We start from the raw sequence: 288,358 nt of genomic DNA on the forward strand, positions 1-288,358 counted from the left end.
TCTTTTGTCTTTACTAATCTTTGTAAATTTTGTTCTTTTAATATTACAGCTTTTACCAAAATAGCACTTTTTCCTTTAAGATTTCAACTCTGCCACTAAAATGACAATATCTGTGTTTTGTAATGAAGTGGTACAACTTAAAACAGACAAGAAATATCAACCAAAAAAAAATTAAAAATAAAAAAAATAAAAACAAAGTTTAAGAAAATTAAACACAATTTCCTCCCACATTCCAAAAACATGCTAGGTTAATTGGTGACTCCAAATTGTCCATAGGTATGAATGTGAGTGTGAATGGTTGTTTGTCTATATGTGCCCTGTGATTGGCTGGCGACCAGTCCAGGGTGTACCCCTACACTGATTTGTAGTGGTCAGAGGTATAAAGGTGTGTTCAAGTCAAAGAACACGGCATGTTGTCCTCTCTTGGTGTATTTATTAAGACTTGCTGTGGTACTGTAACAACATACATACAAAACAAATACACAAATAAATGTAAAGTAACGTAACTCATATTACATAAACATAATGATGAGCCAAGGCACATTAAATACAGAAATGAACAAGGAAATTAAGTAAATATGACGCTTATTGGAAAAATAGTTGGTCAGTTAGCTTGAATGCTAATGTTAGCACCAATGAACAAAGGAGCCTCACTGAGTGAAAAGGTGGACAAACAACTGTACAGCTCCCACAAAGGAACCAAAAGCTCACCTCTGCATTCACGCACAGCATCAACTCAGGGAGATGGTAGATGAGGCTCAGCAAAGCGTCAGAGGATCCATAAATAGCTTAACCGACGCAACGGTGGCGCACTGCGGTGCGTTTACTGACCGCCGAACGCAGTAGGACAAAACAACGCCCAAAGCTGAACATGATCAGTGACACAAACCATGTAAATTATGGGCTTTCTAACTAAAATCTATTATCATAACATTATAACTTTTGACATATAGAAACATTTCTGAATATGTCTGTCAACTGTGGGGTTGGTTTCATTTTTACCACATGTACTGTATGTATACAAAGCAAGTATACTGGGTGCTCCTTTCCCAATTACAGTTCAGATGGGTGTACTGCAAAGTGACTTTGCATTGCAATAGAGGCCTCAGGAATGGATCCCAATCACTTATGTACCTGATGTTGCGGCCTAGATTCAGGCGGTCAGGCAGCTGTATCAACAAACAATGCATTTGCAAAATCGGGTTCTACACAACAGCTGTGAATAAGAAAGAAGCTAAGTGACTTCTTCACTATCTTTGATGATGCACTCTTGCTCACCCCCCCCCCCAATCCTGAAGTTTTACTGTGCCATGGGATTAGGATGCACAGGCCTTGTCACGGGCCACAGCTGCAACTTGATCGCGTTCACCCCGTCATTGGCTAAGCCAGGCCGCATTGTGATGAAGGTGAGGCACTCAAATAGGCCGCGTGCTTGCACCGAATGTCAGAGTGCCGAGCATACTCGGGATGTGTCTGTGTCCGCTGCTAGCGAGCTGTTTTGGAAAACGTGCTGCCACAGCAAGGTCTGGAAAGGTTAATTGGCTTTAGGAAAATAAAACAATGTGCTGCAGCAAGGAATAGAATGAGGAACTTTAGTAGTGTATGGCTGACATATACTCATTCTTTATTGCGCTTGGGGGCACAAATGACTGCTAATTCTGCCCGGCAACAATTCTGCTGCACCTGCCAGTGGTCATTCACACAGTCCAGTGTGCAGTGGGCACACACTGGGCTCGAACCGACCACCACACATCCCCACCAATGAGAGTTGAGTGAAGCAGCGCTAGCCAATGAGCTAAAAGCTCTGGCCACATTAGCATCCATTATCTAGAATTGGATTTCAGTTACTGGCTGGTGGTTGGTTAGCGTGCAGGCCACACAGCTAGGAGACCCGAGTTCGATTCCAACCTTTGGTGTCTCTGTGTGGGTGGGTTTAACACAGATATAGACAAACAACTGTTCATGCTCACTTGTCATCGATGGACGATTTAGAGCAGGGGTCTCAAACTCAATTTACCTGGGGGCCACTGGAGCTAGGGTCTGAGTGAGACTGTGTTTTCCAAAAAAAAACGCATTTATTAAAAACAGAAAAATGAATAAACTTTGCTTTGGTTCCGATTTTCTACAATAAAAGCTCTGATAAAACATTCCACTGTTCTCAAATATCTTAATTTTTATTTTTCTACACAAAATAAGATGAAAAATAAATAAACAAATCAAGAATAAAGAAAATTAATCAATCAGTAATAAATAAATATAATAATAATAATAAAATGGCAAATAATAAAAACTTAAGAAACCACATATAGTTGGTGGGTAGACAAATTGTTTTTTTCTGATTAAAATTAACAAAGCATTATTAGAGCCCTGTAGACATGACAAAAAACTAGTGTCCTGCGGGCCACATTTGGCCCGCGGGCCGCATGTTTGAGACCCCTGATTTAGAGTCTATTCTTGGTATGTGGGGCAAAGTCAGAATACCCATAAAAAAAACATGCAGGCACTATTTTGTCCCCTCTAGATTTTGTTCACTGATAATGTTTTAATAAGTAGATTGTCATTTATATCCTGAGGTGCAGTCGCTCCATTTTACAAGTAGATGTCAGCAACACGCAACAATCAGAATGGCCTTTATTGTCATTGTATTCCATACAATGAAATCAAACGCATGCAACCTTCTAACATCATGCAGTAATGACGTCACTGTTTAACCTTACTGTATACCACATTTCATTAGGTAACATTTGCTTTTGTTTTGTCATAATGTGCAACATTCTGCAATATATCACCCATCATATAAGCACACATATATATACTGTAAATTCTATATCACCATCATCAGAATACCTACGTTTACAGTGTCCTGCCTTAATTATTATCATTATGTAATGGAAACACAAAGCAATGACCTTGTCTTTCTCTAGATACATAATAAATAACTATATGCAGCAAGGTACCAAAGTACTTCTGAGCTTCTGAGATACTTAAACCCTTCTCCTTCCACTATGGCTGACCTTTCACCCTCATAAGAATGACTCAACAAGAGCGGTTTGATAACAGTACTGGCTCGTTCCAGAATTGGAGGACATTTTGGCTTTGAAATAAAACAAAAAAGATTCTCTTTCCAATGTTTCTGTTGTGTTGTAAACATGATGTTATTCTGTTATTAACTATGAAACATACAGGGTGTCCACAAAGGCTCTTTACAATTTGACATATTTATTCATAAACCAAGTGATGAGATACATTAATCTGATTTGGTTTATGTACTCAGTGGTTATCAAAGTTTTTAATCACATTACCAGAGGCCATGGCTCAGGAGGTAGAACAGAAACCAGAAGGTTGGCTGGTTTGATCCTCGCTCCCTCCACCCAGTCATTGGTGTGTCTCTGGGGCAAGACCCTTCACCCACTTTGCTGTTGATCTTGGTGCAGATGGTGTCCCTGTGCATTGTTCAACTATTCAGTGCACTTTGAGGTATGCCAATTGAGGCACGCATGAGGTATGCTAAAGCACATTTGGACAAGCTTCATCTTGGAATAAGGTGCTGTGGACTGATGAAACTAAAATGGAGTTATTAGGACGTAGCATGGTGGGTGAAGAACACAGCATTCCAAGACAAACACTTGCTACCCACAGTAACATTTGGTGGTGGTTCCATCATGCTGTGGGGCTGTGTGGCCAGTGCAGGTACTGGAAATCTTGTTCAAGTTGAAGGTCACATGGATTCCAGTCAGTATCTGCAGATTCTTACCAACAATGCTGAAGAATCAGTGACAAAGTTGCAGACTTCCAACAAGACAATGACCATAAACACTCCTCAACTTCTACGAAGGAGTTGCTAGCCAAACCAAGTCAGAAAGTGTAACGTTTAGTCCAGAAAATCCAGTAATTTCAGATTTGGTCTCAGGACAAGTACAATTTGCTCAGCAACTCCATGTTTTGGTGTATGTACATAGATTACATACATAAAAATCTGTGACATATCTCTCGACATTGCACAACCCGCCAATATTATTTGTCAATATTATTTGTTGAGCTCTTGTATCTAAATAGATTACATTGTTTCAAATTCCTTCTTCGGTACATCAGGTTCAGCCTTGTACCTTTGAGAAGGTAAACTGTTACATTTTACCAAGCAAGCTATGTGTCTTATGTGTGTCCAAAGAATGTCAGTGATTTTTCACACAAATAACGCTTTATGGGAGATCCCTAAGACCTGGGTTCGATTCTCCGCTTGGCATCTCTGTGTGGAGTTTGCATGTTCTCCCCATGGGTGCGTGGGTTTTCTCCGGGTACTCCGTTTTTCTCCCACATTCCAAAAACATGCACGTTAGGTTAATTGGCAACTCATGAATGTGAGTGTGAATGGTTGTTTGTCTATATGTGCACTGTGATTGGCTGGAGACCAGTCCTCTCGCCCCAAAGATAGCTGGGATAGACTCCAGCATACCCCGGCGACACTAGTGAGGATAAGCGGCACTGAATGATAAACTGACTCACAAAATGACAAACATTATAATTTTTTTAAATTACATTTATTAATGTTGCACAATACAAAACAGCACTTGCTTTCCTCATAACTGCCCTCCAGTCACAGCAGACATCAGGAGGCAAACACATGCACACACTTTTACTGTATCCTACTGCAAATGCAACAAAGGAATTACAAAATAACGCATTTCTCTCCTCATTCTGTAGGCATTTCTGCTGTGCAAACAAAAACAGCCAAGTGTTTCAGTGAGAATGACTTGCAGCACGTAACTGGCCCAGTTTTGCGACAAGAGAAAACAGCAGAGGCAAAAGGTATACAATATCTGATATGGACTGTAAATATATAAAAACATGAATTGTCGGGAAATCCAATAATGAAAAAAAAAAGACAAATATAAATAGAACTTTGTCCAATCCATTAAAATCTTTACAAAATAATGTTCCAGTGAAAAGAAATTATTCATGTTTAATGACCTACTTAACAACTTTTTAAGACATTTCTTAAGATATAAAATACTTTGGAAAAAGACAGAAGTGTGGTTTCTGAAAAGAAGGTGGTACCCTTCCTCCTGTGCCCTAGTTTGATGACATTCACATACCAAACTGTACCTTGTCCTCATAATGATGATGAAAACAATAGCCAGGCCAGAAATGCAGTTAATATTGAGATGGTTGATTGAAGGGAAGGGATCGTGATATTCATTTGTCGCTACGAAGCATACACACCCAATGGACACTTTATTAGGTACACTATTCAATGCATCAATTTTGCTATCGGTTATCAATACCAACACAAACTATTACCTCAAAATGTTCAATGAATACCATTATCTTTGTATCGGGAGAGTCAATGTGTGAGATCGTATTAAAGTGTATCTAATAAAGTCTTTGCTTAGTGTAAATCAAAAGAAAGCTGTCTGCAAAGGCACTGTAATGCACAGCGATGTCAAACCAAAACAATACATTCCTGTTCATTAAGTTAATAAAGACCCAATCCGGAAAACAACGTTGGCACCAACTCTTTTTGTAAATGAGCATAATTTTCACTCATTGAACACTCATATGCAATTTTCTTGTAAATAAAAGATGTTGTTAATCTAATGTGGTTAGACACACTAGGTAAATAGATCCAAACTTTGCAGTGAAATTACAATTCCGGACAGAGGCTTTAATCTTTTTAAAGCTCAATAAAAACTGTCTGTTTCTGGCCAGGCTAGTGGAAGTAGGACTGCAGTGTACCACGGCGGCGGACATCAGTTGTCCAGCAGTGGAAGCCGCCACCCAGCGAGTTGGCATGGCGAATGTTCACCTTTATGGTCTTTATACCTGCATTAAAAAAAAAATAAACAGCCCAACATGATGACATATTACTCATACTGGGCTCATCTGTATTTTGACACTAACTGGTATACTCACCGAGGTTCTCAAACATTTTCTGAATGGTGGCTTCATTGGCATCGACCATGACGCGCTTCTCATCCAGCATCAGAACATTCATAGACAACCATTTGGATGACATCCAGAGAGGGTGGTCTATACATGTGTACACACACATGAACACGTTTATTAGGGAATGTAAAATATATTTTGAGGCATTTAGTTACCATCGGGAATCAGAGGTGTTGGAGGTTTCACAACAGTCCAGCCAGCCTTCCTGAACATGTCGATCTAACAAAAAAGACATTGTTCCATTTTGAATGATGCTGAATCAACCATCTTAGATCTTCCAAAAAGCTGCAGAAGGGGTGTTTTTTGTGTTTTACCTGACGACATGGACGATCAGGGTTTGACAGTACCAGCCCTGGTCCGATGATGTTGAAAGTAGCATCGATGTGCATGGGGTTAGGGTCTTTGAACGAGATGATGTGGATCTTGTAGTCTGGGGCCAGGTGACGGCGCATCCACTCGATTCCCATGTAGTTTGTAACCTGGCGGATAAAGATGCTCAACTTTTGGAGGTTCCATTTGAGTGAATGTGCTCAGTGGTGACAGTGGAATTAGGCAAAGGTCCCAACATGATTGCACTGTTTTTCATATTGTCCTGAATCGATTTTATATTCCGCACCTTAAACCGTATTATGGAAAGCAGGAAGTGAACAAATGTAACAGTTAGTGATTGTAAAAGTACCAGATGGAGGGGTAGGATTTAATAAGCTTTGCTCCTTTTACTCCTTTTGGACATTACCATTACCATTACCATTACCATTACCATTATTACATACTGAACATACTGAAAATCAAGTAGGGTAACTCCTTTATCACAAATATAATGGTAAGTAGTCAAAACTACTTAGGGAAAACTAGGGATGTCCAATATTGACTTTTTTTGTTGATATCGATATTGTCCAACACTCAATTTCCGATACCGATACGAGCCGATAACGATATGTGTAACATGACATATCTCCTGTGGCGAATGAACACATAAGCTTTGCTTCTTCCTACTCCTTTTGGACATGTGGAACTGTGAACTGATTATGTGATGCACTCAATTGTAATCTGATGCATGTTCAAATGAAATAAAACCATTACCATTACACAGATAATTGTATTCAAGTGTTGCTGGCCTGCCTTTTTTAAAGGGTATAACTACACAAAAATACAGTTGTTACTGAGGAACTAATGAAGAACTAATGAATCGTTGTTCGTTCTTCATTAACTACTGTAATGTTAGTAATGTCAGTGTTGAAGTATTATAACAAATGACTTACTGCACTTTTCCAGATGTTACCTGACTAAACTGTCACTCTTTAATTTATAGTGAAAGGTTAAAGTTCAACGGTAGCAAACCTTTGCATTGATCTAATCTTTCCATCGACATATTACACGTCACACTGCAATGAACCCGCATGACTTCACGCAATCAAGTACAGTTACTTGAGGTGTGTCCATACTCTATACCTGACTTCTCTGGACAAAGAGGTCCTTCCCTGCACGGATGAAATCAGCAGCGTCAAAGCAGGGCTCATGCTCCGTGGTCACAAATTTGCCCTGAGCAGCCAGCTTGTGTCTGTCCTCCACTGTGCGAATCGGGTAGTCCTAAAGGAGATGGAATTCAGGGTTATTCAAATGTTAAGAGAATGAAAGATGGTTCTGTGTTAAAATAAGAACTCACCTGGTCATACAGCTCATCAGCCATAGTAGGTTTTGGAGCAGTGGTCCATTTAGCACCTTTTTTGAAATACTCCTTGATTAAAGGTCGGTATGCTCTGTACTCGAAGAAGCGAGCCCTCCACGCCATTGGAGCCTCGATGATCTCATTCCCAACCACCATGAGGATATCTCGGGGCATGGCAGCATACATGCCTACAAAACAGAAATACCATCCTTCACAACTAGTCTTACATACTGGTAAATTAGACATGGATGTTTTCTTTACCTGATGACTGGAAGTCTGGAGTTTTATATTCCAGCGACCAATCGATAGGCTCTGGCCTCCTCACGTTGACGCCCTCATGACGCAGAATATTGCACATTTCTTCAATCTCAGCAACAGCTTTTTTTAAGTGGTCCGCAGGAAAGGATTGGCCCCCGTACTTCTGGTAGAAGGACCAGTACTTCTCATATGTGTTAGCCTGGCAGGGAACAACATTTCAGTCTTGTTTTACCCAAAGTCTACATACACCAGCCACAACATCAATAAAAGGAGCTGCAAAATTATTTTATAGCAGCTCTCATTTTGCATGTGTGCCTAATGAATTGTTCCATGAGTGTATTTTAGAGCTTACTTTTACTTCCACAGTGAAGGGAGGTACGCGGGCATTTTCAGCACGGCCCACAATGACCTCCTCAAGCGGGTCCCATTCATTGTAGCTGGAAACAGGACAGTCATGCTGTGCAGGGTCAGTAACATGGTCGTCTTCAACCGCCGGCTGTGTTTGAGCAGCTGCAGCACTGGAGGTGCTCTGGAAAGCCCTCTGCACCCATCCAGTTGCCGCACGGCCCAGCTTGGTGGAACACACACAATAGAGCACTTTAAGAATCACATATATGTACAGTAATCTCTCATTTATCCATTGCTTTCGGGACTTTGAATTTTAGCAAAATAGGATTCCTTATTTAAAATGGCATACTTTCATATATAGAAAACCTGTTTACGACCTTTGAAATATATTTTTTTTATAATTACTAGAGCCCTTTAAACATGATATAACACCCCTATAGTCACCTTTACACTCACATTACCCAATATAGTAACATAATAGAAGTAAATAAGCCATTTAAGACATAGCAAATACGACTCGTGTTGGTGTGTGTTGCTGCAGTAAGACAGGAAGTGACATCGGGGATTCAGAGTTGAGTTTTAACTTGTTGTGGGTTACGGCCACAACAGTAGCCCGTGTTTTTATTATGGATTTTTGTGCCTGTTGTGTGATAATTCAAACCTGCAATAAAAGATGGTTGTTTTGGCAATCAGGTCTAGAGTGTGTCCGTGTGTCTCACTCAATATTACAGTAATATTGCTGACACCTAGTGACCAGGGTTGAATGCTACATAATCTTTGAATGCATCGTCTGAATTTTTATGCTTGAAAATGCTTAATTTAGGTTAAAAAATATGTAAAACCTGTCATATTCATCCACCAAACAGCATTTAATCTAAATGGCCTAATTAATGTTTATGGGTGAACCTAAATATTTAGGTGAAAGGTTCGTTTGTTAGGTTAAAAAAACGGAAGCCGGACATGAAGGTTTTTGAATTTTTTCATTTAATCAAGGCACTTTTCTATATTAATAGTGTATATCTGCTTTCCATTTATAACGGTATAACTTTTTGTTACTGTGCATGCCTACATAGACAATAACAGAAGAAGAACAAAACTAAGTTGTCAAAGTTCTCCTGGTAACATGGTAACATTAAGTTGTTGCTGCAGTTGTTAGACCATGAACAGTATCCAACAGTACCAATGTATAAGTAGCTCACTAGTTTTTCAGCTACATTGGTACTGTTGGATAAAAAAGGCGGGAAACTACCCTGCTGAAAAAAAACAGCATAGACCAGCTATCAGCATAGACTAGCATACATTGTATTTTTGTGCTGGTATGCTGGTAGCTTGTCTATGCTGGTCCACTTGACCAGCATCCCATCACAAAAACACAACACATGCTGGTCATGCTAGTAGCTGGTCTCCAGACCATCATACCAGCACAAAAACACAACGTATGCTGGTCATGCTAGTAGCTGGTCTCCAGACCATCAAACCAGCACAAAAACACAACGTATGCTAGTCATGCTAGTAGCTGGTCTATGCTGGTTTTTTTCAGCAGGGTAGTTTCCCGCCTTTTTTATCCAACAGTACCAATGTAGCTGAAAAACTAGTGAGCTACTCATACATTGGTACTGTTGGATACTGTTCATAGTTATATCAAGCCAGTATAACATCACGAAAACACAACATGTTGCTCATGCTAGCTGGTCTATGCTGTTTTTTTCAGTAGGGTAGTTAGCATTTCCCGCCTTTTTTATCCAACAGTACCAATGTAGCTCAAAAACTAGTGAGCTACTTATACATTGGTACTGTTGGATAAAAAAGGCGGGAAATACTAACTACCCTACTGGAAAAAAAAACAGCATAGACCAGCTAGGGTAGTTAGCATTTCCCACCTTTTTTATCCAACAGTACCAATGTATAAGTAGTTCACGAGTTTTTGAGCTACATTGGTACTGTTGGATTAAAAAGGCGGGAAATGCTAACTACCCTACTGAAAAAAACAGCACAGACCAGCTAGCATGATCAACATGTTGTGTTTTCGTGATGGTATGCTGGCTTGATATAACGATGAAGATAACAAGTTAGCTACTTCAAGTACCAGGTTCGAATTTTGGCGCAACGTTATTTGTATAACAGTATTTATGTGATGCTAACTCTTCTAAGTAGAAGCTAGCATGCTTATTAAGCTAGTGCACGGTCGCATTTCTATTGTTTATTTCTGAAAGTAGATGCAAATGAAGAGTTATAAAAGGGGAAATCAACTTTGCACTCTTTTGATGAGCGATGTATTTGCAATATATGAAAAAAGTGTCCTTGATTGGTTGTAATTTATTAATTTATTTAGTAATTATAACGACACATTGTGGAAATGTTGCCACGAAAAGAACATTATATGGCACTGGAAATGGTGTTTGCCATGCGAATAGACTAGATATACCTGATCAACCTGAAGTACTCCAACAAGTTGATTTTGTGGCGGCAGTGGGTGGGTAAAAATGTCTGATCAAATAAAAATCTAGAGAGTTGAGGTTTTCGGATTTTTTTTTTTTTTGTGATGTCCATGTTTTTCATCACATTCCTTCTCAATGTGATTTAACTGTCAACCATGTTCAGACAATGTTAGGCAAACTATGTTAACTTAAAAACATGTGAGAAGTTTACATTTGGGACTTAAACTTTAAAAATGGTGTCAATTGTGAATCAATCAATAATCGGAATCAATTGTATCCGCAATATCAGTCTCAAATGTGTTTGCCACTGAAAAAAAAGTGTAATGTTTGTAGTTTCACAAATTATTCAGATGAATCGATTAACATACTGGTTAGGTAGCTATAAAGTTTCCACAATTGGGATTTGAACCCAAAATGCTGCGACTCTAAATCATGTTTCTCTGTGTTGTCGGCACATCCATGCAGAATGTGATAGTGAAATAACGTTTTTGGATTATGTGATTATGAATGCTGGGTAAAACGGGACCCATGCCAAAGTACACGTGTTAGAATAGTCCTTATCTATCCGCAGTTAAACTTTATAGCGTCTTGCTGGCTCAGCGTCAGCTCCGGTGTCACTGAGTTTGCGAGCGCATCTGTGCGCCACAACTGTTCTCTGTCACTCAGCAACACTCTCAAACCGCCGCATATAGTCACATCACATCCAAAAATGACGTCTACGTGCAATAAACCAGTCGTGATCGGGCGCTTTACTTCACGTAGATGATGACACTAACTATTTCCTTTAGGAATTTTTTAAAGCAAAATACAAACCATGGCTCCGATCAGATGGGCGGCTTCGGCCCCCCTGCTCCCTCCTCTCAGGCACCTCACTCGCAGCATGATAGCCAATGGTGGTTAAGGGTGAGTCTAATGGTGGATATAGCGATCCTCCAAGCTCCTTTTTAAGAATGCAGAAGTCAGTGCGCGCACCTCCGCTTTTATAGCGGCGCGCCTACGTGGCTGCAGAATCATTGGTCCTCTTCAGGTTGTGCGGCAACGTGACTTGAGGAAAGAAGCATTTCTGAAACACAATCCCTTACACCAGCAAATTCTTATCTAGTGGCCTACTGGCGCTAAAGGTTTCCAAGGAGAGCGTCTGAAAATGTTGCAAGAATCATTACTTGGACAAGGAGAATTGTTACAGAAAAGGAGACTCTCTGAAAGTGCATTGATTTTAACATTACATAGGTAGTAATTAATGACTGGAATAATTTTTGCACCAACATTTATGGTCATTTAATAAATAAATAATTAATTAATTAATTAATGCAACGCCTAAAACCTTGATGACTTCATTAAATGTATCATTATATTTCACTTTACTGTAATTGTTCTGAGGAAAAGAATGGCTAACCACTTGGAATTAAGATTAATTAATATTTATTCAACACATACTGTCAACATGAACATGTAAACAAACAATTGGATCATTGTACTGCAGTCCAAATCAGATGTGATAATTCCAAAACCATTAGTACTGCAAATACTGTATTAAAAAAAAAACACATTAGATCAACACACTTAACACCTTGCATCAGATCTAAAGATATTCACCATGAAGAGATTATTTCGTGTACGGGGCGATGTGATCCATAAAACATACAAATAAAATAGTTTGTACTATAAACTATTGTCCTCATAAGTGTATAAGAAATAAACACAGTCCCAATGGCAGTATGGACAAACTCATTCATTCATTCATTTTCTACCACTTATCCTCACGAGGGTCGCAGGGGTGCTGGAGCCTATCCCAGCTGTTTTCAGGTACACCCTGGACTGGTCGCCAGCCAATCACAGGGCACATATAGACAAACAACCATTCACACTCACATTCATACCTATGGACAATTTGGAGTCGCCAATTAACCTAGCATGTTTTTGGAATGTGGGAGGAAACTGGAGGTATACGGACAAACTGTGAAAGAAAAATCCAAGGGAGCAGTCATGCAACTTGCTGCTAAATGTTCTCACCTATAATGTCCAAAGAGCTACATCAAGTCACCATGAAAAATGCATGATGTATGCATAATGAGGTCTTACTGTATGCTGTGATGTTGTATGCCATTTCAACCACCATCCTCTCAGCCTTGCAATTATTTTATATTGATCACCAGCAACTCAACATGGGCACAGCAGGCACATGACCAAACACACAGGAAACTGGTACCTCTCTCCAATACTGCCTGCTTTCTTCTGAAAAGCTGCACATTTCAACAGATCAAATTTAAGACTTTATTAAGACCATTCATTCATTCATTTTCTACCACTTATCCTCACATGTCACTGTTGCAACCAGTGATGAGAAAAAAAGTAACGGCGTTAGTAATGCTGTTTATCTTAACGCCGTTACATTTTTCAGTAACACATAAAGTGCCTCCAAATAACACTTCTTCATTGTCACTATAGACGGCTGGGAGATGCATTCAGGGACACTAATAACATTGCTGCCACATTCACTTCATTATGCGCATATGTGTGGTCTAAGTTAACAGAAAAACATAAACCTAAAACATGTGAATCTAACTTAAGTTACGTGTTGTCTTTGAACGCAACACCCCATTGCTCATAATAACACAGTTAAAGTAGAACTACAATCCTTTTCGCCTTATTAAAATTTTCGATGTGGGCTGTTTCCCATGCTGTACGACTGGCATGGTGAACGCAGTCATGCAGGTGTTGCAATCGGATGTAACGATCCTGGTCAGGACTTGTCACTTCCCCTGGACCCGGTCTATCATCAACACAGCCTGTCGTGTTGTGGCGTTCCTGCAGGTTTCTGATTGTGGACTGGGACCAGCCCATACGCGTTGCTATATCACTGTCACTCAAACCAGTCTCTACCATACCCACTGCCCGCAGACGTTGTTCAAGTGATAAACATGGCATGACGCCCTTCACTGGACTAACAAAGCTGACCTTTTTTGGCCGTTTATATAGGCCTCCAAACCAATCCTCAAATGATGCAGGCACCCATTGAGTATTGCGCAATGTGTATTTGGTCTACATGACAACTCATCATTATCTCAACCACCCGAGCACTAAGTCAACAACCCTCCTGCAAGTAGAAGTAAGCATACATTTCTACCCCAATCAGTATATGCTGTATAATCCTGTCTTGTTATTAGCAACACATATGAGTGAAGGAGTACTTCAGATATGGCAAAAAGGCTCTGGGGTAGACAAGACAAAAAAAAATTACAAAACAACATGAAAGAGCCACCCTCGGCCATCTTTGTGTGGAGTTTGCATGTGCGGGTTTTCTTCGGGTACTCCGGTTTTCCTCCCACATACGTAATTAATGACTCCAAATTGTCCATAGGTATGAATGTGAGTGTGAATGGTTGTTTGTCTATATGTGCCCTGTGATTGGCTGGCGACCAGTCCAGGGTGTACCCCGCCTCACGCCCGAGGACAGCTGGGATGGGCTCCAGCACCCCCCGCGACCCTCGTGAGGAAAAGTTGAAATTGAGTTGGACAGGAAATGACATGAGGGTTTCAGAGTTGAGTTCCAGTTTTGCACGGCTGCTGCAAGTGTCCTGTTTTTAGTAGGGATTTCTCACCCGGGATCAGGTTTAAGATATTCATGGTCATCTGCCACAAACCGCAGTATGTACGTCCCACAAACATAAAAAGCATGTAATCCACCGGTATGATGCAGTGCATTTCTTCACCACTTTAATCTACTGCCACAATAATACATATTTAATATATACGTATCTGTGGTAGTGTCAATGGCCAGTAAAAAGGAAGAGGTTTGGTTGGGACATTCACATACGCATCAAAACTAAAAGAACTTTAAAACCTGAATGGGAATGAAGTACTTTAGTTTGCTGCATGTATTTAAAAAAAATGCTGTTGTGCAATGAACCAATTTGTTTTCTAAAAGAATAGCAAGATATTGGCACCATTTAGTGCAAGGTTGTTAGCACAAGAATGTGTAGCAAGGAGTGTAGCAAATGGTTAAACAAAAAAAAAAAAGGGGGTGGAGTTAGCACAATCGAAGTGTTGTAGATAACTCAACAGTGCAGGTGCTGTCACCACATGCTTGACTGGACTGTGCTCACTTGAGTTTCACAACCTACAGACCTCGGTAACTGCTGATATTACTTTACCCTCTAAAAAAAAAAACTTCTGACTGATGCCCAAAGTTCAGCAGACATGTGGTGAGGAGGCATCAAATCCCAACAGCATCTTTTGGTTCAATGGTCAAATGGGATAACAAGTGTAGACATTCACCACTAAGGCTGAACTGTTTGTTTGTGTGCCTAGAGCCTTGTGCAATTAACTGCATGTGCTCTGACAAGAATGAGGCAGTAGATGGCAATGAATGTCTGCTGTGACACTACACACAAAATGTAAAATACAAGGTTATTGACTTTGACTTGCTAAAAACCAGGTGACTTCTAGTGCAACATACGTACAATCATGTACTGTAATTAAAACACAAAGGCAACTCTAGGAGTGGCAAATTATAGCATCAATTATAATTAATTAATTGCAGTTATATGTAGTACATCATTTTTATTGCATTAATAAAAATTTTAATCTCTAACTTTTGCAATTTTTGTATGCAAGTTGCCTTTTTATAAAATAAGTTTGTATGCTTTGGGCTTGTTGTGCTTGACTTATTGGGATTGGAAAACAATGGTCAGTCACATACATTGTTTGGGCTTGTTTAGCATCAGCTTGTAGCAGGGGCATGCCCAGAGGAGCTAAAAGGAGCTAAAAGGAGCTAAAAGGAGCTAAAAGGAGCTAAAAGGAGAAGCATGTGAGAGGTGCCGGTACAATGAATGGGAAATGTAGTTCTCAAAAATTAATTTTTTCTGTAAGAAGGAGTTTGCTTACCATCGAATCAACTCAGGTTTAACCACCGGGAGTCCAACCACTCCCCCTCCCAAAGAACCAACACCGCACCATCCACGCACCGGACAAACATCCCCGACAAGCCGGAAGACAGACTGGGGACAGATAAAGTCAAGGAAAGCGGCGTAGCGGAGCACAAAGACAGTCGTTGTCAAAGCCCAAGAAACGTGCCCCCGGCAGGCCCGACCCTGCACCCCAGCCATGCCCAACTGTAGACCACCCTACATGGTCCTACTGTATGTGAAGTGGTGCAGTGAAGCAGGAAGGACGGGTGCCCCACACGTCCACCCTGCAACACTGGCCAAACTGAGCGGGGTTGAGGGTCAGAGGACACATGACCGACAGGCTAGCCAGCACAGCACCGGCCGCCACAGGCCCCACCCGTGTTTATTTATGCAAAAGGAGGATATCCTAAATATTGATGTCTTTTTTTATTTTCTTGGGGTGGCCAAATTTAGGCACCTGCTTACTTTTGTTTATATAATTATTGCACACTTTCTGTAAATCTTATAAACTTCCTTTCACTTCTCATCTATCACTGCGTTTGTGTGCTATATGATATATTTAACTGAAATGGCTGATCCCAACAACCAGTGATTTAAAAAAGAAAATCTTGAAAAAGATCAGGGGTGCCCAAACTTTTTCATACCACTGTATATCTTAAATGGCTTACTATTTAGGCGTAGTATGTACTGTGAAGTGCCCTGTGATTGGCTGGCCACCAGTCCAGGGTGTACCCCGCCTCTCGCCCGAAGACAGCTGGGATAGGCTCCAGCACCCCCGCGACCCTCTTGAGGAAAAAGCGGTAGAAAATGAATGAATGAATGAATGTACTCTGAAGTGTTATTGTCAGAAGATTCTAAGAATGTTTTTAGAATGTAGTAAACAGGTTTTCTCTGCCCTAATTACAAAAATATTCAATTTATAAGGAATCCTACTTTGTGGAAATTCACATATTACGCTCAGGTGGAATGAATTGACCGGATAAACGTGATAATACTGCACTGCAAACCTGATGGCCAAAGATCCTCTATATCACAAGAGACAAGGCACTGTTGTTTTTAGGAATCTGCTGAAAAAATGTTACTTCTTTCTCTACTTTCCTTAATTCAGAGCTAAATCTGTAGGATGGTCTGATAACATATGTATAAGGGCGGCCAGTTGAGTAGAGCTATACTGCACCGATTGTGGAAGCGGAAAAGCCACTTTCATTACAAATCAGTTGGCCAAACTATCCCCCCAAATTTACAAAGAAATAAAGAATTTGCACTCACGTAGTGTTGTCTGCCCATTATTCATTTAGCAGGCTACTTTCAGAAGAGGTCTTGTATAAACGGACAAGACCATTTGCACTGTTGAGCAGGTGTGAATGGTTTCATTAGGACTGCACTTTGAACCTTTTAATGGGTTCTTCTTGCTTAAGCTTAAACTAACAAACAATGAGCAAATACAACATCAGACCACACATACATTGCCACATAATGGACCCACACTATTTACCTTACAGATAATCCCCTGTAGGCTTTAGACTACAAACACAACAAAAGAGCCTCCGAAATCATTATCAATAAATAAATATGACCAAAATGAGCTGCTCTGATTACTTGAGTCAGCCATGTGGCCTGGTAAGTTCTTGTTGGCTGATGGTGACCTTTCAAGAGCAAGACATTCTCCTCTTACTTGAGTTTATTTCATGCATTGATTTGGGTGAAATGTCATTTAAATACAGTATGAGTGGAATCCTATCAGCTCAGAGTCCAATAAACAAAACTACCTCGCCGTGTTATCATCGTATCTGCTCTTCTAAAGCATTGACGTAATCACAGTGATGACATAATAAACAGCAATCCGTATTAACGGGTTCTCACAGCATGCATTTCTACATTCGATATCTATATTCATATACAGTATCTTTCCAAATAGAACACATTGATACTACTAAAGTGCACTGTAAGAATGAAAATATCTGGTCTCTTTATTACTGTATTACAATTTTATTACTGTATCTTCTTCTTCTTTCTCTTTCGGCTTTTGCCTTCAGTGGTTGCCATAGCAATCGATCAGTCAATCGCTACCATCCAACCCTGTCTTGTGCACCTGTCTCTCTCACACCAAATTTATTACTGTATATATATTGACTGGCAACCACTCCAGGGTGTACCATGCCTCTTGCCCGAAGACAGCTGGGATAGGCTCCAGCCCCCCCGCGTCCCTTGTGAGGAAAAGCGGTAGAAAATGACTGAATGAATATATATATATATATATATATATTCATATATACATATATTCATATATATATATATATATATTCATTCAGTCACACACATATATACATAGTATCTATATATGTGTGTGTGTGTATACAAATATACTGTACTTCAAATGGTATGGTTCAATAAGAACAGGAATGAAATGAAATGTTACATATTTGCATGTTTTGGGTTAAGATAAAACTCTGCTTTGTTTCATTTTCACTAAGAGGGTGTTTCTGTTTTTTCTGCTAAAGCAGTCAAGTAGGAACGGAAACAAAGGAAAGGGCGAACCCTGCAGGGTTTCAAGGCTAATTGAAATTGCTTTTTTTAATTTTTATAGAGTTATAACAATTGGTGCTACTAATGAGCTAGGCTGGAACAGGGACATATGGTGAGACCTCTACCGCTTACAGTACATACAAGGAAAACTAGTTGCTTTTTTTTTAATTCCAGTTGCTCCTTCCACAGCATGTTGTAAATCATGCATACATGAGATGTATAGTATCACCTGGGACTATAGTCACATTTATACTCTTTTTATTTACAACATATTGCGCAACTGCAGGGTCTTGAGACACATGCTAACTCGCAAACTAGAGAGCTAGCGACCTAAACGGTAGCCACCAAGTTATTTCCTTTAAAAGCCAAAAACTTACCACTTCCACACGGATAGGGAGGATAACTATTAACAGTTATTTAACCTTTAACATGAACATTAATCAAACGTACTATTTTTTTTCTGGGTAAATGATACCATACAGCATCCATATCAAACTTGCGCGGGCCGCACTAACATTAAACTTTCATATCAAGGCGGGGGCCTCAAACTAGTGTCCTGCGGGCCACATTTGGCCCGCGGGCCGCGTGTTTGAGACCCCTGCTCTACAAGGAGCAGTCGGTGTTTTAATTGCATCAGTGTTTCACTAAGCCCATTATCCCAATATTTGACCTGTTGAATGCCCTTAAAGGACCTACAGAGGAAAGGCCCCGCCTCCCCTCCTCTGGGCAAAAACCTTATTTACCACATTCCCCGCTTCACAGTAGGGCGAGGCACATTTTTGCAGCCTTTAGCGGATTTGAACAATCCAACAACATGTGGATGTACTTGATTTCAACTTTTATTGCAACTTGCCTCCTCATAGCATTCAGTATCAAAACGCTTTTTCCTTATCTTTGGGCAGATTTGTTGAATTTCGGGGATCTTTTGAGGATTCTTCTGAGGTTCCTGTCGAGGCGCAGAAGGAGACCCTTCTTCTTCGCTTTGGACCGCTTTTTGGAGCAGACCGCCGATCATCCCAACAAAGTTTTCGTGGTGTATAACAATGAGAGTTATACGTACGCGTCGACGGATAAGAAAAGCAACAAGATAGCCAACGCGCTCAATGCTCACCCCAGCTACACAGCCGGGGACACCGTGGCCTTGTTCATGGCCAACGAGCCCGCCTACATGTTTACCTGGCTGGCCTTGGCTAAGCTGGGCTCCCCCGTGGCTATGCTCAATCACAACATTCGCACCAAGTCTCTGCTGCACTGTTTCAACTGCTGCAAGGCCAAGGTGCTCATTGCAGCTTCAGGTATGCATCTTTCCAATATGGCTGGAGGCTCTTCCATTATTATTCCCTATTACCAGATTACTTGAACCCAAGAAATGCATTCATTCATTTTTTCCACACGAGGGTCGCAGAGGTGCTGGAGCCTATCCCAGCTGTCTTCGGGCGAGAGGCGGGGTACACCCTGGACTGGTCGCCAGCCAATCACATATAGCCAGCCAATCACATATAGACAAACAACCATTCACACTCACATTCATACATATGGACAATTTGGAGTCGCCAATTAACTTTAACAATTAACGCATGCACAGGGAGAACATGCAAACTCCACACAGAGATGGCCAAGGGTGGAATCGAACCCTGGTCCTCCTAGCTGTGAGGTCTACGCACTAACCACTCGTCCGCCATGCCGCCATAATATAATATAATAATATCAATAAAAACGGATGAATTTGTACTGATTTGCTCTTTGATTATTAGCTAGCCTAGTTAGCAGTCTAGTCAAAAAATACTGTATATTCTAGAAATTAAGATAAGATATGCGAGTACAGTGTAGTAGTAAGTATATAAGAGTACAGAATCAGTTAAGCAGTACAAAATACACAATATAGAAAAATAAACAATATAAACAACCCAAGTATTAACAAAATCAACAGTTTTACCCAGAGTTATATTCAATACAGTATGTAGATAATATGAAACGAGGTGAGATATATGACCAGTCTATACATTGAGATCTTGCTAGTGAGTTAATATGAGGCATTATGGAAATACTTCACATAGAACTTAATATATCGCATTTAGAGCCTCAATATTGCACGTGGGCGGCACGGCGGTCGAGTGGTTAACGCACAGCTAGGAGACCAGGGTTCAATTCCACCCTTGGCTATCTCTGTGTGGAGTTTGCATGTTCTCCCCGTGCATGCGTGGGTTTTCTCCGGGTACTCCGGTTTCCTCCCACATTCCAAAAACATGCTAGGTTAATTGGCAACTCCAAATTGTCCATAGGTATGAATGTGAGTGTGAATGGTTGTTTGTCTATATGTGCCCTGTGATTGGCTGGCGACCAGTCCAGGGTGTACCCCGCCTCTCGCCCGAAGACAGCTGGGAAAGGGACAGCTGCGACCCTCGTGAGGATAAGCGGTAGAAAATGAATGAATGAATGAATATTGCACATGGAGGTTGATCAGATATTGCACAGTGAATGGAGTCTGGAATAACTATACTGAATGTAAAAAACAAAGTATTGCGCAGATGTACATAGCGGTGTAGAAGTATTTGGAGCAGTGCTGGTTGTACAGCCTGACAGCTGCAGGAAGAAAGGACCTGCGATATCGCTCCTTCACACGCATTAATAGCGAGAAAATTAATAGTGAGATTGTGATTTCCGGGTCATTTTGACCTATTCAGGTGTTTTATGTGTTTGTATTGATTTTTTAAAAGTCAACCTGAGCTTCAGGCAAAGGTCAGCTTGAAGTCAAAGAAGTCGGTGCCCTGACCAAGGAAGCTTTCATCTATTTTTGCAAAATCCAGCTTGCCATTGTGAAATGGAAAGCAGTTACATACAGAAATTATTTTAATCCTTGTCCACGTTTAAAAAAAAAAAAATAGTGCATTTGGTGTTTTTAGTACAGACTGAAAACACAAAATTGCACTTCATATCAACATGAACCCAAACTGTACACATTTCTGAGTGCCTGTGTGTATATGTCCTGTAGAGCTGAAAGAAGCGATAGAGGATGTTTTGCCCTCTCTTAGAGAGCAGGGTGTCGTCGTGCTGCTGATGGTCCAAAGCTGTGAGACTCCTGGAATTGAGAGCTTTTCTGATAAAGTGGACCAAGCATCAGAAGCTGCCCTTCCTCACTCGCTCAGATCAAACATCACATTCAAAAGTCCTGCCGTTTATATTTATACGTCTGGGACCACAGGTATTTGAAAGTGTTCTTTAGTATCATTAATTCCTTCTTTAAATTAAGCTAATGTGTTTTTTGTGTTTTTACTGTGTTTCAGGCCTGCCCAAAGCAGCAGTGGTCAATCAGAACCGCCTCCTAATAGCTTTGGCTGTTTTAGCTTCAAATGGTGTTTCTTCGAGTGACGTCATCTATTTGAACTTGCCTTTGTACCACACAGCAGGATTCATGATAGGCTTTATTGGCTCCATTGAGACAGGTAAGATTTACGCTTATTGACTACCTATCTACTACCTACTAACCTGGGGAGACAGAGCCTTCTCCATCGCTGCCCCCACCCTCTTTGCCCCATTCACTCCGTGCTTGCCCTGACCTTCCCAGTTTCAAAAAACCCACCTCTTTAAATCTGTTTTTAATGTCTAACTTTTTATATCTGAGTGCTGTGCCCCGCCCCGCTTTTTCTCATGTTTTAACTGTGTATTAACGAATGAATGTTGTATTTTGGTGTGTCTTCTACTCTGTTTACTTGCTTTTATTCAACTCCATTCTTCTGTAAAGTATCTTTGAGTATTTTGAAAAGCGCTATACATTCATTCATTCATTCATTTTTTACTGCTTTTTCCTCACGAGGGTCGCGGGGGTGCTGGAGCCTATCCCAGCTGTCTTCGGGCGAGAGGCGGGGTACACCCTGGATTGGTCGCCAGCCAATCACAGGGCCACATATAGACAAACAACCATTCACACTCACATTCATACCTATGGACAATTTGGAGTCGCCAATTAACCTAGCATGTTTTTGGAATGTGGGAGGAAACCGGAGTACCCGGAGAAAACCCACGCATGCACGGGGAGAACATGCAAACTCCACACAGAGATGGCTGAGGGTGGAATTGAACCCTGGTCTCCTAACTGTGAGGTCTGCGCGCTAACCACTATATACTATAATATATTATTATTATTATTATTATCAGCCGCACGGTGGACAAGTGGTTAGCATGTAGCCCACACAGTCAGGAGATCAGGAAGACCTGGGTTTGATTCTTCCTCCCACATTCCAAAAACATGCTAGGTTAATTGGCGACTCCACATTGTCCATAGGTATGAATGTGAGTGTGAATGGTTGTTTGTCTATATGTGCCCTGTGATTGGCTGGCGACCAGTCCAGGGTGTACCCCGCCTCTCGCGCGAAGACAGCTGGGATAGGCTCCAGCATAGCCGTAACCCTAGTGAGGATGGACTGGTTCTATATCCATTAGAACTCTTCTACTTAAAGGTAGTTTGACGCGTCATGGAATGCTGAAGAACACAAACAGGCACTTGATGCTTGCATTATAGGCCACTGAGTGCTCCTTGCCAGTTACATTTTAGATGCACGATGGTATTGTGATCACTCCTCTGCAGACTTACATTTCGTAACCACAAATAATCCACAAAGTCAAAAATTAAATAAATCACCCTTCAAATGTGAAATTGAAATTCTCCTTCACGGGAGAAATGTGTCTGATTTGGGTAATTGGGTTACTTAAATTCAGCCTTAGTTTGTAAAATCCTTGTGTACCGCGTTCCTTACGCAGCATCACACCCACTGATGACCTCAGAAGAGACAAGCAGCTGTGTTCTTTGGCGAGGAACACCAAATAATGGCACAAAGACCATACACTCATGATACCTCAGTCACAACTATTTGCGCAAATCAAATCTACATAATGCTAGACAAAACTACATTTGGAACAAAAGGAAATGTGTCCACCCACCTGACAAGTAAAAATCATGTATCCCAATGGAAATAAAGTCCTTTTTTAGACATATTTTGGGCCTATATTGTTTAAACGGCTTATCAGATGTGATGAGTGCCAAAGAGTGAATAACGTGAATAATGTGTAGCAGATCAAGGTCCAGTTTTTTTTTTTTTTTACTGTAATTACTGAACTCTTGCTGTCTTATAATGTAATGTCCCTAAATTCTTCAACTCCATTTTTGGCTCAGAAATACACAAGACTTTTTCAACTCGAAGCTTGTAAAACCTTTTATACTGACACACCTTACAAAAGTGAGGGGTTTCCGGCTACTAGGAACTCAAATGAAGGGTTCTTTTGTCACAGAGAACAAATAATCTGAACAGAGTCCAGCCCATCATGACCGGATTATCTCGACCTTCAAAAAGCTTTTCTTTTCTCCCCCAAATAGGCTAAAGTTCAGGCTGTTATTGTAAAGGAGTACAAACATCCATGCAGCCATTTTCTATGCCGCTTATCCTCACTAGGATCGCTCGCGGGGGTATGCTGGAGCCTATCCCAGCTGTCTTTGGGCGAGAGGCGGGGTGCACCCTGGACTGGTCGCCAGCCAATCACAGGGCACATATAGACAAACAACCATTCACACTCACATTCATACCTATGGACAATTTGGAGTCGCCAATTAACCTAGCATGTTTTTGGAATGTGGGAGGAAACCGGAGTACCCGGAGAAAAGTCACTCACAGAGATGCCTGAGGAGGGAATCGAACCCAGGTCTCCTAGCTGTGTAGCCTGCGTGACCCACTTTTTCAGTTTTTCAATATTTCCAATTTTCCGGGGTGGCGGGGGGGTGACCAATATTGCTTATGCACCCATATACTGTATTTTAGTAATGCAGCTCCGTGTGAAGAATATACACAACTCGCTTTACAGTGTGCATTCCGTCTTTTATTATTATTACTTTATTACAGTTGTATAATACACAATATACATAATACACATTAGAGACTAAGCAGGGACATGTAATGGCAAGGCGTAGGGCAAGGTTTTGTTGTCAGGGATGGGTTACTATATCTATAAATAGTAATACTAACACGTGAAACATGAAAGTACAAGTTAGTGGCACATATGTTTTTTTTTTTATTTGGGCAAATATATGAAACATTACAGTGCATTTCTTACATCAATCAAAATATAACTTTCCATTATTTACATTTGTATTCAGCTTTCTGATCACAAGCCCAAAAGGAGTAGACTGAAGCAAAAGCTTATAAATGCCTACCCCTTTTTGCAAGATATGATCATGTTCATGCCACTGTCTTGTTTTCCCCTGTTATTATCATTGTATTATTCATTCATTCATTTTCTACCGCTTTTTCCTCACGAGGGTCGCGGGGGTGCTGGGGCCCATCCCAGCTGTCTTTGGGCGAGAGGCGGGGTACACCCTGGACTGGTCGCCAGCCAATCACAGGGCACATATAGACAAACAACCATTCACACTCACATTCATACCTATGGACAATTTGGAGTCGCCAATTAACCTAGCATGTTTTTGGAATGTGGGAGGAAACCGGAGTACCCGGAGAAAACCCACGCATGCACGGGGAGAACATGCCGAGGGTGGAATCGAACCCTGGTCCTCCTAGCTGTGAGGTCTGCACGCTAACCACTCGACCGCCGTGCCGCCCTCATTGTAATATTATTATTGTTATTATCATTATCATTATTATCATTATTGTTATGATCTTTATCATTATTACCATCATTATAATAATCATTAATATTACCATTTCCATCATTATAGTTAACAATTGTTGGATTATTTTTTTAATTATTTTATTTTACAAATAGGTGGTGTTGGATTTCAAACAGGTAAGCGTCAATAAAATGAATTGTTTAATTTATTGTTTATGGTATGTTTTTTGTAGGGTCTACAATAATTCTGAAGAAGAAATTTTCGGCCTCTCAATTCTGGGATGACTGCCGGAAACACAATGTGACTGTGGTGCAGTACATAGGAGAAGTGATGCGCTACCTGTGCAGCACACCAAAGGTATGAAAATGGATGTAGTATACGTTTTGTATAATCCTGCTAACTAACAAACGTTGAACGTCTCATACTTAGTGTAAGTAGTAAACTGACACCCGGTATTTCATTGGCAGAGTTTGTGGGCACCCTGCCTCCGCTCCGCTTGAAGTACTGTACCGCCTCTCCATTCAAGACGCCTGCACCTACACACACATACAATACTGAGAACTGACCGTACCAAGCGGCGTTTTCCACAGATCTAGCTGGAGATAAATTTCCAAATCTGCACATTCCCACTCCCGGGGTGCATCACAGCTGGCTTACCAAAATAGACATCGTTAAATCTGCACTATCAGGTTCCGGTCTTCTGCGTCAGAATCAGCGGGGGGGTTGAACGGTATGAATCCTTACGGATACATGATGGGAATATCAGCTGTCTGTACAATAGCATAACATTTTTGGGATCATACTATCGTTATTTGAACTCACTGAGATAAATTGACTGTATTTAAGCATACTGGGAGTTGTCAATGCATGGTCATTCAGAGTATCTAATTACGTCATATGCGATGGGGCTTCAGTTTACCGCATGACCCTGTATCAGTTGTATCTGCTCACCACTAGGAATAGATGCTGCCCTTCACCCTGGTAGACCATATCAAGTAACTTGGCAGCCATATCTGTAAAGGAATGTTGGGGTCACATGCTATACAGTATTTTGTGTGTATTTCACGTGGAATCGACAGTAACAACAAATCATTTCTGCTGGCAAGCTTAGTGCTCACACACACATGCTGTATGGTCTCCCTCACCAAGTTGTGAGATATACACTGGATTTGGCCCCCTATGTAAAAGTTTGTGTTCCTCAATTATTTATGTCTAGTTGTCGAGTGATATCCTATGTCAAAGATAAAAATGAGTGCATAATAAGGATCGACCGATATGTTTTTTGGGGGGCGATGCCGATACCGATTTTTTTCCATCACCCTTAGCCGATTGCCGATTTTGCTTGGGCCGATATATGTGGCCCTCATATATATTTGATCCCTCAATTTACATGAAAAAATTACCATGATAACAAATATTCCAGGTTTCATGTTTAAACAAGGGCGGCACGGCGGTCTAGTGGTTAGCGCGCAGACCTCACAGCTTGGAGACCAGGGTTCAATTCCACCCGTGCATGCGTGGGTTTTCTCCGGGTACTCCGGTTTCCTCCCACATTCCAAAAACATGCTAGGTTAATTGGCGACTCCAAATTGTCCATAGGTATGAATGTGAGTGTGAATGGTTGTTTGTCTATATGTGCCCTGTGATTGGCTGGCGACCAGTCCAGGGTGTACCCCGCCTCTCGCCCGAAGACAGCTGGGATAGGCTCCAGCACCCCCGCGACCCTTGTGAGGAAAAAGCGGTAGAAAATGAATGAATGAATGTTTTATGGAGGCTGCACGGTCGCTAGTGGTTAGCGCGCAGACCTCACAGCTAGGAGACCAGGGTTCAATTCCACCCTTGGCCATCTCTGTGTGGAGTTTGCATGTTCTCCCCGTGCATGCGTGGGTTTTCTCCGGGTACTCCGTTTTCCTCCCACATTCCAAAAACATGCTAGGTTAATTGGCGACTTCAAATTGTCCATAGGTATGAATGTGAATGTGAATGGTTGTTTGTCTATATGTGCCCTGTGATTGGCTGGCGACCAGTCCAGGGTGTACCCCACCTCTTGCCCAAAGACAGCTGGGATAGGCTCCAGCACCCCTGCAGAGGTGCCTAAGGTCAAATGTCACATCAAGAGTTGAAGTACCTTGTTACTAAATCACTGTTCTATTTTTCCATCCTATAAAATACAGAGAGAAAATGACAAGGACCATAAAGTCAGATTGGCTATTGGAAACGGAATCCGAGCAGAAATATGGCGGGAGTTTCTGAACCGCTTTGGCAACATTCAGGTCAAAGAGTTTTATGCCTCCACTGAGGGAAATGTAGGATTTGTCAACTATGCAGGAAAAATTGGAGCCATCGGGAGAGTCAACTTCCTCTACCGGGTAAGGGAACAACAATACTGTGATGTCTCTACGATGGTTTTAATACACAGTATGTATTTATTGTCCTTCCTGTAGAAAATATTTCCTTACAGTTTCATCAGGTACGACACAGAGAGAGATGAACCGATTCGAGATGCTAACGGTTTCTGTATTGAGGCACTCAAAGGTGAAGAATCTGTCAACGTTACCTTCAGAATCAGCAGTATGCTACATGCTATCATGCTCTTTGTTTGAAGGGGAGACCGGACTGCTGGTGTCAAAGATTACCGACATTGCTCCTTTTGTCGGCTATGCCCAGAATGAAGAGCAAACTGAAAAGAAAAGACTCCGCAACGTTTTCAAAAAGGGAGATCTTTATTTCAACAGCGGAGACCTAATGAGATTGGACCAAGACAATTTTATTTACTTTCAGGATCGTGTTGGTGACACATTCAGGTACAGCATGATATTTTACTAAATAATACACTTTATATGAGGGCTCTCAAAGTCCATTTTAGGCATAATAAAAGGCATCAATCCTGATAGTGCTTCCGGCTTTGCAGTACTTGTTTTGGTCAAAGTTGCTAAAGTTACATGTTAAGAGTTAATAGTTGTTTATTATTGCCTGTAGTTCTAGTTGCCATATGTGTGTTTACTCATCTGTTATATGTTGTGCGTATGAGACCCCCACTTTACACATTTTGTGAAGTCTTTTCAGGTCTGTGCCCTTAATCAAAAGTCAGTATGACTATATAGGTGTTATTTTATGTCTAGATGACTCTAATGATGTTAAAAACCGTAATTACAAGATCATAAACAGTTTTTTTTATGCAATAACTACAAAAATAGGCTGCACGGTTGACGAGTAGTTAGCATGTTAGTATGATCTGGAAGATCTGGGTTCCAATCTCCACTTGGTCATCTCCATCCATGTGTGGAGTTGCTAGTTCTACCCATGCACTCCAAAAACATGTTCGGTTAATTGGTGACTCCAAATTATCCATAGGTATGAATGTGAGTGTGAATGGTTGTTTGTCTATATGTGCCCTGTGATTGGCTGGCAACCAGTCCAGGGTGTACCCCGCCTCTCACCCAAAGTTAGCTGGGTTAGGCTCCAGCATCCCCTGCGACTCCCGTAATAAGCGGTGTAGAAAATGAATGGATGTAACTATGAAAATATTCCACTTGTTAATCATGAACCAAATAACCGTGATAAACGAGGGACACAAAGTTATTCATTCATTTTCTACCGCTTTTTCCTCACAAAGGTCGCGGGGGTGCTGGAGCCTATCCCAGGTTACCAGCCAATCACAGGGCACATGTAGACAAACAACCATTCACACTCACATTCATACCTATGGACAATTTGGAGTTGCCAATTAACCTAGCATGTTTTTGGAATGTGGGAGGAAACCGAAGTACCCGGAGAAAACCCACGCATGCACGGGGAGAACATGCAAAATCCACACAGAGATGGCCGAGGATGGAATTGAACCCTGGTCTCCTAGCTGTGAGGTCTACGTGCTAACCACACAAAGTTATCTCCATGTTAAATCCACGTGAGCAAACACTTTGGCAATGGAGGCAAGGAAAAACTTGGGTTGGGTTGCGATAGAGACACACGAAAGAGAGGTAGAAGGGATAAAAAAAACAGGATAAAGGGATGAGATGATAACAGTAATAGTACACTGATATACTACTAATGATAACAAAGTGCTGTTTTTAACTGCATTCAACATTGCTATCAAAGGTATTACCACAACTAAGTCATGGCATTGTTGGCTGCCCATTAAAAATAGTGATTACGAGTTATAACTTTTACCAAACTACAGGTGGAAAGGTGAAAATGTGGCTACAACTGAAGTTTCTGACATCCTGACATTGTGTGATTGTCTCAAAGAAGCCAATGTGTATGGGGTCCAAGTGCCAGGTACTGGGGTAAAATAAAATACATGTGATGAAATGTACTTTCCATTTTTATAAGAGATTTTCTATCCATGATGTCTATCTTGTCTAGGGCATGAGGGGCGCATAGGAATGGCTGCTGTTACCATGGAGAAAGATGCACAATTTGATGGAAGGAAAATCTATAATCATGTGGTTAGCTACCTACCAGCATATGCCAGGCCACGCTTCATAAGGATAAAGGTACGGTTCAGTTATTAACTTTACAATATCTATTTGAAAGTTGGCTTAACTAAAGCAATGGGATTGAGGATTGAACACATGACCACTTACTATGTTGTCATTCTTGTCTGAAGAACTGCAAGAAATACTTAATCAAGCCAAAAGTCATATTGGTATGTTTTTTTGTGAGGGAATGAATTGTTCAACCACTTTATTTATTCATTCATTCATTTTCTACCGCTTTTTCCTCACGAGGGTGCTGGAGCCTATCCCAGCTGTCTTTGGGCGAGAGCCGGGGTACACCCTGGACTGGTCGCCAGCCAATCACAGGGCACATATAGACAAACAACCATTCACACTCACATTCATACCTCACATTCATACAATTTGGAGTCGCCAATTAACCTAGCATGTTTTTGGAATGTGGGAGGAAACCGGAATACCCGGAGAAAACCCACGTATGCACGGGGAGAACATGCAAACTCCACACAGAGATGGCCGAAGGTGGAATTGAACCCTGGTCTCCTAGCTGTGAGGTCTGTGCTCTAACCACTAGACCGCCGTGCCGTTAATGTGCGTCAAATTATGCAAATTTTTGACATAAGACAAGAACAGAAATACAGCCTGATTGGCAGCATTGGTGACCTAATGGTTAGAACCCCCAAAAACTGCCGAGTAATTCTCTGTCTTTATAGGATGTGGTGGAGTTGACGGCGACGTTCAAGCAATTGAAAGTGAAGTTGGTGGAGGAGAGTTTTGATCCAGGACGCATCCAGGACCCCTTGTACATCCTTGATGATGTCCACAAGAGTTATATGCCTCTCACACCTCAAATTCACACCTCCATCATATCAGGAATAATGAAACTATAAACAAGTCGTTTGTGTGCCTGTGTTGGGCTTTCGCAGTGTTACTGCAGAGGTGCTTCAGTTCAATATCCACCTCAGGGATGCTTACTTGCCTTTTAACGACCAGTGATGTGAAACAATGTAGCGGCATACATTTTTAAAAGCAGTAAATGGACATATGAGATGACTTATTGAGGAAGCAATACATTGTATATACTGTATCAGCTACCTGCGAGTTATCATGTACACTTATAGTGGTGTGAAAAGGTGTTTGCCCCCTCCCTGATTTCTTTTTTTTTTAAATATTTGTCTTATATTTGAGTGAGACAAAATTAATCCACAGCGCCATGAGCGTCTCATTGCAAATTATTGCAAACACTTGATTGCAGTTGTTGCTGCTAAAGGTGGCCCGAGCAGCCAATCACAGGGCACATATAGACAAACAACCATTCACACTCACATTCATACCTATGGACAATTTGGAGTCGCCAATTAACCTAACATGTTTTTGGAAATGTTGGAGGTAACCGGAGAAAACCCATGCATGCACGGGGAGAACATGCAAACTCCACACAGAGATGGCCGAGGGTGGAACTGAACTCGGGTCTCCAAGCTGTGAGATCTGCGCGCTAACCACTCGTCCGCCGTGCAGCCCCCTTGAACTGTATTTTTGTCTTATTCCAGGAAGCCATAATAGAACAGGCATGGTACCTACAATATACTGTAAGAATTTAGTTATGGCAGTACACAGATAGTGGTGGTAGTAACCTGCATTGACTGGCCACAACATTAGGTACACCTGCACAGTGCACTAACCACTACCAACTGTTGTCATTTACTTACATCAAAATGTGATATCTGAAACATTTAAGCTTGACAAAAATGCTAAACCAAAGAAATCAAGAAGGGGGGAAACACTTCCTCACACTAGTAATTATTTACTTGAAAAAAATGTGATTCCATATTGTTTTGATAAATCTGCTGGTCTTGTCTAAGGACTGAAGACCAACACAGCATATATGAATAAATGGTGTAATCAGATATTTTTAAGAACATACTATGGGATGTTCTGTGCTACCTGTAAATATATATGTACAGGTAAGGCATAACTTTTAGAATATACATGTATGTTACTATGGAAGCATGTGACTAAATAAATACGTGGCATTTTTCTGGGCTTGGTCAATGAATCATTTGGAAGATGTGTTCATTTTAATGTAGATTGAAGTAATGTTTCCAAAAATCCACAAGGTGGAGACAAACACTCACAATAGAGTCTTCATCTCTGACCCCCGTTTGTTGCTTTGAAATTCTTTGCTGGGATGGTTTTGAAGCAGCTTTAGCTTTACTTTTTGGACAAAATATCTGGACAGCTGTCCATCACACCTACAGGATGTGAAAATTACGGAACTAGACCCCTCTTAGCTTCCTTTCCATTGGGAAGACTTTCTGCAAGAACATTTGTGACCTCTGACCATTACCATCACTGTTCTTGTTCATATCAAATGTGTGTGATGTCCATCCACACATCTACAACCCGGGTTAGAGTCCCCGCTCGAGCATCTCTGTGTGGAGTTTGCATGTTCTCCCTGTGGGTTACTCCAGTTTCCTCCCACATGGTTCCTTCCAAAAACATGCTAGGTTAATTGGCGACACCAAATTGTCCATAGGTATGAATGTGAGTGTGAATGGTTCTTTGTCTATATGTGCCCTGTGATTGGCTGGCGACCAGTCCAGGGTGTACCCCGCCTCTCACAAGAAGACAGCTGGGATAGGCTCCAGCACCCCACTAGAAAATGAATGAATACATAAGAAATAAAGTGTTCAGTAATTAATTTTTTGAAATTCAAGATAACATGTTTTGCCATGTTTTCACTGGTGAGGCCTAGGACACGCTGGAGGGATTATGTATCACAGCTGGCCTGGGAACGCCGGTGGAGCTGGAGGAGGTGGCTGGGGACCGGGAAGTCTGGGCTTCCCTACTAAGACTGCTGCCCCCGCGATAAGCGGGGAAAATTGATGGATGGATGTTGTACCTAAAACACAATGTCTGCTTTCATGGATTAAAAATAATATTAAAAATAGTCACATTTGAGAGGCTGGAGTCAGAGAACATTTACATTTTTAAATAAAAATACAATAAATATCTAAATAGTTGTCGACTTATGGATAATTGATTCATACATCGATTGTTGCAGCTAATGATACCCTTGAGTGGAGTATTCAGATTCAAATCCACACTAATGTGCATGCTAGCTAACAGAACGAATTAGCATCAAAGTTTGAGTACCAATGAAATGATTTCAGTGAATCTGTACAGCTGCCCACCCACAATGGAATGGAAGGAGAAAGAAGCAAAGTTCAATGGGCGTACACTGTATAAACTTGCTTCTACTTCACGTTAAGCTGCAGTAGTAAACGCTCTCTTCTTCTATCAATCGCCATGCTTGCGTACATTTTTTATACCGCTTTGGCGGGCTTGGCCATTGTTCCCTTATGTCTTTACTGGAGAAACCCTTACTTTTTGAAAGATCTGACTTACACACTTACTGCCATTAAAATCGGAAGACGACTCAAAAAATTCTCGACGCAGAAACCATTTTACAGCATCCTGGACAGTTTTTTGGACAAAGTGGCCATACAACCCGATAAGGAGTTCATATTGTTCGAGGAGAGCAGCTACACGTACAGGCAAGCCGATAAAGAAAGCAACCGCGTAGCCAGAGTCCTATCCAGCCTGGTGAAGGAAGGCGATACGGCGGCCGTGTTTATGGGCAACGAGCCGCTCTTCGTGTGGCTCTGGCTCGGCCTCGCCAAATTGGGATGTACCGCTGCTCTGCTCAACTACAACATCAGGTCCAAATCCCTGCTGCACTGCTTCTCTTGCTGTGATGCCAAGGTGCTGTTGGCAGGGGCTGGTAAGGAGGCAATATTGCCTTCTTTTTTATATACTATATATATATATAAATATATACACTTTCTGCTTATTATCTTACTTAAAGTAAGACATATTCGAAAAAAACAACACAGAGATGCCCAAGGAGGGACTCGAACCCTATATCCTAACTGTTTGCATGCGCACTAGCTACACCGTACAGCCTGCCTGTGTCATGTCCTCCCATAACCTCTTGCTCTGCTGTTGTCAGACCTACGAGAGGCCGTGGAGGAGGTGCTCCCGAGTCTTAAGCAGCAGGCGGTCCGTGTGTTCCTCCTCAGCGAGGGAGATGATTCAGACGGTATCGAATGTCTCTCTGACAAGATTCAACAGGCCTCCGACCAACCTCTGTCACCTCAGCTGAGGGCAAATGTTAACATAAAAAGCCCTGCACTGTACATCTATACATCAGGAACCACAGGTACAACTGCTTTTCTTATCACAGTATTTTTCTAATCTCTGCATTGGATTTTCATATTTGAAAAACGTACTTTACTGTCACCCCAAAGGGCTTCCCAAGGCAGCTATCATTAACCACGAGAGGTTGTGGTTTGCAACCTTTCTTCAGTCATTTGCTGGTGTTCGCCCGGATGATATCATCTACGTGTACCTGCCTCTTTACCACAGCGCTGGCTTCCTCATGGGGCTGTGTGGAGCCATAGAAAATGGTAACAGACACATCACTTACTGTTAAATTCATCAATGTACAGGCAGCATTTCACATTGAAATATTCATGTCATCAAGTGTAACAATAAGTCAATCCACAAGAAATCAAGACGCTCACACTTTAGTCATGCATTTAGGAGGTGGAGCATAAATAAGTGAAAAGAGAGTCAACCTTATGCATCACATTTTTTAATACGGTATTCTTACGTGTAAAAAAAAATGCTAATGGAATGGAATGGCCTTTATTGTCATTACACAAGATGTACAACAAGATTGGAGAGCTTCTCCTTTCAGTGCAGTAGTCAAGTAAAAAAAAAGTATACAAAAGTAGAGTAAAAAAGACAATTTAACAAGATATATACAAGATATCCAAAATATACAGGAGCATATGCAGGAGCAGACATATTGCAGATATATTAATTTTAGTGTGATGATAAATGGGTCATAGTGCAAATAATGACTGGTATACAGATGAGTAAAGTCACATATGAGTGTATTGTATTGGGTTGTTAAATAAATAAATATGATTGAGTGTGCAGAGGTAGAATTATGCATTTAAAAAAAAACTCAGCCATGTTATACTGAGCAGCCAGGACAGAGACGTGAGTACTAGGGATGAGCAAGTACACCACTGTCTGTATCTGTACTCGGAGTGAGTGGGCCATGAACCAAAAGTGGGTGTGGTTTAACCAGAAATGGGTGGGTATGTTATTTTAAGTCTGGATTGAGTAGAAGTTGCTATATTTATTGTTATTCATATATATGTGTACTGTGTGTGTGTGTGTGTACGTGATCTGCAAGACTTTAGTAGTTAATTTTTTTTAGCGATCTATGTGAAGTCGGTGAATCAGCTCTGTCTTGTGAAATACGTTACAAAACAATTTTGAGATTGCATACTGCAACTATATAATGTAGTATGATAGTCATACAAGCAGAATGTTTGATGCAGCTCTTGTATTTACTACTGTGCAGGTGTACCTAATGTTGTGGCCAGTCAATGCAAGTTACTACCACCGCTATCTGTGTACTGCCAACTGAAAATTAACTAAATTCTTACAGTATATTGTAGGTACCACGCCTGTTCTATGATGGCTTCCTGGAATAAGACAAAAATACATTTCAAGGGGGCCGCACGACGGTCGAGTGGTTAGCGCGCAGACCTCACAGCTAGGAGACCCGAGTTCAGTTCCACACTCGGCCATCTCTGTGTGGAGTTTGCATGTTCTCCCCGTGCATGTGTGGGTTTTCTCCGGGTACTCCGGTTTCCTCCCACATTCCAAAAACATGCTAGGTTAATTGGCGACTCCAAATTGTCCATAGGTATGAATGTGAGTGTGAATGGTTGTTTGTCTATGTGTGCCCTGTGATTGGCTGGCGACCAGTCCAGTGTGTACCCCGCCTCTCGCCTAAAGACAGCTGGGATAGGCTCCAGCACCCCTGCGACCCTCGAGAGGATAAGCGGTAGAAAATGAATGAATGAATGAATTTCAAGGAAAAAAGCCGTCATGTTACCGCCAGTTGCATAAGTGACTGACGCAACACAAGCCAAGTAACTTTTGATAAAAACCGAAATAGTCATTTTGAGGAAAACCTACCCGTTTTCAAGTTTCCAATTGCACCGTGTACGTGAATGAGGCACCCCGCTTAGCTCCTCTATCTGTGGCTGCAGCCTTCAGAGTCGGTCTCGGGAGAGGCGGTCGCTGTGTGTGACTGGCCAATCAGAGAGCATGAAGAGTGAATACATAATGAACATTTTCTTTCATGTACTCTTTGTACTCTTTGTCGTAATGGATACTCATTTATCATCCCTAGTGGGCACCAATTTTCATGCTGCACTGCTGCTATTTTAAGTTCAATTTCCAGTTCTATGGCCATTGAAACATTTTTCCTTTTGTCCTTTTTGAGGCTCAACAAAAACACTTTAATTTATCCTTTTCATACCCACTCAGGTGGAGTCATTCATTCATTCATTCATTTTCTACCGCTTTTCCTCACAAGGGTCGCGGGGGTGCTGGAGCCTATCCCATCTATCTTCGGGGTACACCCTGGTCGCCAGCCAATCACAGGGCACATATAGACAAACAACCATTCACACTCACATTCATACTTATGGACAATTTGGAGTCGCCAATTAACCTAGCATGTTTTTGGAATGTGGGAGGACACCGGAGTACCCGGAGAAAACGCACGCATGCACGGGGAGAACATGCAAACTCCACACAGAGATGGCCGAGGGTGGAACTGAACCCTGGTCTCCTAGCTGTGAGGTCTGCGCGCTAACCACTAGACCACCGTGACGCTCGTCTTGCCGAGATATTGTACAGCATATTGTACATCTTTCATGACACCACTCCATTCTGACATTGAGAATGAGTTTACTCGGGGCTAAACTAACAGGTTTATGACCTCAAAAACTAGCGCTTTGGCTCTGGTCCTCACTGTTTGTATTTCAAAGTCCTAAAGTTTACAACTGCCAGTGCGAGTTTGCATGTTGCTTAACTGTGTACTTCATCTCCAGGCATCACTGTTGTTTTAAGACGTAAATTTTCTGCATCACACTTCTGGAATGACTGCAGGAAGTACAATGTTACAGTTATTCAGTATATAGGCGAGATTATGCGATACCTCTGCAACATACCAAAGGTAAAACATACACTATATTATGCTTGTTATTGTTCAGGATGCTGATTGTCTTTTCAACTCTCTTCTCTCATTCTCTGCCCTCTAGAGAGACAATGACCGAGATCATAAAGTCAGGGTGGCAGTGGGAAACGGGCTAAGGGCAGATACTTGGGAAGATTTTCTTCAACGCTTTGGGGATATTCACATCTGTGAGTGTTATGGTGCTACGGAAGGAAATATTGGCTTTGTCAACTACACTGGGAAGATTGGAGCCATTGGAAAAGTGCATTTCCTTCACAAAGTAAGAGGGAATAAAAAGTATAGGATGTGTTCTGGCACTGAAAGCTTATTCACGTGTATTTACAACAAGTAAGAAATTATAGGACTAAATTAAAAGCTTTATTCATAGATGTTTTTTTCTTGTTTTTTCAGATGGCTTGTCCCTATGCTCTCATAAGGTATGATACAGAGAAAGAGGAGCCAGTCAGAGACTCCAAAGGATTTTGTATTGAAGTGCCGAGAGGTAAAACATGCAATAATCCCAACAAATAATCCAAATAATCGACAAATAATCTACTTTCAACTTGAAGGAGAGACTGGTCTGTTGGTGTGTAAGATTGGAGTGACAGCCCCCTTCACTGGCTATGCCAAGAACCGTCAACAGACTGATAAGAAGAAGCTGAGAGATGTATTTGTGAAGGAAGACCTCTACTTTAACAGCGGTGATCTCCTCAAAATCGACCATGAGGGCTTTGTCTTCTTTCAAGACCGCATCGGGGACACTTTCAGGTGTGTGAATGAAACCAAACATTTGGTGGTGATGCAGTTGCCAAAGGTTGATAATGTTTGACAATAAGGTAAAACCAGTTACATTACTGAAAAATTATAATTATCCTCACTGGATAAGAGTGGTAATAACTTAGGTAATAAAGTTTGCAGCCATAGTGTGATTAATGCACCTTTACAGCAAGAGGGGGTGGTGGCTTCTCCTGGCCAAAGCTGCGGTTCTCCTGATCTCCGTGGACTCACTGCGGCATAGTGTGTCCAACATTGTCTATGTCTATGTCTAGCCAGCGTTTGACAGATATTTCACATTCATATTCACAAAACAGTTGTGTGAAATGCCGTTGACATATGAAAATATTTTTTTCTTGCTGGGAATCACCAACTCCAACAACTTCTGCCTGAGCTTGCCATGTAGAAAGATTTCCTGGGAATAGTGTGTCCAACATTGTCTATGTCTATGTTTATGTCTAGCCAGCGTTTGACAGATATTTCACATTCATATTCACAAAAACAGTCCTGTGTGAAATGCCATTTACATATGAAAATATTTTTCTCTTGCTGGGAATCACCAACTCCAACAACTTCTGCCTGAGCTTGCCATGTAGAAAGATTTCCTGGGAGCCATGGCTAACAACCGTTAAAAAGGCGAAGCAGAGCTGTGGAGAGGACAGTCAGTCCTAGAGCGTATCTGGCCTACAAAGCATGCCCATATAAAGAAGCCTGGCTCCTTATGACGCCACAGCGAGTCAGTGTTAGAAAAAACGGTCTGAAACCGAGCATTCAGAGCCATCCCAAACCTATTTCATGACTTGCTTCCAAATGTGCAAACCTCTCTGAATCTGAATCTGAAATACAACATTCTAACTACATTTATAGGTCAGAAATGTGGAAAAAGCATAATAGGCCCCCTTTAACCAAAGTATTTTTAGCCAAAATGACCAAGAATCTCCAAATTGGTGATACATTAGGGTGATTATATTATGTACTTCAGTAAAGGTCAGTTAAACTCGACAATTGTCCGTCCCTGTAGAAGGGGAGCAAATAAAAAAACTACAAGAATTCCTTCCTTGCAAAGTTAATCTTATTTGCTAAGTGTGCCAAAGCTGTTTGTTCAGTGCGCTATTTCAAATTAATTACAGATGGAAAGGAGAAAATGTGGCAACCACAGAGGTGTCCGATCATTTGCTGATGGTGGACTGCATTGAGGAGGCTAACGTCTACGGTGTGAAGGTGCCAGGTAATAATGCATCATCATCCTATAGAGCAGGGGTGTCAAACTCAATCGCGCATAGGGCGAAAACTCGGGCCGAACTGGACATTTGTGGTTCCTTTTGATGATGACTGTCTTATGCTGCTTCAACGTGTTATTTTGTATAGACAGGGTGCTGCCATGACTTTTGGTCTGAATCTGGCACCCTTATTATGAACGGTTGGGAATTTTCAGGTCCGTAAGGCGGGCCAACTCAATGGTTTTGACACATATGCTTTAGAGACTGATGGGCAGTTAAAACATTTCTTGTAGTTTTGCGTGAGCTGATGTAGGTACATATTACGCTGTGATCAATCTGAGCACTGCATGCTCTCTGGCTAGTCAACTTTTACCAGCCTATCAATCATTGATGAAGGTAACTATGAACCATGTAATCTTGCAACAAATCTGCCTGAAAAGACAAAACTAAATCTAAAAATGATGATAATGGTGATGGTTTTATATCATTTGAACATGCATCAGATTACAATTGAGTGCATCACATAATCAGTTTACAGTTCCACATGTCCAAAAGGAGTAGGAAGAAGCAAAGCTTATTAAATCCTACCCCTCCATCTGGTACTTTTACAATCAGTAACTGTTACATTTGTTCACTTCCTGCTTTCCATAATACAGTTTAAGGTTTTTTTTTGTTGTTTTTTTTAAATAATGCACCTCGTACCGAAGTACAATGTGATATGACCATCCAATGACATAATGGGTACCATAGTAAGTGTCAATATAGTGATATATATAGCACATCATGACTGGTTCAAGACTCTTCATCCTTGTATTTAGCAAACATCAACTGCTTGTATTGTTTCTTGAATTGGCTCATCGTTGTGCATTGTTTGATTTCCTTACTCAATCCATTCCATTCATATTTTTTCCTCTCTTGTAGAGAAGTATTGGATTACATTTTTAGGTAATTGGTTGTTTTTGGCCTTATGCATTATTTTAGCTGTTTGAAGATTAACTATAATCAGCAAGTTTAAGTATTTGTGATTTTAGAACTAAGTATGTTGTCTGTGAATTATCCTTACTTGACCATTTATTTTACTGCTGTATAGTGTTATTTACTCATGCATGTGTGTTTTTGCTGTTAGGACACGAGGGAAGAATTGGAATGGCAGCATTGACACTGAAGGAAAACATGGACTTTGATGGCAAAGCTGTGTATCAGCATGTGAAAAACTACCTTCCCAGCTACGCAAGACCACGCTTTATTCGCATCCTGGTAAACGGCATCCCGAAGAGTCTATATTAAAATAACTTGCTCATAAAATCAGTTTTCAGTCATTTATTTTTGTGCAATCTCCCGCAGGATGCACTGCCGGTGACTGGTACATTCAAGCAGATGAAGGTGAAGCTAGCTGAGGAGGGCTTCAATCCCGCCATCGTTAAAGATCATTTGCTTTTCCTCGAGGACAATAAGGGCTACGTCAACATGACTCAGGAGATGTTTGAATCCGTAGCAGAGGGAAGAATCAAACTGTGAATCACTTTAGTTGCTGTGAAACTAAAGTGACAAATGATTATGAAGCTTTTACATATAGCAGAACAGCTTTTCAGTTCATTTCAAAGCACATAAGAACAAATTTCCTGGTTTTGTCATGTTTGTAAATGATATAGTGCAAGCATTTTTTGTTTTTAAAACTTTCTCAAAACTTACTTTGTGATATTCTCTTCCTTAATGCAATCCCATTTAAGCGCTGATTATGAGCATTTTTTAAAGGAGTTTGGGCACAGGAGTAGTGTCTATTGGTGGAGGGGAGGCAGATGTGTTGCTTTTAGGGGGAGAAGGGATACAGTTTATTCTCCTGCAAGTGGAGGTGAAGTGTTTTGGAGCCTGAGACACTTTCAGAGAGCAGCACAACTGGTGGCGACTACCCTGTGCCCACTGATTGCAGAAACTTGGAAGACTGTGGAACTTGGTGAGCTTTTTCATGGCTTGCTTTCCCACAATATTTGTAGACATCTCTGCCATCTTTACCGTGGCACTGTCTCCTGCTGATACTGATGTTGGGAGGATGTCGGCTTCATCTTGAGGGCTTAGCTTTTTATCAAAGGCATAGCCAGATTTGAGACCATGATAATTGTATGGCAAAGGCTCACTGTTGCAGCTCAGGGAGCGCATTGGCCTCCGAGATCTATTCCATGCCTTGTCAATCCAAAGCTCCACTTGGGCTTTGTCCATCCTGGGGGCTGTCTCCTCAGCCTCCTCAGGTCTATCATCTCGGTTCTCTTCATCTCCCTTTACCTCATCTCCTAACTTTACACTATCAGGGGCACGTGTCTCAGCTAGGAGATTGGAAGCTATTTTGGAGATAATGCTCCAGTCCCTGCGGATGTCTTCTGCCGTGGTGAACTGTGAGGTCACAGTAAATCGAAGGATGCGTTTAGTGTGAATGTCTGCAGGAATGAGGTACATGGCACCGGACCGTGTCAGTCTTCTCAGCAGTTCCTGGGTTAAAGCATTACCGCCCTGAAAGAAGAGAAAACTCACTTAATGTAATACAGTGGAACCTCAGTTTTGGTTAACATTCCGTTCCAAAGCAGCCGTGGAAATTCGAATTGTATGAACACTATTTTTCCCCAAAAAACTATGTAAATCCAATTAATTCAATCCAGACACGCAAAACACTTCTAATATAAATTAGAAGTTTTACATGCAGAAAACAGTGTGAAATGCAACTTTTACCTTTATTGAAGACCTTTGTTTGCAAGACAGCAATGAGCAGCGAAGGAGAGGGGAGGGGAGAGCCACATGGATACTACTATGAGTTCTTTCTTGAATTCAATAGTGTTTCTCATCTTATTTATTAAGTGCCGGCAGTCGTTTATGATGACTGTGTTATTACACACCCTTGTTTACATCCACTGATGTAATCACGAAAATTTGGTCTCAATTAAAAAAGCAGGGGCTGCACGGTGACCGAGTGGTTAGCGTGCAGGCCACACAGCTAGGGGACCCAAATTCGATTCTGTGTGGAGTTTGCATGTTCGTGGGTTTTCTCCGGGTACTCCGGTTTCCTCCCACATTCCAAAAACATGCTAGGTTAATTGGCAACTCCATAGGTATGAATGTGAGTGTGAATGGTTGTTTGTCTATATGTGCCCTGTGATTGGCTGGCGACTAGCACTCCCGCGACCCTTGTGAGATGGCTGAGGGTGGAATTGAACCCTGGTTTCCTAGCTGTGAGGTCTGCGCGCTAACCACTATATACTATAATATATTATTATTATTATCAGCCGCACGGTGGTCAAGTGGTTAGCATGTAGCCGACACAGACAGGAGATCAGGAAGACCTGGGTTTGATTCTTCCTCCCACATTCCAAAAACATGCTAGGTTAATTGGTGACTCCAAATTGTCCATAGGTATGAATGTGAGTGTGAATGGTTGTTTGTCTATATGTGCCCTGTGATTGGCTGGCGACCAGTCCGGGGTGTACCCCGCCATCTCGCTCAAAGACAGCTAGGATAGGCTCCAGCACGGCTCCAGCGTTAGAAATAAGCAGTAGAAAATGAAGGAATGAACTAATAAATAAAAAAAAAGCAGACAGCTTGTCCCCCCAGCACTCAAGACTGACTCATTGCCCTTGAATGCCTCATGACATGGACATCCGCATTGAAAGTGCAGTGAGTACAGCGCTTGATAGATCCTGGACTGACGTAAAGAAGCTGGAATCTGCCTAATGTGCCCCAACTCTAAAAGAACAAGTTTACATTCTTTACAGACACTGAGTCACTAATGTGTACCTGCTCTCAATGATATGTGAGCAAACAGTGTGTAGTGTAGTATACAATAACTGAGACAGTGTATGAATTTTCGACAAAAACCGAGGCACCGATGTAGCTTAAAAACCACAGCAAGCAAGACAAATCTGAATTAGTCAGAGGATCCGCTCATAATCACTCTGTCCTTCACCTTTCGATGATAAAACCACACAATTCATTGACTTACCTTTGAACAAGGTGTGTCTGAGAAGGTGTTACATCTCTACAATGATTAGCTTTTGTAGAACACTTTGCTTCACAGAAAGAACTCAAGTGATCTATTTCAGTGTTCATATTTTACTACTGCACTGTACCTACTTTGAGACAGAAGACAACCAGGCCAAGGTATCTCTTTGCAGGAATATCAAAATGTGGGTCACTTCTTATCAGAGACTCCAGGAGCTTTGCCATCTCAATACCCTAAAGTAATCAAAAGTAGGAATGAAGGTTAAAGGCATGCCAAACCAACGGTCACACAATCGCACAATCAAAAAGTTATACACAATAAAAAGCAGTCATGCATTAACAAAAAAGAAAATTGCTCACAGTGCAAATTTGGTGTGCCCCAAGTACATATAATGTATGTACTCTCAAACAAAAAACTGTAACATACGTGTCTAATATGTGCCTGAAGGTTTTTCAGTCCAAACGAGCGCATGACAAACCAAAGCTTGAGGGAGCGGAAACGGCGACTGAGGGGAATTTGCCAGTGCTGCACAGAAAAAGGAAATCAGCATTGTGCTTAAAAACCAAATTATACACAAAGAGATCTGAATGTGTCATACAACAACACGGGATCATACCATGAAGTCTGTGGCTGCCTGTGAGTTCTCATGTCTGAGATAAACCGGGTCCACACTGAATGTTTGTTGAAGTTTCAGTTTGTCTTTTACCCTGAGACAATCATGGAAACAACACATTCCAAAAGTAGTACCATTTAGGGACGACATTGTGTCTTAAAGGGGACCTATTATGCTCATTTTTCAACCCTTTGTATGGAGTTGTGTACTCCTATAGAGCCGCTACACACAATAACCTCTTATTCCATCTGTATTTCCTTTGATTTGTGCTTTCTACCAAAACGATCAGTTTTAATTTATTCCACCCACGGCCCGCCTCTGGGCACGCCCACTTCACAGTGATTTGTGATTTCCTAACTATGAACCATATAAGGAAGTCTGTCCCTCTGTGACATCACAAAGGGGCAGTTTTACCACACCTTTTGAAAACAGAGCATTTCGAGGCATCCCAAACTTCTTTTAGGGCTCACTTCCAAATGCACAAACTTCATTATCTGAAACTTTTAACACAATAATACTACATTCTAACTCAATTTATAGGTTAGAAAAGTGGAAAAAGCATAATAGGTCCCCTTTAAGATTTTCCCCTTTAAGAAAATTTCTGTTAAAAGTAGTACAGAAGAAATGTATTCACCAAAAAGCTGTGCAATCAAAATGAACCATCATCCATTTCGATGGGTTGAAGACAAACGAGTGTGCAAATTCGATGCCTTTGAGGGACCAGCGCAGTTCTGGACAGAAATAGGCGGAGCCAGCATACGCAGCATCCACATGGAGCCACAGTCCCTCCTCTGCACCTGCATAGCGGTTCAAATGAAACAAAGCTATTGCGTGGAATATCTGACTCTATTATAAAGTATAAATATTATATGGCAAATATGGAGACATACACACTGGTCCCAGTTCAGAGAGCATGTCAAAGGCACAAACTCCTGTCGTTCCTAAAGTGGCACACAGCTTACCCACAGAATGAACATAAGAGGGATTTATTAAGAGGGTTATTTTGTATGATAGTTGCATTTTGAAGTAATTACAGATTAAGAAAACATATCCCACATTATATTAAAGTCTTTTAAAGGAGATAAAAAGATCTATTACTGAGTATTCCTCAAAGTACACTTCAGTACGCACCAGAAAAGGGACGAGTCCTCTCCTTCTGTCTTCTTGTATTGCTTGTTTCAACGTCTGTCCTCTCAGGGAGAGATGCTCATCCGTGGGAAGAAATCGTATTTTCACCAAAGAGATTTGACCCGCCTTTTCCACTGAGGAGTGGGCCTGTGAGTACAGTAACAGGTCATTTTTTGTAACTTTATTTCAGTCAAATGTGTGATTGTTGAAATCGTATAGACCTGATCAGAAGCGTAAGCCACTAGTGTTGAATTGAGGACAGAGTCATCCATGTCCTGGTCCAGATCAGCCCGCAGATGCAGAATTTTGTCTTTCCTGGCTGCCAGAAGAGCCACCAGTGTGCTTTCACTGACTGTGCTCTATTAGGACAGTGTCAGTGTCAATGACGTCTCATGGAGGGGTCAAAAAAAAAGGTGCAACCTACCTGTAATATACCTCCTCCTCTGCTCTCGGAGTGGTGATGGAGGAAGAAGTGAGGAAGCCCTAAGGCTTTACAAAGCCAGTCCATCACGTTCATTTCCAACTCTGTGCATGCAGGACTGGACGCCTGGACAAAAAAACACACACATTATATTATATATGATGAGTATAGAAGCTCCTGTTGCTTTATTCCTTCACTCACCCATGTGAAGCCGACGCAGTTAATGGCATCAGCCAACATGTCCCCCAGCATTGATGGCCATGATGTAAGACTAGGGTAGTAAGCGTGCATGTAAGGACTCTGCCAGTGAACCACCTGGACAAAGAGTTTAAAACGTGAATGAAACTGAAATCGGGTGGCATGATGACAGACAGGAACTTACTCCCGGCATGATGACTTTCTCAATGTCATCAAAGATACTCTCCCAGTCTTCAGGTTCTGTAGGTGCACAGTCTGGGAGAAGCGCTCTCATGTAACCTGGTTTTACATCTGGAATCACTCTTCTCTCCCGTATGGAGCTCAGGTACTTTGTAATGTAGTCCACCAACTCCTTACCTGAGATGTAAACAAAGATGATGGATGACAAAATATGTTCATTATCAAAACAGCAGCCTGTTATTACCTCTGCGGTTGTATTCCTCAGCCTGCATATTAGTTTAGATGGGAGGTTCTTGAGAGGTTAGAGAATTGTTCTGCAGCGGCGCTGCCTTTTTTCGGTGGTCCAGATCATCTTCACATCTATATAGACCCAACTGGGAGGGGCACGCCCTAAAAGTGGTGACGCATATCAATGCTTAACAGGCGTTCTTTCATGAAATAGATTGTATATAATTGGATATAAGATGTATAGACAAAACCCATCTGACAAACATGAATATGTCAATATTATCGCTATATTGATGTACTGATCCATTGATCTTATGTATTTTCATCTATATATTTGTCCCTCTATTTTATTCCAATGTTAAAAAGCTAAATTTAAAAGATTTATTTTTAGTTATGTCAACAAGCAATTAATTTGGTTGATTATGTTGCGCATTTAAGGGGAACTATTATGCTTATTCCACGTTTCTGACCTATAAATGTAGTTACAATGTTGTATTCTCGTGTTAAACAATAATATGATGGCGCCCCACCACTGTGCTGTGTGGAAAGCATCTCAGATAGGATTATCCTTGTCATGCCATAATGTTGGAAGCCATCAGGACCATAAGGGTTTCATTTTTTTTCAGAGAATATAACTTCCTTCCATTGTTCAATTTCCCATGTTTGGTGCTGTCATGCAAATTCCAAACAAACAATTTGTGGCATTGAAGAAGGTGAGGCCTTTGAAGACGTTTTGGTTCTTAACACCCTTCTCTCGCAGATGCCATCGGATGGATATTGGACTGCAATCTGCACCAGTAACAACCTTCATTTGGGCCAAAGGATCGGCCAGTGTCTTCATGGACAGCCAATTGATTCTCACATGGTGACATTTTTTGGGGTATACCATTTGACATTTTTGTCACTGATCCCTCAAGATGGCAAGATCATCCATCCATTTTCTATGCTGCTTATCCTCACAAGGGTCGGGGGTGCTGGAGCCTATCACAGCTGACCTCAGGCGAGAGGCGGGGTACACCCTGGACTGGTTGCCAGCCAATCACAGGGCACATATAGACAAACAACCATTCACACTCACATTCATACCTATGGACAATTTGGAGTCACCATTAACCTAGCATGTTTTTGGAATGTGGGAGGAAACCGGAGTACCGGAGAACATGCAAACTCCACACAGAGATACGGAGAATTGAACCCAGATTATGTGGCTAACCACTCGTCCACTGTGCAGCCCCGAAATCATGACAGTGAGAATACCAGAAAATGACATTGAATTGACATTTTAGATACAATAGTGCACATTACAATTTTTCAACTGTTCTTAAAATTTTGATCAGGAGTGTATGTGTCAGAGGATGTCTTCCCATATTGCACAACGTACCAAAGTGCAACATATTTTATGACATAAAAAAACATGTATGAAATGTATTTTCTATATGGTCATTTCATCCATGAATACTTTGCAGACTTTTGATCCCACAGAAGTCTAAATGTCTGTGAATATGGAGTGTATGTGTCACAAAATACAACCAGCTTAAGGATTTTATGAACAGAGAGCACAGTGTAGGCTTTGTGCTCTATTTGTACTTCCATGTTTGAAAGTCTGACCTGATGAAAGCACTTGTACACATAATTGTGCAATCTAAGCTCCAGGTGCCCCCTTCTGACTTCAAAGTCTAAGTGCTTTATGATTCTGTTCTGTTGTTTTTTATTTTTTATTTTGACCAATACTGCACTTTATTAGAATTTGCATTACACAAGTCTACTTCCAAAGTTAAAAGAACATGAATTTGTCCAAGTGAGGCATCTCAAACAGGTCATTGTTATTGTTGTGTAAAACTAGATGATTTCATTTGGGTTTGGATAAATCCTGCGACAAAGCATGATTTTTATAGATTCTGAATAAATTTTTTGGATAGCTCACCCACAATAGTTGAAGTAGCTGAGGTCACAGGTCAAATAACAGTTGTTTTTTTAAACATAATTTTGCCTTTATGCAAATATAGTATATACTGTAATGTATACAGATATACAGCACTTCTATTGTTCAAATAGACCTAACTATGATGTTCTGATTGCATTTTTGTTAACTGTACTGTCAATTTTAAGTAAAATCGTAACCACCAAACAAGCACAAAGGCAATCACTGTATAATAAGGCTAAATAAAACTGAAATATGTCAAATGACTCACCTGAGAAGACGCATTTTAATGCAGAGAGAAAAAGAAGGCCTTTTTAGTACAATACTGTTATCTAGTGGGGGGTTTCAGTATTGCTGTATTTTATAAAGCCTCCTATTTAATGAACTGTATTGGTCAGAGTATACTGATCATAAACACTAAGTTGTGTTTTCTTTCATCACTTTTGCTCTTTGCCATCTTGTACAAAAAAAAACTGACGTTAATTCTTTAGATCAAACTTTGTGATTTCCTGTTTATCAGTGCAGTACTACTATCGTATTGTTACTTAATGTTTAAGAACCCATGAGTGACAGAGCTAAGAAAAATATTCTTAACCTGTCATGTGTGTTTTTATTTGAATTAGTTTAGATTAAGTAATAATTAGAAACATATTTTATAATATGCGTATTATCATGAGTCTTACTTCGATGGTTGGCTCTCTTTTATGGCAAAAGGTTGTACTGTTCTGTATATTGTGGTAATAGCACAATAGCTCCTGAAGATGGCAGCAGAGTTAAGTAACGTGGTGGCATCGCCCACTAAGACTTTCAGAAGAAGAAGACGAAGACGGAATCAGGAATCAGCTGTCAAAAAAAGTCCACCGAAGAAAGAACGTATCAACAAAGGTAATTGGAATTAACAAAAGCTGATCTGTGAGAATATCTACATTTATTGGCGTTAAACGTTAAACCCAACAAAGCCAAGTGTGCTTACTACGGTTATTTTTCTGTCCGTGCTGTCTTCTAAGTAGCTCACATTAGCTATCACCTAACTGCGTGAGCTGACACTTTAGCTTGATAAACAACATAGCTAGGCTAGCTGGCTAACTTAGAACGCTAAAAGCTGACTTCTTTGCTTAGTGGTCGCGTTGAACCAATGCTTGACGTTTGAATAACTTAAATGAACGTGAATGGAGTTGTCATTCAGTAGACGGTGACGGCTAATGTTAGCACCAAACTATGTTTGTGTTGTCAAGTCCTGCAGCAACATACTATTAGTCCAAACAGGTGTAACACCAATATTCTGTGATGGTTACGTTTAGTCTTTAATACCTTTCATAGTCAAATGCTGTTAAATATTTACATTATGGTGATTGTGAGCTTACCCTGTTAGCTTGCATCACTCATCAGATGTCATGCAGAGCCGTATTTGTTTAAAAAAAACAATAATGTTTTTGTTTGTGTTGTCGGTGCCAGGTATGTCGGAAGGAGTGCATTGATTCAACCTGTGAGGTCTGACTGAACACACCCGTCAAGATGCCTGCGGTGTCCACCGGGGCCAAGGACCTGTATTTGTCCACAAATCTTGGTGACCTCAATAAGAAGGCTGAAATCAAGCCAGACAAGACAAGCACAAGAAAGTATGTGATATCCATTAAGGTTACCTTACACTGCATTTGCTGTATAAACACATTCACAATACTAATACCATCTTTCTGTGATGCAGCTATGTTCATAGTGCCTGCAAAATCTTCAAAGCGGCAGAGGAGTGTCGTATGGACAGAGATGAAGAGAAAGCTTATGTACTCTACATGAAGTATCTAACAGTATATGACCTTGTCAAGAAGAGACCAGACTTCAAGCAGCAGTCGGTATATATACTCGCCATCCTTACATTTGCATCTTTAGATTTTGGTGTGGTGGAAGTCTATTTTTATAATTCCTGTTTATTTCGATCTACAAAGGAGTATTACCTGAACATGCTTGGGACAAACAATTTCAAGAAAGCCATTGAAGAAGCCGAAAAACTTGCGGAAAGCCTCAAACTCAGGTAAGAAGGTTTGATGATGATCATATTGTTTAATGATCATATCTAATCCTGCGAATGGTGACATTTTGAAAAGGTATGAGGAATGTGAAGTAAGGCGAAAGCTGGATGAGAAGGAGAGACAAGTCGAGAAAGAGAGAATGGAAGAAAAAACAGAGAAAGATCTTCCTCCCAAATCATCATCAGAAATCAAGATGGACAACAATAAGGTAGTGCTATGTATACATTTTACGTGGGTGAAGGAATACTCAAATACAAGTTGGAGAGACTTTATTTAGGTAGCATAGATTAACCTAAGCTTAACAACAGTGATGTATTTTGCTTATTTTAAGTTAAATTGATCTCCTGATGACAAAAGCTGAGTTGTTAAAGGGGAACTGCACTTTTTTAAAATTTTGCCCATCATTTACAATCCCTATGTGAAACATGAACACATACTTCTTTTTGCTTTTCTGTGCATTATAACGCAAGAAAACGAGTTAATGAGCTAGCTAACAATGCCATTGTGTTATGAATATATATTGTTTTACTGAAATCTCAATATGCATTTGAGCTCAGGACTTGTAAACCTTTCAGTAAAATGCACATTTCTCTTTTTTTTTAATCTAAATTATTGTGACTGTCAGGTAAAAGAAGAAAAAGATGAGCTGAAGAATGCAGACGGTAAGCAGATGATGTCGTGATTCAATGTTCAATTAAATAGATTGCTCTATTAAAGATATGGTAGTTAACTGTTAATTTCAGATGCCCCTGCCTCTTCATTGGCTTGTGGCCATTCCAGATTGTTGACATTCTTCTGCCATGTGTCACTTCAATGACCTTACAGTACCTGTTATTGCAGCAGTGACGCGTGGGGGCATCACAGCGGAGAAACTTTTCCACATGATGACAGACCAGATGATTACTTTAATTGTCATGGATGCACGGAACCAGAGAGACTTTGAGGAGTCTCACATTCAAGTTCCATCACAGGCCTGCATCAGTGTGCCTGAGGAAGCCATCAGTCCAGGGTATGTGAGAGGAGGCGCATATAGAAAATAAATAGCTTGAATTTAGTTCCTGTCAATTGAGACTGTTATTATTTCTCATATGTTGAGGCAAATATGATACAGCAAATACAAAAATGGTGCATTATATTGTATGTTATTTTATCCTCTCCATTTTGTCTCCTGTATTTGAATCTAAATTGAGTTTGATTGATTTTTCAGGATCACTGTGAATCAGATTGAAGAAAAGCTTCCAGAGGTGTCCAAAGAACAGTGGAAAAGGCGTGGATCTGTGGATTATTTAGTCCTGTTAGACTGGTTTAACTCTGTTACGGATCTTACACTGGGCACTACATTGCGGAGCCTTAAAGATGCTCTGTACAAGGTAATTACGTTGTCAATTTAAGATGTGACCAACCATCTGTGGTCTAATTTAATCCTGAATAATTCTGACACTACAGTGGGACAGTATAACCATCTTGAGGAGTGAGCCACTGGTGTTGGAAGGAGGCTATGAGAACTGGCTGTTGTTTTACCCAATGTACACAACCAATGCTAAAGTCCGCCCTCCTCGAGAAATCATTACCAACACCCTGCCTCAGTGTGAGTATCATCAGCCAAACTGATGCTTTGGCATAAAAAAAATAAACATTGTTCACAATGTACTAACTTAATAGTGAACCCTTATCGTGAGAATTTAAGTAATGAGATTTACTACATGTTTGTTAGTCCAGTTTTTACCCAGGTTTCATAGAGTGTAGTTTAAACATGTGCAATAATTGTCTTAAGGTTGATTAATGTTATGTTTTTAACAGTAAACTTTAGTTACCCATCTCTTGAGGAACCAAAGTCTCCTACTCCACCTCAGCCAGAACCAGAGCCAAAAGAACCCACCGCTCCCTTACTAGTGAATGGAGTTGCTCCAACCAAAGCGCCCACAACTACAGCTCCTGTAGCTGCAGAAAGACTACCAGACAGAGTTGACTTTTCTCGCTTAAATTCTGTGGTGGAACTAAGCAAGAAAGGACCTTTGACATCCAGCCAACCTTCTGCCACATCCAAGGCCGCACCACAGGTATGATTGGTCTTTTCCAACCTTTGAGTTGGAGATGTACATAAGTGAACAACTCCCAACTGGACTTGATTGTTGAACTTGCCCGACTCATGTTATCATTTTATCTTCCTGTCACAGTTTGACCGCACAAAGAAGCCCTCAATCCGCTTCTCAGAGGAGCCTAAGAGCTTAAATGGGCCCGACAAAGACTCCAGCAAGAACATGCCAAATGTTCCTGACCGCTCAGCCAAACCAGCCTTCAACATTTCTTTGTCTGAAGAAGATGAAAGTCGGATGCACTCTGAGGTGGTGGCATCCAAGGAGAAAGCCAGGCAAGAACAGGAGAAACGCGTTCAGGAGCATCAACAAGAGGAGGAGAGGCGGGACAAGGAGCTGAAAGAGAGGCTTGAAAAGGAAGCGCTTGATAAGAAAAAGAAGGAAGAGGAAGAGAATAGACATCAAGAGAAAAAGAGACTGGAGAGACAGAAGGCGGAGGAAGAGGAGGATAAAGAGAACCAGGTGTGGGAAGACAAAGACAGGGGAAGAGAGCAAAACTCTGACGCACCAACAAAGAGTATGTCTCTAGACGCGCCTTCTCACAACCATGTCGTCAGTGAAATAAAGGTCAGTTGCTCTTCACATCACATCTTCGGGATGCACCTGAATGCATCATTCTTAGCTAAAGCTAGCTCAGCATTGTGTGCTCACAGTGACAGGTTTTCACCGCTGCGCTGTGCAGGGATCAACTGGAACATCAATATAAATGAAATCTTCAAGATGAAACACTCTTAATGCCCAAAATAGCCATTCAAACTTATTTGTTGATATGATGCACACAGAGCATTGAATAGATTTACACTCAGTCTCCTACTCCCATCTCCTCATGCTGTGAGGCGTTCAGACACACTCCTGATTGTGAGTGTTAGGCGCTAATAGTTTTATTTCATTTTTATTCATATTTCATTTTATTTTAATTGAATGAATGAAATAGCAATACAGCTCCATACTGTATATACCGTTTCTTGAAAATATGTATTTTCACAATAATAAATCATAAGCATCAGTTCTTAATCGGAAATTACACATTAATGTGTGATTCAAAATGTAAACACAGATTTTACAGAGTATATACTGCATAAATACTGGTTATCGCTGTTCTGAGAGGGTCACACAAAAGAGTAACAACTAAATTGCATTCTCCACTATAAAGTAAAGTTGACAAGTGTTTTTATTCCACAGAGAGAGCCACTGACGAGAGCAAGAAGTGAAGAAATGGGAAGAAGTGTGCCAGGCCTGCCAGATGGTTGGATGAAGGTACCATGTGACACTATTTAGTATGCAGTACAAAAACTTTCAAATCCATTTTTTTAATGTACCTAATTTATTTCTAAGTGCTTAATAGTCACGTCTTTTCTCATGTAGTTCCTTGACACTGTTACCGGAACCTTCCGATATTACCATTCCCCAACAAACCGCGTCCACCTGTACCCGCCTGAGGTCACTGTTCCGACACCACCAGCTGTGGAGCAGAAACCACCGCGACCAGCTGTGCCACCATCCAATGTGGAGAAAGAGCAGGAGCGGGAACAGTCCAAATTAAAGCGATCCTACTCTTCTCCAGACATTAGCCAGGACCTGAGAGAGGAAGCCCAGAAGAAGACTTCTGCCCCAACTCCCGCTGCCGCCATACCGACCATCAACAGAGAAACCAAGTAAGGCACACAAGCGTTTGGCTATTCTCCATTCCGCTAGACATAAAATGGTAAGAAGGTAGTGTCAGATTTTGTGTCAGAGCACTGTTGACATATTTTGCTGAAGATTCCAAGTTCTACAAAGAATGCACCAATACCTATAAATGCCGTGCCAAAAATTATTGTCGTTGTGGATTAGACCATTTCCAGGTAATATGCATTTGTGTGATGAGGAAGGTGATTAAAGGGATTAACACACAAAATAAGAATTTAAATACTGACCTACACACCGCTGTTTCTATTATGCATATGACAATAAACTCCTTGAATCTTAACATCTCTTATGAATGTGTGCAGCGATACTTGAGGTAAAATGAGACAAAGATTTAGCTAAAAGTTGAAAAGCGTTCAGGAAAAAATCTGAAGTATTCAGGGAGGCCATGCATCAAAGTATTCCATTGTTTACCTAGCGAGCCCTGAAAAGACCTGAAAGATGACCGAATAATTATAAGGTCCCACCTTATTGACTCTATGTACATTTTAAAGTGAAGGAAAACAATATGCTTCTTTTGTGGAATAATTGTATACTTGTAGTTTTTTTGTCCTTTTAATATTGTTTTTGTGTTGTTTCTTCAGACCATCCAGTGCTAAAGTCTATTCTAAAGTGGAACTTGCACGACCCTCAGCTGCCAAAATTCGCAGCCTGAATCCAACATTTGGAGGCCTAGGTTCAAGTTTAACTGGCCTTCGTAATCTTGGCAACACTTGCTACATGAACTCCATCTTGCAGTGTCTGTGTAACACTCCAGCCATGGCGGAGTACTTCAACAACAATTATTACCTGGAAGACATAAATCGGTGAGTACATCTACATGCACATACCATTCACAGCAGACATATTAGGGGTTGACTATAATATTAATCAAGACATGTTAATCAGCATTTTTCCTTCCTGTTTTTGTGTTCTGACAGGTCTAACATTCTTGGCCATAAAGGTGAAGTGGCAGAGGAATTTGGTGTGATCATGAAGGCGCTGTGGGCTGGTCTGTACAAGTGCATCAGTCCACGGGACTTTAAGACCACCATAGGAAAGATCAATGATCAGTTTGCTGGTTACGACCAGCAAGACTCTCAGGAGTTGCTGCTCTTTCTCATGGATGGACTCCATGAGGACCTCAATAAGGTAGAGCCATATAATATATAACGATCATTTTGGTGCTTTTACTTTTCTTTTCTTTCCATTCCGTTCTTGTAATGTAACTCATAAAGTAACAATGCTCTCTATCAATCAGTGGACACAATCAAAGCCATACTACCGCAACCGCTTTCTGAGACAAAGTAGTGCAATGGTCAGATAGTTTGGGACACTTTTCAGTGGAAACCTTGCAAGATACGGTGTACCATATGAGAAATAAAGCGGACTGTAGCCTCATTCAATATTATCAAATGTTAACATGGCTGCATGTTAGTGATCCTGAAATATATATACTTATGGCTAAAATACAAGCATATATTGAATTAAAAAAAAATGTAAGCAATATTCAGCACTTTTTTTAGTTGAGTTTAAATCTGCCTGCTGCAGTTTTTAGGGGTTTGCAAAATGGCGGCGCAGTATATGTTTACTAACACTCTGTGTGTTTTGTCTGTGTTGTCAGGCGGACAACAGGAAGCGGTACAAAGAGGAGGAAAATGACCACCTGGATGATCAGATGGCAGCAGATCTGGCCTGGAACAAACACAAGCTGCTGAACGAGTCCATCATCGTGGCACTCTTCCAGGGCCAGTTCAAGTCCACTGTGCAGTGTCAGACTTGCCACCGCAAGTCTCGAACCTTTGAGACCTTCATGTACCTTTCTCTGTCTCTGGCCTCCACCAGCAAGTGCTCCCTGCAGGTTAGTTACATTTGTGCATTTACATTTGTGCTCTGTACGCATTGACTGTAGTCATCAAGAGACTTTTTTTCGTTTTTTCCCCAACAAGGAAATATTTCTTGATCCTTCAGCTTAAATTTCAATCCGTTATAGTATTGAGAAAAGAAGTTTCAAGTGAAGTAAATAAACATTAGAAAATGTATTGCTCTCTGCATCCCAGGATTGTCTGAGGATGTTCTCCAAGGAGGAGAGACTGACTGATAACAACAAGGTCTTCTGTCGGCACTGCAAAGCGCACAGAGATTCTACAAAGAAACTGGAGATCTGGAAGGTCCCCCCACTTCTCCTGGTGCACCTGAAGCGGTCTGTAGTGACATGTCTCTTTTGTTAACTTGAAATAGTTTTGACTGAGATTAAATACCGGGTCTTGACGTTTTACATTTGATGATGTCGTCATCATCATGCACTGAACTTTCAACTTGGACCTCTGCTGTGTGTTTTTTCTTCACATTCCTTGTTATCCTTACAGCTTCTCCTACGAGGGTCGATGGAAACAGAAGCTGCAGACCTCTGTAGATTTCCCTTTAGACACTCTGGACTTATCCCAGTATGTCATCGGACCTAAGCAGAACCTGAAGAGATATAACCTGTTTAGCGTTTCTGTGAGTAGATCTCAAATAAATCTGTTGGGGAACAATGTGTATACATGTTTGCATGCACTTATTTCTTTGTTGTTTCATTTTCCAGAACCATTACGGAGGTTTGGATGGTGGCCATTACACTGCCTACTGTAAGAATGCCTTCAAGCAGCGCTGGTACAAGTTCGATGATCATGAGGTGTCAGAAATCTCCACCTCTTCTGTCAAGTCTTCTGCTGCCTACATTTTGTTTTATTCCACCCTGTGATGGAGCTTCTGAACCTGAAGACCATGCGACACCAACTGAGATGGTTGTCTTTTTCTTCAAGAAAGCCACAGTTGGGGGCTCATGATGTCCCATCATGGATCTGATGGCTGAGGTATCTGTCTGGAGAAAGGTGCACAGGCACGTTGTGCAATGCTTCCGCCACTAGAGGACCCTATAGCTGTGACAACATGCCTACTGCTCATATTTCCGGTCTAGAGGCTACAAATATGTCATCCTGACTCCACCCTGTGTGGATTCATTGTAGGGCAGAGAACTGCTTCCAAGCTTCTCACTTGTTGCAGTTAACATGAATGGCTGGATTGCAGAAGTGTGTGAACATCTTGCTAACACCTACAGTACATGGCGTATACATACTTAACAATGCTGATGTTGCACTTTTCAAAATGTAAATATTTGAGTACATTTTTATTTGTTACTTGACCAATTTTTGTTGTTGTTGACCGTAGCAGCCATATTAATCACACCATGGTCGTTGCATTAGGTGCTACACTTGCTAGCTGCCTAATGTCTTGCATCGTTAAAGAGGACCTATCATGATTTTCCATATTTTCTAGATCATGTACAACAGGTTCGTGATAGGCTGGTGCTGAGACAAGTTGGCCAATCAGAGGACACTAGCCTTAAGAACTTTGAACCTGACAGGCATACATAAAGTGCCAGACAGTGCAAGAGAAATAGGGATCATTTTGAAACTGTGAATCATGCAACACTACTCGAGCGGGCTCTCAGAAGAGCTGCTGATTAGCACAATAGGTCCTCTTTAATGCTATGGAAACAGACTGAGTATGAGTATTCACATTTGCATAATATTGAAGGATCGGCGGGAACTGTGATGGTTGTGTGTTCATGTTAATTACATTGTTACACTTACATAATATGCAATCAGTAGAGGTATGTAGAACACAATAGCTTATCAATCAATACTCAATGTGGAATGCTTTAAATTGGTGCAGATTTAGAGATCTCTTCTGAACTTTTATCCAGCCAACGACAGAAAATTCTGTTCTTATGTTAGTTTGAAGCCATATTGACATTGTTAACAAAAGGAAAATTAAGGTGTTTAAAAAATTGGGCTAATTTTAATCAAATATCAAATCTCTAGATTGTGAAATGAACATGTATCTGTTTGATCTAATTCTGTCTTCAGTACTGATCACATATGAGACTAACATTGACATGATTCATTAGGTCAGCATTAACTGAACTAAACACAAGCACAAAGTTTGGTGAAATGGACCAGAAAGGGGAAGTGCAGGCATTTCACTTGCTCATTCGATCACTTTTCTCGCCTAGCATGAGACTCAAACATCTTTATTTTCTTGTAAATGTTGATTTCTCAATGCTTTCAAATCTTTCAGTATAACAAATATATTAAAGTCAAACAACTTATATGCCTATTTATTAAAACTGATTTGAATTTGTGGTTGTGATTGTAGAAATGGTGCCATTAGAGAGATGCAAAGTTAGGAAATAATTCCTCTGTGTATATCAGTATGACCTTTTTAAAGTCCCAGAATCTTTGGTTTACGAAATGGTTTGCGGCTGTAAAGCAGGATGTAGGCGTCTGCCGATTGCACATGGCTGTCTGGGATTTCTCGAACTGCAGAGTCATCAAAACAGTGCCACGTTTGGGTCAGGGTGCTGTGGCACAGAGCTGTGTAGTGACCCATGTTCAGTTGACCCGCATGGTTCTGCAGACAGAGGAGTTTTACTTCAATGTCCCCCAGCACACAAAACAAAAAGATATGGCGCACTTACCACAACCGCATAGAGACGATAGGAAGAATATGAGGTGTTCTGTGCTGAGCTGGACAGAAAAAAGCCAAGATCAAGTTTCATGGAGAAGACGACATTCGTCCTCAGTTTCACTTGGTTCTTTCCTTTACAACCAAACCTGCAGAACACAGCAATGAGTCCAACTGAGATGCAACCACGTACAAGCACTTAGTCACTTTCCTACCAACCGTTTCAGGTGCAGCATGAGGATTTCTGGGGGTTTGTCCAAACAAGTGAGAACTGCAGTTTCTCTCCTCAGCTCACAGGCTGAACAAAGCATCTTCTCTGCCCCTGTCAGGAGAGTTTTCTCAAAGAACAGAGACAAGCAGTCCTGCACAAGATGGGTATGAGACCTGTTATTTCCCCTTGAATCTTACCAAAACATTTTGGACAGTAGTATGGACAGAACACCAAAGCTCAAGGTACCTGAATGGAGCACTTGCTGGTGTGTGTGGGAATGGGTAAGGAGAGCACCGTGAACGTCTGCATGCTGTGGGCTTGATGGTCACACTCCATGCACACCGTCATGTAGCTCAGCTGGCCTTCAAACAACTTGGTCACAATGGTGGACTCCCCCAGTATAGAAGCATAGTTTTGGTCTCGCCTGAACTGCTGCTTGGAGAAGCGGATCTTACACCTCCCAACCTTTTAAAAGCACACTAAAGTCACCAAAGTGAACTATTTGAGAAGATACGATGAAAAGAATCGAACCTTTTTCAAGTCGTCATGGAGCTTGTTGAAGAGGAGGAGCAGGAGCTCTTGGGCATCCTGTTGGGAATGGTTGTTGAATTGGGGCAGGATGGAGCACAGCACTGTCCTGGCCTCCACTGGGGCACAGCTGGAGCTCCTCCCCAGCCACATCTGCTCCAAGAGGCGTACAAACACCTGGGTCACCTGACACTTGGCCCTGCACAGACATAGAATAAGTGGCTTCGTCTCACTAGATGGCGCTGTTTTCCTCTTTTCCAACTATAAGTAATCTTCACCAGCTTGGTTACTCATAGATTTATATACAAATCAGCGATTGAATCAATATACTTAACTTTTCTTGTAATCCTTTAAGTGTTTTTGTGTGTAAAGAAATACGTCTGTCGTGTATAAAGAAAATACTGTATATGCATCATGAATACCTTGTATTTTCAGTGCAATTTTCTCTAGTTGAAAGATGATTAGGAACTAAAGAAGCACATCACAATGTATGGGAGTACTGTAGTCTTTGTCCCACTACATTTTAAACAAACAGTCACTACCAGTAGGGGGGTTTTCTCACCGTGCCAGCTCTTTGCGGGTGTCCTGATGCAGGAGGTGCTCCACAAGGGGCACCGTGGAACAAACACACTGTAACACAGCGTTCAAGTAGCAGAAGTTCCCAGTGTTGTCCAATCCACACACACCTGGTCGATCCCATCCTTGATATCTGGCTGCTGAAGAGCTCAGTCGATTTCCCGTCACAACACTGCTTTTTGTGTTTTTTCTATCGGAGTAAGAAGAAAAGATTTGAACTAGGTACTCTCTTAGAAAATGTCATGATTAACAAAAGAATTCAAAAATATAGAAAACTATAATCAGTATCGGTATTGGCAACACCTTTCCAGTATTGTACAGTATTAACTTGGTCTCAGATACCAAAATTTGCGGTATCGCCCACCTCAAGAAAGAACCGCAGCAAACCACTCTTGGCAGTGAAGCCGTTCAGTCAAGTCATTGAAAGGTAAAGTTATGACGAAAGTTATTATCCGAAGCTTTAAAGCATATATGTTTCATACTGTCTGCAATTAACCTTGAAATTGTGTCTGTCAGTCAAAAAAGTTAGCTCAAGCAAGCTAGTTTGATGGTGTGTGACTATTAGCTGTTAGCTTTCTGAAGTAGCTAATAAGCTAGCATCGCCAATATATAATTATAATGATAATAATATATTAACAATGATAATGCTAATCCTCTACCAGTTTGCCAAATATATAATAATATTTCTTAGCCAAATATAAGCACAGCTGATAACTATTTTACAGGTATGTTCTATAACTACTTGGGAATTTTGGTTAGCCTTATTAATTTGTTCCAGAAGGTCTGACTCGTAACTTGACCAGTTAATTTGTTCCAGAAAGTTGTTCCATGTTAACTCAAGGCATGATTTTATTGTCACACATACAGAAAACAATTGAAAATGCTTATAAATACATACAAATGACAGAGAGGAATAAATGTTGTGTCTTTGTGAACAAGCATGTCTTCAATGAAGGGAATAATACCTCAAAGCGTTAATTTATCCCTTTCATTTCTTTGAATTTAGAATTGTTTTATGCATATATTCCTATAAAATTTTGTTTTTTTAAACCTTTTTCCACTATAAATATAGTTAGAATGTTGTATTATCGTTTTAAACTTTGCCAAAGTTTCAGATAATGAGGTTTGCACATTTGGATGTACGTCATAAAAGAAGTTTGGGATGGTCCAAAATGCTCTGTTTTAAAAGGCATCGGATTCAGGATGCAACACATATGGTTGTGTGTTAAAAGCGGCCATTTTAAAAAGATAAATTGAACTCCTATAAGTTAGCGGCACAAAGCTGAAATCTTTCTATGCACTCGGGAGTGTGACCAACCACAGCAGAGTGGGCGTGCCTTGAGGCAATACAAAGTAGCCGAAAAATGAAAATAATAGGTCCCTTTAAAGAGAAATAAACCAACCTTTCCTTGTGGTGATTTGTCAGACTTGCCATCGCTTTGTATGATGTGCTGTTGAGCTGAGGCAGGACAGGCACTCCGGCGCCATGGTCTAAAGCCAGCTGAGAAGCCAGAGTTCTGGTGAACTGTGTCAACTGGACCTGCCTGCACGAGCTCTGCAGGGTGTGTAGCACAAAAGTGTTTATGTAGATGGTGTGTATCGTCACCCAGAGGCCGAGAAGGAGCATGTCAGCTTGTGATCCTCTCAGGTTAGATACTGAATAAAGAAGAGCTGGTCCTGTCCAGCCTTGGAGATGAGCTGCAAGTAGGGATAGTTGGTCCTCAGTGGCACATTGAAGGCTGGAGGTGTTCTGTGGAAATGAACATAACTCCATCGTCTTCCTTTTCTTGGGTTGATAAAACTGTATCTTGACTCCTGAGTCCAAGAAAATGTCAACAAGCTTGCCCTCCATCCAGGCGGAGGTGTCCAACCACAGATGATGGCAGTGGCCGTAAAAAGGTCTAAGCAGGTGCTCCACCACTTGCAAAACTACAGGTTTCCTACTGCGTCTGCGGAGATGTTCAGGAACATACAAGTGCATGTTACAGATGAAGCCTGAGCCTATGTCACAAAGGATGGCGAGATGAAGAGAACAGGGCCCCTGCTGGTAACAAAGTTTGTATTTCTTCACAGCCAGGTTCCCACCAGGTGTATATAACGCCTGGTAACGCTTAGTCACATGGTTACAGAAGGCAGACAAAGTATCCAGCTTGTCTTCATCTTCTAGTCGGCTCAAATACAAAAGGCTGCTGTGGAAGCAGTTTCTCTTGAGGACCCACTTCCATCCTTCTAATTTGAGGCTTAACTCACACTCTCCAACAGAAAGACCGTCCTGCAGAATGATGGAGAAGCAAGTTAGCATCTCAGCATACTCCTCCTCAGATAGGTCAATGCCTTGCTCTTTGCTCTGAGTGTGTGAAAACTTCAGCGTAGCACCTCTTCTCATCAGCTCCCGCATGGCTCCTCTGTCCAGCACCTCCAGAAGAAGCTCTCGGGCCGTGTAGTACACCTGGTAAGCCGGACCCATCTGAGTCCTGCTAAAAGGCTTTACTTTCTTGAACTTGAAGATGTTAGGCAGACACAGGCTGTCTCTGCGAGAGTCTCCATGCAGCTCCTCCACTAGGTGGCACTCCTCTGACATCCAGCAGCATTCCTTGACTGACAAAGCCTTGGCCTCCATTGTATTCTTAGTGTGCTAAGAAGAAAACATGTTAATACATTGAGCTGTTCAGCTCTGATGCCCACATGTGTTAAGGACTGATGCCATAATGCTGATGTGTGAGGAGCTTGTTTTACAGTGTGAGGGGCTAAGCAAGCAAATGCAATACACAGGGGGCAGTTGTCTTATCCTATAGGGCGTCTCATAAAGTGTGTACTGTACAAATATCTCTCTGTGTGTGCGTGCTCGGGGATACATGTCTTTGCCACATTAGAAAATGTTCTGCGAAGGGAGCTCTCCAGGGGTCCTCGCTACCTGGCAACCTGTGAACACAACAATCCATACACAAAGTAGCTCCCATGACACACATGTACACTTTTGTGTCGGACTCCTGGGTTTGCATTCACTTTTAGAAAGACGTTTCACACTAACGACTCCTTTTATTTGTTTCCACATGATTCATCTGGTACTTGTCCCCCAGATAAATTCAATATTTACAGTACACATTTAAAGTACCAATATTACTTATAATGACTGGCCACAACACTTGCTTATGAGATTTAATACAAGAGCTGTACTGCACAGTTTATGAGTTTATGAGTTTCATTCTTAGACTGTGATGCATGTTGAGTTTTGGCACACATCGGATCTTATACCCAAATTCTGACAGTGCAAGCGCTTTTGCTCCATGACTTACACAAAACACAGTTAGGACACTGATAAATTGTTACTTACTGCTTGCTCAGTACACACAACCAAGTAACTTTGGAAAGTTTGTCCGCTAGTCCATACTTTCACAAAACAGACACAGTGTGAAATGCCGTTAACAGATTAAAATGTATTTCTTTTGCTGGTAGGGAATCAGGAACTTCAGCTACTTGAAGGTGCCTGATGGTGGCATCTTTAGGACTTGTAAGCAAATGTGGCTTTGCTAGCAAGTAAACAGGAGTAGAGGTTGGGGAAGGGCGGAAGAGGCAGAGTCTGTCTGGTTTACAGACATGTCCATATAAGGAACTCCGCCCCTCCGTGACATCAAAAGGGGCAGTTTTACAACGCCTTTTGAAGCCGAATTCACAGAAATTTGAAACTATGGGATTTATACACATTTTCATATGTGCGCTTTTGACAAAGGCAGAATTTGTGATTAAAAAAAAACATAAATATATTACATTGGGTGCTGCACGGTGGAAGAGAGGTTAGCATACAGGCCACACAGCTAGGAGACCCGAGTTCAGTTCCACCCTCGGCCATCTCTGTGTGGAGTTTGCATGTTCTCCCCGTGCATTCCAAAAACATTCTCGATTAATTGGCGACTCCAAATTGTCCATAGGTATGAATGTGAGTGTGAATGGTTGTTTGTCTATATGTGCCCTGTATTGGCTGGCGACCAGTCCAGGGTGTACCCCGCCTCTTGCCCAAAGACAGCTGGGATAGGCTCCAGCATGCCCGCGACCCTCATGAGGCTAAGCGGTAGAAAATGAATGAATGAATGAATGAATGTTACATCGGAGTTTAACAATTTCAACAAATGTTACATTTTTGTACAGTATTTATGACATAGAAGTCTGGCCACATTTTAGTATCATCAAAAAATATATTTTTCCTGACATCATATATCATTAAATCCTCCACAATAACTGTCCCTTGCAAACAAAGTAGTTTTATCGTCACAAATGATTGAAACACTGAGTAACAGCACGGATCAGCTGTTTAAACAGACTCTATATTTTTAAACTACATTTAAGGCTGTGGGGCTCTTCTCCAAGACTTCTCCATCTGGTGGCACAGGTTGGACTAGTTCCAGGGTTGCACACCTGAAACCAGGCGGCGACGCTTGGCTGTTTTGTCAGTTTCAGTTGAATTAACATACTGTAACAGTTGATGGGCAGTCTTTGTCAAAAAAATGTGTGTTACCTATTCAGATTTAATACAGTATCCATCATGTGTGATGATAGAGTGAAAATGATTATTCAAAAGACAATGCAACCGAAGTCAAAGCCACATATGAAAAAGGGTTCAGAAACGGCTACATTTTCCAATTGTGAAATTGTGAAATGTAAATTGTAAATCAAATGTCTCTGACAAACAAACATGTAGAAAACATACATTTCTATAGTGGCGTTCATAATGCAAAGCACAGCCATGAAATAGTTAACTTTTTTTTCTACATCAGTAGCCGTTATTACAGACTGGATAACTTTTATTATAGATAAAGGCATGTTAGCGCTGAGTGAGTTTATCCGTTATCGTAATAATAAAGATGAAAGTTGCATTATCCATGTGTGGCTGTGCCTCTGCCTGCTGAGGTGCAAGAGCGAATGACAGATGTCACCCAACATCTACAAAGTGACATTTATGACGTGGGTGACATTGTATGAAAACTAGCATCGATCCATTACAAGTAGCGGAAACCCAGACATCTTTGAATTTCCTTGCTTGGCTAATATACCAGCTTTGCCCCCTTTTGAAAGGAGCTTCTATGATGTGCACTGGCAGCCGTTTGGCTGGTAGTTCAAAGGTGTAGAATCTTTGTTGGAATCCCCTGTGATTATTCGCCAGTTGGTATGAGGGCCAGTTTTTATTAACTCATTTCATACGGCTGCTATGGATAATGTGAATGGATTCATGTATTTTCTCATAATAAACCAGTTACTCTGCCCCAAAATTCACATGGTAGACTCCCTTGTTACGTGATTTTTTTTTCTTGCAAGCTTCTTTTTAGTTAATTTTCTCTTTTTGGCCTTTTGGAAAAATAATTAACCTTGCTCAGTCAGTGAAAATGATCTTACATTCTAACATGCTAGACAAATTGACTAAAAATACCACACTTGTTTTAGTAATAGTTTCAGTTTTTGCACAATTGAATTGTCAAGAATAGCATATTCCAATTTGTCTTACATTGATCCTCCTTGAGGACATAGTACACAAACAATCTCAACAATTTCCCCACGCCCACACACATTTTTTACAAGCTCAACTTTGGCTGTGTGATTCCTTTCTTTATTTACCATCAAGATTTCTCTGAGTTCCACCAGTGAGCATTTTGTATTGTGTCATGTTCTTGAGTATCATGATGTCATCTTTGGACAGTTTTGTCTTCATGTTCTTCTTTCTTCCATGGCAGGCAGGAGTACACCCTGCATGGATTTTTACAGAACTTTACAGTCATCACTTATTATTAACTTATTTATGTTTGTCATTTATACTGGTCATTTTCCATAATTGGAAGAATCTATACCAGTACATAAAAATGAGACCCAACTCTAATTCATATTCAACAGGAGTATTTTTGAAGTACAAAGTTGAGTGGAAATATTCTGATAAAGGTCAACTTTGTTATGGAAAACAGGAGGGGTGATTATTGTTGTGTTGGAACGTATGCAGGCAGTCTCAGCGTGTTAGGAAAACTGGTCACACTGCTGGAAAATGAGAACAACTGATAAGCGCCTCTCTGTCTTTCACTTTCAAGTTGACTGCATAACCACAGAAATGATGTTTATAACATCAGCATGATAATGGAAGCCTTGAAGCAACGATTATGGCTTCTGATCAAACCAGTACTGAAGTAAATAACAAATGTACTAATACAATTTGTCAGTATTTTACCTAATGTAAAACTTTTTGAGATGATTTACTACTGAATGCTATTATCTACATATTTTTCCCACTGCTTGTCAATGAGCACTTAGCTAGAACTATCCACTGTTTGCTACTTCATTTATTAGCGGTCATTTATCAAGCCAAGGTCAATTTATTTTAAACCTTCTGACTGTGGATCGCCTGTCATCCATGTCATGATGATCCCAGAGATTATCTAGGGATTGAACACATATTGGAAGTTTTATAAATCTAAGAAGGGCTTTTGTTCGTCCGTGCATAAGATAATACCATGGTCATTTACTTGGTCATGGTTCAACTTTCAATGGTGGCTGTCATTCTATTATGACTATATAGCTAATTGTATGTTTTTACCATTAGCCCACAGGTTAATATTAAAGGGGACCTAAAGAGGTTTGTGCATTTGGAAGTGAGCCCTGAAAGAAGTTTGGGATGGCTCAAAACGCCCTGTTTCAAAAGGTGTGGTAAAACTGCCAGTTTGTGATGTCACAGAGGGACGGACTTCCTTATATGGTTCATAGTTAGGAAGCACTTTGGGCGTGTGACTAATCGCAGCAAAGTTTTGGTTTTGGTAGGAAACACAAATCAAAGGAAATACAGCTGGAATCAGTGTAGATTCTGCAAAAAAGTTTTCTGTGCGGGTTATTGTGTGTAGCATCTCTATAGGACACCACAACTCCATACAAAGGGTTGAAAAATTTGCATAATAGAACCCCTTTAATAATCCAATTTTATTGCATTATTCCATTTTAAAAGTATCTGTAATTATACTTGTGGACCTCATTTAGCCACAGTGGTCACTTCAAATAGATGTTTGTTAAATGAGTGAATTTGTTGTCCTGCATGCTGCCCATAGGCCATGTAAAATGATGCAGCGATCAGGACAACTCTCTGACCTCAACAGTAGTTAAAGTGTTCAACTGTGAGAACCGATGTCTATTTTTAAAAGCACTTTGTGTTCTAACTTTAGCATTCACGGCCACACCGCTCAGAATATGGACACGCAGTCTGACACACAGTAAACTGTGGCCAGTAGCTTTAGCACTAGTCATATCTTCAATTGCCAACCTTGGCATTGCTTGTCGAAGTATCCAAAGTTACTTCAGGAGCTTTCTGCTTCTGTCCATGCTTGGCACATTCTTCCACCACCATTCATGACCTTGGATGAATAGTATACGTATGAAGCAGTTGTCAGCTGATGGCTGCAGAGGTGACCGGCTTATCCGGATCTTCTTGGATTTCATTTCAAACGTGATGAGGCCATGCCACTGAACAGGCTGAGAGGGATTAGAAGGTGCCAGGAGCCACCCGGCCAGCTCAAGTGGGAGAACATATCATCTGTGTAGGTGTTAGATCTTAAGCATTTCACATGAGTTTTACCTCCAACAAGGCACAGTATATCTCACAAGAGAAGAAGTCCAGTTAGAGTTGAGTAGAAATTAACAAATACATTCCGGATTTCCATGTTTTTTCCAGACTGTACAGAGGTAGCATGGAGACAAATGTGAATTTTGGGGCAAATCTTGACAAATTAATTGGAAAAGGAAATGATTTTACAGTGCCACCTGTTGTGACGCTGGGATGTCACTCACAACGCATATAGCGAGGCATTGTGTTACTCCTCCAGAAATATAGCAGTTTCATTCATTATCAACTACTTACCAACAAAATTAGAAGGTGGGGTTTGGCAGTACTCCGTAGTGCTTGGGAGTGTGACCAATCACAGCACCCACCAGAGTGGGTGTGCCCAGAGGATTATGTGCTCAATTATGGAAATCCAAGGAAATAATGCTGGAATAGGTGGCACATTCTGGAAGATCTAGAAAGAATTCTGTAGTTTATTGTGTGTAGCTGCTCTATAGGAGTCCAGATCTCGATACAAAGGGCAGAAAATGAGCATTGCAGTGGACCTGGATAGTGTTTTTTTCCATGAGACCACAAAAACAACACATAGCTGCCCTCATTTCTCCTGACAGGAAGTAACAGCAGTGGGAAAACACCCAGCACAGTTGTACAGTAGCTGATAACACATGACCCAAAATTCTTCAACCTTTAGACTATGGCGTTTCCTATCTGAGGTCAGTGATGTGAAGACTACAACATCCCATAAATATGTACTTTAGTTTCCAACTTCGAATACATACTGTATTAGGAGACACTTTAAACCTGGACCTCTTTTTGGTATTGGTTTGACACCAAAAATAAAACATTGTTTTATTTTATGTAGGGATGTCTGGACGGATTCAGGATCAAGATCAGCGCCCAATCCAGTGTATTTTGAAGATCAGATATCGGCCTCCACCAGAACGGTCCAATCCGGTTACCGTATCACATCCATAGCTGAGGGCCACACAACACGGTAGGTGCAGTAATGCGCTTCATCACTGGTTGCCACTCGACTCCTATCTCCTGCAAAAAGAACATGGAACTTCACCATGCAGACGTATCCACGGTGTACCGTGGTGTAGTTAGTTTCACATTGGATATTTGACTCTGTCGCTACAGCGGTAGTTTCCCCTTACTGTGCACAGACTGCAGTGTTAATTTGCAGGGAGCTTGCACGGGAAGTGCTGCTCTAACCGCTGATTGTTTATAGTAAGAATCATCAAATTACTATCGCGTTGAGGAGTTTGCCATTAACTCTCACATACTTGCTGTTTTTCTGTTTTGGAAGAAACGAGAAAGACATTGTATTGTTTCACGTAAGGATGAATCCCAGTGAATCAATTTTTGGAGATGTAGAATGCAACACTTGCCCTTTGTTGACGCAATTAAGCATCTGTAGCCTACTCACTTTCAAATGTCATCTCACCAAACCACATCCCCGGCAACTTGGCTTTCATCAGTGTTCAAAAATGTACAGCGTGTGTGTGTGTGTCCATGCCCAGTGAAAAGGGTGTCATATGCATCTACACCTGCTAGAGTTACATGGCAATGAATGACTGTTGCTTAATGTTGCATACCTTGGTGAAAAGTACACATTGGTTATGTAAGGCTGCTAGTTTCTGTGCAGTTTCACCTCTGAAAGCAGGGGGAAAAAAGTCTGCTCCCCACCTCCAAAGAACAGAACCAATGAAGAGACATCTAGATTCTTCGCCAGTAATTTTATTTTTACATTTTGTAGAACAGGGGAACCAATGATTACAAAAAAGTCCATGTGTCCTACATGCTACACCTTAACCTAAATTATCATGCTTGCTTGGAAAAAATATAGAAATTTAACCAAAACAAACAGAAAGACAATTAAAAACAGACGCACGTTATACTCACCATTAACTTTACTTTGAATGTACCTTTCTCTTGCCTCCATGCACGCAATGTTTTATACATTACATTTAGTTTAAAAAAAAAATTAAGACTTTTAGGCGCTGCTATAAACTATAGTTGTTTTTCCACTAGCAATAGAATGCACCTATAAATAAAAAAAATCCATTATGACAACATTGATGGAAAATAGAAAGCCTCAACTTGGTTTCCAACAGAACAGATGAATGTGCTTCCTACCGTTAAACAAGAAAGGAACACTTGGACACCCAAATAGTGCTGAAATGAAAATGGTCAGCCTAACTCCTCACTCTTCAATAATCACATTGAAATAACACAAATTTTGATAAAATAAATATCGCACATCTGCTAGAAATAAATAATGATTACTGAAAACACCTCACTATGTTAAATGCTGAAGTGAGAGATTTCATCTATGCGACCACTTCATTTCATGGTACGAGGATGGTCATGTGTGTAAAGCACTAGTGCGGCTTAGAGTGTCTCTCGCGGCTGTTACCTTGAGGTAGATAACACATTACATTAACGCCTACGGTAATGGTTGCTGCTGGCATCATGTGTCACATTTACAGTATGAAAGGGCTGTAAAAGGAAGCTTTCGTTTACGTCATATCAAAATTAAACAAAAAAAAATCCATCCTTATTCCTACATCTCTGAAATGGCCTCAACAAAGCACAAAGCAGACAGCAATGCTATTGTTAGCCATTCCTTCTTTGTCACACCTTAACAGCCAAATCATACATCTCCTAAAGCCATCTTTCACCCCGCCTAGTTTCTGTTTGTCTACAGTACTTAAGTGTGCGAGTGACAGGCCAGTTTAGCAATGAGGGCGTAGACATGAACCCATGAAGGCCTGGGCATCAAGGCTCAGAGTGACCAAAAACTCCTTAAGTAGAAGAAAATCACCCATCTCAACTCTTAAAATTTACTTTTAAAATAATATTTAAAAAATGTATGAAATGATTTCAAGTAGAATATATCATATCATATAACAAAAAAAGGACAAACAAAACAAGATCTTGCACTGTGAAGGAGTTGTTTCTAGTTAAGATGCTTGAAGATGCTGCTGTAGGTTTTGTGGGCGATCTGAGGAGAACATTTGACAGCACAGGGGGTGAGGGACGCCTGGATGGATTTTAGAGGCAGCTCGTCGGCGCTGTCAAAGCCAGGCAGGGCCAGAGAGTCCAGCTGCATATTCAGCACGATCTCTGTGCTCCTGCTAAGGAAACTCTCACCCAGCTCGCTTTCCCTGGCCTCCAAGGACACCGTCTCCAGGGTGGCCACAGACGCACCAACTACCTCCTCCTTGCGGCTGAACAGGCGGTCCAGGTAGCTGGTGTAAGTGCTCTCCTTCTGGAAGTGGTTCTCTTTGTGACTGTCCCAGCATGCTTCATCTATTAAACAGCCGTTCTCTGCGACTCGTTCACCGGAGCCGAAGCTCTCCCATGTGTGCGCAGGCCAAGGACCATCACCGCTGACAACTGCCAAGCCTCCACCGCCTAACTGGGCCAGGTTCACCAGGCACTTCTCCTCTTTCTCCTGACTTATGGACTTGGACATGGAGCCTGTCCTAGGGGCCTCCAGCTGAGAGACTGAAGAGTTGAGCTCGTTGAGAAGACCCACATCATTGAGTGCCACCTCTTGACAAGGCTCAGGCTGAAGGCTCAACTTGATGGTACTGGCGATGAAGGAGTCAAAGTCAAAGCCTTGTTGACTTTGCGGCTGTGTCTGATGTTTCTCTTGCTCGCTGTCCTTTTCCGTTGGACATTGGGTCTTTTCTGCCTCCTGCATCGCAATCTGGGCCTTCACCAGCCCGTTCTTCTCACACTTTGTCTTGGCCTTGCGGTCTGCCTTGTCCTTACTCTGCTGCTCCTTCCAGTTGGAGAGGTCAATGATGAGCTTGGGCTCATAGTAGTGGTTGACTTCACTGTCCCTCCAGATCAGGTTGTCCAGGTAGGAAGGGGACACTGCCTTGTAGTTACATGTGTGGCTACACTGAAGGTCGCAGTATTTATTTTCATGATGATCATCCTGCCACGACCGCTCTGATGGGAAAAGAGTGGAGTAGTCAAAGGATGGCTCATCCAGGAGCTTTTCCCGATCTCCGTCGGCATATTTCCGAGGGTCCACCTGCAACACACCACAGGCACATGTCAGCAAAGCAAGTACTTTACCGCCATCATGTCTTGCAAAAATTTCACAATTATAAAGTTACTTCCCTACCATGACATCACCAAGAAAGAGAAGGTTTTATAGTAATAGTAAGTATTTGATCACGCACCTGAACCACCTCCTCATCCGTTACATCAGAGAGGGCTCTTGGGTCCACTTGGACTTCATCTGGGTCATGGATGCTGTGCAAGTGCCAGTCAGCCTCTGACAACTGGCTCTCATGATACCGGCTTTAAAAAAAACAAACAAAAAAACAAGCAGTGGCTCATAAGAGAAGGCACATGAACCAATACAGGCATATTCACTTTTTGGCTGTCTGACCTACACGTCTTTTGTAAAGTGTGGACAAACAAATGAAAGTAAGCAGCAGAATTTTGAAAATGTTGACTGGTGTAGCTACAGGGGCCCAGTTTGAGGACAAATTGACTAAAATGGACAAAATTTACATCCAATCGGCGACAAAACAACAAATACAGGAACTGAACAACATAAATTAAATATATATTTTTTTTAATTTAAAGATCAATATAAACATTTTGGTGACCAAAAAAGAGCAGGGCAGAGGAGAAATAGTAACATACCTGTCCCAAGTGTGGCTGTGGCTGTGGTCCATGAGCAGGATATCATCAACTTCATCTTCAATGTGAAAAGGATGGAGAGAGATAGGCTCATCCAAGGGGAAGGAGTAGTCAGCCATATAAGGGTGGGCAAGAGCCTCTTCCGCAGTTAAACGATCCATGGGGTTAAAGGTCAGGATCTTCTCTAAGAAATCCAGGGCTGTGCATGGAGAGGAGGAGGGGGAAGGCAATGGAAGAAACAAGGTTTTATATTTTAAAAGGAGAAGCCTTTATGCCCGTTTTATTCCAATGAGCGTTGGGCGGTATAGACCTTAGCATATATCAATATTTTTCGGAAGCATCACAATGTGACAATATATAATTTAAATTTGTATTCAAAAAAAACTCCACACCTTAAGCCATATAATGCAATACACTTGCCTCAAATAGTAAAGCACATTTAATAATTGGTAACAAACTGGCTAACTTATCTAATGGGATGTCAGCCTCTGTACACATTGCTATCAAATCTTCAACAAACTGTAATGCCTGTGCTTGTCATTAAGGAAGATGTCACCCATGCATCCCCACTCAGAATCTACATATCACTGGATGTTGTAAAACGTTCCTTACATTAAAGAATTAAAACAATGTGGTGAAAATGTACTCATCAAGCCCGGGTTGCGCATGCACACAACTACTTGCCGTCCTACATTAAGGAAATCCCTACTAGCTTCTATTCACACTTTTGTTGCCATTTCAACATGTTAACGTCGGAAGGTCCGCCGAGTAAATACTTCCCCCACACTCACATTCCTTCTCACAATGACAGCATTTGATTCATCTTATGTGTCCATCTTATCTTATCCATCTTATCGCCCAACCCTAATTCCACTACTGTAGCATCTACCTAGCATAACCTTGAGTGAATAGAAAAAAAATTACCTTGAGGACTGACATCAGGCAACAACTTGACCAGTGGTGTCTGAGGTTTTGACATGTCGTTACGGATGAAGACAGGTATCACGCTGTGGAGCTCTTGTCGGTCTTCCTCTCGCAGTACAGGGATGGATTCCAGTATAAGCTGCATCTGCTCCAGTTCGTGAGCCCCTAACCAGGAACACAGTACCATGTCAAGACGCTTAAAAGCAAAATTCTTAAGTTTATTCTGAGAATGGCAAGTGCCATTAGTTTTTTATTTTGCCCTTTCAACAAGAGATTAGCAATTATGGCAGGACAAACAGTCAACATTTACCCGCAAAGAGTGTTTTCCCAGTAAGCATCTCAGCAAAGATGCAACCAGCAGCCCACATGTCAATGGCTTTAGTGTAGTTATTTGGAGAGAGCAGCAGGCGGGGCGACCTGTACCACTTGGTGACCAGACCTTCAGACAGGTGACCCTGCAGCAGAGGGAGACACACAAAATTAGTACAAAGGTGGTGGGAGAGAGAGTGTGTGTCTGTGTTCGGGGTGGGAAGTTTGGGAAAATAGGTATGGACCGGTTACCGGTTTCAATGTATATACCACAGTGCCAAAAAGTCCCAGTTTCAAAACCTCTAAAATACTGTACTACTTTAGTCCATCATACCATCCTATGTTATGAGAGAAAGTGGCCACTATGTGGAAATTGTCCTGTGTTATTCCTCTCAGTTGGAACTGGCCTTCAATGTGCTGAAACCACAGGTACAAGCTGTGTTCTCAAAGTTGGGCAACTTTAAACATCATGGCACAGCTGGCACTAATGATAGCTGCCATTAGCATCAATTGGCACCGGTGTGATAAGATGTGTCCTTGTAGTTTTCATGTTTAGTAAAACACTATTAGCAAGTGAAAATGTGTTCTATGTAAAAATATTTCTACAAAAGGCATGCACATTTAGAAGATTGACTCCATTAACAATTGTTTTCCTTGTTATACAAATGTGCAGTAGCGCTAAGTGGTAGAACTCTTGAATTCACGCTGAGGGTCACCAAATGCAGAGATGTGATTCACAACAAAACAGAAGCTAATAAGTGGTAGAAACTGAAGAACAAGCATCAACAGTAGCAGTTGCTAACAATCACATAAAAAATAAAATTTGAGAATGTATAACTCCTATATAGAGGGAACTTGATAAAGTTCAATGCTTTGATATTTATATACTGGTTGAAGATAGCCCTGTGGGAAATCCATCGTAAATTCATAAAAAGTTTATATCATTATAAAAAAAATCATAAGAGAAATTATTACCCTCATTTAAACCATGAAAACTTCCATGACCCTACCTCTGATGAGAATCAGAAATGAGAAACGTGAGCAACCAGAATCGCTCAAATTGAAACGATGCCCAACCCGTGATATGTCCCTTCACTATGAGGTTCGTGAGGACAACATGCCAATTGGACAAAGAGTGCAAAGAGGAGAGTCACTGAAAGGAGGGAGGTCACACACGTGTTGGCCCTGTCAGCACTCAGAGAGCTGCATAATCCCTGTCACACACACCAATCTGCACAAGAACAGTGAACACAAAAGTTGACCTGCGTGTGTGCATGTCTGTGTATACACACACACACACACACACACACACACACACACACACACACAGTAAAAAAAAAAAGGGGGGGTGGAGTGGAGGTAAAACTACACCCTCACTGGCCTCTCCTCACCTCATGCTCTGGTAGTTTGTGGTGGGGCCAAAATGGTCAGTTCACCACTGAACAAGGCTCCTGTTTCTACCCTAAATTAGCTGCAAATACTTCAATGTCACGCTATCCTCAAGCCAACCCCCTGCTCAACACGCCCCTCTGCCTTTTTTTTTTGAGGAGAAAACTACTCAAAAGTGGTTTGGGTTGTTTGGCACTATCACCACAACACTTTTATAGAAAGGACTTTCTTCAGGTCATGAGTGGCTAAATGCCTTGCAATCATAGGCCCACCTGTTCCTTTGGCATACATCTTGAGTGTGAAGTCATTGCTTAAGGACAACTCTAAGCACAGTGGACTCTGGACTAAGGAACAGATTGCACTTGCTGAAAGCAGTACATTAGAGGATAATTCAAAATCCACTCTTTAAAATGTCAATGGAACATTTTCACCACAAAGACAGATATAGAAAGGTTGTAGGTGTGGCCAGATGAGTCAGACTTCAAGGAAGCTTGCATACTAAAAGTTACCAGTTTACCAGTTAGTGGTTCAAAAACTTTATATTTCTCACATTAATAAATTGAGCATCAGTCTAGTCTTACAGTGGCCATGTGAGAATAATTATGAGATGAATAATTTTAAACTGGTCTCAATATATGAACTGCTTATCACCAACCCCGATTAGCCTTTGGAGCACCGGGAAAGTCATAAAAAAATCACCAACATAATTTTTGTGGATCATATGAGGGATCTGGTTTCAGGCAAGCTGCTTGCTGGCTGAATAAATGGGTCAAGTGTGTGTGAGGTTTTGGGTTGTACATTAAGCCGGATTCTTGGAGCAAGAACTCATGTGAACCCTCGAATCTCAAACCTTGGTTGCTTACCTAGTGTGAGTGGAAGCTAGCAAGTGTTAGCTTGTGTGGTTGTGTTGACTTGTATATTTTCACCACGTTGCATTTTACGCTTTACTGTAAGGAACGTTTTGAAATGCCTGGGGATGACGTGGAAGTTCTGAGTGAAAAAAATACCAGAAGCACGTTTATTTTTGAACATAGATCATCTTTGCCGTAAATACACATTCTCCACACATGGAAAACACTTATGTGCTTCAAAATAAGAGCGGCATTAACCCCATGTCTACGTAAACAAAACAATAGTGTCATAAAAATATCTTCCATCTGCAACTGGAATTGCATGGGTGACTATATCTTCCTCAATCACAAGCACAGGCATTACAGTTTGTTGAAGATTTAGTAGAAATGTATGCAGAGGCTGACATCCCATTAGATAAGTTAGCAAGTTTGTTACCACTAATACTGTGCTTTACAATTTGAGACAAGTGTATTTCGCTATTTGGCTTAAGGTTTGCAGCTTCTTTTACAAGACTCGGCTGAATTTACATTTTATATATCGTCACTGTGATTCATCCTACAATTATTGTGATACAAGCATCCATATCACCCAACTCTACTATATACTATGTACTCTTGCTGCTGTGCAATGCAAATTTCCCCACTGAGGGATGAATAAAGGCATATCTTATCTTATCTGCATCACAACATCCTTTTAGATAGGCACATGTGAAATGATCAACTTTTGGTTCAGTTTCAGGCAACACTAAAGACGTCAACAACTCTCACTCAACAGGACAAGCACACACTGAGTGTGCGTCAGAGCTTTACAAGTCAGAGGGCTGCACGTGAATTCTTGTCATTCATGATGCCAAGCCACAAGGGACAACTGGAAGGTTCACACACAGCTTACCTTCTCAGAGCAGGGGGGAGATCAAACACTGACAGCAAACCCAAGCATGATTAATTCAAGTCTCAAGAGTCAGGTACTTATTTTATTAAATCTTACTGCCAGATTTTTGGGGCATTTTTGCTGAACTTTCAAGACCCACAGAATATTGACTACATAGACATTGAAACTTTATACTACTTTCATCAGAAAAAAATTGCTAGCCTTTGTTGTTTTTTTTTTATAAATCGGCAATAGAACATAACAATAATCATCTATTGAACTATTTGCGGATGTGTAATCTATAACGTCACCCCTTGCCGTTGCAATCGCAAAAGAGCCACAGCCAGACAAGCTCTGTGCTAGCTAAGCTGCCTTTACTTTCTGTCTCTACTGGATTTGTCACCACTTCCCTCTGTTGATTCCCATTTCTGCAATTTCTGTCTTCTTCATATCCAGGCTGTTGCTATAGATGTGAGGAAAATAGTCCTGTTGCCCCATGCTGGGATAGAAATAAATTGCCCATGTTTCTGAAATTTACACACAAGATACATAAGACTTTTATTAGTAGCTCTCATGAAAAACGCAAAACACATCCATAGGTATTTACAGATGTACGAAAAAAGTTCTTGTCAACCGAAAAATGATTTCTAAAAATGTGCAGTGGCTCATGCCAATGTCCAACCACTCCTGGCTTCCGACACCTCAACCACATGCTCCCCTACAAACTGCCATAGCCAACACAAAATAATTTGGTTTAGAAAATGTTGACTGTGGTTGTACAAAATCCTTAAAATTACCACTAATGTGCCAGGACCGAGACAAAAAAGCAAAATGTTTAAAAAATGTTTAAACATACCGTGATACTTTTTGCGCACATGCGCGCCATTTCCAAGACACTGTGTGTTTACACGACATGCAAATACAAGTTGCTTTTTTTGTTGGTAAAGTGAAACAAGAGTTTCAAAGAGCATACATTCAATTGTAGGATCCACCAAAGAGAGAAGGTATAATGTAGTTGCAAAAGCAAACTTGCCAACAGTGAATCGGCTGAGCTGCCCAACACACCCTGTGCCTGCGGGAGAGCTTAGTATGATTCCGGGGGTGATGGGTTAATTTTAAAACAAGCCTCGTTAGGCCTGAAACACAAGATGTGCTATCAAATGACTTGTGCCATGAAAAACTGGGTAGTGGAGATATCAGCATTCTCCCTCCCCCACCAGCATACTGCTATTGTTATAACAGAGGCAGACAAAACATAACAGCTCTCATTTGAACAAGAGAGCAAGCAGTTAAAAATCCGCCTGCATATATGACCATTTCTAATAGCATACATGTAAAACTGCACACATGAAGGGGGGACAATGCCAGCGTGTGAATACAAAAGTTCTGTTCTTGCCAGCCAATGCGAGCAATTGCCTTCCTCTTACTACAGCGGAAAGACGTGTATGGTCCCTCCCCACAGTATGACTCATGAGTGAACACACAAGTCAAGTGAAAATGTGACTCTCATAGCAGCAGCAGTTAGCTGTCTGAAATGAGCAGTTCCAACCAACATGTTTTGTGTGAGTCAGCACGGTGAAAAGCGGCAGGATTCTTTCTCGCTGTGCAATGAATGAAGCAGGGCCAACCACACGGGTCCAGTCACATGGGCCGACTTCAGACAGACCAATGACTAATCTGTGACACGTGAGAGTGACTGTCTCACAGCTCTGAGGGAGACAGCAAGGGGCTCCCCAACCTACATTTCAACATCACACCACCATAACAGAAATAGAATTGATCCATCCCTTTATAAGGGTAACAACACACAGAAGGCCAATAAAAGACCCTCCACCTGGCTACAATTACATAGGGCAATATAGCCACCTTCTCATACTTAAGATAAACAACCTACAACAGTGCTTCAGACAAGAAAAAACAAGCTCATATGCAGGTTTTATTTACAGACATCTGGTTTGGAACACAGCATTTTTGCTTAACCAGCATCTTCAGAAAAAGCACCGTACACATTAGCCTGAGATGTGTTTCATTATATAGCTCCTGTATATTTAGTTGCATAACTCAGACCACAATTAACAACGTTAAATGAATACCTCAGAGTAAATGTGTACTCCTCTGAGCAGTGTACTGTTGTAACAAGGAAAATATAATATTGCCACTGTTTTTCACAGGTTCACTTCTCCTGAGAAGGGAAGCAGAGGCATTACCTCATGGAACCACATCCCGTCTTGTTTACTTCCTGCTATGAAACTGCGTCACCCTTGGGAACAACACATTACTGGGTGATAAACACCACATGGTAATTTGAAGCTTTTAGACTTTTAGCCGAGACAGGCTTGCTTGTTACCAACTGATGACAGTTCTTCCTTGCCAGACTCATACCTTGTGGGAGTAGTGGGGGTCCATGATGCGGGCCAGACCAAAGTCTCCAATCTTCAGCACCAGGTCCTCTGTGTTGACAAACAGGTTGGCGGGCTTGAGGTCACGGTGGAGCACATTGGCAGAGTGGATGTACTTGAGTCCCCGGAGAAGTTGGTACATGAAGAGCCTGGCGTGGCCCTCGGACAGAAGACCTCGCTCCAGCACCTGACACAAGTCAGTCTCCATGTACTCCTGCACTATGTAGACAGAGTTTACCTCCGTCAGGGATACCACATCCTCAGTTAGCCTGCGACCGCTGGGGCCTAAAGTTTCAAAAACCTAGATAAGGACAAAGAAATGTGGGTCAACAAAGATGTCATCTTTGTTAAAAAGTATATCCAAGTATAGTGAGACCATTACCTTTACTATGTTGTCATGGTCCAGGCGTCTTATAATCTTAATTTCTCGCAAGGCGTGTTTGACACTCTGGGGATCAGTCAAGATAATCTTCTTCACAGCCACTCGCTTGTCACAGTCTGTGTCAACTGCTGAAAATACCAGGCCATTTCCTCCATATCCGAGGGGCTTCAAGTCCATGTATCGAGAGCCCAGGTCAAAGCCATGGATGTTCATTAGAGACTCAAACTTCTCTGCCATGATAACGATTAGGGCTCCTACACCAAACTCCACTTGGTCTTCTCAAATTTGTTAATACTAGTAGAAGAGCCTCAGAGCCTGCGGTAACCCCCCTCTACCACTGTACTCTACCTCTTCCCCTGTGTAGTCGTCACTGTCAGATGCAGGACACAATAGCGTAGTTAAACTTTTTCATCTTGAATGAGGACTAATTTAAAATTCCAAATCCACTCTTGGGGATGGTTATTAACAGAGCGGCTTGTGGGAATGAGTGGAATGTCTGATGAAGCCAATTCAAAATGCACTGACAAATGTTAGGCTCTAAAAGCTTGCAGTTGCATCCTCACAGTGCGCATACGTTCAGTGTATAACTGGTCCTGAGCAGCTTCATGAGCAATGTGCCGATTTGCACTTTTTTTTTTACTTCTGTATTTATTACACTTGACATATAATTTTCCTATGGCGTATCCGGATACTGAAAACTAACTGGTTAAGAGCCTGGCCTTTAGAATGGAGTTATTTCTCAGCCTCAGTGATCAGGTGGCTCAAGCTCGCCACAGTCGCAATCAAAACCGTCCTCCATTTTATTAGACTGTAACCTGAAAGACAGTGGAAAAAGAACGCGGTAAGTGCCAAATGTTGACAGCACTCCTTAGATGTACATTTCAAAACACACACATGGGGTTCACAGGAGCATAGATGAAAGAATTGAAGTAATTCACCGGCGTCTTCCTTGTGCTGTTAATAGCAGCTAACCCCCATCCCCCCAGCTTGGCGCTTGCTAGTCGCCTCTGGGGTATGGATCAAACTGTCTTCATAACCACTCAAAGGTGAAATAATCGTTCTGACCACAGAATTTAATGAAGTTAATATTTAATGGTTTTACACCGTAATACAGCCCACACCAACCATTCATGGTGTGTATGAGACAGACGGGCGGAAATGCACCAAGAATGTGAATGCTAGCTAGGCGGATAGCAGCTAAGTATGAAGTATACCTCGAATTGATGGGATATAAAAGACACACAGACCCAAAACACAACACGACATGAAATAAAAAATAATAGATGTTAAAAAATAACAAACGAGAAACATTTAAAGATAGGCAGTCTGTAACACAGACAAAGGGGCCGTTGTTGGCGAGGCGACTGACTACGTGGAACAAGCTCTCTGAAGGAGCACAAAGCCAGCGGCGGTTACAACGTTAAAGACGACCGTCAGTGTACTTGACATGAATCTATCGGAAGCGAGATGATAAACGTGATCAGCGAGAAGTACTCACAGTTCGTATTCGTCGCATTGGACCGAAATTGAATCAATCAAACCCCGCGTAGGCTTGAGGACGCTCCGCTCCCGGAGCTTAGCAGAACGAATGCAATCGCCATTTAGGTTGGGAAGCGCTACTAAAGGCGCAGTGACGTCACGAAGATGCCTTCAGGGACTGTAGAACATTTCACAATTACTAAGTTTTCTCCTAACACAGACGTGATGCAATATCAATTTATTCATTCATTCCATTTATTTCTCTTCAAAGGTATTTTTTTATGTTTGGCTTTCCCCAGACAAACGTTGCACAGCGAATCAAACACTGTCACAGTTACATTGTTTTGGGCGTTAGCAGTAATAACAGCAATCTTATTTTCTAAAAGAATAACATTTTCTGCACATGGCTGTTGGTATTCAGGTTTTAGCCAATTACAGCTTTATCCCTTCGTTAAGCTTTAACACCGACCAAAAAATACTTATTACTTCTCAATGTTTCTTAATTTTTTATTAAGAAACTAACAATTGGACCATGATTAACATTGTCTCTGTCAATTATTGGTTCTGTATAGCTATCCAAAGAACCATATTATTTAGTTGATGCAGCGATTATTCTTAAAATTAGGATTTCTGAGTGCCTATGGGCACAACACAAAAAATGTATCAAAGAAGGGTTTTGAGCTCACTTGGCAGTGTTAGATTCAAAACTGTGTGACTGAATGTTGTTTCAACAATTAAGCATAACAGTGAAGGGAACAAATAGTGCTGGAGCCTATCCCAGGTGTCCTCGGGGCGAGAGGCAGGGTACACCCTGTATTGGTCGCCAGCCAATCACAGGGCACATATAGACAGACAACCATTCACAGCACACTCACATTCATACCTATGAATAATTTGGAGTCCCCAATTAACCTAGCATGTTTTTGGAATGTGGGAGGAAACCGGAGTACCCGGAGAAAACCCACACATGCACAGGGAGAACATGCAAACTCCACACAGAGATGGCCAAGGGTGGAATCGAGTTTGGATATGCTTGCTTGCATATGTATTTTGTAAACAAATGTGTTTGTTTTGCTTATATTGTTGTTACAGCAAGTAGTATTACATTAGTGATGTGAAGGAGTTATACTGTACATAGAGACACACATACACGCCTCCCTCCACACACACACATAAACACACTCACATCGGTTTGCAGCTTTGCAAAGTCCATCTGGCAGCAATGTGCACAATGCACAGGTTGATTCTCTTTCAGCGGCCAACACTCACTTCACAATCCAATCCAAAGATTAGGTCCACCGTGACAAAATGTTTTTGAAAAGAAGGCAGCCTTGCATTTTCATTCCCCTCATTCACATTGCAGCTCTACTGCACCTGCACGGTCCTCTGCTAGATGTGAATGGAAGGACGTGTACAGGTGGGATGGGAGCAGCATTACAGCCGCAGCATCACATCAGCATCCGCAGGCACACCATGTGAGCGAGCATGTGGTCCACAATGCAGATGCCTCACACGGGCGGGGATGGGCTTCGGCATGCCCACTGAATGCTGCATGCCTCTGGGGGTGGGGGCGGGGGCTACGGCAGACTCTATTGGTCCGTTTTAGATAATTGTTAAATAAGATTGACGGTATCAGCGGCAATTCTTTTTGTCTAGACATGTCGAGTCAATGTTGACATTTTAGTTTAAGTGGGCATTTTGCCTCATTGTTCATGTTCACATGGGTATATGGTTATGTAATAGTCGTATACAAGCTTGCATGTTACATTACAAGAGGGTAAAATGGGTATGCATTAACGCATTACAGGTCAGAATATTGTACAGTATGCAATATAGTGCGGTATACACTGAGCCACAACAATAGGTGTACCTACACACCCTAATGAGAAAAAGTTAAGCATTACACCATTAAAATATAGGACTATATCTAATGTGTGCAGTGTAAACTTACCATCATTCCATCCCTTGTAAAATGGAATAGATTTAATACTTTTTACGATATACAGTTCAACTGAAAATTATTTAGCCCTCATTGCAAATTCTGAGTATTTGCCAAATTTATAAAGTCACTGTAATTTCCAATAAGCCAACAAAATAAAGCAATGTAAATATCTTATTATTACAAGTTAGCTACTGTTTTGCTGTCATTCATGAGAGTTTGTAAATTTGGAAAATATTAGAACATTTGATTGTGCAGTCCAATGTTGTTGTTTGTCTTAAAGTCAATATAACCTGTGTTTTAGTGTCCATTCCCCACATACAGGAAATTGGCGAACACACCAAAAGAGACTGATTCCTCTTCCTTAGTTTGAGCTCAATCAAAATGCTTCAGGACCTCCCTCTTGCGGACAGACTCCAAAGCTTCATACACTAACACCTCTCCAATTTCTGCCATTAATAAAACAAATATCTTTTACAGCCAATACTTTGTATATTTTAAAATTACGCTCTTAATGTAAACTCTTAAAAGTTTCGGAAAAATATTATTTAATTTATGATGACAGAGTGTGCCAATCATTTTTCCCTTGCCTTGAATTTCAATCTGGCAGGTGTTTTAGTACACCTGTTTTACTGAATGAGGAATAACATATAGTGGCCTGTGCAATGTTGTGACGCCAATGGTTGGGAATACTGTTGCAATCAAAAGGTCTTGGACGTGACCTTTGTGGGACGCTGTTTAGTTACTCATCTTATCTATTGATAGTTGCATGACTCTTTCTCACCCACATTGTATACTTAAAGACTGTCCGATTTTGTATCAGCCGTCCTCCTGCCATTAATAATAAATAGAAATATCCACATGGATGTTACATCACATTCTTGCCACTTACAAGGGTCGGATCTCTCCCGCAGCAACATGGTCTTCCAGTTAGCATTCCACTTAGAAGAAGATATCCAACACTGCTTTCAGGCAGGTAGACAGGTACACAGCGTTCAAGTAGAGTCCAGTAAAAGTATCACGGTTGTTGCTAGAGTTTTTGGCGATGTGTTATCCTATTCCATGTGCTTGTGCTTGTGAGGTGGAGCTCAATGGAGACTTAATATAGGCCAGGCCGGAGAGGGGAGGAGACTATTCTGTGTATGGTCTGCATGGCTTGTCAGTGTGAAAGACCTTCCACTGTCGTAACACATTTTACACACATTTTTTTTTCTTAAAATGTCTCTCAAATTTTCCATGCAGCAGGCTTTCAAAAGTGATAGTAGGTACAGTATATAGTCTGTCAGCCCAGGTTATACCCTAATGATAGATTTAGACATAATTGCCATTTCACTCAATATCATATACAAAGAAATATTGTGTGTGTGTACAAACTAATCATTACTATTATATTACATTATGGGTTAATAATCATGTGTATTATTTATTTACACTGGGTTTTGATTGACCCCTTCAGAGAAGTATTCAGAGATAACATTTTGGTCACTTTATATAGCTACATGAGTTACATAACTGTCAAAGCAGATATTTTGATAGAGCGCTTATATTGAATCCCTTTATAGTGTTTGTTCTTTTTGGCTCTCTTGTATTGAAATAATATGGTGAATTGGCTGATTAGAATTATTCTATGTTTCTATGTAAGTACTACAAACAGCTTGACTGTTGTGTCAGTTTTGGTGTGGTATTACTCACGTTTCTGTCATTCAAATGCCACAGAACATCAGAGCAGATTCAAGTAAAGAACAATGGTTTTGGTTTCCCTCCCACCTCTACCAGACAAAGTTGCCCATTTGTAGAAACCTCTTCCTCTCACATCATCATGTTGTCTCTGCCAGCAACACTCTACGTCTTCAACGGCTTAGCTTGTTATTGAAGTGTGCGTGCAGCATTTGTTATATTTTCCAACCAGACGGCTGCAGGCTCCGTGACAGGTGGTTGTTATCAAAATATCTCAATGGGCATACACAAGTTTTGCCTTTATTTCGCATTTGTTTCATTAGAAAATATAATTATGATGGGCATTGAGTGTAGTTTATGTGTAAGCTATAATTTAGCGCGACCATGCATATTTCGTTTACCCACACTCGGCCCGGCAATGAGATACTCAAATGATACTTGACGTTTACTCAAAAATGCCTTATCATTTAAAGTAATTCAAACTATGCTTACTTTGTGTGGATAGAAGATTGTTACATTACAAAATACTATGTACACTATATAACCAAAGACAGAAATTCAGCGAGGCTTCTCTGAGGTTACTCAATATCAGGAATGTGCAGATATAGACCCCAGTGAAGAACTTCAGGGAAGTTGCATCAGAGCCTGAAAACAATTGTCAAATGACCCGAGAGCAAAGATTGTTCAACATCATGGTTTAGGGGCAGGATACAAAAGCTAGGTCAGAGATTTCAGCTGTCAGGTTCCACTCTGAGGAACATAGTGAGGAAATGGAAGACCACAGGCACAGTTTAAGTGGTAGGCCAAGAAAAATCTCAGACAAGCAGAGGCGAACGATAGTGAGAACTGTCAAACTCAACCCACAGACCAGCTACAAAGACCTAAAACATGATCTTGCTGCAGATGGAGTCACTCTGCATCGTTCAACTATTCAGCTATTCTGCGAGAGTCATTCGGAAGAAGCCTTTTCAACGGAATAGCTTTAGGTATGCTAAAGCACATTTGGACAAGCCAGCTTCATTTTGGAATAAGGTGCTGTGGACTGAACTAAAATGGAGTTATATACTTGTTAGTGTAAAGAGAGCTGCTCACACGGCAGCCTTTCAGGGATTATGTCACATACAGCAGAGTGCCATAATGCCGGTCATTGGTATTGACTGATTGATTTGATCACTGGTTACCCCAATTGTGAGCAATGAGGGGAAGATTATGTAACAAACATTATCACAGTCAGTCAAAATGACGCACACTAATCTGTGATGGTGTGTTACCATACAGTCTCTGCTCTTATATAACATCTCATCTCAGTTGATTAGGAACAAAGGTGCAGAATTGAACAAGAGGACAGGGCAGGACTTCCTTCATTTACGCGCATATTATCTTTGCACACACACTTTGTGCATCTCATATACAATAACACAACTAAGGTATTTCATAGGGCCAACTCATAGAACAGAGGTCAAACATTTGTATTGTGTTTTCGTACAGGTTTGATCTTAGAATTACCTTGATTCCGAGATCCCTAAGTATTACCTGTCTTAATTTCTATGTCTATGTGAGCTTTGACACAGATTTGGGAGATTCTTCTACTGTGGTAGCCATTAGCTCACTGGCAGTTTCATCTCACTGCTCTGCTCTTCCAGGATGTTTCTCTCACTCTGCGTCAGCACCCTGCTGCTCAAAGGTGAGACAAGCACTTGCGTTTAAGGAAAACACACACAGAAATGCACACACACAGTTTGTAAGTTTACAGGAGAATGTGTAAAACTGGGGCCTCTTTTCTTTGTGTTTTGGAAAGGTGTAAAACAATTTCTGTTCATATGAAGTTGCAAAAACACATTACAATAGTCTTACAGTACCTACCATGCCAGTAGTTGGTGGTCACTTTTGCAAAAAACACCCCAAAAACTGCATTACACGAGTATGAATTCTAAATAGCGTTTTTATTTATGTGAGCATAAAAGTCTGCGGGTCGTTGCAGTTGTCGCTGCGGTTGCTGAAGAAGATAACAAACGTACATTTTGATCAGCACACAAATGTGTGTACAGCAATGTCCTTTGTTTTCACAGACAATGTTGTTTTTAACAACTTTTACATTTAGTCATGTTTTTCAATGTTTTCAGGCTCCAAAATTCCATTGTCCAATTGACAGCAGTTTGTCAGTTTGTAAACGTCAAAAAGAGTACAAAGATGCAAAATTTAACAATAATCCAGTAATTTAATTTGGCTGATCATAATGATGCAATTCAAACTGTGTGTGTAATTTATAAAGTTTGTGTTTGGTGATCTTGATTGATTGATTTTGAGGGTTCTAATGGCGTCCAATTTAGAAAACTGAATGACTCATGGGGCTCTATTTTCGTAAACCAGGCGCAAGCGCGGCACACATACCCGCACCAACGGCCGGCAGTCTGGCACTGCGCACCACAACCACGCCTCCATCCCTCTCACTGGCGCAAGTGGCAAAGAGGGAGGAGAGAAGGCGTGAAAGGGTTTAACAAAGCCAAGTGTAATTCATTCATTCATTCATTCATTTTCTACCGCTTATCCTCACGAGGGTGTGCTGAAACCTATCCCAGCTGTCTTCAGGTGAGAGGAGGGGTAATCCACAATCAAATTAATGCTTTAAATGTGCAGGGCCCACTGGACTGCACATCAGAGGCGACAATGCAATGTACATGGGAGACCATGTAGATCACCTCTGTTCCTGAAAGTTACATTAAACACAGCAGCAGGCTAATCCAGGCATCTTGCTTGTGATCCACCTGCATTCATGCTGTGTCATCGCCAAATAGGAGAACCTTTGATGGTATATCCTTGGTAGCTCCTTCTCATCCTCCTTGAGAAAAATGGACAGTAAAAAATATTTATCCTACAGCCAGATTTTGACATTATATGGCCAACATTATATTGGCTCAAACAACATGTTGGCTCATTTGCCTACTAAAAGTGATTGGATGTTCGGGATTGGATGAGAGGAGGGAGGGGCGTGCATGCACACAGTCACAGAGATGCGCGATGAGTGTTTTTTCTGGTGTGTCCCCCTGCCCCAGTGTAGAGCCGGCCACGGTTGGCATCATACTTTCAGCTGCCGTCAGGTTCAGTTCCCATTATGCGTGATGTCTTTGATCAGATGTGATAGGCCAATTAATTGAAAAATTTATTAGTAGTCCAGTTTACCAAATTGGCTGCGCACAGTGGTGCGCTGGCCCAATTACTACTGCGTGGTGTGCACGACACTCCGCCAACCTGCGCCACGAAATTAGAGCCCATGATGTCATGACTACATGACCTGCCAATTTCTGGTACCTTTCTGGACCAAATATACATGGAGCCTATAAAAACACTATTACCCACTTGCACTAAAATTGTCGGCATGCTGTTCTGTAAGAAATAGTAACCATCATACGTATACACCATGTCAACTGTCACTGGGACGCAGGGTGCCAAGAAATAATCAACAGCTTCTATGTTTTCAAGCAGGGAATTTGACTTCTTGGAAAGACTGAAATAAATACTCTTCAAGATCTCCAACCTAAATTATAACGGTTGATTGCAAGAAAACATTTTATTAAAAATGGAAAGTTACTTCCAAATATTCTTACGACATTTCTCAATGGAAACATTTTCCCTTAGATGGTGGTACAGTCATAAAGATAAGAGAACAAGGTCAAAGTTGCCAGTGATCTAAACCATACAGCCAATTTTTTTCAACATCAGACAAAGATCATAAAACTCTGATAACTATAACAAGAACATATTGTCTCCATTATTAAAACTGTGCATAATAAATGTCATAACATATGTGATAATATAAAAACAATTCATTTGTCCTACCACTCTTTTACTACCCACAATTCCAAAGTACTCATAATATTTGTGATTAAAATAAGATCAAGCACATATTGTGCCATCATTATCTGCATTCTGCTGTCTGAGCATATTTCATAATGTCTCACTTGTATGTTGTTGGTCCTGGATAAGATGATGTTGACGCACTGGTTCTGTTTTTTTAAAGTAATACTGTAGTTTTATAATTCAAGGTACTGTAGTACTGTTACCATAAAGTTGTCATACACTATACCTGAACCAGTTAATGAAACAATAAAAATAATACATAATAATTTTTCTACTACAGTATTTTGATCATCTAATGAGGGAAAGACTACTTTAAGAAGAGAAAAATAAGAGCTTTTATAATCATACACTTTAGTATCTGTAAAATAAACATAACTATTTATTCTGTAAGTACAGTATGGTGCACAAATACTATATAAACACACCTTAGCATGGTGAGATAGTGATAACAAATGGTAAATGATGTACATGGAGTTTGGGGGTTGTGTGGGCAGCCATCTGAAATTAATGTTTCACTCTTTGAGTCACGGCACATTGTCTTTGTAAATGCAGAACATTTGACAGCTGTTGTAGTGAATTGGATGTACTCAATCAAGTGTTTATTGAGTGTATGAACTCGACTTAAACCAACAATAATAATCACATCATCTGTCTTTCTCTACATTTACACTTACCAATTCAAACACACCAACTTTTAGCTGCTCTCTGCACTTCCGGATCTCTTACCCTCGCATCGAACCACACCGTATGTAGGATTGATCAGCCTCTTCTCTCATAGTGCGTCACAGGCATTGAACAGCAGCGTTTTCCGTTGCTCACGCATGACTTCTTGCTGAACCTGAAAACTCACAAAGCCTAATTGACCTCCCTCTTCAGGATAAAGTCACCAAAGAGAGGATGCTGTAGTGATGTGTAGGAGCACAGGCAGACAACAGCTTTAAACACCAACATAGGATTGGATCCTGTCTTTGGCGTATGTGACAGAAGGCAGTTAATGGCACTAAGTAAGCATGCTCACTGCACCACTTTGACTTTTTCAGTACGTCACTATGGGTCGATGCAAAGCACATTTTTCAGCCCCATTCCCAGTGTGGCAGCTTTAATGGGGTCCCTGTCTGGCCAGTGTGGGGCTGACCCAGCCAAGCTGTCACCGTGTGCTGCCAGCTAGTGCATACTAATGATTGGATTCAATGGTTTCATAAGCGTCTTCTTGGGTAGCTTATCTCATCTGTGGGCTGACATCACTGGCAGCCTGCTGCTGAATACCGAGGGTATAGATATGCGAAGGTTTGTAAGGCAATAAAGATGTTGCTGTAGCTTTCTGGTTAAGACCGATAGACTGACTAGATTAAATTAGAAGCAATAGGGTGCCCTTGAGCAAGGCATAAAATTGTCTATGTGCTGGAAAGCTGCCTACTGGTCCAGTCACTGGAAGTGCCATCTCCACCTCTATGAGAGTATGCAGAAATATAATAATACATTTTATTTGTATAGCGCTTTTCAAAATACTCAAAGACACTTTACAGAAGAATGGAGTTGAATAAAAGCAAGTAAACAGAGTAAAAGGTACATTAAAATACAACATTCATTTGTTAATACACAGTTAAAACATGAGTAAAAGCGGGGCGGGGCACAGCAGTCAGGTATAAAAAGTTAGACATTAAAAACAGATTTAAAGAGGTGGGTTTTTAGTTGTTTTTTGAAACTGGCAAGGTCAGGGCAAGCATGGTTCTTTTTAACATGTATTCTTATTTTATTTATTATCAGTTTATTATCAGTTTTATGTGGAAAATATATAAAGTATAATAAAGTATATACAGTATGTGCACATATTTTAATTGGGCAACCTTTGTTTATATAGATACGTTTCTACATTGGTAGACACTAAAACAAAGCCTTAGCAATGGCATTTTCCAGCCACACCAGAAGTTGGTCAGTAGCAGACTATTGATCGCACTGTGTAAAGCATAAATCATTAACCTGTGCAATATAGCATGGTGCAACAGGAAAGGAAGTGGAAAAACACCTTGTTGGTGTGAGCTGCACCACATCCCGTTACTATCAAGGGACACCGAAACTAGGTTTGAATTGCAACAACATGTAATGCTCTACCTCGGAATGTTACGTCCCTTGGACTGACAGAGGTGTGTGTTCATTGCGTAGTCTGGAGACTTGTGCGTATGCCTTGTTCCCGGCGGCTGTCTGTGTGTGTTTTCCCAGCTGTACTTCAAGCTCCATAGTACACCCTAATGTGGGATGACCGCTGTTTATTGACACTGGGTCATTGCAGTTCACCTATATCATCGTCATCTTCTGAGAAAGACATGCATAACTAGAAGACCTCTTCCAAGCACCCTAGTTCCCACGCATTGTGATTTACATTGTAAATATTACTCCTACATTTATTTCATCTACATATTTAGATTAAATAAGACAGATTGCTAATGTTAGCATTATTAGGCCTACCTTTATTTTACTAACATACTTAGATTGCTAATGTTAGTTTTGCTAACATGCTAACATTAACATAGCATAGTAGTGCCAAGTTTTTATATATACGTCTAGTTATAAAAATATATATAAAAATATATATATATATAATATAATAAATATATAAAAAAATAAAAATAAAAATTGATAAATTTGCTAATATTAGCAAGCTAGCAATGCTAACAACAAGCATGATAGTGCTAAGTCTTTAAATATAAGTGTCTACCTATGAAAATGGCTAAAAATGCTAGTATGCCAATGTTAACACGGTAGCAATGCTAACATGCTAATTAGCATGATAGCGCTTATATAGTGTTTATATAGGTCTACCCATGAAAGCTAAAATGGCTAAAGCATGGATCTAATGCAATAGGATGAAACAATTTAATGTAATGATGAGTTGGATCAATATACAGAGTATGATCTTTATGTGTTTGTGGACATGAATATTTGTATTTTCTTCTATTTACTGTATATCTTTTAAGCATACTAACATTAACATAGCATAGTAGTGCCAAGTTTTTATATATGCGTCTCTTTATAAAAATTGATAAAATTGCTAATATTAGCAAGCTATCAATGCTAACAAAAGCATGATAGTGCTAAGTCTTTATATATAAGTGTCTACCTATGAAAATGGCTAAAAATGCTAGTATGCCAATGTTAACACGGTAGCAATGCTAACATGCTAATTATCATGATAGCGCTTATATAGTGTTTATATAGGTCTACCCATGAAAGCTAAAATGGCTAAAGCATGGATCTAATGCAATGGGATGAAACAATTTAATGTAATGATGAGATGGATCATACAGAGAGTATGATCTTTATGCGTTTGTGGACATTAATATTTGTATTTTCTTCTATTTACTGTATATCTTTTAATGAATGACAAGCCTGATTGTATCAGCTCAGTTAACTTACCTCATCATAAAACCTTCTCCAGCAGTCTGCAGACGTCTGCACACTTCCATTTCTACAATCACATCTCTCCAAGTGATTTATTTGCTGGAGCCCTACTTAATTGATTCCATTATTAAAAAACAGCTCCTGGCAAACACTGTCATATGACAGAAAATAAATGACCTTGTTAGATAATCACAACCAGAACATTAATTAGTGTGTATCAGGACAGATTAAATCAATCAATGATTTGTTTTTTCATTTAATTGCATAACAGGTCTTAGTCATGCATGAGCAACCAAACCTTGTAGGTTGTAACAGCAGAGGAGAGTTTCATGCAGAGACAGCTGAGTTTGCTTTCCTCAATACAAATAATAGCATGATGTCTATGTGGGACGATCACTTACACAACCTTGTGTGCAAACTACACAAAACAGTACTTCAGTTCCTACCTAGTCTCTGACAGCTCTAATAGTACTATGTTGTTTTAAAGGTTATTTGTCATAATAATAATACTACATTTTATTTAGAAGCGCTTATCTAAAAACTCCAAGGCACTTTACAATGAAGCAAGCAATGCAATCATCCATCCATTTTCTGTACCGCTTATCCTCACAAGGGTCGCAGGGGTGCTCGAGCCTATCCCAGCTGTCTTTGGGAAAGAGGCGGGGTACACCTTGGACAAGCCAATCACAGGGCACATATAGACAAACAACCATTCACACTCACATTCATACCTATGGACAATTTGGAGTCCCCAATTAACCTAGCATGTTTTTGGAATGTGGGAGGAAACCAGAGCCCCCGGAGAAAACCCATGCATGCACGGGAAAAACATGCAAACTCCACACAGAGATGGCCGAGAGTGGAATCGAACTTGGGTCTCCTAGCCTAGTGTGGCCTGTGCGCTAACCTCTCTTCTGCTGTGCAGCCATGCAATACAATCAATGCCATAAAACCATAAAACTGAAGAATACAAGACATATACAGTTAAAATTGAGGGGGCAGCTCAACTAGAGGCTCTGCTACCCTAGGTACGGTGCTTGGCTATTGAGGGTGGGGACAAGAGTTTGGTATCAGAGGAAGGAAGGCTACAGTTTGAGGAGTGAAAGTGGAGGAGGTCAGCGAGGTAAGGGGGAGCCAAGTTATGTAATGGTAGTAGCAGGATTTTAAACTGTACGCGGTATTGGACAGGAAGCCATTAAAGAGCTTTTGGAGGATCATTAGAGTGAATGTGAGGGGCAGCAGAGTTCTGAACACACTGAAGTCTATTGAGAGTTTTGCTTGGAAGTACATAGAAAATGCTGTTACAGCAATCAAGTCTGGTGGTGATGAAAGCGCTAATAGAAAGGGAGACGGATAGCCAAAGACAAGCGATTCTTTTTAAGTGAAAAAAGGCAGTTTGGGTTATCTGGCTGATGTGCCTTTCAAAGGAGAGGGCGTTGTTAAACAAGGCCAAGATTCCAGGCATGGGATGAAGGAAAAGATGTTGGCTGTATTTGTGACTGATTTTGGACCAATTATGATAATATCAGATTTGTCACAGAGAAATTTTATGCGAAAGAAATAAATGGTTATTGTGTATAAATACGCTTTAGATTGCTTCTAGTTGAGAGCTCGGGGTTTGGACTGCAAATCCCCTGTCACTTTGTGTGTACTGAACTCACAGACTGAAAATAAACAAATATTACCACAGACAAAACCCTGTTTTTGGAGAGCTGTAAAAAGTGACTTTACAAACACATTTTACTTTTAAAGTGGATTTGAGACTGCAAAGATTTCAGTGAAAAAAAGAATATATTCATAGATCCATAACATATAGCATGATAGTAATTGTTGCATTTGCATAGCTCTGTTTTGTAAGAGTGGTCATTTAAGTTTGCCAAGTTCTTGCTTTTTTTATTATGTAAAGTAGTGGCATTTCAACATGTTTGTGTTCTGTTCTTTTTTATTACTGGACATTCTGTCCTGGTAGTATTGGAACATGAGTGTGGTTTCCCTTGCAAGCAATAAGTTGCCTAGTCTCGTGTATAAAATACAATAATGATGATTAGAGTGGGAAAAAATGAAAAATACACATTTTTGGTGCGGCCTGCACGGTGAATGAGTGCTTACCGCGCAGGCCACACAGCTAGGAGACCGGAGTTTGATTCCACCCTGAATGTGAGTGTGAATGGTTGTTTGTCTATATGTGCCCTGTCATTGGCTGGCGACCAGTCCAGGGTGTGCCTCGCCTCTCCCCCAGAGTCAACTGGGATAGGCTCCAGCATACCCCCGTAACCCGAATGAGGATAAGCGGTAGAAAATGAATGAATGAATATTTTTGGTGCTTCGGATGTTACCTTATTCTAGGTATATTTGGTCTACTAATATTTTGTTCTACTACTCTTTTCTATGTGGCAGCTCTAGCTTTTGAGATAATGCTTTACTTTCACAGCGTGTTTCCTTAGCAAAACTAGTGTACAGTAGTCTTTTATGTAACTTTTATCATAAATAAATCAATTACACATCCATCCTTCCATCCATTTTCTTTGACCCTGGAGACTGACTTTGGGTGAGAGGCGAGGTCCACCCTAGACTGGTCAATTGTAATGTCATTAATTGTATCAATCAACAGGCAATAATAATTAATACAATTCACGATAATTATTTTTAGTCATCAATCCTTAGTATATAATAGCTAGGCGCATATACGTAATGTCTCCGTAACCAGAGCTGATGGAGAAAAACTAATACTAATCAGTATCTTGAGTGCTAACATGTTATTGTGTCATTTTCACAATCAAACATTGAATGAGACGTGCTAAATTTAGATCTACATTGTGCCCGGTAATGCAAAGCAGGAAAGACTGGAGTCTGAAGCCGCACAGAAGGCCTCAGTGGTTACGTAATGTAAAGCAATCCAGATAGACATCTTCGTGTCTCTGCATCAAATGGAATCAAATCAAACTATTCAGCAGCTTTCATACATTAGCAATGCAACAGCGCTTTACAATATAAACATTCTGGACATGTCTGAGGATGCTCATATGCAAGCATGCACACACTGACACAGTACATACACAATAAACATGGACACGTAACAGACATAACGCTATTCCTCTAAAGTAAGTTTTTAAGCGTAGGGAACTCAGCAACTATAGAACAACACTAGTATACATATCTTCAGAGGTAAAAGTAAAGATGGAGTTGGAAAATTGAATGAAAGCAAAAATTGAAAAGGTGGGTCTTGAACCTGCTTTTAAAGACACTAACAGGTTCTTCTGCCCTGAGGCTCTCCAATAGGATATTCCAAGACTTGGACCTCAGTATGAGCCCGAAAAACAGTTAGTCTTTTTAATGATAGTCAACAAAGCAACACAAAGACAATAAACAGGGGGGCAGCAGGCTTGTCTTAAACTGGCAAAATGGACAAGAAAACAAAGCAAAGCAACTGGACATACTACCACTCTCGAAGGCTCACCAAATGTTAAACAGTATGTCCAACAAGTAGAAGAAGAACTGGCGTATTGATGTGGTATTGATTTTTAGCTGCAAAGTGACTGTAAATGACATTTTCATAACTTATGTTCATGCAGTAAGTAAGAGAGCCAATTGTATGTGACATCATGCCCATCACAGGTAAACCACACAGTGTTTCTCCTCTGGAGTAAAGACTGTATATGTTCCCACATGTGCTGACACACCAATCCATCCACTGTCCTCCTCCCATAGTTATATTATGTTTAACCCCCACCCCCACCTTCTATAGCTTTGTCTGCTGCAGCATTGCCTCACTCTGTTGGCAGTCTTAGTGCTGAAGGCCTTTATAGTCCACATAGCATGAGAAGAAGAAAAGGGAAAGTTATTTGGAGGAATAAATTTAGTATCATTACTTCCAAGCTGTCAGACAGGTTGGCGCTAAAGACATCCAGACAGTTTGTCAGCAGTGAAATGGTACAGAGAGGATGGTTAATAAGAGTTTATCATGTAGATAGAGCGGCCGTAGTCAAGATGATCATCTTGGTCAACAACAATGTTGAGAATAGAAGAAAAATAGAAGAAAAGGTTTCGGAATAGAAAAATACTACAGCACTGATCGGAGTTTAGCGAGGGCAGGGAGGTCACTTCAGTTTCAGTTCACTTCAGTTCAGTTTTCACATTTTTTGAATGTGTTACCATGGTAACTCATGGTCTAGGCCTAATTGGCCAGTGGGTATTTGACTTGACACTGCAAATAGCCACAAAACCATATGATTTAATTGATAAATATAAAAGATGCATGTTGTCCCCATGGTTAATATATGGATATACAGTAAATCATCTCTCATAGGACAATAAATCACATGTAAATATGAAATAACTACTGTTTTCCTCACAATTTACGGCGATTTATAATGGTGAAGAAAATCTAATATTTTCTCTGTTAAAGATTCCATCCATCCATTTTCTATATCGCTTATCCTCATTAGGGTTGTGGGCGGGGTACACCCTGGACCCTGGACTGATCGCCAGCCAATCACAGGGCACACATAGACAAACAACCATTCACACTCACATTCATACCTATGGATAATTTGGAATCGCCAATTACATGTTTTTGGAATGTGGGAGGAAACCGGAGTACCCAGAGAAAACCCACGCATGCACGGGGAGAACATGCAAACACCACACAAAGATGGCCGAGGGTGGAATTGAACCCTGGTCTCCTAACTGTGAGGTCAGCGTGCTAACCACTCGACTGTCGTGCCACCCTTTTTAAAATTATTGTTTGATTATTTAAAGTTAAATTATTCTTGTTTGCCAATGAGTGCTCTTTAAAGGGTTCATTTACTTAATATGTGCTCGTGAGGAAAATACAACAAGACTATATATAGAGGAATATGGTGTTTATGTTTTTAATGAACTTTGATTTCTTGGTTTTGCCTCAACTCTATCTTTCTTATCCTCTTCTTTATGCACGACATGTGTGTTTCTCAGAGGAAAGTGTTCACCACACCATAATTTACTGCATGCGGTGCGGATTGTTCATGAGATGTTGCAAGCGAAAATCCCAGCAGTAAGGTATGTAACCTCACATATCAATCCTCTTAAACTGATTAAAGCTTTACCAGCTAGGGGTTGTACTCTATCACACAGGTCAGCTGCTCGCTGTTATGCAACAAATTGGGTCCAGTGTATTTTGAAAATTCTACCAGTTGCATTAATGATTTAATGATTTTACCATCACTCACTGAACACGAGGGACTTATTTCAGTTGAATGTGCAAATATGCTGAATGGAGTTAAATCATTTGTTAAAAGGTTTAAATTGATTACTTCGTTTTTCAGATTGCTTCACTATTTGGTCCATATTTGCAGCCATCCATCGTCTGTTCTTTCGCCAAGTCAAAGTTAAGTTACGTGGAAGTGGGTCAGACAGAGCCCCACAGCATTGTTCCCTCACACCAGGCATGACATTTATGTGTGTGTGTGTGTCTGTGTGCTTTTCCCCTAATGCGCTATCATGTAATGTACTATTTGTGGACGTATCCATGGTGATAATGATGTGCAGTCATGGAAAAGAGGTGGACAAACAAGTGGATGCCTCGGTTTGGCACACATGGGTGTGATCTGCTTCCCCTGCCAGTCTATTTGTCCACTGCAACAGGACTAAATGAGTAGTGGTATATGAGCTGGCGGTTACACAAGAGAACCAAAATGGACAGACCGGTGCCAAGGCAGAACAGTATACAGCCATTGCTTATCTATTCATTCATTCATAAATTTTCTACCGCTTATAATCACGAGGGTCACGGGGGTGCTGTAGCCTATCCCAGCTGTCTTCGGGCGAGAGGCGGGGTACACCCTAGACTGGTCGCCAACCAATCACAAGGCACATACATATAGACAAACAACCATTCACACTCACATTCATACCTATGGACAATTTGGAGTCACCAATTAACCTAGCATGTTTTTGGAATGTGGGAGGAAACCGGAGCCCCTGGAGAAAACCCCCCTCCCCTCGTGAGGATAAGCGGTAGAAAATGAATGAATGAATGAATGATTTGAAAAAACTAGAGAAACCGATAATATTTATTCATTTATTTGTACTGCACACCAATGTCCAGTGGTTGGATTTCTTTTTCTTTCCTCCTGGAATGATGGCTAGCTCAGAATTCATTTGCTTTGCCTGTTTTTTACAGGAGCGGAGACATAGGCACAATATTTTGCAGCCTCAGAGGCGTGGCAGACGTTCAACATATGCACTGTACGTATTACGCCATGTTCTCTGATTGGTTTATTGTTGCCAGTGTATGTGCTGTTTGGATTACATCATGTTCTCTGAGTGGTTTATCACTGCCAGCGTCTGCAGTTTAGTTAGTATAATGTGTGTAGATGCAACCACAGCTCATTAGGGTCAGGGTAAGCTGGAACCTATCCCAGCTGACTTTAGAGCGATAGGTTGGGTACACCCTGCACTGGTTGCCAGCCAGTCACTGGGCACATATAGACAAAACACCACACACAGTGACATTCACATATATGGAGAACCTAACAGGCACATTTTTGGAATGTGGGATGGATGCGGGGGACACAGGGAGAACATATCATATCAAATATCCCCGTTTCCGGCCAACCTGCTGACCAGTTTACAATGTACAGCCAGGCTGGTGAAACATGGCTGACATAAACATGAAAGAGAGTATACTGTATGTGTTTGCTTCTGTCCTGACAAGGTTGTTAAATAACAGACTAATGGGGTCAAGAGTGCTCTGTACTGTCTCAGTAGGCTCTGAAATACCACAGGTTGGGGAGAGTGGGCAAGCTCTCAACTCCACCTAACCTCAGCACCTTCTCCCTCTGGATCTCAACACTTGACCGCATTGTAACACCATGATCTCATTTAACCTTCTTAATGCTTAACTTATTGTTAAACTTAATATTTGCTCATATTCTACTGTGAGAAAAAATGGATCCCACAAGATACACACAAATATGGACACATGCCAACAACATCACATCCTGGAATTGAACCCTGGTGTCCTAGCTGTGAGGTCTGCGTGCTACCCACTCGTCCGCCGTGCCGCCCTATGGACACATTCATTCATTCATTAATTTTGTACCTCTTTTCCTCACAAGGGTCGCGGGGGTGCTGGAGCCTATCGCAGCTGTCTTTGGGCGAGAGGCGGGGTACACCCTGGACTGGTCGCCAGCCAATCACAGGGCACCTTTGGACACAGTGTTCTTTAATTACTACCAGCCCCTACAGAGGGGCCCTCTGCTTGTTTTGGTCTGTTTTATGAAAAACAAAGGTGTAATCTGCTCACAGCAGCTCTCCACTTCTAACCAACTGTTTAGAGATTAAGGTGGGCAGAACAGGCTGACCCAATTCGCTAAGGGTCGGAAGCCAAGGAAACAGATGAGACTCAATTGTTACAAACATGTGTGTTTATAATGTACACCTGCTTATGCACAAGACAAAATGTTTTGCAATGCGCCACGCTGCAGTCTGTGGATCAGTATCATGTGTTAGTGTTTGAAGGTCCTGTGGCGAGAATAGAGTATTTTGTTTCTCTTTATTTATTAGCCTCTTATGTAAGCATCAGCAGGGAGAAGGGACGTGCTGAGGCAACGGAACAAAGGCCACCAAGCTGTAGTCAGAGAGCACAGGACAATTGTATTAGTGGAGAAATTACAATTAGGTTTCCTCACCATATTATAACATTAAAATCTAGAAGTAATCTCCAATGATATATTTGATAAAGCTTGAAGAACAAATCTTTTAGATAAGGGATAAGTTGTGGTTATAACAGTTGAATTGGTTACAGTATATCTGTGACATCTATTGTTGCGCCAGTCCAAAAGTTCAACAGAGGGTAAAGAATATGTTATACAGTATCCAGTTTCATTTTGCAACACTTCTGCAGGGGGCTCGAAAACTCCAACCAAGCGTACTCAGAGAGTAAGGACGCCCACCAAGGAGTTTGCATGTTCTCCCCATGCATGCTTTTTCTCTGGGTACTGGCGACTCCAAATTGTCCATAGGTATGAATGTGAGTGTGAATGAACAACAAAACTGAACATAAAATGTAGTTTTTAAATGAAAGTCTGTGTTGTTAAGAGGGAAAAAACGTGTAACAAAATGTGAAAATTTGATTGCCCTCCATTAAAACACCCAGTACTGGTCGCCAGCCAATCACAGGGCACATATAGACAAACAGACCTGTACACATTGATCTGACTCAGCATGCAATATGACTCTGGAATATGCCTGTATGCTTCACAACTCTCCATTTTTTTTTTTACATTTCATTGGTTTCACTTTCGATTTCAGATTTCGATAAATAAATAGTACTATAGTAAATATGGTATTCAATAGTATTTCGAATTGTGGGGGCAAGACAGAAAATAACGGCGAACCACTGGATTAGAATAACAAGAATAAACTGTTGAGGATGGCACTTTGTGTAGTGGAATGGTCAATGCTTTGGAACATTAACATACATATATCATAAACTATAATGTGTGGCGTCACAGACACACTGACGTCAAGCAGTGCACAAGGGCAGCAGAACAAGAAGAAGAAAAGGGTGCAGTAACATCTCTATTTACTCAAAGGATAACCCGGTTTTACGATTAACCTGGCTTCTAGCCCAAACCGGCTGTTTACCTGCAAGGCTTTTCGTATAGAACACATTCTGCTCTGTCTTCCTTTGCAGGGAGGATGATGTAACATGGTGCATCTAGCTAGCTTGAGACTGGCCCGTGGGAAGATGGAGGTAGTGATGTGGAGAGAATGATGCGGCCTAGGAGGTAATTCAAGGAAAGAAAAAGAAAAATGAGGATAAAATGCTGCAGCCCTCCCCTCTGCCTCACCTTCTGTGCTGATGTCGGAGCAGTAACTCCCACCGCCACCCTCTCGCCATCACTGTGTGGAATGGGGTTTACATAACCCACTGCAGTCTGAGGTAGTGCAGCACATCAACACTGACAATACCTTCCATTTGCAAGACAAGAGCATGCAACATTTACATTAAGCAGAAATAATAAAGACAAACAGTAGTTCTGAAGGGGTTGCATAAGCAGGAATGAGGACTCATGTTCATAGATACACACAAGCTTAAAGTGCACGCTCGGTAAACGCTCCTTTCATGACTCAGCCTAGGAGCTTTATTTTAAATGAACACCATAAAGCCTGTGAACAGTACTCAGTAGGTCTCTTATACACAACAATGTAGTGTTCGTGTGTGTGTTTAGACTTGTGGTCAGGAGAAAGAATGCAGTGAGTTTATGTAACTCGTACTCCATCACATAGTGTTTTACTGTGTTTGTTATCTACATCCACCCAGTCCAATCAGTTTACAGCGACATATACAGTATACTGTGAATGCAAAACGTATAGGTGTATGTGTGTGTGTGAGAGAGAGACACTGTGCGCATAGCAGCAGATGAACTTGCATCAGTAACCACTATTGTTGTTCTCTACATACCTGGCACACACTGAGTTGTGACTCGAAGGGAGGATCAGGACACAACCTCGAGTTACCTCTCTCGGGTTCCAGCATCAGGTGCACTGACACTGGCGTGATCAAAATACTTTACCGACTACTTCATCTCTATTTATGGGCATTACATAATCACCACGACGTTATTAACATGTTATCACTAACTAAATGCCTGTTTATTTGATGCCAAACCCACAAATGTACGGATGCACTTTTTATGAGGGATTGAGCAAGTGTGATCATCAAAGTCATCAAAAAACTTGTCACTAACTTTGTTGTGTTAATAATAATAACAATTTTTATAGAGCAGAAACGTTGATATTGCATGTTGGCATCAGTGGAAATATCCACTGCCTCGAATCATAACGGCATAGCGTTGTATTTAGTCATTAGGGCCCTCCACATCGTGGTACTGCACTGACAAAAGTTTTATTGTCACCTCAATACAAGGTCTTCAATGTCGGCAGCAACTAGTTACATAATCATGTTTACTGTATATACACTCACAGAAACTATTTTAAATATTCATGTTTATTGGACCGCACGGTGCATGAGTGGTTAGCATGTTGATCACTCTGTGTGGAGGTTATGTTCTCCACTCTGCGTGGGTTTTCTCCAGTTTCCACCCACATTCCAAAAACATGCATGTTAGGTTCTGGATCTGTGACTCTAAATTGTCCATAGGTATGAATGTGAGTGTTTGTCACACTTCACTGTTTCAGCTCATCAAACATTTAAATATTAGTCACAGACAACACAACTGAACATAAAATGTAGTTTTTAAATTAAAGTTTGTGTTATTAAGTGGGGAAAAAACAAACGTGAAAAAGTGATTGCTCCCCGTTAAAACATAACAATTGAGATGTTAACATTAACTGAGATCCTTCCATCTGGAAAAGGTAATAAAGCCATTACTAAAGCTTTGGGACACCAGCAAACCACATTGAGAGCCATTGTCAACAACTAGCAAAAAGGTGGTGAATCTGCCCATGAGTGGTCCGCCAGCCAAATTTACCCCAAGATATCTTGACTTCCAAGATAAAATCCACTTCTGAACAAAAAGAACATTAGAAAATACTCTATAGACTGACTTAGACAAAAGTTGAATTTTTGGAAGATGTGTGCTTGGCGTAAAAGTAACACCACATTTGAAAAGAAAAATAACATACCAACAGTAAAATATGGTGGTGGTAGTGTAATGGTCTGGAGCTTTTTTTGCTGTTTCGGGACCTGAAAGTTGCGGTGATAAATGCAACCATGAACTCTGTCGACCAAAAAATCTTTCACACAAGGCCATGTAGGTTTGGATTTCCTTTTCTCCCTTAAGAAAAAGTTTTATTCATAAACTGCATTTTGTATTCAGTTGTGTTGTCATTGGTATCTTATTGCCATGCCAACGTTCTGGTTTTATGCATGATGTAATTAATGTAACATCACAAACCTGATACTGAATGAAAGTACAATAGTGCAACTGCAAATATAACAGACATAACATTGCTTATACTGTGAGGTTTAATGGACTTGTGGTGAGATCTGTTTTCTACTGACATTGTACTTGTAATACTAAAAATGTGCAAATCGTAGTGTAGTGAAATTGTAGTGTTTATTGTTTATGTCCCAATGATGCTTAAATGATGCTCCATCCATAAGGAACATGCTTAAAACCCAAGCTACCCGTCACCTCAGCTTGACTGGAGTGTAACGGTGTGGAACAGCATCTCCATCACTGGAAAAATGAGGCTCGTCATCATTGACAGCAATCCCAGCACTGAGAGTGAGATGACATTCTGCAGTGGCAATCTCACATCTCTTTAGTCCGGGAATAGTCTCCAAGATGAGTATGCTTGCCTGTTTTTGTCAGAATAGAGTGACCTACTAAAGGTTGTGATCTCAACAACACTGGTAGGATTTGCTTAGGCAAGTTGTTCATGCTGGAGTGATATAACATAACCATGTTGGCCGACAAAAGATTTTATAAAAACCCTCTCACCATCCTCGCTTATGAAGTATTATTATTATTATTATCATCATCATCATCATCCATACACATTCACCAGTAACAAATTCATCAATTTAACCATGGAATTTGTTCAGCATGTGCTGCTTCTGACCGATTGTACTGTTAACCATTAGGCCATATACCTCGTCCGTGATTGAATTGTTTATCAAATTTCACAACATTTTTTCACCAGCAAAAAAAAAAAAAAATCAGTTTCAGTTAGCTGCAAAACTAATTTAGCATCACTGAGAAAACTCTGGCAAAGCTTTGAACCATTTATTCCGTCATCAACATAACGCCCTAGCCAATTAACGCATTTTGTGTTGGAACATGTCTGTTTCATAACCTTGGTGACAGTCATACATTTGATTAATGTTGTTAAAAATGATTGTTTGTCGACATAAGACAAGTGTTTCTTTATTTTGTCACTTCAGCTGTACATGACAAAAAACTAACAATCGCACCATTGTACACAACCACACAGAGCGCTTAAAAAAATATACAAACCAAGATATGACTATAAGTCATGTGGGATGGTCATTGATGTTCAGTGAAAGTAATTTATCCCTCATCTTCCTCCTCATCCTCTTCCTCCTCCTCTTCTTCTTCTTCTTCTTCTTCGTCGTCGTCTTCTTCATCACTGATGACATATTTCTTGGCCTTCTTAGTGGCCATTTCTTCATCATCCTCTGCCTTTCGCTTGCCTGACCCCTCACCCTCCTGTACAAGACACAAAGGCAGCAAAATGAAAAAAACAGCTGTGCTGAAAGTAGCAAACCTTTTGTACAGACATAGAGCACTATTAGACATTGTATAATTGTGGCAAATTCTCCCAGGTGAATTTTATATATGTATGTTAGTCCGCACTTTTCATTGCCTTGTTTTAGTCTCATGCAGGCTTAGACTGAAAAAAATGGATTTATAGCCCTGACAGTCTTCTGCACGTCACTGCCCCCTGTCTGTACAGTGAGCATATGGCACCCACCTCATCACTGTCCAGCTTTTTAGCCTTCATCAGTCTCTGGGCCTTGTCATCATCGGAGCCTTCATCACTGTCTGATGAGTAGATCCTCGCTCGCTCCTCTGGATGAGGTGAGGTCGAGCAGAAAAGTGACTTAATATTTTTGAGGCAGGGATACAGATTATTAACATGCTGTCAATGAGTGCTCACCTCTCAAGCCTCCGCCTCCTCCTTTGTATTTGCTCTTGATGGCTGCCAAGCTGATGGCCTCCTCGCCCTCCTCTTCATCGTCGTAGCGGTCCGGCTCCAGGTAGCTGCTGCTCAGGCCTCTTTGGTGCTGCTTCTCCCTCATCCTCCTCTGTTGGGACTCTCTGCGGATAGATGCCCGCAGACGCTCCTCTTCTTTCTGGTGAGGGTCACCAGTTGGAAACACATGAACAACACGGAACAACATCTGTTCAACAATAGGTGAAATTTCCAAATTGTTTTTGTCTGCGGTAAGAATCAAACCTTTAAAACTACAGACCCAAAGCCACGATTATGCGGTTAGTGTACATAGAAGAATGGTTCTGCGCTCTAGAAAAAACATATCTTAGCCACGCTGGCTGCAGTCATCAATTACATTGATGATGCGTTGCAGCTTGTCTCTCTGAATCTTGTTGTACATGCTAGTTTGGGTCATAAACAAGCATTATCACGAAAAGGGCGACAGGGTGAACATTTCTATCGTATTAGGACAAACTTTATCTTTTCTATTGTATGTTGTTTGTATTGCGCAACTCTAAAAAGGTGGTGAAACAATCATGCTTAGCTTTGTTTAGTAACCATGCCAGGTGGAGGCTACTTGGGCTTGGTTTTGTTTCTGATGGATGTTATCAGGAGCCTTTGTTTGGGTTGGCAGACGTAACCAACCTCACAGTCTTGGTGACACAGACTGTGGTCCAACTACATGATGTAAGCGCGTCAGGATGTATTCGTTATATAACCAGCTGTGATGTGATGTCAACAGCCGACCATGGTGTCAGATAATCCCAAAACAAAAGTAAACAGAGCAGAACAATGACTTACCTTAATCATCTCATTACGCTGTGACTCGGGATCTCGTCCGGCCATTGGCAGGATTCTGATCTTCTGAGTCTTTGAACAACGGTCCGCCAGAGACAAGGTCATCTTTCTGTGTGTGGCACTGTCAGTGGAGTGGGGCCTGGCGAGAACAAAGATCAAATGAGGTCAGAATACATTACCGTTTGCTCATTTCTATGGCCCATTTATGAATTGGTGGAAAGCAGTACAGTGCCATTTTAAGGGGGTCAAATGCAACACATAGTACAGTGTTGTGGCACTTCAGGCCACATGCTAGTTGACACTGAATCTACAGTGCCTCTGCTGGTTGCAGCCAAGTAGTGCACTATATTTTGCTCCGGTTGCTGCTTAGTACTGTATAAAAGTAAAAATTGTGTGTCCAGGTTAATGATAGTGCAGGTTTATCCATCTTCCAGCACTATTAAAACTACAAAAATTAGAGGTAGAGGTGAGCTATTGGTGTTTTATGTGACATTTCAATTGTACTTAATTGAATACTACTCAAAACAGTGTGCTATTTGTCTTTATGCTATTTTGTGGTCATTTGTCACTAGATACGAGCATCATGTTTGAATTGAACAGTAGTAAGAGTTGAAGCAAATGTTCTTTGGTGAGCTTCTCAAATGATCAGACGGCGAGCTACTGGTAGTTTATGAACTACTACCTGTTAAAGATTCTGTCATAGCGTCACTATTTTAAAGTTGGACACGGTACGGTAACAGGAGAGCAAGGTTCTTTAGTGACACTTTAAAAAATTGAGTCAGCATGTACTCTGTGAACATGATAGCCATCGTAGTTTCCCTGTGGAACAAAAACAAGCCCAAAATGAACGTTTGTTCTAAACACAAAATGTCACTATGGTATAAAAAACAACCCCAAAAAGGGTCGCATTTGGAGTCAGTGGACCAGAGATGGACGACTACAGCTAGCTAGCTGCCGCCAAAAAGAAAGTGAAGCTAGGCACGAACAAATTTCTGTCCCCTAGTGGGGGCATGACAGAAAATAATTGAGAACCAAACCTAACCTTATATAATGGCTATATAACTGTTTTTATGCACATAAAAGGGCATGTAAGTGCATTACCTGAACGTGAGCTTGGTTTTGAATACAGCTTGTCCTTGTAGCCCAGTACCCTGGCGGATGAACAGGTGATTGTGGTCTCCCTGAAGAGGAGCTTTGTAAACATCAAACACTTCATTCCCCAGATGAAGGGACATGCTGCATAAAAAAAATGAGCACAGAGCGTTAAGAGAGGACGCTGCCAATCAGATTAAACCAAGAACAAGAACAAGGCTGACAGTCAAGCCGCACCTCCCATCGGACCATTTGACGATGCGTGCGTTGCTCTCACGTGCTTCGTTTCCCTCCTCGTCTCGCTTGACTCTCCACCTAATGGTGTTCTCCACCTGGGAAAAGCCAAGACTGACTCAGTCACTTACAGCAAATAAACTTTCTACAATGTAAAATTACAACAAATGTCATATTAAGGAACTATTCATATAAAACAGGTGAGAATAAGGTGTCTCCCTTTAATATTTTAATAATATTAAATTAGTACTTAATGATATACATTAAAATTTCACAGATTGTATTGTATGTGGTATAAACAAAGCTAAGTATTTTCAACATCATGGTTATGATAGATTATTTTTTTCTTAATGCCATGCAATCAACCCACATTATGTTTGACATACAACAAGGGACTAAGTGAGTTATTATGTGTCATTATTGCTTATCATGTTGACTATAGAAAATGACTATGGGGTGTTATTTAATATGTACGGGCTACAATAATGTTGAAAAACATTTATAAATGTCACAAATATTTTCTATGCTGTGACTACAAAATAATTAAATTGAAAAACGAATATTGAATCCTACTTCATGGAAATTCACTTATAGTTGTAAGGTCCTGGACCGATAACCGCGATAAGAAATGACCGTCAAGCCACTATCATGCATCTTACAATAGGAAAAAGTGTGGGGTGACCATCTGCTGCAACAACTTTCCAACGGACCTTTAGTCCACATACAAACATAGATATACAGTACATAGAATGTGAACTACACAAACCTTCAGTTTGAGCCTGGTGCGCCCTTCTTCATCCAGCATTTCCTCATCCTCAAATTCATCCTCATAGTACTGAGGGTCAAAAGGTCTAAAAAGGAGAATACAATTACATTTGAATTAGATATTCATAAAAGATTCATACATTAACTCATACAAAGTGAGTTCATATAGTTTAATTGGCAGGGTCAACTTAGCTCTGACCTGGGCTCCACAGAGAGGAAGTTGGGCAGCTTAACAAAGTAAAGGTCAGATCCAAGGTCAGTGCTGACTTTGGGGATCTCCACCTCGATACGAGTTTCAGGCACAGGCTCCTCCTCTGCCTGCTCTCCCTCCATGCCATCCTCTGTATCCTACACACGCGGAATAGAGAACATCACATCAAAGTCAATATGCTGCATTCATTAAAAAGGAAGGGAACAGTCATGTATGAGAGTAGGGGGATACCATGGGCTGTCCTGGGGTCGGAGGCTTCTCCGCATCACTGTCAGAAGAGATATCATCCGCCTCCCCAAACAGGTCATCTGCCACTGATTTCTTATCTGTGTGCCACCAAAGAAAATACCAATCTAAACTCCATCGGGAAAATGTTAACTGTAGACGGTCATCAAATGATGTCTTACTGTTAGCTGTGCCGCCGTCGCTGTCAGAATCTGAGTCAGAAGCAGCTTTTGGTTTGCTTCTCTTTTGAATGAAATCATCTTCACTATCACTTCCTTTTGCAGATTCTGAAAAAAAAAAACAATTTTAAAGTTAAGGCGATGTTTGGGATATCCTCACTATTTGTAATATATATTATATGTACATTATAGGGATACTCTGATCAGGTTTTATGCTGCCAATTCCGATCATCCATGAGTGATGGATTGGTGGAACTCTTGCAGGACTTCAAATAGCACATAGGGGGGTTCCAAGTGAAAAGGCAGCCGGCGGACCCGATGTCTTCCACCGCTGACAAAGGATGGTCATCTTATCTGAGTATTTGGATTATTTTTTGGGCTATTTGCTTTAGACTTCTGTCACAAACATATGTGTTTTGGCTACATTAGCTTTTGTGATCAGTGTTGAAATGCATTTATCCCATATGCCACTCACATGCTTTTTCACTGAAATAGGCCAATTGGCCGCTTTGATCAGAGCATCCCTATTACATTATATTGCATATTTTAGCTACTTCCATAAAAATCGATATACAGTATTTACTGCTTGTAAGTCTCTGTAAGTACAATGGCAAAACATTGTGTTTTTTTCCAGACAAGCTAAATTCACTGTTCCTATATTTATAAGACAAGGACAAGTTGAGGATGTTACTGGAAAAAAAGTGGAAAAAAAAGACCATTACTGACCATTAGGAGTAGCGGACTTTCTGTTCCTGGGTCCCTCATCGTCTGAGTTCTCTCTTTCTTCTTCAGAGTATTGTTGCTTCTCTAATTCGTCTTCTGATTGGTCGCTCTTAGCACCGCCTTCCCACTTCTCATCATCGGAATGATTCTCCCTCCCTGACCCGTCTCCATCGGAGTGCGGCGTGGCGGCACCTGACCGCGGGGTTCCAAGGTCACTGTGAACACTTCATGCAAACAAACAAAGCGAAACAGCTACAATATTAGATACTCTAATACAATGAAAAGAATGTTCATACAGCATGGTTGGTTGTCTTTTAATACATCAACTTTATGTGAATGTTAGGGGTGCAACGATACACAAATTGATGGTTCGGTTTGATGCGTTTGTGTTATGGTTCGATACTTTTCAATGCAAAAAAAAAATTGCATTGCCTTTTTAATTTGATGTTTATTGAAATTTTTCCCCTTGTTTTTCAACAGCATAGCATTTTTTTGAGCATAGCATGGATCCGCGCTTGACAGTACAACCTAAGCCCAAGTAGTCGATCGCAGACACACTGAGCTTTACCTTCAGAAGTTGATCAAATAAATATAAAACTGCGTATTGTTCGATACAGAGATCACAGTCCAATACGTGTCCAATATGTGTGATACACGTATTATTACACCCCTAATGAATATTGTCTAATTTGTAGAAGTGTAGAACTACTTCAGCGCAATAAATTTTTTTTTTAGAAATGTTAAACAATACCTATTAGTACTGACAACTAATAGTAATACTGACCTTCGATCTGAGCGGACACTGCCCCTCTCAGAGCGAGGAGTTCCTCCTCCAGACATTCCACTGCCTGCTGGGCTTCCACCATCTGACCGTTGCACTCTGTCATCCTCGTCTTCCTCATCATCATCTGGATGGCCGTGCTCTGAGCCGCTGTGTTGTTCTGCATCAGAGTGTTCGTTCTCAGCCTGGTCAGAGTGCATGCTGGCGTCTGACTGATTGCCAGACCGCTCCGACCGGTTGTCGCTGCCGCTGTGTTGACTGTGCTCCTCATCCTCACTGTCGTCTCCAAAAAGTTCCTGAGAGTAAAAGTAAGTATGAGCACGCCTTGACAATTCTAGATAGTATTTGGCGGGTTGTTCTCTCTTAGTAGTCAAGCACTATCCCAAACCTTATTCATACTGGGTTTCCCATCCTCATGGCCTTCATCGTCATCATCTTGTTCTCGGTCACTGTCACTACCGCTGCCAGAGGCGTTGCTGACAGACCTCGCTCTCTCTTGCTCGGAATCTGAACCCGAGCCGGAGCCAGACTCTTGAGAAGCAGCAGTCACATTATTAGGTACAGGTGGTGAGAACTAATTACTACACTACAAGCTAAATATTGACCACACTTGTCTCAATTACTTGACTCTTGCCATCAGCTGTCTGATAGCAATGTCTGTGACAGGAAAACGATGGTATTTAAAGGGTGACACTTCCTTGTTGTCACAGCCTGGATAATTACAAATACGTACCATTTTTTAAACCACTATAGCTCTTGCGTTGCAGTGATCGCGATCCGTGAATCTAAACACTGTGAAACACGCACACAACAATGGACAGGCAGGAGCACAATAACGCAAAGCAATTTTTGGTAGGTCTGATTTTTTCTACTAAGCATTTTTGTGATGCAAATGTGTTTTTTTGAACACATTATTTTTGAGAGGCCAAACTCTCTACTTAACTGTCCCCAGCAACTAGCTGGAACTACTTTCCACGACACCAAAATTCGACCAGAACTCGGCTCAGGACAGAGAATAAATTGCTCTTGTTGTCATACAATTTCATGTCAAAAACATCCAAACTATCCCTTTAAACAAAACCAGCAAACTCAACTGTTCTATCTGCACATAGCCACACAAAGTCAAGACACATGACATTCACAAAGAGTTAGAAATCACAAAACTCTTTAACACAGCTGGTAACTACAGGTCACTGTCTGAAAGCGTCAGTAATAACAAATCGGTGTAGTGGTCTTTTTGAGATGGAAAGGTCGCTAGAGCTTGTTTCATTTATTTTTTTTAGATTTAGTGTTTTATCTCTGTATTTTATGTCCTTCCGCATTTTTTGTGTACGCTGTGAGTGATTGAGGAGATAACGTGGTTATTAACGAGAATGAGGTTCACAACAGTTTAATGAGAATAAATAGAAATGCGTATATTGAATAGATGTTTGGGAAGAAGATAAACTTAAGTTACGTTAAGCTCGGTATGGTTACTTTGCAACCTTCGGCCAAGCTCTTGGAATTTTGGAGTTTTGATTAGGCTATGAGACGAATACTTAATGTATAAGACTAACTAATAGAACGAGATTAATTTCATTTATTTGAATGTCATTATTCTAACGTCTTCAAATAGCTGCTACATCGCCATGTGTTCCTTGAACCAGTCTGCTAGAGCTAACGGATTGCTTGAATGGACACTTCGACCTTGCTAACGTCAGAAACAAAGTAGATTAAAGGCTCAAAATATTACCTCGTTGGTCATTGTCGCTGTCTCCATCGCTACCGAACAATTCGTCCATGTCCGCCATGTCTTTTTTCCTGTTAAAATGACCTAGCGGAAGTAATCAATGCAATTTGAAGAGATATTTAGCTTCCGGGGTCAAGTGGAAGACGATACGCTGCTGTTTAGAGATTACAATTACAAAAAAAGATTACAAAACACTAGGTGGCGGTAGAGATCACCGTACAATATTGATAAGTAAGCAAAATAAAGCAGTCTAGTCGATATTCAACTGACATTTCTCAACCAAGCAATATGTTCCGTGTCTGACTTATAATACACGTTTAAAACACAAAAAACGATGTATGTAAAAAATATGCAAAAAACAATGCCTGAAATGTGTGTCCCTGGAGATTTGTGTTCCATGGAAAGCATCATTTTGCTGTGCACACAATAGGGACAAAGTAGTACATGAAATTCTATCTTCACGCTGTGTAACACAATGTGCTGTGGAGAGGACGTACAATGTACTGCTGAGTGTTCTATGTGGTTTGAGAAAGGACAAACACGAGAGATGGGATTTAATTATATTAGTCATGGGCAAACTGGTAAACTGAGGCAAACTGAGTACGATATCGTTAAATTGTGCACGAATCGCCTGAGACAGGTCAACAAGCCAATTTAAACCGAAAACACATACAGTGTTTTAATATTTTTTTTTTTGCGGTTTCCTCTTTAATTGGTTTAAATAAAATAGATCGAAGATTGATTTAAGGTTAATTCATTTTGAAGTCAAAATTGTGTCGTTGTGGGTTGGCTTTTATATGATAAAACTATTGCTACAATTAGTTGGAATTTGCCAGTGCGTTGTGCATGATATTTCAGTTCATTTCCGCCCTACTTGCAGAATGTCTGTTTTTAACTACATGGGCGGTCTCTCCTCGACTATTGGTTAAGAATCGTGTAAGCTCCATGTTTATTGGTTGCAATTGCACGTCCGTCAGCGAGTATGCGGCACTCGCTTCCCGTGTTACCGCCCTTGGGCTGAGTTAGAAATCAAACGCTGAAGACTCCGTTCTCTCAAGGAAGTCCGGTTACCATTGACTGAGTTTCATCATCCTCAGGTAAGTTGCCAAAGCGATGTGCCTTGATATAAAAAAAATATACACTAAAGGTTGAATACGCTGCCACATCGTTGTACCCACTGCCACCTGTATGTGTGCCCTCGAGCTGGAAACGCTAGCTTCAACCATTAGCACTGTTGAGTCAACTGTAAATGTTAGCCTGCTAGCTATCTGGCTGTTTCTAATGGCGTTCTGCATTAAATGTTCGTTCCAAGCACTAAATGGGCATGCCCCGCAATGTTACGTAAACTGCGAATCCCATATATAATACAGCAATCTCTACTGACAATGTTTACTGTCGGTGGGATCATTATAAACACCGTGGCGAGGAGATGGATGAAAGTATTTCAGTCACAGCATGTACGTTAACTTGCATCTAGAATACAATTTGGCATTATGGTAATCACAACAGCTCATGTTGCACCTAGCTATTCTGGTATTTGCCTGTATTTAGTTTTATTTTAGCAAATCACTCTTTACCATGTATCTGATTTAATTTCGGTTGTAAACAACGTTTTGTTTTGTAAACACAGTTTTCGTCTGTAACAATGGTTTCGGTATTTTAGACGCACCCGGGCTCCTCCCGTCAACTAGAAGGGCAGCAAATGGCTTTGTGTTCAATAGGTAATCTGGTCTGAGTAGTGAAGGTGGGGTGTGGCCCTTGTATTTCGGTGGGTGGTTGTTGGGGAAAGTGAGCTTTCAGCTGATAGTCTTGGAAGCTGTGAGATGGCTTTTGTACCTGCAAGACAGGAATGTGCATGCTGACATCACAATTGCGGTGTTAGTGGCCGCCACACCTGCAGTGTTGTATTGCAGATAAACCGGCTCTACAGATTGTATGGCCTGCATGCATCTGAAAAATAAACCTGCTCATTGTAGTAGAATATCTAATAGCCAACAACACTGATAAAAATCCAGACACAGATTAAGTAAATGGCAAGTAACATTTTAACATTCCCAAATCGTAACAAGGAAGTTCACTTCTGTGTAATAAGACAGTGGCATATTGCTTAAGGACGTGCAAAGGAAGACCTTTTCAAGGTGGTTCAATTTATGCATTGTTTTTAATATTCATAAATATCATACAAGAGTAAAAAGACGTTAATCACTGTGCAGTACTACAACAAATGATGTACTCCACGTTAACTGTGGTGAATTGTGTAAAGAGAGGATGTGTGTGACTGGAATGTAAACATTAAAACACACTTAATGTAGTTAATCCTTTAGACCAGGCGTGGGCAAATATTTTGGCTCGTGGTCTGCATTGAGTTAACAAAATTGTCCGGGGGGCAGAACATGTATTTAACACACACACACACACACAATTGTGTGTGTTACAAGCGTTATACTATCAGCTGTATCAGAAGAACTTTAAACATCAAACTATGTAATTTAATTTTGCAGTTTTTATTTATTTTTTACTAAATAAGACATCTGACTTGCAAGTCATGCTGCCAATTTGTATGTTAAAAGTTGAAATACTTAGAAAGCAACTGGCGGTCCGGATTCAAACACTTGGTGGGCTACACGTGGCCCCCAAGCCGTAGTTTGCCCACCCCTGCTTTAGACACTTACTCAACTGAATGAAGTTAGATTTGCTGAAGTGTCGTGCAATATGCTGATGCCTCCTGATTTGTTTTGTGGGCATATTTTTGCCAACAATTGTGGTCAGTTCAACTTCTGCCTGTAAGGGTGTTCCAATTTGCAGTTTCCACTGTAATAGCTAGTATAGTTATTTTAAGCAGTGTCTTTACTTAAATTATTTTTAAACTCGCCATTTTGAGTGTAGGCCAAGTTCCTAAAAGCATGTCTTATTATATAATAATGTGGTGTGTGTCTCCAGTGTGCAGCTTGAACAGGGGAGTATACCAATCATGCATGCTTTTTTTGAGAAACATCCCACTTCCTGCTTTGTCATTGCCAAGCCATTGCAAGGACATGTTTGCAGGTATATTTTTCTTCAAATAAATGTTTGTTACTTTTTAAGTGTAAAAATATTAAATGTGACATATTCTTCAGCATCTTCCAAAAAAGAAAAAATCCCTTTCAGCCATTTTGATCAGACCTTCTCTTACAATCTGCCTTCATTGTTCCATGTTGCTTGAAGCCAGCGCCAGTGCAGGATAGACATGGGAAATAAAATAGAGCAGAATGGTTGGAATGATGAATAGCATATTACTGGGCCAGATGGATGGAATAAGCTGTCAGTACTTCCTGTTCATCAGATGGATTTTGTTCTTTATTTAGGCTCTTTCCACATTTAAAGTAGCGCATGCCATCCCTGTACTGATGAAAGAACTGTCTGGTGGTTTCACTCATAACATGTTGCTCTGCGATCCTGTCCTAGTAATATACAGTACACGCAGTGTACATACACAGACAATTAAAAAAAACATGTGTCCTGAGCTCTAAAGACAATATACGCATCAATGTATATCTAATATCAAAGTCAGCATTGTATCATGCATGCAATAAAGGCCAAAGTGACCACACTTTTGATTTCAAATATTCTGGTGCATCTTTCACTTCACTGCCGTAGTCCGCCATTGGGCAGCATTTAAAAAAAATAATAATCTGTTATTCTATGACTTCTGCCCAATGTACTACTGGATGGCATCCAAAATTGGGACTCATTGAGGTGAAATTTTGGAAGAGGTTTATAGTGCCTGTATTTTAAAACCGACACATTTATTGAAAATCCATCGTTGTACTAAGTTTTAATCGCATGCCACTCAGACATTCCTACTGTAACGTATTTGTCAGCGAGGGTGAACAGATGGCACCAAATCTTTCTATGGTGGTCCAAATAATCAAAAAATAAATGTAAATGTATACATGTCAGTCAGTAACAATTAGGTTGGTGTCACAGAGGACAAAATAACAAGGTGAGTGGCTAGCGCAGTTACAGTAGGTTTGCAGTCTTATTGGCTTGGATTCGCCGAGATGAGAAGTGGAATGGAATCAATCAGACTGGACTAATGGAACCTCTTGCCCTAGTGTCTTCACCCCTTCGCCCCTCACAACATTATATCTGTCACATGCATAATTTCTCTCCTTTCTGAACGTCTGGGCCTCATTGTAAGCACTGGCTATTGTTTAAAACATGTTGACTTATTTCTGCAGGAAGTAGGAAGTAGAAACTGTTTTTGAGAAAAGAGGATAATAAGTCTTATTTTGGGCTCATCTTGTCATAAGAGCATTATATGCGAGTGCACACGTGTGTGTGTGTGTGTGTGTGGCTTATTTCTGTCCCAACCGAGCTACTTCACTTTCTCTAAATCCTGGCCAGAAACAACATCACACTTTTACTCTATACTCCTTTCAGTGGTTATATAATAATAAAAATGTATGACTGCACTAGTATTAATATACATGATGACGCCCATTCATTTATGTCTTTATTTTTTATGGTATATGTCTTAGTGTTTTAGTTGGTCTTGCGGATTTGTATAAATAAGGATCATTCAAACATACCCAACATTTGGGGCTTTTGTGATATTATATTAAAATGAAGGTATCATCTTAGTCACACTGATTGTTATTTCCATGTACCAAGACATCTCAGTTGACCTCCAAACAACCGCCTTGTTTACTTAGCAGAGATATGTATTAAAGGTACCAACATCATTGAAATGGACTGTGCACTTTCAAAAGAAAGAAGGTGAGATTGCCTTCTGGTGTGCCATTACAACTGTGCAGTTTGTGATGGAAACGCAATCCAAATCCAGATTTGTTACTTTTCCGAACCACATAGCAAATCATTTGGATGCTTCAGATTAGACCTCAAGCTTTTAGATTAATACTGTATTATCTGAGCGATATGATTGCTGTTGAATGCTTTGATTAAAGTCATCAGCGTTGATATTTGACTTGGAAGTTTTATCTGCCGGCAACGCTGGCATTTAAATGCCCCTGATGGGACAATCCAACCATTTCAGCTATAATGTGTTTGCTGTGGTGGTTTAATGGAGCAGGCGAGGGGACGAGTTAGACCGGGACAGAGGCTGAATTGTGGAGGGGAGGAGCTATACACTGTTCAGGAAACCCTATACAAGTGGGGAAATAATTCAGGCAGCACCGAGGAAACTGCCAGAAATGTTTAAAGAATTTTACTAAACCTCACAGTTGAGGATTTTTCCTGCTGTCATAGTGTTTACAGTGGTTTTTGCCTGACCACCATTAGAATGAATTATTTAGGTTGAGGATGGTGTTTTACGCAACGGCCAGATAGAAAGTCTTGCTTTAGTGCAGTGAAATACTTCTGTTTATTATGTGAAAAAAACCATTTAAGACAGTTAAGGGTTAAATGTCTATATAATGAGTGTCAGTGAGGGAATAGCACTAACTACATCTGTGGACTGCTGCAGGGGAATCTGGAAATTATGAGGTCATGTTGTGTTCCAACTGTGGCGTGGGAGAGTGAACTGAAAACTTGGGTCTCACCACCATGTTTCATATATTGTAGTATACATTCGCTCCCAGACTCCTCTCTAAACTTAATTCATCATTTTACACACCTTTTTATAATGCTACTGCTACACCTAAAATTAGTCCTGTGATGTCACATGTATAGTACAAGATTCAGTGCATCTGATGAAATAAGACTTGAATTTATTTGCCTTTCAAGTGAATGACAATAAGGCCAAATTGGTCTTAGCAGTCTCCACAGCAGCAGTTAGTTGATTTGTCTGAGAAAGTTGTTCCTTTGTTCCAGCTGTGTGTTGCGTCACTGCACAGCGCATTTACATGCAGCGCAGCTGTGGTCAAGTATTGTTTCACAAGAGTGAGCTGAACATTGACCAAAACTTTTTTCTGCTGGTATTTTCATATGAATAAAAGTTGAGGCACAGTCTACTTGGGCGAAGCGCTTTGGGTATCCTGAAACACGCTATATTAATCCAGTGCATTCCTATGGGGTACATGTACATGTTCAGTGCATTAAGACTTCTCTTCATACGGCAATGTCCTAAAAAATCATGATTCACAAAACCTCAGAACGCAGTAGAAATGCTATAGCTGGATTGATGGATTCACAAAACCCTCACAACTAAAATAGTATTGTAACCATCTAAACAGAAATGTTCAGATTTCTTTTCTGGTTAAGTCACATGTTGCCCAGGCATTGTTACTAGGATTCATAGAATCATAAAACTCAGTATTAATTGCCCTCTAGGCTAATGACATTTCTTTTTGCATAAACCAGTCATGCACATTGGGCAGTTTGAATGGCAAACTAGTGGCTGGAATCAAAGGAATGAAAATGAATAGATTTGCAATTGAATGACGTCTCTGTATTGAATAAATTAAAAAAAAAAAACAGTCACTAAAGAGATTAATGACGACAATTGTGTGTCTTTTTATGACATCATGAATCTTTGATTTTTGTTTTCAGGTAGCCTTTCCTCTGGTTTGGAGAAACGAGGCCAAGACGTTGAAAGTGTGGTTGCAGTCTCCCGTTCATTGTGGTCTGGCAAGCAACAGCGAGCATCATGACGTTGTCTTTCAAAAAGGACCTTGACAAATACAAGGATCTGGATGAAGATGAGATTCTTAACAATCTGTCGGCGGATGAGCTCAAACAGCTGGAGTCAGCCCTGGAGGAGATGGACCCAGAGGTCAGTGCTCAGTGGTGATTGGAGGTTAAGCTTGTGAGAAGAGGGGAACTTGAAGTACTTAAATCCCCCCCACACCCAGCACCTCAACTGTATCTGTAAGAAAACATAGATGTATGGTGTGTCTTTTGTCCCTCTCAGAATGCTCTGCTTCCTGCGGGTTTGCGTCAGAAGGACCAGACAACAAAAAAAGCCACAGGAACATTTGACAGAGAAGGTCTCCTCAAATATCTGGAGAAGGAGGCCATGGAGTACAAGGACAGAGATGATATTGTACCCTTCACTGGAGAGAAGAAAGGTGTGTGCTTGTTGGATCCATCTCATAACAAAGTCATGAAAAGAGCTGCATCCTGTTTAACACTTTAACCAATCTCTGTCCAAGTTGGTTGACAACAGTATTGACATGCAGAATGTGGTAGTAGATTAGAGACATGCATCTGTAATTACTCTCGTGCTGTCTTTGCAAGTATTACTAATGCTTCTCCACTCTTACGCAACATGATGGCTTTGCGGTGCGGGGGAGCACCAACACACACGTAGAGGGTCAAAAGAAGAGGCTTTTAAAGGGATAAAATCATTGGTTTTGTGTCAAGAATAACTGTGTGGGCAAATGCTTATTTTTGTAATCTAAGTTATAAAAAGTTAACTTTACATGCTAATCTTACCCTCAAGTCTCAGGTTGACACTTATTCTCGGGATATCTGATGGTGTGGGTTGGTTTCAGATCCACACACAAAAATAATCTATTTTTACACCACTGTGAGAGATGTTGTGTAATAACATTCAATATTCTATCAAACATTTTAACTCGAGGCTCTAAAGAAAAGTCAGGGAATTAAACACCAGAAGTGTTGCTTGAGCAGTGATGGCATCAAGTTGTCCAAAGCAAAAGAATCATCATAGTTAGAATTAACTTAAAATAACGTATAATTAAATTATTCTGCCACCCCATAATAAGGACCACATCTCTTTAAACAAGTTTTGCTACACATACGTATGAAGAACTGTATAACTGAAGAGGGAGTGGCCACAAAGTATGTAACAGGAGAGTAACGGCTAGCTAGCACTTCCCGTAGGAATTCTCCTCTTCTCTTTTTAAAGTTTAAATGCTCTCTCAGTTAATAGAGAGGAAGTACAGAGGTGACATCTTGACATCCTCCCTGAACCCACACAAGCCAGTTAGACCTAATGCGTCCCATATGTGGATGTGTGCATGTCCTATGACGACATGGAAAACTTGATTCATTGTAGTAATCATGGGGAATGTTGCACACACTTCCCCTTTTTTCACCCCCTGCTGACTGCATTAAAACAAACCTTAAAAGCCATGGCAATCATAGCAAATTATGTCAGGCTGTTGCAACAAAGGCGACCTATTATGCTTTTTCCACTTTTCTGACCTATAAATGTAGTTAGAATGTTGTATTCATGTTAAACGATGCCAACGTTTCAGATAATGAAGTTTGTGCATTTGGAAGTGAGCCCTGAAAGAAGTTTGAGATGTTTCAAAAGGTGTGGTAAAACTGCGCCTTTGTGACATCACAGAGGGGCCGAGTTCCTTTATATATGAACTCTCTGCCCTCCTCCAAGCTCTGCCTCCCCCGCCTTCCCTCAAGCGCTGCTCTGCTGTTTACTTGCTGGCAATGCCTCGAAAGGGATCGCGAACCATGAAATTCAAAGGAATACAGGTGAATAGGTGCAGATTCTGGAAGAATTAGAACACTTTCTGTGCTGGTTATCATGTGTATCTGCTTTATAGGAGTCCACAACTCGATACAAAGGGCCAAAAAATTAGCATACTATGCCCACTTTAAATTCCTATAAACTCACAGTTGAGTTTGTGGCATATGGATGGTGTATTCGTGTCTAACTGATGTGGGTTAATCATTTTCTTGTTTGTTAAATAATCTTCTTTGCACTAAAACTATTTAATTCTTGGCTAATATCAGAATTTCCTGGTAAGTCAATCTTGTCTATTGCATCTTTTCAAATTTAGTGCATGACGCACAATAAACGGCGATTATTTGGATTTTGCGTCTGTAAATCAGATCTCTCTGAGAAGGACTAAATGTTTCTCCACATGAACTGGCACAGGATGGAGCCTGATGACTCTACTTACTGTTGTTGACTTCAGGAAGTGCCAGAACAGATCAGTTGGAGCAATTTCACTGGCATGACTGACTTTCAGGGGAGGAAGCAGTGGGAAGGGGCCTGTTTTGACATGAAGATTGGGAGTGGGTGGCACACACAGGGCCCCGCCTCCCATGATACAGTGTTTGACACCCCAGTAGTACAGTCAAGATTACAAACCACTTATTGTTCATGACTTCCTTCCTTCTTCTTGGTTACCATGGCAATACCATGCCCTGCTGACTTTTTACCCTTATCTGAACTGAGGATTGTGGAATGTTGTCGCAGGAGAACATTCCAATTGTTTGTAATCCTGTCAAAAAATATTTCACTACTGAAGACAGCAAGCAAACCTTTTTTAATCTATTCTTCATTTATTTTACCAGTGAAACAACAAATAGAATTTTGAATTATTGTGATGAGTTGTGGGCTACTTTCCAAAATAAAACACAAACAGCACTTGGCAACCATGTAGTCTCATGATAGAAGCATGAGGCAAGATGAGAAACTTAAAAAACCTAAAAACGGCTTTTGTGGTCCTGGAACATTAACTGACAAGTAAAACTTTTATCCGCCGTGATTAATCTGTTTTTTAAAATATTTTATTATGTCCACTTTTACAAGGATGTAATCATCTCCTTTTTGTCGCTATCTTTCCTTTCTTTTCCTAGGCAAAATTTTTATTCCGAAACAGAAGCCAATAGAAACACGGCAGGAGGATGTCACAACTCTCGACCCGGAATTAGAGGAAGCCCTTTCCAGCGCCACAGATACAGAACTCTGTGATCTTGCAGGTAAGACTTCATCACATCTTTAAAGGGTCAAGGAACAAAGCATTCTGTTCCTCTGTCTCTGCTATCACGCCAAATCTCAATGTGGCTCCATCTTTTGTTGTATTCTAATGTAAATCATTCCACATATGATATACTTCTTTAAGAAACATGCCTGTGCATGTCCAGCCCTTTTAAGCCTGCTTTTCTTTGCAGCAATCCTGGGTGTCCACACGCTTGTAACCAGCAATCAGACATACGATGGCACAGGAGCAAAAGAAGGTTACAACAGTAAGTACAACAGTCAAATTGCACGCATTCATCTTTGTATTCTCTGTGGATTAATCCAGTCATTTTGGTTTTTTATTTCAAGATGTGGTTAAAGGGGAGAAGATGAACCCCGTATTTGATGAGCCACCCAATCCCACAAATGTAGATGAAACGCTAAACAGGATTAAAAGCAATGATGCCTCCCTAACAGAGGTCAACCTCAATAACATTAAGGTACATTATATCCGAAAAAAAAGATCACAGGTCTTTATACTGGTATTTGCTTGTTTCATCTATTTTTATTGCTTGATCCAGAACATTCCCATCCCCACACTCAAAGACTTTGCAAAAGCCATGGAGAAGAACACACGAGTTACCAAGTTCAGCATGGCCGCCACACGGAGTAACGACCCCATTGCAGTGGTGAGCAGCAATTGTCTATTGTCTTCAATTGGCTTCTCCCAACACGAGAAACTCTTGTGTTCACCTTCCTAGTGTTGTAATTCCAGGCGTTCAGTGAAATGCTGAGGGAAAACAAAACGCTGCGAAGTTTGAACTTGGAGTCGAACTTCATCACTGGTGCAGGGATGCAGGTGCTGATTGATGCGCTGCGAGACAATGACACACTCACAGAGATCAAGATAGATAACCAGGTAAGTGCCCATAAGGAGCACATTGATGCCAACACAAAGTTTTCAACGTGAGGGATGATGTTCAGTCAGCTAGTCGGCTCGTCTTTTTCAGGTCATTGTGGTTGTTAAAATTACACATCACTTAAAATAGTCAAAAGTAAGCCATGAATAAAACGGAAACTTGCAAAGCTTACATACTTTTCCAAGTAAGAAAGTGTTTGAAATGTAGTGAAGTGCCCCTTCACTAGACTGAAGTTCTTATTCTGATGCTCTTTTATACTATGTGTATTTCAGAGGCAGCAGCTGGGTACCAATGTTGAGATGGAGATAGCTAAAATGTTGGAAGAGAACAACAGCATAGTGAAGTTTGGCTACCACTTCACCAAGCAAGGACCGCGTTCTAGAGCTGCTGCTGCCATCACCAAGAACAACGACCTGGGTTTGTAGCACACATGCATGTACACATCACTTACCAACGTGTTGCAACCTGCACACAAAATCAGCTCATTACATGAAGTCAGAGGGAGTATGTCATGGAAAAAAGTGAGATATCAATGGAGTCCACAGTCCACTTATCATACTCTATTTGTATTGTTTGCTAATGGATGTTAAACAGTAAAAAAAAAAAAACAGAATTTTATCCCATAATTTGGGATCTGCTCATTTCTGTGGTGTCTTTGGCCTGTTACCAACATGCAAACATTGTTTATTTGATCAGTTTTTGCAGAAACTATTCTTCAGTTCTCATCTGAGATCAATAGTTCACCCCTGTTTACAGTTTCTGGTCCAAGCCAGTGTCTTTGTAAGGGTCCTTTTTCCCCTTGCCGACAGCATGATCTTAAGCAAATATTTATCCTTTAACCTATTTATCTTTATGGAAAATCTCTTGTAAAAGTTACAGTATCTTCCTTAACATTTACCCCTCACATTTCAGCAACATTTTTTATTAAAAATATACTCCTCAAGAGAATATACTATAGAAATGACATTTGAGTATAGTTTACAGTAGTGAATACACTTTGTACAGCTGTATAGACTCAACAGACAGACATTGTATAAATAAGATGGTAACATAAATGAGCACCATGATCATTGTATCTTGGCTCCAGTCAAGCAAGCAAGCATGATGGTCTGGGGCTGCATGAGTGCTTCCAGCACAGGGGACCGTGGATCAGTGAAGGAAACATGAATTCCAACATGATCCCTTCACTGTTTCCCAACAGTAGTGACTTTTTGCTAGAATGCTAATAATTTTTACATGTTTGTCTTACCGTTTCACCGATAATGTTCCTTGCCAACTGTTAAGATTTCATACTTTCTGCTGTTTTTGGACGCCCCATAATTGGCACAGGATAATTTTCTTTGGCTACAGCAGTTCTCATTCAAGTTTGAATTTCCTTGAGTACCCATTAGACAATAGTATGATGTGAATGTTATTTTAGCAGGTTTAGAATCTTAGACACCAATGATCTGCTGTCTCTTTTAGCTCCCCCTCCTGTCAGAGCTGCAGTAGCACAGGTCTGGTGCATGGGTGTGGTCAATGCATCAAAGATAACTGAATTCTCTTCATTGTTTTTGGGGACACTAGTGTGTGTGTGTGCGTGGCAGTGACACCATCTTACTTTCTGCACTGGTGCACGATGTAGAAATGAGTGTCAACTTTAACCGCGTGGCTCGTGCTGCCTGACTTATGTAGTGATAACTAACTAAGTTGTGGTAGTTCAGCATGTGATTATACTTTTTTTTTTCTTTCATTTAGTTTTTGTAGAAGGAATACAAAACATCAATGAAATGTGTTTTCTGCAGTTCGCAGGAGGCGAGTGGAAGGGGACTTGTAGACCTGTCTCCCAGCAAATCCTGTCGCTTCATCTCGCCATGTGGAAGCATTTCCGCCAGTGCCCTGATCTCATCTCACCGTGTGGAACAAGTCTTGTGCCAAACTGTGGGGCAAGGCGCACTCAACAAGAACGTACATCTGAGAAGAGAAATAACTGGAATGACTCGCCCCCCTCTCTCATGTATTTGTTTATGATGTTGTCATTGAAGGTGTACCATGGATTAGTTTTTAGTCTTTCCGTTTCAGCTGCTCCCAGGTTTTGAGCCTTTAATCTGTCCAAAATTTTTACTGTTCTTCTTTTATACTATAATGTCATCACATGAAATAACTTAACACATTGATTCAGCAATCATCTCATGGAACTTTTTTGCAAAGTGGCAACAGCCATTCACACGCTGAATGGTCATAGTTTTGCCTGGACCACGTACCTGAAAATCCCCACTACATACTGTCACATGTAGGTTTATTGGCTCCAATGTTGCTGTATTGGCGTTGCCTTGTAAAGCCAAGCTTGACTGCAAGTGCGGCTACTTTGTGTTTGGCTTACAGTCAGTGCTGGCCTGATGCTGCAGTTTCACCAAACGATGCTGACTCACACCCACTAGTGAAATTACTTTCAAAAGTATCAGTGCGCAATGTTTGATATTTCTAAATTGTTATATTTTAGCCGTTTTGATATTGTCTATTTTGCCATGATTGTTTTCCTAACATCCTGTAACAAGTGGCAATTCCAACTATTGAGTTGAAAACTAATAACTGTAAAATGAAAAGGCTAGTAATGTTGTAGTGAACAGGTATAACAGATGAGCTTTTAAAGGTGGACATTCAGATGTTATACCATGCCAAAGACCAACAGATGCATTGTGTCACGTTCATTTCGGACCATATATTTATATTAGATTTGGGTTTGGTCATTACGACTTATCACATCTTAGGTAGTGTTTTTGCATCATTTCTTAGCAAAAATCAACCTAATAAAAATGAAGTCTCTGTCCAGCTAAGATTGCAGTGGCACATGAAATATTTATATGAATGAAAACAAACACTGTCACTTAACACTGAGTAGATTCTCCTATTAGTATGCATTTATTTCATGCCATGCTGTGTGCCTCAAGGCCAACGTCCTAAGGCACACTAATGTGCTCTTCAGATGGCTCTAAAAATATTAATTCAGCAGCTACTTGAACCGTGTAAATACTGTCAGTGTGGAAGAAGATCAACACTTCTTGACCAAAAATCTTAACATCTAATGCCACATTGTTTGAAAATGAATTATAAGGCAGAGTGCTGTGTGTTTGTGCACGCTTTGTCCATGCTCACATCCTTTTGACTGGCGCACAGCAAAGTGCAGCTTTTTGTTGGGCTTGTTAACGATAATCTGACTCATGTACAGTATAATAATTGTAAAGTGACATCTCAAATATAATGTGCATGCACTCTATTAATATGTGTGCAACACAAACTACTGCAGCAGTGTATTTGTACATGAGATTTAAAACAAATACAGGTGTCAACTCAACATAAGGAAATAAAACCTCACAACTGGTGAATACATGATATATTCAACAATAAATGTTTTTACACTCTGTCTGTGCGTCTTTTGACTTTAAACCTGATTCCTCGTAATGACACGTTGAGTTTCCTGCATATTTTTCTGGTGGGCGTTGGTGTTCCCATGAGCCTTTTAATCAAATCCAGTTTACGTGGTTGCTTGCAAATGCCTGGCAGATGATGTCATGTATATGACTACTACTCTATGGGTTTCACAAGGCCTGGGTGCTAGACTAGAGGGGAATGACATCATGAAAACTGCACACACTTATTGTTCATACTTAATAAAATTCTAACCAGATGATCATCATCCTCTGTTTATTGTCCTATATTGTCCTTCAATTTTCAACCAATGCATACCAATCCTGCATCAACTCGTTCAGGCCATTTGCTATCAGATACAGTGCTGTGCATGAACAGTTCAAAAGAACATGTTCATTGAACACGAGTTCAGATTCTGTGAAAATCAGCGCCATTGTTAAAGTTCAGTTATTACCTGACGAGAGATATTTTCAGTCCTGAAAGAAGTTTGGGATGGCTCAAAATGCTAGGTTTGAAAAGGCGAGGTAAAACCGGTCCTTTGTGACGTCACAGAGGGGCGGAAATATAGCTGAATAGGTGCAGATTCTGGAAGAACTATAAAGCTTTGTGTAACTATAAATATAATAGCACAATAAGTCCCCTTTAAACAGTACCTATAACACCGTTATTTAGATTTCTTTTTTCTGTAATTTCCCTTGCGGAAATTTATTTTAGTTTTCTTTCTCTTTTTATATTGCAAGCAACATCTCACGAGGCAGGAAAGGAATTCACTTTCATTATTTTCAAGCTTTCCAAGATAGCTAAAGTCAAAGGTGGGCTCAGTCATTACACAAATCTCAATGATAACATTGGTTATTGGTGCACGTCTACCTCTTATACCATGGGGGCTTAGTTCAGGAATGTTCTCCAGCAGAGACCTCAGAGTTCATCTGATTTTATGCAGCAGTCAAGTGTGTCATGTAAACCCTGAACAATATCCTCAGTAATATGACATGAGCTTCACTGACAAAAAAGGGTTATGAGAGGGTGAAGGTTTTTTTAGAAAGTAATAGCATCAACAAAGCATGAGGAGGTAAGCATAACACTGGGCTTTTAACTGTGCAAGAAGGAGAAACTGAGAACATGCCTTTTTGGATGATAGCTGATGGGTTGCAGCAGCTTTTGGATCCCTGTAATTCAGTGCAAAAATTACAAAAAACAACCGTTGATATAGCTTTACATACAGGGTTACAGAGTTGCATACAGTCCCTTAAGGATATTATATTTATTGATTTTCAATATCTTTTGTTTTATCTAATGAATGTATGTATAAAAGCGCTATACAAATAAAATGTATTGTTATTATTATTATTATTATGATTATGTGTCATGCATTACTGATTAGGTATTATACTGGTTACTTTTCTAGTGTTTACAATAATAACATCAAAAGTTTGGATATGTATTTTTGAACTGCATAATTAAACATTATGTTTCAGGAAGTGCGTAAACAAGCTAATAAATAAAAAAACCTCTACTGTTATATGTGGTTAAATAGTACAACAAAACAATGCAGACTGCAATACAATCACACTTATATTCCTCTATTAAACATTACTCAATAGTGACATCAAGTGGTTGAGAATAGACAGTTAAACAAACTGTATTACCTCAGCTTTCCAATAGAGGTCAGAAGAGACTTACTTTCCTTAGTCTATGAAACAAACTTTTGGTACAGTAACACTTAAGTGATGGGTACGTGTAAAGAAAACATTGTATTAGTGTGATCAATGAATGCATCAGTTATCCTCTAAGATGACGTAGCAATAACAGCAATAATAGACGCACTGCACAGCTCATGTTGTCAACAAAGATGAAGAAAGTGGAAGGATGTTGCATTGATTGTCAAGTATAAAATATTTAGCTCTCAAGATCTAAAGGTACAACTCAGAACAGGAGGAGCGACTGTTGTCATGGAAACCAATTGAACGGTGACTCATCTTACTCGGACTCCTCCCCTAAATCCTATTGTCGCCTTTATTAGTTTTTAGAGCAGGGGTCTCAAACTCAATTTACTTGGGGGCCACTGGAGCTCTGGTCTGGGTGAGACTGGGCCGCATCAGGTTTTCCAAAAAAAAAAAAAAAAAAAAAACAATGCATTTATTAAAAACAAAAAAAATAAAAAAAACTTTGCTTTGGTTCCAATTTTCTACAAGAAAAGCTCTGATAAAACATTCCACTGTTCTCTAATATCTTACTTTTTATTTTTCTACACAAAATAAGATGAAAAATAAATAAACAAATCAAGAATAAAGAAAATCAATCAATCAGTAATAAATAAATAAATATAATAATAATAATAAAACGGCAAATAATAAAAACTTAAGAAACCACATATACTTGAGGCACATGCTAACTCGCAAACTAGAGAGCTAACATGAACATTAATCAAACGTAATAATTTTTTCTGGGTACATGATACCATACAGCATCCATATCAAGGCGGGGGCCTCAAACTAGTGTCCTGCAGGCCACATTTGGCCAGCGGGCAGTGTGTTTGAGACCCTTGTTTTAGAGGGATGCTGATTAAATCGACAATTATTCTATTGACAAGCCTTGTTACTTGAAGCTGTACCTCATTAACAACCACAAATATGTAATCATATTAGCAGTGCCTTTCATAATGACGTCATCCAGCATTATAAATGAGTACAAGTTGTCCCCCATGGTCTCTTTGTACTCTTACATAAGCTTAATAAATATCAGCAAGCCAGTTCATCTCTAACCAAGGGGGGCTCATTTAATAGATTCACCATTTTGAACATCATGAATTTTGGAACTGAGCAAATTAGATTTCACTCTATGCATCCCAAAGCAGCACCTGCACTCTTTGTGTTGTCCAGGTGAAGAACACATCAGCACATTTCATCAGCATCCTCCACTGCAGTCATATAATCAGTGTGTGCAACCCCTTTGGTTTGGATCATTCAAGAGGTAAAACCAATGAAGTAAATTCACTGCTTCTCCTGGTTTTTAAATAATCATGCAGCATACAACCAGAGCAAACAGGAAACAGCTGGCAATCCTAATGTTGATATTGTTAGTAAAAATGCGAGGAGAACATGCTTTATTAGAGTCATTCCCGTCATGAGTTCAGAGTTCTTTATAATCTTATTATTCCGGAGTCCAATGATTGTCTTTCCCTCTGCAGTTCTAAAATGATGAATTAACCTGTTGCTCCTTGGAGCTATACAGCACAGGGTGATATCAGGAAATAAATCAAATATTCATTAGTTCACACCATTTTACATAACATAGAATAATGGAGACTGCAAATTACATTTTTACAGAGAAGCTCATTGAAAATGACATCAAAAAAATGATTCACTGTAAAGATGATTTGTAGAGAGCAATTCATTTCGACCTCAGACATTGGCTTAGCAAGTTTGGAATATGTTTTTCTTTATTTTTCTCAAGTTGCTGTGTTTCACTGTATTGGTAACATTGGTAACAAAAATAGAAACATTCTTGTCTTATAAATGAGAATCAAAAAATAAAGTTTCCCTATAAAACATGCTCCAATTAAAATAAATTATTCATAATTATTCACATTTGATACCAAAATAATGGCACGAACCGATATGCATTTATTTTGAAAGCGTAACGGAACCACATCGTTGTTCCTCTTCCTGATTGGATGCGCTAACGCTCCCTGCGTCAGCACGTCAACGTAGCAGGCCAATGACGAAAGCGGGTAGTGAGGTGGTACTCCCCGAAACATGGCTCTTGTCTTGAGCTAACAGGCTGAATACAACCGGGGATGGGAGTCGTTTCACACTCTAAAACGGTGTTTTGTTTACCCGGAGCTCGTCCATTTGGACGTTAGTATTCACCGAGGTCACGAGGCGCTGTTTTATATTAAAAGAAGATGGCGGAGTTCTCTCCGGTGTTACCGATGCGGGATGGAGGAGGAGGAGGAGGGCGAATCGGGCAGCCTATCTTCCCTCGGTCGAGGTCCGGTTCCGAGTCAGAGAGCGAACTGTCTCAGAGCTTGGCTCGGACTAAAATACGTTCTTATGGAAGCACAGCTAGCGTCACGGCATCTCTGGGGGAGAAATACATAGAGCATCGGGTTACAGACAGCGATACCCTGCAGGGGATTGCCCTTAAATATGGTGTAACGGTAAGTTGACTTTATGAAGAATAACACCTCATGTATTGTACATGCATTGGTGCTGCCATGTAAGGTAGCCTACAGGAAGTTATTGTTGTATCTTGCCGGCACAACACTACACAAACTTGGTTTTGTGCCGGATGTGACACGTGTGGCAAGTGGAGTGGGTCCCCACAAAGTGGATCAAGTCTTCCACTTCAGATACACATTACAAATACCTGAATACCTACCTACTCCTAATACCCCTAGGACAAAAGTTAAGCTTTTTAATTCACGTATACTACCAGAAGTCATATTTTATCAATAATATTTATTTGCTGTCCAACAGTTGTTTGACGACTCTACTTCATTGATTGTTATTTTAAAATTAGCACTATAACTAGTCCTGTTTTTTTTGTTTATATTTGCTAAGGCTGCATTCACACTTGTGGTTCGGTATTCCGATCTGGATCAAAAGTAGGACAACAACGCTGCGCTGTAAAAACATACAAATAAAGTAAGGACAGTTTGTGGGTCAGCTTCCATGACTTGGACTGTCAAGTCGTTAAAATGTTTAACTCTGATTAATCATGGTTTTCAAAATCATGGTTTCCAAATTAATTCATCATGATTAATTTCCCATTTTTCCTGCATTTTGTTGAAGGAAAGTTAAATGACAGAGCAGGATTACGAAATCAGGAAAAAGCAGAAAGAAACAAACAAAACTAGCAAGTAAACAGAGGAGCAGAGCTTAGGGAAGGGCAGAGAGCCTGTCTGGCTTACAGACATGCCCATATAAGGAAGTTCGCTCCTCTGTGACATCATAATGGGACAGTTTTACCACACCTTTTGAAACCGAGCTTTTGAGCCATCCCAAACTTCTTTCAAACCCCATTATCTGAAACTTTGGCATCGTTTAACACGAGAATACATCATTCTAACTACATTTATAGATCAGAAAAGTGGAAAATAGCATAATAGTTCCTCTTTCAATTCTGGTAATTTAGTGTTTTATGCTGTGTACAGTGTGTGTGGTAGAATGCGTCGCTAAGTACAGTACGTAATCCTTCAAAGACGTTTCCATTATGACTTGACGTGGTTCCAGACATTGAAGGTGTCATTAAAATGATGGAAATGTAAAATGCCAGCAAATGACATGTGAATTGCATTTGCTATGACATTTTTCCCAGATGGAGCAAATCAAGAGAGCCAACAAACTGTTCAGCAACGACTGCATCTTTCTCAAGAGCAGCCTCAACATCCCCGTGGTGACGCAGAAGCGCTCCATTTTTAACGGACTGTCTCTAGAGTCTCCTGACGGGGACGGCGAGGTGGTGTGCCAGGAGACGGAAGCACCTTGTGTTGTGTTGCAGCAGGATGTTGAGGGACCTTCCCCGGCGCCTTCACCGCCGCCTGAAGACTCCAAAGCCCCCCGGCCTCAAGCAGAGGAGCTCTCAGCCAAAGACTTCTTACACAGACTGGACTTGCAAATCAAACAGTCAAAGCAGGCAGCACGCAGGCTGAAAGAAGAGGAAGTAAGGTGAGGTTATACCACAGCTTGTTTCTTTGCATGCTACAGAGCTACTAAGTCATTAGGAATGCCTGCACAGTCAATGACATATGATGGAACAAAAACTGTCAATCAAAACTTCATCCATCCCGTCCATTGTAAAAGTGGCTAGTGTGTGTGTGTGTATATATATATATATATATATATATATATATATATATATATATATATATATATATATATATATATATATATATATATATATATATATATATATATATACACGTATATATATATATATATATATATATATATATATAGTATATGTGGAGGAGTGGCTCTGCCAATAACACCACCGCATTTCCAAAAGAAGCTCTCAAATCACACAAATAACATCATTTTAACAGAAAAGGGCCTGGTTCTACAGAAAGTGTGGGCTCTGGATGCCTGCTTAAGGGCACTTAAGTGCAGGCGTGAGGAGGCACTGGTCATTTGCTTCAGCGGCTCAAGGCAACACTTCTTTGCATTCTTTAATATGAATGTATAAATATGGTTTGCGGTGCTTGTTATGTAAGCATATGAAGCTTGTGCAGGTGCAACAATACTCTGGTGTTGCTGGAGTTATATGCACAATGAAGATCATCCACCAGACACTCCTTTAGTTGCAGCCGCACATGTCTTCCTTATTTCAACGTACAAGGGTACCTAATGAAGTGTCTACTGTATTCTTGTAAGCGCATGCTGCAGTAAGGAGGCTGAGTGTAGGAATCAGGCTTCGCTAGTCAGGCGCCACCCTATGCAAATGTCAAGTATCCGACGTTTCTTGGGCTGCTTAAGTTGAGGACTTGTGTGCCCGCATGTTAGGGGTCAAATAGTGCCAGCGTGTATTTTGGACAATGGCACATTGCCTTTAAAGGCCGGTACAATGGATTTGACAAAACAATCAATACTTGCATTTAAGAGGATTCACGTAATTATGGGAATTATGGTAATGGTTTTATTTCATGCATCAGATTCCAATTGAGTGCATCACATAATCAGTTCACAGTTCCACATGTCCAAAAGGAGTAGGAAGAAGCAAAGCTTATTAAATCCTACCCCTCCGTTTGGTACTTTTACAATCAGTAACTGTTACATTTGTTCACTTCCTGCTTTCCTAATATAGTTTAAGTTTTTTTATTTCATTTATTTATTTATATTTTATTTTTGTCACATACCGAAGTACGAGGCGATATGACCATCCAATGACATAATGGGTACCATAGTAAGTGTCAATATAGTGATATATATAGCACATCATGACTGGTTCAAGACTCTTCGTCCTTGTATTTAGCAAACATCAACTGCTTGTATTGTTTTTTGAATTGGCTCACCGTTGTGCATTGTTTGAGGGTCTTACTCAATCCATTCCATAGTTTGATTCCACACACTGAAATGCCAAATGATAATTTGGGAATGCACCGCCATTTTCAGGGCCTCAAAGTAATTCATTGTCTAAATGCATATAGACCTAACTGTACATCATTAATATAAAACATGCTGCTCTAATGTGTTTTAGCAGTTGGATTATTTGTTAACGGCCCTTATGATTGGACATAATGTACTAAAGGGGTGTCATAACCGTTTCCACTGAGGGCCACATAGTGAAAAATGACAGGATGGAAGGGTCACTTTGATAGTTTGTAAACCAACACAAAAAAATTACAACATTTTTTGTTAATATTTTGACTTTATTCTTGTAAAATTACTACTGTTTCTCCATTTTTGCCTTTTTAAAAAAAGTTATCTTGTTAAATTATAATTCAACAATGTCCCGTGGTCCACACATTGGACACCCCTGGTGTATTACGTTTTCTTAGCTATCAGTGCTTATCAGGCATTACTTCATTCAAAGCTTAACTAAAAATCTCTTAATGAAGTGAAACCCATTAACCGATTGTATATAATCATTTTTGTGCCATTCTAGTGACCCCAATATCTCCCAATTATTAAGCCTTGTGTAAACATGCAAGACAAAGTTTGCCATTCATCTGTAAATATTTACATAGCAGCTGAGACGTGCAGCCTGCTTCTGAATTGGACCAAATCACACTGGCTTGCAAGAACTGCACTGTTTAAGTACCCAAGCAAACATGGGCCGCGTGCCTGTTTAGCTTTCTTCTCTTTGCATGAAGCAAACCACTAAGCCTTTAAGATCAAATAAACTTTGCTAAATTGTACTGTGTTTTTCACAATATACAGTATGACATCAAGGATGGGATATGTGGGATATGCTAATTCACCATAAAGATTTTTTTTCAGTTATGCACATACAATATGATCGGGTTTGTAGCCAAAGTTGCAGTTTTTTTGTTGTTTTGAATTATCATGTGCTCTAAACATGGAAGAATATGTATAACTTAGACAATATTATGCAATACTAATTCCAAAAGATACAAATGGTACATAGTATCTAAAAGGGCACGTAATCTTCCTAGTTAAAGCAACAATAAGGAATAACTGTATTTGGTAAAGTTTGCAACTCTACACAATAACATTAGTAGTATGTTTCCAAGTAATACTTTTTACATTATTAACAATCTTAACCACTGTATGTATGTAATATGTATTTGGCTAATAATGTAATATGTATATAATATGTTATTATATTTTATATATAATTTAGAAAGAAAATTGAGGTTGGTGTAACTTCCCAGCTGAGGTCACGACCTGGGCGGATGCTGCTCGGACTCCATTTCCTGGTTATATGAGCCCTGAGACCAAGACAGCTGTTTCATTAGCCTCATACATAATACACACACACACACACACACACACACACACACACACACACACACACACACACACACACACACACGTAGAGCAAGAAGCCGGTGACCTGTTCAGTGGCTGATATGTTTTCACAGTGGAACATTTCCATTAAATGTTGTTTGTCGTCCTCATTTGCAGGAGCGGTGAGGGGAACTACACGGCGCCCACCACGTCATACCAGGAAATATAAAGAAACATCTTGCCTGTTTACCTTCTTGCTTGTGGAGCAAATGTGTTATGTTTGCCTTTTATTTATGATCAATATGCAAATGTGTATAATTGTTTTTGTACAGTTGTAGTGGGAACCCGACAGCATAATGGCGCTTATGATATGCCATTCTTCTATTTATACACCGCTGTATAAACCGTCCACAGCTGCTCACACACTCATCAGTATTTAACCACTGCAACACATCGAGTGGATGGGCTACTTCCTTTTAACTGGTTCCGTTTGCCTCTTATAAGCATTTTTTTCTTTGAGAACAGAAGGGATGTCTCTTTTTTTTTTTGAAGTGTGAAAGCATTATTTATGTGTGTCTTTAGGAGATGGTTTTTATTGTGCTTCTTAATTGTTTTTATTTGGGCAGAATAAATATCTAAACCTGCTTTCCTTATGTGGGTGCTACTTATTAGAATTACCACTCTATTAAGCACACTTGCAAATAAAAGGCAATGTTTTAATTGCTTTCACACCATAGGAAAACAATCACATATTTACATTTAAAAATAGCTCATCTTGCTTCTACCGAAATGGAAATGTTGAACTTACAGACAAGTGGAGACGAATGATTGACAGACTGCCCCCTTGTGGGCCACGGAGTTATTACAATCGAGTGGAATTCACTACAATGTAATACATATATTTTTGGTCAAATGAAAAGCAGGAATATGATAAGATCTTACATATACACCATAAACAGAAAATGAAGCTAAGTTTGGTTACAAATGATGGTACAATTTATTTAATATATACTGTTTATATATGTATTTTAAAATTATAAGGGAGATGACAAAGCAAGGGATTATTTGCAAATCTTGCCGTGCAAATTGAAATCATTTTAACTGCCTTGTTAAAAGCTTTCTGTCCCCTCAATATGATTGTAGCCTGTATGGGAGTGTAAACAGGTTTTATGAATACACTTTACCATGCCATGAAGTGTGAGAAAGAAATCAAGGTTCTCTTTTAGTATGAGATTCAGTTCTAGAGGATAGACGATGACGTCACAGGCTGCTGTAGATTCTCTTGATGGTGTCGCCCTCGTCCCTGGCGATGATGCCTTTCTCAATGTAAGAGTCAACCTGCTGGTCCATGAAGTTCTTCAGTTTGGAGAGGTCATAGTCTGCCACAACAAAGAACTGGTGTCAACTTATTTGACTACATGAGAAGGGCAAAATATGAGCAATTGTACATCACAGCAACTTGCTATAATAAACCACAACCAAAACATTCAAAAGATGCATTCAAAGACCTTTAAGTAGTATCACACACTGGTCACTAGGGCTCAGTAATAGTCGGTCATAGACACGGGAGTACTGAAATTTTGTTGGAATGTCCCCAACTGCCCCAAATAATATTATATTATTTATTATAATTTATTATATTTTATATATAAAAAAAATAAATCTAATATATAAAAATAAAAACATATATATTATATTTATTATATTATAATAATACGTATATATGGGCGGCACGGCCGTCGAGTGGTTAGCGTGCAGACCTCACAGCCAGGAGACCAGGGTTCAATTCCACCCTAGGCCATCTCTGTGTGGAGTTTGCATGTTCTCCCCGTGCATGCGTGGGTTTTCTCCGGGTACTCCGGTTTCCTCCCACATTCCAAAAACATGCTAGTGACTCCAAATTGTCCATAGGTATGAATGTGAGTGTGTATGGTTGTTTGTCTATATGTGCCCTGTGATTGGCTGGCGACCAGTCCAGGGTGTACCCCGCCTCTCGCCCGAAAACAGCTGGGATAGGCTCCAGCACCCCTGCGACCCTTGTGAGGAAAAAGCGGTAGAAAATGAATGAATGAATGAATGAATAATATATATATAAAATACTTAGGTTGGTATCAACTCACAGTGATTACATCTACCAGAATACATGCATTAGTAGCTGGTACTCCACATTTAGAATGGTACCGTTACCATTCTTGTATCTCGGGATATTGCACAGTGAGAAGACGATAAAGTAACAGTGGTTTGTGGAAGAGATCAGACATCAAGACACCCAAACAAGACATAATCTGTTCTGCAGTTCTATTAAAACAGATTGAGGTTGTGTAGTAGAAGAAAACATGCATGCTGTGTTACCGGGCATCAATTACGAGCAGTTCAATATCTAGATCTGTCCTTTAATGCAGCCCCATAAAGTGAGCTATATTTAGAAACGAGCTGTGTGTTATCAGTCATCGGAACAAATGAGTTTCAAACGAAATAGAAGAGATCAAATAACAATCCGGGAAAGTCCTTGCAATATACGGCTCCCTTCACGATACAGTTACTGGGATACACTTTGCTGATGACAAACATGACGTGTGTTAGGGATTAGAGGCCATCTTTTCTTTTTTCAATTTTCATGGCGAGGAGGCAAAGGAGAACCAAAACTAGGATGTGGCCTGAATGTCCATCTGTTCTGCTGCCTAATCTGTAAGGTGTAGGCATAAACACACACACACACACACACACATACACACACATACACACAAACTGCTTGCTGAGATTGTCCTAATGGGCGCCTGCTGGAGTAAACATAATAAACGCTTTGTCTGTTTCTATGACACTGGCTTGGGGCAGAAAGGTTTTGTCCTCCACCTGCTGTTCAAGATAAATACTTCATTAGGTACACTTCACAGGTGCACAATCGAAAAGGATCAATACAAATCAGCTTTGGTGTAGAACTGCACTGCATCATACAACATATGATTCAATGTACTCTTAAATGGTATTATTCAGTTATATTTAGTAAACATACTGTTCTATTTATATGGATATGTGGATTCTCTCACTATTCCACACTTTGAAAAGCCCCGTTTTAAGAAAACAGGGTGTACTCTTTAACCGTGACCGTGTGTCCTCTCCTATGATGAAGTGTGTGTTGTTCCTGGCCACATCACAGGGAGGCGGCTGTTGTCCCAGACAACCATCACGCAGCAGAATACTAATGAAGTGTCCCACATACAACCACGGAGATGAAACACATCCCACGTGAAAAAAAACATCCATGGTGGCTCCTGTCATCCTCTAGAGCAGGGGTCTCAAACACGCGGCCCGCGTGCCAAATGTGGCCCGCAGGACACTAGTTTGAGGCACCCCGCCTTGATATGAAAGTTTAACGCGCAAGTTTGATATGGATGCTGTATGGTATCATGTACCCAGAAAAATTATTACGTTTGATTAATGTTCATGTTAAAGGTTAAATAACTGTTAATAGTTATCCTCCCTATCCGTGTGGAAGTGGTAAGTTTTTGGCTATTTAAGTTTAAAGGAAATAACTTGAAGGCTACCGCTAGCTCTCTAGTTTGCGAGTTAGCATGTGTCTCAAGACCCTGCAGTTGCGCAATATGTTGTAAATAAAAAGAGTATAAATGTGACTATAGTGGTGTTTTGTCATGTCTACAGGGCTCTAATAATGCTTTGTTAATTTTAATCTGAAAATAATAATTTGTCTACCCACCAACTATATGTGGTTTCTTAAGTTTTTATTATTTACTATTTTATTATATTATTATATTTATTTATTTATTACTGATTGATTGATTTTCTTTATTCTTGATTTGTTTATTTATTTTTCATCTTATTTTGTGTAGAAAAATAAAAAGTAAGATATTTGAGAACAGTGGAATGTTTTATCAGAGCTTTTATTGTAGAAAATCGGAACCAAAGCAAAGTTTATTCATTTTTGTGTTTTTAATAAATGCGTTTTTTTTTTTTTTTTTTTAGAAAACCTGATGCGGCCCAGTCTCGCCCAGACCCCAGCTCCAGTGGCCCCCAGGTAAATTGAGTTTGAGACCCCTGCTCTAGAGTCAGGCTTTACTTGAATGTTTCCATTAAAACACGTCATCCAAGCGGCGACTAGTCCAATCAGGTTCAATAAAGCGCTGTGAGCGCTTACTGTAAATGTCATTTTCTCTTTCTGTACTGGATGGCCTGCACAGCCAGGGCTCATTAACATTTCATTTCCTGCTACCAAATTAAACACCACCGGACATTGATTTTTACAACAGCAGGGAGGCTTTTGTGTGTCTATCAGTTTTCAGGCTGTGCAGCCACATGCTGCTTCCCCCGAAGCCATAAAAAATACAAGAAGTCATAAATCTTCTATATAAAAGAAAAGCCTTGTCACAGCCTTTTATAATGCTTTGTTAAAGTTGTTCCTTTCTTTACACTCTCTTAAGTGGAATAAAATGGATAAAAGTATCAGATTGATTTCACATTAGCCTGACATGTACAACAACAAATGCCTGTTTATATGAACTTAGTGGTTAGCGTTGTGGACTTTGGAGTGGATACCTCGGGTTCAAATCTCCACTAGTAAGCATCATCGGTATTCGTCAGGAAAATGTAGCAAAGTTAACTGAAAAACACGCTAACCGAGGTTCTACTTTATTGCCTATCAATGACGTTATGGAATTTTTGTTTTGTGATAAGGATGTTTTTATTGTATTTCAGATATATTTGTATTTATAATTTACAAACCATGTAAATCGGCTGCACGGTGGTCGAGTGGTTAGCGTGCAGCTTGGAGACCCGAGTTCGATTCCACCCTCGGTCATCTCTGTGTGACGTTTGCATGTTCTCCTTGTGCATGCGTGGGTTTTCCCACCCGGGTACTCATTCCAAAAACATGCTAGGTCAATTGGTGACTCCAAATTGTCCATAGGTATGAATGTGAGTGTGAATGGTTGTTTGTCTATATGTGCCCTGTGATTGGCTGGCGACCACTCCAGCCCGAAGATAGCTGGGATAGGCTCCAGCACCCCCGCGACCCTTGTGATGATAAGCGGTAGAAAATGAATGAATGAATGAACCATGTTAATCAGGTGACAAATGAAAGACAATGATAAAACAATGCAATTCAGTTTCCTTTGTCAGGGTATGTAAAGGGCAGATAGTGGGTGGTGCCATATAAAATCTTGCCTGTAGGCTGCATTGCGTAAGTGTAAGAAGAAAATAATAGCACTCCTTTGCAGCAAGACCAGGTACTGTACCACTCTTGTGGGGGGGGGACGTTATACTAGATTTGTAAGGATTTATTTTTAATTTCGGGAGATTTTTTTCACCGCAAAGAACATTTGTGAGGTTTCTCAAGCTCTTTCACACCATACTCATCCAAGCGTGCCTTTATGGAGTTTAGTCACAAAAAAGGGGACCTTGTCCAAACTTTTTCCCACATCCATGTAAGCATAGATTTGTCCAAAATTATCTTGGTGAGTTAAAGACTCAAAAGAAAATAGTCTAGTAAATCCTCTGATGGATTCATACTGTACACATCTCATTAAAACGGAGGAACCAGTAGGATAGATTTACTGAATAGACCTTTGTCAGATCAACAATAATTAGGGCAAACTCATCAAGAGGGATCCATATTCATTAGCTGTGCAACAAGCGTCTAGTGCAGCATCCCACACTCATTTCAATTGCAGATTAAGCACAACAAAAGGGCTTAAATGTTTTGTTCTTCTGTGTGTAGACCTGCTTGTAACCCTCCATTTTTTCGACATTTAAATATTTGAGTATAGATACTCCAGCTGTTATATGAGTTACTTTATTAAATGTCGCAAACTCACCATCTTTGCCTTCTTCCTTGTTGTGTTTCTTCAGCCATTCAATGTTCTTCCTGATGGCTTCCAGGTAGGTCTCCGACTTGCCAGGATGATCTGAAGTGTACAGATAAAAGTTAGTTATGAGAACTGTTTTTTTTTTTTTAATATGTCAAAAATGACCTATTTTTACAAAAAGATCACAACTGACACAAGAAGCTATGAGTCGATGATTAATGCTTTTATGGATTAAACACGATAGAATTGTGTTCATATACTACATACAGGGTGACCCAAAAAACATTGGCAGATATGATCAAGTGGCAGCAAGTAAAGTAACCACGGATCAATGGAAGCCATAAAAATGTTTTAGAAAAATGATCATATTTCGACAGCTGTACAGAAGGGATTTCTGACGTTTTTACAACTTAGGACTGGACCAAGAACTCTGGATATATTAAAACAGATAATTTAATTTAATTCACAGTATAGATTTCAATAATGCATTGATACAGGAGGACGCCATCTGAAGGAAGAAATAAAAAAATAGCAATAATAATAATAATAAAAAAAGTTCCAGTTTTTTGTTTCACCCTGTATGTTGTTGTTATGTATAGAATTGACAAAAACAATAATTTCCCTGACGATAATCCTCCTGTGTTTACTATACACTAATACACTACAATGTAGACGGACAAGAAATAGTGGCAGCTGTGATAGGATTTTGACTGTCCCTTATTGGACTGGCCTAGTTCTGGGCCAAACAAGGACTCTGTGCTGGGATTGGCCCAGCTGCACTGTCTTATTTATTTATCTCCTGCTGGCTCTGCTGAGTGGAAACAAAAGATCTGAGATGGTCTCAGACTTCCCCCTTCATGCTCATTTAGTAGACAACTGCTGACTTAAATAGGACCAAATAGATGTTTGGTTTCAATCAAGTTAGCTCGTTTTGTTACATTTGAATTGGATTATGCATTTATTCAAACACGACAAAAAAAAACAAACACAAAAAGACATTTATAACAAAGTCTAGATGTTATTCCAATCTCTACAGACACAAGTTGGTCGTGTGGGTTGTGCTCATCAAGACTGCTTAGTAGACTAACTGGTAGGCGGCTGCTCTTCCTTGGTGGAGTCCTTCAGGTTCTCATACTCCTTCTGCATCTTGGCAGTTTTGGCCTTGGTGTTGTCGTCCTCGTCCATATTCTTCCCCACTGCCAATAAAAGCAACTGTTATTAGGCATGTCAGTATAAGCGACAACATGGACAACCGTCCTCTGTGCAGTATAATGTATGTAATCAATAATGTATTTAATGTAGTCCTCTGGATACACTGATACAATACAGTAGATATTTTTAATTTCCACCAACTATGGTACTGATCATGCAAATTGTTCTTGGGTGTGGTTTTGCCATCTTTGTACTTTGCAATGACTTCTTTCTTGAATTTAATACTTTTTCCTTGTCGAAATGAGATCACTCAAAACTTTCTTAGCGCCCCCCCGTCGCGCAGACCTCACAGCTAGGAGACCAGGGTTCAATCCCACCCTCGGCCATCTCTGTGTGGAGTTTGCATGTTCTCTCCGTGTGCATGCGTGGATTTTCTCCGGTTTCCTCCCACATTCCAAAAACATGCTAGGTTAATTGGCGACTCCAAATTGTCCATAGGTATGAATGTGAGTGTGAATGGTTGTTTGTCTATATGTGCCCTGTGATTGGCTGGCGACCAGTCCAGGGTGTACCCCGCCTCTCGCCCGAAGACAGCTGGGATAGGCTCCAGCACCCCCGTGACCCTCGTGAGGAAAAGCGGTAGAAAATGAATGAATGAATGAATGAATATTTGGTTGTAGATGTGTGATCCAATATGGCTGAATAAGCAAACAATGCAATTAGCCATAGCTATCAGTGTAGTCAAGTGGAAGACAATGGACTGTACGTCTTTTATTCTTCGCATGTGTTTTGAGCCGGATGCAGAGGACGACTGTTTGTACTACAGTATATACTGTATTCACTGCAATACTTTACATTTCATGTACCAAAGAGTGAAGTACAACAGCTTGTTAGGTAAACCATAGGGTTTGTAAGGTGAAGAGCAGTTTTACCAGCAAAGTCCTGAGGTCCGAGAGACTTTCCCAGCTTGTTCTTAGTCTGCATGGCAATCATGGCATCCAGATTCTCTGCAGGTGAGTGAGAAAGAACATTAACATTTATTTTGACCTGAATCACCATTGCATCATTACTTCGCTTTTCCTGTGTGAATCAGACTTTCCAAAGGACTACATTCATTAGCGAAGAGCACAGATTATTTTCCTGCTGAGCGGTAAAACGGTACAATTTCACACACACCGTATAAGCCCGTGTAATTTAATAGAGATGCTGTTATTTGCATAGTGAGCTCCTCATTTACAAACACATCGTACTACTGTAGTGCCGTACTATCTACTATCTCACCTTCTGTTTGCAAGTTCTGTCTGTATTCATGCCGCCTACTCCCACATGTAGTGCGGCAAAAGGCAAATCTTTTTGGAAATCCTTTTCCTCAGCCTCCAACACCCCCACCCTCCATATTCGCACGCTTCCTCTTCTGTGGACTGTGCTTATCGTGTCTGTGTATTCATTATTTCTGATTGACTGAATTGAATGCAGCATGGGGAGGTGAGGTGAGAGATCTTATGTTATACATGTTGCTAGGTGATAGTGAAATTCTGTTCGATTGTCCCTACCAACCTAAAACAACCTATATCACCAAACCCAACCCGGTTACTATGGAGACTCACATTGTGCGTAATGGTATATGGCTGTTTTGTTCTGCTGAATGACGCCAGCAGAGCATCATTAAAGGGCAGCTGCTACTCAGGGTCATGCGAAGGACTGTTCCATCTAAATCTTACCAGGCAGGCAGTACAAGGACAAATTCCACATAAATGGAAAGTGGGGGAAAATGCATCCAATTTGTGTTGTAATACAAATGACAACATGAAATATAATGTTTCCATCTTCTGTAGGTTCATGCATTATTTGTAATGTGCAGTAGAAAAAAAGCTACAATATGAGTTCATGTAGTAAATGTACTGAAAATCACATTTGCTGAATTGATAAAACCCATCCACCCATCCATCTATGAATGCATCCATCATTCCGTCCATCATTCCGTCCATCATTCCATCCATCCATCCATCATTCCACCCATTCATCCATTCATCCATCCATCATCATTCCATTTATCCATCCATCATTCCATCCATTCATCCATCCACCCATCATTCCATTTATCCATCCATCCATCATTCCATCCATCCATCATTCCATTTATTCATCCATCCATCATTCCATCCATTCACCATCATTCCATCCATCCATCCATTTATCCATCCATCCATCATTCCATCCATCCATCCATCCATCATTCCATCCATCATTCCGTCCATCATTCCATCCATTCATCCATCCATCATTCCATTTATCATCCATCATTCCATCCATTCATCCATCCACCCATCATTCCATTTATTCATCCATCGTTCCATTTATCCATTCATCCATCCATCATTCTATCCATCCATCCATCATTCTATCCATCCATCATTTCATCCATCCATTCATCCCTCATTTCATCCATCCATCATTTCATTTATCCATCCATCCATCATTCCATCCATTCACCATCATTTCATCCATCCATCAATTTATCCATCCATCATTCCATTTATCCATCCATCATCCATCCATCATTTCATTTAACCATCCATCATTCCATCCATTCATCGATCATTTCATCCATCCATCATTCTATCCATCCATCATTTCATCCATCCATCATTCCATCCATTCACCATCATTTCATCCATCCATCCATTTATCCATCCATCATTCCATTTATCCATCCATCCATCCATCATCCATCCATCATTCCATTTAACCATCCATCATTCCATCCATTCATCGATCATTTCATCCATCCACCCACCATTCATCATTCCATTTATCCATCCAGCCATCATTTCATCCATCCATCATTCCATTTATCCATCCATCCATCCATCATTCCATCCATCCATCATTTCATCCTTCCATCATTCCATTTATCCATCCATCCATCATTCCATCCATCCGCCCATCTATTCCATCCATCATTCCATCCATCCATCCATCCATTTTCAATGCAGCTTATCCTCCCCAGGGTCCCAGGTCTTCTTTGAGGTAAGTTTAGAGTTTTGAGTGCATCAAATGTTGTAAACCAACTTGTGTTTTGTCTTACCCAAATAGGAGACACCCTCTTCAGGTGTGATTGTCCCGTACTTGACCATCATCTTCACAAAATCTATCAACGTCTTCATGATGGTGATAAGTGTCTCTCTTTCCTGAGCATCTTGATCTGAAACAAAGAAGCGGGAGACACTGTGTTGTGTTTGCAGTAATTGGTTGCCATAGTGATGATGTTATCTCGTGGTGCTTGGCTGTAGGGGTCTTGGTGATGGGATTATGAATAATTACTCGTGTATTTGTCTGTGTGTATGTAAACTTCCTTGGAGGTCTGGTTTTAAAAGCGGACAAAACAAGCCGTGACTCATCCTTGAGTGCATCATTACCATGACAACACGTCCCGGTCTTTAGCTTTGCCTAGAGGCACATTTGTCGTGTAAGCTGACCCTTACCTGAATTGAGGCTCCTGAGTAGGCGGTAGAAATTGGGGAAGTACTGAAGATCCTGAAGGCCGTCCTCTGTGCTGACTTCATTGTCATCCTCAGCGTCCTCTTTGTCCCACGTGTTGTCTGTTGTCTCATCCTCATCTCCTGCATCCCTGTCCACCTCATCCAGGACCTCATCATCCTCTTCGTCCTCATCCTCATCATCATTGTAGTGCCGACTGGGCTGCTCCCACTTATCCTGTTGATGCAAGTACCATTTTTATACTTACTGAAATAAAATCAATAACACGGCCATCGCTTCTCAACTGATGCAATTACCAAGTTGGCTTCCTGGTTGTCCTTCACCACCTTGACGTCCTCTTCATTGTCTTCTTCAATCTCGTTGTTTTTGGCATTTTTGGTGATGAGATCCTGCAGAGCCTCAGCCACTCGGTACTCCAGAGTATCAGCCTGACTTTCTGTTATCTATCAGGAAGACAAACAACAAGACTGATCCCAAATTGTGAAGGAAGGTGCTAGAACAGCAGCATTGTACAATATAATATTGATCTTCCGAGAGAGAGAGAGAGAGAGAGGATGATTGAGAGATTTTCGAGCAGCCAGAGGAGTTATTGAGTGTCAAAACAGCAATACACACGTTAGATTGTGAACAAAATCCATTTCAGACATCTCATTAGATTTTACACGTATGTAGAGTGTTAAACCTGATGCTGCATCTACAATGCCCTACTTACCAGGCCCAGTTTGAGCAGCTTGGAAACGATCCGGTCAAAGACACCTCTGTCATCCTCCTCGTAGATTTTGTTTGCGATTTTCTGTACAATGTCCTCGGCTGTTAGTGGAGTGCCATCCACCTGACGGAAAGTCTCGGGGTCATCTGAGAGGAGAAATTACATTAGCATAAGCTAATTGTGTTGCATTATGTTGTCATTTGAAAGAAAACACACTGGCTCCCGTGGAACCACTACTTGATGAGGTGGCTTGGGCATCTGGCTAGGATGCCTCCCGGACGCCTCCCTGGGGAGGTGTTCAGGGCACGTCCAACCGGTAGAAGGCCTCGGGTGAGACCCAGGACATGTTGGAAAGACTGTCTATGCCTGGATAAAGTGGCCAGAGGGAAGTCTGGGTCTCCCTGATTGAACCTCGGATAAGCAGTAGAAGATGGATGGATGGCCTGATGGACACACTGCCTCCCATCATCCATACATGATAGCTTTAAATGTACCACACTGTGTAATTACCGCATTGAGACAACAACAGAAGAGAGGCAATTTTACAGTATATCAAGGGAAATGAGATTTATGCATGCATGCAGAGTTTTTCTTCCTGTCACACACACCTTGAGAGATAGATGCAGGTCAGTCAAAAAAAGTGAATCAAAGATCGGGCAAGTTAGCAAACAACAGATGGGGCTTTAGAGATTTAGTGATCATTTGTTCAATTTTTTCCGGTTATCCTCACAAGGGGGTGCTGGAGCCTATCCCAGCTGTCTTCGGGCGAGAGGCGGGGTACACCCTGGACTGGTTGCCAGCCAATTCCAGGGCACATATAGACAAACAACCATTCACACTCACATTCATACCTATGGACAATTTGGAGTCACCAATTAACCTAGCATGTTTTTGGAATGTGGGAGGAAACCGGAGTACCCGGAGAAAACCCGGAGAACATGCAAACTCCACACAGAGATGACCCAGGGTGGAATCGAACTCTGGTCTGCTAGCTGTGTGGCCTGTGCGCTAACCACTCGTCCGTGCATCCTAATGATGATCAATGAAAGAGAATCATTGAAATGTATTTGAAGTGGTTTTGGTTGAAAATGAATGAATGAATGAATTTTATCTGTAACATATTTTTCCAAAAGCAGCTTTGGGATGAACTTCCCTCTACCTCCTCTTTGTTCTCGAGATGCTATTCCTACAGCTTGACTTTCATAACAGTCTCCCACACAGTACAAGCCTGGGCTGACTTACTGAATCATCTTCATTTGAGGAATAACAAGAGCGTTTTACTTGTACTGCGATGAAACACAACCTGACGAGAAGATCACAGATGCTGAGCCGTCGTATATGCAGCACTTTTTGTCTGAGTCACCTCACTTCAGGAGTTTTACGCTGAATCAAGCGATAACAAGAATGTGCTGATATGATAAAAACTATACATACAGTACATACTGAATCTGTCAGAAGACACTTTAAAGGACAATAGTGACTTTTGAGGAATCTTGTTGCATGTTTAATAGAGATATTTTCTTGGTGCTTGAAAAGGGCTGGCCCTATAGCTTTCAGGAGATAATCTCTATGACAGCCACGTGTTTTTGCCCGTGTCTGCCTGCGGAGACACGTGGCATACAGTGAATATACCCCTCTTCAGTAATTTTCAGCGGTGAGACAGTTTATAGTGCTATTATATTATAAAATCAAGGTGTACAATGACTACTCAAAAGTATAAACGTGATTTTCCTGAAAGGGACGCAAAGACTGCAGTGATATGAAGCTATAGCCGTATAAAAATATACTGCAAACATGTTGAATAACTGACACTTTGTGTCATTTGTGTATAAAACATAATCTGATTGTACACCAAACGCATTTTACTACATTGAATTGACAAAAACTGTTGCTACACTTTGTTAAACATAAACAGCATAGTACACACACAATGTAACTAAAGGTCAATGGTGGAAGTCCCAAGTTCCATTTCTGTGGCATTGTTGCTTGAGAAGAATACTCAAATAAAGTTCTATGTGAAGTATTTCCATAATGCCTCATATTAACTCACTAGCAAGATCTCAGTGTATAGACTGGTCATATATCTCATCTCGTTTCATATTATCTATATACTGTATTGTATATAACTCTGGGAAAAACTGTTGATTTTGTTAATACTTGGGTTGTTTATATTGTTTATTCTTCTATATTGTGTATTTTGTACTGCTTAACTGATTCTGTACTCTTACTGCTGTGCAATGCAAATTTCCGCACTGAGGGACGAATAAAGGCATATCTTATCTTATCTTATTATATCTTATAAACATGAGTGGTTCACTCACTTTTGTGAGATATTGCAAGGGACTATTTTGTGCAAAAAGGGTTCTAATGTCATCTATTGGCAAACGCATTCCTTGCTAAAGCAACCTCACCTATACTCTACTTGTACATCGATACTTGCCATTTTCCATCCCATTCTTGGTAGAGTCGTATTCCTCTGCTAGACGTCTACTCTTGGTGGAATCAGACTCATCTGGAACATACTGATCCTTCTTCTGCTCCTCCTGGACCGGCACCTCGGTGGTCTCCTTGAATTTCTGGTTTTGGGGCAGTGACTTCTGTACAGTCGAGTCATCGCCATCTTTCTCCTTGCGGGAAGCGGGCCGTTTCCCCTCTGATTGGAGGGACAAATCCAATCAATAATACAGGAAAATGTTGTAGGTTCTCAGTGCATATCCAATAAAGACATATTGTCTTACTGGAAATGCTGAAACCTACACTCAGGATGCAGAAAGTGTCATTAATTGATTGGCAACACTGTATTCAGTTTCCTCTTACCAGTCAACCATACTGTAAACTTCACGCTGTCAGCATCAGCAATCTGAGGAAATGACAAACATTCTATGAATAATTTCCTCTCTGCATATTAGCTCAGATTATTAATGTTTGCCGGGGCAGGCCGGATATTGGATGGGAGAGAGCCTTACCTGCTCTTGGAGTGGTCTTTCTTCCGTCAGCTGTCGATTGTACACAGATTTATCTGACAGAAGACAGCACACAAGAGTCATTAAGAAAGAAAACATATTTGAATTATTTCTTATGGAATCACAGTTTTTTTTTTCAATGTTTTGACATCCTTTCAATTCCGTATTATCTTCCAGACATGTGTATGCTGCTGCTGCTCTCCAGCTACCCACCACCATCCACAGGCAGACCTTAATCGGATTATCAAACAAAAGATTAAACTGAGTCTAAAATAGACCACAGCCGGCCTCAACAGCCACGCTGCTGAGCTGCAGCAGCTCAACTTTGCTGTGTTCTGTTAATGAGCAGATTTACAGCTAAAGTGACATCAAACTGCTGGAAACAGTGGAACACATTCTAATCTGCACTGCAATTAGACAGCAATTATAATACAATTTAAGGTTAAAAGCACTGCCTAATTTTTTTTTAACTATTAAGAATAGTCCTCAGTATCATCAGTATTAATATTGGTGGTATTTCTTAAGTTATTGTTCCTCTTTCATGTTTGTTTTAATGCAAATCTTCCCACCTTACATCAGACTACAGTTGGATTTCTATTTATAATATCAAATAACAATGTCTGTCTATAGAATGTCATATAAATATAGTTTAAAAGGCCAACTCACCCTGGCTGGACGGTGTTGGTGTTGGAAAGGCAGATATTTGACTCATTACAGTAAATACAAGAAGCTGGAAAAAGATGCAAATGCCAACGTGTTTTGACGCCATCCTCAACTACTAATTCAAATCAAAACGTTCCGACTGAGTCCAACACGATGAGATCTACTTGACCAAGTCCTCCAACTAGCGCTAGGCTGGAGAGATGCTAGCCGCTCTGAGTGAAGCCCTCAGTGGGGAAAAAACTGCCTGATCTCGGCTCGGCTACGGAAGAGGAGCTGTCTGCGGGGTACGGTGCTGAAAGCAGGTCTGTTAGAACTGCTCGGATCTGAAAGGCTGAACGAAAAGCCCCGTGTGAGCTACAGCATCACTACCACAGGATGTAACACAGCTCAGCACAGCAAGACCTGCCCCCTTTACTGAGGGGGCGGAGGGGGACGCGGAGAACACTGTAAAAAGTGTCCATACTACACAAAGTTGCATCCTTCAGTGTAGTAAATGACAGTATGAGCTTTACTTTGGTTATCGTTTGCTCTGCATAGTATTATGAATGTAATCCTACACTGCAAAGTACAAGCAACAGTATTAAATGTCATATGTACATCAAAACACTGCATTGCCATATTTGCAAGGGAACAAATCTAGTAGACCAGAGACTCCTGGTCTCCAACTTTCATCATTAGAATGGACTAAAAACAGACATTGATAAATGATAAAGTCGTTTCTCAAGCTTTGGGACTCCAGCTAACCACAGTGAGAGCCATTATCCACAAACGGCAAAAACAGTGGTGAACCTTCCAACCAAAATTATCCCAAGAGCACAGCAATGACTTCATCGAGAGGTCACAAAAGACCCCACAATAACAGCCAATGAATTGCAAGCCTTGCTTGCCTCAGTTAAGGTCAGTGTTCATGACTCCACTATAAGAAAGACACTGGGCAGAGTTCTGAGACCAAAACCACTGCTGAAGAAAAAGAACATCACCACGCTTGACTCAATTTTGCCAACATCTTGATGATCCCAAAGACCTTCGGGAAAAAAGTTTGGAAGGTGGGGGTCCCATTACCCATCCATTCTTCCATGGTGTAAAAGTAACACTACATTTCAGAAAAAGAACATCATACCAACAGTAAAATACGGTGGTGGTAGTGTGATGGTCTGGGGCTGTTTTGCTGCTTCAGGAAGACACACTGTGATAAATGGAACCATGAATCCAATTGAGATGCTGTGGCATGATCTTAAAAAGGTGCTTCATGCTGGAAAACACTCTGGTTTGGCTGAATTACAACAATTATGTAAAGATGAGTGGTTCAAAATTCCTCCAGACTCTTTGCAAGTTCCCACAAATGTTTGCTGTTGTTGCTGCTAAGGGTGAATCCACCAGTTATTGCTTTTAGGGGGCAATCAATTTTTCACACAGGACCATGTAGTTTCTCGGAAACGAATACGAAATATTGTATACAAGTGAATAATACTTATTCGTAATTGAACGTTTAAATAAATGTGACAACGTGGTACTTTTTGCAGCGTGGAGCATGACCTGTCCAGTAATGTGCGTCACGCACAAGCTGCGCCATCACCACGCTTGTAGATCTTTCCTGTCTGCCCACTGGCTTGTCAACAGCAAGTGCAATTAAATGTGCAGCAAACGATTAGACTTATGCACACAGGAGAGATTTACGAGTCAACTTTTATGACCTATTTGCTTTCTAAACTCTGCATGCTGCTAATTAGATCTACATAGATGCTGCTGGTAGGCTCAGTAACAAGTGAACACGCAATTACAATAATTATTACTAGAATAATATTAGAATAGAAATACATCTCACGGGTTAATGTACATTGAACACAACAATACGATATGTTATTAGTTGTATAATAATAACAATTGAAAATCTACAGTATAGGCTACATAATAATTGTAAAAGAAAAACCCACAGCCCTGTTGACGATAGGTCAGGTCCCAGAGGGCCTGGGGACAGTCAAGGATTATCTAAAAACAAAATCCTGAAATGATGAAGAAGGAGACATCCATGAAGAGCAGCAGAAGGGAGATATGATGAAACACTGTCATCTAGTGTTTAGTAACTGCAAGTGCATGTATTAATTGTCTTATCTTTATCCACGTCTATGGTTTGTTATTGTGTGTCCGCCATTTTTCATTGTAAAACAGCAAATGAGAAAATAACTTATGTAGTTTTGTTTCAAAGAATCGTGCTATCAAAATGTGTAGACGAAAAATACAAGAAAACTACAAAAAATGGCACAAACGTGAAGTATGGCGGGGTAGTATTTTTTCCCCATGTGGTACTGCTGCAACGATGAAGACACCAAACGTTTTTAAAATGTATTTTACTACTTAAATCATATGTGACATTTTGTCAAAAATATCGAAGAGCAGTTAATTTTATGTATTTTGTTGAATTAACTTACAAAATCAAATAGACAAATAGTATATGTGTACTTCGTAGTAGTGGTAGTCGTCGTGCTAATTATCAACAAGTCATAATAATTACAGGGTTGCTTATTCTATAAAAAAAATATCAAACCAGCATCAGTTCAAAGTTCAGAGACTTCACATATGATCAAACAATATCCTGAATTCGGTTCTCATATATCAGTGACATATGAAATGACACGGTACTATGTAATGTGGTGTTTGTTTTTCTATTTATTCACTTATGTAAATATTATATGACTGCTTTTCTTCTGGGATTTCCTTAATGGTTTGTCTCAAAGGATCTATGGAAGAAAATCATTTTTTCCCCTTTCATAACCTTCTTTCAAAGAGCTTTTTAAGACTGCATGGGTGACTCATCTCAAGAGTTGTTGTACAACATGTACTATAAACATACTATTTAAAAGTTATTCTGAGTATACTTGGATTTATGTATTTGGATATATATTTACTTGTCCTGGTCCATACGGGAGCTACTTATTTACTGTGTTTTTTTTTTATAGTGGTTTTAATTCTTATTTGAAGTTCTGTTGCATCACCACTAGAGGTCGTTGTTTTACACAATTGAACAAAGTAGCTATTGAGTGATAGATTATACTTCAGCATATCACAATAGTGGATGTTCACTTCGTGGTGGTCTGTTTTTCTATAAAATCTGAGCATGCAACCACGGCCACAGGGCATCCGATGAAGTAGAAATGGTTGATGGGATGATATTTCAAATGCACGCTAGTAAAGTCATGCCTTGCATGCGTGTTTGTGAAGTGAACAGGAAACTTGTGGCTTTTGTGCAATTTGTGGTTTATTGTCCCCATCCAATTCATCCTTATAATTTCTGTTTTGGAGACAATTTCACCTCAAAGAGGAGGAGGTATCAAGTCTTCAAAGCCCCAATGTAAGGGAGTTGATTTTGGATAAGCAACACATTAGCACACTAATCAATGAAGGAACAATGGAGTTTTCTTTTGTTCAGTTGTTGTCTGAAGAAATAACAAAATTATGTTGAAATATTTTTTTTTACTAAAAGACAAGTGATACACTCTGGACAAAAACACAACATGTCATTGGTCTTATGTACATATGATTCATGCCAGTCTCATTAAAAACACGTGCACGCACACACACGCGCAAAGAAAAAATGGATTACTGTTATCTTCCATCCAAATATACCAAAATGCATGTTTTTTTGGCTATTGGTTCATTTGTACATAAATGGGACACACACAGTCCAAGTATGCAGCAGCGGAGATCATGTCTTCATCAAACATGGCCTCGAATGCAGGATGTTACAACTAGCTCCATGGCAACAGATGCAGGATACAGGGAGTGCACAAAGGGTGAGAGGAGGGCAGTGGAGAGCAGAAAGATGCGGCAAGAGAGGTCAAAGGTCAAACGGTTAAAGCGTTCCCTCGTCTAACAGTTTGTTGATGCCGTTGCAGATCTTCCTCAGAGAGAGTCTGTACTCGTCTCCATCCCCGTAAAGCTCAGCCAGGAACTCCCCGTGGGCAAAATGGTTGAAAACGTGGTCGATGCGAGCATGAGAACGTGCGGTCAGGTGCTGCTCAACTATGGAGTGAAGAAGGTCCCGGCACTCCAGCAGCAGCTCTGACAGAATATTCCTGTCAAAGGTGTACTCCACCTCGTAGAAGGACACCGCCGTCATGGCCGCCTGGTTCATCTTCTTCTTGAAGCGCTCCACCGTGTCCAGCTCGTCGGGGCTGAACTGGTGGTTGCGGTAGAGGATGCCGATCTTCAGGGCGATCTTGATGACATCCTTGATGATCTTATGGGCCTCCTTTTTGCTCTTAGTGAACTCACGACTCGTCTTGTAGAGCTCGTCTAAGATCTCACTGCTGGTGTCGTCCGTCAGCATGTTGGCCACCACCATGGTCGCCATTTTGCTCAGGATCTTCTTCTGGGCCTGCAGGGCCAAGGAGCGAGAGTTGAAGCTCTCTTGCCCTTAGAGAAGGAGAGATAAGAAGCAGACGTGAGAAGGCTGATCTGGAATAAGCAAAGACTTACTAAGTCGTTGCAAACAGCTCCTGCTAACTGCTAAAACAAACCAATGTGAAGTGTAGAGCTGAGCAGATGTACTGCAGTGCGGTGCAAGCACATTCTATAACAGGGCGGCGGCCTTCCTGGAGCTGGCAGCGGTGCTGTGGGCTGACTGAAGGAGGAATGATTACCATCCACTGTGGAGAACATCAAATAGCTGCAGAGTGATAACATCGCCTCTGCACACTCTCTGTCCACATTGATCACAGCGGGGCATTCGTGCCTTCAACTATTCTTAGCAAATGATGCCTGACGTGTGTCTATCTAGTGTGGATGTGAAGACGAGCATAAGGCCAGGGGCTGCTATTTAGGGTTCTCTAAGGGCCACATCAGGGCCAAAGTTGTGAAAAAAACATGATTCACCAGGTTGCCATGGTAATGGTTTAATTTATTTTGAACACGCAGTTCACAAGTTACACAGGAATACATCCCATAGTATCATTCACATGTCCAAAATGAAGTATTGAATCCCACCCACTCTCTGTTTCACATCAATTACAATACATTTGTTCACTTCCTGTATTCCAAATGGACTCTTGGCCAATTTTATAATAATAAATAAATAAATACATAAATACATAGCTGGGCGGCACGGCACGACGCGCAGACCTCACAGCTAGGAGACCAGGGTTCAATTCCACCCTCTGCCATCTCTGTGTGGAGTTTGCATGTTCTCCGGGTTTTCTCCGGGTACTCCGGTTTCCTCCCACATTCCAAAAACATGCTAGGTTAATTGGCGACTCTAAATTGTCCATAGGTATGAATGTGAGTGTGAATGGTTGTTTGTCTATATGTGTGATTGGCTGGCCACCAGTCCAGGGTGTACCCCGCCTCTCGCCCGAAGACAGCTGGGATAGGCTCCAGCATCCCCGCGACCCTCGTGAGGAAAAAGCGGTTATTCCTGAAATCACTATTATTCAAATTAGACATATAGACAAACAACCATTCACACTCACATTCATACCTATGGACAATTTGGAGTCGCCAATTAACCTAGCATGTTTTTGGAATGTGGGAGGAAACCGGAGTACCCGGAGAAAACCCACGCATGCACGGGGAGAACATGCAAACTCCACACAGAGATGGCCGAGGGTGGAATTGAACCCTGGCCTCCTAGCTGTGAGGTCTGCACAGTAACCACTCGTCCACCGTGCCGCCTGGTAGCAATACATTGTGATTGAAAACCAGGATGAAAACATGGATATTTGCAGCTATAACATTTTCCATAGTGCGTATTTGCATTCATCCAGAGAAACATTTGAGAGGTCAGATGTCGCTGACATTGGACCTGGGGGAGGATGGCTCCCCATCTCTGTTCTAGTGCATCCCAAAGGTGTTTGATGGCCTTGAGGTCAGGGCTCTCAAGTTCCTCCATGCCAAACAGATTCAAGCATACCCTTATAGACGTGGCTCATGCATTCGGACACAGAAAAAGACAGATGACCAAACACAGATTATAGTACACAGTGTGTGTCTTTGTGTGTGTGTGTGTGTGTATCGCACATAGGGACACATCCACAAGAGGCTTAAAGCCGCACTTCAGTGAGAGTGCTGGCCGGTGGCATTTCATGAATTAGTTTAAAGCAAAATGACATTTAATGCACGTATAATTAGTCCACCATGACATTTAGCAAGTAAAGCAAATGTCTGTCCACAATCATTTCAAAATACAAATGATGGGATGTGCCCTCTTTGTGCTCTTTTGTGTGGCATCATGGGAGGATGGAGTGAAACCGCTACAGAGGCTCCAGAGCAGGGACAAACATACGCAATGAAGAATACTGATGATGTGTTCACTTTTCCAAACTGTGTATACTTTTATTGGTTTGACTGAATCCTGCAATAATTTATAGGTATCACTAAAGTCAAGTCTTTGAGAAGTTATATGATTAAAAACATTATATTAAACAGTATATGATTAAAAACACAGAAGAAACAGTGAACAGTAAATGTGAGTACATGTTGACCTTATGACTTACTGACATTTTAAAAATCAATACTCCTGCATAATATTTTCAATATACAATTGAGTTACGAGATGAAGTCCAGCAAAGTAGGACTAAATTCTGCCAGATGATGATGACATACAGCAAATACAGTAAATTCCCACACACTCAAACTCATCCTACATGTTTTTGGGGATAATTAATTTATATTTGGGCTGCATGGCGGTTGAGTAGTTACAGTGCAGACCTCACAGCTAGGAGACAAGGGTTCAATTCCACCCTCGGCCATCTCTGTGTGGAGTTTGCATGTTCTTCCTATGCATGTGTGGGTTTTCTACGGGTACTCCGGTTTCTTCCCACATTCCAAAAACATGCTAGGTTAATTAGCGACTCCAAATTGTCTATAGGTATGAATGTGAGTGTGAATGGTTGTTTGTCTATATGTGCCCTGTGATTGGCTGGCGACTAAGGTGTAAAGCCTTTTTTTTTAAAATCTCACAATCACTAGATTTGTCATTAGTCGCTTTTGAGAAAATATGTCGCCACTAGGGTTTGGAATGTCACCAGATTTAGCGACAAAGTGACCAAATGCTTTCTCATGTAAGGTTTCAGTTGGTTCTGTTTTCATTTGTGACCTTCATGTGTAAAGTACCATGAATGACTGCTGTTATGTAAATTAATTGAATTAAAGTTGCAACACTGCAAATGTGTCATACTTAAGTGTTAATTTAAGTTAGAGTCATAATGCAAATGCATGGTGTTCATTGTGCTTTATATCAACCATTTAATGCTTCTCTCAAGCACCTCTTTGTTCTTAGGAGTCTGATATCCCAAACCCAAATCCGATAGATTTGTGAAAGCTTGGCACTCTGATGAAAGTAACAGCTTTGCAATCCACAATGAATGTGTGCATAGAGACATTCAAAATGAATCACCAATAAGTCAAATCTGTTGTCACAGCTGAAAAGTGGGGGTGCTGAAAGTAGAAAGTAAAGTACACCCAATATGAAGTTACTGGATCTAAGCGGCAAACAAATCCTCCACCCTGGGATAAGTGGTTTGGAATGTAAACAACCTGAAGGATGCTGTTGAAGATGGACAAAGGACACTTCTGAAGTGTGTGAGTCAGACTGTTGGAGAAGGACTTGTACTGTATGAGTCAGACTCTGGTTAGTGAGCTGACAGGCTGAGAGAGTCCACATGGAGACATGGGGGACCTCCTTTTGAACATCGTCACAAAGTCCAACATTCCTAAGCACATTTAAATGGGACACAATTAGGCAAAGGAATGTTCATTCATTCATTTTCTACCGCTTTTCCTCACGAGGGTCGCGGGGAGTGCTAGAGCCTATCCCCAGCTGTCCGAGAGTCGGGGTACACCCTGGACTGGTGGCCAGCCAATCACAGGGCACATATAGACAAACAACCATTCACACTCACATTCATACCTATGCACAATTTGGAGCCACCAATTAACCTAGCATGTTTTTGGAATGTGGGAGGAAACCGGATTACCCGGAGAAAACGGGGAGAACATGCAAACTCCACACAGAGATCCCCGAGGGTGGAATTGAACCCTGGTCTCCTAGCTGTGAGGTCTGCGCGCTAACCACTCGACCACCCGCAAAGGAATGTTGTTGCACATATACAGTAACTATCACCCAAAGTCAGCTGGGATAGGTTCCAGCTCAACAGTGACCCAAGTGGTGAATTCATAAGCGATTAGTTCTAAGTATACGGTACTCCCTCATTTAGTCAAAATGGGTCCTAACCCATGCTGGTGTGGTTCCACATTTAGAAATTGCTTAATAACTTCTAACTTTCCATTTTAACTTTTCAACACTTCATTTGTGACGTCAGGATTAGGATGGTGCTCACGGCTCGCTGCCATTGGCCGTTGGCTAGACACTCTCTTCTTTGTTCCGCCCGGTGTTTCTAAAGTGCTGAGTCAACACTTTCTGCTGCGTTACATCAAAAACATAGTGTTCATACAGTGTGGAATACGGAGAACTGCCAAACCTGCCTTGAGAAAACATATGCCGCCCTATAAAAGCACAACTGGATTTATTTATAGGAAATAGATGTAAAGGAAACAAATGCACCCCTAAAACTGAAGTTTCCATGTAAAACATCTGTTCATACATCATCAGTTTAGCAGGACATACTGTTATGTATTTCCCACACAATCCGGTTACATCTACCCAGTGGAAGTCAGCTGTAGAGGCGAAACTGGAACCTCCACCCAGCGGTTTCTGAAGACTCTGGGCATCACAGGCCGCAAATTAAAAAAAGGCCCTGAAAGATCTCGCAAAAGAAGCGGAAGAGGGGAGCTTTTGACTGTGGCTCCGGCAAAATGACAAGCTTGGGGGAGGGAAGGGTCGTGGTACCGGCTGCAGGGAGTGGCCTTGCTCCACCATTTGGAGAAGTTCTGGTAGGAAAAGAGTGAAACATCTGCTGATGACACCTGGCTAGGTGGCACTGGTGGAAATGCATCAGGCAGAGATGCCACGGTGGGCCCACCTATTCTAACAAATTCTGTATTTCCCACAGGACTGTGATCTATTTGTGGCAGTGGTTGGTGGGTGGGGTTTCTAGGTGTCAACTTTTTTTTCTTACTTCTTTGTGTGTGTGTGTGTCCACACCGTGGTGGTTCATACGCAGGCCACACACCTAGGAAACCCAGGTTCGATTCCCCCTTCGGCATGTCTGTGTGAATGGTTGTTTGTCTATATGTGCCCTGTGATTGGCGGGCGACCAGTCCAGGGTGTACCCCGCCTCTCACCTGAAAACAGCTGGGATAGGCTCCAGCATACCTGCAACCCTTGTGAGGATAAGCAGTAGAAAATGAATGAAATTGTAATGATATTCTATTATTAGAAAATAGTAGTGTAATGATAACTTGTAAAGTACAAAGGACTGCTGATTTGTTCCTTCCCTGCTTGGAGCCACGAGTCATTTACTCATAATCATAATGTTTTTGTTCACCTACTACACAGCTCTAAATCCTGTCTGGATCAGATATCATTGTCAAACATACACACACACACACGTTGCTAGTGACAACATGCGGATGTTCAGCGTTACCTGAAACCCGGTGATACGCCGCAGGTGCATGTGATGTTTTTCTGAAGGGCACAAACACACACCCACCCACCCACACACACACACACACACATCACATGTTTTGATGTGTGCTGCCTCAAGCAGAGACAATGTCTTTATTATATTGACTTCAATGTGGACCTTTCTTTCCTCTAAACATTATTAGTCCAAACACTCAAAGAGCAGACAAGGGGAGGTGTGTTGTTGGCAGGTGACAAACAACAGACATGACGGCACCTTCAAATGGATCACCCTTTTTCCATGACAGTAAATAATCATACTTTACTAGATAGCCTCTTTTAAAATACCACATGCCCCTGACACAACATAGAGCTCCATTCATCATACATTCATTATTGGGTTTTAATGAAAAGATTATACAGTATTGCTGTTGGAGCAGAAAGATCAATCTCTGCCGCTTGTGTGTGGTGTCACAATAAAGGCTCGTCATTTCCTTTCACAGTAGTGCTTCATTCTTACCAGAGCGTAGGCTGCTGATTGCATAAACTCATTCATTCATTCATTTTCTACTGCTTTTTCCTCACGAGGGTCGCAGGGGTGCTGGAGCCTATCCCAGCTGTCTTTGGGCGAGAGGCGGGGTACACCCTGGACTGGTTGCCAGTCAATCACAGGGCACATATAGACAAACAACCATTCACACTCACATTCATACCTATGGACAATTTGGAGTCACCAATTAACCTAGCATGTTTTTGGAATGTGGGAGGAAACCGGACTACCCGGAGAAAACCCACGCATGCACGGGGAGAACATGCAAACTCCACACAGAGAAGGGTGGAATTGAACCCTGGTCTAGTAAATAATCATACTTTACTAAATAGATAACCTCTTTATTAGCCTCATTATATATTAATTATTGGGTTTTAATGAGAATATTATACAGTATTGCTGTTTTAGCAGAAAGATCATTCTCTGCCGTTTGTGTGTGGTGTCACAATAAGAGCTCGTAATTTCCTTTCACAGTAGTGCTTCATTCTTACCAGAGCGTAGACTGCTGATTGCATAAACTTCAATAACAAAAAATATGGAACTGCGTATTGTATCTCATGAGAGTCCAGGTATCCCTAATATTTTGGCCAGGGAGTGTATGCACATGCGTGTGATTGCAGAGAGATCCATGCTATAAAGAGAAATGCTAGAATGTGCTCTGAGTAACTGGGGACATACACAACTCTAATCATGGTCAATATCAACAAAATGGCACCCGAGGGAGGCCAAAACATACTCGGTGACAGCTTGACTTTCACTTCTTTTTCATTGGCCTGATTTCTGTGCGACAAAAAGCCGTTTCTGCACACTTTATGCACAGCAGGCATGCTTTTTGGTATACAACAGAAACATTTTCTTTTAATTGTCTACATCGTTAACAAGCCTGAGCGGACATTGAGGGTGAAATACCACAGCTTGACTGGTAGAGTTGGAGTTTTTGCCATTCCGAGTCTCTCCTCCTCTCAGTCTGTCCTGTAAAGGTTCCACACAGACCTATTTTTAACTGCCACTGTCACAAAATGACTCAAACGCACCACCCCTGCATGCCATGTTGCTGTATATGCAGAGAGGAAGAAGAAAGTATCTAAAGGAGGATTAAAGAGAGCGGGAAGTAAGATGTATTGTTCGTAGTCATCAAATCTTGTACAATCTTTCCAAAGGGCACTCTGGCTCTGAAGGAGGTCATTCAGTACTCCATTAACAACTACTCAGGATGTAGAGGGGCAATCAGAGCTGCAGGGTTAATGAATAACTCTTTTAATTCCTCCAGTGGCCTTCATCAGTGTGAGTACTGAGATGAAAGTCTGTTTCCTTTTAGTGGATGGAGAATAATTACTGTTGTAGAAACGAGAACACGCAACTTTTTTATGCATTCTCTGCTACACACACACACACACACACACACACACACACACACACACACACACACACACACACACACACACACACACACACACACAAGATCTTTGAGGCATTCTGCTTACTTTAAAGAAAACACAGCCATAACAAATGAATACTTGTGTGCTCACCGCAGGTGTTTTCTGCCTGAATCTGGCTTTTTGGACAGAAATGGATGTAGCATGGCTAAAGAGCAAACTCATATCCCATTCCTCAAGATTGATTAGATTATTATATTTATTTTTTCCATTATTTTTGACTATGATCAAATGTAGTGTTACATATTTGAATATAAAATCAGTTATTTTTGTACCACATTCATCCTGTTGACAGTCTTTTATTCATGCATTGTACTTTAATTAAGTGATGCTGTATCTGTAGCTGTGTGGAGTGTGCATGTTCTGTGTTTTCTCCGGGTATTCCGGTTTCCTCCCACATTCCAAAAACATTGGAAGGTTAATTGGTAACTTTTAGGTTAATTAATAACAGCTAGGTTAATTGGTTGTTTTTCTATATGTGCCCTGTGATTGGCTGGCGACCAGTCCAGGGTGTACCCCGTCTCTCACCCGAAGACAACTGGGATAGGCTCCAGCACGCGACCTTAAGCGGTAGAAAATGAATGAATTAATTAATGTTCCAAGAGTCAAACTATAGTAGATTCCTGCTACCTTCCAGGACCACTAGTGAGTGGTAAAAAACTAGGAACTCATACGCTCATAAAAAAAGATGCTTTTTGACAAAAGCTTCGTCCTATCTGAACTGTCTAATTTGACGCTGAAGTTCTCCTCTGATTTTGGATCATCATATACAATGGAAGTCAGTGTTGTCATTATTAGATTAGATAGAACCCTTTCCTCCCTTTTTAGTATAGCTCATACACTAATTAAATGCCTTTAAAGTATAACATTTACAGGTACTCAACACTAATGAATGATAATGTAAGATGATCCATGAACAGATAGAATTGGAGTCATGGGGTATAATATGTTATATGTGTTTCATTTTTGTGTCTCACAGCAACTTTGGTGCCTTCAACAAAGTGCGCAGAACAAAGTGAAAAATCTCAATACTTGACAAAAACATTATTGGTGAAGCCGAAACACATAAACTTGAATTTTTGGTACATGTATGTTGTACATTTTACCTGTGTTTCCACATACTGTATTTAGAAATTATTATTCATTCAATCATTCATTTTCGGGCATGAGGCGGGGTACACCCTGGACTAGTCGCCAGCCAATCACAGGGCACATATAGACAAACAACCATTCACACTCACATTCATACCTATGGACAATTTGGAGTCGCCAATTAACCTATTTAGAAATTATTTAGAAACTATTATGAGTGCTGAATCGCTAATGTGGATCCCGCGTATATTGTAAACCTTTTGAAATACTACACAGATAAGCATGATTGTAATTAGGAAGGAACTATATCAATATTAAAACTTAAGAACACCCAAAACAAGCAGCTACTGTGGTCTCACTGGCAGAGGAAGCAGATGAGCGTTACATAGGAGAGCTGTCCTATAGACGATGCTTAACATTGAGATGATAAAACCAGGAGCAGGTTCTGATGCTGTGACTAACTGTCCAGAGAAAATCACTTAAAAGCTTATTTGAATCAGAAAGAACACAAGAACAAATTGCCTTTGGCTACAACATGGCCGGTATGTGATGCTCTGTTCCTGTTCCATGGGTCTTACTTTTAATGGTTGTGTCCCTGTTGAGCTAAGGCTAAAACAGGAAGTTGCATGAGACGTGATTGATTAAAATGCCATTGGCCTGATTGCTGGTCATGAGGAAAGTGGAAGAAAGTGACCTCTATGGTGGCTCCCATTGCAGTCACTATGGAGGACGACAGGACTAGTCCAGTCCACTGAGAATGATAGGACTAAAAGACCTTGAGAGATCAATGCCCTTTGACTTTTTCTCTGCTTTAACACGAATGCTATAATCAGCAGCGGACTGCCATTGTAGCACACTCATGGTTAGTCGGGCATGGGAACTGGCTGCAGGCATTATCTGTGGGATGTTCCCTCTACCACATTGTGCCAAACCCTCATCATTATTACACAGCAAAATCAAAGACTGAGGGAGAATTCTATAAACTATAGACCATATGTGTCATTCTTGCCTGCTCTGCAAATTCATCTGGCTGGGAAACTGTTTAGAAAATAGCATTGAGTTGGCCTGCATCACGGACTTCAACAAAGTGTTCGCAACAATCTGCCTAATGAAGTATTTCTTGCAGTATCATCTACTTCTCTGGCATTACAAGATTAGAAACAGCCACCGTATTATATATAGTATGAATTACACAGCCAGAGTCATCCCAAAGGCAACAATAATTTAACTGTTCATTATACTGGTAGGTTCCAATCCACTGTACTATGCTCAAAGAACAAAAATATTCACTTTATTAATTATCGAATGCTACTTCTAACTTAATATTCACTTATTACGGTCGGGTCTGCCATTTTTGGCCAAAAATATTCATTCATTTTCTACCGCTTATCCTCACGAGGGTCGCGGGTATGCTGGAGCCTATCCCAGGAACAAATCAGCAGTCCTTTGTTCTTTCCAAGTCATCATTACACTATTTTCTAATACTATCATTACAATTTCATTCATTTTCTACTGCTTATGCTCACAAGGGTTGCGGGCATGCTGGAGCCTATCCCAGCTGTCTTTGAGTGAGAGGCGGGGTACACCCTGGACTGGTCGCCAGCCAATCACAGGGCACATATAGACAAACAACCATTCACACAGAGACGCCCGAAGGGGGAATCAAACCTGGGTCTCCTAGGTGTGTGGCCAGCGTGGTAACCATCCACCGTCCACACACAAAATGAAGCGAAAGAAAAAAGTTGGCATCTCTGCCTGATGCATTTCCACCAGTGCCACTTAGCCAGGTGTCATCACTGGTTGCCAGCCAATCACAGAACACATAGACAAACAACCATTCACACTCACATTCATACCTATGGACAATTGTACAAATGGAGTCGGCAATTAACCTAACATATTTTTGGAATGTGGGAGGAAACCGGAGTACCCGGAGGAAACCCACGCATGCACGGGGAGAACAAACTCCACACAGAGATGCCAGAGCAGGGAATCGAACCCTAGCTGTGCGGCCTGCACGTGGCCCCACTTTTAACATGTCTGTCAAAATGCTGAAAATGGTCGACTGCAATGTACGGGTGTTTGTGTGTGTGTTATTGTGGTGTGTATGAGGAAGTTTTCTCATCTGATGAATGAGATTTGACATAAACACGACACGAAAGTTAAAATTACTTTTGGGTCCTTCCTTGAACTCACTGGTTTTAACCAATGTTTTGTTGAGACGTGCTCAGGATGTGTATAAAATCCAAAATATGAAAGGCAATGCAGACAAATGCTGCCTGTTATTTACTAAACCACCATGAAGGGGAAATTTCGAAGCAACTGCAGCTCTTTACGTCTTAACAGTTGCACACAAAAGGGTAAACATTCAGCACAACATGCACACGTACTGTTTGCCTGTGCTATTATTTATTTTCTTTTATCACACCCCAAAATTTGATCCCATTTGGGCTGACTTGAAATTTCTCATACAGCTCTGCCGCTTTTATTACACAAACAATTGAATAGGAAATCTCCTTAGTATTCACTTTGTGGCATTTATTGCAAAACAGTGATGCAAGCTGTATATTACAGTCTTTGCAGGCTTTTGGAACTGAATGACTTTTCGTAATTTTTTTGGTGGAATGCTCTGTTTGGTGGTGGCCCTGTCTTATGAAAATAATATGTATGTTTTCATTTCACAAAATCCACTCAAGAAGACAGGAGGGAAAAAAAGATGGTGTAGAAACATGCATTTATTTATGCAGGTGAGGAAAAAAGAGAAGTCTCTCTGCAGGAAAATCTGCAGATGCGTCACATCATTTGAAGACCAGTGACATAAATATGCAAATCTAGAGGATGAGGAGGCGAGCGTGGTAAAAGAAAATGACTGTAGCTGCAGTTGAAGTCCTTTTGTGTCAAATATACCAGAAACATCTTCTGGTTGAGCATCCTTTCCTTTTTCTTTGACTCCATTCCTTACCGAGTGTACACTGAGTTGACCATAAAGGAAGTAAATGTTTTCCGGCCCTAGTTGGCCCTCTCATTAGATCTCAGCCAAGTCTCAGCGTGGCGTAGCATTGCTTTAAAAAAGAGACCCACACGGCAATGCAAAAAGGCTCCCGCTCAACACACACAATACTCTCAGGCACAATCATCCAGGCCATGGCAGCATCTCCCATAACTTTGGCCTGTTTACGAGTTCACCCACTTGGACTGAGTTCTTAAGAAGTGAGGCGACCAGGCTGGCTTAATGAACAACCCAAACAACCAAAATAAAGTTTTCTTTTGGTGATGAGATTCTGATACAGATACGTAACTCAATGAATACAAATTAGCAATTCATTAGCAACCTTTGTTTCTACGGCTTATCTTTTTTTTTTAATTCTTCTTTTCATTTCCTTTTCCACAACACAGTCTTTTTTGTAGTCATATTTGATGATTTTGCATTTTTTACCTATTAACACAGTTTCCTTCACTAAATCTGGTGCCATTACAACGCACTCTGACAACATTCATTCATTCATTTTCTATCGCTTATCCTCACAAGGGTCGCGGGGGTGCTGGAGCCTATCCCAGCTGTCTTCGGGTGAGAGGCGGGGTACACCCTGGACTGGTCGCCAGCCAATCACAGGGAGGGCACATATAGACAAACAACCATTCACACTCACATTCATACCTATGGACAATTTGGAGTCGCCAATTAACCTAGCATGTTTTTTTCTCAAAAACAACTAGTGACATATCTAGCGACATTTCCTGGTGTGGTTGAGGAGTTTTTGTGGTATTTCAAGCTCAAAAATGAAAGTTGTTGTACAGTACCTGCTGTTGACAGGTACTGTATTTGCACTCCTAAAGGTAAAAGTAAGTGTTTTTACTCCCTTTTTTCTCTCTCCCACAGGTTAAGATTTTTTTACGATAGCAACATTCTATGCAAATTAGACGATGATGCCATCTAGAAACATTGCCACTTTTAGGACAGCCAATTGCTACTTTTCTTACTGAAAAAAGGCAACAGTTCAAGGGACCTATTATGCTTTTTCCACTTTTCTGACCTATAAATGTAGTTAGAATGTAGTATTCGCGTGTTAAATGATGCCAACATTTCAGATAATGACGTTTGCGCAATTGGAAGTGAGCCCTGAAAGAAGTTTGGGATGGCTCGAAACGCTCAATTTCAGATGGCGTGGTAAAACTGAAGGTTTATGATGGCTTGCTTATATGGGCTTGTGATGTAGGCCAGATACGCTCTCTGCCCTCTCCCAAGCTCCACTTTTTGTGTTTACGTTGTTAACAATGGCTCACCGTAAGTGTTTTGATGGGTGTAAGGGTAAGAAACATCTGTTACAATTCCAAACAATGCATCAGGCACTAGTGGTTGGAGTTCCTGATTCCCTACCAGCAAAAGAAACACATTTTAAACATTTTTGTCAGCGGCATTTCACACTGGACTGTTTCATGACTATGAGCCAGTATGCAGCTGGACTAGCCGACAAACTGTTGCTGAAGCATGGCCTCTTCATATAATGTTACTTCAAAAGAGAGGGAGAAATTTCTGAGTTTCTGGAGGAGACCAATGAAAACAGTTGGGAGCACAGGTCAAATGTGAAAAAAGGGGGAGGAGGAGGTTTGGTGTCAACTTTCTACACTCCCTCAATTAAAATGTTTCTGCCTGCTTTGATTGGCGTGATAAAAATGGATACCTAGTATACAGTCTTTGGCCTAGACGCTCTGATAGCGCCAAGGCCTGGGCGCTGATCTCCTTGCGGCTGTGGGCCCACCACTGCTAACTAATGACAAGGAAATAACTGTGGTTCACTTCTTCTCACAAACACACATTTGAAGAGTTGTTGCAGCCACTGAGGGAATAAATTCCTGCTGGAAACTTAACCCTCTCCACTGACAGCACAAATCCTAAACCCCCCACATGTGTTAAATCCAATATAAGCCTACTACAAAAAGTGTCACATTGGAGTCTCCTTTTCCTTCTTCCCATTTAATGTCTTAAACCCACAAGTATATATTTCTGTCTGATTTGCCTTCTACTTCCCAGAGCCTAGTAACTTTAAAAGAAGAGCAATAGGAAATTGTTTCAAATTCAGAAAGAAATGCCGCCTGAGGGTCATTTGCATCCTCTTGCTTGTTTTTAATGGCCCCCGGCATGTACTCAAAACAAAGGTAAGATTAGAGCTACACCAAAAAGAAAAACCCTCTAAAAACAACCAAATTAAATATCTGATTTAAAAGGGGACCTATTATGCTATTTTTTGGTCCTTTGTATTGAGTTGTGTAGAGCAGCTACACACAATAACCTGCACACAAAGCTTTCTAGATCTTCCAGAATCTGCACCCATTCCAGCTGTATTTCCTTGGATTTCCAAAACGGTCTGTTTTAATTTATTCTATTCAGGGCCCGTCTCAGGCCACGCCCACTGCAATTGGTCACACTCCTGAGGACTTCCAGACTACTGCCAAACCCCACTGTCTAATTTTGTCAGTATAGGAGTTGATAATAAATGAATAAACCATTTGGAGAACTACTTTAAAAGTGGACCTATATTACACTCAAGGAGTGTAATATAGGTCAGTGTAAATGTGGTCATTAAACTGAAACTGAGCTGTACTGTCATGTACGGTCTGTTATGTATGCTTTACAGTTATTTATTGTCATTAATTTATTATCCTGAGATGCTACAGTTTATACGTTTATAAGTGTCGGAAGCTATTGCTGTGTATAACATTAAAGCTCAGTGTGGCGTCACTGGAAAATAAAGGTCACTCTGGTTATTTCTATTTAATTTTAATGTTAATTTTAATGTAATAATATTGTCTTAGTGTTAGAGTGTAGAGTATAAAATAACCATTTCAACACAAGACATTTCAAGATTCTTAATAGAGAAGAATCGGTCTTTGTCCTGTTAATATAAGGTAACATTGTTCATATTGTCAAGTTTCCTTTGCTTGGAACACGTATTTAATAACCGCATTAAACATTTTTATTGGTACTTTGGAACCCACGGGTCCAGGGAACAGAACATTTTATGAACTGAAAGCTTAAATGATATTCATTAATGTTAATCCTGTTGTTGGGAATAGTAACATTGTATGAGGTCTTTTACAGTGTCTCCATATTTTCCTACTCAGTCTTTAAAGTAATGAGCACAGTGGGTTCTGTTATGCCAGAGTTAGTTAGGTGTGAAGAAAAATCTGTGTGACTGCCTTTTTTTCACGTTAGCTTTTCACCAACATCACACTACAGTGTGAGCTGCTAGTCTAAAACCAGCGCTGGGCATTTCTTGAATCCAAAGAGCTCTCTTTTCCAGTCCCTTGTTTGCGTTGTGTCTCCCATCAAACCACAACCTCGTCATGAGTGTGTCTCTATGAGGCCTCGTCAAAATGCTTCTGTGGTCTAAGCCCATGCTTTGGTACTAGCTCAAGCAAATGCTTCTGTGGTCTAAGCCCATGCTTTGGTACTAGCTCAAGCAGGGGAAGCACCGATCGCTTTTTGAACATGTCATAGATGTTATGAAACATGTCAGAAGATGCATATAACACCTGGGAGTCTTAAGGTCGACTCTTTGCGGAAACTAAAGGGGAAAAATCTCCCAAGTTGCCTTTTTTTCCCCATTTTTAGGTTCCCTCCCTCCTTTTTTTTGCAGTTTGTGTTATAATTTTCCAGAAGCAGCTCTTGGTTGTGGGTGTATGTCATGTGCAGGGGTGCAAGTGAGTAGTCTCCATCTGTGTATCAGATTAAAGAAGTTGAGAATGCATGCAAAACCAAGAGACTATTTTTCAGTGGCCTGTGCAGCATGTAATTGTCGAATGTCATCTTTTTGTCAGTTAAAACATGTTATTTTATTTATTTTTGTCATTGCTGGGTTGGATGACCTGGCCGAGGAGTTGCGTTGTGTTATCAAACAGCTTTTCTAGTTGCTTTGTTTATAATAGAACCATCCCCCATCACCCCTATGGATCTCATCGTTGGCCAAGCAGCTTGTCAACAAGCCTGTGTTCCACTGCAAAGTTGACAAAAATGTGTGCAAGTACCTCAGCAGATGGCAGATTGATGTCTGGGTGACTGAATCGCCAAGATTATATTGCCAAAATAAGCTATGGGCTGAATCAATCTCCTCCAACATAATACCAAAGTAGCTAAAAGAATGATGGAATATTAGAATATAACAATTATTGTGAGTCATTGGACCTTATGCCACTTTAGTTCAGTCTGAATAGATGAAGTGGATGTCTATGGTTAGTTTTTTTCTTCAGATTTTTGTGGGTTTGACATTTAACGTTCATTCAAAAGTAAGACCCTAACTAGGGTTGTTAAGAGGAACATGAGAAGAGGAGAAGAACAATATACATTCAAAACAGTAAAACTTCCTTTGTTGTTGTTTAACTTATATTTAGCCTGTGTGACAATTAAAAATAAAATCCATACATTTTCTTTATTGCTTATCCTCACGAGGGTTGCGGGGTGCTGGAGCCTATCCTAGCTGTCTGACCCTGGACTGGTCGCCAGCCAATCACAGGGCACATATAAACACTCACATTCATACCTATGGACAATTTGGAGTCACCAATTAACCTAGCATGTTTTTGGAATGTGGGAGGAAACCGGAGTACCCGGAGAAAACCACATACACGGAAGGAACATACAAACTCCACACACAGATGCCCGAAGGGGGAATCCAACCCAGGTCTCCAACCTGTGTGGCCTGCATACCACTGTGCAGCCTAAAAATAATACAACTAATATTATTTATAAAACACACATGAGGTTCTACATCTGTAATCTAACACATTGTAATTACATAACTTGTCATTAAAGTTAAGAATAGGTGTTTGATTGTTTCTACATTTTACTATTAACAGTGGTTACCTATTTTTAAACTTTTATGACCATTAGGAATGTTGTCTGTACAGTTCATAAGGGCTTTAGTATGGCAAATCAGTACAACTGGTTTGAAGCCATTGGAAAAGTCGTTTTTCACAAATAAATCCCAAACGGTAAGTCCTATTAACTTGAAACCAATTCCCACCTGCACAATTTACCACAAGCTATGCAACAGTACCAAGCACCACTCTAAAAATGCATTCAAAACTTATTTTTTGTACATTTCCAGATATAAAAAAAAAAGTGAAAGTTAAATGTCCATCTAGTGTAATATCTAATATATCTTATATACGGAGTGCCAGTAAAAAAACAAGCCGTGGGCTGACTACGGTCCCCATGCCACACTTTGGAACCCCCTGGTCTACTCCCATTATGTCTTATGTGATTTGTTTCATCTGAAAATGGATTGTATTGGCCCGTAAGGGTTGAATTGAGCTGTAAATCTATTTCCGACATTGTATCAATTGCATGCAAATGACTGCAGATGTAGATTTTCAGCATTTAGTGGATCCCGGTCAAACATCAATGGTGTATGTCACAGGTCACGGTGAAATAAGTGGAAATAAAATATGCTTACTAACAACATAAACATAAGGCTGAAAAGTCACCTTGAAGAAAAAAAAAAGTAATTGTGTACACTCTTAACACTTTGTTCCACCGTACAAATATAATATATTGCATCGATCACACATCCCTCATCTAAACAAAACGTCATATTTGAGCTGCACAGCAGTTTCAGTGTAGGCCAGCTTGACTTCATTACACTTCATAATACAAAAATGTTGACCTTCATCAGGCACTCATACCGCTTTTTCCTCTCTTGATAAAAAGTGTGGTGCAGCCACAGAGCAGGATGCATTTAAGTATGAGTCAGACTCTATTGGCTTGAAAAAATATCATTTTCCCTTCACTTTCATAACATAGACCAGACAGGAAAAACTCAAATTAATCTGCATAAGGAAGTGAAAACGTTTGTCTCAGACCTCGGCTACAAATGAAAGTCCGTTTTCAATGATGACGGCACATTTATATGGCCGCCTGGCTCACATATCAATGTACCCCTTGCTTTTGCCAGCGGATCAAACAGACAGACAGACAATGTGCCAGATGGACACACAGATGGTGGAGTTCAACAGAGCATCATTTACATACAAAGACTAAGAACACTAAATCTAAAATCAGTGTCCACATTATGGATAAATCAGGAAAACTTTTCCAGGAACCAGTTATAATACACCATATAAGATTCCAGGATACATATACTGATATATATATAAACTTGTGAAACCACAACGGATCTTACCCTGCTGACTTCATAACACACCGGTAAAACCCGACAATGCATTTATGTGAGATGTGTTCAAGAGAAGCGTTCAGGGAAGTGTTCATGATGACCAAACACGTGTTGGAGCTTGCCGGTAACTGGTGGCGACTGAACCGCCTTTCACCACCAGACCACCCTGCTAGACTCGCTTGTCAGTCATCAGCATCCTATGTATGTACTAGCTCAGAGCAGCTTTCACATATCCGTGTACTGCAGCTCAGCTGGAGGGTTATTTTGAGGTAACGGTGCAAAAAAAAAAACACACGGCGGGGGGCTTGGAATTGTGCGGAAAAGAGGATGCAATCTCAACATAACATAACATCTTTGTGACAATTATTACTAAATTAACATTCCATTCTTGGCAATATACTTTTGTTATAATATCACAATATTATTTAACTATATAATGAGGATTATAGGTTCCTTCAATAGTTTTAACACATATGGTTTGTTGTCCTAAAAAGGGTTCTTTGTTGGATTCAATTGAGAGTATGTAATTAATTCAATGAAAAGGAAAGTACATACAGAGCGAGTGTAATACCGCCTTGTAAAAATAAATTAAATAAAACAAAGAGTACCTGGAGAGAGGTCCCCATCACTCTGCTCTCCGGAGTCAGAGTCCATGTTCTCCTGCAGGACACAAGGAGGCTACAGAAGCTCTCTGATTCTCTTTTGCTCTCTTGTTCTCTTTTCCTCTCCAGGGAGACTTCTGATTCTGCTCTCCACAAAAAAAAAAAAAAAGATGAAGCCACAATATATTTTTTTCCCTGCTGAGCTTCCCTTCTCCACCCAGGTCTTGGATCAGTGCAGCTGTGGGAGGAATGTTACCAGGATCATTTGCTGAGCTGTCTTTTTTTTTTTTTATTGTTGCTTCTGCTTCCTTCTCCTGACTCCTTCAGTTTCCCTCTTTCTGCTCCCTCTTCTGTACTTTTCTGATGCACCCTCCCCTCTCTCCCACTCGGTCCGCCCCCCTCGCTTCCTCGTCCCACCTCTTCCTCCTCCTCCTCTCATCCGTTGCTGTCACACTCGGCCTCTTCACGCTGCCTCCACTCCAACTCTTTCTCTACCTCTTTCTGTATGCTGTAAGTGCAGCCTCTTCCTCTCTCTCTCTCTCCTCTCTACCCTCCCCGCTCTCTGGGTAAGAGCGCTGCTTGTGCTTTAATAGAGCAGTGGGAGCAAGGGCAATTTAAAATTCATCCCAGCAGTAAAAATCCCATGACCCCTTGTTACCGGCTTCTTCTAAAATGACTGTGGAACTGTCACTTGACATGAGGTCACATGGCTGTTTAACTATCTGCTGTAAATGTTCCATGCGTGTCATCTCTGGCTCCAATCGGGGCGGTTTGATGAACTGTTATGGAAACGTGGTGTTGGTCTGGGAACCAGAAATGATCTAGTATCATGCTGTTGTTTTACATTGCCTTCCGGTGGTGTTCTACTGAGATGCCCAAACGGAGATTCCAGGCATTGAGCCCCTGAGTGACGGAGCTGCCGGTTGTTCATTCATTCATTTTCTACCGCTTTTTCCTCACGAGGGTCGCGGGGGTGCTGGAGCCTATCTCAGCTGTCTTCAGTGTACCACCCTGGACTCGCCAGCCAATCACAGGGGACATATACTAGACAAACAACCGTTCACACTCACATTCATACCTATGGACAATTTGAAGTCGCCAATTAACCTAGCATGTTTTTGGAATGTGGGAGGAAACCGGAGTACCCGGAGAAAACCCACGCATGCACGGGGAGAACATGCAAACTCCACACAGAGATGGCCGAGGGTGGAATTGAACCCTGGTCTCCTAGCTGTGAGGTCTGCATGCTAACCACTAGACCGCCGTGCCGCCACGGAGCTGCCGGTTGTGTGATCATTTAAACCTGAATAAATAAATAAACCATCATATGTGGTGCTTGTCTCACTGAACAGTTACTGACACCTAGAGGCCAATGTAGAATACTACATTCACAATTACAATGCATCTTCTGACAAATTTCTTTATTATTTGATTTAGCTAGTTCATTTAATGCTAGAAAATGATTCTTTTAGGCCAAGAATAATTACAATTTGCTTAAATATGATTCCTCACGATATTAATTGTCCATATTTCACCCTGTGGTTGGTGACCAGTCCAGGGTGTACCCCGCCTCTCGCCCAAAGACAGCTGGGATAGGCTCCAGCACCCCCACGACCCTCGTGAGGAAAAAGTGGTAGAAAATGAATGAATGAATGATTCCTCACGCTATTAATTGTCCATATTTCACCGTGTGGTTGGCGACCAGTCCAGGGTGTACCCCGCCTCTCGCCCGAAGACAGCTGGGATAGGCTCCAGCACAAAACACCAGTCATTTGTGAATTAATTTTTGAAACACCAAAATAGAGTGAGGGCACGATGGGATGAAGGGATGACTGTACTCAGTTTAGCTGAGTTCAACTCACCGAACAAGACAAAGGTTCAAAGCATAATAAGCATTTAAAGATTCGGTGTATTAGCTTCTCATACTTTGTGATAGATGCACTTTCTCCCTAAGGGACCTCAAACCAAACAAGTTGGCTTTGTTGTTAGAATTTCACATGACCTAGTTTCTAAAGTTAAAATATCATTTTACACATTTAACAATCCCACAGAGAACAGTTTGTTGTGGAAGCGGAATCTTTCCACCCACTTCATAACTACCTTTGGCTGCATTCCACCTTAGTCTGGAAGTAGTCAACAGGAAGTTGTGGAGGGTGTGAAAAGGGTGAAGCTGGGTCATTGTGCTCCATGAATATCCATTAAAGCGCTAATGAACTGACTGATCTCTTGACAAATGGGTCTAGAAATGATAGAAAGTGTGATCGTCTGGTGTATTATAACACGCATTCCAAAGTTTGGGGGCAGGTGCACGTGCAGTTGGTGGCCTGACAACAGTTTCAGGCCAAAGCAGCCCCCAGGTGTGGCGCTGACAGATGCTCAGCAGGAACATTGGGTACCAGATGGCATTAGGCTGCCTGACCACAAGCCTGGGGCGTTATTATAGCTTCAATATGAACCTATACAGTATGTGCATGTGGATGAGAAAAGTCTTCTCTCCTCTGCGTTGTTGCCAAGTGATAATAGCTTTCCTTGCGTGTTTGTGTCCATCAGCTACAGTGTATTAAGATGACAATGTATGCATGCAGTTCTTTGTATATTATTAACCTGACCAGAGTGAGGAATGTGTACTTCCTGTGCATGAGAATGCAAAAACACCTCATTAAATAGATTTAGCACCATGGTCATTGTAGTGTTTGCTCTTATAACTTCTCAGTGGTAGAGCAACACTCCAATTCCGTGTGTCTCTGCAGGGTAGGGCAAACCAAAGACAGGACACTAATAGGAACTAATGGCCAGTGGTGACTGCACTATTTTTATCCTATCCCATGAAAAAAAAAATGGAATGCGTAGTACTTGTGCTTTGGTTTAAAAGCATTGATAGTCATTATGGAAGTGGTTTAACATGATGGATTTAAGAGTGGGTATTCTGTTCATTAGTTGGCATGTTCTCGCTGTACTTTCACAGGTTTACTCCACCAAAATCATGTTAGATTAACTGGAATTAATTAATAGGTGTGAATGTGGGTGTGAATGGTAGACTATATGTGCCCTATGATTGATGATCAGTCCTAGGTGTACCCAAAGTCAGCTGGGATAGATTCCTGCTCACCCATGAGTCTAATGAGGACAAGTGATATAGAAAATGCATGGATGAATATTAGGTACGTTATTTATAGTTGGGTTGTCAAAGTTCCTCCTTGTGCCTGATATTTAGGAGATCTCAAGATGATTTGATGAAACACTTTAGGAAGGGGTATGCAAACCGTTTTCAGTGAGGGCCACATACTGAAAAATGAAATCATGCAAGGGCAAGTTTGATATTTTCTAGACCAGGGGTCGGCAACCTTTACTATGAAAAGAGCCATTTTACCCCCTTGCCCACTGAAGAAAAATAACTTGGAGCCGTAAAACATATACTATGTTTAAAACAACATTAGAGGGAATTTGGGGGTATCAAAGTAGTTCAGATAAGAAAAGACGAGTTGGAGTACTCTTGCTAGTATTGGAGATAAACGTACATAAATAAAAAACTGAATAAAAACTACTGTAAAGTTACCTGATTTATTTACTCCGGCGCAAACAAGTTCCCATGCCGCTGTTTTTAAGTGAGCTCTAATTTATTTTTGAGAATTGTCAAATAGCTCCGGGAAAGTATTACTTATTTTCCTTCATATACTGAACTGAATAGCAGTCAGAACTCAGTCAGGAGGCATTCATGGTCTCAGACAAAGTTGGATTTTTTAAAACTCATTACAAAAGATGTGTATTTTCCCCACTCGGGTGTTAAAAAACATTCAAGCATCGCAAAGGGAGCCACAACAAAGAGGATGAAGAGCCACATGCGGCTCTGGAGCCGCAGGTTGCTGACCCCTGTTCTAGACCAATACATGTAGATATGGTAAGACGTTAGACTGTATCTCAGCTTTGTGATACAGGTATAAAAAAATAATTAATATTAATTTATTATTAATATTAATAATAAAGTTATTAATATGAACTTCAGCCTGCCCTTTATTTTCCACTTTTTTAAATTTCCAAATATTTTAACTTTCTTAAATAATTTATTCCTGTTATATCTCTTTTTTGTCAGCCTAATTTTCTAAAAATGTAAATTTGTATTTTTCTTTAATATTTCAATTCTATGCTACTAAAATGACATTAAGTTTCTCGTACAATTGAAACTTTTTTCTTAATATTTATTCCCATATAATAGTGTTTTATGCAACCTAATTTTCTAAAAACGACAACTTTATTCACTGTTGTTTTTATTAATATGACGACTTTCAAAATATTTCTTAATATTTCAAAAAAATGAAAACAAAATCATTATTATATTACCATAATTACAACTTTTCTAATTTTGTCTTAATATTCAAATTTTTGCAGCTTTTTTAATATCATATTTTTAGAATGTATTTTAGAAGATATTTAGAATTCTTAGAAATCCACAAATGGCCCCCAAGCCGCACTTTGGACACCCCTTGTGCATGTGCAGCATTTCCATACAGTGGAGTGACTTAACTGATTTCTTTAGAGGAAAAAGTTTCATTTTCACTGTCAGAATGCTGACTTTGCAAATAAATCATGTATCTTTACTATCCATTGTGAAAAGCTTCAAACTTGACGAGCAATAATTAATGTGAACACAAAAACAGAATGGATGGTACAATTGCAGCAGTTTTATCATAACCGTGTTCATAGAAAATAAGTGTCGTCGTGTTATCACACATCTACACTGTATGACCAAAACTGATGGGAAACCTCACTATTACACCTACAGGGGGTGAAAATAGAAGAGACTAACTTTAAATCTGTGAGATGCTGAGTTCAGGGATCTGTACAAATGATTCCACACCAAACTCGTATATAACTTTATGGACCTTGCTGGTAGTTGGTGCTAATTTCTTGGTAAAATGTTCACTAAGGAATGCAGTCTAACCTCTGATTAATTGGTTATTTAATAGGATACTTCCTTTAAATTGTAAATTCCTTGCCTCTCCTTCTAGGTTTGATAATACAGCACAGTTAGTAAGTCAGCTGATGTTTTTAATCGGGTTGGGGCTTGTATAAACATACCCATCCCAGTGCCTTACCCAGCGCAGCAATCCAGTACCTTTGCTGGCCTGCCTTTTATTTTCCCCCCTAATCATCACAGCTCATATAAACATACTGACAAAGTTAATAGTCCATGGACAAACCTGTTGTGTTGAATATCACAGTAGTGACAATATAGAAATGCATACATTTGCAGTTTACCCTGTCTTGTAGGTGTTTCCATGGCAACCACAGCTTGTAATGAAGCAGTATTCCAAAAAGGGGGCTGAAAGTGAGAGACAGTACGACCACTGGCATTTGAGATTTTATCACTTTGTGTGTTTGTGTGTGTGTGAAAACAGCATGCAGTCCATCAGAGTGCATGGATAACGCCAAACTTTGTGCTGTAAGGCCCCTCTGTCAATATATTTTGAAGGCTGTCCGTCACTTGCCAAGGCTAATTTGTCATGTTGCAACAGAAGACCATGGTAGCGTACTAGCGTACAGACCTCCACCAAGGTTACAGTTGCACTGAAAATGATTCCACCCCGCCTGTACATTATACTGATTAGAACAAACACAAGTCTTATTAGACACTAGGGGTTGAATCATTTGGAGTGTACCAACTGAAGGTATTTGCTCAATTTTGCTAGCTAAAGATAAACGCAAACACACAGTCTCACAAATCCAAAGGATACTTTGGCTACAAAGGATACACGCACCCACACAAAAAAAGAGGACTCACGTGACATCTGACAGTTAAGGTGGAAACATCGAGTACGCATATGACAGCTTGCTTTGCAACAAAGGAAAAGCAGAATGTTCCAGACGCCATGATGCCCCTGCAAAGGAAATAAATGAAAGGAGAAACACCATGAAAACAGTTCAAGCAAGGGCAGTGGCGAAAGCTGATTGGTCCAGGACTCCAGCCTCAAGTGTATAAAAAACCGGGCAGGGAAAGGAAGGGTGCTTTTTGCAGCTGCGCTGTAATAAGACCCGCTTACTTGTAGGCATACAGGGACTGCAGATAAGTCCGGACGTCTGTATTAGGTATTGTTGTCAGGAATAAATAATGGTTCTCATTCTATAATTTGGTTCTTTAAGATTCCCTTATCCTCTATTCGAAACCCACTTCCAGTCCTCAGGGGGAGGATTTCTACACAACCTAGCGTCTTTTTACTCATGTGTTTGGCAGCGTCTTCCTGGTTCACCGCAGAAGACAAAAATGTCAGGACCTTTTGATTCTCTAGTAGATATATGCTTCCATCGTAATTCTAATAGATTTTACAAAAGGGAAAGAAATCATGGAGCATTGTATTTATGTTTGTTCTGCCATCTGTTTGCTAGTTCAGGGAGAAAAATGAAAGAGGAAATACATTTACAAAACCCTACCAATTGCTTTCTGGGAATTGGAAAGGTTTTTTTCAAATTGCATAACATGCATTTTTATACAGATTTGCATGAAAAGCGAGCAAACAAATTATTGTATAGAAGCTGTACAAACAAGGACATAGATTTGAAGTCTTCTTTGCCTTGTTATCAGAGGTTAGGAGTAAGGCCCGCACGGTGGTAGTGTGGTTAGGCCACACAGTCAAGGACCTAGGTTGGAGGTCAGAAAATCTGTAAATAAATCAACACCTAGCATGTAGTATCCTGCTGTCATATCAAAAATTGCTTACCTTATCTTACTTCACAAATGGTAAATGCTAGTTCATAAGAGTTGTAATTTCAAATGCAGATCTTACATTGAATCACTTGAGCCCATTATTTAGTTCCATAGTAACTCTGAGCACATTAGTGTGGATATTACGCGCCAACGATGGATCTATTGATATCGATTGATAGCGCTGAGCCCGAGATGGATCCATCGTTCGATGGATCCATCACAAAACGATCGATTTCTGCGCTCACGATGGATATAACTGCCTTGCGCTGGAGACCGATGCTTTGACACTGCGCTGATGATATGACAATCGTTGATCTGCTAATTGCATACAATGACAGGGTTAGGGTTAGGGTTAGGCTTAGGCTTAGGGTTAGGCTTAGGGTTAGGGTTCACACTCCTCCCGCCGAGAACGGTAACAAAGTGAACTGCTTGACAATTCATCAAAGATTTGAAATTTGCATGCATCGACTTCTTGTTGATTCTTGTAAGTAACAATGCTCAGTGCTGCCATCTGTAGGCATCTAAACAAACTACACACATCCATCCCGGGGCGCAGTAATATACCATCAATCGTGAGCGCAGAAATCAATCGATTTGTGCGCTAATGATGGATCCATCTCGGGCGGAGCGCTATCGATCGATCGCGCAGATCCATCGTTAGCGCGTAACATGAATAATATTTATTTTCTGACATAGAACATGGACATATACATGGATCAGCTTTGTAGGAAGTGATTTATATCCACACAAGTCTTAAACCAGATATAACAGATAGACCTAACCTGATGGGTTAGTCCCAATCCACACAATTAGTCTGCCAATGCAGTTAAGTTGTGGACTTAAATGTACTATCCATAACATAAGTGTCTAAATCCTTTACGTCCAGTATCAGCTTGGTCTCGCTCATCAGTAAGGCTGCATGGTCTCTTAACAGTGAGTCAAATATCCATGTGGTCTGAGTTGTCTTGCTCTAAATTTAAATCTGGAGATGGAGAGAGAAAAGAGAAAAGACCGCAAGGACTGTCAGAGCGAGCTGGTACTTTATGTTCTCCGAAAGGTCCTGTAAAACAATAGTCGTCAGGGCAGGTTGGCCAAACATCACAAAGCATAGTTCATCATAAAGTCCACCAAGACATCACCGAGTATATAATGTTGTTCAAAGATCAGAACAAAGTCAACAGAGGGAAAAAAAGACATCACAAGCATACTTGAAAGCCAAGTAACAAATGCAGGAAATCTGAAAAAGGAAGCAACTTTAAGAACCACAAGACTATAAAACACAGGAAGCCCAAATTGCCCGCTGAAATAACAAAATAAAAACACAGCAAAACAAGGAGGATGACAATGGTATAATAAAGGCAGCTATTTGGGGATACAAATATCACTATAGATATAGCATGTTTGCCGGACTTACAATAGGATTGAAGTCATGTTGGTTCTAAGTGTTGGTGGAGTTGACATGAGGATGGACCAATATGCGTTTCTGCCAGGTACGATTCTCGGCCATGTTTTCATCAGGAAGGAAATCTGGCATAAAATTAGCTGGAGTGACATCTGACTGGGAAAAATTACAAAATAAAAAAAAATCCACTTTATATTTTAATATATACCTATAGTGTCTAGTGTCTGCTTTAATGGACCAACAGTCCATTAGTGAGTTGAAGTAATTACTGTACTGTACTGGTGGTAAAAGTGTACTGTATGTTACACCGCCCTCTTCTGACCACTATATGTAAATGCAAGATTATGACAAAACTGTTACTCTGCTTTAATTCTCACTCACTATATATACTGTATATTGTTTAATACTATAGAAGCCTGCTTACTACACAAACATTGATAATATTGATAATTATATAAGTATTATTTACAGTAAATCATTTGCTACTTATTTATGTATTTTACACTACTTATTTTAATACATTCATTGTCATGCCGCTTAATCCTCATTAGTGTCACATGGGTAATGATGGAGCCTATCCCAGCTGACTGGGCAAGAAACAGGATTACATTGTGGTTTATTATGATCATCCATCCATCCATTTTCAACCGCTTATCCTTGAGGGCATGCTGGAGCCTATCCCAGCTGTCTTCGGGCGAGAGGGGCGGGGTACACCCTGGACTGGTCGCCAGCCAATCACAGGGCACATATAGACAAACAACCATTCACACTCACATTCATACCTATGGACAATTTGGAGTCGCCAATTAACCTAGCATGTTTTTGGAATGTGGGAGGAAACCGGAGTACCCGGAGAAAACCCATGTATGCACGGGGAGAACATGCAAACTCCACACATAGATGCCTGAACGCGGAATCGATTTATTGAAATATTTCAACTTTTTCCCCTTTCTTTCATCACTGGTTGAATTTACCCACTCTCATTTCACATATATTTGTTCACCTTTTTCGGAAATAGTAATAATTAAAAAACAAGCAGTGAAGAAATGATCAGTAATTGCTAAGCGATGGAAAAGCGATAATTAAATAATTCATCCTACTTTTTTTTTGGAGATGTTGAATTGTGCATATGTAAACAAATCTAATTGTTAATCGTGTACGAAACACAACATTATTATTGCCATTATTCTTGTCATATTTTCCACAAAGTCCTCACAAAGCACCAGTAAGATGTATGCAATAATTTGACAATATTGACAAATATTGTCAAAACTATTTTAAATGCATTTACTTCCAAATTCACAAGGCAGAGTGTAATGAAATGTATGCAGTCACTAAATAAATGTTAGGGAACAGAAACATAATAGAAGTAAAAAAGTGTCTTCTTAAAGAGTGTTCCAGTGTCCCCTCTTCCTGGGTAAGAATGTCATGGAGAGATAGTCGCTCTCCTGCTGGTGCGCCGCTGGCTGCTGGGAGAGGTTGTTGGTCTGTGGGAGGCAGTCCAGGGTCAAGCCCTCGTGGGGGCACACGGAATACTGCGAGAGCAGCGTCACCAGGATTGATTTCATCATCACCAAAGCAATGTGTTTGCCAACGCAGGCTCGAGGGCCTGATCCAAACGGCTGGAAATAACGTCGAGGAGCCTGGAAGACAAAATTCTTATTCTCTTCGGCTCATTGAGTTTATACATAGGAATATTGTTGCTGTGTCACCTTCATTTCATAGATGAATAATGTACAGCAGGGGTCTCAAACACTAGTTTGAGGCCCCCGCCTTGATATGAAAGTTTAATGTTAGTGCGGCCCACGCAAGTTTGATATGGATGCTGTATGGTATCATGTACCCAGAAAAAAATATTACGTTTGATTAATGTTCATGTTAAAGGTTAAATAACTGTTAATAGTTATCCTCCCTATCCGTGTGGAAGTGGTAAGTTTTTGGCTATTTAAGTTTAAGGGAAATAACTTGAAGGCTACCGTTTAGGTCGCTAGCTCTCTAGTTTGCGAGTTAGCATGTGTCTCAAGACCCTGCAGTTGCGCAATATGTTATAAATAAAAAGAGTATAAATGTGACTATAGTCGTGTTTTGTCATGACTACAGGGCTCTAATAATGCTTTGTTAATTTTAATCTGAAAAAAATAATTAGTTTACCCACCAACTATATGTGGTTTCTTAAGTTTTTATTATTTGCCGTTTTATTATTATTATATTTATTTATTACTGATTGATTGATTTTCTTTATTCTTGATCTTATTTTGTGTAGAAAATAAAATGTAAGATATTTGAGAACAGTGGAATGTTTTATCAGAGCTTTTCTTGTAGAAAATCGGAACCAAAGCAAAGTTTATTCATTTTTCTGTTTTTAATAAATGCGTTTTTTTTTTTGGAAAACCTGATGCGGCCCAGCCTCGCCCAGACCCTAGCTCCAGTGGCTCTCAGGTAAATTGAGTTTGAGACCCCTGATGTACAGTGTATTTATTTAGTTTGTTTTGTATATATATCTATATACTATATAGTATTGTTGAAACTTATACAACAATAAAAATATCTACTTACGTTCTTTTCAAAGTTCTTTAGACTGAATTCATCGGGTTTGAGGAAGAACTCAGTGCGATGCATTCGGCCGGTGTTCAGGATGATATTTGTGCCCTTTGGGACCCTGTAACCATCAATGATGTCATCAGACAGTGCCCGACGCATGGTGAAGTCCACCACCGGGTGATAACGCAAACATTCATTAATGAAGCTCTCCAGCACTTGTAGCTTGTGCAGGTCAACCCTCTGCAGGGTTCTGTCACCTACAGTACAAGCAAACAAAGTCCCGCCATAAGTTTTATTGGACATTTTCTGACATACAGTATTGATGCAGCTTCCTCACCCACGACAGTGTCAATCTCCTGAAGAAGCTGCAGCTCCACATCGGGATTCTGTTTGAGGAGCAGCAGCATGAAGAACAGGCTGACAGACAGAGTGTCCGGTGCTGCAATCACCATCTCCAACACACACTGCCTCACGTTCTCAGCAGATATCTCGCCACGGTTCTGAAAAACACTTCATGTGAATAAGCAACACTTGTTTTTGCTCCAATTTTTCTGAGCTGTACTCAAAGATCTAAAACATTTCCATGTACACAAAAGGCCCATCACTAAAAAAAACATGTCACAAATCTGTCTAAATCTGTGTTAGTGAGCATTTATAATTCATCCACCTCACAAGTGTGGCATATCAGGATGCTGATAAGACAACATGATTTTTCCTACAGGTTCCTACAAGTTCCCTACAGTTAAAAGGCCACTGAAAAATATGCAGTTTAACTGTACTGGGGGATCATACCAGATCCATCCATCCATTTTCTGTCCTTACAAGGGTCGCGAGGGTGCTGGAGCCTATCCCAGCTGTCTTCGGACAAGAGGCGGGGTACACCCTGGACTGGTTGCCAGCCAATCACAGGGAACATATAGACAAACAACCATTCACACTCACATTCATACCCATGCACACACAGGGAGAACATGTAGAGATGCGGGGAATCAAACCCGGGTCTCCTAGCTGCATGCTAACTTCAGACATGTTGAATTTTGTAAATATAAACATGTGGTGGGGGTGAGTCCAGGCCACACAGCTAGGAGACACGATTTCGATTCCACCCTCAGCCATCTCTGTGTGGAGTTTGCATGTTCTCCCCGTGCATGCGTGGGTTTTTTCCGGGTACTCCGGTTTCCTCCCACATTCCAAAAACATGCTAGGTTAATTGGTGACTCCAAATTGTCCATAGTTATGAATGTGAGTGTGAATGGTTGTTTGTCTATATGTGCCCTGTGATTGGCTGGCGACCAGTCCAGGGTGTACCCCGCCTCTCGCCCGAAGACAGCTGGGATAGGCTCCAGCACCCCTGCAACCCTCATGAGGTAGAAAATGAATGAAGAAACATGTGGTGCATTTCAATGTACTTTTGTTTAGGAAGTTTGAAATATTCTAAATCATTACTTTGACAAGTGAGGCGACATCACAGAACAACACAAAAGGCAGTTCTCATTCTCACCTGTGCAAATATGAGCTCTGCCGTGAAATTGATTTTGTCCAGTTTATCTGCCTGCTCCATTTCTCTCCTTTTTTTCTCAACAAGGCACCCAATGACATCTTGGAGCTCCTGACTGTAAAATTAGCAGTGTAAATCGACAAGTTGTGCATGTAAATATGAATTGTAACAGAATCAGAGGACTCACGCTGCTGCTTTGTGTCTCTGATGGATCCAACTCAACTTAAAGTAGAAGTCTGGTTTGATCAGGACGGTCTGCCATGTGTCAAAATACTTTAAAATCTTCTGCAGCAGCTCCTTCTCTGGAAAACCAAGAACATAAGAGAAGCATTAGACCAGGGGTCTCAAACTCAATTTACTTGGGGGCCACTAGAGCTAGGGTCTGGGAGAGACTGGGCCGCATCAGGTTTTCCAAAAAAACAACAACAAATAAACACATTTATTAAAAACAGAAAAATGAATAAACTTTGCTTTGGTTTCGATTTTCTACAAGAAAAGCTCTGATAAAACATTCCACTGTTCTCAAATATCTTACTTTTTATTTTTCTACACAAAATAAGATGAAAAATAAATAAACAAATCAAGAATAAAGAAAATCAATCAATCAGTCATAAATAAATAAATATAATAACAATAAAACAGCAAATAATAAAAACTCAAGAAACCACATATAGTTGGTGGGTAGACAAATGATTTTTTTCAGATTAAAATGAACAAAGCATTATTAGAGCCCTGTAGACATGACAAAACACGACTATAGTCACATTTATACTCTTTTTATTTACAACATATTGCGCAACTGCAGGGTCTTGAGAGACATGCTAACTCGCAAACTAGAGAGCTAGCGACCTAAACGGTAGCCTTCAAGTTATTTCCTTTAAACTTAAATAGCCAAAAACTTACCACTTCCACACGGATAGGGAGGAAAACTATCAACAGTTATTTAACATTTAACATGAACATTAATCAAACGTAATAATTTTTTCTGGGTACATGATACCATACAGCATCCATATCAAACTTGCGCGGGCCGCACTAACATTAAACTTTTATATTAAGGCGGGGGCCTCAAACAGGGGCCGCGTATTTGAGACCCCTGCATTAGACAAACTTAGAGCCATAATATAAAACTAGCACACTCACCATTTACCGGTACACCCAAGAAGAGTCTATTGGAGATGTCAACCACAGTGCAGCGCAGCAGACTGAGGACGTCCACATGTGCCAGTCCATCGCCTGCCCCCGTCTCCATGTTAGTGTCCCCCAGGTAGTCCAGATGGTTTTGTGCAGATGAAATGCAAACATCCAAGGTCTGCTCCAGACCTGGACCTGTCAGGGCTGCAGCAGAAGGTCAAGGTTAGCCTTTGTATCCTTTATCCCCAAATCAAATGAATGTCTGCTAGCGTTACCTTTGGTGAAATAGGTGCGTATCTTTTTCCACAGAGTGACATTGTTGTTAAAGATAATGCCTCTCTCGTTCATCCCGATGCAGCTGAGCCCTAACTTGCTTCCGAAACGTGAGGTGTAGTGTCCATGCTTTAGAATGTGGTGCACTGCCGATGCCCTGGTGAAGAAAAACAAAACCACACACACACATTGGAATATTTACCAATTCCTTTTCCATCTTCAGGGTCAAGTTAGAGAGCTAACCTGCTGAGAATGAGCGTCTCTTCTCCATTGATCCAAACTCGGACTATGTCGCCATACTTGTTGTTGTAGTAATTGCTGGCTGTGCCTATACCGCTCCAGATGAACCTCACATATGACAGAAGAGGTCCCAGTCCCATACAGAAAGATGGACCTGTAGTCAAAAACATTGCCAGTCAATGTGAGACCCTGATACTGGGCTTTGTGTGTGGACCTGGTTTTGTGTGACCCACCTGGTATTTGTTGTTTCTCCGTGTGGCTCCAGGCCACCAGGAGCAGACAGACGAGTAAAAGCAGAGTTCTGGTTGCCACAGAAATGCCAGTTGTTGCCCCCACCGTGTCATTCTGGGAAGTGGGGGCCAGTTCTGTCACTATTGCATCCAAGTCTAGCGGAGACATGGCCTGTTCACAAGCAGAGATCAGCTCCATAAGAAGGTAAAGTCTATTAGACACACCTGAAAAAACGCAATGAATGAAAGCTGCAGCAGCATCAGCAGAGCTTCCTCTTTATAGGCTGTCGAAGCTGGTTATACGCCAGGTCAGGGCAACGCAAAAGCCACAACACAAGTGGGAAAAGGTAAACAATACATGTGTAACCTTGAGGCTTGGATTCAGGCGAGCGTCCTTGCTGTATTTGACATTTAACTGATGAGAAGAAGTTGGGCTTTGCTTTTGAACATCAAACGACTCTGCTTGGAAAACTCTCAAATTATTGTGAGTTAAAGGTGCTGCCTGTCATGGTTAAGTACTGCAATGGGGGTACTAGCTTTTGAATGTATGTGTATTTGTATGTGCAGTAGTATGAAAATGTTTGGGCACCGCTGATCAGCCATTTCAGTTAAATATATCATATAGCAGACAAAAACAGTGATAGATGAGAAGGGGAATGTATAGTTTATAGGATTTACAGAAAGTGTGCAATAATTATTTAAACAAAAGTAGGCATCTGATATATATTATATATGATATATATTATATATATACACACAAATTAATATTCCTTTCGACATGTCTTCCTGCTAGGCGTGTACTTATTTTAATTTAAACTATAATTAAAAAATATATATGCTCATTAGTGTGGCTGTAGTTGGCAGAAGAAACAATTTTATTTTATTTTCATGGCGACTGCAAAAGTTGCAGTGACAAAGCCCTTGCTGCTGAGGAGAAGAACGCTTTTGTCTGTTCTTGTCCACATCGCCCACTCTCGTCCAAGAATGTGCTCGGTTCAAATGGCCAACTGTGTGCTGAGGTCCTGATGTGATGACAACATTTTGTACGATGTCAGAGGCCCAGATTGTTTTGCATGATTAAGCAGAACAATGCTTCTCCTGAGCAGATGTTAATCTAACCTTGCTTGGAGGCTGTGTGTTGTAGTGAATCCTATCTTCATTTGTCTTTGTCACTAGCGTGGTTTTGTTTCCACTGGTGTCATGATCCCACCTCTACAAGTCAATGCTGTATGGAAGTGACTGGAAGAAAAGCTCTGACTCAGAAGTTGTTTGGCACCACCCTCATGTGTCTTTTCACATATCCACAAATATAAAATGACACATATTCTGACATTTTATGGGCGAAAAAAACCTATTCTGGTAGTAATATGTATTAAGAATACAGTTATCCTTCACCACTTCATGGTTAAAAGTTATTACGGTTTTTCAAACATATTTTAATTCATAAATCGTGCTGTTTCTTGGTTGAATACAGCTTATTATCAGTCAAAATATAGGCATATTTCAGGAGATGCAATAAATGATATGTAATATCCTACATTGGTCACCAGGTGTCAGTAATGTTACTGTAATGTTCTTTGCCTCACAAATGCCAGACTTGATCGCCAGTGACTTGATCGACATTTTCTCACAGGTTTGAAATATATCACCCATAGACACAACGATCCCTAATAAAAATCCCAAATAAAAACTTGGGCTACTGTTGCAGTTGTAACCCACGACAAGCCAAAACTAAACTCTCAACCCCCGACATCCACCCACCACTCAGCTCCTCCAGGGAACACGTTTATTGCAACACACACAAACATAAGTCTTATGTCTTAAATGGTTTATTTACTCTTATTTTGCTTACAATATTAGGTAATAAGAGTGCAAAGGTCACTATAGGGATGTTAATTCAAATTTAGAGGGCTCTAATGATGTTTAAAAAATATTTAGAACGTCGTAAACAGGTTTTCTGTATTCTAACTATGAAAATATTTCCTTTATAAACAAGAACTCCTACTTTGCAAAAGGATGGTTGGATTTTCCTGTGATAAACAAGGGACTAAGTGTAAATCATTAAAAAGTTCTACATAAGTTAGTTTTGTAACATTCAATATAGCAACTGTTTGTCACTTTTTATGTTTCTATTTTTGTTTTCAGTGCGGTTCTATTCATCTTTTGTGATGTTTTCATGTGTTTAATTTTACTTGCAGGCCATGATCCGCAGTCCGCAAATGACAGGGCAAGACTCTGGACACCTTCTTCGAGAAGACACAAAATAAATATCATGTGAATTTGAAAGTACAACATAAAGACCTGAGGCAGCATGTTATTATTGCTTCACCACTTGATTACCTTTCGATTTCAATGAAGCTGATTTCCCATCACATCAATGACCGTCTGTGTATAATTTACAATACTAAAACACCAACTGTCTTGCAAAACCTTATGTCCTTGATCTGAAGCAGCAAGTCTGACAGCAGCCTGTGTTTGGGGGAAGATAAGGCAGCTTGTGAGGACGACAGCTGCATCTCAGGGAAGGAGCAGGAGGTACCAGAGCAGGCCAGGAATTGCACTACATATTGGACTTGTATTGGATTTAGTTGCATGCTTTACAGCTACACTGTATGGAAAAAGCCTATTGAGATAAGATATTATTTTACATCAGAGTGCAGAGCAAGATACCGAAAGGTATGCACGGATGAGTTGGTGTGGAAGAACATACTTTTATAAATATTATTTCCATAATTTTCTTGAAATGTCAAGGTGTCTGAATACTTTGTCCACATTGGGTATATCCTAAAGTAAAAAAATCACTTTGAGAAGCATGTTCTGCTTCCTTCTCCCCACAGAGGCACGCAATCAGAGTCTGGTGCACGATATGTTTGCTCTTTTCATGCTTTTACCCTCAGCATCGACTGTCTCAAAGCACACGGAATGAAAAGGCAACAAAGCAGAGGCTTCTGATGTGCTCTTAATCCAGGAATGTGTGCACACACATGTCCTGGAGTGATTCAAGATGGTCAACAACTGACCTACAGCTTAAGGCAAGAATACCAAGTCTGCTCCACAGAGGCCAGGACCTGGAACTAACAGTAATGTTTCTCTTTGAGTCGACAAGATTAAGTACACTTTTGGACACATGGTGATGGTGAGTGTGGGTTAAGATTTAGGATTGAAGGAGTGATGCATTGTGGGGAATAGAATCACAGTACAGACATAACTTATATGAAGTCACATGCATTCATGAGGTTAATAAGCTGTCTAAACACGCTCTATGCAAATCCATTATACTGCCACCCCAAGAGGCAGTAGCCAGTCTTTCCCCGTCAAGGATACATTCAAGGCCTCCAGCAACTTTGGCAGACTTGTCACTTTTCCTGCAGAAATGTCACATTTCCGCTCTAAATTGAAGCAATGGAAACAGGTCATTGTAGCAAGTCGGTGGATGGAAGCTGCGAGGATGTGACAAGGACGAGTGCCAGTGGGAGAAAAATGCAGGGGGTTGGGGGGCTGAGGGCATGAACTGACTGCTGGAAAAGTGATGATGACACATATTGATGGGACCAGTTTACTTACTAAATATTGTATTCATTCATCACCATCGTCAGTATGCATTAAGCAGATGCACGGTAGACATGAATGACTTGTTGTCTGGTTCAATGTATTATTATGTACTGTAGTGAGTGCTTTTATACATGTATGTATGTGTGTGTGTGTGTGTGTGTGTGTCTGCCCACGGCAATGCCCTAGAATGGACTGTGTTGAATATAAATCAGGTGACTGAACAGGCAGGGGGTTTCTTCACAGACAAGCCCTCAAGATTGTGTAATGCCTACTCCTACATCACTGGTTTGCATGTACACACAACCCACTAGGCGAGCAGCACAACAGGCACTGTATTTACCAGCCAACCCTCCAATGAACCACACTGACTCACTGGACTCTCTTTGGAGCAAACACTATCATTACTGAAAGGAAGGACGACTCTTTTGTGGCTTTTTGTCCCTTTTGACATTTTTCATTCATTCCTAAATTTGGATTTAATTCTGCTTATGCAGAGGTATATGGGTGACCCCAAGAGAAAAGGTGGGGACGTGCTAACCATGTGGATCCCGACACCCAGCATGACTCGCACTCAGCGAATGGTTCTATACGGGACCTGCGTTGTGGCGTTGTTGAATTCTGTAGGTCTCTTGGTGCTCCTGGTCCAGCAGAACCAACAGAACATCATTTTGGAGCAAACAGGGGCCAGACTGGTAGAGGTGGAGCAGAGCTCAGTGGTGGAGTTTCTCCAGGAGGTGCCTAGAGAACGAGCAGGGATGCAGAGGAACTCTGAGAAGCCACAGTATCAGTACTCCAGGAATAAGAGGAGTGATGCGCAAGAGCTCGATCGGCTGGAGGAAAAGGAGTTGGAGAAAGAGGTTCACCAGGAGAAAGATCTGGAGCTCCATCAGCAGGAGGTCAGTCAGGAAGTTGGAGAAGAGGAAAAGACGAAGCATAATCGGAAGCGCAAGCAGCATCATAAGCATCATTACCGCAAGGAGTACGTGCAGGATGACATGATGACAATGCTGACTTACTCCATGGTGCCGGTACGATGGCATACACCTTATTTTAATAACACCTACGTATGACCCCTGTAATAAATGATGCATTTTCTTACTTGAATTCAATCATTTTTACAGATTAAATTGTTGATCGACATTTGTAACAGCACCCAGGGTGTCTGCATAGCTGGTACAGTCTGACATAAGCTACTGTATTCACTTTTCACCTTCCAAATGTCACATCATATGTCGTAATACATTAAACTGTCTTTTGCAGGGCCCCCAGGACCCCCCGGTGAGTGGAATTTTTGTGTAAAACTGGTTACATGGTGAAGTACCTGGATGCTTTGAGTTCATCTTTATGTGACACTGTAGGTCTTCCAGGTGTGGATGGTGTGCCCGGTATTAATGGTACAGATGGCATCCCTGGGATTGATGGGATTCCTGGTGCTGATGGCAAACGAGGAAAGAGAGGTTAGGAAGAGTGCAAACAAATCATTGAACCAAATTAACACCAGGAATCATTCTACTGAGCCACTCAAACACAGAAATGTAAATAGTCAGTTTTCTGATCAGCCTATGTTACATTACCATTACATCTTCTATCAAACCTCATACAGAACTCCATATGTTATACCTTTGGTGGCAATTTCCAGCTGTCGCAATACTTTTATGAATAATCATAAATGTGTTGAATGGTTGAGCACAGTCTTGGGTCCACAGGACTTCAAGGTGAAAAGGGAGAACCAGGAGAAAAAGGAGACCGTGGAGAGCCTGGACCCCCTGGAGAGAACGGCCAAGCTTCCAATGATGTCATCATCGAGGGTAAGTGGTGATGCCACAATCCTGCGCTGTGATGTCATACATCATCAGGTTTCTTTGTACAGGTCCTCCTGGACCTCCTGGACCTCCTGGGCCCATGGGGCCACCTGGACCCCCTGGACCCCTGAGAACAAGACACCACAGAGCCCACCTACAGGCAGCTCAGACAATGGGTAAGGGGATATTGATGGCTTAGAAAACTTAATATATATCATGTTTAGATGTATTACATTGCCAAGTAGCAATTAAGACAATTAAAACAGAATAAATCTCTCTTCCAGAACAACTATATTCCATTCCAAATGATGAGACATCATTTGCAAAGGGTGCAAGTAAAGCCCATGAGAAGGCAACTAAGGCCAACGGTGTGTTTAAAGACAGCATACAAAATCGGAACTTTGTGGGATGAAAATTGTACTTTTTTGTAATTCCCATCAGAGTGCCTAATAAAGTCACTGATCAACCCCAGAAATGTGACAAAGATGGAGAACACATTTGGCACATGGATGAAAGACACGGCTTTGCTCAACGATGAAAGCATATGGGTTGCAGAACACTTTTCGGGTATGTTGGACACACTTTGAACACGATGCTTTCAGTTTGAGGAGGAATTAAATCTTTTTGATCGCAGGTCGTGTGTTGAAGGAATATCAAAATGTCGCTTCTTTCCAATACAACAACAGTGACACAGTGAATGTTAGAAAGTTCTATCAAGGCTGTGGTCACACGGTGCACAATGGCTCCTTCTACTATCAAATTGCTGGCACATCTAGCATTGCCAGGTAAGATACTTAGACAGAGACTAATTACAGTTTCTTCTCAACTATTTACATGCAATGAAAACAGGCTCCCCTTTTTTTCAAAATATTCCCACAATTCTCTTTGGTTGTATTTTGTGACAGATTTGACTTTCACTCCAAGAAGCTTCACACACTCACTATAGACAATGCTCTGTACCACAACCTGGCCTATCTGCTGCACAACTCTAAGACATACTTCAAATTGGCGGCGGATGAGAATGGCCTGTGGCTGATCTTTGCCTCCAGTGTGGATGAGAGCATTGTGGTGGCCCAGCTGGACCAGAAGACCTTCTCCATCACCTCCCACATCAACACCACCTATCCCCGCACCAAGGCCGGAAACGCCTTCATTGCCTGCGGGGTTCTGTACGTTACAGACACCAAGGACACAAGGGTCACTTTTGCTTATGATTTACTAAAGGGCAAACCGGTTAATGTAACCTTTGACCTGAGGCCTCCAGGCGGAGTGCTGGCTATGCTCTCCTACAGTCCCAAGGATAGACATCTGTACGTGTGGGATAACAGTTATGTGAAGCTCTATGTGGTCCACTTCATCTCTGATGAGTGATGACCTGCAGGTCAGAGAAAGGCTGATAACCAAACTCCCAATCTTTACCAAATGAGGTTATAGAGTAAGTAGTTCGTAGAAATGATGTGATTTCAATCAGCTTATAAACAATAGTGTAAAAAGTACAGTGCTGTATTCCCAATGTACAATGCATATTACAACTGTTTTCCTATCATTTATATAAAACTTTGTAAAATGTAGGTGTTAAACTATTTGCATGATTTTACTCTATATTCTGTATATATGTATGCTTTTGTTTTTGTGATTGACCATTACCATATTTCCTCAAAGAGTGCCCTCCGATCTAACACCTGCCTTGTCTCATTTATTGGCAAACAAGAGTACCTCCTCAAATATTTACCTCCATTTTACCCCCAGACAGAAAAAGTTCTGTTGCTAACCAAAACAATGGCACTTAGTCTTTTGAATGCATTTAGCCCACATTAACCCTGTAAATTTAGGATTACTATATTTATGAATGTTTTTGTACAAAATCAACTCCTAATGCCCGGTCCCCTTTGCAGTTGAGTAAATCAACAGCCAAGGCCAGCAACTATTTGAGCAAATACTGTACTGTATTTCTAGTGAAAGAAGCAAGCAACAAATAACAGTACCAAATCACCCCAATGAAATAAAAATAATTTATTCACTTTACAAAGGTAAATCTCCAACCATGACCTGTTCTTTCTTTCTGGCACTGGTACTCTTGCAAGCACCTGCCCGTGATACTAGTTTTGTGTTGCTGTGCATGCACACACACTGATACACACACATATACACACACCAGACACCAGTAGGGCCACTGGTAAAACACGTACAATACACATAGTGGGCGGAAAGAGGGGAGAGAAACACAAATTTGTTTAATAAATACCTTACACACACACCTAACAAAAGTTACAACTAATTCAGCTGGTATGATACAAACCAAAAATAAAGAAATGCTTTCATGTTTGTACAAGCTGCTGTGATATTTCATATATTATATATATATATATAGAATTTATATATTAAAACTATTTTAAACATTTGACTACTAGGCCAAATAAAGCCAGACATTCATTCGTATTTAACAGATTCTTCTTATAACCTATTTATTTGAAATAAAACCTTTAGCGTCTTCATGGTTAGAGTTCAAATATGTATTCTTTATGGATGAAACGGTTAAAAACAACTAGCAAGGTAACATACACTTACACACAAGACTGTGTTGCACATCTCCCAGTCAAGTAAAACCCCTTACATTCCTAACATAAAAGGCATTAAGTTAAATAGCTTTACAAAGGAATGGTCAACCAAACAGACACAAACAACACATAAATAATTTAAATAAAATTCAACTGTTAAAAAACTAGGACAAAAATAAAGATGATCAAGATAATCTTGTGCAAAACTAGAAGTGAAAATTTTGTGTTTCCATTGTGGGGAGGGAGGGGGGCATTAATGTTGGGACCAGACAGATGGAAACACTGAAATCACAGTCACGAGAGCAAAACACATCTTCCCAAACAGGAATGTTCTAGCAGTGAGGCTGCCACACAAACAGGCATTTGAGAGCAGACACAGGAGCACACGCACACGCACACATACACACCCACACACACAAGGCCAAACCAAGACAGGTCAGTGTGTGTTACCGGGGTAGTCCGAGATAGAAGGGACTGGGCGGGGTGGGAGGGGGTTGTCACTATATCAGCAATGCACTCTTCCATAAGGACTGAGAAAAGCCAGGCATAAAGGAGGAGTTAAAAAAAAAGAATGAAATCAAAGCAAATGTCCAACGACTTGATTCACACTTGGATACCACTGACTTAATAACAAACCGCAGTGCTGGTTACAGTAGATGCTAAGAGAGTTCAGCTGTGGGCACAAAATGACGACAGTTACACACTTTTAAAAGTTTTGCCAGAGCACTTCTACAGAGCACTATCAACAGACCTGTGATTGCACTGCGTAACGAGAACAGGACATGCATAGCTTCCCTATGGACACGCTCTAAGAGTAGAGATTCTTCAATAAAATGACAATAAATCTAGCTTTAAAATCAAGTATGTTACCTTTTGCTTTCATCCTTTGGGAAAACCAATATTTGCAGCTCCGTTTGTCACTGTAGATCAACAGTAAACTTATGAACACTGAAAGATGCCAAAAGTAAAGAAATCGTTCAACAGGCTCTTTCCTCATCTGTTACACTGTTAATGCCTTGCAAGTGTTACATAAGCTTTCGTGAATCTCCCCTCCCCATTTCCTCTTTGGACACTCAAAGGTGAACGCGGGAATTACAGGATGTCAACCAAGCTGCTGGGGATGTTGTAGCGGTCAGGGAGTACCCTCATCTTCAAGGTTCCATCTGCACCGCAGGTAAAGATGCGGTTACCGGGCCGGGTTTCCACCTGCATGACTCCAGCGCCGATGTTGCGGAAGATGGACTGTTTTGCGTGCTCACTGCCAAAGGAGTGCATGAGACCATGGCCAGCTAGTTTCCATACCTGGAGAAAGATGAGAGTACAGTCAGTATATCTGAAAGTCAGACTTCACAGTGGCACCTCGGCATTAGTGGCAGTACGATGGACTGTCACATAAAAAAAAACATCTCAACAATAATAGTATCTCTTTTATTATTACTACATCTTCTGTCATCATGGACTCAATGTCATTGATTTGCACTGCAGGTAGCAGTAGTGTCCATAAAGCTAGGGGTGTGGTTACTGTCAAAAAACACCTGTTTTCTGCAAGCTAATGCAGCTAATGTATTGAAAGATTACCCCCTACTCCCATCTTTTAGCTACTAAAATATTCAAATCCATTTTCAACATGATGTTGTATAAAGCAGTAATGTGTTGATTAATTGAAACCAAATTGACCAAGTTGACCAAATTGAGCAGAGAGTGACCAATGGTGGCCACAGCCAAATTAGTTCATTCCCCAGTCACTTTACCATTATTTCATTGGTAAGCAACATATGCAACTACAGCAGTGATTTCCATGATTTTTTTTTTTCTTGTTCTCTATTTTGTTCCAAATTCACCGCCCAGAATGTAAGTGAAGTCCAGTCTTATTCACACTCTAACATATCAGTTGAATTATACAGGTCATATGTCAAAGTCAACATTGGAAAATGGTTTAAAAATGTCTTAACATATAGAATGCGTCACCTTCATGTTGCCCTCTGCAGAGCCAGTGACAAAGAAATCCTCAAAGGCATCCAGTGCAAGCGCCTTGATGGCGGAGTCATGAGCTTGGAAAGTGTGGAGCAGCTGTCTCTGGCGGATGTCAAACACACACACAAAGCCTTTTCTGCCTCCAGTGATCAGCAGCTGCTGTTTAGGAGCATACTGCAGCACAGTGGCCCCGTTCTCATGGCATGGGAAAGCTGAAGGGAGAGACAAGACCAATCTAAAATTAATAGAGCATAACTTGATATATGAGGAAAACATATTGAGCATTTGGAAATTCCTACCGTGCACCATGGTATTGCTGGGTGAAATCAGAGTGTCCCACAAACACACGTTTCTGTGGAAAAACAATATCAGTTTTATCAATCTGTACTAAAAATATAAAGAGCAGTTCTAGTCAAACAAGAACTTGAGGTAGACCTGTTATCATTTGACTGTCCGGCTGTGGCGATGAGACTTGAGGATGTGATGAAAGCAAAATCTCCACAGGTCTTCGTGTGGCACTGCCAACTCTACCATAATAACACACACACACACACACACACACACACACACACACACACACACACACACACACACACACACAATAGATCTGGTGAATGTCTTTTTTTTTGCCTCCAGTGACATGCATGTTGGTGTTGGTGAAATGCAATGAGGTAGTTGAGGGATGACCTCACCAGATAGGGTTTGGGGTTGGAGGATGTCTGGTTGACTTGCCACAGACTGAGGAATCCCTCACCGTCAGCGACTCCACACTAGAAGACACAGAACAACTTAATCTATAGACAAAACAAAGAGGATGAAAAACGTGTGTGCATGCATGTGTGTGCATACCTTATTGCCCTGGGAGTTGAAATAGAGTCGGGTGACTCGAGCATTGCCTGCTTGTCTGAAGCAGATGAGCTGCTGAGGTCTGTTCCATTCGAACATTCTCACACTGCCATCCTGGGCCCCTGTCATGTCTTACATACAAGCACAGTCACATTTGTAGACACATGCCAAGTTGACTGCAATCTTGTGATGCCTGGCTGTGCATTGGCTTGAAACAAGTAGCTGTTTTCAAGATTGTAATGTACTGTATAATGTATACATCATTATTTTCATTTACTTATAATTTAGATACTTTGGTGGCAAGTTATTGCGTTCCCAGCTCAAAGTATCCATAGTATAGTTACCATGTTGCATGTGTGAGGTTTACAGTACATGATAAATGGGCTTCACTTAAAATACTGTAAAACTTAGTAGAATACCGTACAAACCTACACCAAGGTCAACTGGAGAAAAAAAAAACATTGTGGAGTGGCGTTTTTGTGATTGCACTACCTTTAAAGTAGTCAAAACACCTTCAATAGTGGTGTTATAAATACCATCAAAGGGAAGTACATTCACACATTGATGACAGTATCAGGAGCAATGTGAGGTTCAATATTTGTAAGGATACTTCAAGACGGTTGTAGGGAACCAGGAACACTCCACCACCCGAGCCAAGCACTGGGTCGCACTAGTGAATGAGGCTCATGCAGCCTGCAGCCCAGCGCAACACCTCCTTTCGGCTAATTCCCCATATAGATTAACATTTGTCACTACTGATTGAAAAGACACAATAACACTTGATGGGGCCATTTTTTTTTCCAGGCAGAGGCTCACTGCTTCCCTTCAGCATTGCCGGACTGTTAGTTTGTACACAATTCACATGCCAGACTCCGTCACTGCCCCAAGGACTTTATAGTGTTGAATTTTCACAAAATCAACAATCCCCGAAACTTTCCCTCCCATTTTGGGCAATTATCATTTTCGCAAATCGAATTTGTCCGAGTAGTGCTCCAACATGCATGTCAACTGTCTAACCAATCAAATGTGTCCCTACATCGCACACTCAGCAAACATGGCCACTGATGTTGCCTAAGATAGTGGTTCACCAAATCCCTATTAAAATCTGGTGAGAGCACATATAAAAAGAGATACTTACAATACTGATAAATTGGATGTGATGTCATTCTCTTGACATTATTGAGATTCCTCTTCATGATCTGGAAAAGTGAAGACACAGGAAGTATTTTGAGATGTGCATCGAAGACTGTGATAAATCTTGATTTGTGTGTATTATTTACACTGCACACATTTATCAATATGGCTGGGACAGGGAGAACCCTGGCTGTGTGTAAGAATGACGCAAAGCTGCACCTTGGGCAAGCGGCTGTGAGAGTGGGTGCTATCTGTGTTTATGTGCATGCCCATCTGAAAGATGCAAACACGTTACCACACTATATCAGCCCTCATAGACTCAGCAGGGCAGCTGTTTAGGCGGCATGGCTAAGTTTTGCACAACAAAGATAATAAATTAAAAATACTACATTTTCTGAAAATATGCCATGATCGTAGACAGGGTGAGGAAAGGCATTTAGCAGCGCTAATGAAATGATCTGCAGTTGTTATCATCTTTGTTAGGTAAAAACACATTCCTGCTGCTTCAAAATGGGGTCTCTTGCTTCCACAAGTAAGCTTAGTTTCCCCCCTGGTGGCGTTGATGCTGAACTGCACATATAAACCTTTCAGATGACTTGTGTGTGATGGTGTAAACACCGTGTCCCAACAAAAAGGTTCCTATTTTTTGACATGTATGTGTAGCTAAATTGCCTGTAGATGTGAATGAGGTTGGTTTTACTGTATTTCTGTAAAGCAGCGGTTGGCAACCTACTATAAAAAGAGCCATTTTGCCTACCATACCTGATGCTTTCAAAAATGTGAATGGACAGCCTTTTTTCCTTTAGCTGACTTGCTAATGCTGCTCGATTTAACTCTCAGGACATATGTGGATGCTGGTTCGAGGCCAGCGTGTGCAGGGCTGGACTATAGGGAGGACCACTGTTACGCGTGTGTAGGCCTACTTTCTAAGAAATTACTACATTTCACAAAATGTTCAGTGCTTGTTTCTTTTTTGGCATTAATGATTATGTTACCACAGTGGAAAACAGATGTCTCGCGAGTAGCTCAATGCACACAGGCAGGCACAAACTAGCTTCGCCTCACTTTTCCTTGCTCATCCAATCGCTAGTCAGAACTGAAACCAGGATGCATTGACAGACTTATTGAATTTGTGCATTTTCCCCACTTGGGTGTTAAATAAAATATTCAAGCCTCAGCAAGGAGGTTGAAGAGCAGATCCTGAGAAGCGAGTTGCCAACCCCTGCTCTACAATGTGTCTGATCAGTACTCATTTAGGCTAGTCTAGTGTTATGCCACAACCAGACCACACAAGGTAAGAGATATACAGTAGAAAGGATGGATATTTTAGTGGGTGTGTGTTTGTGAGTCTGTACCACGCTGGCTCCCATGCTCGTCTGCCCACTGCCAAGCCATGGCATCGATGCAGAGACGGGCATCTGGGGTGGTGCAAACGGGACAGAGCTGGCCTGGGCAATGTTGGTGTGAGATGATCGGTAGTCAATGTCATCAGAGCTAGAAAGCAAAGCACAAGTCTGACTATTTTGACATTGAAATAAAATATTTTTACACAAATAAATATCCATCAGACCTGCGTGATTCTTTATCAAAATCCTCTCCTATCCAGGTGTAGGGCTGCACAGCCACTAGCGTAGACACATCCACCTCCTGGACATCATGGGTGGAGGCCAGCACTATTTCATTAGAGTTAGCCTGGGAAAAGAGCGTGAGAAAGCTAGGAAGGGAAGGGTAAGGGTTTCCTGCCATTTTAAAGAAAAAAGTATAAATATATAATAACAAATAAGTATATGAAGATGGTTGAATTTATACACGGCCACCTTTTTGTGTGATTTCTACTTGCCCCCCATTTTGAAACGTCTTACAGTTTCAAAATCAAAATCGGTATATTGCATGTAATCGTCAACCAAACATAACCTATCTACGTATATGTCCCCCATCTTACCTTGTTGATTGCAAATGCCATGATTATGTCAGACTCCTTGTGAATGATTTTTGCTTTTCCTCCTGGATAACCCAGATCTGCCTCCACCTGGATAAGTGAAAAAAGCAGATAGAGAATGTTTTAGTAGTGGTCATTTTGAAGCCTGAGTTATCAGAAACGTTGTTTATTAGGAACATTAGTTAATTAGGAAGTACGATGGACAACCAACCTTTTACTATAACTCAATTGTATGTGAAAAGTAGTATGGAGAAGAACCACATTCCCAGAGAAAATGCAATGAAAGAAAAATCTGTAGTGGGTGCACATTTAAGTCAGAAGTGGTTTGGTTTCCTCGGAGAAACCCTTCAAAAGTAGCATACAGTCCTGACAGTGAGCATGCAAGTAAAAGTATTATTAATATTTTATAAGTAAACTTATTTTGTGTACCACAAGATTTGAGGGTTTTGATGCTTTTGCCTTCAAAAAAGTGAGAAAAAAGGACATCCATCTTTAATTGGTAGGGACTGGATGAGACGTTAATTCAGAGGAAAGCAAACACATCCCAGAAATGTGATAGATTAGCCTTGAGTACTTGTTATGCTTCTATAACCGCAGGAGCAGCCCCTGTGAAACCAAGCTGGAGATGAGACTAGATTAATCTCATCAAAATTGTATTCAATAAATGTGTAAAAGCATAATAATATAGCTGCTCCCTCAAGCTTGGCTATGCAGGGACTGCCCCAACCAATCAGGGACAGGATACTAGGTGATACTACCTTATTCAGACTGCTAGCTCCAGCTATGCAGATTGGGCTTACATGGTCCATATGGTTCTCTACAGACTACACAACACACATGGAGGCACAGAACACACCAACAACACAGTACAACACAAAACACATGCACGCAGGACAGAAAAATAAAACATGGGATGAAAAAAAGAAAATCAAAAGGCTGACTTTTGATGCATATAATATACTCTGAATTCTGTGGTGAAGGCACAGACATGCGGGGGGGGGATGTCCGTTTTGAATGGGCATGAAATCATGAAAATTATCACAGAATTACACTACTAGGCAGCAGACACCAACCAATTTACCGGCAGGCCAATTATGGCACATCACAGACTAATCAATATCAGTCAATATGTTACTGATATATTAGATTTTTGCTGTGTGGAGATTCTGTCGCTCTGTTCCTGCATGTCTCTCTGTGCTGCTTCCAGCCAGATTCCTATTTTTCAGCCCCCAATGTCGGTATCGCCCCCCCAAAATCCCATATCGGTTGGGTTCTACGGATCAGTTCAAGACAGCACACCAGTGAACTATCCTGTACTGGATTAAAGGTGTCTGAAAAAGTCAAAGCAATGATACTGACAAGAATAATAGCAACAGATAAATGCTCAGTGGGTACTTCTCAGTGTAAGTGTAACAATGAAGGGATATGGCGGATGTGTGGGCCCCACAAACAAGACATTTATTTGGACATCCTATCAGCTTTTATCTCCAGATGTCTGGCAGTATTCACAATGGGTAAACTACATATGCTGTCAAAGGAATAAGTAAAACTAAGAAAAAAAGATTCTGAATTAGCATATTTGAATTTCTACGTGCTTTGAAGATCATCTTTAAAAACATACTTCCCATGAAAATTAACTTTTACATTTGAGCCAATCTAGTGAGCACATTAGGGGATGTGAGCAAGGAAGGAATAATTAAAAATTATGGTCTATATTGCCATTAACAAATAATAAAACAATGTCTGATTTTAGCATAGGCCCTAATATAAAATAAGAAAAAAGACAAAATGTAGGACGCAAGCAGCTCACCTCGCTCTGCTTTCTTTTCTTGGTGAATATATAACGAATTAAAGTCTCCTGGAGAACTTCCTGTTTTACCAGAAAATGCCACAGGCGTCGGGCTGGAAAAGACTGGTGATTCTTTGTCCTGAGAAAAATTCAAGTAATTAAATGTTAGGTAGTTCATAAATTCGTTGATATTTGCAATAGAGGCAATAGATGCAACTCCACAATAGAAGAGAGTATAGCTGGTGTTAAAAATGTTAAGTAGTTCATGGTGTTATATTCCTAGAAAAATGTACAGAGATAGACGGCCTTTGAAAAACGGCAGCAATTGAAAGAGTTAATGAACTAATGATTCTACTTGTTGGTAGAATTGTCTTACAAAAGGAGTAAAACACAATCATAGTCCCTGCTGAAGTAAAAGGACATCTAAATTGTTTGCTGATGCTGCAGTAATAAGATGGTTTCACAGCCATGCTTATGGCCTGCCCCAGCGTCAGTGTGTGTCAATGTGATTGATGAAAGTCTTACTTGAAGGGAGTGTTGTCCGGCTCCAACATGGCCTTGTGTCGCAATATGGCAGGACCACCTCCTGCACTGAGGTCAGTAGGGTAAGTGTTAATGTAGTTGGGAGGTGGGCCGTCAAATTTATTCATTGGCTCCAGTAAAAGCTGTTCCCAGTTTTCCAGGGTCTTCAACACAGCATTGGTGAGAGGTGAAGTGACTGGCAAGTCTGTAACACACACAGTCGACAAATGTGATGCTGAAATTGTGTATTTAACATACACAAGAAAAAAAATCAGTATGTCATGCAGGAACATAAACTTTGTTGCGTCTGTACCTGCAGAATCGAGGCCAGTGATAGGCAGAAAATTCTTAATGCAGTTGTGAACAAGTTTCACCATGACCAGGCGGATAAGAGCCCAGCTGGGGCGACAAACAGAAAACATTCAGGATTGTTAATTCAATTCAATTCAATTAAATTAATTTGTCCTTAGGGGGAAATTAAAACCAGAGGCACAGTCTCACAGCCTACCTGTAGGAGTTGGGGTCAGAGTGCTCGGTCATCTGTGTGTCAGAAAGAAAGGCGTCATCGTCATCATCATCCTCATCCTCTGCTCCGCTTTCATCCGAATCACACAAAGCGTTGCTGTCTGACAGTGGCAAGAATGGCTGAGAGGACAAAATTGAGAGGTGAGGGACAGAAAGATGGATTAGTTGGATAGCCATGTTGCATTATCTATCCATAACATTTTTACTCCATTTGTCATCTACAGTGTTTACATGTGTATACTGCTGTTATACCTACACATTAACAGAGCTGCCAACATCATTTTTGTGTAATATGTCAAGTGTAATGCAATGACGATAACTTCTATTCTGCAGATTCTGACAGTGTGCCTTACTTTGGCCACAAAATAGTCCCACATGCTCAGCTCTGGGGGAATGAACTTTTCCCTGTACGTGGGTCTCTCTGTGGGCACAGGTGGTGGAGTGGCTGGCGTCTCCTTCACAGGGCGTCCAGGAACAAGCATCCTCATGTTGAATCTACGCCTGTACCGATCCACATCCTCTGCAGGGGGCTGAGGGAGTACCACTGGTGGACAAGAAAAAGACACAGCATCTTTCATACTCCTATGATACCAGTTTTCTGCAGTCTGTAAAATGCTGGAAAAGGATAATGAGGACTTGAGACTTCACTGTAATGGCAAACATCAGGAAAAATGGTCATCCACATTCTGAGCACAACACACATCCACAATAGAACACTGACAATATACAGTACATTTGTGTCCAAAAGTGCACTATACAGACAGACATTCAAGACATATACACAGGGAAACATTCACTGTGTTGTGCACAAACCTGCACAATTATCCTGGAGCACTATCACAGGCATTAGAACAGACAAAACAAGACAAGACACAAACCAATAGACAGTGCAGTTAGAGTAACACAGACACTACACACATATATTAATCGAAGTCATTGTAGTGTATGACAAATGCTGGAAAGAGACTGTAGCACATTAATGATGATGGTGACCTTGCTGAGGAAGACAAAGAATTAAACCCGTGACAAAATCCTTTTCTGTGAGTGAATGTTATTTAGGAGAACTATGTGAAAGTGTGTACACGGCTCCGTGTTTGTGAAATGTCAGCTTTGCTCAAAAGGGCAGCGTTTTAATCCTGATTCTTATCAACAGATATGGTATTAAGAAATTCTCTATCTTGCCTCTGTTCCTGAAACACTCAAACTTAAGATATCTTCTCCTTTAAGAGTCCTAAATGCCAACCTATATCTTCTCTCTTCTCCTCTCCCATCAAAACACAATCAGAACACAGAGGATTTTGGCCGAAAGAAAACGAGTTTAAGAGGGAACTTCAGTATAAGGTACACAAACTTACAGCAGTTAATGAGGAACAAACCAACCTAACACTAACCCCTACCACAGTAACCACTCTAAATGTATGTGCCTGATTTCCTCAGTAACTAATTGATGTGCCTTAGCCATAAGTTCCTCATTAGTTCCCAAGTAACGGCAATGTATTTTTGTGTACCTTACCAAACCTACTATTCACAACTGAAAGTCAGCAATCAAATCATTACATCTAATAATTTTCTCAGTACTGACACACACACACACTAACACTGATTAGTACCATTAAATGGATTAGATAAAAAAAAGCTACTTAAAGAAGTGTGGTTCCAATACTTCATTACTCTTCACGGGATGTACCTGATTTAGTTTCAGCTTCAGATTTAGTCTGCGGGGGCACAGCTATGGCTTCTGCACCCACCTTGCTTGCCCCAACTGTCGCTTTAATGGCACAATAAGGACAACAGCATGAGTTGAGCATGGAGGACATTGCACGCACATGCGGTACAATGGACACACAAAACACACATATGCTCCACACACAAACACCAACTGCGTTGTGGCATTTAAAAAAAAATCACTTCAAAACAAATACAGAGCTGGCTGTTTTTAAATACATTCAGTTCAATAATGTGAGAAATAGAAGGGGGGCGTCAAACATCTGCAACAATGCAAACCTGTACATCTACCATGCACTTCAATTCTGCAAACCAGCACTGCAATCCACCAGCTTCTTACTCACAGCTGGTCTTAGTTGCTGGTGTCACAGTGCTGGGCCCACCACCCCGTGAAATAGGAGGTGGGGGCCGTTTGAGACACTGGGTTTCATTGGGAATGGGTTGGGGGGTTTGGGTGAGGCTGCCCTGTTCAGGTCTTCGTGTCTCCAGAGACTCATCTGGCCTGGCTGCCTCAAAATCAGCTGGCACTGGGGCACAGGGCAGAGGGCACACTCACACAAGTCACAACACATCTACAGCAGCAACTTTGAGCTCAGGGGAAGATTTCTGCATTATTACACTGTAGATTACACTGTAATCTAGAGGCATTGGGATGGAGCGGAAAGCAACATCAACAACAGGGGTAAGAGAAGAGACTACAGATGAGATGACGACATGAAAAGACCAAAAGCAATAAAGAAACAACACAGCAATTATTATACCTGGTGGGGCTTCGGGCCTCTTTGGCTTAATAATGACTTTGGCTCCTCCTCCAAAGACAGCGGCCCACATGCGGTTGTTGAGAGGATGTGCAGCAAGACGAAAGAGTTCATTACTGTTGTGAGTGCCCAGGCCATGGATGAGCAAGGCTAGATAAACAGCCATGACTGCCTCGCACAACAGCACATTTAGCCTCGGCTGGTCCTCCTCCCTGGCAGATGTCAACAGTGAAATCAGGGACGATACCCCTAGAGAAACAAACCACACACAACAGTGAATACACCAAATGATATAAAAAAAATTCTGTATCTGCACAATATAAAACTGATATACTAAGCATTAGCATCATGAGCATGGTCGGTCTTTCTGTGTCCTTTCCAGAGGCCATGAAGCTCTTATTATAGAACACCATCTGCCTCTTTTGCATAAACACAGACTTCCTGCTTTGTGCTGTTCATCCTCTTCCTCAGCTTTTCATATTTGCTTGCAATGATGTTGATGCTGCTGCCTTATGGGCCATTTCTAGACACTCAAAGAGGATTGTTGAAAAATAGTAATATTACAGTAATAATCTCTATAGCCATAATTAAAAATTACCTTGACCAAAGTTAGTTTAATTTAACACAGCAGAAAATAATCCAGATATAAATAATTTGCTCTCTTTACCTGGCCACTGGGCAGGAGCCGAGTTGGGAGTTACATGTTCCTCTATGCTTTCTGTGCGCAGTCGTTTCCTCTCACTGAGCAACAGGCCCTGATACACCATGCCAGTAAACTGGTTGGCCTCGGTCTGGCTGCTGCATGGTTAATAACAGAATTAAAGTGTAAGCATGTAATTAGCACATTTTTATAAAAACTTCTCCTAGAGTACAAAATAATATTCCAATCGATCCAATTTGTTTCCTCTCGATTGGCATCACTGCACTGAGTTGAACATTAAAATGCATGAGAGAGAAAGAGAAGATGATAGAGTACCTGTAACTATGGCTGTCACACAGTGCCTGATAAATGCAAGCAGACAGAGAGGCTGCTAGTGTGTGTAGGGCATTTACCTGAGGAAGACAGAGACAGTTAACTTGTCTGCAATTAAATGAAATTAACTTGTGCAAATAACACTAAAGGGACTGGTTAGATTTAAGTTCTGACCCGGTCATCTGTGAGATCTGGATGTGGCGGAAGGTCCATGAGGGTGATGGTGTGGAGGATATCATGAATGTGATTGCTGAGGTGAAGCACAGGATTGGCTATGACTGTCTTGGTGGGCGCAATGCAGGCTGATAAGAGAGGCAGGGTTGTTGGCAGAGGGAGGGGAGATTGCAACTGCTTCACTGTGATCTCCTAAAAAGGGGAAAAAAGATGAAGATTTTTTTTATTTACAACACATTGTATACCTAATCCCATGGGTACTGTATGAGTAAGTACCTGTTGGCTTTCCTGAAGAAGGAACAGGAGTTCCATCCGCACAGAGGTTACTCCTCCTCCCTTGGCTCCATGGAGGCTGCAGTAAGAAAGAAAGACCCTAAGCAGTGCCTGGTTCTTTCTTAGCCAAGCCTTGCGCCTCTCTGAGTGCTGCTGCTTAGCCTGAAGACGGCGTCGTTCCATTTGGTGACGCTCATAGGCCCCAGCGTCTGTTCTCTCAAACATGTCATCCGATATGTCCACTGATGCTGCTCGCTCTGCCCAGTGCTCTGTCTCTGATGTCTCCTCCTTCCCTTCTACCTGCATGTTGATAAAATCATGAAATGTTTATAACACTATCAGGGGTATCATAGATGACAATAAATGTGTCATACTTTACCTTGTAGTTGCAGATGTTATGCATGGCTGCAATCTCCTTCTCCAGCCAGCTGTAGAGCTGAAAACGAAGCTTCCCTCCATCTACCTCAAAGCCTGTGGCTAATGTGCGAAGCTCTGTCATCAGGATTTTCAGACAGGCGCGGAACTTCAGCTGCTCCGCTATTACATCCACCTCAGACTCACCCTTAGACATAAAGTGAATTAAGGTAAACCACAGTTGTAATGTTATTGTTACAGTCACTTTGAAGAGTTGCATTATTATTTAGTACTGCTTACAATTCATATTAAACATGATGTATGCGAGTGATACTGATTTAATTTTGTCTACAACAATTTGCAGAACACCTAAAAAGGAGTGGACAAGTGGAGTTTCACTTGCAAATTACATACATTAAACATAAAATTATATTTTTAAAATATGACCTACAAGTATTTCAAGGCCACAACTGAACAAAGTTATAGAAGCATTATTGCTGGTTGTAATGTATTTGACCAAACCTGTGAGTCATCTCTTTGTTTGGATTCAGAAGTAATCTCTGCTTTGGTCTCGGTTTCAAGTTTCTTCATGGTTAAACAATCATCATCTTCACTCTCTTCGTTATCATTGCCCCAATCCAGCTGTAACTCATCATCTTGCAACTTGATCACCGGTTGGCTCCAGTCGAGGCCTCCTTGACTGTCATTTCCTCCCCATACAGGGGCAGCAGGTGAAGCCCAATCCAGACCCGTGGTCTCTTCCATTGGATGGGTTGAGTTTACATTAGCTTTGGAGGCAGCTTTGCTGAGGGGTGATGAACCAGATTTCTTGGTAACTTTGGGAATCTTGGAGAGCACCTCCAAGGCCAAAACTGGGCAGCCCACCTGTAAGGGATTCAGAAATTGTTATGGCTAATTGCTAAATATCTCTGTCTTCTTAAATATTTTATCATTATAACACTGTGTAATACTCAATGAAAAGTTCAAGACTACCAGATAAGTGGTCTCACCTTGAAATGAGCATTAGCAGTAGTGAAGAACAATTTGCGCTCGATGAGATTGATCTCATCTGCACTGCTCTTTTCAGAAGTGAGACCCACAGTTGCTGCTGTACCCTCTGAACTTGCAAAGTGCCGCCGAATTATGAGAGGGTGTGTTCTTAGATAGTTGTAGAAACTGAACACCACTGGGTTGCAAGATTTGACCATCACATCTAAGACAGAGGGTAAAAAAAGAGCAGGAGAAATTTAGGAAATATGTAAGCTGTGCAAACAACACACACAGTAATGAAAAGATAAATGTAGTTTAAGTGAGTTTCTGAACGTTTCAAATCAGCTCACCGGGGTTATCATCATCATCTTTGGGGATGCGCTCTAAGAGTGTGTCCAGGGCTTGGGTGTAATCCTTCATGATCCAGTATGCAATGCTGCGCAAAAAGGGGTCAGGGTGAAGTCTAGAACAGTGGTAACCACTTCCATCCCTGTTACAACCAAGAACCTTCTCATAAAGGAGGCCTTGGCAGGTGGATGAGCTTTCAAAGTCTGCTTCATACAGCCTTGCCACTATCATGGCTAACTGCAGATCCTCCATCTTCTCCATCAAGACCTGCACACCACAAAATACAATGTATTGTACTGTAAATACAATGAAATGTACTATATGTACTATACACACCTCAATGGCGTCTTTCAGTGATCCAGCAAGCAAGAAGAAGGCGGCTGACTGTTCAAAGCGTTGCTTTCCCAGCAGGGAGAAAGCATTTTTTAGCGCTGCCTTTCGCCAGCGGTCTTCACTGAAATTGTTCTTGAAGAACTGAGTCATCTTCTCATCATGCTGGGACCTGAGAGAAAGACACTATTGAACTTGATATCACAATTGTAAAAATTTGAGTTATATCAATTGAAAAACAAAAATACAGAAGCTGCTTTTAAGAAGCTGATAAAAATATAGTCTCACCTGAAGAGTCCCCAAAGGACAGCCTTTTTCTTCATGGCCAGGTAGAAGAGAGCAGCATCTAAAGGGTCATTGTTCCTCTGGAATGCAGCTTTGCCCAACTGATAATTTAGGGAAAAAAATCAATTAAATAATAACAATACCAAATACAATTAGGTAATGTAATTTTATAAGAAGCCATATGGTAAAAAAATTGAATTATCTGTGAAGGCAACAGTGTGTGTGATCAAAAGCCAATTACATGCAACCACTAAAGGCTGGATTTATTTTAATCAGCACTTTCTTAGTCAAAATATCTGCTCTGGATGAACAAGTCATGTAGTTTTCCCAACGTAATTGAGTATCTACTTCTGTATGCACCTTTTCCACCATTTTCCTCAACGTGTTGATGTTGCGTATCCACCAACCGACACCTACAGCTCGGAGTTCAGACCACTGTGGGTCACCTCTCTGCATGGCTGGGATCATGTTCAGCAGCTCCTCCTCTGCCTCAGAGTGGAAGGCCCACGCAAAGTGGCAGGTTGACAAACCTAACAGTCAGATAGAGCAAGAAGATCAGTGATAGCTGTGACTAGACAGTTCTCATGGTGGTAGTGTCGCCTCATTTTAAGTGTTGTGTTTTACCCTGGTGGAGAAGCTGCATGCGATAGAGTGGGGGCAGAGAGGTGAGCAAGCAGGTATGAAGACGCATGGCCAACAGGTACCTCAGTCCACACTCATCCAGAGCCTCACCTCCTGCAAACACACAAGGTAGCCGTCAACTTGTGTCATTTTAACTCCAAAGAGGAGAAGCTCTCCGTTTTAAAACAACCTTAACCACACCAATGTCCTTTAGTACTACTATAGTTTATGTATTCCTGTCAGTCCTGTCCCTGAACCTTCTTACCATCTTTGTGCTTACTTAGCACTGGAACAATCTGTTAATGTCTTCTTCTCAAAAGACTAAATAAGCAGGATTATGCATTAAAGGAAAAGACAAAAAGATAAGGAAAAGGGGATGTCTGTTTATAAACAGCTACACACGCATAAATAATGCTAGTTATCGCAAAGATTTGATGGCTGAAGATTACCTATGGTAAGGAACACACAATCAAGAGGAAGGATGCTAAATGTAATATTCACAACCTTTAGCCAACCCAAACACAGTATGATATCTTACCCAGGGTAATAGTGCTAAAACAATATACAATACAATGTAGTGCTACTCAGTATCTGTGTGTGAATATTGATTGTAATTGCATTAACCTCATCACAGTTAACATAGTTTTCTTTGGACAGCCACCACAAAATTACAATTTGTTTAAGGTTAGAATACTTCACTAAGATATTTGAATGATGCTGAAAAACACTGAGATTAGGTGTGTGTTTCCGCACAGCCTTTTTGTCCTACTCCTTCACTCATACCTCCCATGTCTCCCCAGTAATTTTCTCGCCACTGGGGGTATGCATACTCTTGGTTTGGGATCACTGCTCTTAACATCTTTTCTAAATATAAAACAATGCACCAGTCCAAATTTAAACATGTGTTTCACATTGTGTAACAAAAACATAACGCCACATTGACAAAAAACAATATTTCAAACCTGTGTACTGTTGGTCAGAGGAGTTGGTGACTTCAGCACTGGTGGTTGCTACTGTGTCAGCCAGTGCTACCAAGAACATTTGCTCAAGCCGGGTCAGTCCAGGGAGGCTGGAGTGCATTAGGTGACTGGACAAAACCTAAACAAACACAAGATATGTTTGGGAAAGAGAAGTGACTTGATGTTTAATTTTATAATTGCACTGTAATTACTGTGTATCTCTGTTTAATGCCTCCAACATTTGCAGACAAAAAAAATATAGGTCGGTAGTAGGTAATAAATAACCTACTTAATGAGCTAATGTTTCACTTCTGGTAGGTTCAATCTGCTTCACAATACCTGTGCATGCTCTGGTCCAAAGTAGGTTGGACCATATTGGGAGAGGTTGATAACACGAGACTTCTTCTCTGGTTTATCGGTTGCAAAGTTCACAAAGTCGTCTGTGGTGACCGTTGGCACCTGAAAGCAAGGTAAGTATTTTGAATATAAGATAAAATAAATCTTTGTCAATCAGTCTACATCTTCAAATAAAAAGTTTTATTACGTGAACCAACCTGGAACAGGTCAGCATATTGGTCCTCACTAGACATCTGCCCTGCCTCGCCATTGTTCACTTTGGTTCCTTTGACTACTTCTTCTGCTCCCTTGAAAGAAGTATCTTCATCGGCCAGCATGAGCGCATACAGTGGAAGTGGAGGGATGGAGTTGATTTCGGTGTAGTCCCGCCCTCCGTCACGACCAGCAACAATCGTGTCTTTTGCTGTGCTGCCAGTCACACTGATGGTTCGGGACAGATGTCTCCTGGCTCCTCCCTCACCTGCCTCCACATCCCTAACCACAGCAACCTCGCCAGCAATACACTTCACCAAATGAGCGAGAATGGCCTGAAAAAGGCAACCAATGAGATAAAATGCACCAGGCAAATGAGAGTTAAATAATATACCTATTTTGGAGATACTACAGGATGAGGATGACTCACCTTGGCACGACGAACCTTTCCCAAATCCATGAGTTCAAGCAGTTGGGTAGGATGATATTGGGGTAGTGTCGGAGACAAGGAGTGAGCTGCCTCAAAAAGCCCACCCTCTTGAAGTCCTGCTGGGGCACGGAGTGCCTCATCTACTGTGGTGTTCCCTTCAAAAACACTTTTAGATCTGGCTCTCCCTTCAAAGACTGAGGAAGACGTTGTGCTTTGACCTCCAGCGATGTCTGCTGTTGACAAGTTGCCCTCTTCTCCCTCACCAGGCTTTTTGTCTTGGTGCCACTGGGCATACACGTGCATCTCACAATCCATGCCCACCACCAAGATGCCATCCCTCACCCAGGACAATGATACTGGCAGAGAAGGCGTGCCATCCACAGAAGACAGCAGGTCCACGGCCCGCAGCAGGATCCAACGAGAGCGGATGCCCTGTTTAATACTGCCCCCTAGAGGAAGGGTGATGACAGCCACACCCTCTTTGCTGCTTGTCTGTTCGTTGACCATACCAGAGATTCGGCCATACATCAGAATGTTGGATCCAACCCCCACAGTGAGAATGTGTGATCCATCTTCTTTTGACAACCAGTCCAGGTGGACATAGTGCTTGATGTTAGGTGAGTTGTGGTCTCGACTCATGTAAAGGTCAGATCTGGTATGGAAAGAAATGTATTTTGACCTTAAACACCTATAAGCAGTACAACAGCATACGCAATACAATATGTGCCCTCATGACCTGCTGTAGACAAAGAGGTTGGAGTCCACACTGACTCTAGGGTCCAGGGTTGCTGAGGGTCTGTTGAAGTCATCCAAGTGAATAGTTTGCTCCAAGACCCACTCTGAGCCACCAGTAGATTCACACTCGTAAATAGACACGTGCATGGAGAACTCCTCTCTAGAAATCTGTAAGAAAGGTCGAGCAATAGCTAAAACTAAAATTCAAATGTATTGTGGTACAATAAATAATCTCTAAAGTGCATATTAATTTTATGGTTGTGAAGATAAAGATATAGATGTAAACTTGATAATTCAACATTTGTAATACATTCCAAATAATTAGTTAATTAATGAAGATGTATTAATTTAAAAATATTTAATTTATGCTGCATTTACATGCGTTTAGTGTTTTTGGGGAAATTTTTTTCCTTAGTATTTGTACCTTGATAAATAAAACTCATTGACTTGCATGTATGTTTTGTATTGAATTTTTTCTTAAAATTGCATCTAAGGGCTACAAATGAATGTTTTCAAAAGTGCACTATTAGTGCAATATGTCATTCTTGTACTGTACCTGTCCTTGTCGTGGCTGTTTAAACGCCACAGCCAGCCTACCAATGTAGGAGCATGACACAGCAACAGGCCGCCCCGACACAGACACGGCACTGTTATTGTCTTCCTCCTCGTTCATTAGATCCCACGGCTCCCAATGGTACACCCGCTTGTCCTGGTCATTGTCATGATCTCCATCATCACCCTCTACAGCACAGCACCAAAACCGCACTCGAGAGTCAGAGCAGGTAGTAACAATCAAATATGGAGCCAGGCACACTGGGTAAATGGAGGAGGAACTCAGATGACCTAAAACAAAGTGAATGGATGAGTTAGATTTATAGGAATAAACTGGTACCTGATCAGCTGCCATATTCTTTTAAATGCAAGTGCAAAAACAAAATAATGTTTGTACTGTATATGATGTTCATACTTACCAGCAGAAGGTGTGGCTCTGGTAACCTCCACCCCATGGGGCAAGTCAAGTCTCTTGCTGTACACTAGTTTGGAACTGAGTATGAGTTTGCTGGCTGATTGCAAATTGGCCGTGGAGGCTGAGCGTGGGAGAGGCCTAATTGGTGACGTTTCTGGAGATGAGTCAGCATTCATAACTTCATTGGGAACCATTAGCTGGTTCTGGAAGCTATAATCTTGGTTCAGATCATCTGGACACAGAAATACATTAACATTAAAGCTGGCCTACAAACATTGATGAGAGATGAAAAACTAATACAGAACACCACAACAATTCAGTACTACAAAGTAAAGTAAATATCTGATGCCCTCCTCCTACCAACACAGGCCTGGACAGACTGTAGGTGCAGGTGCCACATTTGTAGTACAGAGTTCCTGTTGAGATCCTTTTCTATCACCACCAGGAAGAATTTCTCAGAAAAAGGAGGAGGTTGGTAATCTGGTTTGAGAAAAATTGGATTAATATCTTACATACTATGATGTGTACTAATAATCAAATGGCACACCTTCACCAGATGGAAAGGCAGTTGTGTATGTGTCTGGTTCCTTCTGAGGTTTGTAACCGAGAATGAAATCCTCTTGGAAGACATGCAGCAGCTGGGTGTTGGCACCACACTATATTTGAAAAAGAAATAAGATTTTTTTTCAATGTTTTGTGTAAACAGTTTCAGCGTTTAGTTAAATGCAAAGGAAAATAACAAGTAGCAGCTTGTCACCTGGTTTGTAATGACATCCAGCTCTATAATACAGCCAGGTCTAGCGGTGGACTGCTGGCTGACGATGTTGAAAACTTCCCCTACTAGTTTCTGAATGGTGACATAAATTAATGAAAATGCAAGCATAAATAAACTGTGGTGGTTAATTTTGCTGTATAAATTATATGGATGACATTTTGCAAAAAGACATCAAAGCTTTTCAATAGTGAATATCAACAGGAAAAGAATGGCAATTATAAGAATTATCATATCGCAAGTGGCATTAGTATACTCACAGATGTTTCTGGATCAGACAGTTCATCTAGTAGCTTTCTGGCATCCACAACAGCTTGGTAGAGACGCAGGTTTTTACCATCTGATGCCACAAAGCAGGCGCTGGCACTGTTACAGTATGTTCCTGAAGGAGGCAAAACCAAGTTGGACTGTTTTCAGCACAGTACGTTAATACAGATATGGCTGCGAATATAGGTATAAAAAAAAGATTAATTTGAGCTGATACTAAGGTAAGGTAGTGGATTTTGCATATTGTAGTGAACTAGTGAATGCATTCCTAAAGACGACATGGATGAATAAGTGAACCCAAATATGAGATTCCGCACAAAGTCAAGGTGAATTTGTTAAAACATGAATTAAACATTGCTTTTTAACAATTGAACTTGTGTTGAGCATGTTTGATATGTTTACCAAGTACAGAGCTGGGGACAAGCGAAGGTAGCCAAGCAACATTGCTAAAAGCAGAGGTGTGCAGAGAGTTGATACGGGCCAGTTCAGAGACCCCTCCAGTGCATGATAGGGGTCCAATATGGTCCACTCTCCACAAGATGAGTTCACTATATATGGCATTGGGGTCATGGAAGGTTCTTGTTGCGGCATTACGAAGCTGCTTCCTAATAAACAAAAAAAGTTTTCATTACTCTAGTTCTTGGTTGGTTAATTAAGTGCATTCTTATTCTCCCTTGTTTTCTCCTACCTAGGAAGTCCTTTTGGCAGGGGAAAAGTGGGAAGTTGCTCTCCTTCCATGCTGCCAGGAGCTGAGGGAGGCGTGAGCAATGCATTATGGTGTGAGGAGGTGAGCAGCAATGGCAGCACCGTGTGACAAGCTTGGTCATTCAGATGGAATCGGTGTCCACAATATCGAAACTTGTGGGATACGGTCAATACATTTGAAAATGCAGAGCGCTCAGCGAATGTTACAGCCCACTGGAGTCACAAAGTCAACAAGAGAATGGGAGGAAATGCTTAATACACATATAATATACACAATTCATGACGATTTTAGCCATTTTTGCAATCATGCAAATGTTGCACATTGTTCACACCTGGTTGAGGGATCCGTCAACATGCTTGGAAACCATCATGACAGCTGGACTGATGCCAGGTTTGGGGTTAGAAGAAGAGGCCAAGACAGGTGAACTAAGGCCAGCCGAGGCTGAGGCAGAGTGAGAGACATGTTGAACCAACTGTCCATGTTCACCCGCCCTGGAACTCTCCCTCTCTGTCAAAGTACAGGCGTACATCAAGATGTTTTTACTTAGGGAGTTGGCATCACCTGTCGGAAATGCAACTGGTATACGGGAGGAGAAGGACACCTGTAGGGAGAGTTGGAAGGAAAGAAAACCCCCAAATCATTTCAAGACAGATTAGTAATTACTCACCAGCCATGACATTGTCAAAGGATGTCTTACTTTAATGTTTGCTGTACTGCATCACACAAATGTATACTGATGAGGTAATTTTATTATGGTTACCTTATTTAGCTTCAAGAGGCAAAACCCCATCTAGTATTATACAATGCAGTCATACACCACTGCAAAATGCAATCACAGTAACTGTTGTATTGGATTTTACTCTGCGGTGAAGCTAATGTGGCAAGTGAGAGTCTGTGCTAATGTGGCACTGTAATTACACATTCATTAAAGGATACAAGCTAATAATCGGGCTTTTCACATACAGAGTACACTTGTGTAAAATTAAAAACAGCATTAAAAAATATATATTATTAATTCTATTCTCACCTGAACCTGTCTGAAGATGCCTTGGTTGAACTCATCTAAGTACTTTACATGCCAAACCAGGAACGAGCCATCAGTTGGATGGATCGTGAACAGCATGTCAGGACTTTTGTTCCACTCTGTGGTTAAGATCTCCATCTTCCTCTCCAGCAGCATTGAGGGCAAAGGCAAGCTAGAGCTGGATCCTGGTGAAGATGCCTTTGTACTTCCCTGCTCCCCGGGCTCCTGCTCCTCCCCATGCTCAGATGAGGCTTTGTCAGACATCTCATCCAAGTCTATAAATTAGAGAAAATGTTGCTTCATCAATGGCTGCACCATTATAAGATGTACACTTGTCTGGTTCACGTTCTTACCAAAGTCAAACTTCATAGGGGATCCTTCAGGGTCCAGAGAATATTCTGTCACATGGTCTAATTGGTGTTCAGAGAACTTTCGGAGCTGTAGCATAAAAACATCCATAGAGGAGGTAAAGCTGAGGTCCTTGTTATTGAGCCAGTGAACTACAAATCCTCCTGCCCCAGTGCCATCATCTGCATTGAACAGTGCAGAATCTGCCAGCATTGGTGGGATGTCTGAAAGAGCAGCGTGAAAAGGAAGAAGAGACAGTTTAATCATTGAAACAGAGTCAATACATATGGTATAACAACTGCATTTAACTAATAGGACAATAACTTGATCTAAGGCAGTGCTTCTCAACTAGTGGGGCCTACCAACATGTACTGATTTATAGTACTCAACATGCAATTTGACTCTTGAATACACTTGTATGCTTTCCATTTTGTTGCATTTTCCTAGTTTGGAGGGGGGGGGGTCGGGGGTAAAATAAATTTCTGTCCCTTGGGGGGCATGACAGAAAATAACTGAGAAGCACTGATCTAAAGTGAAGACAGATACTTCGGAAAAAAAGGCTACCTGTGTTGGGGTTGATGCTGGCTGAGATGTGGAAGTGACACAAGGCATTGGCATGATGTGCGATGTGGCGGTGAGTGTGTGCGTCCTGCGTGCCAAGCTGAGAAGGGAGCAGCTCACTGTGAGCTACCAGAGCAGATGATCGTCGCCTTCCACGGCGCAGATGCTTCAGATGGTGAATAGACTGCTCAAACAAAGCAAAAAAATTAAAGCGTGAAAATTCAATGAATGCTAATCTGATTTTTTTAAATGAATTACTTATGGTTAGGGGAATAAGCTCAATATGGATACCTCTAAAGCATGCTGAATCTTGTCCTTATTGCCTGCCAAGCCTGGCAAGCTGGAGCTAAATGAGTGCGTGTTCTCGGATATCTGCCCTCCAAGCAAGCTATCCTCTGGAAGCAGGGTCTCAGACCACACCCTGCACACACCATCCTCACAGGATGTCAGCAAAACATTGCAAACGGAACCCCTAAAGGACATATGGAGAATGCAGTTGACCTACACAACCAAGAATTATTTTCTTTTTAAACAATGCTGTGGATAAACATTTTGAAAAAATAACACATTAACAGTCACCAACAGTGTGGTATTGCCCGAGCAGTGTTTGTGTCTTACTTGGGCATGTACTTGCTGGTCTTTCTCCAGGACATACCAGTAACCGAGCGGGGATGGGCCAGGTAAACAAACGAGAAGTGAACAGGTGGCTTTTTATCAGAAGGGTCTTGGACCACCACTGCAGAACGCCAGCCAGTGGTGGGATACCACACTTTGAGTAAACAGTCATCCTGCATACACAAACAAGCAGATGCAGATATTCAGCTTAGTTTGTAGATTATAATGAAATGTTTAATATCGTGTAGTTTTGTTTTTTACAAGTTGGTTAGTTGTGTGGTTAGGGTACCTTCCCAACTGTTGCAAAATATTCTCCATCAGGGGACCACTTGGCAACGTGCACAGATGCAGCAGTCCTGATGGGCAACAGTGACATTAGCTTGATGCACAGGAAAGACAAGTCTCTCGTGACTATCACGAGTTGTGAATTTGCAATTTTGGGGTTTTTTTTTGGTTCAAAATTACTGCAACACATAACAAAACTTTTACTTTCCAATTCTGGTAGCTTTACTGAGCAAGCATTTTCACCATCAAAAGATGACATTTACTACTGAGGATCATCAACTGATGTCAGTGCAGCTCGCTGGGCGATATATCTATTGTTAAAATATCGCTATTTATTTTAAGCATGATATTAAAATCAAACATATCATTAACATCGGTATAGACTAGATTTGCACTGTTCTCTTGTATCTTGACACAGAGGTCTGTCTCGCACAGCTGTGAGTGTTTTATTTTGATGAAAGTTAAATTTCCAATTTAAAATGATCAAACTAAGAATCAAGTTCATTTGCAGTCCTAAGGTGTTTTAATTCACTTTTTTGTCTCTCCTACAAGGTTCTGCTTTCTATAAAATACCGTTAAAGTAAAATATTGTTTGAGGATTTCAGCATAACAAAGGCCTGTTATAAAGAAGATTGATGATGATATTTTACTTTTTGTAGGTTTATTTCAAAAAGAGAATGGATTTTAGCGGCTATTTTCTATAATAAAATACAACAACAACTTCACACTTTGACTTTATCTGACTCACTTTGTGGGGAAAAAACTGATTTATACACCATACATTGATATTCCCAATAAATATATTGGGATATGAGTTTTAGTCCACAGTAGCTTGTCATTTTAATAATAACTGAAACTACTCATGTAGACTCATGTAGATAAAAATATTTTTTTTAGACGCACTTGCACTGCCAAACACAGTTCCAGTCATTAAGAACCGGGTGGGGCTTGTCCTCAGATATCTGCCCATCCTCCTCCTCGATTAGGGCGTCTGCCAGTGGTGGAGCCCACAGCTGGAGCCTCTCAGTTGCTGCTAGGATACGGTTCCCTGAGGACACAATAGCAAGAGGTGACACACCTCAGAGATCAAGTTGATTACTCAAGAACACAGAGCATCATGCACACCATGGTGGTTACATAAAGCACACGTTCCAAACCAACTGAGGAGGTGCGGGAATACTAGTGTATGGAGAGGATTAATTTGGTGAGGAAAACAAATATAAATCAGTCGATTTAATCACACAGAAAGCATTGGCATACCCTGTGGGTCCCAGGCCAGATTGTAGGTGATGGCATCAAGGAAGAACTGCCCTGTCTTTTGCCACTGACAGTTAAGCTGCTGTTAGTGACAGGAGAGCGACACACACCATGCAACGTTATTGGCTCACTAGCCCACTTCATCGTATCATATTTTGAAGTCAACTAGTGTATTTAGAAAACAACTGTTACTATGCCTACCTTGTGGCGTTTGTTTGGGTTGGTAGACAGTGGTTCAAAGATGCAGACTGTGTTTCCATAAGATGCAGCAATCTACAAATACCCAAGGTATCATGAATTACAGAACAAAAAAAATCTAATTATCAGCTTTAAATAGTTAAATCAAAAGAAGAAATGTTGAAAACATGATATCACACTACAGAAATGATTAAAAAGTAATGAATAATAGGTAACATTCTTTATAAATACTATGCTAGGATTCCTGATGCTGAATACTGAAAAAAGATGAGCATTCAGATTCCACCAAAAATACAGCACAATAAATAAAATAAAGCATTTTCAGTCCTTTTTCCTATCCTCAGTCCTCCATCTGCTGCCACTTCAATATTAGCCATATTTTAAGAGTTTCCAACAAAGTTAAACATGCAGACTGCTGAGACTGCCTTTTCACATTTGTTGTGTGTTTGTGTAATTCAATGACAGGTACTGTAGATATGGCAACAGCCGTTGGAGTAGAGGTGAGTTCTGCTTCTCTATTAACTTGTTGTGTTTATTTTTTATCAAAAAATCAAATAGCGCTCTCTGGAAATGTTAATTTCAGATCCACCCCGATACATGGTAGACTCACTGGACTCCACTGGATCAATACATGAGGAAATTCATATCTAAATTAACTTTTAGATTAACTGAAAGGGGACCAATTATGTTTTTTTTCCACTTTTCCGACATATAAATGTTATTACAATGTTGTATTCTCAATGTAATGTTGTATTCACCAGTGGTGGAGCAAATTAAACAGACCATTTGAGCTGGAAGCAGGAAGTAAACACTCCAGAAGAGGTGCAGAACCTGGAAGCTCTAGAAAGCTTTCTGTGCTGGTTATCATGTATAGCTGCTCTATAGGGGTCCACAACTCAATACAGAGCTCAGAAAATGAGCCTAGTTTCTCTCTTTAAACACTAAATACTAATATTCATTGAATTAATAATTGATCCTACTGGATGAAAAATAAAACCAGAATTGTGTGGGAGGGAGTGAATCAGAGTATGAAGGCAACACTTACCCTGCCAAGCTGATGGGAGCACTCCACGCAGCCCACCTGGATGTTCCCATTCTGAGCTCCCGGGATTATCTGCACACACTCGAAGTCGCTAGCCAAGATCACTACATCACAACCTGAGCCATAGGCCTGAAAATGAAAAGGAGCCTTATTTAACATACGGACATACTGTATAACTAATAATAAATCAATGGAATATGAATAAAATTGATTGGTATGTGGATTAAACTAACAAACAAATAAACAGTAATTGTGTGAATACTGAAAGCAGTGCCGCAAAGCATGATGGTAGATCGCACCAGACTTATTTGGCACATCCTACTGCTACCCTAATTGTAATTGTAATTAAAGTAATAATAGTAGTTGTATAGTGCAGCTGAAATAGTGCTTGGATCCAGACCCAGAGATGGTTGCTTCAATTACAGATTTTAGATCAAATTACCAATTACTCCAACTTTCATTATACATTTTAGCATATTTCCACAACATTTCAGGTCAGCTTCAGTTTCTAAATGGCTCCGGTGTTCATTCTAAATTTAGATTTTCGCACATTTTCAAAGCGTTTCAATTTCACGTCAGCTTTTCAGAATTCACACTACCACATCACGTTATCTAGTTATTATAATAATTGTATCCTGCAAAATAAAAATGAGGTCCCATATAGCACATGCTATTTTTTAATCCTCAGTAGTCAGACTTGTGAAATTTGTATTATAAACAGCAAGGTGATCTTAAACAAAAGCAACCATGGCGTGTGGTGAGACGCAGCAGAGGCAGATTGTAAACGGGCCTCAGAGCAGCACAGCACTGACAGAATGGCAGCTTGTGTCTTTCATTATTCAGGAGAACATTAGGAGATGTTGGGAACTATAGAGTCACACAATAGGGAAACCTTACAGTCACCATTGTAAAAGAAACTAATTGTAGTGGTTATAGTACTGATGGTTGAAGCAGGATGACTCTTTGCATGTTATGTGAGACACAAGCAAAAAATAAAAATAAAACTGCAGTCTGCGCTTTACAACTCCCCTGCTGCATTTGCTGCGGCACATTACGACTTGGAATTAAAACGCAGTCACCGTCACGCACTGTCTGAGGCTGCTGTGTATGCTACGGAGAGGGTCCCTTTAACTCTCTAACAGAGTAACATAATTCAGACCTGGCAAGGCCTTGAGCAAGACAGGTAAACATGAGTACAGCTGTCCTGAACAGGATAGTCTCTCATCACCTCTCGGTTTGTGGGTCCTGTTTCCCTTTCATGATTTACGTACACAAGCAGTCACACAACAAATACAGAGCTGAGGAAATGGTGTACAAGAAGGGCCTGTTTGTTAGTTTTACGGGCATGATTCAGATCCATTTTAGTTACATATATAGTTACACTTTATAGTTAATTACACAATTTAAAGTTTACATTTGGAAGCATTAGCAGCCATTGTTAAATACTTTCTAGTCACTCTTTTAAAAGGGTAATACTTTTAATAGCCTTCACTCTGACAATACATCCGATTATCTCAGTTATCAAATTTTATGCTGACTGTACTCTTCAACTATCAGCATCACAAAAAACACCTTCAACCACTAGTATCATCGCACTTTAATATCCTTTCATCCTTTCTATGCCGCGGGTATGCTGGAGCCTATCCCAGTTGACTTTGGGCAAGAGGCAGGGTGCACCCTAGACTGGTCGCCAGCCAAACGCAGTCTGGCGCAGCGCCGCGCACCCATTCCTCCATCCCTCCCACTGACGCAAGTGGCGAAGATGGAGGAGAAAAGGCGTGAGATGGTTTAACACAGCCGAGTGTAATCTTAACCAATCAAATGAACGCCCCTCATTGCCTTTAACTGCGCAGGACTGGACTGTGCATCAGAGGACACAATGCACGTCATGCACCACATATGCCACCTTGTGGGATAAGTCATCCGTTCCGGATCGTTTCATTAAACACAGAATCAGGCTAATGCAGTCATCTTGCTTGTTTTCCACCAGTATTCCTGCTCTACGTCGCCATATAGGAGAACCTTTGATGGTAAATTCTCCTCCTCATTCTCTTTGAGAAAAAAATTAACAGTAAAAAATGTATATCCTACAGCCAGAATTTTTTTTATTAAATGTTGTTTTTAGTTGTTGTGAATTATTAGTTGTTTGCACAAATTCTGCGCTGTGTATTGGCTCATTTGTGTTTGGATTACTAAGGGGAGGGAAGGGAGGGGAGAGAGGGGCTAGCTGGGCTGTGAAAAAGCATCCAGCACAGCCACCGAGATGAGTAATGAGTGGATCTCTCTTGTGTCTGTTGTGTCAGAGTTTTCACTTCTTAAATGTTGATTTGGTGGGGCAATTTATTTAGGAGGACGTTGCCCCCCACCCCAGTGTGGAGCTGGCCCTGAGCGGTATAGAAAATGGATGGATGGATGTACATGCTGGTTCAGGTGGTTACATTAAAATAGCGGTTCCTGTAATTGTTCATTCCACTGAAATCTGCCTGACACTCTGAAAAACCTGCTTGTGAGGTTGGTTACGTGTGTACACTGTGAGCCCCTCAGCCAATTTACCACTGCACAGGCTGCGCTTCACCTGCGGCAAGAATAGACCAAGTCAGAGCTGGCGAGCTTTCAGCTCACCTTTGCCGTGCCGTTTTGTCATGAAATGGATGTTGTTTTTAGAAAGAAAAGAAAGAAGTGCAACCCTGTGCTTAGACAATTAAAGTAGATAAGAGGAACCGTGTGAGAGATCACTTCTGCCTTCCTTGCATCAGATGCCTCCTATTCCCAGTGTCTAACGCAATCATGCAGACATGTTCTGCTGCTGCAGCTGCTACCAACATTTTCTTGCATAAGCTTGGCTACTGCAGTCCAAGGCCAAAACTGACAATAAATTGAATCGTTTCTTTGCTGTGACAAAACTGTGTGTGTATTTAGTCATTTGTATTTAGTATTTAGACTATAACCTAGAAATGCACTTTGATCCCGGCAACCTTGAACCTATAGCCACTCTGTGTGGGCCTTGTTTTTCTCAACTTGATGACTTCAGTAAGCTGTTTGGACTACAATGCACATTTACAGTCCAACAACACCAGACTGACCAATATCCAAGTGAGTAATGGTAAAGGTTTAATTTTATTTGAACAATACATCACATAGTTGTCCATTTTCAGTAACATTTGCCATTCCTAGCAAACTAATTTGCACCCTAGAATATGACCTTATTACAGTATGTGTGGGGAAACAGCTTATTTAAACTGAAAAATCTGACAGATGCACCAATTCCATCACTAAACAGTAAAAATGAGGTGGACTTCAGCACATCAATGCTAGAAACCTCCACGGTGTCCACCTCGCCTCTGCTGTGGAAAAATCACAATAAGGGAACTCCAGAATTCAAGTAGAATGGCACAGGTTCTGTCAGAAGCTGTTTAGGCCGAACAGTCATAATTTGGATAGGCACAGGATTCTGCAATCGGCTCATGAGCTACAGTTAACCATCCTTGGGTCACATCAAGTGTCCGAATGTGTTCAGAACCGTGTTTCCCATTCATTCATTTTTATAATTTATGTCAAATTTTATGTAAAGTTATATCAATTTTGGAAATATGTACCATCATTTTATTTAAAAAAGTAATATACAGTTAATATTCCACAGTTTTTGCATGTTTTATGTGAGCAGAGACTTTGTTCGACAGTCCTTGAATGCACCTTCTAACTTTCTCCCACGCTGCACAAATAGACTAAGATACAGTATACTGATACTACTAAAATTTGACGACCATATGGAGTGCTGATGTACATATTTGTACGGTGCACCTCTCTGAAAAACAAATTGCAGGCTCGTACTGATGGGTAGTGTAGGTCTGTATTCATTTAGTTCTTTTAATTGGATGCTGTTCTTGTCATTGTTTTACAGAATACATAAGATAAATTAGATTGCTATAATGTACCATTGTGCGTATTCCAGGGTCTGACCAAGAAGCTCTTATGGTCAGTGTGAATGAAGACGCAGCGAATAGTTAGTGTTCTTCAACTAACTGTCTTCACAGACACAGAGGAAACACCAATAAAGAAATGTGGGCCTAAAGGCAGCGTGCAATGCTTTAGCTTCACAGCTAGCTCTGTCCGACGTAGTTCTGCAGATATGAGCCTAGGGAGCAAAGCTCGCTTGCATTCACATACTCATTTGAAGTCAAAATGAGGGCAGAAGAGGACAATCCTCTATATTCTGTAGCTCAAACACAAATAGTCAGGCACCACTACAGCACAGTATAAGAGTGAAGGAATCAGATCGGATGAATTAGCACAGTCACAACACTACTACAGTGAATGTCATTATGCAGAACACTGCAAAAAATATTTACTAAAAGCATAGATGATGAGGCTTGTACCATTGAACATCACAGGAAATGACAAACGAACATTTAGAGGGCATTGTCTCACGGCACATCATAAAATATCATCTTAAAATCAATACTCCCATCATCATTTTCATTGGCTTCCAAACAACGTGAACAAATCAGTTTTTCAAGCAGTCCATTTTAGGCAAATGAGCAATATAATTGCAAGGCGTTAGGCACTCACAATAGCTGCTGTAATACTATAAGCGCTATTCATGTCTTGTTAGACAAAATACAATATTGACCAGTGTCTTGGACCTGTCAGCGTGCGGAGCAAAGAGAAATGCTGGGAAACTGCCAGACATCAGAAAGAATATTTATAGCCCAGGGTTGGCTGCATTGCTCATATAAAATTAACTCCATTACATACTCTGCCTCCACAGAAAAGCTGCCTATAACCAGATGGTTGGTTGAAGACATCATTGTATGATGTGACATAAAACGTGTTTATCTAGCTTCATGACCATCAGACTAATTCTAGTCATTGCTGATTTCCAACAGTCAGTGAGCCCTCCAGCACGTGTGTCCATATAAGGTTGTCTACGTCATGGCTGATGCTGGGACGACAGCAGCTAATGATCCGTGAGCAGGATTTAACGCCAAATGCTTGCGAGCTAAGCCACTTCAACAACTATATAATAACTCAGTAGCTCAACATCCAGCATCTAATAATATGCACCGCAACACTCACATCACTATATTCGCCTGTAAGGATAATGGCTGCGCAAAGGGATTCCTTGCAGTAATTGTAACGTGACAAGATGCTGCTAAAGGTCATTTGAGTGACTGGCTTCAAGTATTTTCAGTCCATAAATCGTATAATGTAAATTGACAAGTGTAGGTAATGACATTAAAATAATACGACAGGTAATGCTATCCGATGCCTAGAATACTGATAAATGTATTGTTTAAATGAGGGCGTTTTAAGCAGTCTGGACTGTTTGTGATTCTCGCGGTGCGGCAGTTGCTAGCTTACTGCCCGGTTAGCCGACAGCCTTAGCTGGCGTGCTAGCGAGCCATTTAGAGCTGATATGAAGCTAGCTAGCTAACCCGTCGGTTAGCTTCCCAGTAGTTAGCATCTACTGGAATCATATTGGGCAAATAATATCAGGATGGAACCTCACCGTAAACGGCACGTCATTCACGCTTCCCACCGAGTAGCAGCAGTCTCCAGGGTTCACCGCCCCAGTCAGCACCTGGTGCAGATGCATCTTTCTTATTTTGAAGCAGCAGATGCCGTTTTTTTAATTATTTACAACGAGTCCACCCTGTCGTTTTCTCCATCGAGCAGCGACTGGGAATTCCATCAGTAAACGTTAGCGGTCTCCTCGGCCTCGCAACGTCATGCTCCACAGACGATGGGGTCGGGTAATTTCTTTTCAAGCCGTAAGAATGTGATTTCACCTGGCCGTGTCATCCATTTACACAAATAAAAGTGGACATCCGTCGCCTCTCGCTATCAACACCACCCCTGCGATTAATCGTGAAAGCCGAAGCAGCAGAGTCTCTGCAGCGAAGCTGACATGCGCGTTCATGCCGTTGCCTAGGCACGACTGGCTGGATATAGAAAGGCTTCACCTAGAGCCAAAAGGTACCCGCCAACTAGTTACCTCTTCTGGTTTGTTGTCTATTGAAACACAATTAGTTGAACCAGAGCAACCGATTTACCAAAATATTTCTGTTTTTATTTCAAGGGCAGTTTAATCTGCCCTTCAGGAGACTGTGTCTATCATATCTATTAATGCTCTTCTATGTTGATGGCAGGCTCGTCATAGTGCTCGTACTGCTTCGTGCATTGATAAAATTATTATTATTATTTTTAGCACAAATTTAAAAAAATGAAGTAAAAACACATACATTATGACGATGGAAAATTGTTGGTGCAAAAAAGAACGTGGAGCAGAGAGCTCAAACATTTAGACTTTATTTTGGGAGCATGATACTGGTAACATACAGTATGCCAGCATTGGTGGTGTTTTTTGGGTGAAATTTGTAGCCAATTATAAAACTTTGTACTATCCTAAACCAAGTGTGTTCAATCATTATTATTACACATGACATTATTACACATTATTTATTTCCACCCATTATACATATTAGGGTGGACATTATTACACATTATTTATTTCCACCCATTATACATATTAGGGTGGAAACAAATAATGTGTAATAATGTCATGTTGGTTTCCTCGTCATTTAGCCTTTTGCACCATAACAGAAAAAATCATGTTTTAGGTTTATACAATGTATTTAATAGAAAAAAGGGGAGCATTGCATTTTATATATACGTACTGTATGTTGTGTTCCTTAAGAAATTAATCCACCACCGACCACATCACAAAACAATACAGATGTGCTGTGAAATGTTTCTTGTCCCATAAATTGATACAAAATGATATAATTGTTATGATTTTTTAAATAAATCCCTAATGTTATAATAATATATAATCATAATATTGCAATATTTCCTTAGTATGTCAAGTTTCACTTTGTAAAGTTGTGGAATTGCTGTTTGTGGCATGTATTTTTTCATAGGCCATTCATACTGTCTAATGTTTGCAGCATTTCTTGAAATGCTGGCTTTTCAAAACATTTGTTTGGTGATGACTTTCTGTGAACGCACACCTTTTTGTGCTGTTCTGTCTGTATTTGTCAACCAAATGTCTCAGTGAATGTTGACTGTCAGAATGAAGGCACTGATAATGAGACTTGTGCAATTGGAAGTGAGCCCTGAAAGAAATTTGGGATGGTTCTGAACGCTCGGTTTCAGATGTTTTTTTGCTAACACGGAGCTTTGTGATGTCAGTGCGATCCGGGTGTCCATTCGATACACTGTAGGCCTGCGGTCCCCCTAGCACTGTTTCGCTTTGTTTGCGATGTTAGCAATGGCTCCCAGGAAATGTTTATTCCGATCTAACAAGCATCAGGCAGAAGTGATTGGAGTTCCTGATTCCCAGCTTGCAAGATATATATATATATATTTTTTATCTGTCAACTGTATTTCATACTTGACTGTTTTGTGAACATGGGCCGATACGAAGCTAGACTATTCTGCAAACTGTTACTGAAGCCCAACACCTTTCCAACATTACTTGGTCGCGTCAAAGAGTAAGAAGAGCAAGCAGTAAATAACATTTTTAACCAATTAAACCTTTTCATACCACTAAACTCTGGCATTTAAAGATTGAGGTTAAACCAATAGAGTGAGTGAGACATGGCTAAAGTCCATTCTTCATTATTTGTTATCTCTGTTTTATCTGCTCCACCTCATCTCACTGATGAGGTTTAATGAAGCAGGTCACATAAGACTGTTTCCTTCCTGTTTTCATTTTGCACCATCCATTGTCACATTGCTCTCCTTTATTTTTCTGTCTCAGTGGTAAATCTGTTAGCATGGATGAATATGCTATACAAAACCAGCCATGAAAGCAGTGGCCTAATTAGTTATCCACTGTGATATCATCAGAAGTGGCCTGCCTGCCAGCCAATATGACACACAGGACAGCAGAGTGGGAAATAGTAACAAGACAGTGGCCCAGAGATACACTATATGACATTACAGTGTCAGTAACAATGCAGGGCACACTTTAGCTCAGGGGTGGGCAAACTTTTTGACTTGCGGGCCACATTGAGTTAAAAAAAAGTTAAAAAAAAGTTGGCAGAAGGGCAGCATATAGGCACCATCAAACAGGGCGACATACTTGCTCGTAAGCACTAAACACAAAACATTTCTTAAAATTGTCCATAGGTATGAATGTGAGTGTGAATGGTTGTTTGTCTATATGTACCCTGTGATTGGCTGGCGACCAGTCCAGGGTGTACCCCGCCTCTCGCCCGAAGACAGCTGGGATAGGCTCCAGCACCCCCACCCCGCAACCCTCGTGAGGATAAGCAGAAGAAAATGAATGAATGAATATATAGGAGTTGTTGATAAACAATGACTTATCTTTGTATTACAGAGACTGGACAGTCCAAAGTTTCTCAAGACAAGAGGTTATTTCAAGAAGTCTCTCAATGGTAAGTAGCTTTAGCATTTTAGCGTTAGGTTTTCTACAGCATCGGTAACGTGGAATGTGTTTTGCGTGTAATGTTTTTTACCAGTCTGTAAAAAATTCAGGTAGAGCCATTAATTGTGGAGGGGATACACAGACAAGCTCCATGACCTACACAAAATAAACACAGTTAGGACACTGATAAACTGTTACTTACTGCTTGTTATTCTGACTCTTAATGTTGGGCTTCTGCAAGTTTGTCGGCTAGTCCAGCTGCATACTGGCCCATGTTCACAAAACAGTCCAGTGTGAAATGCCGTTGACAGATTAAAATCCATTTCTTTTGCTGGTAGGGAATCAGGAACTCCAACCACTTGGTGGCATCTTTAGGAATTGAAAACAACTGTGGCTTTCCCGTACCAGGCATTGCTAGCAAGTAAACAGAGGAGTAGTGCTTGGGGTAGGGCAGAGAATGTACTATATATAAGGAAGTCCGGCCCTCTGTGACATCAAAAAGGGGCAGTATAACCACGCCTTTTGAAACCGAGCGTTTTGAGCCATTCCAAACTTCTTTCAGGGCTCACTTCCAAATGCAGAAACCTCATTATCTGAAACTTTGGCTTCGTTTAACACCAGAATACAACATTCTAACTACATTTATAGATCAGAAAAGTGGAAAAAGCATAATAGGTCCCCTTTAAGCTGAGATAAGATGTACTACGATCACTATAAGGATGTTACATTCAAACAAATCATCTCATTTATTTATTTTGCATATTAAAGAAGCTCAATTCCATCCTTATCATTAAAAATGTCTTGCACCTCAGGGCAACACTTGTGCAGCCTCCAGCTAGCAGCCATCCATGAAATGAGAAAATGTATAATGCATTCAATTATCTTCTCTTTAGATTGCACAGGCTTGCCTTCCAAACACCAGCCACCCCATAACCAACCTTAATGCAATGTATGGACACATTGTTGCTATTGTTATTCACACCATTTCTGCTTCACTCGCGCTAACACACACACACTAACATTAACTTTAAATACATTTCTTATTCACAGGTCAGTGATTATGTCACAACCAAGGATTATGTTGTTGCTGACTTGGCCTATGCCAAAAACATCAACAACAGAACACTACTCATATTATCAAAACTTTAGGATCATCAGGTGGGCACCCTCCTTCATTGGTGTTTTGATGATAGACCAAATGATGTGGAGAGTCCTGTGTGGAGTTTGCACGTTATTCCGGTACGTGTGTGGGTTTTCTCCACATACTCCGATTTCTTCCCACACGCCAAAAACATGCATGTTTGCCCGCAATCTCTGCGGAAAAAAATAATTTGTGATCCTACACAATGGGCTGTATGTTAGAAGCGGACATTTTAAAAACATAAATCACTGTTTATTATCAAGTCCAATACCGTTCAGCAACTCCTAAACCAGAACACAAATCAGAAGTTTTTCTATGCACTTGGCAGTTTGACATGCCACAGCAGAGTGGGCGTACCTGGAGGCGGGCCATGGGTGGAATAAATTAAAGAAATACATTTAAAGTTTTAAAGAAAAAAATACAGCTGAGTAGGTGCAGATTCTGGAAGAACTACAACACTGGTCATTGTGTGTAGCTCTATAGAAGCCCACAACTCAAAGGGCTGAAAAAGTAGCATCATAGGTCCCCCTTAAAGCATTCAATCCGAGGTAGGACCTTTTGAAAAATAACCATCGTCACCCAACATAGGGCAGAATAATCAATACTTTTTTTTTCTTGTAATTGTAAATGGAGCTGGAAACGACCAAGTGAAAAAAGTAATAATTTCTGTAAAGCACAAGGCTTGAAAAATTATTTGAAAAATTGCTGATTAACTAGTAGGAATTTACTAATCTTTACAATCTTTACAATCTCTTAGAAACTTCTGTGTGTGGAGAGATAACGAAGATTGATGACACTATTCCAGAGTGTTGTCTCTCTCTTTGACGCCATTACGTCTATTCTGTCTTCCTCTCCATACTCTCCTTTCCATCCTAAAGGTCGTTGTCTCTTACTATGATTATGTCACTTCAGTCCCTTTCAAGTTTTAGGTATTACATACCAGGTCATGTATAATCATCAGCTCCTTACTTACCTGTCTTAAAATGAGTTAAATACTCCTTTCCTGCCTCACCAGCCTTGGTGTTGCTCATGAATCTCACATTTGTAGGAAAGCTTTCACTGCCATTGATGTTCTCTGGTCTGTGATGAGCAATTCTTGCTGCCACATCTTATCTTTGGTAATAGTAGTCTTCAATGCAGGGGAAGATAAGCTCAAATTGTCATTTATCCTGATACTTATAATTTGTATTTATATTTAATTGTTCTATACATGGCTGCATGGCGAACGAGTGGTTAGCGCGCAGGCCTCACAGCTATGAGACCCGAGTTCAATTCCACCCTCGACCATCTCTGTGTGGAGTTTGCATGTTCTTCCCGTGCATGCGTGGGTTTTCTCCGGGTACTCCGGTTTCCTCCCACATGCAAAAAAACATGCTAGGTTAATTGGCGACCCTCGTGAGGATAAGCGGTAGAAAATGAATGGATGAATGAATGTTCTATACATGTAAAAATGTATTTTGTGTTAACATTTTGAGAGTCAACTGCTGACAGGCGACAACTTCCGGTTGCGGTTGCCATTTTGTAAGCTAGCTAATTGGAGGCTTGCTAGAATGCTACCCTAAAAATCTGCTAACGCTAAAAATCAACATAGTTGGACTCACGCAGTGTATTAACAACACGACAAGTCAAGTGCCAAAAGTACGCTAAGTGGAGAATGCACGCAAACTGAGGCAAAATTGTAGCGTACATTTTAGATGTACCACGCTAACCAGGGTGGACGCTAACCAAGGTTCCTGTCACAGGTGGCCAAGTCCAGTTAGCAGGATCCCAAAATGCAGAGACTGGTAAAGGTTTAACAAAGTTTATTATTACAAAGGACGAGGCAAAAACGAATACAACAAAAGTACAACAGAAAATACACCCGGACGGGCCGAGCCATGCTAATAACAAATAATAAACCAAAAGCGCTGCTGAAAACCAAGAAGGAAAAATATAATAAACAAAAGGCGCTGCAGAAAAACAAAGCAGAGCAAAGTACAAACAAAGGGCACTGCTGAAAACCAAACAGGCGACCATATGCTAGCCACTACCGGAGAAACCGTGCAGGTAAATAAAGTCCTCACTAAACAGGACACAGGTTAGACCACCAGAAAGCATGACGTTGTAACACGAGGCAGGGAGGCACAGGAGATAAGCAAGGAACATTGACAATCTGGCAAATGATCAGTCCACACAGCACAGCAGGCCTCAATGAGCACACTGGAGTGCAAATTTGGAGGAGGTCTAAGATGTATTGAGGGGCCAGCTCATTCAACACACAATAACATTTTAAAATCAATTCTAAAACTAACGGGCAACCAGTGCAGGGAGACTAGATTTCAGGTATTTGTTTTTGGTTCCTGTTAAAAGCCATGATGCAAAAGTCTGGGCGAACTGTAAGTGTGAGAGTGATTTGTGGCTTATTCCAGAGTAATGTGCATTACATTAATCCACAGGTTACAAAAGCCGAAGATGATAAAAACAGGATTTTACAATACCGTTGATTTGTTTATAAAGCTTAAAATCATGCCCAGGCTGACGGCTGTACATGTGCAAAGTTTTTAAGGGGGGCCAAGTCCAAAAGGGAGCCTGTGTTATGAAGGAGGATAACCTCTGTCTTCACCTTCTGCCAGCCAGACCTTGATATCACTTTTGCAGTCAAAAAGGGGTGTCGGGTGACGTGTTTTTGTTTTTTTTTGTGAGTGTATGCATACTTGGATTGGAGCCTTGCTGCTGCTTGGCAGCTATTGTGTAATAGAAGCAAAACAGAAGTTCAAGGTGCTTCCCATGCAAATTAACAAGTGTGAAGATGGTGGACATGGAAGATAACGTTTTATTGGCTTTACAAGGTTCCTGTACTTCGTCAAAATCATTGGTGTAGCAGAAATTCTGTGCATAGTTTGCAAACAGCACATCCGTAATCACTTCCTCTGCAAATCCTTTTACAGGATGAAATTATAATGTCAGAGGCGCTCAATAGAATTGGTATTTGTTTCAGGTTCTTTCCCTCCCAATATCCACAATGTAATCATCAATCAAGAAAAGAGCAAGATTGATTTTTATCATCACTATAGCCTCAATAGTGTGGTTAGCGCAGGCCACACAGCTAGGAGACCAAAGTTTGATTCCCCCCTATCCCCGTGGAGTTTGCATGTTTTCTCCGGGTACTCCAGTTTCCTCCCACATTCCAAAAACATGCTAGGTTAATTGGCGACTCCAAATTGTCCATAGGTATGAATGTGAGTGTGAATGGTTGTTTGTCTATATGTGCCCTCCCTGTGATTGGCTGGCGACCAGTCCAGGGTGTACCCCGCCTCTCGCCTGAAGACAGCTGGGATAGGCTCTAGCACGCCCGCAACTCTTGTGAGGATAAGCGGTAGAAAATGAATGAATGAATGAAAAAAAATCTCAAACTTTGCATATTGAACATGAAAATCCATCCAAGTGTTTCTGTTCTGGGAATGCAATGTCGTTTATTAGCCAGAAGAGGTCACTGGTGAATCACAGTATCTCATGCTGAGGTTCCAGGGATGTTTAAGCTGTAAATACAGTATATATTTTAAATCATTCTAAAAACATCATTTTTTTTTTACCCCTGAGACTTTATTATTTTCATCCCTGGTTTTCTCTGATGTCATGGGAACATGGGAACAACATCAATTGCATTTAGTACTTAAAACAAATAATCTTTGATTGATGTGAAACAAAAAACAACCCTATATTTTAAATGACTCTTTCAAAGCAGCCTGTTTTAAATTGGTTTTGGGTGTGTGTTTTTGTTCCTCGGCAAATCACTAATCTGAACTATCTGCAATAAAGAAGAGAAGCCACAATAGGATCACTCCCAGACTGATTACATTTGGAGTTTGCACGAACATTCAGGTAAGAAAGACAGTCTTTCTAAAACCATAAGGCTTTAAAAGAACTTGAATTTAATGGTGCTCATACTGCAGTCCTTGTAAATGTTAAAGGAAGCTGATAATAGCTTCTTATCTGAGCTGGGGAAGCGATGAAACCTGTGAAAATGGTCAAGGCAAATAAAGGAACTTGCTCAATAAATTAAAGAATTAAAAAAGACTGTTCCCATCCCTTCGAAACAAGAACCATTGTTCCGAGAGAACTCATTGAGAGGTGGACATTCAGGAGTGTGAAAATCAGAGGTGATGGCATCAAATTTAATTATCGTGTATAGTGAAAAACTACAGTGGTTGCAATCTATTTTACGACATCTCACAATGAGAACCCGAAACCAGCAGGCATGGTCAGAGCACGTTGGAGTGGGCATCGATGCACTTGGAAGAACTATTGCAGATATTCTTTTTGGAAGAACATCATGAACTGCATTAGTCTTCTCTGGCAACATCATGACTCAAATTTTGTATCTTCACTCTATAGCGTTTTATCAAAAATATATTAATGAATAAGTCATGTTATTTTGGTTCACCGGCATCGGAAATAGATAGATGGGATGGATGTTATCTTAGTGTTGAGTATGGCCTATAATACAAAACAAATATGCATATTAAAGTAAATTCTATGTATTTTTTTAACCCAAATTAAGCATTGTCAAGCATAAAGATGGGTAAATTTAATAAACTAAAAATATAACACCTTTGGAATATGCATTCAAAGATATGATGCTGTGTAGTATTCTGCTTTGGTCAGTAGATCAGTCAATAATATTCTGTGAGGCACAAAAGAACAACGTGTGTTTATTGCAGGTTTGAATTACCTCACAACATCCCCAATAATAACAATACAATCACAATAATGATAATCATAATAAAAACACTGTCTTAAAAGGCTTATTTGCTGTGATTGTTTGTGTACTATATTGGCTAATGCGAGTGTAAAGGTGACTATGAAGGTGTTATTTTATGTCTAGAGTGCTCTAATAATGTTGAAAACCCATATCTAGAGGTTTTTTTATGCTCTATAAATGAAAAATGTTAATTTATAAATAAGGAAGTCCACTTCACTTGTCACGTAGGGTCTAGAGATAATTAACCTAGACATTTTCTTTTAATTATATGATTATTTTAACAAGCTATTTATTTCAGTGTATTGTAATGACTGCAGGCTAATTTTCCCTTTGAGAAGTGTGTCTCGACTTCCTACTGAGACCATTTTTCATAACCCTCTACTGCCACCATATCATTTCATCATGTAGCACCTTTCTCCTCCTACTGAACAGTTAATGTATCTACCCAACATTAGGGGGCAGTAGAGAATAAGAAAACACTGTTTAGTGTCAATTTTAACTTCCTTTAAACCCATTGAAATATTAATCACCATTTTGTATTATTTTTGTGTCCTACATGTGCATCAAAGTCAGTTTATCATTTCTGTAATTGTTTCAGATGGATTCATTTACTCAAACCCAAACCATACAGTGTGAGTAATGATACATTTTAAAAAATGTGTATATAATAGAAATGTTTCCTTTTGAGTTTGACACTCTGACTTGATAGAGTTTGGGATGTTAACAACAATAGACATTCCCCTTAGAGAGACCGAAAGAAATTTGTTGACGTGATTAGATTGTGCCTCCTTCCATAATCACCCCATAAACCCTTGCGGCCCCTCACCACTCACCTCTGCTCCTCCTCTTCCTCTCTCCTGCCCTCTGCATCTATTTTTCCTTTATCTCAAATCTGGGCCCCCGTCAGCATCTTGTCTCTTCAGGTGGGGCATCTTCTCAACCTCTTACCATTATGGAATATGGCTGGATCTGGCCTGTAAGAATGAGCAATGAGGGAGAGGAAGCGGTGAAGCGTGTGGTGGCTCAGGGCAACACGGTAACCATTATGGGGCTAAGGCACTACCAGCGTGTTTGATGAGGGGGAACAACGGTGACTTGCACTGGGATACCCCATTAAACGCCCCCTCTTTGTCTTTCTGTCTGTGGCTTTTTCGAGCACACACACACACACCAACACACACACACCAACACACCATTTCTGGTGGTTCCCAGGTGCGTTTTTTACAATCCCAAAGCCATGTCTGTCATCTTGTCTTCCATGATAACCTATCAACTTGAAGATGGTACCTGCTGTTATCATGCCCTTGCTCCCCTATCATGCCCTTTTCCATGCTCATGTGAAAGTATTAAACCCTCTGAAGTCCAAACACAATTTGTTGTTTTTTCAGCTAACACAGCCTGGTGTTTCATGTGAAATTAATTTTTGAGAGTATCCATTATCTCATATTATAAAAAAAAAAAATCTGTAACAGTACCTCTGTGCAGAGAACCTAGTATTAACATGACATGATTAGAACCGTCATTTGCAGTGCTGGTGAGAACTGCTTTCATCAAAAATCTGATCTTTTAACATTCTATTCTGTTCTTCAAATTTTCAGCTTCCTGAGCTGCATGTGCAGTGCCAGCTGGCAGGTTTTTCACAGTGCCAGGCACATTTTGATACAACCAGAAATCACTATTTAATGTAACCGTCTGAACCAGCGTGGACATTTTTGTATGAATTGTCCCATCACCTCTGATGTCAGATCAAAGACGTCACGCATAATGAGAACTCAACTTGTCAGCAGCTGAAAGTATGATGCCAACCGGCCCGGCTGTATATTGAGTTGGGGTGGATGAGGGGTGGGGGGGCGCTCCTCTAAATATATGGCTTAAATAAAATGGCCTAAATAAATCAACATTTTAGAAGTGAAAACCCTGCCAGACAGCTCCACTCAGCTTCTTCATAGCCTAGATCACCCCTCACTCCCCTCGCCTCAGTAACCATCCAATCACTGTTAGTATGCAAATGAGCCAACACACTGCACAGACTTTCTGGCCCATTAGACAACTAATAATTAACAACAACTCAAAACAAAGATTACTATCACGTTAGCTGGCTATAGGACATTTTTTTTTTTTTACTGTTTTTACTCAAGAGGAGGAAATACCGAGAATATACCATCATATACCAACCTATTTGGCGATGTAGAGCATGCTGGGGGATCACAAGCAAGATGCCTGGATTAGTCTGCCGCTGTGTTTAATGTAACTGCACCTATATTAAACCCTCTCATGCATTCTCTCCTCCCTCTTTGCCACTTGCGCCAGTGGGAGAGACGGAGGCGTGTATGCGTCGCGCTGCGCCAGAATCCGTTGATGCAGCACAGGCACGGCACAAAGCAGGTGCACCTGGTCTACAAAAATAGAGCCTATGGACTCCTATAGAGCAGCTACACACGATAACCTGCACAGAAGGTTTTCTAGATCTTCCAACATCTGCACCTGCTGCAGCTGTAGGTCCTTTGCTTTCCAAAACGGTCTGTCTTAATTTAATCCACCCACAGCCTGCCTCCTGGCCCGCCCATTCTGCTGTGATTGGTCACATGTCAAAGCACGAACCCCACTTTCTGATTTTGTCGGTATAGGAGTTGATAACTGAATAAACCTTTTGGAGAGCTACTCATGGTAGCTCATGAGCTACGACCTGGAGACACCTGATTTACCCTGCATGAACTCAAAGTTTATTGACTGCAGACAATCTTAACAAAGCATTGGCAGTTTTTTTCAGCAATACCCGTGTTTAATAAACGATTTAAAAGATTCACCGATTGTGGTGGAAAAGAGTATTAGCAACTCCAGACATTGGTGAGTTTGTAATTTGTATGCATGCAGGTAAGACACTGCCTGTATGCACACTCTATAATGCTACATAGAGAACCGCTTACTTACACCGAATAAACATAGTTAGGACACTGTTAAATTAAATTGTTACTTACAGCTTGCACTTCTGAATATTCAACATTACCAAGTTACTTTTGCGAAGGCATCGGGCAACAGTTTGGCGGATAGTCTAGCTTCGCCCATGCTCACAAAACAGTACCATAGTTTTCTCTTGCTGGTCAGGAATCTGCAACTCCAACCACTTCTGCTTGATTGACTTGATTTAGGCAAGTTCAAACCTGAACAAATATTTCCCGGAAGCCATTATCTACCGTGCTAAATCAGAGCAGTGAAACAGTGCAGCAGAGTTAGGGCAATTACTTGTAGTTGTACTCGGAACACCCATATGAGGAAGTCCTGCTAGTCCTGTTAGCCATCCCAAACATCTTTCATGGCTCACTTCCAGTTGCGCAAACCTCATTATCTGAAACTTTGGCACTGTTTAACACGACAATACAACATTCTAACAACATTTATAGGGCAGAAAAGTGGAAAAGCACGATTGGTCCACTTTGAGACTTCTGGTGCGAAATGCAGAGTACTTTGACACGGCAATAAGAACATTTCTGAGATAATATTCAGGTCCTGAAGGGTTATGAAACTACTGTAACATGGTTATGCACTTTAAGTAAGTCTTTGCCATGGGAAAACTACTGGAGTTTACAACTAATGGAGGATCTACTGTGTATCATAAAATGTGATGTTTTATGTTTTACCGATGTAGTACATTCCAAAATGTATATGCAATGTCCCGATGGTGGATGAGCTAGAATCCATATGTGGGTAGTATGTACAAAGAATGTAGTAGGATATATTGCTGGTTCTGCACAAAATTTGTGAGACCTACTCAATTATTTTTATATTACTTTGTAAAGAAATATTTTACTACCTGTTTTACTTACACTTAACTTTGTTTGAAACGGCATTTAATTCCTGCTTATGCATGCCGTATTCCTGTGTATACAGTGTTTAGCTGTGGCATCATAATGACGGTATTAGAAGGTGGATTAGCAAAGGACAACACTGAAGGCCATTGCTGTGAATTGTACAACCCACAAATAGGGTTTCACTGAATAAAACACGAGTTAATATCTCCTTTGCTGCAAGACTAAAATACTAACAAAATCCAATTATATGCAAATGCGTCACCTTTGACCACAAAACTGATGAGAGCTGAAAGCTGAAAGCTGACACAAATTCTCTAAGTCAATCCACTGGACAGCTTCTATTTCTCCTGAGATGAGGTCCTCAATGTGATATCCAAACATTTGTCATCCTAACTGTGTTTGACACATTGAAAGGACTTGAGTTCTGTGTGAACATATCAAGAACAAAAATAGCCAATCAGGCAGAAAAATGTGCTCTCTATGTGCTGTTAATCATCACAGGATGGGCTTATCGATTTGCTGTTGGAACTGTGTTTGGTGGTTGTGTATCTGTGTGTTTGTGTGGAGACTGTGACTGTGGCGTTCCCTTTGGGAGCTCTCCGCGAGCATAGAGGACATCAGAGGACATCACTGTGTTCCTTTAGGTGTTATCTTACTAGTGCTCATTTTAGACAAACATTGCTGATGTAAAATACCTATTATCTACCGACCCATGTTGTGTCTCTTATCATGAATATACAGTATTAAGATTTGAGAGTAAAGCAGACCGTGGCAGGTAAGTAAAGTGGTTATTAGAAAGTTTTTTTTTTCCACAAACATAATTTTACAGGGCAAATCATCCTACTGAGATGTGAAAATAATAATTGAACTGTACACAATTTAAAATGACACCACTTTAACTATTAGACCCTGTCTGTATAGTCAACGCAATTGCAAACTGCAAACATTGATATAAAATACTGTAGCTTTTGTCCAGATGCTGAGAGGATGGTGAGCAGAATCACCAAAACTCATACTGTATATCCGCAGCCGTCTCCCACTGGCTCATCCAATCAGCAGTCAGGATACATTCACGGAGTCAGCAATGGAAAGTAGAATTTTCAAGCAAGAACCAGTCCAGGGTGTACCCCGCCCCTTGCCCAAAGTCAGCCGGGATAGGCTCCAGCATACCCCTGTGACCTTAGCGAGGATAAGCGGCATAGAATATGGATCGATATAAAAAAAAACACATTTGCACTTTCCATCATAAATATAGTATATATTCACCAGCTATCATTTGTCCCAGCCAGCAAATGCAACCACAGCTGACTGATGCATTATACACTGTAGGTTTGTTCCAATCCCAGCACTGCAAGTGCAGGGAATCAGGGTAAAAGGTGTGTAGGCTGCTTACTGTAAGGCAGTGCTAACGTGACATTTTCTCTAAATCGGACCATACCATCTATTACATTTTGAGCCTGGATTATTGGGGCAAGTCCTATCATGTTTGTTTGTCCCACTGTGAGATTCAATTTGAGAGGCCTGCTTCTAACCTCCATTTCTTCATCCATCTTCAATGGTGTTTATCCTTACCTGGGTTGTGGGGGTGTGCTGGAGCCTATCACAGGCGAGAGGCGGGACTTTTAATCGCAGGACATACGTATATAGACAAACAATAATTCACATTCACATTCATACCTATGGACAATTTAGAGTCGCCAATTAACCTAATGTTTTTGGAATGTGGAACGAAACTGGACAACCCAGAGAAAAAAAACATACATGGATGGAGAGAACATGCAAACTCCTCGCAATGATACCCAATTGATACCCAACAGAGATTCAAACCCATGTCTTCCAGATCTCCTGAGTGTGTGGCCAACATGCTAACCAGTAGGCCACCTCCTTTCTTGCTCACAAATATATATTCTGAATAGGCCCCACTTCAGTGCAGAGACCAAATTTTCTCTCCTTAAAAAAATAACTGCAGGTTAAGCGTGTCAGGATCATTGATCAGGACCATGGTTCAGTCAAAACAGCCTTCAGAGCAGCTCTGCTGGAGAAGCTGACATAATAGACGTGGACAAGGTGCCACATAAAAGAGAAGTGTGGAATTTTAATTGGGAACAAAAGGTTCTACAGCTAACTAAGTAATACTTGATACATATGACTGAGAACTGAAATTGAGATAGGCATTTGTACTGTAACTCTGTTACAGGCCAGCTTGAGGCCTGGACTGTTCACTGGCTCATAAGCACATGTTGAAGTATCTTATCAAGGGACAATAATAAATGAAAGTTTAATTAAATTTGAGCATACTTTAGAGTAGTCATTGTACCACTTTGATAGCAGTATATATTTACTATTCACTGAAAATAACACAAGGCAAATATTGTCTAAATAACTGGCAACACAACTGAGTGCCAAGAAAATGGGGTCTTTCCTACAGTAAAGCATCATAGTGATAGCAATCTGGTTTGAGGCTACATGAGTGCTGCTGGCACCGCAGAACTGCAGTTACATTGACAGAAACATGAATTCCAGTATGCACGTGATATTCTATTCTATATCTTATTATACTTATATATGTAAGTTTTTTTTCCTTTAATGAGTGTAGTAGGTATACTATTGAATATTCTTACGAAAGACAACAGTGAATGCCACAAAGGGATGTGACCGATGTTTATGAGGATGTGCTGGAAGGCGCTTTCACATGTCTAATAACTAATAATCTCGCCTGAATGTACCAACAAAGAACAACTGAAAAAGAGCAGCACTGTGCTGCCCTGGGATCACGGTGCTTTTGCCTATCTCTGAAAAAAATATTTATTGCTATTCTTTTGAGACATCTAAGCTTCCATTCTGCTAGATCCAAATATATAACTTTCTTTTCCTTAGCTTCCTAACAGCTTTTCTTTTGCCCCCTGACCTCTCCTTTGCTAATGAAACCCACACACGCAGCAAAGTAATCAGCGGTTAAAGTGCAGAACAGTCAAGTATGTGAGCCAGATCATCAGTAATGTTCAAATTGCACTGTGGAATAAGTGCAACAACATGTTCCCTTACATAGGATAGGCTAAAAAACACTTTAGCAAAGTCATCAAAATTTCAAATATAAAATGTATGCAGTTTCTTTGGACCAGATTGTCACAACTAGGCTACCTCTAAAGTTGTATAACAGTCTGCGATGTTATTGTAAACGCATTCAAATATGTAAAGGTTTAGAAAAAGCTGCATGAAACCCGGCGTGTTGGTTTCATTCAACTCTTCTAGTCATTATTTTTGATAGGCCTTTGTCTCAGTATAAACCCAGATCTTCTTCAGTCCAGCTGAGTCATTTGCTTCTGTAAACAGTTAGATAAGTTGACATGTATTCCAGACAAAACAAGAAAGTATGCCATTTCTATGTCTTCATCAGTGCCGTGCGGCAATTTAGAGTCACCAATCAACCTAACATGCATGTTTTTGGAATGTAAACTGGAAACTGGAGTACCCGGAGAAAACCCACACATGCATGGGGAGAACACGCAAAATCCACACAGACATGACCGAGGTCTTCTCAGTCTCCTGCCTGTTTCGTCAACATACTCACCACTCGTCCACCGTGCAGTAGATTAAAGACCTACGTAGTCTCATTTGTGCCAATGTTTGCTACTGTTGCTTTATTTACTGTTTTGTTTAGACTACATAAAGCTTTTCCAAATGAACAGGTGGAATTTTCTGCAAGATACTAAGAGGTCCATAATAGAACCCTATTAGGCCCCTCATTTTGAATCATAAATAAGAGATGTCATGGCGTTAGCAGCAGGCTCAATTATTCATCACCCTGAATGTCTTGAAAATGGGCCTGACGAGGCAGAGGTTTAATTTTAGCTCACTATAATTTGCACTGTAAATGGGAGGTTTCCAAACAGCCAAAACTCATTAGGAAGCACCAGCATGGTTCGCTGTAGAAAGAGGGAGCAGTGCAACAAAATAACTCATGGCAATGAAATAATGTGCTGCCACCTTTTAATTTAACTGTTGCAGGCTACCTGCTGCTGCATAGTGACAATCAATGATGCCCTTTGAGAGCAAAATCTTATTTCATTTTCATATTAGCTTTCCTGAACAGAGAGACGCTGTCACTGAATTTCAAGTAACATGTATGCTGTCATAATATGAACTACACAATAAAATGGAACTGACAAATTTGGAATGAATTTCCCAAAACAACTGCATTTGCAATGTACTTTAATAAAAAGAAGACAATTTCTTTTGTCAAGCGTTAATAAAACATCATTTTATACAAATACCTTGATGCCAATAACAGTGTTTTTGTTAGTGTTTAGGACAGCAGACAAGGTGAGGTCATTGTCATTTGTCTACCTTGGCATAAACCTGATTTTGCTGAGCTTACGTTAATCTAAAATGTGCTATCAATTAGGAAAAATGTACAAAAATGCTGACAATAAAAGTAAATGTGTGCCTTGACATCAGACCACTTTTTTATAAATAGTTCTACCATGGTGCAACCCGTTCCACTGATGCTGTTGACAGCGGACTTGCTCATCTTCATTTGTTATGCCACTGCTATGTCCTACAAATGTGATGTTTTTATGGGCCCCCAGCTCTCCAACTAAGATTTTCCCCTCAGTTCTGCTTCTTCTTCAACTTCTCAGCAGCCACCTTTCGGAAGAACCGAGGGTCAAGAAGGGTCATTAAATACGGCAGCATTCATGAGCTACTTAGCATTGACCATTTATGGAATATTGAAGGCGTGGAGACGCCATGGCATGGGGGTGGAATTGTGTACGCACATTTGGACAGCAGGCAAAGTACTTTAGTCAGATTTCCAAGCACAGTTTTATATATAGGCCCCTGTTCATTGTCCACCGTGCTAGTGTTGGGATACACGAAGACGATGAAATAACGCAAATTGCACAAATACTGCAAAACCGTAATATTGACATTAACCGGAACATTGACTGCATGTAAACATACTGAATGACTACAACTACCAATATCCAGCAGGTGGCTTGGTATTCACTTGTAACCAATATGCTACATTTGGCACATTACTGAAAAACTCAAATAACCAACTAATAAATCAATAGTTGGTGAAAAGAACATTCCTTTCAATTACCCATTTGTTTCCCCTGAAGTGAAATTGTTCATTTGATGTGATACCGACCAACCATGTGACATAAACCCTGCATATTTACTTTTCAGGCTATTTGAGGTCAGGAGTGGGGTTGTTTTTGTTTGCATTACAAGACATCAGATATCATCAGCCTAAGCATGCAGACGCACATTATGCCTGCAGTTACTTTCCATCCAGAAGGCTGCAGTTTGGCTTAAGAAGAGTTTGAAATGATGATGATGACCATGGTGACTCACTGGAGAATATGAGTGATCCATAGCTCTCAAGGCTCTGCACTGTTCAAAATGAGGAAAACAGATACATTTCATATTCCCCAGTGGTGCATACCACCATGCGTATATCCATTGTGCTCACACATGTGTGAAATTAAAGCTATCAGGACCTTGCATTTGACTGAGAATGCTATTACTCTCGATAAAACATTTCAGTGGAGGAAGTATCGCTGAGAACACATTTTCTTGCTTTGGTGGCCTGCAAGTCACAAGGGTAATAGCAACAAGATGAAACCACATGGACGGCAGGTGGTGTCAACAGATAGAAAGGGAAGGGGATGCCAACGCAAGTGTGTGTGTCTGTACACAAGCTGGAATATGTGTGTGTATCTATATTCATTAGATGAGCAAAGCAGAATCCAATAATGATTGTGTCATTTGAGATTAAGTAGATTGACCTTCAAATGACTTCAAGTGGGGAAATGAAAGAGGGAAGAGGTGAAAAAGAGTAAGAGGCGGGAATGTCTCCAGCACAGAGAAACATGCTTTCATGCAGTGAAGCTCTACCTCCAGGTAACCATACTTTCCTTTTGGACAGGTGTACTGCAAGCTGCTCTTTTGGCACCTGAAGAAAATGCTGGGCAATAGCTAGAGGTCCTTACATATGTTGGGAGGCACACGTTCGGTAATAATGGAAAAAAGAAAGCCATTCAATTTTCAGGAAAAGTGTCAGAATGATTCTATATTTGTGAATGCAAAAACAGCTTGAATCCAACAGTCACCATTAAACTAAATGAATGAAGTCATCTATCTGTAAACATAAAGGTGCTGTATATTTATGTTATGTAAATTATAGTCACACAACATATGATGGTGCTGAGTACACAAGAACTAGGGAAGGTTAATTTTTAAAAAATAATTATGAATTAATTATGATCCTCTCTGACCCTTGACCAATGTCACCGTGTAGCTACAAGCGGGAGCAACTCTTGAGCAAAAATGGAGAGAAAAAGGGGTATTTTGATTGGTAAATTTAGCTTCCACGCCTTGGCAGATGGCTCTCGCAACAAGACCAGTTATTTGTATCTACTGTTATGGTCATTGGACTGGCACGGATTACGTTGTTGTCGACTACAGTGAAGAGGGTAGGTTCTGAAGCACGTTAATTGACATTTATACTATGCACACTATGCATACGAGTGTTTTTTTTTTTTTTTTTTAAGCCAGCCGTCTCTGGGCTGATTTGTTTTGCTTGGAACTGCAAGCTAAAATTTGGGTACAAGCTGCTGGTTAATGGCTGGCATAGCCTAGAACAGCTATGTTGGGTCTTTTTGCTCTATGGCAGCGCTAGCATAGGCTAGAATTAGCGCTGCACTAGCTAGTCATTGACACAGTAAAACAGTAAAACATACATACGTACATTATAGCAATCTAATTTATCTTATTTATTATGTATTGTGTAAAACTATGATAGGAACAACAAATACAGATACAGATACATGTTTTTCAAAGAGGTTGTGTACCAAAAATATACACATTAGCACTCAATAAGGTAATCAAATCTTACCTTTGTGGATTCCCACATACATACTGTAGTATCAGCATTTGGGAGCAAACATGACGTGAAAGAGAAAGGCTAAAAATATGCATTCAGATATAGTCATAAAAGTGGGTCAAATCACTGTTCACACTAAGCATTCAAAAACTGTGGGATTTTGAATTGAATTTTATTTTTGAAGCCACCATACACCAGCATGAGCCTGGACATTACTTTTCAGAGAGGTTGTGTAATGAACAAATATGGACATTACCATTGAATAAGGTAATCAAATCTTACCTTAATGCATTTCCACATTGTATGGACAATTGAGAGCACACATGAAGTGAAAGATACAATGGAGTAGTAGTAGCAGTACTGTTGTAGTACTGTGCAGCTCATTATACTTACTCACATATTTAACCATGCCAGTACAATTAAACAAATTGACTCTTTAACGATGCTGAACAGAGAGTGAATGGGGTTAGTGACATAATTTGTATATTCATCACAAGGACAGAAAACAACTAATTCAAATGAAGACATGGTACACTAGGCAAATTGCATTGGTCAGCTGCAAATCTTCACAGAGAAAAAAGGGAATAAGACACTTAAGAAAATACGTTTATGACATCATCCTGAATCCTCCATTGTAGAATGTTCTATTGCAACAATTTGTCTGAATGTTGAAGTATCTTGCGTACTTGAGGCCATGACAGTAAAAGCCTGCTCCTTGTAACCAGAATGACTGACACATCAATTTGTTCATTTTCCATGGGTTCTTGAAGTCCGTCAACAATTTACTCTTCACTGGTTCTTGCAAAATTACGATAGGCTACAAGTCTTCATGGCCTTGCACAAGAAAAAATATAGACTAGCAAATGAAAGAAAATCAGAAATGGATAAAGTTTGAAGACAAAAATGCTTCCAAAATATGAAAGCTATCATTTAATATACACATCCGTTAAACTGTTTCTTCATCCGTTTTTTTCCTCTTTGGCGTTGCTGCCAGGTAAACAAACATGCAGTATGAATGCAGCCTAAATGCATACGTGTTTGCAAACAACCTTGACTAATTTCATATGATTATTGTCCGAACATTACTTCTCATCTTGCATTAAGACGAAAGCTGTCTCTGAATTGTAATTGCAAGACACGCATGAGTACAAATGTAATTACTGGGGATGAGCAAGTACACCACTATCTGTATCCGTATCTGTATTGGGACTGGGCGGGGCATAAACTTAAAGTGGGTGTGGTTTAACCAGAAATTTGTGGGACTTTCATTTGTACATTATTTAAGTCTGATATTGACATGCCGCTTGCAGAGTCCGTCTCCGGAGAGGCGGTCGCTGTGTGTGACTGGCCAATCACAGAGCGTGAAGAGTGAATACATAATGAACATTTTCTTTAAACACAAATACGGATAATGACTAAATGTACTCGTTACATACTTGTATCCGGCAATTTTTTTTTGTTTATAACAAGTATCCGGCTCATCCCTAGTGATTATCCCACTGTTGTGCTTGCTGAGCAAGCACGCAAATAAACATGCTTATAGTGCATAATGCATGTCTTCTTGTTCCACACAGAACGCTGATCAGAAATCAATACGCAAACTGATGGAAATATGACTGATATGAAGAAGGATTAAAAAAAGAAAAGTCCTGCTAATGATGACTGCTGGTGCTGTTGGCAATCATGTGGAAGGATTATGACTGTGACCTTTAGCATAGCTGGATAATTGAGAGCTTAGTGATTTTCATCTCCCGACAATATATGGCAGAGAATGAGAGGGAAAAATAGAAAGTGGGGCACAGAGGGCTTACAAAAAGAAAGAAGAAGAAGGTGTAGATCAAAGAAACAAGGTGCAGAGAAGAAGATGAGGAGAGAAATGAAGACAGCCGAGGCGTGGAGGGAAGGAGATCACACTGTGCCGCTCACCCCTAAGGCACTGACATTATCCAGGAGACAGACATCAGTGCCGGCGACTCAGTGACAGCAAAGCATGGAGGAAAAAGGTGGAATAAAGATGCGTAAAATGTAACATCTGACACTCTTCAAAAACACCTGACATTTAGGAGAGCTTCATGTGTGTGGGTCCTCACAACTCATAGCAGGCCACTCATCCTCTTTATGCTACAAGGACACTAGCGGTCTATCTATTGGTATTACTTGAGCCAGAACACGGAACTCAACAGTGGTCATGATTGAAAAAGGAACAATAAAGGACAATAAAAGCACAAATACTGCAAATTTCAGAAAACAACAGATGGAATGATACAGCACTCTACAAGAAGCAATGAAGTCTGTAATAAAAAAAAATCCAAAATGTGTTACAACTATAATGATGAAAATGGTAATATTAATGATGATTATAATGATGGTAATAATGATAAAGATTATAACAATAATGATAATAATGATAATAACAATAATAATATTACAATAATAATAATACCAGGGAAAAACAAGACAGTGGCATGAACCTGATTATATCTTGCAAAAAGGGGTAGGCATTTATAAGCTTTTGCTTCAGACTACTCCTTTTGGGCTTGAGATCAGCTGAATACAAATGTAAATAATGGAAAGTTATATTTTGATTGATGTAAGAAATGCACTGTAATGTTTCATATATTTCAAATTAAAAAAAACAAACAAAAAACAAAGTAGTCATTAATACTAGAGATGAGCGAGTACACCGCTATCAGTATCTGTTGACCCATCTAAATGATCTGTATCCATATCTGTTTCCGCTATATGTGTACTCTGTATGTTTGTAAGTGATCTGTCAGACTTCAGTTTTATTATCAACACTTCTACAAGTTTAAATTTTTTCGTAGTTACTTTTTCTACAATGTGGCGTTCACGAGCCCATAAAAAATAGGGTCCACAATTGGCCTGAGAGCAATAATGTGGACATCCCTACTTTACAAGGCATGCACACACTGTGTTGAGGTGCGCTTCAGCAGCAAGCCGACATGTTGCCATGAGAGTTCTACAAACAAGAAAATGTCTTTTTAGCAAATGAGTGGGACGGGAGTCTTTCCTGCAACGATCAAGTTTCATGTATCCATCTGATAACAAAGGCTTTATGAGCGACAAGTTCCTCCTCCACTAAAAGTGCAACATTGTGTCTGCATGCTCTCAAATCCGCACTGAGGCTGTACTCACCACAACGGCACATTTCGCACACATGCATGCACTTGGAAGTATCATGGATTGGGATATTCTATTTATCACACAGCCATATGTTGTCACAAGGTAAACTGCTTGACGACCTTGTCTAAAATGTGAGTGATGACAAGGTGACTACAAAAAGAGCCAAAAGGTGAGTTCAGTTTTTATAAAGTTCTAAAGAAATATATGGTTTCCAACTGTTGTGTAAAACTCGCAAACACCATGGTCAAAATATGGCTTTTAAAGAATAAGGTCAGTTGCTAAGTTGTTTATTTTCCATTTAAACTCATAGCCATTCATTTATTTTTTTTATAAAATACGGAAATTGTGGATTGTTGAAAGGCAAGTCTCAATGCCTTGTCATACTTGATGAATACTTGAATCTCCCAGATTGTTATCACCTCACGAAAGATGGCCTCCCTTCACTTTTCAAGCAGCTCATGTGGAAAACCAGTCTGCTTTCCTGTGTTTTTTTCTATCCATTATAGAAAATTGCATCATTACAAACCCAGTGCTGACAGGAAGGTTATTACAATTAATGAGAAAGTACCTCATTAAACACACCCAAGAGACTGCCAACCTGCTGACCCCAAATCAGGCCAAATACATACAACCCCCTATTGTAGAGCAGAAGCCTATCTCTCAAGTCCAGGTCTGCAAAATCAGCACTGTGGAGGGGTCTGTGGAGAAAAGCTTGCTGGGGCAAAGATCATTTCATCATCATTAAAACTCATGCGATCTGAGACTTTATCACACGCCAGGCAATTAGCCTACATGACAAACTGGTCATGAATATGCATCTCCCACAAGGGGAAGTCTGCACCACATGCGTGTTATCAATCTCAGCTGCGAAGAAGTCAAATGACTCCTATCAAGCAACTGCATCTGCTACATTCAATCCATACAAAACAAACAAACGTGCTTATGTAAAATGCAGCCTGAAAGGAAATCAATTTGAAATTTGGTCTATTGTTATTTCTAATGGAGCTATTTTTCCAAAATACATAGTTTCTCTTGTTTTTTCAGCTGCTCAGTTCACATTCACAGGTACGCCAAGAGGCTTTTGATACATCAGTCTCTGAGATATCAGATGGTCTTTACAGATTACTAAAGTAAAAAACGACTAAGACTGCACAGCCAGCACTCTTCATTTCTTGTGCAACAAATCCTTTGATAAAAAGCAGAGAAACTTTCTGCAAACATAAACATGCATTGAAAAGGTGCACTTTGGACAGTTATTAATAGTTTAATATTAACAACAATTAACAACTTTTGTTAATACTGACTGAAGTAGGAAGGTTACATTAAAGGAGTATTTGAATTAGCTCTTTTCTGTACATGTACTGTTGCAGCTTTTTCAAAGGAGAGTACCAACTTCACAGCACTACTGCTTATTTTAGGTGCTATCAGTAGGGATGAGCAAGTACACCACTATCTGTATCTTTATTTGTTCACCCATCTAGATTATCTGGATCTGTAGCCGAACTCGGAGTGGGTGAGACTTAAACCGAAAGTAGGTGTGGTTTAACCAGAAATGGGCAGAGCTTAAAGCTGTACATTATTTCATATATATGAGCTGTGTTGGTGATTTATATTGATTCATTAATCTCTTATTGATTCATTCAATAAACATAACAATAATGTGTCAGCCTTGCTGACTGTATTTTTCTCAAAAGCACCGCGTTCAATATTAGAAGCAGTTTTCCAACTCACTTTATATCACCTGCCACCATCCGAAACAAGCAGACCAAAAAAAAAACACAGTCAGTGACTGATGCACGATCGTGCCCGCTGTCGTGAAAAAAGCCACTGTGTAGTTATGAAACAAGTTTAAGATTGGTGCATGTTGAGAATTGAGAGAGTGTTTTCAGCACGCTTACGTGAGCCATACACGCTCTTGTGCTCTTGCGCTCTTGCGCAACATTGTACCTAATGTTGTGGCCAGTCAATGAAAAAAAAAAACACAGTCAGTGACTGATGCACGATCGTGCCCGCTGTCGTGAAAAAAATTCACGGTGTAGTTATGAAACAAGTTTAAGATTGGTGCATATTGAGAATTGAGAGGGGTGTTTTTAGCACACTTACGTGAGCCATACACGCTCTTGTGCTCTTGCGCAACATTGTACCTAATGTTGTGGCCAATCAATGCAGGTTATACTGTATGAGTTGAGTGTCTGCGCAGCGCTTTGCAAGCGAGTTGAAGAAAACCTGTGACAAACACCGAGCCATTTTAAACTTCCCAATCGGACCTTATGAAACACCGCTGAGCTCCTCTGTGGCTGCAGCGGATCTCGGAAAAGGCGGTCGCTGTGTGTGACTGGCCAATCACAGAGCCCGAAAAGGGAATGCATCATGACCATTTTATTTAAACACGAATACGGATAATGACAAAATGTACTTTTTTCATTTTTGTATCCGTCAAAAATGCATTGTCTGTAGCAGATACTCTTGTGTAACGAGTATCCGGTTCATCCCTAGCTATCAGGTACTACAAAGTAGCCTTTTTTGTACCAGGTCAGTTGAGGTCCCAAACGTGGCAAACTGATAGCCCCAAAGGTTGCTATGTAATCTCATTCAGCTTCTACTGACAAACAGTCGGCGCAGCCTCAGGGCCACCCGTACCCACACAACAAGTTAGTGTCTGCCCTTTTGGTGGGTTTTTTGGTTAAAGTTCAATACTTCATGCATCTTTTCATATTATTAGTGCACTGCATGGGTCAAACTGTGTTCTTCATTATTTTTCATGTATTTTTTATCACAAGCATCCTTGTTGCCAGGAGTTTGCTAACAAAATCAAAATCAGAAGTCATCTATGTCGCCTGTCTGTGATGTCATCTGCGTTTGATTCTCAAAAATGTTAACACAATCATGAGAAACACTCATGTTGTATGAAAAGAAAGCGTTACCTTTGGCTTTCTGCTTTGCTGTTGCATCTGTCCATCTGTTTGACTCAGGTGACCAGGTGTAGCTGCACATAGTGAATGCATGGATTTAATAATTTCAATAATGCATGGCATTGGCATGCATGGCTTATTGAGCCAAGGTGCCACGTGCACTAAAGTCAAGCCATGCAGAGCCGAGAAATAATGACTAAAACAGATCATATAAAATGGAAAAGAACCCGTGTTTTGATTACGTTTCACTCAAACAGAAAAGGTTTGAACACATTTTAGTAGCATGGGTGTATGTGTGTGTGTGTTATGCGATAAAATCTCGAATCCAGGGATGTTTGCTACAATGACCTGTGACATATGATTGGTTAAAGATGGTGAACTGTTGGTTGTTATATGCAATTCCCCTCCAATCACAATCTTTTCGGTCTTCATGGCAAAGGTAGCTTTCATGGTAAGAATTCACTGCGCTTGCTCTGATTCACAATCCTTTCCCATTACTTATAATTTGGCCTATTCGTCAGGAGTACCATCTGGGTCCTCTAATTATCCTCTTATGTTCCGCAGCTTCTTTTTACCTTGCGTTTCCTAGCCTTTCCTGTCCAAACTCCCTTTTCCAATCTACTGTAATTTTCAGGCGAACCCAGTACTAACAAGAGGAAAGGATTTGAGGAGAGATAAAAGTAAGGGAGTGTTGAAGAGAGACATACTAAAAGATAAACAGTGTTAGGATAAATCAAACTTAAGGAATTTGAAACAAGCTCATTCCCCTGATATCCTGCTCTGTTTGAATGCATGTATCCCGAAGCGATGCATGGCCATTACATTAGACACTTCATAGTCAAACTAAATACATTATATTCCATGATGCAGGTCAACTTACAGTTTGTTTGAATATCAAAACATTTTTCTAGCAAATTTAATTTTTTTCTCTGCATGCCAAATTGTTTTTCTTTACAGCTAAATTGATCAGAAAGAGACACATAATGGTAGATCAATGTGCTGTCAGCCAGCTGGGGTTGAAACTGATACTGCTATTGCACAATTTTCCAGCTCCGTCAAGGGCAGTCTTGACATGCTGCTGGAATTGTGCTTCTGCTAAATCACACATATGCAAGCCGACAGGTTGTCATCGTTCACACATGAAGAGGAGAGGTTCCGTCCTGAGTTGAAATGATCTGTTAGTCTTGAATGTGTAAATTTTGTTCTGCTTTTATGGAGTCAACCAATAAAAGCAATTAAATGCTCTTAAATGCATGCATGTACCGTATGTACAAACAAACACACACCAATCACAAATGATTTCTCAGTTTATAGCCGAAAGAAACAAATACATCAACCTTTTGCATCTTAGCCATTTTAAATTGACTATGGAAATACTTTAAAGCCTCTGATAATTGAGCAGCTGTGCCAAAAATATCTGTAATTGCCAGAACGTAAATGCCCTAAATTCTGTGTAATCCATTATTTCAGATGAGAATCACTTCTAGATTGTTTCATTTTGAATCTATTGTGGGTGTGTACAGGGGTAAAATGCTAATTGGGTCATTGTCCAAATAAACATAGAGCGACTGGAAATATAGTCTCGCCTTTTCCGTCATTTGGAGCATCACATTCTCATTTGGCGCATCTGTTGAGCCTGAATGTCCCCTCTCAAAGTGTTCTATTTCTGGTGACACGACATTCCTCCATTCAGTGGTGCCACTATTGTTCTAGTTCTAGATTGCTACATATACTTGTAGTAAGCAAGTCTTTTCTGTTTTTAAAGGTACATTTTCAACTTGTCTTTGGACAATTACTGCCAGTGGCAGCCTTCTCTTCCTTGTTATTTCCCACAAACACTCAAAACACTCACGCTATGAAAAAGGCACCTGGTATATAACAATGGGGGCTACATTGATGAATGAATACACACAGCCCAGGTAGCAAATAAGTGTATTCATGTAGAAAATATAGTAATTTTTCAACAACTGAATGCTTTTGAACTTGTAGGAGCAGCTTGGCCCTCTGTTTGAGCAAACACATAGCAAGGCCCATAAAGGAATTTCAATGAAAAGTAAATGGGCTCCTCCGTGTATTCAGCTATGTTCAGTGTCTGTGGATGCACTGTCCTGTACTTTTATTTAGGGGATCATTATTACCTTGAAGAGCACCAGCTAATACAGCCATACCTTTATGTTGAATCTTATAGATAGTGAACAGGAATTCACTGTTAGCATGTTTTTATACTGCAGTATCTTGGCAGTAATAAGCTGGTTAGTGATAATGAGGCAGTAGATTGTACTCTGACAACATTCATAGAAATGAGCCCTTTGGATTTGACGACTTAAGTGGACATTTATCAATAGTAACATTAACATGTTAACATTAACATGTTGTTACTTGACCTAGAAGAGTTGACAACATAAGCAATACCGACTTAAGTGCATTTCACTGTGTAGTAATCCCTTGTTTATTGTGCTTAATTAGTTCCAGACCCCAAAAATGAATTTGAGGTGGGATTCCTTTTTCATAAATGGAATATTTTATAATTAGAGCATAGAAAAATAAACTTCTGAATATTCTTTAGCATCATTAAAGCCCAACTTACATCCCTATAGCCACGTTTACCCTTGTATTCATAGATATAATAGAAAATATAAATTAGACATAAATACGACATAGCATAAACTCATACTTCAGCAGCATAATAATAATAATAATACATTTTATTTGTATAGCGCTTTTCAAAATACTCAAAGACACTTTACAGAAGAATGGAGTTGAATAAAGCAAGTAAACAGAGTAGAAGACACACCAAAATACAATATTCATTGGTTAATACACAGCTAATACTTCCTGTAATGAAGCATTCAAGTGTATTTATGAGTCAAATTGCAACCAGAGTAAGACAAATTCATACATGTTGGCAGGTCTTGCACTAATATTAAATTTTTTTTCTCTCCTCCGTCGTCCCTGACAGTTCACTACGCCCATCCCTATAAAAGGTTCTTGTCACTAAAACCAGTGACACTGTGTTTTAGATAAAACCCGAGTCCAAGGGGTTACATCTACGGCATAAGCGTTACACTTCTGGATACAAACTGGTTTGTAGGACAAAAAGGAAAGAGAATGATGGAAGAAGTTAGGACAATATGATGTGACAAATTGAGTGAACATGCTCTTTCTGGCATCAGTGAAGGGCTGATGTGAGCTGGCCGGGGGTGCAGCTCAGCGAGCTGTACTTCTGGGATGCTACATAGCTGATTAAAATGAAGATGGGCCCGCTCAGTGTGGTTGTGCAAGCCAGCCAAAGAGCCCAGAGAGCCATATCACAGGGCTCCAGTTTAAGGAGGTACGTTTCAATCACTGCCACTGGTTTGATCACGCTGCCAAAAGCTACAGCTGTTGGCATGCCAGTGTGAGGGAGATTCTAGGCCTCCAATGCATGTGTGTATACAGTGCATGCATCTGAAAATGTCACTGCCGCTGTTGCCAACCTTTCAGTCGGAAAAGTAGCTGTTGGCTGTCCTACAAGTCGCTACATGATGGCATCATCTAATTTGCACATCATTTTCATATGATATGATTTCCATATGATAAAAGTGCAATCTCTCAGGAGAGAACAAAAATTGAGTAAAAAAAAAAAACTTACTTACATTAAGAACTACAAACAAACTTGATTTAAAATGTAAAGTAAATTAAATACAATATTTTCCTCATTTAAGGCATAATTAAAGCCTTTCATTTGATCAAAAATCAACTCCAAATTGTCCATAGGTATGAATGTGAGTTTGAATGGTTGTATGTCTATATGTGCCCTGTGATTGGCTGGCCACCAGTCCAGGGTGCACCCTGCTTTCCTGTGACCCTAATGAGGATAAGCGGTAGAAAATGGATGGACGGATACTCGTTTATAACAAGTATCGGGCTCATCCCTAGTCATTAGTCTCATTGTTGTCCAATGCAGGTGGAAGGAGGAAGTATGTGTTTAGTGGACACTTCTGGCGGCCAATAGATATTTCTGTATGTATAATAAATTGTGAATGTAGGAGAACACAGGAGAACACTCACCATGGAGTAGACATACAGTGTTGTTGATATTGATTTGGTTGGGGTTGGGGGTTGAAGTGATACAACGGCAGAGAAAAGAACGCATAATGCGATTTGTGAGGTCTGATTTTTTTTCTAGTAGGCATTTTTGTCATGCAAAAGTATTATGCTTTTGAACGCATATTTATACGCATATACTCTTTACTTAACTGTCCCCAGCAACTAGCTGAAACTACTTTCCTCAGGACACAAAGTGGGGAGTGAGTCACTGTTGACGGACTCCATTGCTATGGGGGTGTCATATAACTTCCAAGTTATATTTGGTGGGTCCATCAGCAGGAGCTATAACAGGCTTGGAAATGACAGAAAGCAACCATGATACCGCTATGGACATGCTAAAAGAAAGATTTGGAACAAAAGACACAATTGTGAGTACACACATGTCAAAATTGCTGAACTTGTCACATGACATTGTTGCTCTATACTTTATGATGAGTCTAAAGTCCACATAAGAGACTTGGAGTCCCTCGGAGTCAGCTCATGCACAAATGTTGGATTGTTGTGCCTTGTTTTGCTCCAGATGATCCCAGATGACCTCGTTCTTGCGCATACAAGCAAAAAGTGTTCAGGCCACGAACCGAATGTTCCAGAGCTTATAGCATTCCTACAGCAGGGAGCAGAGAGCGTGCCATGAATCTTACTCAAGCAGGGAGCCCCAACTAAGAATACCAACCTCCCATACAGCACCGATTCAAGCCAGTATCTGGGAATGGAACATTTAGGAAGCCAAATGTCCCATCTGCTGCAACACTCCATACCAGCAGTTCACACAGAAAGGTGTTTATTTTGTGACAGCACAGTTCATAGGTCAGAACTATGTGCAGAAAACATTCTCAGCCTGCAAAAATAATAGCTGAAGAAAATGGGAAGGTGTTTTGTTTGTCGTGTCATGCAGCCAATATGGACGGAGGCATCAACACACAATGTGTGATAAAGGTGAGCAGCCAGAATCTCCACATGATGCTCAAGACACCACCCATGCTGTCATATCTTCTATGGCTCTTCTCTTCACCCAGTAAAGACTAACACGGGAAAAAAGAAGACAGTGTTCCTGCAAACGGTGAAGTACGGGCAGCAAGCGAAAAAGGAAGGAGGAAGGTGTGCTGCCTGGATGGATGGAGGAAGTTTGAGAAACAAGTAGAAGCCTTAGGACTAACACTAAGACGTTAAGGCTCCACATCTTTGGCAGTGACTCAGTTACAATGGGACGTAATGTTGTGAAGCTAACGCTGAAAAACATCTGTAAACCAAGAGCAAGCCCTTGAGATTGAATTAATCGAAAAGGGAAAGGTTTGACAACAGCAGTAGTGATGAAGAACTGGAGCTGTCAGTGCTGATAGGTGCTGATTACTACTGGAAGGTTGTTTCTGGCAGGGTGGAAAGACTGTCTGTCTCTTGTTGCCACAGAAACCATGTCTGGCTGGACAGTACAGGGACCAGTATCCATGGCAAGCATGGATGAAGCTTCATGCATGAAGATCTGCATTGAGGATGTTAAGCAAGTTTCAGACCAGCTAGGGACATTCTGGGAAATAGAATCGCTTGGCATTTCCAACACGGGTGAGGAACGAATAGATAACATTGAGGCTCAACAACATTTCAACACATCCGTCAGTTACAAAAAAAAATATGAAGTGAAGCTCACCAGAACTTCCAGATAACCAAAGAATTGCATGTAAGAGATTTGAAAACTTGACAAGGAAACAAAAACTGATGTGATATTGTTCAAGAGATATAAAGATTACCTGTACTACCCGTAACAAGGAATATGCAAAAGCAGAGAAAACCCAAAGAAAGCTGTGAAAAACAGTGTCAAATATTTTATATATCTGTTTCATCATGCAGTAATCTGATGACAAGGCAACAACCATGTTTAAAGTTGTTTTTTATGCCTTTGCACATGAAGATGGTTGTCCATCCTCCTTACTGTCCTACAAACCAAACCTGGGGCGGCACGGTAGTCTAGTGGTTAGCGCACAGACCTCACAGCTAGGAGACCAGGGTTCAATTCCACCATCTCTGTGTGGAGTTTGCATGTTCTCCCCGTGCATGCGTGGGTTTTCTCCGGGTACTCCGGTTTCCTCCCACATTCCAAAAACATGCTAGGTTAATTGTCCATAGGTATGAATGTGAGTGTGAATGGTTGTTTGTCTATATGTGCCCTGTGATTGGCTGGAGACCAGTCCAGGGTGTACCCCGCCTCACGCCCAAAGACAGCTGGGATAGGCTCCAGCACCCTTGTGAAGAAAAGCAGTAGAAAATGAATGAATGAATGAAAACCAAACCTGAACCTCCTTGCCATTCTTGTGAGGTTCAGGATGAAACCTATTGCCTTCATGGCAGACATCACAAACATGCTGCAGTTGCCTTGAGTACTAAAACATAAAACGGCGAGGTGTCCAATTTGGAAACATGTTGAGGGTTGTGAAGTGTGGTGGTGTTGCAGTGCAACAGTGCATGAAATCCGACTCAAACAGCGACAGTGAATACCCTGGAAGCTTCTTTGCCAAACAATGCATTGAAACGATGAAGGACACATACATGAATGTAGTCATGCAGACTAATTTGGTGTAAAAACACAAATAAACATGTTACAAATAGGAATGTTCCAATCAGGGTTTTATGATGCAGATGCCGATCTCGATAATCCATGCTTGAAATCGTCTGACACTGACACCAATACCGATCACATACATGCTGTTACGCCCTGTGTGGGTTCCCACGTGACAGTTGGAGTTTGAGTTACCTTCTTGGGCTTTGGTTCCCGTTTTGCACGCTCTTATTTTGTATATGACTTCCTGTTTTCCCGTGTCTGCCTTGGTTGCAGACCACACCTGTCCCTAAATTCAGTGTGTATTTAGTTCAGGTGTGTGCTTCTCCCTTTGTGGGATCATTGTCGTTTGTCCGTCTGCTACCAGAGTTGCTTTTCCTTCTGCTGCTGTTATTGCACAGAATAAATATTATTTACCTGCATTTGGTCCTGCTCGCTGCATCCTGGGGTCAAACCATAAAGCAATGAAGCCGAACCGTGACAGAATGATCCCACCAAGGGAGAAGCACACACCTGAACTAAATACACACTGAAATTAAGGACAGGTGTGGGTGATTAGGGCAACCAAGGCAGACACGGGAAAACAGGAAGTCATATACAAAATAAGAGCGTGCAAAACGGAAACCAAAGCCCAAGAAGGGAATCCACACAGGGTGTAACACATGCAGTACACTGCATGCTCCCAAATCCGTACTGAAGCGGTACTCATCCACACATTTTGCCCACACTTGCAAGTACACTTGCAAGGTTTGGGACTGGGCCTTTATAGCCGCAGCCTGAGAGATGATCCTTCAGTATCAATCCTCACATCACTAACACAAAGAAAGAAACCCAATAATTTCTGCATTTGCCTCATCAAGATACAGTATGTTTGCCCAGACAAAGAGAAAAAAGCAGTGCACGATCATATTTGGCGAATAGACTGAAGCTGATTAGACAGAACAAGTTGACAGCACAAAGCTCCTTTTACTAATCCCACGATTAGTCAAATAATAAAAGGCCTGGTTCGCTGCTAGCTTCTGAAAACATACAAAGGCAAAATGGCAGTTTTGGCTTAGTTCTGAAACCAGAATTGGTATCTACACTCTCTCAGAACAGTCCCTTGGCCACAGTAGTGACAGTCTTAAGTGTGGGAGCCAAAGTCTTGATGCCAGACAAGCTCTTCCTGAGTGTGCTGTGCTTAGGTGTTTCACTAGAGAGCCGGGTTTAAGATTAACCTACTGGCACAATTGAACAACTTCCAGACTTTGTCCTTCGTGTATGTAAGATGTCTTCAAGTATGCCCGGAAACATGCACAACAATAGGACAAATAGCATTTATATTTTGATGAAAATAATAAAAGAACACACAAATATTTGTATGTTGGGCTATGCATGTACAATTGTTGCATTTGTCATTTTTACCCTTGAGGCACGAGGAAGCTGACTGAAAAACACAAATGAATTCCATCAACATCTTTTTTTATATGAAAGTGTGTCCAGCAGGTTAATCCAAAGACAAAGATGTCTAACCATCACAGATATCCAACTGACACACATAAACACACACACAAAGGCAAAAAGAGTTGAGCCAAAGCAGAGAAAATTGACAATACAATTATCCATGACTGTTGAGCCCCTGGAAACTCACCCTATAAGGCTGTTGAATATAATTCACTTGCAAACGAGCTGGGCAGGATGTAAAGCCCAATTCACTGTGGATACCAACCACGAAAAGACCCTTTTTACTCCAATCTTTCACACAGACAAAAAGCTGCCGCATATTCACCCCATGTGAGAAATTGAGCTTTGGATCTGCATCTGGGGCAGAAGCATCCTGGCTAAAAACAAACATTGGTCATGAATGAATGCATATGTTTGCTTTTCACTCTGTCAAAGAGGGCAGGGCAACATACGGCCAACTAAGTTAATGTCAGCTACTCTCCTGACATCAGAGGGAGATTTGGGAGTGCATTTTAATGTATTCTTTTAAAAAATGTAACCCGGTGGAGCGTGAATGGAACCTTTTCATAGTGGCCTCACACTGGTGTGAAATGAGGGGAAAATCGTCAGACGTTGAAGAGACAGCATTGCAGGAAGTCCTCATCAAACTTCTGTGGAGGTTTGCTGAGGTGACCCAAACAAATCAGCTGTTGAAAGGAGTCAAGGGTGAACTGAGCACACCGGGAATCAAGCACACATGCAGACTTCTCGCTCTGTCGGCGGATATGCATGTCAGAGCTTGTGCTGTCGTTTTCTTTTTGCAAGGCTTTCATCACATGGGTCCTGCCTTACGAGCCACTATGCAAGTCCCTGGAACTGCCAAGTGAAACAACAACATACTGCACACTGTCAAACTGATTGCAACACACATGGAAACACACCAGTAAACAATGTCATACTCAGTTGGATTTCCACAATAAATAACAAGTACATGACAATTAATATATCCTCAAGAATATAATAAACTAAATGACACGTATGTCTGCAGAAGAAAACTGTCTCATTTGGGACCATCTGAGTGCTGCATATTTATCAAAGTGACAGCAGGATGCAGGGGCTCCAACATTACCACTTATTCACTAATGGCTTACACAGCCACGGATCATTATCTCTCACAGTATAGCATAGCACAGCTCTACGTTGTGCAGCACCATGGCTCGCAGCCAAACCCCTCAGCAGCCTTAGCCCTCCGCTGGTTCTACTGCAGTGAGAATTGTAGGAGGCTGATTACATCTTTCAAATGTTCAGAAGGGGTACTTGTTACTTTGCTGGGTTGAAGTTAGTGGTATTTCTGTTAGCACTCATGTTAGGTACTGTAACCGAAGTTTTATGAGACTAATGCACATTTTGGTAGGCTTAAAATATTGAATGTATTAAATATATTAAAGTATTGAACGTATAAACAAGGAATCAAACTATGGAATGGATTGACAACGATGAGCGAATTCAGGAAACAATACAAGCAGTTGATGAAGAGTCTTGAACCAGTCATGATGTGCTTTATATATCACTATATTGACAGTTGCTATGGTACCCATTATGTCATTGTATGGTCATATCACCTTCTACTTCGGTACGTGACAAAAAAATAATATATATATATATATATATATACATATATATATATAAATAAAATAAATTAAAAAAATAAATTAAAACTTAAATTATATTAGGAAAGCAGGAAGTGAACAAATGTAACAGTTACTGATTGTAAAAGTACCAGATGGAGGGGTAGGATTTAATAAGCTTTGCTTCTTCCTTCTCCTTTTGGACATGTGGAACTGTGAACTGATTATGTGATGCACTTAATTGTAATCTGATGCATGTTCAAATGAAATAAACCTATTACCATTACCATTACCAATGAGTCTATCTTGTGTGGAATGGACAGTTCAATGCCTGAGGATCTATTGACTGCTATTTGCAGTGGGTGTGGTCCTGAAGGCATGACTGAACAGCAACCTTCAGTACTCACCTATGGTCATAGTCAAGTCAGACTATGAATGGTGACAGAAAGCTAAAATAAATAAAATAATATTTTAGCAATGAAAGGTGTAGAAAAGACACATTGAAAATGGCTTGAACCATTTGGACTTCCGTATAGAGTGTGTGCAATTAAATCGAAAGCATACCCAAGGTGATGAGATCTGACATAGTGGGATATTGAAAAAATGAAGATTAGCGAGTTTCTTTTTGTTTTCTCCGGGCGAACGATGTAGAGATGGTTTAATTGCTTGGCCAATTAAAATTCAGGGGGACAGAGGGAGAGACCAGAAAAGAGAGCGATAACACAGCACGATGGAGAGCCCCTGTGAAGAGAGTGTGATTTCACAGGCCAAGTGTGAATGGTTAACAAGGCTGAGTAGGGGAGGTGAGAGCAGCGCCTGAGGTGGGAGAGGGTTGTTCTGGTGGAGGAAAGGGCTACGGTTCCAGGGGGTGGAGGGCAGATGATCAGGGGTGAAGAGCAGAGCAGGGGGCAAACAGTGGGCACAGATGTGCTTGCACACTCGTGCCCACAATAACTGCAGACACACTGTGCTTGTCCCTCACATAGAGACATAGAGGGGTAAACAAGCAAATCACAATTAAAACATAACGGTCAGGCTTATCTACAAAGGGCTTGCTTGAGCTATGTGACTTTCATAACTACTGTAATTTCTGTACTATAAAGCGCACCGGAATGTAAGCCACACACTAAATTTAAAGAGCCATTTCTAAAGCATTAGGACTCCAGCAAAACACAGTGAGAGCCATTGTCACAAATGTTGAAAACATGCAACAGTGATGAACCTTCCTTGGAGTAGTCAGCTAACCAAAGTGACCCACTAGCACAGTGACAACTCATCCAAGAGGTCACAAAAGACCCCACAACAACATCCAAATAACTGCAGGCCTCACTTGCCTCAGTTAAGGTCAGTGTTCATGACTCCATTATTAAGACACTCGGTAAAAACGGCCTGCATGGCTGAGTTCCAAGATGAAACCACTGCTGAACAAAAACAACATTAAAGGGGAACTGCACTTTTATTTGAATATTGCCCATCATTCACGACCCTTATGTGAAACATGAACACGTACAGTATTTCTTTCACTTTTCTGTGCATTATAACGACATAATAGTTAATATGAGCCGGCTAACGATGCGCACTTTTCTGACTACGGAAAAAGCTACAGGTGGTGATTGCTAGTCGAAGCAACTTAATGTCCAAAGTTACACGCAGTAATGTAAGGAATACCAGCCACAATGTATTAAAACATAAAGTGTTAACTGGGTTTTGTGCTTTAGCAATAATGGTGGTATTTATCCCAATACGGACATTGTATTTCTCTCTATAACATGCCTTCTAATATTGCAATTTTACATATTATTGACGGTTTGTATATTTGCGACATGATAGTGCTGGTATTAGGAGATGAATTAAGTTTGTTACGTCTTCACAGAAGGCAAGTGTACCAAATGCAATGCCCATCACTGGTGTACACAAGTTGGAAGCACCAGTGGGAATTGCGCCAAGGTGAGTACTGTAAATGGTGTTAAAAGAAAATGAGTGTTTTTGCAGCAAAGGTACGAGTAAAAAGTGAGAATGGCAATGGGACATTGGACTACAGCAAAGTAACAGTAAAGCCCTGCAGGTTTTTCCTCCCAAATGACCAGAGGAAACATAATGATATAAGCCCCCCCCCCCCCCCCCCCCCCCAACTATAAATGTGTTTACTTCTGCTACCCTACTGTGCAAAACTAGACCCTTTTTTGCTACCACTGTTTGTGCTAATTCAATTAGGCAGGCACTTTGTTGGCGCTCTGTATTACGTATTTGTATGCAAATCAACTGGTGCACCCACCTAGCCTATGCATAGTAAACGATTATATTTGCAAGTTAGAGCGCCACAGCTGGGTTCTCATGTATGCCATAAACCTAATTTGATTATGGGATGTATATTTCACTCAGAATTAATATTTAATGACACACACGGGCAGGGAAGCAATTAATATTTTAATCAACAAATTTAAACATCTTGTACAATTATTTTTAAATGAGGTCAGTGAGGAGAAAGTAAGATGGTGAGAGAGTGTTCTTATAGTTTTCTCAGCTGCAGAGAAATGTTACTGATATAAGCCAATATGGCATAAAGATAAGATATTGCTTTATTACGCTATCGGTTTTGGTTTGCGTCACCTAGAAATGTGCAGTGTTCCAAACTGCATCACAGCCTTATTTAATTTGATTCTTCTTTGGAAATGTATTAAGACTAACCTTTCTTACTTGTTGATAGTAGAACAAGTTATTGCCATATACATATGTATATAACTGTCATATATGTATGTAAGGAGCATCTTTGCAAATGTCTCTTGAAGCTCTCTCTTGGCTCCCCAGAAGTTAGTCGCACCATGGAAGGAGTTTGTCTTTGCACCATCAACCTTCTCAGCAACGGCAGGTAAGTGTCCGCATGGAGGCCTGCCAGCAGGTCTACATGAACACATCGTGTCATGAGGCACTTGAAAATCACGCCCCATCACTTATCATTCTTTCGTCCAACTTTGATGACATATGGAAATAAGTCCACTCCTGTTGAGAAGAATGGGGGCTTTAGGGATCGCAGGCGGGCTGGAGGAAGGTCTACCATTATGGGGACAGAGTTGCCCTGCAAGTTGCCAGGTGCAAAACACAAATGAAGTCTGCCCTGAACAGTGCCTGTACTAAACATGAAATTACTACGAGGGAATTTACAACATATTGGGCTCTAATTTTGTAGACCAGGTGCAGACGCGGTGCAGGGCAGGTACGCCAACAGGGTGTGGCTAGTGCACTTTGCAAATTTTGTGAGCAGCGCGGTCTGGCCTGGTATATGGCTCCATCCCTCCCACCGACGCAAGTGGCAAAGAGAGAGCAGAGAAGGCGTGAGAAGCTGTTAAACCTTTTCAATGCGCACCGGAGGTGCACCATAATGTACGTCATGCACCATGTACACCACCGTGGGGGACACGTCATCTGTTCCTGACAGTTACATTAAACACAGCATCAGGCTAATCCAGGCATCTTGCTTGTTTTCCACCGGCTTTCCTGGAGGGAATAGGAGAACCTTTGATGCTATATTTGCGGTATCTCAGAAAAAATGAACAGTAAAGAAAATATATCCTACTGCCAGATTTTAACCAACAACTTTATTTTTATATTTTTTTACATTTTGCGTGACGTATTTGATCTGACATCAGATGTGATGGGACAATTAATACAAAAATGTACATGCTGGTTCATACGCTTATATTAAATAGAGGTTGCTGTTGTTTTTTTCTATTGAAATGTTTTTGCGACACCCTGAAAAATCTGCCTGTGAGGTTTTGGTGGCCAATTTACCACTGCGCAGGCTGCGCTTCGCCTGCGCCAAGAGTAGACCAGGTCGGAGCTGGTGATTTTGTCACAAAATTGTCACTGTGGCAAGCTGTAAATGTGGACACCTCCCTGGTGCGCCGCTACGGCAATCTCGGCACAGTCCAGTATAGTAAATTAGCAATTTGGCTGCCACAGTGGTGCGCTGGATGAAATTACCACTGCGTGGGCTGCGCAGCACTCCGCCACCCTGCACCACCTTGTGCTGCGCCACGAAATTAGAGCTCATTGACTTGATTATACTGCTTTCCCTTTGCCTGCAGTCTTTCTTCTTCCCTTTAAACATTCTCCCTTTTTTGTCTAATCCCTACCTCCTCCTTGTTTCTTTTTTGGCTCAGTTGAGCTGACCTTTTCTCCATGTCTGTCCAATGGAGGTCTTATGTTTGCACCAAAATGACCTCCCAGCATGAGCTCTTGCTTTTCTCTCCATCTCTGATCTCACTTTCTCCTCTCTCCTCTATTTGTCCTTCTCCCACTTGCCTTTGTTCTCCTTGACATGGAGTGAGAGGGACAGAGGGTTGGGACCTGCAGCAGCGGGTGCTGCTGACTATAGACTTTGATCGTAGAAAAAGCAGGGAAAGGTTGCTGACACACACTCATGTGGCTCATCCTTGGTCGGCTTAAGACGAAGGGATGAGCGAATACACCACTATCTGTATCTGTATCTGTATCTGTATCTGTATCTGTATTCGGTTTAACCGGAAATGTGTGAAAACTGAATCATACAAAAACTCAGGTGTTCAAAAAACAAGGTTTGACTGTACATTATTGCTCGATCTAGGAATTCCTCCCAGTTAAAAAAAACATAGGTACACTTTTCATACTGCTTCAATGTCACTCTTTTTTTTCTCAAAGCGTTGCACTGACAGCATGTGAAAATTGTTTTAAGGTATTTGTGATAGGAGTGTTGAATAATTAATGTGTTGTTCCCACTGCACGAATGATCAACATGTTGTATGCATATCATTACTTCTAATAATACACTGTATTATTTCCCCCGAGAGAGAGCATGAATAGTTGCATTACTCAGGAGTTTAAGATTCCCTAAGGTTGCAAATAGATCTAAAATTTTACATACATAATTGGGGGTGGCAGCAGTTAAGTTCATAAAGGTCTCACTTTGGACTGAAGGGTCAACTGTTTGAATCCCGCTATGCATGAGAAATATATTTCTATGGAAATTGAGGTTGTCTGAGAGGTGCCAGTCTAGATACTGTGGAGGTCCCCTTGAATCCCAGAAACCCCATAACTCACCTATAGGTTAAGAGGTTGTTAACTAGATTTAGCATTGCTTTGTGTGGTATAATGCATCAGGCTCAACAACGTATAGAATATAGACTGCGTTTTGACCTTTCATTCATTCATTTTCTACCACTTATCCTCACGAGGGTCGCAGGGGTACTGGAGTCTATCCCAGATGTCTTCGGGTGAGAGGCGGGGTGGACTGGTCGCCAGCCAATCACAGGGCACATATAGACAAACAACCATTCACACTCACATTCACCTATGGACAATTTGGAGTTGATTTTTGATCAAATGAAAGGCTTTAATTATGCCTTAAATGAGGAAAATATTGTATTTAATTTACTTAAATTTTAAATCACGTTTGTTTGTAGTTCTTAATGTAAGTAAGGTTTTTTTACTCAATTTTTGTTGTCTCTTCTGAAAGATTGCACTTTTAATAATAACTTAGCATGTTTTTGGAATGTGGGAGAAAACCCACGCATGCACGGGGAGAACATACAAACTCCACACAGAGATGCCCGAGGGTGGAATTGAACTCGGGTGTCCTAGCTGCACACTAACCACTCGGTCGCCATGCAGCCTATGTTTTGATCTGGAAAATTGTACATCGAAATTGGCATATTACTATGTTGATATTGTGTCAGGTATCCAGGGTGAGAGAGAAAAAATCTGCATTCTTGTTCTCTCCCAGAGAGAGGTGTAGACTCCACACTGCTGCGAGGTTACTGAATTATCAGAAAAGCAGAGTGTTTCTGAGTTTGTGTATGTATAACACAGTATATGTAACACACAAAAAGTGCTGACTGAAAGAAAAGATGCCTGATGGCATCTGCAGAGGTTGGTTAAATGGCACTAAGATGTAAAGAAAATCAAGGATGAGAGGAGAAAAGGAGGAATGCAGGGCTGCCCCCTGCTAGGCTGCAGGCTCTGTGTCAAGATGGAGCACAGGTGAGTGCTGGCCCAGGTGAGGTGTAATTTCCTGTTCATAGTGTGTGTGGGCTTTGCACCTGCAGGGAGATATCCTGAAACACAGCTGCTCACCCTCACGCAGGAAGAGACCACATAGGAAACATATTATTAACTCACACATATATTTGCCCCAGTCTGTGCTTTTTTTTTTACCAGAACAGCAGTTCCATGTTAAGCTCTACAGTTTTTGTGTGCCAGACCAAATGGTACAATGGCATGAAACACATGTACGTTGACCTATTGGTGAACATAACGCAAATGCTAAGAAAAGGAGGTGTAAAAGAAAGCAATCACAGGTGGTGGCCTGTAGAGAATACTAATGATTTTATTTGACCACTGTGACATTCAAGGCTGTAGAATCCAAATCTAGGATTATTTGAGGATCAGCAGCCAGGAAGAGCACCTTCACTGCTTGTGGGCAATTGATTTTTGCATATGGTATAACATCAACATGTATCCTTCACTTTTAAAGTTTGGTAATGCTGACACAATTAGCCTGATAAAATGATTATTAGCTCCACTCTGAATGTTTTACAAAAGAAAAGATAGACGATTATGTCACTGCACAGTTCACTTTGCTTTGGTTGTACTTCTATGAATATTACAGTAAGTCATATAACAAACACACCCATGATAAAATAGTGACTATTGATGGGGGCTGTGATGATTGCATTAGTAGTGGAACATTGGAGAAGTCTGTAGGAACATCAATAGACAACGGCCTGAGGTGGGACTGAATAATTCACTGAGCGAGGAAGCGTCGTGTGCTGCTCAGGGAGACACACATTCTGCCAAGAGCTCGCCTGCATTAACTTTGATCATTTCCACTATCAAAGGGGAAACAAGTTCAACAATTAATTAAGATGAATGTATAGCGCAAGAGGGATTTATGCAATGTAATGCTGTTTGAGATTGTTGACAAGCATCAAAGACAGACCATTGCCACATTCAAATGTTCAGTGTGCATAGTTGGATGGCGTGACAGATTCTAATGCGGCCAAAAGTCCAGAACACACAGTCGTACTACTGTTATGGTATGTTAAGCCAAACATCATAGCGGTCTCATAGCGCTATCACTGTAGTTAGAATGTAGTATTCTCGTGTTAAACGATGCCAAAGTTTCAGATAATGAGGTTTGCGCATTTGGAAGTGAGCCCTAAAAGAGATTTGGGATGGATCAGTTTCAAAAGGCGGGGTAAAAACCTTTCCTTTGTGATGTCACAGAGGGGTGGACGTCCTTATATGGGCATGGCTGTAAACCAACAAAGCTCTCTGCCCTCCCTCAAGCTCTGCTCCTCTGTTTACTTGCTATCATTGGCTCATACGGAGTTCCTGATTCCCTACCAGCAAAATAAATGTATTTTAATCTGTCAATGGCATTTAACATTGGACTGTTTTGTTATCAACTACATCGTTCGCAGCTAGCGGCAAGTGTGACCAACCACAGCGGAGTGGGCGTGCCTGCAGGCGGGCTGTGGGTTGAATAAATTAAAACAGACCGTTTTGGAGCAACCACGAAATCCAGAGAAATACAGCTTAATAGGTGTATTCAGCCCACAATGCATTGTGCTATCAAGTATCGCAAGATTCCGTCTTGGTCATGTTATCCAAAATGGCGGTGTAAACAAATGGCATGGTATTTTGGACGCTAAACAAGTGGGCAAACGCAAGTCAAGGCAAAATTATAGCAAACATTTGTGATGTTAACACGCTAACACGCTAACCGGATCGGCTGTTGACTGCGGTACCACTGTACAGCACATATGGAAACAGACTGACTGGAGACAGACTGGAGGTGGGAAGAACTCGATTTAGTGGAGATGACAGACTCATGTCGAAACGAGGAGGAGGCTTCACACTTGCAATGAGCAGGTGTGAAACTGGGTTACATAACACAATTGACATTGGATTCAAGTGCAAAGCTTTTCCCTGGACTCAACTTGAATGAGCCCAAACACATGCAGGCACACACACACACTTCATAGACTGAAGTCTTACAACAAAGACCTTCGTTCAATTAGCTTCTCGTCAAGATCACTGAATGTCAGAGTGTGCTGGACGGAGATAAGTTTCCCATTAATATGTGAGCACCTGCACTTGATTGGATAGGTCACTTCTAGACAAACATGCACACACACACAGACAAACAAACAAATCATATCATCATCCAAATTGTGCAAAAGTGCAAAGGAATTCATAATTTGTCATTAATTTATCCTTATTATTTATTTTGAATTATTTTATGCATGTAAAAGTATAATTGGAAAACTATAAAAAGGTGTTCTGCATTAACAGAGTCAACTGCTAATGACATCACAGACGGGCGACGGATTGCAGTATCCTGTTTTCATGTAACAGCAACCTAATAGGTTGTAACAAGGACCACGGTGTGTATCAGCAACACAAGACACGCGCCATATTGCACACTAACCGAAAAATGTCCACAGTCCCAGGCAAAATATTGGTGTAATTTTGGGTGTTTTTTTCGGTTTACCATTTCTATTGTTGTTATTATTTTAGTTGATTGTTGATGACTTCATGTTGAATCAATTGTTTTTTTGTTTGTCGAATCTTCAGTGCCTTGAATAGTGTCTTCTTGCTTTCTTATGTCACATGTGTGGGGTGTTGGAATGCATGTACGGATGTTTTTGTTTGTACAAACTTGGTAACCTGTTTAGTTTTTAAACATATATATCATTGGATTGGTGTTGGCACATTTATTTAAGTTAAGTTTAATTAATGTGAAGGTCTCCGCATCCTTACATTTTTCTGGATGTGGCATCTAACATAGTAAGAGCAACCTGACCTCAGCACACAGCCATTCATTACGCCATCTCTGCCTTCACTCCCTCTCTCTCTGTGTGCATGCCCAGGGATAAAGGTCACACAAGACCCCGCTACATAGCTGTCCAAGGCAATGCCTGTAACACTACCCCGACTCAGGATGATACATTTCTCACAGGCATTTGCACCCTGCTTTAAAAAATGTAGTCAACTCGCTGGAGTTTGCATGGTGCTCTTGGCATGAAAGATGAGGAAAACTCTCCATGGGCATCAACATTAAGTGGTTCATCTCCATAGCATTTACAGTCATTCTCCATTTTCCCACTCCATGTCAGGTGATCAGACCAGAGGAAGTGAGAAGATGGGAGTGTGAATCAATAAGCTCTTTTACCTTTCCTTGTGGCTGGGGAATCAATCAATGCCAATGGGTAATTAAAGTATCATCTCTGAATGCTGCATATCAAAGACATTACAACATATAACAAAGACATCAAATGTGTAGACCTGAGCTAAATTGGAGTAGAAAAGTTGTTTTCAAGCATGTGTTTTTTAAATTCAGCTGAGTTTCACTATTTGTATTTGTGCACTAAGAAAAAAAAATGTTAGTATCTTGAATAAAAATGATTACAAGTGCATTCTGTCTCCTTGGAGGAAAGCTGAATACATAATGATCTTTAAAGCAATACAAGATAATATTAGATAGTCAAAACAAGCGAGGGGAACTCTTCAGAGATAAGCACAATATTGAAGACAACAATATCTTTACAATGCAAAGAAAGGTGTTTTTTTCCAAATAACAAATTAAGGAAACATGTAAATTCAAGACGATATTCAACTGCTGGTATATTTATGGTTATTGGAGGCATCATCTTCTGCAGAAATCTGACAAATATGAAATTGATTCGTAGTCACAGCTCTACAGTATATATTATTAAGTGATCCGCCTATACCGATTATGTAAATGGCCTGGAAATGTTTTAATTTGTTTGTGATGACTGCTATTGGAAGGGGTGCCGTATAAAGGGGAAAACAGGACAATTCCAGGGGGGAATAGGCAATTATTAAAGGGTGTGGGGTCCAGAATTCCTTGTTGCACCCCTGCTACTGGCTTATGAAGTGAAAAATTGAACCATAAAATCATGACTGCATCTGGCTCTCAGACATTTGTTAACACGATAAAAGTTAAAACAGCTGTTGTTTGGCATTTTAAACTCATATTTGGTATATCAGGACTACCAGGTATGATGCAGAGGGGCTCCAAGTGAGGAAAGGCTCATCATCTCGTCTGGTGAAATTAATTATTTTGGGGGTTATTTCCTTTAGACTTCTGACTGTCAAGCAGCATTTTTGGCTACATTAGCTGCTGTTTGACATCACATCGTGAGCCTTAAAAACCCACCATACTCCGTCAAGTGTTTGTTGCGCAAATGCTGTAGTAAATAAAAGCTTTTTATTGTGCAAGGGTGCAGAATGTATAACATTTGTGATTGGTGTTGAAAGGCATTTTTCCGCCAATCACATAGGTTGCTGATCGATCAAGCATCCCTAATTTTAATGTTGAATACTTAAGCTTATCCATAACTTATCCAAACTTATTTTTACTTCATATCCGGTTTAACAGCAGTCCCTTCTCTCTAATAATATCCTTTATGATCAATAATTCATTTTAACCCTGGCATTTTGATCAGAAACTGAGAAAGAAAACGATTCGACAGCGAAAGAAAGGAAGTCTAAAAGCATGGTGAGTGAACTGAAAGAGTTATAGATAGATAGATAGATAGATAGACTTCCTTTATTGTCATTGCACAAAAACACAGTAGTGAAATTGCCAACGAAATGTCGTTGCCTGGCTCCCATATAACAGACACAAAAGAAGATAAGTAATAATAAATAATAACAATAATAATAATGTGGAGAATAAATAGACACCAAATGTGAACAACATAATGTAAAGTGCAGCGTGAACAGTAAATTGCCCAAATAATTTAAATTATGGAGAGGTGAGCTCTGTTATTTCTCGAAGGGCCTGTGTGAAGTAGCTCATACTGAGGCCTCTGGCACCACATCACTCCAAACAACCTAATTGCACTCCGGCGGGAGTGAAAAAGCCTTGTACATACCCAAAGGATTTCTGTGTAAAAAAAAAAACAGCACCAGAAACTAGCAATCTTGTGTTGTACTACCACATCAAACTTTTCAAGTCTTCACAAGTGAGATCATTCTTTGAACACTTTTCTAAAAATGATTTCCAACACAATATGTCAATATCAGTGATGTGCAGTGAGGTTCACGGTGAGGCACAGTAATTCAATTTTTTTTTACAAAAGTTTTCCTTCTTAGTCATGTTTATTTTATTTATTTGCCTATGAAGTACATATACTCATGTCCTTTTCCAAGAAAAGTTCTGTTACTTTGTTGTAAAAGTCTATTGAGTTTGGATATACAGCATCATTCTCCATCTTGGCAGCCAAATTCATTTATTCAGCAGAGCATAAAAATAAGCTTTAATACATTTGACTTGTTGCTGGTGCTGCTGCAGTCATAAAAAACACCCATGTATAGTAATTGTAAGAGCAATAAAATAATCATTGGACTGGATTGAAGTTTTTATGCATGATTCCCCACTGAAATCATCAGCTACATTTTGGTGCTTAAGTAATAGCCTGGTGGTTTCCTCTAGTCTGCATTCACAAAGCAGAATAAATGGTGTGAAAGACTTAGAAATATATCCCATTAGGAGCCTTCCTCTCTCACACGTGACTCCTGTGACCCTAACGACTCAAATGGGGCTTAGGTGGGTCAACAGACCATGTGACCTCGACGACTCCGAAGGTGTTAACGACCCCACATAAATTAAATCTCTGGGAATCTGCGCCAGCCAATGCAAATATTAAAAATGGTAGGCCGATGAGGGGTCAAATATTATTGAGATGCTGAAATATGTTGCCTCTATTTGTAATATACAAATAAAGATCCACTATTTGTGTCTAATTCAGGGGTCTCAAACTCAATTTACTTGGGGGCCACTGGAGCTCAGGTCTGGGTCTGGGTTTTCGAAAAAAAAAACAAAACGCAAAAAAATTTTAAAAACTTTGCTTTGGTTCCAATTTTCTCCAAGAAAAGCTCTGATAAAACATTCCACTGTTCTCAAATATCTAACTTTTAATTTTTCTATACAAAATAAAATGAAAAATAAATAAACAAATCAAGAATAAAGAAAATCAATCAGTAATAAATAAATAAATATAATAATAATAATAATAATAAAACGGCAAATAATAAAAACTTAAGAAACCACATATAGTTGGTGGGTAGACAAACTAGAGAGCTAGCGACCTAAACGGTAGCCTTCAAGTTATTTCCTTTAAACTTAAATAGCCAAAAACTTACCACTTCCACACGAATAGGGAGGATAACTATTAACAGTTATTGAACCTTTAACATGAACATTAATCAAACGTAATAATTTTTTCTGGGTACATGATACCATACAGCATCCATATCAAACTTGCGCGGGCTGCACTAACATTAAACTTTCATATCAAGGCGGGGGCCTCAAACTAGTGTCATGCAGGTTACATTTGGCCCGCGGGCTGCGTGTTTGAGACCCCTGGTCTAATTAGTGTTACATTTAAGACCAAGGTTTAGGACTCAGGAAGTCCAAATCATGTGACCATAATATTAGAGTTCATTTTTGAGAGTATGTGTTTGCTTAGATATTAATATGCAGTAACAAAACAAGATCTCGTAATAATGATGGCAGTCAAACATCTGCATCAAGCCTTTTCCAACAGATCCAAAAAAAAGTTCTCACCTGCCAAGTCTTGATTTATGCCCCATTTCCACAAAATGGTACAGATGCAGCTTTATCCCATTTGCCATAGCAGAAGTAAAAAAGTCATCTATTTACTTATTTGGATAAGTTGTATTGTCACAACGATCTTAATGTCCCCTTGATGATCGCCTTGAGCTCAGAAAGAGGAAAAAAATCACACTGAGTCAGATCAGGTGAGTTGGGAGGTTCCTCCAGGGCGGCAATGTTCTTCTTACCCAGGAACTGTCAGCTGCTCAGGGCATCGTGAGCAGGTGCACTGTCATGGTGAAGCCGCCACGGGCTGTCCTGTAACAACTTTTCTCGCGCATGGAACAAAACAAATAGGATTTTGTTTTTCTTTTGTAGATGTGCTGATTGATTGTCTGCCCTGTGGCAAGAGTTGCACTGGACGATAGCCCTGCCATCAACATCAACATCCTGGAACGTTTCTGACACACCTTGTCAGTGTGTCACCTATCTCGGCACACTTGCAAATCCATCTACCCAAATACTGAAAATAGTACTTGGCAGCAAAATGAGGAACATTGGAATACTGAATAGGGAATTTCCCCTTGTGGGACGAATAAAAGCATATCTTATCTTATTTTAACTCGACTTAATAGGAATAGAGAGTAGCAATGTGAAAGAAAGACCCCGAAGAGAACTGATGCATAGTAATAATTGCCTATGATGTAATGTAGGAGGGGTGGGGGTGGAGCGGATGCCGCACAGCTAGATTTCCCGGTCGGGCATCTCTGTGTGGATGTTCTCCCCGTGCGTACGTGGGCTTTCTCCGGGTACTCCGGTTTCCTCCCACATTCCAAAAACATGTGTGAATGGTTGTTTGTCTATATGTGCCCTGTGATTGGCTGGCGACCAGTCCAGGGTGTACCCCACCTCTCGCCTGAAGACAGCTGGGATAGGCTCCAGCATGCCCGTGACCCTTGTGAGGATAAGCAGGATACATTTTCTTAATTGTTTAGCTAATAATCAAGCATGCATTCCTGTTGATTGTGGCACAAACAAATATTGCCATCTGGATGGAAAGGATGTGTTTGGTCTAGAGAGGAGGTTACAGTTGAAGAGTGGGAGGAAATATGAGATACCCCACCAGTTACTCATTAATTTTCACTGGCACCCCCCCTCAGAAAGTGTACATGAGTGTACGTGTATGTATGATTACTTATGTACACCTCATGAGGTCTGGGGGAAAGCTGGCCTCGTTGGTTCGTTGGTTCGTTCGTTCATTTGTTCGTTCCTTCCTTGCTTCCTTGTTTCCTTGCTTACTTCCTTCCTTCCTTCATTCCTTCCTTCCTTCCTTCATTTTCTACCACCTATCCTCACGAGGGTCGCAGGGGTTGCTGGAGCCTATCCCAGCTGTCACCCTGGACTGGTCACCAGCCAATCACAGGGCACATACGTATAGACAAACAACCATTCACACTCACATTCATACCTATGGACAATTTGGAGTCGGCAATTAACCTAGCATGTTTTTGGAATGTGGGAGGAAACCGGAATACCCGGAGAAAACCTGTTCATAATTAAATTAAATGAAATTAAATACATTTTTTCAATATATTTTTTATTGTTTTAGTGTGATAATTACTTTCCAAACAGTGCATTTCAATTGCATAAAAGTACATTGTGTGGCCCATGGAAGTGCTATAAAGGCCTCAACACTAAATCGCATGTATCTGACACATCAACCAAGTGCTTACATTAAAGGGACTGTTTGCAAATGGTTGCCTTGAGGGAGCTAACTTTCCAACGTGCTTCAAGCATGCTTCTGCTGTAAGCACGTACTGAAAGTCATGCCAAATGTAACACACATGCATGCGCATGACATATTGGTAGTTTGTTGTCAGTTAATGATATCGATTTGGCAAAATTTAGTTACTAATGGGATTAGTTAATAATGTGATACAGTGATTTCATGAGCTTTTTATGGATAAAGACTGCATTTCCCATGATGCATAGAATGCAGCTTCAGGAAGTAGTGATGTGGACGAGTGAAGTGGACGCTAATATCACATTTTGAAGTCTTATGTGGTGATCTCTGACATGTCTTAAGTAAGTTTGATTCATGTAGGATTACTACAGCTTCTGTTTGGACTACTCGTACCATAGTCCGAGTAGTCCAACTGGTTTTGAAAAGCTGGACTACTGGACTAAGTGCTTTAGCTGAAGCTAAATGGCTAATGGCTCAATACAAAAGTGACACAAGAAAAAAGAGACAACAGGAGAGAGAGAGAGAGAGAGACAGAGAAAAACTCACAGAGCGTGACAAAAGAACTATGAGGCTGTTCAGTTTTGAAGACAGCTTAAGTGGTTTTTGTTCCCGCGAGGAGTAGGTGGTGACATGAATGACTTTTCTGGTAGGCTACTATTTAACTAACAATGTTATAGGCACTGTTTAACTTCCCATGTTACACACAGTGTTCTGTTTATTTATTCAAAATCTTTGCGTACTAAATATACTGTACTAAATATTAGGGATGAGCGAGTACACCACTATCTTTATCTGTATCTGTTCACCCATCTAAATTATCTGTATCCGTACTCAGAGTAGGCGGGGCATAAACTGGAAGCGGGTGTGGTTTAAATCTACATTATTTTAAGTCTGAAATTGGCTTGGATTAATCAGAAGTTGCTGTGTGTATTGTTTATTATTCAACTATGTTGAATAATAATTATGTGTAGTTATGTGTAGTTATGTGTACTGTGTATGTGCGCTTTGAGACTTTATTCTTGAATTATTTTTAATTAGTGTTTAATTAGTGTGAAGTTGGTGATTCATACAAACAGGGAAATAAACTGTCTTGTTGACTGTATTTTTCTCAAAAGCATCACATTCAGTTCTACTTTTCTAACTGATTGATATCACCAGCCAAAGCTAGCGTACAAAAAAAAACACCGTCAGTGACTGATGCATAATCGTGCCCGCTTTTTTGCAAAATGCACCATGTACGTATGTTATGAAACATCAGCCATACATGCAGAATGCTTGATGCTACTGTACAAGTGTAACTAATGTGGCCAATCTGTGCAGGTTACTGTTACCACTGTCTGTGTACTGCTAAATGAAAATTAACGAAATTCTTATATTGAGGCACGGCTGGCCAATCACAGAGCTTGAAAGTGAATATATAATGAGCATTATCTTTAAACACGAATACGGATAATGATGAAATGTATCCAGCAAAAATGCATTATCCGTAACGGATACTCCTATGTCATGAGTATCCGGCTAATTCCAAGTATAGAGCATCACATTTACATTCATTTTTGTGTATGTACCATCAGGGAGGGTTCACTTTCGAAATGTCCTTCTCTGCAAGTGAACAGGGAAGATGTAATTTAGTTTGAAGCTAATTAGAATGAATAAAGATAGCTGGAAGTCCCCCAGGACACCACGCACTGTCAGGTTTTCCCTCAGATTCTGCACAAAGTAGTTGCTAAGAGAAACTCTGATTACTGGGTCTTGAACTGTCATTCAAGTTACATGAAGTCGAGGTTTATATGTGCTGGATACTGTGGAAGAGTGTGAATGAGACCATGACATTTGCATACTGGTTTGGGAAGGTTGATCTTCCATTGACAGAAAGCAGCAATGACTGAAATGAAATTCATCTGTCCAAATCTTCATCATCCATCCATCTTTTTCCACTTATCCTAGATTGCGGGGCAGCAGCCTAAGCAGGGAAGACCAGACTTCCCTTTTCCCTGGCCAATTTCCCCCGCGGATCCCGAGGCAGTCCCATGCCAAGTTCTCCCTGAGGCCTCCGACCCGGAATACCTCCCCAGGTCGGCGTCCAGGAGAAATCCTGACCAAATGTCCATGCCACCTCATCTGGCTCTTCTCACTGCAGAAGAACAGCAGTTCTACCGGTTTCTCCTGGATAACAGTGCTTCTCACCTTATCTCTAAGGGACAGCCCAGCTGTACCAATATCGCATTCCATCCTTCCCTCACTCGTGAGCAAGACCTCGAGGTACACAAACTCCTCAACTTGGGGCTGAATCTCATCCCCCGACATGAAGATGGCATCTTGATCTTGAATGTTTTCTTGCTATGTACATTATTGCACATGTATTTACATGGGCACCAGTGCAGCTTTTGCACTAATTAACTGACACACAAACAACATTGCCTATGTGCTTACATGATTGACAGAGATGAAAATGGAGGAACGTGATCTACACAGCATTGTTTACAGATGGGTGAGGTAAATTAAATGTCAGCTGAGGGTTTACGTCATCCGTATAACATTGGTTTACTTTCACTGGGACATGCCTACAAGGGTTCTGTAGACCTCTTCTGGCTTGCAGCAGGTTTGAATCAATTCATTAGATTAATTGCACATCTGATCATTTATTTGTCTTTAAGAGAAATTGGAGACAGATTAAAGCATTTGTACTTGTTGATTTTTTAAAATAGGCTGGAATGTTGTTTATTTTTTGTTTAATTATTATTTTTATTAGCTATAATTTTGTGATTTGTAAGCTGTATTAAAGAGAATACCCAGTAGAATAAGGATTCATTATATTGCTATTGTGTTTATACAGTTTAGATTATATATAGTTTTGTTTGGGAGGTTTATCTTGTGGATCTGGTCTTCAGTTAATCACAGGACACCTATGCTTGGTTAATGGTTAATTCCAAGATGCAGTGTTTCGTAATCGGAACACACGGAACTTGCTCAAGAACGATCTATCCGATGTTGTACGGACAAGGAGGTGGTCGATCAACAATCTCTTTATTACAAAAACAAAAAAGGCTACTGTGGACAAGCTCAGCTGTCCTCTCTGCATGCAGTCACACACAGCCAGAGACGTATGGCACGGTCACAGATGTTCGGAAATAACAAAACTGTAAAACTACTGCCAGGCTGCTGATCCTCCAAAAGCGACAGTAATAACAAAGCAGTATCATGGAAAGATTTCTAGTGCTAGTTCTTTTATTTATTTATTTATATTTATTTTATTTATTATTGGTTCATGACTGAATTTCATGTGTTTTGTGTACAGTGTGAGTCAATTCTGAGTTAATTTAGCTATAATTTAGGTGTAAAAATGCAACTTACACCAAAACTCGACTCACATCACAGTCTTGGTACAGAAGTTGTAGGTAACCCAGGAACACCTGCACACAAATAACCATTCACACTCAGATTCACACCTATGGGCAATTTAGAGTCTCCAATTAATCTTGCTTGTTAGCCTTCCTTGTTTTGGGATTGTTGACTCCTGAGTAACCCCACGCAAGCACGGGGAGAACTTACAAACTCCGCACTGACATGTATTAGGGAATGGTAATGGTAACGGTAATGGTCATGGTTTTATTTCATTTGAACATGCATCAGATTACAATTGAGTGCATCACATAATCAGTTCACAGTTCCACATGTCCAAAAGGAGTAGGAAGAAGCAATGCTTATTAAATCCTACCCCTCCATCTGGTACTTTTACAATCAGTAACTGTTACATTTGTTCACTTCCTGCTTTCCATAATACAGTTTAAGATTTTTTTTTTTTTTTTTTAATAATGCACCTCGTACCGAAGTACAAGGTGATATGACCATCCAATGACATAATGGGTACCATAGTAAGTGTCAATATAGTGATATATATAGCACATCATGACTGGTTCAAGACTCTTCATCCTTGTATTTAGCAAACATCAACTGCTTGTATTGTTTCTTGAATTGGCTCATCGTTGTGCATTGTTTGATTTCCTTACTCAATCCATTCCATAGTTTGATTCCACATACTGAAATGCTATGGCTTCACTTGGCTGCTAGCTGGCTGTGAGGCAGACATACAAACTACATGCTACATGTCTATCGTAATTGCAAGGGATTTTGGTAGATTTTCCTTGTGAGGTCACCTAGTGTCAACAAATGGCTTGCGGATTGCATAAGTAATTGTTACTGTTGGCTTTCAAGTGTTATTGCACGGTTGGGGAAATGGAATTACACAAACCCCACTGATGACAAAAAATGATATACATTAGGGATGAGCGAGTACACCACTATCTGTATTCGTATCTGTTCACCCATCTAAATTATCTGTATCTGTACTCCATTATGAGTCGAGCCTTGAAGAATTGGTTTAGCATCCATTAACAACAGCTGCACCAGTATTTCTTAGTTTTACCACATTTACCTTGGTATTGTTCAATCTATACTGATAAACTTAGTGTTGGATTGAATAATGGTCGTCTCTCGAGTCTCCCTGTGTGGAGTGATTATGCTTCAAAGGATTGTTTTCTCTGCAGTTGGATTTTGTGTGGGAGGTGCCTTGGCACTGCTAAAGCAGAATCCACAAACATGCCTGAATGACCCTCAGGTCAAAAAGACTACAAATAGCCGTGTAGAACGTTGGAAATTGTCTCTACTGAATTACTGAAACATAATCAGTACAGGGGAAACTTTATTTCTTTGGCTTTAGGTCTTATTTTCCGGGGGTCTGTACTCAAGATGTTTTTTTTGTCTTTGTAAAATGCATGCACTCTCTTACGGCCATTAATCTTAGTTTTCTCCTTAACTTAATTCAACATGCAGGTATGTAGTCTGCATGTTTTTTCTGCTGTGCTGCTTGTGCTTGATTTTGTGCACAGAAATCCCCCCCAGCCAAGGGTAGCACTGCACTTTATGGCAATATCATGACCAATCTGTTCAATAGCCATTACATTTGCAGTTAAGCAGTTTATTTTAGCAAAGCTCCCTGATTCTCAGTAGACTTTTTTCTCCTAAGGATGTAATAAAGTCTCATAGTCTCCCTGATTTTCTTTAATACGGCAGAGGTCTCACAGTTTAGTTTTCCAAGTCTGCCAACTCCATCTGTCCAACCCATCTGGCCCATTACTGTGACTCAAACCTGACAACTTTTATTGTTTTTTTGTTCGCAGTGCTACACAGTGAGAGGGGCTTACCTGTCTGGAAACAACCCAATGCATCATTAATGTAATGAATCAAGTGATTTAAGACTTTGGAGTTCAATGCCTCTTGATTAAACTGGGAAAGAAAAATGTTATGAATTAATAATTCAACCTATGAAAGTGAAAATCTCGTGTCTGTGTGAATCCTGATAACTTAGAAGTACCTCGGGGGTGGCCATTACGTTGAGCGCAAGCCTGTGGTCGATTGTGAAGGTCATGTGGGTGGATCGCATGTGTCACCCTGTTCATAAATGTCACTTTGTAGATGTCATATGATACCAGTCAGCTGGCTTTAAAGGGGACCTATTATGCCAATTTTTCAGCCCTTTGTAATGAGTTGTGGACTCCTATAGAGCAGCTACACACAATAACCAACACAGAAAGCTATATAGTAGTCCTTCCAGAATCTGCACCTATTCAGCTGTATTTGTTTGGATTTCGTAGTTTCCATGAAAATGGTCTGTTTTAATGTATCCCACCCACAGCCCGCCTCCAGGCACGCCCACTTTGCTGTGGTTGGTCACACTCCCGCGTGCACAGTTCGGTTTGTGCAGCTAACTTTATTAAAGCTGATAATATCACGGCGGTCGAGTGGTTAGTGCACAGACCTCACAGCTAGGAGACCAGGGTTCAATTCCACCCTCGGCCATCTCTGTGTGGAGTTTGCATGTTTGCATGCGTGGGTTTACTCCGGGTACTCCGGTTTCCTCCCACATTAATTGAATTGGCGACTCCAAATTGTCCATAGGTATGAATGTGAGTGTGAATGGTTGTTTGTCTATATGTGCCCTGTGATTGGCTGTCGACCAGTCCAGGGTGTACCCCGCCTCTCGCCTGAAGACAGCTGGGATAGCACCCCCCGCGACCCTCGTGAGGAAAAAGCGGTAGAAAATTAATGAATGAATAAACGGTGATTTATCTTTTTAAAATGTCGCCTTTTAACATACAGAAATATGTGTTGGATCCAGAATCCGATCCTGAAGTAGAGACTCTACAGTCCGAAGTTACTTCAATGCTAAGTAGTTTTAGCATTTTAGCATTAGGCTTTCTACAGCATCAGTATGGGCCACTAACTATGGTGGGAAACAGCTATTAGCAACCCCGCCCCCTGTATGCACGGGCTTTTACTGCATGATTTATACAAAACATGCAAAAAGACACAATTTGTTTGTACTACACAGATAAAGCCTGCATTGACCTACTAGTAAATCTGTAAAGCCACTACACATGCTTCCACAACGTCTACCTAGAAAATGATTGAGCCATTGAAAGGAAAACAATGCAATTTTAACCCAACACAAAAACACGAGTTGGCTTGTGTCTTCTCTCATCTACTGTTCAGTTAAAAATGTGAGCCCACCAACAGCTTTCTTGACATTTGTTAGATAATAAAACTCACAATTTAACAGCAGAAATCAACAACAGGCAATAGATCTATGCAGCAAAACTCTTGATTCATAACATCCTTCCACATTGTTCATACTTTCTCCCACTAACCTATACAGTAATATATCATAACAATAATACATTAGCTGTGGATCATAAATGTAACCACACACTATGATGTTTTGTATTGTTACCAAGGAATTCATTTCCTGGAATCACTTTTTAGTTTGCCAATATCAATAAAGACAAACACTTAAAATATATAAATGCTGACGGATCTGTATGACCATGGAGGCTTATGGTTACGGACCAAGTACGTTTTATGATCCTAATTACTGTTATGCAGCTTCACGCGGGTAATGAGCTCTTGTGTGGGGAAGCAACAGCAGATGTGGGCTGTTTCCCCGCCTTATCTCATGTCTTATACAGTGATTTGCCTGATAGATTTGTGATCTATCGTCTCCCCCACTGACATTCACACCCACCACACTCATATTAAATATGCACGCCACCACATACAAGCTCCGCCGTCTGTTCCCAAATTCCCAGTCCTGACATTTTGTTTCTGCTGTTTCACATTTCCTGAACTCTGCAGAGATAATTCTCACTCTTTGTCTGCCTGTATCCCAGCAGGGACAGACAAGGTGACAGCATTCATCATCCTTCAACCATCACATATTTTCCGCTGTCTGCCTTCCCAGAACAAATAAGTCAGAATTAAAAGTCACATTCATTTACAGGAACTGGAGTTGAAACTTTCATATTTGGCTTTTAGCAGTAGCTGTCCGTGCAGTGTTCTTATTTGACATGGCCCAGTATCGGATTGATACCAAAATTTGCAGTATTGCCCACCGCAAAGGCTAATACGCACGTGATCCTGTGGTTTTATCATTGCTTGACCTCCACATCTGCTTGAACCCTTTGCTCTTTTGCTCCATTAGCATGATCAATACAACCATGTCATGGCTTTCAGCATAAAAAGCATTACAGTGTGCACAAGCAAAGTAGATGTTCAATAGTTCATACTGCATGTTACTGTTGCTACTGTTTCGGCCATAACCTACTCCAAGTTAAAACGTAACTTGAAACCCTCAATGTCACCTCCTGCTCTCCACACATGCAAAGCATATTCATTGCAAGACACACAAGCATGAGTCTTATTATATATGTCTTAAATGGCTTATTTTATCCTATTTTGGGTAATGCAATGGTGACTATATGGGTGTTACTTCATGTCTAGAGGGCCCTAATAATGTATAATTCGCAGGAATGTTCACACCTACAGTCGCAGATAGGTTAAAATTCAAACTGGGACAGCAACTGTGAGAGCATTTTGCAGGCAGAGCTACTTCCGTATTGCATTATTTTCTGGTGAAAACAGTAAATAATATACCAATACAATGGTAAATGCATGTCTGTGTGTGTTTTATAAGAGGACACGCACACTTTATAGTGTGTTTATAGCAGACTGTATCAGCTTGAAGGCCACTGTCGCTTCATCTTGGAGATGCTCAGTCTTGGAGATGGGGAAGCACCCCGGGGGATTTAAAAATCCTTCGCAACACAACAGCCGTCAGTGGAAGAAAAAAAAACAAAAAAAAAACAGACATTTTATGATAAGAAAAGTCAGCAACTAATAATTGAATGGAATTAAAAGAGTGTGATGTCCCTCATGACTGAGGCTTCTACGCTAGTACTCCCAAGTGTGGTCTAATGCGAAAATGCAGAGAAGATTAAAAGGTGGATTTGACATTTTACTTTCATACATTTACTTAAATGCCTTCTGCGGGAAACAACATCACCAGTGACGTGCGGCCAGGGTGACGTGCACATGGGGCTCTCTTCATAAAAAATAAAAAAACCTAATAACATCCATTGAACTGTGATGCATTTTTTGTATGTAAAGATTACTACATTTGCACATTTACAGTGCAGACACCAGTTAATACATATGCACACCAATTAATACATATTTTTCCTCTCATCCCCTTCAAGTGTTCATACAGCCTGTGAACCATCAGAGGCTATAAAAGCTCAGCTGAGTGAGACGTGAGTAGCCTTCACCTCCTTTCCTATATTAACGTTCTCTTCAAATTTACTGGAGAGTAGCATGGATATTCTCATCATCAGGTTAAAAATAGTTATTATTGTTCTTCTCATCAGCACTCAGGGAGGAAGAATGAGAAAATGGGGATGGTGCTGAGTGGGAGTCATGTCTTACCTACCGGTATTATTCATTCATTTATTATAAGCAGAATAACACAGTACAGTTTATAGTATTTGCACTACTGAAATCATGGCAAATAACACGTCAGGGCCAGCAAAGCCTCCTCTGCTGGCCTAAATAGCATTAGAAGCATTGACCTACATTTAAAACTTAAATTGTCATATTTCTTCCATGACAATAAAGTAAAGAAAAATAATAATAATAAATTTTATTTATACATTTTTATTTATTTATTTATGTTTATAAAATTTTATTAATAAATAAAAATGATAAAATAATACAAATACAAAAAAAAAAAAATAAATTACATTTTTCATTAAAAACTGTACTCATTTATTCCAGCAGAAATTGTTTTACATTTGCTGCACTGCTTCCAGTAGTGTATGTAAGATATGAACATAGGGGTGCTGGAGCCTATCCCAGCCAATCACAGGGCACATATAGACAAACAACCATTCACACTCACATTCATACCTATGGACAATTTGGAGTCGCTAATTAACCTAGCCTAGCCAAAGCAAGCAAATTAAATAACAACACAGTCAGTAACTGATCCACGATCAGGCTCGGTGTCTTGTGAAATGCACCGTGTAAATTATGAAACAAGTTTAAGATTGCAAGGTGCATACTGCAACATATTGAGAGGGGTGTAAAATTTTAGCACGCTTATGTCAGCCATACATGCAGGATGCTTGATGCCGCTCTTATGCTACGATACCTAATGTGTACCTAATGTTGTGGCCAGCCAATGCAGTCAATTATTTAAAATGAGTATCTGGCTCATCCCTAGTTAAGATTATAAGCCTTGCAGTTGGAATATAAGTAATGATGGCACAGATATAAACAGAAATAAATAAACAAAATAACTTGATGCGAGCCTAATTTAATATTCAATATATGTACATAAAACATGTCAAGGCTGTTCAGACACTGTAAGAACACAAATAACCTCTTTTTTCTGCCTGTTCACCTGTCAGCGAGTAGCACACTGCCTGTGTATGTAACCTTTCAAAAGGCTCACAGAGCCATTGCTGTGAAGGCCCAGGTGGCTTTCGTCAAGCCAACCAGCATCCAATAATATCCTCATGATGTGTGTTCCCCCACTGCTGGAGGAGACCTGTGATGAAATTATACATCTAGACATAGCTCACCAACATCAATCATGGTCAAACCTTGTTGGTGGCAAGGGACATTTGCAGTTTCTCACAGTGCCTTAATCACTGTAAATGCTCTTAGTTCATAGACAACTGTAGTCATCGGAAATTCAATATTGCAATGGCAATACTGCTGGATTATTTCTTTCTGGAATTCTTTCAGCTGCGTAAGATGCTATTGGGTAAGTGTAAAAAGCATACACACTGTCAACGATTGCATTAGCGATTATCAATTTCTTGCTATTATTATCATCATTACATCTGTTATACAAGTTCCTTAAAGTCGATACAACTCTGGCTATCATTGCATCATATGGTTGCACTGCCTTAGCATGCATAGGAACTTGCAACAAGCAGGAGGAAGTAAATTAATTCAGTGTTACCGAGGAGAAATGGAAGAGGATTAAATAAGCTTTGCTTCTTCCTACTCCTTTTTGGACATGCAGACCTCTGACTTATGTTTGTGAAGTGTTTAAGTGTAAATTATGTTCAAAATGAATTAAACCAATCCGATTAGTAGAGGATTTTTTTCATTAGACATTTTAGTAAAGGTTACAATGTTACAGGTTATTCCACAGGTTATTATTACAAGTTATTACCTAAGTCATTAGGTGCCACTATCTCTTTTATTGCTGACCGCTCAGGCATAAACTACTTCATCCATCCATCTATTTTCTATGCCGCTTATCCTCACGAGGGTCACGGGATAAACTACTTAATTTAGACTTTATTTTTCACTTATTGGTCAACCCCAGAAACCATGTCTCACCAACAGATCTAATGTAGCACTCCCCATCAGCATTACAAAAACAGCTTTAATTGCATTATATACTATGATTAAAAAAAAGTTTTGTTTTTTTTAGCAAAAAAGCCACCTAATCATTTTCTAAAAAAAAAAAAAAAAACTCAAACAAATTTCATCCCATAATTTAATTACAGGAAGATTGTGATTCATCAGTTAGAATGGTAATTTCCATCAATGATGCTTGGTGTCACAGAATGTTGATTACATTGTATATTTATTTAAGTCTAATTTTAAGTCCATTTTGTGAAAGTTAAAATGCTGTTGTCTGGGGAAAAAGGCGCTTGTGTAAAAATTAGGCCCCCCTATGTGTGTTATTTTGAGTAGATAAGTAACCCATGCACACTAATTCTCTGGTATCTCCTTCCATTTATGAGACAACACTTCAAATAATCACCAGTTATTGATTGATGATTCTAGTTTAAATCACACAAGGAAATTAACAATGAGCCTTTGTTTTCATTAAAAGGTGCTGGTCTGTCATGGTTAGGAATTGAGATGGAGGTGCTACCCTCCAATATGCCACCCTCTAGGAACCAAATGTGAGGACCCTCAAGGTTGAAACAACATGATTGGGCAGTCAGGAAATCTTTTAGCTTTGGTAGAAATGTTCTGTCTGTAAGTGCTCCTTTTTGTGACGGCACAAACACAACTGTATGATTGAAATAGTGCTGATATATAATTGAAAAATATCCTCAGGAGTGTGATTAAACATTTATATCAACCCAGTAAAGAAAAATGCTCTTGTTAATGCTGCCTGTCATGTTCACCGTCTCGGGCGTAATACTACATCATGTTATGGGTGTTTGATGCAGCAATTCAGCTTAAACCATTTAAACAGATCCGTTTTCTCTCAGGCAAGGAAATGTGCTGATTCTGTAGCCGAGTGTTATGTTTTTTGTTATGTGCTTGTTTGTCTGTTGGTGAAAATAAATCTTCTTGTTTGTGTGAAGGTCTAGGAGGACCAATATCGATCTGATATCAGCAGGAATCATACAGTACATACTTACATACATACAGCGACAATACATAATATTCTCAGATTTTAGATTTTTTTTGCCGATATCAGACCAATATTAATATCAGATTACCACTACACACTCACACACCCATGTACTGTATGTACACAAATACAGAAGCATAACAACAGTGACAAGCAGAGATGGTTTACAGCTGACCTGGGAACGTTGCCACTTTGCAGAAAGATGTCTTGACAGCCTCACTGAGTCCCTGTGTGCTACTACAAGATCACCAGCTGCCATGTACTGCATGCACTGATACACAGCACACAGGGGCCTGCAGTTGTTATGCTTTCCTGTTGTCTATGTGTGTTATTGTATCCGTTGTCTGAAAGTTGAAATGACATTTTGGAACGGTTGCTATGTCACCCCATCAGCCATCTCTGTGTGTTTCCTTTGTTCTTTGTGTTGTTTCCTTCCAAATGACATATGGTTCACTGTCAGTTATTAATTTGCTGTCATAGCCCAGGCCAACATCTTTTCACATTGGATTGTTTTATGAACATGGGTCAGTGTGCAGCTGGACTAGCCGAAGCCTTTCCGACGTTACTTGGTCATGTGGACTGAGCAAGCAGTAAGTAAAAATGTATCAGTGTTCTGACTGTGTTTATTTTGTGTAAGTCGTAGAACAAAAGCGCTTGCATACAAGGAATGGGGTTGCTAATAACCATTTCCCGCCACATTCGGTTACCAATGGTGTCAAAAAAAACCTAATGCTAAAATGCTAAAGCTACTTACCATTGAGAGACGTCTAGAAGTAAGTTATTTTCTTGAGTGTGACCAATCACAGAGGAATGGGTGTGCCTGGAGGCGGGCCGTGGGTGGAATACATGAAAACAGACCGTTTTCGAGGGAACCACAAAATCCAAAGAAATACAGCTGAATAGGTGCAGATTCTGGAAGAACTATACAGCTTTGTGTGCTGCTTGTGTGTAGCTACTCTACAGGAGTCCACGAACACAAAGGGCTGAAAATGAGTATAATAGGTCCCCTTTAAGTATTTTTGAGTTGCTGCTGACATTTCTAAATGTTCTCTTGAACTTTATTTCATATGTTTTTTGTGCTTTTGGTATAGCTAGCTAAAGCATAGCATAGCTAAAGGTTTCTTCTAAAGAAAACGGATGATTATATATTACTTTTTCTATAAATATTCCAAAAAGACAAAGGACTATTGTTGAATAATTTTTTTTATTTTAATGAAACAAGTTCAGTCGCGGGCGGCACGGTGGTCTAGTGGTTAGTGCGCAGACTTCACAGCTAGGAGACCAGGGTTCAATTCCACCCTCGGCCATCTCTGTGTGGAGTTTGCATGTTCTCCCCGTGCATGCGTGGGTTTTCTCCGGGTACTCCGGTTTCCTCCCACATTCCAAAAACATGCTAGGTTAATTGGTGACTCCAAATTGTGCATAGGTATGAATGTGAGTGTGAATGGTTGTTTGTCTATATGTGCCCTGTGAGGAAAAAGCGGTAGAAAATGAATGAATGAGGTTCAGTCACATATATGACTTTGACTTTGTATAAAATCAATCTGTGGAAAAAAAATATCAGGAAAAATATCATATATTGATATTCAACCTACATATATACATACTATATATATATTGAGATATGCGTTTTGGCCCATATGGCCCAACGCCAGTACAGATGGACAAATGACTTTGTCTTCATTAGAGTGACATGACGCAATGCAGCATCCAACACAATAGCTCCATTTAGCTCGGTGATCTGCAGAGAGCCACTCAGGTGGGTCAGGACCTGAGTGGAAGTGAAACGTCACACCGCTAGCACCCTCATCTCTGATGAAACACATTGTCAACAATCCTCTTTGCCGCCGTGCTAATCCTTGGCGCTAATACACGACTGTTCATTTCTTGTCTGCATTCCTTCTCTCCTTGCTTACTCCGAGCTCTCTCTCTATTTTCATTTTGCATACCTGCTATATTTTACCTTTTCATCTCTCATCCTCACTGTTGTCATAAATCTTTTCTTTATTCTTCATCCTTGGCACAATTCCATATCCTCCACTATTTATGTTTTACAGCATTTCATTCATTCTTTTTACAGACTTTTACTTCTCAAGATTTTGTGGTTATCAACACTTGTAACTTTTCCTTTCAGGTCCTCTGGGTGTTCCTTGGCAGATTTATTGATACAAAGCTAAAAGGCACAGGAACAACAGAAGTATTGAAGGGTGGAATGTACATTAGAGAGTATAACCTCTGGTTGTCTTGAAGTTACATTTGATATCCATTTTACTATTTACTTTATTGCGTCTCACTCACTGTGTCACTCGCATTTTCAACCCTTTCTTTTGCATTTAGCTCCTGAAATAAGTCCATACAAAGTGAATCAACCCAGAGTACGGTTTTTGATGTATAAATCCAGAAGTCTTCTCCAACTTTCTTTGTTCACATTGGGGACTCTCAAGTTGATGATGATGATGACATCTCAGCCGTACAAAATGCACTTGCTGACGCAGCTAACCAGCTATGTTATCAGATAGATGCAGGAGCGTTGCAGGAACGATGACTGCTCTCTGTGACATAAGTGCTGTCCCACTCATTTGTATACATTGTAAATCCACTCTAAATTCGTGCGCACCGTGCATTACAAGTGAAAGTGAAAAGTGTTTTTTTTTGTCATGCATTTGTACCTCATTATCTGAAACATTGCCATAATGTAACACAAGAATACTACACTCTAACTACATTTATTAGTCAGAAAAGTGGAAAAAGAATAATGGGTCCCCTTTAATGTGGTCGGGTCTGGAACCAATTGGTCGCTATAAATGAGGGACAACAATTTTATAGTTTAATGGAGGAATTGCATACATTGTTTCAGTGATTTTTGTCAGATTTGATCACCGTCAGTCAAATTTCATATTATGCTGTAAAAAAACAAAAAACATATGCCTTTACTGTGTTGTTTTCAGACTGGGAAATTTGCCCAGTATAATATTAGACTCACAGAGGGAGTGGAATACACACACATGATGTATGACTTCCTTCTCTGCTGCTCCAATATGATATCCAGTGTGAAAAATATATAATCTTTTGTCCGCATTAATTACCCAGACTGCCTGTCATATTAGTGTGAGCTGTGTGTACTGGAGTGTATCTTCATGCATATGTGTGTGAGTGTGTATTGTGCGCACATCCATTGTTGTGTACATGTACATCAAAGGGGATTGTTTCTACTCCCTTATGGATAAAACAGTTTTGCTTCAGATTGAAGAGATTTATGAGCATGGCGTCCCCACACACAGACTCTCACTGACAGCTAGAGAGATGGGTGTGCTCAAGAGGAATAGAAGAAGGAGGACGAAAGGCAAAGGAGATTGGAGTAGAAGACAAACTATGAGCTGCAAAGATATAAACAGGTGAATAATTTTCTCTTCGCTTTCAGATTGTTTCCTCTTCCTCATCTCTCAGCTCTCGCCCTCTTCTCAGTGAGAGAGAGAGAGAGATGGGCTGGAAAAGCAGCGTCTTGCTAAGCAGCCCTGGAAGACTATCTGGCACAGACGTATAGCTCGGCTCCGCTCTCTCCACCGTGCACTGCTGGTCGCCTCGCACCACTGGCCAAGCTGTTAAAATGCACAGCTTTATCCTCTTGCCTGAATTGCATTAGCTTTGGGGCTGTCGTAAACGGGTACAAGCAGTAGTTGTTAAAGACACACACACACACTTGAGAAGAACAATATACTCATTCATGCACCAAAACATATGCACATGCTTTGGCCGTAGACAAATGCATTCACTAAAGGTTGTATCCTCAAGGAACAAATGCTGTGACCTTTGTAAAAACTCTCTTTTTTCAAGGAGACATTTTTGTTTCGGCTCCATTTTCCATTTCATTGGGCAAAGTGAAAACATAGGGGGAAGGTAAAGTGAAATCCTATAGCTGTTTCCATGTGGACATTATATTCAATCAGTAGATAAACAGATTCAGACAAAAATCAGTAGGAAGTCCAGCTCTCAAATAGACCTTATTAAACATAATGTACCTAATATCTCATTATTGAACAAA

At 40.6% G+C, this 288,358-nt stretch overlaps 15 protein-coding genes and 1 long non-coding RNA gene across 25 annotated transcripts; 7 read left to right on the forward strand and 9 right to left on the reverse strand.

The window, feature by feature from the left end:
• Nucleotides 1-4,525: 4,525 nt before the first annotated feature.
• On the reverse strand, nucleotides 4,526-11,638 carry gatm (glycine amidinotransferase (L-arginine:glycine amidinotransferase)). Its single transcript, XM_058089503.1, has 9 exons — nucleotides 11,470-11,638; nucleotides 8,223-8,441; nucleotides 7,874-8,069; nucleotides 7,610-7,800; nucleotides 7,396-7,533; nucleotides 6,258-6,422; nucleotides 6,099-6,162; nucleotides 5,911-6,027; nucleotides 4,526-5,820 (listed from the first exon to the last, which is right to left on the reverse strand). Exons 1-9 carry the CDS (start codon nucleotides 11,536-11,538, stop codon nucleotides 5,708-5,710), a joined length of 1,272 nt encoding a protein of 423 aa, XP_057945486.1. The 5' UTR covers nucleotides 11,539-11,638; the 3' UTR covers nucleotides 4,526-5,707.
• A 7,188-nt stretch (nucleotides 11,639-18,826) lies between these two features.
• On the forward strand, nucleotides 18,827-31,573 carry zgc:158482 (uncharacterized protein LOC100009650 homolog). Its single transcript, XM_058089498.1, has 10 exons — nucleotides 18,827-19,387; nucleotides 21,085-21,294; nucleotides 21,377-21,535; nucleotides 24,941-25,065; nucleotides 26,883-27,077; nucleotides 27,153-27,243; nucleotides 27,314-27,512; nucleotides 28,889-28,986; nucleotides 29,074-29,204; nucleotides 29,879-31,573. Exons 1-10 carry the CDS (start codon nucleotides 18,907-18,909, stop codon nucleotides 30,053-30,055), a joined length of 1,866 nt encoding a protein of 621 aa, XP_057945481.1. The 5' UTR covers nucleotides 18,827-18,906; the 3' UTR covers nucleotides 30,056-31,573.
• A 772-nt stretch (nucleotides 31,574-32,345) lies between these two features.
• On the forward strand, nucleotides 32,346-39,965 carry LOC131139224 (long-chain fatty acid transport protein 2-like). Its single transcript, XM_058088606.1, has 10 exons — nucleotides 32,346-32,949; nucleotides 33,178-33,387; nucleotides 33,476-33,634; nucleotides 36,152-36,276; nucleotides 36,362-36,556; nucleotides 36,688-36,778; nucleotides 36,846-37,044; nucleotides 38,181-38,278; nucleotides 39,397-39,527; nucleotides 39,615-39,965. Exons 1-10 carry the CDS (start codon nucleotides 32,475-32,477, stop codon nucleotides 39,786-39,788), a joined length of 1,857 nt encoding a protein of 618 aa, XP_057944589.1. The 5' UTR covers nucleotides 32,346-32,474; the 3' UTR covers nucleotides 39,789-39,965.
• On the reverse strand, nucleotides 39,605-47,852 carry hdc (histidine decarboxylase). 2 transcript variants are annotated; one of them, XM_058088603.1, is made up of 13 exons: nucleotides 47,216-47,852; nucleotides 45,040-45,185; nucleotides 44,800-44,972; nucleotides 44,619-44,732; nucleotides 44,421-44,543; nucleotides 44,218-44,355; nucleotides 44,000-44,143; nucleotides 43,759-43,825; nucleotides 43,503-43,665; nucleotides 42,872-42,962; nucleotides 42,682-42,780; nucleotides 42,387-42,488; nucleotides 39,605-40,775 (listed from the first exon to the last, which is right to left on the reverse strand). In XM_058088603.1, the coding sequence occupies exons 2-13, from the start codon at nucleotides 45,065-45,067 to the stop codon at nucleotides 40,020-40,022; spliced, it is 1,998 nt and encodes a 665-aa protein (XP_057944586.1). In that variant the 5' UTR covers nucleotides 45,068-45,185; nucleotides 47,216-47,852; the 3' UTR covers nucleotides 39,605-40,019. The 2 variants fall into 2 exon arrangements, with proteins under 2 accessions (XP_057944586.1, XP_057944588.1); XM_058088605.1 differs by lacking the exon at nucleotides 45,040-45,185.
• On the forward strand, nucleotides 47,699-56,914 carry usp8 (ubiquitin specific peptidase 8). Of its 3 annotated transcripts, none has more exons than XM_058088597.1 (19): nucleotides 47,699-47,829; nucleotides 48,400-48,563; nucleotides 48,650-48,794; nucleotides 48,888-48,973; nucleotides 49,047-49,179; nucleotides 49,597-49,633; nucleotides 49,797-49,980; nucleotides 50,179-50,341; nucleotides 50,418-50,559; nucleotides 50,772-51,031; nucleotides 51,149-51,634; nucleotides 52,250-52,324; nucleotides 52,433-52,722; nucleotides 53,338-53,559; nucleotides 53,674-53,884; nucleotides 54,357-54,593; nucleotides 54,793-54,935; nucleotides 55,102-55,234; nucleotides 55,320-56,914. In XM_058088597.1, exons 2-19 carry the CDS (start codon nucleotides 48,460-48,462, stop codon nucleotides 55,476-55,478), a joined length of 3,210 nt encoding a protein of 1,069 aa, XP_057944580.1. In that variant the 5' UTR covers nucleotides 47,699-47,829; nucleotides 48,400-48,459; the 3' UTR covers nucleotides 55,479-56,914. The 3 variants fall into 3 exon arrangements, with proteins under 3 accessions (XP_057944580.1, XP_057944582.1, XP_057944581.1); XM_058088599.1 differs by having other exon boundaries at nucleotides 49,815-49,980; XM_058088598.1 differs by having other exon boundaries at nucleotides 49,812-49,980; nucleotides 55,320-56,913.
• LOC131139225 (putative ubiquitin carboxyl-terminal hydrolase 50) lies at nucleotides 55,969-60,072 on the reverse strand. The gene is made up of 7 exons (XM_058088607.1): nucleotides 59,963-60,072; nucleotides 58,546-58,749; nucleotides 57,987-58,182; nucleotides 57,702-57,920; nucleotides 57,464-57,606; nucleotides 57,258-57,393; nucleotides 55,969-57,190 (listed from the first exon to the last, which is right to left on the reverse strand). The coding sequence occupies exons 1-7, from the start codon at nucleotides 59,992-59,994 to the stop codon at nucleotides 57,002-57,004; spliced, it is 1,119 nt and encodes a 372-aa protein (XP_057944590.1). The 5' UTR covers nucleotides 59,995-60,072; the 3' UTR covers nucleotides 55,969-57,001.
• Nucleotides 58,562-77,438, forward strand: LOC131139226 (uncharacterized). The gene is made up of 3 exons (XR_009132204.1): nucleotides 58,562-58,986; nucleotides 67,004-67,135; nucleotides 77,328-77,438. It is a non-coding gene; the product is annotated as an uncharacterized LOC131139226 (long non-coding RNA).
• Nucleotides 67,866-82,420, reverse strand: mapk6 (mitogen-activated protein kinase 6). Of its 3 annotated transcripts, none has more exons than XM_058088601.1 (8): nucleotides 82,248-82,420; nucleotides 77,938-78,752; nucleotides 77,539-77,856; nucleotides 72,047-72,191; nucleotides 71,737-71,901; nucleotides 70,816-71,011; nucleotides 70,344-70,464; nucleotides 67,866-70,192 (listed from the first exon to the last, which is right to left on the reverse strand). In XM_058088601.1, exons 2-8 carry the CDS (start codon nucleotides 78,172-78,174, stop codon nucleotides 69,104-69,106), a joined length of 2,271 nt encoding a protein of 756 aa, XP_057944584.1. In that variant the 5' UTR covers nucleotides 78,175-78,752; nucleotides 82,248-82,420; the 3' UTR covers nucleotides 67,866-69,103. The 3 variants fall into 3 exon arrangements, with proteins under 3 accessions (XP_057944584.1, XP_057944585.1, XP_057944583.1); XM_058088602.1 differs by lacking the exon at nucleotides 82,248-82,420 and adding an exon at nucleotides 80,603-80,888; XM_058088600.1 differs by lacking the exon at nucleotides 82,248-82,420 and adding an exon at nucleotides 79,436-79,602.
• A 19,719-nt stretch (nucleotides 82,421-102,139) lies between these two features.
• Nucleotides 102,140-109,881, reverse strand: leo1 (LEO1 homolog, Paf1/RNA polymerase II complex component). Its single transcript, XM_058088850.1, has 14 exons — nucleotides 109,720-109,881; nucleotides 108,376-108,518; nucleotides 107,991-108,283; nucleotides 107,210-107,430; nucleotides 106,487-106,591; nucleotides 106,311-106,405; nucleotides 106,068-106,216; nucleotides 105,870-105,954; nucleotides 105,107-105,201; nucleotides 104,879-105,013; nucleotides 103,781-103,916; nucleotides 102,923-103,118; nucleotides 102,737-102,834; nucleotides 102,140-102,471 (listed from the first exon to the last, which is right to left on the reverse strand). The coding sequence occupies exons 1-14, from the start codon at nucleotides 109,775-109,777 to the stop codon at nucleotides 102,313-102,315; spliced, it is 1,968 nt and encodes a 655-aa protein (XP_057944833.1). The 5' UTR covers nucleotides 109,778-109,881; the 3' UTR covers nucleotides 102,140-102,312.
• A 791-nt stretch (nucleotides 109,882-110,672) lies between these two features.
• On the forward strand, nucleotides 110,673-123,650 carry tmod2 (tropomodulin 2). Its single transcript, XM_058088851.1, has 10 exons — nucleotides 110,673-110,813; nucleotides 116,206-116,428; nucleotides 116,567-116,723; nucleotides 119,227-119,349; nucleotides 119,542-119,616; nucleotides 119,699-119,829; nucleotides 119,911-120,018; nucleotides 120,105-120,248; nucleotides 120,522-120,666; nucleotides 122,034-123,650. Exons 2-10 carry the CDS (start codon nucleotides 116,303-116,305, stop codon nucleotides 122,063-122,065), a joined length of 1,041 nt encoding a protein of 346 aa, XP_057944834.1. The 5' UTR covers nucleotides 110,673-110,813; nucleotides 116,206-116,302; the 3' UTR covers nucleotides 122,066-123,650.
• Nucleotides 123,651-127,337: 3,687 nt separating this feature from the next.
• lysmd2 (LysM, putative peptidoglycan-binding, domain containing 2) lies at nucleotides 127,338-132,716 on the forward strand. The gene is made up of 3 exons (XM_058089334.1): nucleotides 127,338-127,819; nucleotides 128,980-129,329; nucleotides 132,249-132,716. Exons 1-3 carry the CDS (start codon nucleotides 127,565-127,567, stop codon nucleotides 132,298-132,300), a joined length of 657 nt encoding a protein of 218 aa, XP_057945317.1. The 5' UTR covers nucleotides 127,338-127,564; the 3' UTR covers nucleotides 132,301-132,716.
• Nucleotides 132,717-132,773: 57 nt separating this feature from the next.
• scg3 (secretogranin III) lies at nucleotides 132,774-147,258 on the reverse strand. Its single transcript, XM_058089333.1, has 12 exons — nucleotides 146,882-147,258; nucleotides 146,219-146,271; nucleotides 146,070-146,112; nucleotides 145,693-145,905; nucleotides 143,256-143,398; nucleotides 142,840-142,986; nucleotides 142,528-142,759; nucleotides 142,131-142,247; nucleotides 139,975-140,049; nucleotides 138,979-139,086; nucleotides 137,900-137,989; nucleotides 132,774-133,450 (listed from the first exon to the last, which is right to left on the reverse strand). Exons 1-12 carry the CDS (start codon nucleotides 146,982-146,984, stop codon nucleotides 133,332-133,334), a joined length of 1,443 nt encoding a protein of 480 aa, XP_057945316.1. The 5' UTR covers nucleotides 146,985-147,258; the 3' UTR covers nucleotides 132,774-133,331.
• A 2,869-nt stretch (nucleotides 147,259-150,127) lies between these two features.
• On the reverse strand, nucleotides 150,128-169,623 carry tnfaip8l3 (tumor necrosis factor, alpha-induced protein 8-like 3). Its single transcript, XM_058089445.1, has 3 exons — nucleotides 169,502-169,623; nucleotides 169,252-169,388; nucleotides 150,128-151,291 (listed from the first exon to the last, which is right to left on the reverse strand). The coding sequence occupies exons 2-3, from the start codon at nucleotides 169,295-169,297 to the stop codon at nucleotides 150,729-150,731; spliced, it is 609 nt and encodes a 202-aa protein (XP_057945428.1). The 5' UTR covers nucleotides 169,298-169,388; nucleotides 169,502-169,623; the 3' UTR covers nucleotides 150,128-150,728.
• A 7,130-nt stretch (nucleotides 169,624-176,753) lies between these two features.
• On the reverse strand, nucleotides 176,754-186,114 carry LOC131139101 (aromatase). The gene is made up of 9 exons (XM_058088376.1): nucleotides 183,267-186,114; nucleotides 183,037-183,187; nucleotides 182,796-182,950; nucleotides 182,530-182,724; nucleotides 181,574-181,688; nucleotides 181,390-181,501; nucleotides 180,226-180,388; nucleotides 179,904-180,145; nucleotides 176,754-178,990 (listed from the first exon to the last, which is right to left on the reverse strand). The coding sequence occupies exons 1-9, from the start codon at nucleotides 183,460-183,462 to the stop codon at nucleotides 178,733-178,735; spliced, it is 1,587 nt and encodes a 528-aa protein (XP_057944359.1). The 5' UTR covers nucleotides 183,463-186,114; the 3' UTR covers nucleotides 176,754-178,732.
• A 967-nt stretch (nucleotides 186,115-187,081) lies between these two features.
• Nucleotides 187,082-190,950, forward strand: gldn (gliomedin). Of its 2 annotated transcripts, none has more exons than XM_058088374.1 (10): nucleotides 187,082-187,843; nucleotides 187,937-187,988; nucleotides 188,076-188,093; nucleotides 188,174-188,272; nucleotides 188,522-188,623; nucleotides 188,686-188,793; nucleotides 188,902-188,985; nucleotides 189,059-189,184; nucleotides 189,252-189,402; nucleotides 189,523-190,950. In XM_058088374.1, the coding sequence occupies exons 1-10, from the start codon at nucleotides 187,304-187,306 to the stop codon at nucleotides 189,986-189,988; spliced, it is 1,746 nt and encodes a 581-aa protein (XP_057944357.1). In that variant the 5' UTR covers nucleotides 187,082-187,303; the 3' UTR covers nucleotides 189,989-190,950. The 2 variants fall into 2 exon arrangements, with proteins under 2 accessions (XP_057944357.1, XP_057944358.1); XM_058088375.1 differs by having other exon boundaries at nucleotides 188,183-188,272.
• Nucleotides 190,616-223,435, reverse strand: dmxl2 (Dmx-like 2). 4 transcript variants are annotated; one of them, XM_058088369.1, is made up of 55 exons: nucleotides 222,960-223,435; nucleotides 217,454-217,579; nucleotides 216,412-216,483; nucleotides 216,214-216,292; nucleotides 215,857-216,001; nucleotides 214,958-215,024; nucleotides 214,672-214,841; nucleotides 214,345-214,525; nucleotides 214,057-214,237; nucleotides 213,498-213,716; nucleotides 213,148-213,419; nucleotides 212,452-212,721; nucleotides 212,103-212,332; nucleotides 211,817-212,019; nucleotides 211,408-211,529; nucleotides 211,133-211,222; nucleotides 210,923-211,031; nucleotides 210,736-210,855; nucleotides 210,380-210,607; nucleotides 209,965-210,251; nucleotides 209,410-209,576; nucleotides 208,674-209,325; nucleotides 208,249-208,578; nucleotides 208,034-208,153; nucleotides 207,698-207,833; nucleotides 206,739-206,849; nucleotides 206,475-206,644; nucleotides 206,118-206,215; nucleotides 205,836-206,001; nucleotides 205,502-205,766; nucleotides 205,172-205,374; nucleotides 204,684-205,046; nucleotides 204,187-204,369; nucleotides 203,811-204,107; nucleotides 203,535-203,726; nucleotides 203,364-203,440; nucleotides 203,055-203,185; nucleotides 202,391-202,636; nucleotides 201,592-201,672; nucleotides 200,258-200,448; nucleotides 199,888-200,024; nucleotides 199,693-199,778; nucleotides 199,383-199,584; nucleotides 198,879-198,996; nucleotides 197,827-197,892; nucleotides 197,072-197,158; nucleotides 196,700-196,821; nucleotides 196,485-196,623; nucleotides 195,134-195,194; nucleotides 193,999-194,126; nucleotides 193,842-193,919; nucleotides 193,585-193,676; nucleotides 193,449-193,501; nucleotides 193,144-193,361; nucleotides 190,616-192,477 (listed from the first exon to the last, which is right to left on the reverse strand). In XM_058088369.1, exons 1-55 carry the CDS (start codon nucleotides 223,044-223,046, stop codon nucleotides 192,268-192,270), a joined length of 9,234 nt encoding a protein of 3,077 aa, XP_057944352.1. In that variant the 5' UTR covers nucleotides 223,047-223,435; the 3' UTR covers nucleotides 190,616-192,267. The 4 variants fall into 4 exon arrangements, with proteins under 4 accessions (XP_057944352.1, XP_057944356.1, XP_057944354.1 ...); XM_058088373.1 differs by lacking the exon at nucleotides 201,592-201,672 and adding an exon at nucleotides 201,974-202,156; XM_058088371.1 differs by lacking the exon at nucleotides 197,827-197,892 and having other exon boundaries at nucleotides 222,960-223,434.
• Between the last annotated feature and the right edge of the window lie 64,923 nt (nucleotides 223,436-288,358).

The sequence above is a fragment of the Doryrhamphus excisus genome, chromosome 12 (assembly GCF_030265055.1).
Source record: "Doryrhamphus excisus isolate RoL2022-K1 chromosome 12, RoL_Dexc_1.0, whole genome shotgun sequence".
Classification (NCBI taxonomy): Eukaryota; Metazoa; Chordata; class Actinopteri; order Syngnathiformes; family Syngnathidae; genus Doryrhamphus; species Doryrhamphus excisus.

What these genes read in the sequence shown, in the direction of transcription:
- LOC131139224 (XM_058088606.1), top strand. Translation starts at nt 32,475, where the DNA reads ATGCTTGCGTACATTTTTTATACCGCTTTGGCGGGCTTGGCCATTGTT. An exon ending in GTGTGGAGCCATAGAAAATG is followed by an intron (nt 33,635 to 36,151) that starts GTAACAGACACA and finishes CTTCATCTCCAG; the next exon opens with GCATCACTGTTGTTTTAAGA. An exon ending in CTACGGTGTGAAGGTGCCAG is followed by an intron (nt 38,279 to 39,396) that starts GTAATAATGCAT and finishes TTTTGCTGTTAG; the next exon opens with GACACGAGGGAAGAATTGGA.
- lysmd2 (XM_058089334.1), top strand. Translation starts at nt 127,565, where the DNA reads ATGGCGGAGTTCTCTCCGGTGTTACCGATGCGGGATGGAGGAGGAGGA. An exon ending in CCCTTAAATATGGTGTAACG is followed by an intron (nt 127,820 to 128,979) that starts GTAAGTTGACTT and finishes CATTTTTCCCAG; the next exon opens with ATGGAGCAAATCAAGAGAGC. An exon ending in CTGAAAGAAGAGGAAGTAAG is followed by an intron (nt 129,330 to 132,248) that starts GTGAGGTTATAC and finishes CCTCATTTGCAG; the next exon opens with GAGCGGTGAGGGGAACTACA.
- gatm (XM_058089503.1), bottom strand. Translation starts at nt 11,538, where the DNA reads ATGCTGCGAGTGAGGTGCCTGAGAGGAGGGAGCAGGGGGGCCGAAGCC. An exon ending in CTGATGAGCTGTATGACCAG is followed by an intron (nt 7,534 to 7,609) that starts GTGAGTTCTTAT and finishes CATCTCCTTTAG; the next exon opens with GACTACCCGATTCGCACAGT. An exon ending in GAAAATGTTTGAGAACCTCG is followed by an intron (nt 5,821 to 5,910) that starts GTGAGTATACCA and finishes TTTTTAATGCAG; the next exon opens with GTATAAAGACCATAAAGGTG.
- tmod2 (XM_058088851.1), top strand. Translation starts at nt 116,303, where the DNA reads ATGACGTTGTCTTTCAAAAAGGACCTTGACAAATACAAGGATCTGGAT. An exon ending in AGAACTCTGTGATCTTGCAG is followed by an intron (nt 119,350 to 119,541) that starts GTAAGACTTCAT and finishes TTTTCTTTGCAG; the next exon opens with CAATCCTGGGTGTCCACACG. An exon ending in AGATCAAGATAGATAACCAG is followed by an intron (nt 120,249 to 120,521) that starts GTAAGTGCCCAT and finishes TGTGTATTTCAG; the next exon opens with AGGCAGCAGCTGGGTACCAA.
- dmxl2 (XM_058088373.1), bottom strand. Translation starts at nt 223,046, where the DNA reads ATGCATCTGCACCAGGTGCTGACTGGGGCGGTGAACCCTGGAGACTGC. An exon ending in GAGGCCCGAAGCCCCACCAG is followed by an intron (nt 202,157 to 202,390) that starts GTATAATAATTG and finishes CCTGTGCCCCAG; the next exon opens with TGCCAGCTGATTTTGAGGCA. An exon ending in TCTGACCCCAACTCCTACAG is followed by an intron (nt 199,779 to 199,887) that starts GTAGGCTGTGAG and finishes TTGTCGCCCCAG; the next exon opens with CTGGGCTCTTATCCGCCTGG.
- LOC131139101 (XM_058088376.1), bottom strand. Translation starts at nt 183,462, where the DNA reads ATGGAGCTGATCTCTGCTTGTGAACAGGCCATGTCTCCGCTAGACTTG. An exon ending in GGAGAAACAACAAATACCAG is followed by an intron (nt 183,188 to 183,266) that starts GTGGGTCACACA and finishes TTTTGACTACAG; the next exon opens with GTCCATCTTTCTGTATGGGA. An exon ending in CAGAGCTCATATTTGCACAG is followed by an intron (nt 180,389 to 181,389) that starts GTGAGAATGAGA and finishes AGTGTTTTTCAG; the next exon opens with AACCGTGGCGAGATATCTGC.
- tnfaip8l3 (XM_058089445.1), bottom strand. Translation starts at nt 169,297, where the DNA reads ATGGACTCTGACTCCGGAGAGCAGAGTGATGGGGACCTCTCTCCAG. An exon ending in TGATGGGGACCTCTCTCCAG is followed by an intron (nt 151,292 to 169,251) that starts GTACTCTTTGTT and finishes TCCTTCTCTAAG; the next exon opens with GGCAAGAGAGCTTCAACTCT.
- usp8 (XM_058088597.1), top strand. Translation starts at nt 48,460, where the DNA reads ATGCCTGCGGTGTCCACCGGGGCCAAGGACCTGTATTTGTCCACAAAT. An exon ending in ACCATCAACAGAGAAACCAA is followed by an intron (nt 52,723 to 53,337) that starts GTAAGGCACACA and finishes TTGTTTCTTCAG; the next exon opens with ACCATCCAGTGCTAAAGTCT. An exon ending in CCAGCAAGTGCTCCCTGCAG is followed by an intron (nt 54,594 to 54,792) that starts GTTAGTTACATT and finishes TCTGCATCCCAG; the next exon opens with GATTGTCTGAGGATGTTCTC.
- zgc:158482 (XM_058089498.1), top strand. Translation starts at nt 18,907, where the DNA reads ATGTGGATGTACTTGATTTCAACTTTTATTGCAACTTGCCTCCTCATA. An exon ending in GGTGCTCATTGCAGCTTCAG is followed by an intron (nt 19,388 to 21,084) that starts GTATGCATCTTT and finishes TATGTCCTGTAG; the next exon opens with AGCTGAAAGAAGCGATAGAG. An exon ending in CACGCTTCATAAGGATAAAG is followed by an intron (nt 29,205 to 29,878) that starts GTACGGTTCAGT and finishes CTGTCTTTATAG; the next exon opens with GATGTGGTGGAGTTGACGGC.
- LOC131139225 (XM_058088607.1), bottom strand. Translation starts at nt 59,994, where the DNA reads ATGGCAAGTCTGACAAATCACCACAAGGAAAG. An exon ending in ACAAATCACCACAAGGAAAG is followed by an intron (nt 58,750 to 59,962) that starts GTTGGTTTATTT and finishes TTACTCCGATAG; the next exon opens with AAAAAACACAAAAAGCAGTG. An exon ending in TCCATGACGACTTGAAAAAG is followed by an intron (nt 57,921 to 57,986) that starts GTTCGATTCTTT and finishes TGCTTTTAAAAG; the next exon opens with GTTGGGAGGTGTAAGATCCG.
- hdc (XM_058088603.1), bottom strand. Translation starts at nt 45,067, where the DNA reads ATGCAGGCTGAGGAATACAACCGCAGAG. An exon ending in TGGCTTACGCTTCTGATCAG is followed by an intron (nt 44,144 to 44,217) that starts GTCTATACGATT and finishes CTGTACTCACAG; the next exon opens with GCCCACTCCTCAGTGGAAAA. An exon ending in GAGGACTCGTCCCTTTTCTG is followed by an intron (nt 43,826 to 43,999) that starts GTGCGTACTGAA and finishes TCTGTGGGTAAG; the next exon opens with CTGTGTGCCACTTTAGGAAC.
- scg3 (XM_058089333.1), bottom strand. Translation starts at nt 146,984, where the DNA reads ATGGCGTCAAAACACGTTGGCATTTGCATCTTTTTCCAGCTTCTTGTA. An exon ending in AAAGACCACTCCAAGAGCAG is followed by an intron (nt 146,113 to 146,218) that starts GTAAGGCTCTCT and finishes TCATTTCCTCAG; the next exon opens with ATTGCTGATGCTGACAGCGT. An exon ending in AGCTGCTCAAACTGGGCCTG is followed by an intron (nt 142,987 to 143,255) that starts GTAAGTAGGGCA and finishes TCTTCCTGATAG; the next exon opens with ATAACAGAAAGTCAGGCTGA.
- leo1 (XM_058088850.1), bottom strand. Translation starts at nt 109,777, where the DNA reads ATGGCGGACATGGACGAATTGTTCGGTAGCGATGGAGACAGCGACAAT. An exon ending in CAGCGACAATGACCAACGAG is followed by an intron (nt 108,519 to 109,719) that starts GTAATATTTTGA and finishes CTGCTTCTCAAG; the next exon opens with AGTCTGGCTCCGGCTCGGGT. An exon ending in AAAACCAAGCTCACGTTCAG is followed by an intron (nt 103,917 to 104,878) that starts GTAATGCACTTA and finishes TGTTCTCGCCAG; the next exon opens with GCCCCACTCCACTGACAGTG.
- gldn (XM_058088374.1), top strand. Translation starts at nt 187,304, where the DNA reads ATGCAGAGGTATATGGGTGACCCCAAGAGAAAAGGTGGGGACGTGCTA. An exon ending in TGACTTACTCCATGGTGCCG is followed by an intron (nt 187,844 to 187,936) that starts GTACGATGGCAT and finishes TCATTTTTACAG; the next exon opens with ATTAAATTGTTGATCGACAT. An exon ending in GGCACATCTAGCATTGCCAG is followed by an intron (nt 189,403 to 189,522) that starts GTAAGATACTTA and finishes ATTTTGTGACAG; the next exon opens with ATTTGACTTTCACTCCAAGA.
- mapk6 (XM_058088601.1), bottom strand. Translation starts at nt 78,174, where the DNA reads ATGGCAGAGAAGTTTGAGTCTCTAATGAACATCCATGGCTTTGACCTG. An exon ending in GCCTGATGTCAGTCCTCAAG is followed by an intron (nt 71,012 to 71,736) that starts GTAATTTTTTTT and finishes CTCCATGCACAG; the next exon opens with CCCTGGATTTCTTAGAGAAG. An exon ending in CACAGCCACACTTGGGACAG is followed by an intron (nt 70,465 to 70,815) that starts GTATGTTACTAT and finishes TTTTTTTTAAAG; the next exon opens with CCGGTATCATGAGAGCCAGT.